This window comes from Ovis aries, chromosome 22 (assembly GCF_016772045.2).
Source record: "Ovis aries strain OAR_USU_Benz2616 breed Rambouillet chromosome 22, ARS-UI_Ramb_v3.0, whole genome shotgun sequence".
Classification (NCBI taxonomy): domain Eukaryota; kingdom Metazoa; phylum Chordata; class Mammalia; order Artiodactyla; family Bovidae; genus Ovis; species Ovis aries.
Window position 1 is genome coordinate 24,329,264 of NC_056075.1, and position 265,122 is coordinate 24,594,385.

General features: G+C 41.7%; 6 protein-coding genes and 1 long non-coding RNA gene across 19 annotated transcripts; 4 read left to right on the forward strand and 3 right to left on the reverse strand.

Moving 5' to 3' along the window:
• Positions 1-41,693: 41,693 nt before the first annotated feature.
• CFAP43 (cilia and flagella associated protein 43) lies at positions 41,694-156,527 on the reverse strand. 3 transcript variants are annotated; one of them, XM_060405176.1, is made up of 44 exons: positions 156,349-156,527; positions 154,594-154,847; positions 145,372-145,468; positions 139,067-139,234; positions 136,295-136,445; positions 130,883-131,042; positions 124,076-124,143; positions 122,298-122,429; positions 117,537-117,653; positions 114,575-114,655; positions 109,962-110,110; positions 108,291-108,394; positions 104,670-104,810; positions 103,709-103,881; positions 102,405-102,554; positions 100,445-100,575; positions 98,723-98,870; positions 96,592-96,693; positions 95,759-95,836; positions 87,695-87,820; positions 85,261-85,365; positions 83,491-83,607; positions 82,354-82,581; positions 80,343-80,549; positions 79,333-79,422; positions 78,960-79,040; positions 77,999-78,124; positions 75,753-75,872; positions 72,675-72,782; positions 71,453-71,539; positions 70,622-70,710; positions 68,571-68,784; positions 67,325-67,437; positions 65,889-66,048; positions 62,849-63,013; positions 60,971-61,051; positions 59,130-59,283; positions 50,573-58,941; positions 46,977-47,150; positions 46,288-46,393; positions 46,045-46,193; positions 45,371-45,547; positions 43,777-43,957; positions 41,694-42,804 (listed from the first exon to the last, which is right to left on the reverse strand). In XM_060405176.1, the coding sequence occupies exons 1-38, from the start codon at positions 156,411-156,413 to the stop codon at positions 58,775-58,777; spliced, it is 5,007 nt and encodes a 1,668-aa protein (XP_060261159.1). In that variant the 5' UTR covers positions 156,414-156,527; the 3' UTR covers positions 41,694-42,804; positions 43,777-43,957; positions 45,371-45,547; positions 46,045-46,193; positions 46,288-46,393; positions 46,977-47,150; positions 50,573-58,774. The 3 variants fall into 3 exon arrangements, with proteins under 3 accessions (XP_060261159.1, XP_011958274.1, XP_027816025.1); XM_012102884.5 differs by lacking the exon at positions 43,777-43,957 and having other exon boundaries at positions 41,694-42,599; XM_027960224.3 differs by lacking the exons at positions 41,694-42,804; positions 43,777-43,957; positions 45,371-45,547; ... (5 more) ...; positions 60,971-61,051; positions 62,849-63,013 and having other exon boundaries at positions 65,894-66,048; positions 67,366-67,437.
• Positions 50,825-54,744, forward strand: SFR1 (SWI5 dependent homologous recombination repair protein 1). Of its 2 annotated transcripts, none has more exons than XM_027960302.2 (4): positions 50,825-50,922; positions 52,001-52,116; positions 52,672-53,082; positions 54,051-54,744. In XM_027960302.2, the coding sequence occupies exons 2-4, from the start codon at positions 52,021-52,023 to the stop codon at positions 54,240-54,242; spliced, it is 699 nt and encodes a 232-aa protein (XP_027816103.1). In that variant the 5' UTR covers positions 50,825-50,922; positions 52,001-52,020; the 3' UTR covers positions 54,243-54,744. The 2 variants fall into 2 exon arrangements, with proteins under 2 accessions (XP_027816103.1, XP_004020219.2); XM_004020170.5 differs by having other exon boundaries at positions 50,825-50,903.
• Positions 156,528-160,678: 4,151 nt separating the features above from the next.
• LOC101116273 (glutathione S-transferase omega-1-like) lies at positions 160,679-176,457 on the forward strand. 5 transcript variants are annotated; one of them, XM_060405177.1, is made up of 7 exons: positions 160,679-160,748; positions 160,962-161,070; positions 164,991-165,213; positions 168,054-168,152; positions 171,514-171,620; positions 172,387-173,717; positions 173,820-176,457. In XM_060405177.1, the coding sequence occupies exons 1-6, from the start codon at positions 160,715-160,717 to the stop codon at positions 172,538-172,540; spliced, it is 726 nt and encodes a 241-aa protein (XP_060261160.1). In that variant the 5' UTR covers positions 160,679-160,714; the 3' UTR covers positions 172,541-173,717; positions 173,820-176,457. The 5 variants fall into 5 exon arrangements, with proteins under 5 accessions (XP_060261160.1, XP_011958282.1, XP_060261161.1 ...); XM_012102893.5 differs by having other exon boundaries at positions 160,686-160,729; XM_012102892.5 differs by having other exon boundaries at positions 172,387-176,457.
• LOC132658462 (uncharacterized) lies at positions 163,846-165,990 on the reverse strand. Its single transcript, XR_009598134.1, has 3 exons — positions 165,686-165,990; positions 164,563-164,772; positions 163,846-164,476 (listed from the first exon to the last, which is right to left on the reverse strand). It is a non-coding gene; the product is annotated as an uncharacterized LOC132658462 (long non-coding RNA).
• Positions 176,458-190,489: 14,032 nt separating the features above from the next.
• Positions 190,490-199,150, forward strand: LOC101115083 (glutathione S-transferase omega-1-like). The gene is made up of 6 exons (XM_027960271.2): positions 190,490-190,546; positions 190,706-190,814; positions 194,245-194,467; positions 195,071-195,169; positions 198,034-198,140; positions 198,920-199,150. The coding sequence occupies exons 1-6, from the start codon at positions 190,513-190,515 to the stop codon at positions 199,071-199,073; spliced, it is 726 nt and encodes a 241-aa protein (XP_027816072.1). The 5' UTR covers positions 190,490-190,512; the 3' UTR covers positions 199,074-199,150.
• Positions 199,151-200,578: 1,428 nt separating this feature from the next.
• On the forward strand, positions 200,579-227,041 carry LOC101115496 (glutathione S-transferase omega-2). The gene is made up of 7 exons (XM_015103408.4): positions 200,579-200,646; positions 206,289-206,510; positions 206,789-206,897; positions 208,702-208,924; positions 209,854-209,955; positions 221,655-221,761; positions 223,169-227,041. The coding sequence occupies exons 2-7, from the start codon at positions 206,477-206,479 to the stop codon at positions 223,326-223,328; spliced, it is 735 nt and encodes a 244-aa protein (XP_014958894.1). The 5' UTR covers positions 200,579-200,646; positions 206,289-206,476; the 3' UTR covers positions 223,329-227,041.
• Positions 227,042-235,409: 8,368 nt separating this feature from the next.
• Positions 235,410-260,857, reverse strand: ITPRIP (inositol 1,4,5-trisphosphate receptor interacting protein). Of its 6 annotated transcripts, none has more exons than XM_042239049.2 (4): positions 260,638-260,857; positions 260,134-260,336; positions 255,324-255,513; positions 235,410-239,212 (listed from the first exon to the last, which is right to left on the reverse strand). In XM_042239049.2, the coding sequence occupies exon 4, from the start codon at positions 239,197-239,199 to the stop codon at positions 237,529-237,531; it is 1,671 nt and encodes a 556-aa protein (XP_042094983.1). In that variant the 5' UTR covers positions 239,200-239,212; positions 255,324-255,513; positions 260,134-260,336; positions 260,638-260,857; the 3' UTR covers positions 235,410-237,528. The 6 variants fall into 6 exon arrangements, with proteins under 6 accessions (XP_042094983.1, XP_042094981.1, XP_042094984.1 ...); XM_042239047.2 differs by lacking the exon at positions 255,324-255,513 and adding an exon at positions 259,047-259,373; XM_042239050.2 differs by lacking the exon at positions 260,134-260,336.
• Between the last annotated feature and the right edge of the window lie 4,265 nt (positions 260,858-265,122).

A 265,122-nucleotide genomic window follows, 5' to 3' on the forward strand; every position in this document is an offset into this window, starting at 1 on the left:
GTCCTTGCGATGAACATTCAGGACTGATTTCCTTTAGGATGGACTGGTTGGATCTCCTTGCAGTCCAAGGGACTCTCAAGAGTCTTCTCCAACACCACAGTTCAAAAGCATCGATTCTTTGGCACTCAGCTTTCTTTATAGTCCACCTCTCACATCCATACCTGACTCCTGGAAAAGCCATATCCTTGACTAGACAGACCTTTGTTGACAAAGTAATGTTTCTGCTTTTGAATATGCTGTCTAGGTTGGTCATAACTTTCCTTCCAAGGAGTAAGCGTCTTTTAATTTCACGGCTGCAATCACCATCTGCAGTGATTTTGGAGCCTCCCAAAATAAAGTCTTTCACTGTTTCCATTGTTTCCCCATCTATTTGCCAAGAAGTGATGGGACCAGATGCCATGATCTTCGTTTTCTGAAGGTTGAGTTTTAAGCCAATTTTTTCATTCTCTTCTTTCACTTTCATCAAGCTCTTTAGTTCTTCACTTTTTGCCATAAGGGTGGTGTCATCTGCATATCCGAGGTCATTGATACTTCTCCCAGCAATCTTGATTCCAGCTTGTGCTTCATCCAGCCTGGAATTTTGCATGATGTACTCTGCATATAAGTTAAATAAGCAGGTTGACAATATACAACCTTGACATACTCCTTTCCTGATTTGGAACAAGTCTGTTGTTCCATGTCTGGTTCTAACTGTTACTTCTTGACCTACATACAGATTTCTCAAGAGGCAGGTCAGGTGGTCTGGTATTCCCATCTCTTTAAGAATTTTCCACAGTTTGTTGTGATCCATACAGTCAAAGGCTTTGGCATAGCAAATAAAGCAGAAGTAGATGTTTTTCTGGATCTCTCTCACTTTTTCAATGATCCAGCAGATGTTGGCAATTTAATCTCTGGTTCCTCTGCCTTTTCTAAATCCAGCTGCCATGGGAATAGTCAAAAGCCCGATGTGTGCGACTCCTAGTGTATCCAGGCCTGTGGGGGACCTGTGATCAGGGTCTGAGCCTAAGCCCTAGAGAAACTATGAAGTTGACAGGATTTATTTCTGAGATCTGTTTCCCCTATATATCACGGACAAATGCTGGTGACTTAAACAGTAAAGAATCTGCCTGCCATGCAGGAGACCCGGTTCTATCCCTGGGTCAGGAAGATTCCCTGGAGAAGGAAATGGCAACCCACTCCAGTATTCTTGCCTGGGAAATCCCATGGACGGATAAGCCTGGCAGGCTACAGTCCATGGGGTCGCAAAAAGTCGGACATGACTGAGCAACTAACACTAACTAACTACTCCCCTATATATATCTTTTCCCTCTTTCTCTGATTCTGATTCAACCCAGGTCAAGCTTACCTGAAGGAAACAGCCATGAACTAATTCAAAGTAAAATGTTAATAACTGAAAATACAGAGTAATTTGGTGGCATAGGGTTCACATTTTTAAAGTAACCAGATAAAGTAATGCTGACTCCAAAGAGTGAAGTGAGGAACAGGATTTTAGGCATTTAGCAAGCTAATAATGGAAAGAGATACTGTTGGGGAGGGTTAAGGACCTTCTTGGCCCTCAAATCAGCACCCATGTAGACTCTATACAAGCAAAGACACATGTGAACTCCCAGAGGCCCTGTAACTCCAGGTATAACTCATAGGACCCTTAGACTTTTCTGAAGGACCAATTTGCACCAACCTAGAAAGTTCTCATGAACACTGGATGGCATCTGGTTTTCTGGGACCCCCTAAAGACTACTTGAGACTCTTGGTATTGGTAATATGGGAAATCTGACCCTGGAACTCACTCAGACAGTTCTTTGGAGCCATAACATCTTCTTGGGACCCAATGCCAGGTCTGGATTCCTTGATTTGAGGCATGATTCCTGGATCCTAGAGGGGAGTTGTGGGATTCTGGTAGCACAGTATCCATGCATGTCTGCACCATGCTATTGTGGGTACTCATACTGAGTGGATGAGTAGCAGACCACTAAGCACCCTCTATGGGGTTCTCACTCCTAAGCTCCCAATATTTCTGCACTGAAGTTGCTTATTTCAGAAAACTGTCAATGGTCTAGAATGTGACACTATTGGGTTCTTGTCTCCTGGAATGTTCCTGACTTCCCTAAATAGTTACTCATCATGTCTGCTGTTCATCATGTCTGCTGTTCATCTCAAGAATCTGGAAGATGGAAAGCTTTCAGCATGAAATTAACATAACACTATCTCATTCACTTATTCATTAATTCATGAATTAAACAAAGATATACTGGCTTTTCGGCTCCTTAACTTGAAGTCAGACATTGAACTGAGAATTTGGTGGTGAAATACTGATATATTTTCAGTTATTATGGAGTTCAGGGTCCAATGGAGGTGGACAGGCCTTAAATGTATTAGTCTGCTAGGGCTGCTGTAACAAAATCCTGCTGGCCTTGCTAAAGAGAAATAGCAAGCCCCAGATGGAGTCATTTGCCCCAACAACACAGTAAAACAAGACTTAATTACAGTTTTCACTTTTCCTAGGAATGGAATCTTTAAGTAGACAATCCTAAATTTCCTGATCAGCACTTAGTGAGGTAATTTGCATAATAAGAACCCTGACATTCCCTTTCCCCCCAAATAATGATCTGGCCTGAAACAATTCTTTCTTATCTTTTGCTAATAACATCCTCGCCCACCCTCCTCTGTCTGCAAAAACCTTTCATTTTGTACAGCCCCTCACAGAGCTTCTATTTATTGGACCAGATGCTCCTTGATTCTTGAATCTTTGAACAAAGCCAATTAGACCTTCAAATCTACTCTGTCAACTTTTTCTTTTTTAACAGATTGGTGGCAGCAGTGGGATCCAGGTGAACTTCTGAAGGCATTCAGTACATTCAAGGGTGGTGCCACATAACCCATTTTGAGTTCACTCCTTTCTCACTGTTTCCAAGGGATGTTGGCGAGTTCCTCTCTGCTAAGCTATGCTTTTTTGCATTCAAGCTCCCAATCTAATCGGCTTTCCTCCTCAGGACAAGTTAGCTTGAGCACGTAGATGATTCTACTCAGAACCCAACTGAACTGGCAGATGGTTCTGCCTGCAGCCCAGTCTCTAACCTTTCAGACCACAGTTGTCCAGGTGGAAAATCCAGCCCTTGGCTCTGTCCCTGGATTCCACATTGAACACTGCTGATAGTTTGGTCTGCAGTTCTGTTGTGAATCCTTCCTCAGGTTTCATGTTGGTAGCTGCTGCTGGTACCTGGAGCTTTCCATTTATGTGGAAGCAGATCATAGGTCCCAGTCCTTGGGGTTTGCTGGTCCAATCCTTTCCCCAGTCCAAGATTCCATGGGAACTGATGGTGGTGTGCACAGGGCTGTCTTCTGGCCAGGACATGTGAACATCTCTTAGTTGCTGCCATTACATTAAGGTGTTTGTCTTGTTTTGTGCAGATAAAGGCTATTGCTCAGTTGGTACCTGGCAAACCAAATGAAACTCCTGGGAGGTTTTGTCACCAGATCCCAGATCCCATGTTGGGAACTACTGATAGCAGTGGTAGTCCCCCATTTATTTGGAATCATTCCACAGTCCCCATTTTGGGGGACCTGTGGATTCAGTTCTTTCTCCACACCCCAGATTATTGGTGTGGCTCCAAGAAACCCAAAGGCCTAGTTAAGAGCAATGGGATACTTTATATCTAAAGAGTTGTGTGAGCCACCTTATGGCACACTCATTTGCTTTATGTTTAACATCAATAGTCCTGGAATGGAAGCTGAAGGTGGCAAGATTTTACTAAAAACAATCTAGAATTACAATGGTCATTATGAAGAAAATTTCAAACAGACAAGATCATTTTAAAAGTGACCCAGCAATCCCACTGCTGGGCATACACACCGAGGAAACCAGAATTGAAAGAGACATGTGTACTCCAATGTTCATCGCAGCACTGTTTATAATAGCCAGGACATGGAAGCAACCTAGATGTCCATCTGCAGATGAATGGATAAGAAAGCTGTAGTATATATACACAATGGAGGATTACTCAGCCATTAAAAAGAGTACATTTGAATCAGTTCTAATGAGGTGGACGAAACTGGAACCTATTATACAGAGTGAAGTAAGCCAGAAAGGAAAACACCAATACAGTATACTAACGCATATATATGGAATTTAGAAAGCTGGTAGTGATAACCCTATATGTGAGACAGCAAAGAGACACAGATGTATAGAACAGTCTTTTGGACTCTGTGGGAGAGGGAGAGGGAGAGGGTGGGATGATTTGGGAGAATGGCATTGAAACCTGTATAATATCATATAAGAAACAAATTGCCAGTCCAGGTTCAATGCAAGATACAGGATGCTTGGGGCTGGTGCACTGGGATGACCCAGAGGGATGGTAGGGGAGGGAGGTGGGAGGAGGGTTCAGGATGGGGAACATGTGTACACCCGTGGCGGATTCATGTTGATGTATGGCAAAACCAATACAATATTGTAAAGTAATTAGCCTCCAATTAAAATAAATAAATTTAAATTTTTTAAAAAGTGCCCTTAAAAGCAAGAGTTCCCAAATCAAACAGGACGGAATACCTATTTTAATTAGTATGATGAAGGCTCTAAAATTTTTTGAAATTTCAAAACAGTTTCATTAAGTTTTGTTGTAAAAGACTAATGAAAAATGAAAGACACAGCTAGTATTTAAAACAACACCTAGGCCTCCCCCATTACACTCTTCTAGGAGTTCATCAAAACACTGGCCCAGAAATTGATGCTTCAGTTATAAACAATGGAGACACTGGAAAAAAGATTGTCCTCAAAGGCCCTAGGCAGATTCTTCAACATCAACTTAGATGCCCTGATACAGAACCCTCCCAAAGTTGACGAAACTCAGGGATTTTCTGGTAAACTGCTGCATTATTCCCTTAAACAGCCAAGGAGGAACTAAAGTTAAAATTTATTGGGTTGTTCAATACTGTCAGAAATATTCAGTTTGTCCCAACTGAAACCTGACAAGATGTTTGAAAGGATTTAATAACTTTACGATTAGAAATGAGGCCAGATTGGAAGCTGTTATTCAGGGCCTGCTAGGAATTTATTTTCAAAGGGCTTCTCCCCTAAGCTAAATATATTGAGAGAAAGAGACACTCCAACCGTAGGCGGATGGGCGCACCAATTCTTTTTTGTCAATTCTCAAACCTCCTTTATTCATTTCAAAATAGTTGTAGATATCAGGACATTAGAAACAGAATTGTCCGGTAAATATGCCCCCAAACTCCATCTTGGAGAAAATTTGGATGCCTTCTCTATGAATCTTCTACCCTCATCTTCTCTAGAACCTAAGAGCCGTTCTTTGAAATACGCATGTTTCTCATCAGAAGAAAACGGGGAAGAAGTATTTGGAAATTGGGAAGATTTTTTAAAAAAAGCAAAAACTCAAGTGTCTTCTCCACAAATATGAGTTGTTATAAGATCTCTGCTGGCATGTCTATGTGTGTCTATATGTACATGTTATGGATGTGAGATACTTTGTACCTATGGCTGCTATTGCCAAAAATAATTTTGCAAAAGAGCTGTATTTAATTTGGTTTAAACTCAAGTACTTACATAAACTAAGAGTTGGGTATTCCACAACTCTCAGAATATAGAGACTACCCCAAATGTTCTTTTTAAGTCTATGTGATCTAAGATTAATCCTTCATAAATAAAATCTAGTTAAAGTTTTTGGTTTAATTAAAACAGACATGTCTTTAGAGTTATCAGCTTTAAATATTAACACTTTTTATTCTACATTTGTTTACAAATTTATCAATAAGAAAAATAGATATGATGAAGTTCAGATAGGACAAACCACTTTAGGGACCAAACGATTTAGTTTGGGAAAAGAGTTTATAAACATTTTAACAATTATATTTTCTGGCATATGTACTTAAAACTAACTTCTAAAATGTTTTAGTAAATTGGAACCTTAGAGTTTTGGTAAATTAAGGTTAATGATAGAAATTCACTGAATAGAGTGTTTCAAAAAAACTAAAATATTATTTATTGAACATAGGTTTATCTATTTTTGGCTTCTTTTTAGAGGAACTTAAGGTATACTCAGTTCTGTTAGAAAACATGTCCTTTTATCACAATGAAAGATTACATTGTGAAGAAGGACGTTTCTAGAAATAATGAAATGTATTCACAAATTTGTCAATCTAAAGAATGCTGGTATAAGAGACAGTGTACAACTGTTTACATCCTAAATTTTCATTAGAAATTAAGGGTTTAGAATACTAATGTTATTAAAGCTACTGAAAATAAAAAGCAAAGCATCTCCATATGCCAGGAAAGTAGATTGTGTTTTTGGCTAAGAAAAGGAATGAGGATTGAAGATCTATTTTTGTTAAGAGGAAGTGAGAGTAATTTTGTCTAAACTAGAATATCTGTTTATTTCAAAGAAATGGAAGAAAATGAAGGACAGAGTAAATGTATAAAGAAAGAAAGAGAAAAAAAGTATTGTACCTCATGTAATCAAACTGGTTAAAATCCACTTTTTACTATAAGGGTTTTAAAATTTAAAGTTTAACATCATAGTGTATTTATGTTAAAGTAGAACTTAAATTTTCTTTCATCTGCTAACTAAATAATTAAGAATTGTTTTATATTGATCCATAATCCTATTTAGTCAAGTGTCCAACCCTTTGGATATTTCTGACAAACTTTCCAAAATCAAGTTCTAAAAATGAAGTCTTTCTGATCTAGAAAAAACTGGGATTTTTCCAGAGGGCCCCTGGAACATCCCAAATATTTGTTAAACTAGTTAGGCTTTCTTCATATATTAAATTACATGAGAAGCATTGCCAAATAAGAAGTAACATTAAGATTTTTTTTCCTTAATGTTGTGTCTTCAGAGGTAGATGTAAGTGTTCCAGAAATTATGTAAAATGCTGGTATAAAGTGCCATCTGTCATAAAAATTGAGGCTCACACCAAAGGACTGAACATGATATCAGGGAAATTCCCTGGCTGATTTTCATGCAAGGGCAGCAGCAATGAATCTACAGCGATTGTGGCACTTGTGGGTGAAGCCCATTCTGCTTCTGCAGAAAATGACCCCTCGTTGCCTAACTTCTGACATTCTGATGTCCTTGTAACATGGCAACCGTCTGCTCCTGAATCGGAGCCATTAAAATGGGTAAACAATGGCTGTAAGTGAAATGAACAGAAAGGGCTATGGAGGCAAAAAAGGCAGTGGCTTGGTTCTTCCTGGTTCCCTGGCAAAATCCATTTTGTTTTCAAATTTCTTAATCCACAATAGGGAAAACTTTTTATTTGTCCCCAGAGGCCTCAGAACTCCTCCTTCTGGGTCCTTTGAGTGTATCTACCTGGACTTTGTTCAGTTGTCATGTAGTATAGGTGATCAATATGTTTTTGTTGTTGCATGTATGTTTTCTGGATGGGTTGTAGCCTTCCCTTCTTGCATTTACATCAACAACCAGGCCAAATTTAATATAAACAAGTTAGTTTCACTGAGATTATGCTTGGGAAAAAATGTAAAGAGAAATATGTTTGTACCTTTATAGACATTAGATTCTAGTCTTGTTAATTATCTTTGAGGTTTTGTTATATAAATGTAAACTAGACTGAATCCTGAATTCTTCTAGTTTCCTCAAATATCTGGCTAGGAGAAATGTTTTTAAATTTCTCCCACCCTTCTGTTTTGGAATCACAAGAACAAAGATGGCCCTTCAATCACCTTGAAAGGGGCTGTGACTGGTCCTCCTCACTACCCAGATGGCAGTGAGACTACAGGACTTGAGCCTCGGATACACATCTCACAACTACAAGGACTATACCTGACCTGTGGTTCTGTACAGATTCTAGAGATCTCCAAATCTAACTGACAAGGAAGAGCTGCCATCAAGTTAGGCTGCTTCCAAAGTGACAGATTAAGCTGCTGCTAAGTCGCTTCAGTCGTGTCCAAATCTGTGCAACCCCATAGACGGCAGCCCACCAGGCTCTCCCATCCCTGGGATTTCCAGGCAAGAACACTGGAGTGGGTTGCCATTTCCTTCTCCAATGCCGGAAAGTGAAAACTGAAAGTGAAGTCACTCAGTCTCTTCGCGGCTCCTCGGTCCATGGGATTTTCCAGGCAAGAGTACTGGAGTGGGGTGCCATTGCCTTCTTCGGCAGACAGGACCAAGAATCACCAATTTGGGAGATTCTCCTCACCTGAGACCTTCTAGCTTCAGGCTGAGACATCTTCGTGGCTCCTCTGCTCAGGCTGTTTGATGGGGGTGGACCCAGTCCTTTCTGTTGCTTCGACAAAGACCCACCCAGGACCTGAATGGGCTCACACTCTGCACTGTGATACCTTCCCAGATGCTGCAGCAGTGAGAACCCACCCTGGCCCAGGAACGAGTCCTGGCAGCCCCAGTGAGGCCTAAGCTCCTCCCTTGGTGACATGTTCTGGGGCTCCAGTGTTTTGCCCATGCTCGCCACTGTCCCTGGCCCTGATTTGGAGAGTGATGGACAGTGCTGGGCAAACAAGACATGCCCTGGGAGACAATAAAGACCTGCTCTCGTTCAGACATCCTCTTCCCTTCCCCAACCAGAATCCCATGGTGACGGATGGCAGGAGGCCCCAGCCTCGGGCTGATGGCTCACAGAGAGGGCTGACAGCCAAAGACTGGCCAAAAACAAAGGGCTTTTTGACTTTCCAATCCCAATGAGAAGCCTGGATGACTCCAGCAAGTGTGTTTCCCTAAAACTCACTCTCCTTGGGAACAATTAAAAAATCTCAGAACAGCCAAAAGGAGGCATGGTCTTGGGGCAATTAATGACCCCCACAACAAGCTAAGGCCATTTCTATTATATGTAAGCTTGTTAGTGAGAAAGAAACCATTGGTTGTTGCTGGCTCCTGCTGGTGCTCAGTTACTGTGGTGGCAAGAGTACTGCCACCAGGGTATTTGTGGTGGGAAGGGGCTTGGGCTGTGCCAACTGCTCCTAATTAAGCCAGTTAGACATTGTCAGATTGCAGAATACCCACGTCAGTACAGCTCAACTGGAAGAGAAATTAGGGTTCAGCTCTTAGCACCTCAGTTCTGCCCCATAGTTAGAGGAGCTTCCTATGCCTTGCCCGCTCTAGCCACTTGCCTGAAATAATAGCAAAGGCCTGCTTTGATCCCAGCCTTGTGAGCAATGGTCCAAAGCCCCTTCCCACCACAGATAGATTAAGACCTCCTACTTAAACATGAAACCCTTTCTTGTCTTTCCTTTACTCTGACATTGACCTAGAAAGATAACACCCTCATCTGTATCTCCCAAGACACTGATAAGGGGAGTAACCTCTGAAATTTAGAGCAACTTTTATTTCAGGCTAAGAGAAAAATCTCACCAACTCCTGACTTGAAGGGGCTCACACAACAGTTCTTACAAATGAATCCATTAACAGTGCCACCTTCATGGAAGTGTTTGTGCCCCAACAGGATTTGCTTTTTTCTGTGGTTGTAACCTTTGAGTGGACCTATGGATGCCTGAATGGCAGAAGCACAGCTGAGCAGGGCCTCCTAGGCTATCTAACCACGTCCCTAACTATTCCAGAAAGGACTGACCAGGAGTTTTTTCCTGATTCACAGTTTCTGTCTGTAGCAGTGAACACGGCCTAGTTTTCTGATTAGGAGTAGACATAAATGAGATTATGATCAGTAACCTCTCTGAAACTCTTTTTTTTCTTATTTCAGTTTTATTGAGACATAATCTGCATATAGCACTGTATAGGTTCAAGATGCACAGATTAGAGACTTGATCTTCACACATCATGAAATGATGACCACACTGAATTTAGTGAATATCCATCATTTCACATAAATGTGAAAATAAAGAAATAGAAAAAATATTTATTCTTTGTAATGACAACTCCTAAGATTTACTGTTAATGATTTTCATATATAACATATGGCAGTGTTAATTACATTTATTTTGTTGTACATTGAAACCCTATTACTTATATATCTTATAACTGGAAGTTTGTATCTTTTGACTGCCTTCATCCATTTCCCCCTCCTCCTGCTCCTCACCTCTAGTAACCACAAATCTGATTTCTTTTTCTGAGTTTGCTTTTGAAATATAGTTGGCCAACACTATGTCAGTTCTTGGTGCATAATATAGTTATTTGATATTTCTATACATTTCAAAATGACCACCGTAAGTCTGTTTATATTACTGTATGAATGTATGATGTAGTTCTTGAGTGTGTTTCCCACACTGTACATTTCATGTTTGTGAGTCATTTATTCTGTACTTCTTAATCTCCCTCACCTATTTCTCTCTTCCTGAGACCTCTCCTTAACCCTTGATGATAAAGCAGATTCTCTTGCTAAGCAATTAGCTTCCCAGCAAAAATCGTTGGAATCTCTAGCCAAGTTTGTTCTTGATAAAAGGATAGTCCTTGATCCCCTTTTAGCTAAATAAGGAGGTGTCTATGCTGTGGCCAACACTACCTGATGCACCTGGATTAGCACTTTGTGAGGAGTTGAAACTTGGTTACAAATGATTACTGAGTAAATAGATAACTAATGAGAACATACTCTATAGCTCAGGGAACTCTGAGTGAGTGAAAGTCGCTCAGTCATGTCCAGCTATTTGTGACCCCACGGACTATACAGTCCATGGAATTCTCCAGGCCAGAACACTGGAGTGGGAAGCCTTTCCCTTCTCCAGGGGATCTTCCCAACTCAGGGATCGAGCCCAGGTCTCCTGCATTGCAGGTGGGTTCTTTACAAACTGAGCTATCAGGGAACCCTGTGGTGACCTAAATGGGAAGGAAATTAAAAAAGAGAGGATACACACACACACATAGCTGATTCACTTCACTGTACAGTAGAAACTAACACATTGTAAAGCAACTATACTCCAATAAAAATTAATTGAAATAAAATTTAAAAAATCACTGACCAAGCCACTTGGCTTAGAAATAACTCCTTTGATGGTGTCTTTTTATTTGATTCTGATTGGTTTGGGTTTTGGGGACCACGGCTCCAAAGTGCACTCCAAACACTGGGAATTGATCTATTTGTAGTTATTATAAAAATTCCCCTGGTGCATCATATCCTCTCAAAAACTAAATATATGTTCGCAGCCACTAACTGCCAAGCGAATCATCTCCCTAAGACTGGCATGTCAGAAAAGGAAAGAGAATGACTGATTGAAGTATTATGAACAGGGGACTGTGACCTGTGAGTGTCACAGGGATTAAACCAAACAGAAGGACCTTAGGATACCACACCCAGGATTAACGAAGCTGCAAGAACTACAGAGTGGTAGCCAAGAGTGGCTCTTGCCTGGAAAATCCTGTGGACAGAGGAGCCTGGAAGGCTGCAGTTCATGGGGTCGCTGAGGGTCAGACACGACTGAGCGACTTCACTTTCACTATTCACTTTCATGCATTGGAGAAGGAAATGGAAACCCACTCCAATATTCTTGGCTGGAAAATCCCAGGGATGGGGGAGCCTGGTGGGCTGCCATCTATGGGGTCACACAGAGTCGGACACGACTGAAGTGACACAGCAGCAGCAGCAGCCAAGAGTGGCGTTAATGCCTTAAATTTTGATCATGTCTCTCAGTTAGAGTTTATCAAAAGGGGATTTGCTAAAAAAATAAAACAAGACCCAAACCATTTGTCCCATGCTAGCGTGCTAAGTTGCTTCAGTTGTGTCCAACTCTGTGGGACTGTATTGACTGTAGCCCACCAGGCTCCTCTGTCCATGGGATTCTCCAGGCAAGAACACTGCAGTGGGTTGCCCTGCCCTCCTTCAGGGGATCTTCTTAACCCAGGGATCAAACCCACGTCTCTTATGTCTCCTGCATTGGCAAGCAGGTTCTTTACCACTAGCTCCACCAGGGAAGCCCCTCATTTGCCCCAGCAACAGCTACATGAGACTTCACTGCAGTTTCAACCACTCCGGGTATGGGACTTTTAAACAAACATTGAGATTTCCTGATCAGCCCTAGTGAGGTAATCTGCATAAGAAGACCCTTGCCATTCCCTTACCCCCAAACATAAGATGACCTGGCCTGGAACAATTTTTTTTCAAGCTAATAACTTATACCAGACCACGTGACGTGCCTCTTGAGAAACCTATATGCAGGTCAGGAAGCAACAGTTAGAACTGGACATGGAACAACAGACTGGTTCCAAATAGGAAAAGGAGTACGTCAAGGCTGTATATTGTCACCCTGCTTATTTAACTTCTATGCAGAGTACATCACGAGAAACGCTGGGCTGGAAGAAGCATAAGCTTCCAGCACAAGCACAAGCTGGAATCAAGATTGCCAGGAGAAATAACAATAATCTCAGATATGCAGATGACACCACCCTTATGGCAGAAAGTGAAGAAAAACTAAAGAGCCTCTTGATGAAAGTGAAAGAGGAGAGTGAAAAAGTTGGCTTAAAACTCAACATTCAGAAAACTAAGGTCATGGCATCTTGTCCCATCACTTGATGGGAAATAGATGGGAAACAGCGGAAACAGTGTCAGACTTAATTTTTCTGGGCTCCAAAATCACTGCAGTTGGTGACTGCAGCCATAAAATTAAAAGACGCTTACTCCTTGGAAGGAAAGTTATGACCAACCTAGATAGCATGTTAAACAGCAGAGACATTACTTTGCCAACAAAGGTCCGTCTAGTCAAGGCTATGGTTTTTCCAGTGGTCATGTATGGATGTGAGAGTTGGACTAGAAAGAAAGCTGAGCGCCAAAGAATCAATGCTTTTGAACTGTGGTGTTGGAGAAGACTCTTGAGAGTCCCTTGGACTGCAAGAAGATCCAACCAGTCCATCATAAAGGAGATCAGTCCCAGGTGTTCATTGGAAGGACTGATGCTGAAGCTGAAACTCCAATGCTTTGGCCACTTGATGCAAAGAGCTGACTCATTGGAAAAGACTCTGATGCTGGGAAAGCTTGAGGGCAGGAGGAGAAGGGGACGACAGAGGATGAGATGGTTGGATGGCATCACCGACTCGATGGACATGGGTTTGGATGGACTCTGGGAGTTGGTGATGGACAGGGAGGCCTGGCATGCTGCAGTTCATGGGGTCACAAAAAGTTGGACATGACTGAGTGACTGAACTGAACTGAATAACGTACTTGCTCCTCTCTCCTTCTGCCTATGAAAGCCTTCCATTTTGTACAACCCCTAGGAGAACCCTTCTATTTACTGAATGGAATGTTGTTTGGTTCATCATTGAATGAAACCAATTATATTTTCAAATTAACTCCATATAATTAAAAAAAAAAACTTAACACAAATTAATCATCTCCCAACTCTCGACGACAGAAGTCTCAGATCAAGTCATTGGCAGGCTTGGCGCATCCTGAGGCCTCTCTCCTTGGTTTGCAGACAGCTCTCTTCTTGCCTGGAGTGCTGCAGTCCATGGGGTCACAAAGAGTTGGACACGACTGGGTGACTGCACGACAACATCATCTTTCTATCTTTGCATGGCCCTCTCTGCATGTGCACCTCTGGTCTGTGTGTCCAGTCTCCTCTCACTATAGGGACACCAGTCAGACGGGATTAGGGTTCACCTAACAGCTTTTTTTAAGAAAAATTTATTTTAATTGGAGGCTAATTACTTTACAATATTGTGGTGGTTTTGGCCATACATTCACATGAATCAGCCATGAGTGTACATGTGTTCCCCATCCTGAACCTCCCTCCCACTTCCCTCCCCACCCTATCCCTCAGGGTCGTTTCAGTGCACCAGCCCTGAGCACCCTGTCTCATGCATGGAACCTGGAGGAGCAATCTATTTCACATATGATAATATACATGTTTCAATGCTATTCTCTCAAATCATCCTACCCTTGCCTTCTGTCACAGACTCCAAAAGTCTGTATATTTGTGTCTCTTTTGCTGTCTCGCATATAGGATCATCGTTACCATCTTTCTAAATCCCATATGTCATGTGAGTGTACATTCCTCTGTTCTTTGTCTCGTCACAACAAAGATTTGGAGCGATGGACATTAAAGCCCTCGGCGCGTCACAGCTCTCAGGTCTTGGACAACCCGTGTTATAGCTCTTAGGCAAATCAGTGTTACAGCTCTATTTCATTTAGAAGATAGCAGGAGAATCCATCCTCGAAGCGTGAGGGCATGCCAACCCAAAGACTTGAAGAGAAGAGAGTGGAGGGGCGTGTGGGGGAGGGGGGAGAGAGAGGGAGAGAGAGAGAAAGAGCGCACGCTCGTGGGAGAGAAAGAAAGAGAGAAAGCGCTTCGGCTCCTCCTTTTATATGTTTTTTCCCTCCACTTGGGCCTGCCCTATGCAAATTGGGCTTAGCCAGGAGTGCTGTTTGTTCTACCTGAAGTCTTCACTCTGGTCCTCGGACCTTCTTTTGTTCTATTTTCGCAGGCTTTTCCCTTCCTTGTCTTTTAGCCACCACCATTTTGGACTCCTTTTCCCTATTCTACCTACCTAACACATATATACTGTATTGGTGATTTTCTTTCTGACTTCACTCTGTATAATAGACTCCAGTTTCATCCACCTTATTAGAACTGATTCAAATGAATTCTTTTTTAATAGCTGAGTAATACTCCATTGTGTATATGTACCATAGGTTTCTTATCCATTCATCTGCCGATGAATATCTAGGTTGCTTCCATGTTCTGGTTATTGTAAACAGTGCTGTGATGAACATTGGGGTACAAGTGTCTCTTTGTTCTGGTTTCCTTGGTGTGTATGCCCAGCAATGGGATTGTTGGGTTGTGTGACAGTTCTATTTCCAGTTTTCTAAGGAATCTCCACACTATTCTCCATAGTGGTAACAGCCTTTTTAAAACCTAATTGCTTATTATAAGGTCATATCTCCAAATATTATCACATTCTCAGGTATTAGGGGCTAGGCTTCAACATCTGAATTTTAAGAGGAGACAATTCATAACAAATTATCTACATAACAAACACATATGTACCAATGTACAATTAAGAATGTGATAACTACTATACAGAAGAATTCTGGATACTGTAAGAGAGCAAAAGAAGAGACATAATCTTAAAGGATACACAAGAAAGTGCTGCTAAAAAAGTGACACTAAACTGATGAAGGTAGAAAAGAGATTACGTAGGTGAAAGGAGAGATGGAGAGTTCTAGAATCTAGAAAAAGGAGAGAAGGCTCTTAAGTGAAAGACACATGGTGAGTTTGAGGAAGAGTGATGGAGCAATATTTAAGTACACCAATTGAAGGGAGGGTGGCAGTGAAAGAGAAGCTGGAGAGATAGGCAGGGGCTAGATCACATAAGGTCTCATGAGCTGTGGTAGGGAGGTGTTTCTTGGTACTTTACAAATGTTCTTAAATTGATATTAGGAAATAACTCTATGCAGCCACTGACTGTTTGAGTGTTTATACTATTATGAAAAAAGAGAGAAGAACTAATCTTTCTAATATCTATTTTGTGCCAAATATTTTACATACTTATTTTAACCTCTACAGTAACTCTTAACCTCTACAGTAACTCTAAGAGGTATATACTGTTACTATCTTCAACTTATAGCTGGGAAGGGTGAAATTTAGAGAGGTTTAGTCACCAGGCCAAAGATCTTACATCCAATAAGTGGCTCCAGAGACAGGTAAAGAGATGGAAAAGAAGTTAATGATTGATCATGCCTACATGATGAGGCCTCCATAAAATCCCAATAGTATGTGATTTAATGAGTCTCCAGGTTGGTGAACACATCTACGTACTGGGAGGCTGGCACGTCTCATCCTCCCCCAACTCCATGGGGACAGAAGGCTTTGCTCTCAGGACCCTCCCAGACCTCATCCTATCTATGCATCTCTTTATCTGGCTGGCTGTTCATCTGTATCTTTTATCATATCTTCAAACGATTGGTAAACAAAAATGTTTCCCTGAATTCTGTGAGCTCTTCTAGCAAATAATCAAATCCAAGAGGAAGAGGGTAATGGAAACCTCCAGTCTGTAGCCAAGTTGGACAGAAGCTGTGAGCAACCTGGGGGCCTACGACTTGCCATGGGCATCTGAAGTTGGGGAACCGTCCTGTGGGACTGAGCCCTGGACCTGTGGGATCTGATCTTGTCTTCAGGTAGAGAGCATCTTCACTGATTGAATTGTTGGATATCTGACTGTAGCAGCACTGACTAGTGTGGGGCGAAAAAGGCGTCTGTTGTCAGGAGTGTTGAATACGGTAGTGGAGTGAGAGTCATGACAAACAGGAGGACAGGAGATGTCTATACAGTGGCAGAGCCTATATTCCACTTGACTTTTGAACTCTTGTGTACTGTATCTTAAAATATAAGTATGCCCATAGCTTTGAACTGAAATAGGCAGTATCGGAACAGGTCAGCCTGAGGGCAAGTGAAATAAGTTCTTAAATAATAACTAAAATCATTGGAATAGTGGGGATATTTTCAGTCAACATCATTATGGTGCTGGTATAATTTATTGATGACTTCAGATAAAAATCCATCTATTAGGACTTGACATCCACAGAATCCATTATTCAGCTATAACTACTATATAAAACCAAACATGCTAACCACCCATAGGAATCAGCATGACAGGTTTTTTCCTTCCCTTGGGTTTCTGTAATAATACGGGTATTCTCCAGGGACAATGAAAAAGTCAGATCTAAAGCAGATAAATCACAAGTAATTCATCCAGGATCCTCTGAGCTTACTCAATAGCTGTGTGTAGGAGGTATGTGTGTTTGTGGTGTGTATGGATGCTCCCATCTATTCATATGTGCATGTGTGGATACTGTTTACAGAGTCTTGTACTAGGCACTTTGAGGAGAAGAAAATTAGAATTAAGTCCTTATATTCTAGTTACTCTAGGCTCATAGTTTATTGCGCTTGGCAAAATCATTTGCAGTAAGACATTATCTTGGTACATAGAGTAAAAGAAACCTTATGTTCACCCAACATTCATATAACATGTTCCTACCGTATTCTTGGTACTGAAATAATGGTCTTCTAAATACTTTAAGTTAAACCAAGAAGCAACAAAATTCTTGCTAAAATGAAGAATGAGATTTAGGAGATAGCAGTGACTAAGACACCGGAAAGGTGTTTCTTGTTCCTGCTCCATTTGAAGCTATGTTGATGAGTCATACTTAATCAATTTTTTGATGCATCAGAAATAAAATTTCCTTAGGAGGCAACTGAAAAAATATTCACCCTGCCCAGATTACCTACAGACTTTTAAATAGGTTGGGGAGGAAAAAATATCCATTCACGTGTAGCCCAGACTGGTACCTGGTGACCACTTTCATCCCTCGCTGAGTGAACAAGAGTGTAGTTGGCCCCCATTTTCCATGGTTGACGAGTTTCTGAAAAGTGATGTGTAAATTCAATTTTTGTTATCAGGGTGGTGTTTTTGTCAAATGGATAGTTACTACCTCACCAATCGTAGATTTCCCTTGATTTGTTTGGTTAAAAGGAGTGAACCCTATAGATGGATTTCCACCTAATCTATGACCCTCTACCCATAAAGCAGAAGCACATGAAAGTGACATGGTGTTCTTATGATACTTTCATCTGGGGATCCTGATGCTTTGGGACACACTTGCCTTGCATTTCTAAGAAACAACATGAGTGAAGTTCACTGAGAAGGAGGTGAAGTTCATGAGAAGGAGGTGAGAGAAGAAAGTTTTCCATTTAGTGGGACAATTTCAGTATCTATAATCATTGATTCAGTTCTTCTGTGGACAGTAAATCCACTGAATTAAAAAAATGAATTCCTACACATCAAAATAAAAATGATACAATAATTATTTGCCACTGTTTGAGACTACCTTTCTAAGGCTAGAAGACTATACTTCCTACTAGCTTTCTCTTTGGTTAGCAAGTGCTCCTGGATAATAAGACTTCCCTGTAAACAATTATGATAGCAGTATATGTCAGAGTCTATGGAGAGGTTTGGCTTTTGGAATGATGCAGCTAAAAAATAGTACCAACTCCTGCCCTTCACTATTAGCTTAATGTCTCCATCTGCTCTTTTTCTATAATGGTTCTTGAATTGTTCCCAAATTTTGTTCCTTGCTGCCTTTATTATAATAACAAAGCAACCTGGTTTCCTTTCTTCTAATTTCAGATCTATTGATTCTTTTATCCATTCAAAACTCACACTTATTTGTAGAATGAATAAAGAAACATCTATTGAGGATCTACCATGAACAAGGTATTAGGTGTATAGATACAATTGAGAATGAGCTATAAAACGTGCCCTCGAGGCACTAACAATGTAAAGGAAAGATACATGGCTAAATTCATCACATGGACACATAATTACAATATAGGGAAGAATAATGCACAAGAGAATGAAGAACTATGGAAATTCACTTCCAGCTGGGGGCAAAAGCTTCATGAAAGTGATGTTATTTGAGCCGGACTTTGAAGGCTGAATGGTACTAGGAAAATGGGGGCGAGGATGGAATTTCAAGTGCAGAGTCCAGCACGAGAGGCACAGACCCAGGAGAGAGTAGAGGAGAGGAGGAAGGTGAAACGTATTATGAAAAAGGAGTAGGTGGGGAGAGGTCTGAAGTATGGCAGTGGCCATCAGATCATGGGGAATCTGAAATGCCAGTCTTCGAGGGTCTATGTTGTTCTGTGGGTGAAGGACAGCTGTGGGAAGTAAAAAAATGAAATGATGAGAACTGGGCCAAAGATGGATTTGATGATAGTGTAGAGTAAATAAGATAGAGATGGGATAGTGGGGCTGATCAGAAGACTATGGCAACAATAGTTTGGGTGAAAGACAATAGGGCCTCATGTTTAGCAAGGCAAAGGTGATAAAGGAAAGGAACCCAGGTGTATCAGTGAGGCTAGGACAAACATCTAGCAATTCCTGTTGAATGAGAGAGAGGGCAGGGCCTAGGAAGACGCTGAGAGTTTTCCAAACCAAACACACACCATAGCACCTTCCCTCCCCTTTCCTACTAAGTTACCTTCCTCAAAAGTCTACCTGTTAGAGCTTACATTTCAATGAAGGATACAGGAAAAAAAAGTCATTCTCTTTGGTTTGGATTCTTCTCTGTCTCCATTTTGTCTATGTTCATGACCTAACACACTACAAATAGGAGGTTTTAAAAAATGATTTACTTTTCTGTCTTGAAAAATGTAGATATTAAGACAATAGGATAATATTAGAATTTATCAACAATAGGTAATACATTTAATAAGTGAAAAACCACCATGTGTTATGGCTAACACACACTCTACTAAGTTATCTGCAGCTTGTTTCTAATAATTCAACATTTATAGATAGTTTTACCAAAAGTCAGCAATGGACCAAAGAAAAATAAGTGATGTGTGGGCCTTAGCAGATGCTATTCTTTCATAATCAGAGAAAAATATGCTTGTAATCCAAAAGCTTCCTGCATTCACGGAAGAAATGAAAATCCTCTTGTCTGAGTGAGAAGTGATTTCTAGCCTTACATTTGGCAGTGTTGACCTGCCCACCCTGGTGGTGTTAAGCCTTTCTAAGAACTGGGGAAACCGAGATATTCGCACTTTATTTGCTCAGAAGTGACATGGGAGATATGTCAGAAGCATCAAGGGGATGAAAAATTCAATGCTGCTCAGACAAAGATGTGCACTCAAAAGTGCATATAAGTAAGCCAGTTATTTAAAATTTGTATTAGGTTTGATCTTTATTGAGAAGCAAGAGAAAAGAATTTAACAAAACAGCAGGAAACCACCTGACAGAGGGCTTTATTACTGCGTTTTATTGGCTTTTCGCCCAAAGGTTTGCAAGGTCTGTGTCAGGTGATGAGCTTTCCTTTGTACTGTAGGCCATGATTCAGAAATGGGTTTGGTTCTCACAAAACATGTCCCCACAAGGACTATCTTTGTTAAGATGAAGACCACACCCTATTATCTGGTTTGTGATTACCACTGTTTTCCTCATGGGTATTAACTCCTGTACATAGACTCACACTGAAAATCAGATCTCATTGTCTGACATTCCTATTGACTTATATTCCACTGATTATAACATGCATCTGAAAGTTTCTGAATTATTGTTACACCAGTGATTCCCATCTTGTGTTTTGGAGGATCTGGTGTTAAAGCCATCTGCCAGAATCAGATGTAAGTCACATAACTTACATTCAGTAAAATTTGCCTTAAGTGTCCTATACTGCTACTGCTACTGCTAAGTCACTTTAGTCGTGTCCAACTCTGTGCGACCCCATAGACGGCAGCCCACCAGGCTCCCCCATCCCTGGGATTCTCTAGGCAAGAACACTGGAGTGGGTTGCCACTTCCTTCTCCAATGCATGAAAGTGAAAAGTGAAAGTGAAGTTGCTCAGTCGTGTCCGATGCCTCAAGACCCCACGGACTGCAGCCTACCAGGCTCCTTTGTCCATGGGATTTTCCAGGCAAGAGTACTGGAATGGGGTGCCATTGCCTTCTCTGAAGTATCCTATGGTTTTGTCAAATGCATATAGGTGTTTAACCACCACCACATTCAAGATACAGGACAGCTCCGTCATACCCCCAAATCCCTTGTGCTCCATTGTAGCCCCGCTTTCCAGTCCCTGGTGACTGTTCATCTATTCTCTGTTCTCATAGTTCTGCCTTTTCCAAAATGTCCTGGCTTCTTTGACTTAACAATTGAGATTCATCCATATCATTATGCACATGATTCCTTTGTATTTTTATAACTAATACTCCATTATTTGCATATGCAATTTTCATACATTCACATATTGATGGTCATTTGGATTGTGTCCAATTTTTGCTAATTATGAATAAAGTTGCTATAAGCTCATGTAGATTTTATATGAATCTAAGTTTCCATCTCTCTTGAGCAAGTATCTAGGAGTGGAATACTGACCTAGATAAATGCAGATAATGGATAAGAAACTGGCAAATTGCTTTAAAAAATGTTTGTACCCTTTTGCATGTCTTCCAATAACATGTGAGAATTCACTGTTCTGCATTCTTATTAGCTCTTAGTATTGTCCATTTGTTTGATTTTTGCCGTTCTATTAAGTGTGGAGTTTATTATGGTTTTACTCTGCATTTCTCTGGTCACTGATGATGTGGACCATCATGATGTGGATGGGTTTATTTGCTACTCATATATCTTCTTTGGTGAAGTGTCTGTTCAAATCTTAGCCCATTTTCAAATTGGGTTGTTTTCTTATTATTGAATTTGAGAATTCTTCATATATTCTGGATACAAGTCTTTATCGGACAGGTGTTTTTCTAAATATTTTATCTTAGTCTGTGGCTAGAAGTGACATTTTAATTTGAGTTTCTTAGAAGTCTAATTTATCTTTTTTTTCCTATTATATTAATGGAGACATATATAAGAAATCTTTGCTTAATCCAAGTTCACATGGATTTTCTCATTTTTTTCTAGAAGTTTTATTATTTTCAGCTTTATGTTTATGTCTATGAATCATTTTGAGTTAATTTGTGTCAAGTTAGAGGTATGGATTAAGATTCATTTTTTAACACAAGGATGTCCAATTGTTCCAACATTATTCATTGAAAAGACTACCCTTTCTTCATTGAGTGACCTTTGTAAATTTGTCAGAAATCAACTATTCATAAATCTGGTTCTATTTCTGAGCTTTCTGTTATAGTCCATTGATCTGTGTGTCTATCTACTGATATGATCATGTTATTTTTTTGTTTTTTTAGCCTATTAATGTAATGGATTACATAAACTGATTTTTAAATGTTGTATCAGGCTTCCATACCTGTTATTGATTTCTAGTTTAATTTCATTGTAATTGAGAGCAGACATTATATAACTTTTATTTTAAATCTGTTTAGGTGTGTTTATAGCCCAGAGTGTGATTTATTTTGGTGAATGTTCCATGGAATCTTGAGAAAATGTGTATTTTGTTGTTTTTGGATGAAATAGTAATCTATAGATAGCAACTGTATTCAGCTGATCAATGACGTTGAGTTCAGTACAGTCCTTACTGACTTTCTGCCTGCTGAATCTGTCTATTTCTGATAGAGGAGTGTTGATGTCTTCAATTATGATAGCTGATTCATCTATTTCTCTTTGTAATTCTGTTAATGTTTGCTTCATGTAGTTTGACACTCTCTTAGGTACATACACATTAAGAACTGGGAATAGCTACCTACTCCAGTATTCTTGCCTGGAGAATTCCATGGACACAGGAGCCTGTCAGGCTACAGTCCATGGGGTCCAAAGAGTTGGACATGACTGAGCAACTTTCATTTTCACCTTTTTATAGAATTGACCTCTTTATCATGATGAAATGCTTTTCTTTACTCCTAATAATTTCCCTTGGTTTGTCTGCCAAATGAATGAATATTCTGGCTTTCTTTAAGTTGTTAGCATGTTATGTTGTTTTTCCCTGGTAATCCAGTGCTTAAAACTCTGTCCGTCTAACGCAGGGGGCACTGGTTCAATTCTTGGTTGGGAATTTTCACATACAGTATGGCCAAAAATAAAACAAAGCAAAGTCTCAGTTGTTTTATTTTTCATCCATACTTTTAATCTATATACATCTTTATATTGAAAGTGGGTTTCTTGTAAACAACAAAGAGTTGGTCTTGTGTTTGGTCCACTCTGACATTCTATTTTAATTGGTGCATTTATTTATTTATTAAGATTTCTTTATGGACTATTTTTAAAGTCTTTATTGAATTTGTTACAATATTGCTTCTGTTTTATGTTTTGGTGTTTTGGCCATGAGGTATGTGGGATCTTAGCTCCCCAGCCAGGGATCCAACTCACACTCCCTGCATTGGAAGGTGAAGTCCTAATCACTGGACCACCAGGGATCACTGACATTCAAAGTTTAATTATTGATATAGCTGTATTAATATCTATAATATTTTGTCACTGTTTCCTATCTGTTACCTGTTTCTATTTTTTGTTTTCCATTTTTTTTCCTGCTGTGTGATTTGTGATTTTGAGTATTTGATTTCAGTTTCTCTCCTTTGTTAGCATATTGGCTGTATTCTTGTTTCTGCTTTTTTAAACTTTATTTAGTGGTTGCCCTAGAGTTTGCCATATACACTTACAACTAAAGTCCACTTTCAAATAATGCTATAGCACCTCATGGGAAATAAGAGTACCTTATAATACAATAATTCTAACTCTTCCCTCCTGTCTCTTATGTCATTGCTATTTTTCATTTAACTTACAAAAGCATACAGAAATATGAATACACCCACACAATGCGCAAGCATCCATAACTGAATACATTGTTGGTATTATTTTTAACAAACCGTTATTATTAAATCAACTAAGAATAAGAGAAACAACAGGATTTTGTTGTAAGAAAACTGCATTTTTTTAGTATCTCAAAGTATACTTCCAGACCATGAGACATGCTAGATATAAAGAAGGTTACATTAGAATTTAAAAAAAAACACTAGTCAACTACTTAAGAAGTTATGAAAAACTAAGTATTCATACAATTAATAGCTTCTAAATAAATAAAAATTAGGATTAAGGAGACATAAACCCATAACCATAGTTGTTTAAACACTATTTTAATAATTGATAGAAGAAGAAAATAGTCTCTCAGGATATTTATATTTGAAAAACTTGTCAAGTTTACCAATATGACTTACAGGACGTTTATAGAACACTATACCAAACAGTATAGAAGAAGGAAATGGCAACCCACTCCAGTGTTCTTGCCTGGAGAATCCCAGGGACAGAGGAGCCTGGTGGGCTGCCGTCTATGGGGTCGTGCAGAGTCAGACACGACTGACGCGACTTAGCAGCAGCAGCACACCAAACAGTAACAGAAAACGTGTTCAGTTTAAGTATACAAAGAGCCTTCATCAAAAGAAAACCATAAGCTAAGCCATAAAACAAATCTCAGCAAATTTCAAACCATACTGAAATACAGAACTTATAAAATATACTCTCTGACTATAGAAGTGTTAAATTAATCAGTATATAATAGAGAACAAACTAGTGGTTACCAGCAGGGAAAGAGAAGGATGGAGGGGAAAATAGATGTATGGGATTAAAAGGTATAAACCACTATGTATAAAATAAGCTACAAGGATATATTGTACAACATAGGGAACATAGCTAAAATTTTATAATAACAATGAGTATAATCTTTAAAAATTGTGAATGGCAATCCACGCCAGCACTCTTGCCTGGAAAATCCCATGGACGGAGGAGCCTTATAGGCTACAGTCCACAGGGTTGCAGAGTCGGACACGACTGAGCGACTTCACTTTCACTTTCGTGTTGAACATCAGTAACATATTACACATCAAGAACACTTTAAAAAATCAGTATCTAAAAGGTATCTAGAAAATTCCTAAGTGTTTGGAAATCATACCATACAGTTTTAGTTTTATTTTCTTAAACTTTTAATTTTGTATTGGGGTATAGCTGATTAATAAACAGTGTTGAGATAGTTTCAGATGAACAGGGAAGGGACCTAGCCATAAATATACATGTGTCCATTCTTCCCCAAACTCCCCTCCCCTCCAGGCTGCCTCCACATAACACTGAGCAGAGTTTCATGTGCTATACAGTAGGTTCTTGTTGTATACAATTTTTGACCACTATCATTTTCCTTCTCTCTTCAGAATTTCTAACATTGCTTTGAAGGCAGGTCTATTGACAACTCAGTCCCTCAATTTTTGTTTGTATCAGAAATCTTTATTTCTCTTTCAGTTTTGAGGATAATTTCACAGGGCACAGAACTTTAGGCTCAGTTCATTCACTCAGTCATGTCTGACTCTTTGCGACCCCATGGACTGCAGCACACCAGGCCTCCCTGTCCATCAACAGCTCCTGGAGTTTACTCTAACTCATGTCCGTTGAGTCGGTGATGCCATCAACTAGCTCATCCTCTGTTGTTCCCTTCTCCTCCCACCTTCAATCTTTCCCAGCATCAAGGTCTTTTCAAATGAATCAGTTCTTTGCATCAGGTGGTCAAAGTATTGGAGTTTCAGCTTCAGCATCAGTCCTTCCAGTGAATATTCAGGACTGATTTCCTTCAGGAGTGATTGGTTGGATCTCCTTGCAGTCCAAGGGACTTTCAAGAGTCTTTTCCAACACCACAGTTCAAAAGCATCAATTCTTTGGCGCTCAGCTTCCTTTAGTCCAACTCTCACATCCATACATGACTACTGGAAAAACCATAACCTTGACTAGATGGAACTTTGTTGGCAAAGTAATGTCTCTGCTTCTTAATATGCTGTCTAGATTGGTCATAGCTTTTCTTCCAAGAAGTGATTTTTAATTTCATGGCTGTGATCATTTGGAGCCCCCCAAAATAAAAGTCTGCCACTGTTGCCACTGTTTCCCCATCTATTTCCCATGAAGTGATGGGGCCAGATGCCATGATCTTCATTTTCTGAATGTTGAGCTTTAAGCCAACTTTTTCACTCTCCTCTTTCACATTCATCAAGAGGTTCTTTAGTTCTTCACTTTCTGCCATAAGGGTGGTATCATCTACATATCTGAGGTTATTGATATTTCTCCTGGCAATTTTGATTCCAGCTTGTTCTTCATCCAGCCCAGCATTTCTCATGATGTACTCTGCATATAAGTTCAATAAGCAGGGTGACAATAGCCAGCCTTGACGTGCTCCTTTTCCTATTTGGAACCAGTCTGTAGTGAGTTTTTTTTCTCTCAACACTTTAAATATTTCAATCCACTAATTGTATGGTTTCTGAGAAGTCAGATATAATTCTTATCTTTGTTCTTCCATAGGTAAGGTATTCTTCCAACTTTTTGGCATTTTTAAAAAATCTTTTATTTTCTGTAGCTTGAAAATGATATGCCTGTGGGTAGTTTTTTACCATTGATCCTGTTTGGTGTTCTCTAAGCCTCCTGTCTGGGGTTTGGTGTATGACATGAATTTGGGGAAATTCTCAGTCATTGTTATTGCTTTAGATAGTTCTTCTGCTTCTTTCTCCCTTTATTATCCTTCTAATATCCATGTCAGATGTATTGCACCTTTTGTAATAGTTTCACAGACCTATATTTTGCAGTCATTTGTTCTTTTTGCTTTTCTGTTTTTTTGAAGTCTATTGATATATCCTCTAGCCCATAGACACTTTCCTCAGCTGCGTCTAGTCTATTAATAAGCCTGTTGAAGGCATTTTAAAATTTCCTTTATGATCTTTTTTCTATTATCTAGGATTTATTTTTGGTTCTTTCTGAGTATTTCCATCTCTCTGCCTACATCGCCCATCTGTTCTTGCATCCTGTCTGCTTCATCCATTAGAACCAATGGCATATCAATTGCAGTAGTTTTAAATTCCCAGTCTGATAATTCTAAAATCTCTGCTGTATCTGGTTCTAATGCATATCTGATTCTTCATATTGTGTTTTTTTTGCCTTTTGGTATGCCTTCTAATTTTTTATTGATAAGCTGGACATGACGTACCAGGTAAAAGGAATAGCTACAAACAGACATCTAGGTATGTGGTGGTGAGGTGTGGGAGAGGGGAGCATTCTTTAGTCCTATGATTAGGTCTCAGTCTTAAAGTTTATGCCTTTGAACTGCGAACTTTACAACTATTTGGATTTTTTTTCTACCCATGTAAGTGGGACAGAATAGCTAGAGTTGGCTGGAGCTCGGTATTCCCTTCTCCAGGTCAGTTAGGCTCATGAATATAATCCAGCAGGTTAGGCTCTAGTTTACTAGTTTTCCCTGATGGTGGGCCTTGTTAAGAATGAGTTCTCTGGTATATTTCAACATGATTCCTTTTTTCTTCCTGCCAGAAGCAAAAGGGGATTTTTCCTCCACTATTTACTATGGGAATGAGGTCAAACACCTGAAAGTTAATCTCACAATATTATGGGGCTACCTATAACTGGGTCCCTCTGGAGTTTTCAACCCTCTGAGTTGTCCACACAGAGTCTTTAGCAGTTTGGTGGCTACAGTTCAGGTTTTCCTAAACCAGCACCTGTTTCAGGGGTAGTTTCTGCTCATGAATCTCTGCTCCAGTAAAACATGACTCCCTCTGTTCACCTGTCTGACTCTCCAATCTTGGGGGCAGTGGTTTGCTTTGTGTTCTCCCCTCTCTTAGGAATCCAAGAAGGCCTGTTGCTTTTTCAGTGTATTCAGATATTTACTTGTTAGGTTTGAATGTTGGCTCCGTACATGTAGAACTGGAAAACCAGAAGTCTCTATTGTTTCATATTCTCAGTTCCATTCATTTCTGCCCATTTATTATTTCCTTCCTTCTGCTTCCTTTTTTTTTTTTTTTTTTTTCCTGGCCATACCTCGAGGCTTGTGGGATCTTAGTTCCTCAACCAGGAATTGAACCTGGGCCCTTGGCAGTGAAAGCATGGAGTCCTAACCATTGGACCGCCAGGGCATTCCTTGCTTATTGTTTCTTAAGATGGAAGCTTACATAATTGATCTGAGATCTTTCTTCTCATCTATTATAACCTTTACGGGTTTCTCCTGTGGCTCAGCAGGTAAAGAATCCACCTGTAATGCAGGAGATACAGGAGTTGTGGGTTCGATCCCTGGGTTGGGAAGATCCACTGGAGGAGGGTATGGCAACCCACTTCAGTGTACTTGCCTGGCGAATCCCATGGACAGAGGAGCCTGGCAGGCTGTAGTCCATGGGTCACAAAGAGTTGGACACCACTGAAGTGACTGAGCATACACACACATTACATTATAATGTGTAATATAAACACTACTGCTAAATATTCCAAGTATGTACAGTCTCCCACAAATTTTGATGTATTGTTTTCATTTTAAGACATCTTTTAATTTCCCTTGTGACTTCCTTTTTGATACAAGAGTAATTTAATTTTAAAATATTTGGGGGATTTTCCAAATAGTTTCCATTATTAATTTCTAGTTTTATTACATTGTGGTCAGAGAACATACTTGGTATGACTGCAGTTCCCTTAAATTTGTTGAGGTTTGTTTTACGCCCTGGAAAACAGTCTTCCTTTATTAATGTTTCATATGCAGTTGGGAAAGAAAGGCTTTGAAACTGATTAAAATTTTTACCTGAATTTTTCTTAACCTCATTGTAAGATGACTTGGGTCTTTCTGTGTGTCCTGCTATAGATGACCAGTACTTGCGTTCTGTGTCCTGGGAAAAGGCCTGCTACTGCTGCTGCTGCTGCTAAGTCGCCTCAGTCGTGTCCGACTCTGTGCGACCCCATAGACGGTAGCCCACCAGGCTCCCCCGTTCCTGGGATTCTCCAGGCAAGAACACTGGAGTGGGTTGCCATTTCCTTCTCCAGTGTATGAAAGTGAAAAGTGAAAGTAAAGTCGCTCAGTCGTGTCCGACCCTCAGCGACCCCATGGAGTACAGCCTACCAGGCTCCTCCGTCCATGGGATTTTCCAGGCAAGAGTACTGGAGTGGGGTGCCATTGCCTTCTCCGGGGAAAAAGCCTGCTTTTCCTTAATTACAGGCTGCTTGATTGTCCTGCAAACTCAGTGCTCTGCTGGGCTGAAGGGAATTATGATTTTATATTTCATCTGGATTTTTATTGCTGTTAATGTGGGAGCAATGAGCATTTCAGTTTTTTTTTCCCCCAGTTCCTATATTCTAGGAACATGTGAAAATCCTAAAATTAAAAAAAAAGTGGGGTTGGACTTTTAGGACACCAGGAGACTTAGGCAATCAAAGTGTTGTTCCATTGCTCCTTTATTATCTTCCTAATACAATATTTAAAATCATTCAAATTTTTCCTCATATGTCTTTTAGCTCCTGGCTAGTGAGATTTCTTCTTGGTTGGCCTAGACATTCTGGAATACCCACTTTTTGACTAGGAGCAGATGCACTGGGTTTTTGCCTTCTGAGTTCTTTTATTACCATTCTTATGGCAGAAATAATTGGCAGAGATGATACCTAACCATAACTTCTGTGATCTCATTTGAGACTGGGTCAGTGGGCAGATTTCTGCTTTTTTTTTTTTTTTCCAGTAGCAACATTAAGTAATAAAAAAACAACACATGGTATTATATTTGTTGAAATATTTGAGATCTGTCCTCTAGGAAAGATGCACACACAGGTTAGGTGACTTACTTCAGAACTGTTCATTTCATTTTTTCCCCATGGGGGATATACAAATCATTAATAATGTGGTGTTAATGTCCTAAAGAGAGGAGTGGAGCAAGGATTTCCAGAAGTGGGCAGTACATAGGGTTATTATCATAGCTCTGTGCACTGCACACTGTCAACTGAGAATATATTATGTTTTAGTGGTCATAGTAGCTGGTTCCCTGTCTCTTTCTCAAACTTCATCTTAATCCATTGCTCTTGTTAGTGATGAATCTGTTGGAGGAAACATGACCCATCCCTGGCCTTTAGTACATGAAAAAATCTGTCCAGGGACTTTTAAGAAAGGCTTATTGCTTCAAAGGAGACAAAAAGAGATAGCCCTTTTCTTTTTCAGGATATTGTTATCTGGATGTGATACGAACTACTAAAAAACACTGTAGTCACAAGAGTCAGATCTCTACTGCTGCTGCTGCTAAGTCACTTCAGTCGTGTCCGACTCTGTGCAACCCCATAGATGGCAGCCCACCAGGTTCCCCCGTTCCTGGGATTCTCCAGGCAAGAACACTGGAGTGGGTTGCCATTTCCTTCTCCAATGCATGAAAGTAAAAAGTGACAGTGAAGTTGCTCAGTCATGTCCGACCCTTAGCGACCCCATGGACTGCAGCCTTCCAGGCTCCTCCATCCATGGGATTTTCCAGGCAAGAGTACTGGAGTGGGGTGCCATTGCCTTCTCCACAGATCTCTACAGTGAGGGGAAAAGAATTGAAAACATCGTTGCTTCTCAGTGCCAACACTTGAGCACCTGAATAAACAGTTCTGAGGCCACCCTACCTCTGGATCCCTTGCATGTGCAAGCATAGACTTCCTTATCATTTAAGCCAATATTGTTATTGGTGTTGAAAGCATCCTCACTGATACCTAAAAATAAATAATAGTTTTCTTCAAATATAGATACATAATAAGTAATAGTATTCTCTAAATATATGTAAATGCTATCGTGAATAATAAAATACAAATTCATTTTTAACATTATCAGAGTCAACGTAGCCCTCTGGCATAGCCTAATTTTCCAACCAGTTGATTCCAAAAGTACAAGTATCATGATATAAAACTCCACAAAATATTCTGACCTTCAGAAGAGATATTTATATCTCCAAGAGTTGAGAGTGACTCAAGCAAATGTAAAGGCTCAAATGTACCTCCCTCATTGTGAAGGCCACACAGACACCTAGTTTTCACAAGTACCATGAAGAGATTAAACAGTCTCAGAAGAACGCTAGACTCTGAGACTAATTTTAGTTAAAAATGGGCATGGTTCTAATATTAATATCATAAAATCTTGGAGCTCAAAGAGGTCTTAGAGATCAACCAACAATGATGCAAGTGAGAAAATTGATAATCAAATAGACTGAATAAGTTGCTGAAGGTAATTAATGGTAGAATCAAGACTAGAATACAAATCTTTTGTTTGCTTCTTCATGCTATGGCATTTGAGAAAATTGTTTAAGATGCTTTTAAGTATCCTAAATACTGAGGAACTTCAAGAATCACCCCCAAATTTGTGGCCCAAATCTATGCTATTAAAATCCTGTGAAAGTTCTAACAATTCTCAATTATGAGGTTAAACAGAATAATCCTGCTTTTGCTAACTTTTTCCACCCACTATTTTCTCTGGGAAGAAATGGGCTCAGATCTCCTTCATACTAACAGGTTATTTGAAAGGGCAGGATAACTAGTGTGGCATAAAATAAAATATGTTGTATAAGGTAATGTTTTTGCAACTTACATTTATCAGACTGTATGCATTTCATCTATATTAAAATAACTGCTGCAGGAAGAGTACCTGAAATGGGGTACTAAAATTTAATAATTTCTGATTATCTCAAATACTCAACCTCTCTGGAATAGCTAAAGAACTCAATTAAACTTTTCAATGGCAAAAAGGTAAAGATCCAGAAGCAGTCCTTCTTTTTCCCTAGAAGCAACAAGAAGCAACATTAACTTCAATATAAGTTTTTCATAATAATCCTATGTAACTTGCAAGAGTATTATGAGGTTCAAGAAGTAATCAATTAACAATGTATTACCATGACTTAAACATTTTTTTAAAATAACATTTTAATAGGTAGTTTTGAAAGGAAGTCACCAATCTAAACTGAAAACCTGGGAAAACAAACCCAGACTGAAAAGAAATATCCCAGTTGATGGCTTGCCATATTGATTTACTATATATAGAAGCCTTGCCAATATTGAAGCCTGTCTGCTTTCTTAGGGATAATTCACGGGTAGAGAATAAGGTTCTTGGCACAGGAAAAGCACAAAGGGGGACTTTTCCTTTAAGGGATAAAAATGTAGCAGGTATGTGACCTTTGAGTTTCCACTTTTGGTTTGTCTGGGTTAACTCAGGCATCTGAGAAAGGATTGAGTGAGTTAAGTTGTTTATATGAAACTTAACTTATTCAATCAACCTCTGAAGATTTTTTAGGTGAGGAGAGAGACACGAATGGAAGACAGAAGAAAAGAGGAGAGTTTTCTCTGATGCTCAGACAAATGGGGCTGGGGGTGGAACAGGGTGGGAGGGAACTTGCATTAGTTTCAAGATCTGATAAGTTAATACTCAAAGGGGATTTTATCATAAAATCTGGAAAGTCTGAAACAGAAAGTTAATTTCATTTGATCTCACACCACACAAAAGCTCCACAGTAATGATCTACTTGTACTCCCAGTTCTTACAGCCCATCAGATTGCCAGCTTTATCATCCCAGAATAGCCTCAGGCTTGTTCTAGGGCCCAGAAAACTCATGGGAAGAGATGTAAAGATACCATTGGCTATTTTGCAAAATCAGTATAGTGTTAAGCCTGGCAATAAAGCTAAAGAAACTAAGCTTCTTTAAACTACTTGGAGAGAAGGTGTTACAGGTAGCCATGGATTTCCTCTCCCCATATAAAGGTGGAAACTGTTCTGCCACTCCGAGATCAGTATCCAGTTAGAGAAAGAAGAACACAAATCAGAAAAGCTAACGTCCCATGGGTGAGACTGGGGAAAACAATTTGATATTGATTGAGCCTCAAGGGCCAACCTCAAAGTTTAATGTCTATGGACACCATTCTGGCTGTTCTGCTTATTGAAACTGAGAGTCTTGACTTGACCCTGTTCCCCTATGTGGGATACCTCTGGCCACTTGTCCTGTGTGTGTCTTCAGCATCTGCCCATTTTTTTCTCTCTGTGTCTCGTAACAGTTGGATTTTCTTAAAATACTTTGTTTTTTTAAAGTCCTTGGAGAAATGGGCCAAGTTTTATCTTTTCACTGTATTCCTAATATTGAACACAGTGCCTGTAGTATAAGGGGCATTGAATAAAACCCCTTTCTCTCTCTCTCCCTCTCTTGCTCCCGATTAGTATTCACGACTCCTACTTACCTCCACAGATGCCCTGCTGCATTTAAACTCACCGTGTTAAAAGCCAGACTTGTTGCTTCCCCTTCTCTCTCCTCAGTCATAGTCGTGATGGTCTACAGGGCAGGGTCTGTATCAGGCCCCCTGTGACTATTCAGAAAATATTTAAAATGGAATGAGGAATGAAACAGGAAAAAGAGAACAGAAAGCAAGTATGAGGGAAAAGTAGTAAAATAAAGAGGGGGTTCATGAAGTTAACAAAGAAAATGAAAGAGGGAAGAGGAGAGGAGGACAGTGGATGGGATGATGATAAGTGTATTTTAGATTGTTTTTCCTCAAATTTGGAGGGAGTGGATGCATCTAGAGCCCTCCACGAAAAAGTCAGAACACTTTTCCAGCTTAATCCTCTTCCCTTCCAATGTTGTATTAACTGCTTCCAATTTGGTTTAGACTCTGAGACATACTCTGAGCGTGATGAGAGAAGTGACTGAGGGGCATGTTTCCATCTTTTAGCCATTCCTGTACATGCAGATAATAGGAGTGGTTGGGCCATTTTCCACTATGGAGCACGATTCTGTATACCAGCTGACAAAAATAGAAAAGGTGCTTGTTCCTAACCTCCTAGTTCTCAAGATGAAGCTCTGAAATGAAGCTCTGGGGTTAAAGTTCATTTGTTTTTCCCATGGGGAGTGCTTCCCTATTTTCTCTTAAGTAGGTAAAGGGACAAGATCTTGCTTGCTCTCTGGGCCTGGAGTTTTTACAATCTTGTAACTTTTTGTGTGTTTTCTTTTTGGGTTCTGTTGCCAGCTTATTTTAAGTCTGATGCTCTAATCTCTTTGAATGATGACATGTCATAACTGTAACCCCAAGACATTTTCAGGTAAAGGCAAGATGCAGGCACTCCTTGATTTTATTTGTGGGAGGTACATTCTAGCCTACAGGGAAATGTGTAAGAAATATTGTTATTGTTAGGGGCTTGGTAAAATCATGCTGACATCAGGTAGTTTTGAAGGGTGCTTAGAGCTATGAAAAGAACATTTTCCAGAAAAATTATTTGTTTTCAATAGTTGTTCCAAAAAGAGGCTTAAAGGACATCTGTGATTTTTTTTTTAAACTAGTGAAAGCACCTGTCATAGCTTTCTTGGCAGGAAAGCCATTAAAAATCTAGACAGTGTGTTGAAAAGCAGAGACATTACTCTGCCAACAAAGGTCCATGTAGTCAAGGCTATGGTCTTCCCAGCGGTCACGTATGGTTGTGAGAGCTGGTAAAGAAGGTGGAGTGCTGAAGAATTGATGTCTTTAAACTGTGTGCTGCAGAAGACTCCTGAGAGTCCCTTGGACAGCAAGAGGATCAAACCAGTCAATCTTAAGGGAAATCAACCCTGAATACTCATTGGGAAGATTGATGCTAAAGCTGAAACTCCAGTATTTTGGTTATCTGATGCGAACAACTGACTCATTGGAAAAGTCTCTGATGCTGGGAAAGACTGAGGGCAGAAGGAGAAGAGGGCATTAGAGAATGAGATGGCTGGATGGCATCACCAAAGCAATGGACATGAACTTGGGTGAACTTCGGGAGATGGTGAGGGACAGGGAAGCCTGGTGTGCTGCAGTCCATGGGGCCACAAAGAGTTGGAAATGATTGGACAGCTGAACAACAACAACATTTCTAAGGCAGCTGCCTTCACATGCTGAGTTTCAATCTGTGCACCCCAGATTCTTGGTATCCCTGGCAGAGGTTTTTCTATTGGAATAGAGAATTTCACTAAAATATGAATGGGCAAGATGTTGTGAACTAACTCCCTCAGTCAGCAATGAAGCAGGATGTGAACATTAAAGGCGGTCCCTTTCAGGTGAGACCCTGGCCCAGAAACTTGAGGCATATTCTTTTTTGCAATCTTTTAAACAAAACAGTATGAGCACTCAGAGTTACTTATTCACATGCTATAGACTGTATTAAGAATTTTCTGTGGGTTTCTAATATCAGTGAATACTGAAAACACAATTCAGCTTATTGCCTTCAGGGATGCTGCTCACAAGGCAATTAGGCAACATTACCGATTAGGGCCCAGTACCTCCCCATACAACTCAAAAAGTTGTCCTAAAAATTTAGAGTTCAGAGCCAACAGTTATTTTCATGTGAGAAGAACAGTGCATTCATTCTTAAGGCAGATGACATCCACCACACAGTAAATGAAATGAGCACACAGTTTATTTTGAGATGAATGTGATATTTCACAGATCATTAACTCTGTGGATGGACCCTGTTTACCTTCGTGCAGTTTTAGTCACCTAAAGACAATCGGGAAAGATGTTCCCATTTGAATGCAGAGTTCCAAAGAATAGCAACATGAGATAAGAAAGCTCAGTGATCAGTGCAAAGAAACAGAGGAAAACAATAGAATGGGAAAGCCTAGAGATCTCTTCAAGAAAATTAGAGATACCAAGGGAACATATCATGCAAAGATGGGTACAAACAACGCTAGTGGAGGTGATGGGATTCTAGTGGAGCTGTTTCAAATCCTAAAACATGATGCTGTGAAAGTGCTGCATTCAATATGCCAGCAAATTTGGAAAATTCAGCAGTGGCCACAGGACTGGAAAAGGTCAGTTTTCATTCCAAACCCAAAGAAAAGGAAAAGCCAAAGAATGCTCAAACTACCGCACAATTGCATTCATCTCACCTGCTAGCAAAGTTCATCCTTGCTCAAAATTCTCCAAGTGAGGCTTCAACAGTATGTGAACCATGAACTTCCAGATGTTCAAAATGGATTTAGAAAAGGCAGAGGAACCAGAGATCAAATTGCCAATATCAGCTGGATCATTGAAAAAGCAAGAGAGTTCCAGAAAAACATCTACTTCTGCTTTACTGACTATGCCAAAGCATTTTTCTGTGTGGATCCCAACAAACTGTAGAAAATTCTGAAAGAGATGGGAATACCAGACCACCTTACCTGCCTCCTGAGAAATCTTTATGCAGGTCAAGAAGCAACAGTTAGAACTGTACATGGAACAACAGAGTGGTTCCAAATTGGGAAAGGAGTATGTCTAGGCTGTACATAGTCACCCTGCTTATTGAACTTTTATGCAGAGTACATCATGCAAAATGCTGGGCTGGATGAAGCACAAGCTGGAATCAAGATTGCCAGGAGAAATATCAATAACCTCAGATATGCAGATGACACCACCCTTATGGCAAAAAGTGAAGAAGAACTAAAGAGCCTCTTAATGAAAGTGAAAGAGGAGAGTGAAAAAGTTGGCTTAAAACTCAACATTCAGATAACGAAGATCATGGCGTCTGGTCCCACCACTTCATGGCAAATAGATGGGGAAACAGTGACACACTTTATATTTTTGGGCTCCAGAATCACTGCAGATGGTGACTGCAGCCATGAAATTAAAAGACATTCCTTGGAAGGAAAGCTATGACCAACCTAGACAGCATATTAAGAAGTAGAGACATTATTTTGCCAACAAAGGTCCGTCTAGTCAAAGCTATGTATGGATGTGAGAGTTGGACTATAAAGAAAGCCAAGTGCCAAAGAACTGATGTTTTTGAACTGTGGTGTTGGAGATGACTCTTGAGAGTCCCTTGGACTGCAAGGAGATCCAACCAGTCACTCCTGAAGGAAATCAGTTCTGAATATTCCTTGGAAGGACTGATGCTGAAGCTGAAACTCCAATAGTTTGGCCACCTGCTGTGAAGAACTGACTCATTGGAAAAGACCCTGATTCTGAGAAAAACTGAAGGCAAGAGGAGAAGGGGAAGATAGCGGATGAGATGGTTGGATGGCATCACCAACTCAATGGACTTGAGTTTGAGCAGGCTCTGGGAGTTGGTGATGGACAGGGAACCCTGGCATGCTGCAGTCCATGGGGTTGCAATGAGTTGACACCACTAAGCGACTGAACTGAACTGAACTGAAACACAACTGAGAACCTTGCTATTCATAAAGCAGCTAATGCCATTCACTAGAAGACAGATTTGACCTCAGAATGGGGAAGCCTACTGGTATCTCAGTAACTTTCTCAGCCATACCTGAACCAACAGGTCATGGTATATCACTAGGCAAGAATTTTGTCAGTAAAGAAAGAGATGTCTATATATGTGCTGTTTCTAAATAAGATTTATGATCTGGTGGATAGAAACAACAACGATGAGTAACAGAGGAAAAACATATAATTCATGGTATTTTGAGAACTCACATAAGCTTCAAGTAAACAAGCATAATATAGGAGACAATCCAAAAGAATGAATGTAAAAAGTTCACCCTTGCTTTGCTGCACCTCAAATTCCAGTAACACACTGCTTGGTCGTAGTGGTTGAAGACACTATGTTATTGAATAGGTAATTATCATCATGCTTGTAGGTATACAAGTAGATTAAAAAGTGTTGAAAATGGTTTTATTTTTTCCAAATAATTCCCCATAATTTTCTCATTTTAATATTTCCCATGAAGAAAAGTTTCATTAAACCTCAGGTAATTGCATATCAATCCATTCCTTCCTAAAGTTCTAATTTAGAAAAATTAGTGTTATAATGAGACTGTACCAGTGTGATTTTGGTATTATCTGATTCAAAATGTTAGTGAACCCATCCATCTCATGACAATGAGTTGCCTTGGATGTGATCTTTGACTTTCATTATTTCTATTTGGGTTTCATTAGTTCTATCTGGGGATTGTGTTTATGTGACAAGTTTTTTGGTTGTTTCTGAACACCTGTGAGTATATCTGCTTTCTCTTCTTTCAGGAAATAATCAACACTCCCAGTATGTTGTTCTTTTCAATGACTAAAAAAGTGGATGTTTTTCTAATCCAGTATCCATAATTACATATCCAACAAAGTTCACTCTAAGGCCAAAATGAAGTCTTTAGATTTCCCCATTGTCCTGCATACCTGCTAGAAGCTACCACTATACTGCTTATCCTTAGTAAACTAAGGCAGGAAAGAACAGTTCTCTTCCCTTCCTGACATAACATTAGTCATTTCTGAGGCTCTGCCCTGGGGAATGTACAGGGAGGAGAGGAGAATAAATCTGCTGTCCAGATCCTCTCCAGGTGAGTATGATTTATGTTCATATGGTAACATGTACTAAGCTTTTTGAGATGACTGTTTCAGGAGCAAGAGCTTACACATCCTGTCCCAAGTCTTGTGTTGATTCAGAGTGTGACTCAGTGAACCTCACTGTGGGGACTGAGGGTAGAATGGCCTATGGCAAGTCTTCCTTGAAACACTATAATAGAATCTTTCACCAGAATGTTGACACATCTAGCTGCCAAGGACAAGTGGAAGGTAGGCTAGCCCTAAAATTGTGGGCCTGGGAAGCAACTTCTTTTGCCCAAGTTCTTAACCCTAAAACCTTAACGTGATATTACCTAATTCAAACCAATGGCTAATGGCATAAAAATACATTTACATCCTATCAGGAAAACAGCTGTAATTAATAAAGAAGACAAAATCAGTCAGCAAGGGGAAAGAATAATTATTACAGAAACTACATGAAGCTAAGAAACCAAATACCAACTTAAACTAAAATTAAATTTAGAAATCCATTCAACTGTAGTGGTGGATATACTTCATTACACATTTGTCAAAGCTCATGGAATGTACACCCCAAAGAATGAACCCTCATGTAAACTGCAACTTTAATAATAATGTTTCAATACTCTTGCACCAATTGTAACAAATGCACCACATCAATGACACTAGCTACTAATAGTAGAGGAAAATATGTTGTTGGTGGGAAGAGGAAGTGAGCAGGTATCTGAGATCTCTTTGTAATTTGTGCTCAATATCTCTGTAAACCTAAAAGTGCTCTAAAAATAAAGTCTATTCATACAAGGATTTTTAAAAATTATATATAGTATTATACCTTCCCTGGTGGCTCAGATGGTAAAGAGTCTGCTTGCAATGCTGGGAACCCAGGTACAATCCCTGAGTCAGGAAGTTCCCTTGGAGAAGGAAATGGCAACCCGCTCCAGTATTTTGGCCTGGAAAATCCCATGGATAGATGAGCCTGGCAGGCTACAGTTCATGGGTTGCTAAGAGTCAGACATGACTGAGCGACTATCACACACATGTAGTATATAAAATTTAGCTAAGACATAGAAGTGCTTGTTACCTTTAAACTTAAGCTTTTCTTATAAATCCAACTGAGGTCTGGGTACAGAAACCTTGGTAAGAGAGATTGGTATTCCTCATTTTTTTCTTAGCATTTCAGATTCCACTTCACAGCAATGAAGTCAATCCTTGAGATAAGCAGTTAGCAAAAATACAAAGAATTAAAATTATAATCATGACACATCCTTGAACGTGAAGCATTACTTGCAAAATGCAGCTTGACTTGAACTGAAGTGTTTATCCAGGGCTTGCTTTAATAGTATGAGTCTATGTGGAGAAACCTCGACTTGGGTCCCAAAATTCATGCCATGTTCTTTGAGCCATTTTATCTTTGAATAATGAGATTTTCAAATACTTTTCTTCTATGCCTCTGGATAAACATGGTAGGGTCAGCAGGATAAACGTGCAAGAAGTAACCCTGCAGCCCCACCAAAAGATGAGGGCTGCTCAAGGCTACTCAGCAGACTGGCTTCCTGCAGTTCTCAGCAATCAGTCATGCCAGTCAATGCCTAGAAATGTGCTAGACTCACCTACTTGTCAAGAGTAAGCAACAGACAAGTTACTCTGAGACTCAGAGGAGTTCTGAGAGGAAGATGAGTCAAGATTTACTCATCTGTGTTTTCCAAATTTGAGCACCCACCTATTCAATCATTAACTGTGAGCTCCACAGTTCTCTCCACTTGAGGATGACTGATAAAGAGCACAGGCTAAAATAGGACATGCTTCTTTGACATTTCCCATTTCCTAATCTAAATCCTTGGGATATCCTCCTATACAGTGACTCCAGGAGGTAGAGATGTACTTATTCATTCACAGCCTTTACCATAAGTAACAGAAATATGTAACAGAACTTTTAAATTCTGTATTTATAAGTAACAGAAATATGTAACAGAACTTTTAAATTCTGTATTTATAAGGTAGTGTTTCTCTAATATAAAAGAGAGTTAGGAGATGAATGGTTGGGTTCTCCTTGGGTACTTTAGTAAAGTCTAAATTGTGCCCTAATAACCAGGACTCTAGAGCTTCAGACAAAGGGATGCTAGCAATAACAGACTATGTGCTTCTGCAAGTGGTACAGCAGGGGGATGCCATGGTGGTTTGCAGATTACATGCTTTTTGCAGAATAGCATGAAATAAAATCACATTTAATTTTGGCACTAGGAGCAATAATATCAGCAAGAAAGTGACCAAACTACATGTTTACAAGTCTTTAAAAAACTTATGAAACAATCATTTGTTAAATATTGAAGGAACATGTAAAACAAATCAATTTACTGATGTTTTTTCTTAATATGAATTTTCTACCTATCCATCCTGATATCTGTCATCCATTAACAGATGCTGAAAATTTAAGATGAGTATACAGAAAAAAGAAACTGGAAGCATTCAATTCCTTATTTTAATTTTTCCTACATATTTTAAAAAATTACCCTAATTTTGATTTTACCTGTGAAACACCTCAGACCAGCTCATAGAACACTAATGTTCTATTGGAGCACAGTGTGAGAAATTTTGGCTAAATGAAACAGATGAGAAAAGTTCCCTTATCAAGCATCTCTCTTGTGCTGCCCCTGCCAGCTGCTTCCATCCTCAGCTTTCAAGTGGTGACTTCAGGCCATCACCACCTCCACCGCCAGCACTACCACCTCCATCCTTGTGTTCAGGGTTACTGTCTGCCACATTCCATATTAAGCACTTCATCCACCTCACTAGATTTAATGGCATAGTTGTTGTTACCCCATTTTATACAGTATGAGGAAACACTTTTAATAAGAGCATGAGTTAACATGGATTATAAAGGCAGAGTTGAGATTTAAGCCCTGGTATGTCTGACTCTACTATCCATTCTCTTTTTAACTGCTACCTATGCTTCCTTCATGACTCGATATACAGCAACAAGGGTGGAAAACAACAATCCATTGTATTTATAAGCCTGTCAATAAGCCCTTACATCAGGTATTCAAAAGTTTCTCAGTCACAATCTATCACTATATTATTACCTAAGGTGTCTCTGTGTCCTGTAATAGGGTTTATACACTTACAGAATATATTTAACAGAATTAGTTACAAAAAAAAGATGTTGATTGAAAAGTAGGAAGGAAGATCTATCTGGATTGTTGTGAAGACAATAACATATAGCTCAAATACCATTTTTCCCCATGAAGGCTTCCTTGACTCAACCTTCTGGGAACTCCTTAAACACTTTCCCTGTACCCTTAGCATTTTATCTCCCAGTTGAACCCCCCCAAAGTCTGCTAAGTCTTCTGTGCAGGTGCTGGGGATATAGAGATCAAAGACACAGTCCCTGATCTGAAATTCTTGTGATGATACTTGTATTATGAAACCTACTAGGTGCTGTAAAAGAGGAAAAACATTTAACTTTAGCTAGATGACTTGGGCAGAGGAGGAGAACGTGGGTTAATGGGAAGTGAGAAAGAAAGGAGATTTCGACTCTGAGCCTAGTGAGTGGGAGGAGAAATCAAACAGAAGGAGGTGCATATGTGTTCATAGGCATGCTTGTGTGCATGCATACACACGTGCCTGTGTTTTCCAGGCAGAAGAACCAAGTTAGATGACAAGCAGGAGAGGAGCCTGGCCTGTTATGGTAACTGTGAGCATATGATTCAAGAAGGCTTGTGTACAGGGTGTGCACTGAGAAATGGTACCAGCTCAAATCGGAAAGGTATGTTTGAGTGATTCAGTGAGGAATTTGGATTTTTATCCAGAAGAGGTCTGGGTGTCACTGGAAAATTTAAACATCTTTGGAACAATCATCCTGGCAGTAATGTAGAGAACAGATGGACCTGGTAAGTGAGATGCACAGAGAAAGCAGGGTGCAAGTCTAGGAGTCGGATGTGCAGGCACCCAGGCTAGAGCTTGGGCAGCGCTATTGATGCTGAAGAAGAGGAGTGAGAGACAAAATATATTTAGGCAAATAAAATGAATAAATGGGACAAAATAAAAGCAATCTCAGTTTTTCAGATAAATAAAACTTACTTACCTTCTTCTGTTGTCCCTGAAATGACTCACATTTCTTTACTTTTTCCAGAGGTTGTACTATTGGTAAAAAGCACAGTTAGCAGAATGAACAGAATTAGTGTTCTTTGAAGCAGCCCAACATATATCCAAGCCAGGCTTCAGCAATACATGAACCGTGAACTTCCACATGGTCAAGCTGGTTTCAGAAAAGGCAGAGGAACCAGAGATCAAATTGCCAACATCCACTGGATCATCGAAAAAGCAAGACAGTTCCAGAAAAAACATCTATTTCTGCTTTATTGACTATGCCAAAGCCTTTGACTGTGTCAGTTCAGTTCAGTCGCTCAGTCGTGTCCAACTTTTTGTGACCCCATGAATTGCAGCACACCAGGCCTCCCTGTCTATCACCAACTCCTGGAGTTCACCCAAACTCATGTGCATCGAGTCAGTGATGCCATCCAGCCATCTCATCCTCTGTCGTCCCCTTCTCCTCCTGCCCCCAATCCCTCCCAGCATCAGAGTCTTTTCCAATGAGTCAACTCTTCGCATGAGGTGACCAAGTATTGGAGTTTCAGCTTTAGCATCATTCCTTCCAAAGAACACTCAGGACTGATCTCCTTTACAATGGACTGGTTGGATCTCCTTGCAGGCCAAGGGACTCTCAAGAGTCTTCTCCAACACCACAGTTCAAAAGCATCAATTCTTCAGTGCTCAGCTTTCTTCACAGTCCAACTCTCACATCCATACATGACCACTGGAAAAACCATAGCCTTGACTAGATGGACTTTTGTTGGCAAAGTAATCTCTCTGCTTTTGAATATGTTTCTAAGTTGGTCATAACTTTTCTTCCAAGGAGTAAGTATCTTTCAATTTTATGGGTAAAATCACCATCTGCAGTGATTTTGGAGCCCCCCAAAATAAAGTCTGACACTGTTTCCACTGTTTCCCCATCTATTTCCCATGAAGTGGTGGGACCAGATGCTATGATCTTCGTTTTCTGAATGTTAAGCTTTAAGTCAACTTTTTCACTCTCCTCTTTCACTTTTGTCAAGAGGCTTTTTAGTTCCTCTTCACTTTCTGCCATAAGGGTGGTGTCATCTGCATATCTGAGGTTATTGACATTTCTCCCGGCAATCTTGATTCCAGCTTGTGCTTCTTCCAGCCCAGAGTTTCTCATGATGTACTCTGCATAGAAGTTAAATAAGCAGGGTGACAATATACAGCCTTGACGTACTCTTTTTCCTATTTGGAACCAGTCTGTTTTTCCATGTCCAGTTCTAACTGTTGCTTCCTGACCTGCATATAGGTTTCTCAAGAGGATCACAATAAACTGTGGAAAATTCTGAAAGAGATGGGAATACCAGACCACCTGACCTGCCTGTTGAGAAACCTATAATAGAAAGAGTTGTAAACATCAACGTATGTCATTTGCATTCACTAAAACTTGTGTTCAGACAAAAATCCCAAATGCTTCCCCATTTTTCCCAATTTAAACTGACAACCCAAGATTATATCATGTTTAGTACAGATGCAAGCAACCTCTCCTTCACAGTTTGTGACCACAGCCCATTTCACTTGCAATTCACTGCATACAGCAACAAAAATCAGCAAATAAAAGATTTGGAAGGCCAAAGAAAAATCAACTAGGTGAGGTCTGTGGCTCAACAGCTTTACTAATTTAAAACTTCACCTATGGTAAAATGTGGCTTATCTCACTTATAATATACAATCAAGTTTAACATGATTATTAGGATACTATATCAGCGCTAAGAAAGTACATGTATATCTACTAAATTCATGTTTACATCATAAAATGTTAATCATAAAATCATGAACTTCCAAATCCTTTTTAGTCAGTTATATCAAAGGCTCTGAAGAACACGAAGGATGCTTTTCTCGTTAAGGAGGAAATCATTATTTTCTCAGAATTTCGCCCTAATTAAGTGGGCTCAGGTCTCATGGTGTTTGATCTGCTATTTTGATCTCAAAACCCAGGTTAAATCTGCAGAATAATTTGTAGTATGGAGTAAACAAGCCTAGGAATTGGTAATCTGTTATAAAAATTGTGTTTTAAAATACAGTTTTGTTTTGCTTTTTTTTAAGGGCAAGAAACATATAGTAAAAATATCTCACTGCCTTCCCTTTCTCCTTCCCTCTCCTCCTACATAATTCTTGGCAGTCAATTTTGAGCTCTTGAGGACAGCTTCAGTTACCAGCATAGTGGTCCAGAAGAGCTTCCTGTAATATTAGCTTGAGTATTGATTGAAAGGTGATGCATTTGGAAGGTTTGCCTTGAGAACTAATTAATATTTGTAAATTTGAGTCTTATAGGTATTCTCAATAGTCCACGTGCAATTCTTACCAGTAGTCTTTCAAACCTGTGGTAACATGCTACTTTCACTCCTTAAAATCAAGTGACTTCAGGTACTGGCTCACCATATCTTGATATCATTGATATTCATGAACTTCTTTTTCTGAAATGGATTCTCTTCCTAGAGTTTACTTTGGGGACTTAATCCCATTCTGAGTGCAGAAGAATCTACCTAGATGAGGGGAACAGTAAATCTGATTCTTTCAAACTATAAAAATAGAAAGTATTTATAGGGTTGTATTGGTGGGTAAAACTGGTTGATTGATTCATCCTAAAACCTAGTGACTGAAAATAAATTGCTATCCTTGTAGACAGTTATTGGAATGAAATAAAGTCAGGTTTACATACCTTCAGAACCTCAGGAAAATAGATCTGAGTGAAAATAATATGCACTGGGAAGCTGCTTTTTTTTTAAAGAGGAGCATCTTGCCAAAGATTCAAACTCATTACTTTTGGGGTAGCTTAATTGCACAAGCTTTATGCTAATTATTGTTATATTAAAATATTTGGCAGCTTAACAAAAATCTTAAACTTGTACATGCACGTTCAAAATACCCTGTTACAATGGCCCAGAGTTAGACTAGGAAAGCGTTTCAGAGAATGCCAACCCGTAGTAATGTTGTTGTTGTTTTTTTTCCTTTAAAACTGCAGTTTATAATTTATAATTTCTTAGGAACTTGCTTAACAAATATGTACGTGATTAGTTGCTTGCCCTCCAAAACCGAGCTCCATGTTCTTTGGCATTAAGGGATGCTTCCTGCCAAATGACAGGCTTTCAAAAGTCAAGAAGACCATCTTTGCTGGTGAGTGTTATTCCTACACTTGGTATGAATTTCACTCTCAGCACATCTTTGGCAGCATAAAGGTTGAGTTATCAATATCCAGCATTTATAAAAAGGTACAGATTCACAAGTTATAAACAAGTATGAGGAAGAGAGTAAAAACAGTACAATGGAGTACTGAGGAGTATTGACAAGAATTTAAGTAACTTTCTCAATGATTTAAAAAGAAGATAAAAGTTGGAAAGTGGCTACAAAGAAAAGGATAATTTGACTCAGAATTCGTAACTTACAAAAAGTGAAAAATAACTGAGATGATATAGGCACTTGATAGCTGCTATAATAATAACCATAGTGACATACGGGGAAATTTTGGGAGGTGGAAAGTTGGGAAGACCTTGAGCTAAAAGTGTACACTGTTGAATGAAAAGCATTACCTGTCTTAATCTTCTGTTAATAAAGTTTAAATAGCTGAATGAAGTCTTGGAGAAACATGTGAGGGTGAATATAGGCTCTATTCTATGTTCTTTTTCCAAGATCCTTTCTATGGGAGGGATATTTTTTTACTACAAAATATAGTGATATCATTTGCCAAATGTGGGTCATCAACATCATCACTAAACTTCACACATTATTTTTTGGAGAGCCACAGATGTGTGATAGAGGTGGAGAGCTGGGCAATGTTGATATCACTGGCAAGCAGTGTAATTTAGATACAGTGTGGGGTTAGTGAGCACTAGCCATGATTTTGGAGGTGGAAGGGAGAGGATCAGGAAGAGGTGCTTTTGTCAAGTTGTCTTCCTCACCTTTGGCCATGCTTTTCCAAGGGATCCTCCCTGGGGAGTCAGACCTCATGGTCAGAGGTTCTGGCATTCAATGGGTTTCGTATTGCTCATAAACGTCCATGATGAAAATAGAAGACATCTTATGTTGCCTTTGGGAGCAGTGGCAAAGGGATCAAGTTTCAGTCTAGCTCTTAGATCCTGAAAGAAAGTGAAAGTGTTAGTCACTCAGTCATGTCTGACTCTTTGTGACCCCACGGACTGCAGCCCACCAGGCTCCTCTGTCCATGGAATTCTCCAGGCAAGAATACTGGAGTGGATGGCCATATCCTTCTCCAGGGGATCTTACTGACCCAGGGATTGAACCTGGGTCTCCTGCATTGCAGGCAGATTATTTACTGTCTGAGCCACCAGGGAAGACCTTAGATCTTGAGCTGAACCAGAAAATTCCTGGTTATACACTAATTCACAGATTTACTCTACTGCTACAGATGGCGCTAGTGGTAAAGAACCCACCTACCAATGCTGGAGACAGGGGTTCCATCCCTGGGTTGGTAAGATCCCCTGGAGGAGGGCATGGCAACCCATTCCAGTATTCTTGCCTGGAGAATCCCATGGACAGAGGAGCCTAGTGGGCTACAGTCCACAGGGTCACAAAGAGTTGAACACAACTGAAGCAACTTACCATGCATACGTACCATCAAAGTTTGGCAAGATGTGGAAGAGCAGAAGCCAAAAGGTCGACAGTATCCTAGAACATGGTAGAATGGTCTCTTAACTCCTTATTTTCCTGGTACTAACATACATTCTTAAGGCATCCCAGGAGGCTCAGTGGTAAAGAATCCACCTGCCAATGCAGGAGATACAGAAGATGCAATTCAATCCCTGGGTCAAGAAGATCCCCTGAAGGAGGAAATGACAACCCACTCCACTACTCTTACCTGGAAAATCCTGTGGACAGAGGAACCTGGAGGGCTACAGTCCATGGGGTCCCAAAGAGTTGGATACAACTTAGCGACTGAGCAATGGACATTCTTACTCCTCCATCTTAAAAAAGCATCACCAAAAAGAAATCTTTTATATTCTCAAGACTAAAACAGTAATAAGAGGTGAGAGTAGAAAAGTGAGTTGACTTCTTTGTCAGCACTTCAAACAGATTTCAATACTGTGAAATTATCTTGGGAGTTGTTATCTCTCAACCTTCAAGTGGTTGAAGATGATTATAAGACATGTTCTGTTGCTTGAGGATTTGCTGACATCTATTGCCTTTTTTTCCCCTCTGAATAGGTGTAGGGGTGACATTTCTGAGTTAATAAAGGATTTGAGAAAGATGTGGCCTTGAGCAATACTTTTATTACCATTACTTTTCCACAATCTAGCTCCTCTGCCACGACCCTCCCACTCACCCACACCCTACCCCCTTCCTCACAGGTATTAATCTAACCTGAATCACTCTATTCTTCTCCAAGAGAACACACCCCACTAATAGCAGTGAATCAGACACTCTTACTTCTCTAGTCTCTAATGCACTTGACAAAATGCCAGATCTAATAGAATAAAAGGACAGGAACTTCATGTGAAAGGATCTCTTTAGGTTCTTGTTCAGTATACTACCCTCAACATTAGTTACCAGATCAATTTTCTGGTTGCCTGGTGGTAAACAGGTTTTTATCATTGATCTTCCACATATCTCCATGCTTGAAGTAGTCATTCTACTCAGTGAGGCGACCATTCAGGCATGCCTAATATCTAGTTCAAGGGCTCTTCCATCTTGAAGCTGAAAACGAAATCCTCTCTTTTTAACCTGATGAAAAAATATTAAAGAGTTTACTCTCAAAGAACACCCTTTGATACCAGTCTTCAATGGTCCCTGCAAGTAAATCAATTAAACATTACAGAATTCCATTTAAGATATCTAAGCAATAGCAAAAAGAAATAGAATTAGTTTCAAAAAAGAAATAGTCTGTCAATTATATAAAGGGAAATCTATAACGGCACACTAAAACACCTATCTTCATCATGGATAGGTCTGTAGGATGAGACTTGAATTCATGGCAGGAGAAACCTAGAGTGTTTTAAATCAATTTTTATTGGAGTATAGTTGCCTTGCAATGTTGTATTAGTTTCTGCTATACAGCAAAGTGAATCAGTTATATGTATACATATAGTCCCCCTTTTTTGGATTCCTTCCCACTTGGGTCAGCACAGAGCACTGGGTAGAGGGGTAGAGCTCCCTGTGCTCAGTAGGTTCTCGTTAGTTATTTATTTTATACATAGCAGTGTATATAGGTCAGTTCCAATCTTCCAGTTCTTCCCACCCTCACTTCCCCCCTTGTAGCCATATGTCTGTTTTCTATGTCTGTGTCTCTATTTCTGCTTTGCAAATAAGTTCATCTCTATCATTTTTCTAGATTCCACATATAAGCGACGTTGTATGATATCTGTTTTTCTCTGACTTACTTCACTCTGTATGACAGTCCCTAGAGGACAGTCTTTCAACTTATATACCAGTGTCATAAGAAATATTGAACACTAGTTGAGAGAATTTAGTAGACCTTCTTGTGAGTGTTATACAGTTTAACTTGTTCTAATGTACTTTACAAATCAACTTAATCATGTGGATTATATACATTTCTTCACCCAAGTGAATTTGAATTCTGGTTTTAAAAGTGTGCATTTATATTTTAATTGTTAAAAAATACCTATGGATACTAACTGTGTCTACATGATATGAACTTTGTTGTCAATAAGAAAAGTCAATGGAATTGAATCTAGGTCATCCAGAGGTGACTGTTAAGATTATTATTAATGTTAAAAATTACAAAAAAATAGTATAATAAAATTTTAAACTGTAGCTTAAAAGAGTGTGAGTGTATGCATGTGTGCTTTGCTGTTCGGAGAGACAGAGAGACTATTCATTATTCTCTTTTTGCTATTAAAAAAGAAAAAACCCACATAAAGGTTTTTAGGTTTATGTCATTATCTCACCAACAATAATCATAGACAAGAATGGACAGAAGCATTTTACCACACCCTGATGAATAACAAAGTGGTGAACAGTAGCCTTGGGTATGAAATTTAAAAACACACAGAGAAAGCCTGCCTTAGGTTAATATTAATTACTATCATCACTGAATTCTATTGCTCAAATTGTTCTCTATGGTGGAGTAGGAGCCTTGCCTTCTGGTTCTCTAGGGCAGGATTTTTCCTTGCCTGAAGTTTGAATACAATAAAACATACTGTCTGAAACATATTATGAAACATACAATGTCATGTGTGGGAAACAACTACTTACAGGCCAGTAAACTCCAGGCTCTGAAAGACATGGAAATGATTGCTAGGCCTTATCTCAAGATACAATGAAAACTATAGAGGCTATATTCCAGATCCCTTAGAGTAAATTGAGAGTGAAAGTTCTATTTCCACTTTGGTATGTAATGGGAGTAAGTAAAACTTGTGCATGGGAAGATCGTTCAGTTCTAACAACACTGGAAATCAGAGATGTAGGTCAACAAATGCACATTTCTGAAATACAGGTTCTTCTGAGTACTCCTTCTACAGTTCTTTGAAAATCTGGCCAAAACAATCCCATTTAATATACAGGTTCATATAGTAAACAAGTCAGAACATTTGCTAGGCAAGATGTTTTCATTTATGGAGCCAGCAAAAACACAGTTCTAAGCTTAGGTTTTGGAGCAGCTGATTTTAGGGAATCATAAAAACAACCCAATGTTATGCCCCAAGGTGTAAAGAATATGCAGAGTGTGCATTGTGCTTTTAGTATCAGGACAAATCACTCTGCTTTTTTCAGTGTAACTGATGCCAATGGATGAGCAAAGGGAGAAATAAACGCACAGACTTGGATCTGTGGCTTAGCAAGCCAAAATCACAAGTTCTCACTTTCATTTTGTAAATTCCTTGAGATTTATATAATTTTTGAAAATTTTAAAAGAATCATAATACCTTATTTAACTATATGTGGCAGCTCCAAGTTTTCTGCTATTTATGGCTTACGTCCTACAAATCATTGCATCTTTTAAAAATCTAAGGCCTTTTGAGGGGAGATAAGGGATGGATGAAAGGATTATATGATGCATTCCTTTAGATCAATTAGAGTGATGACGATATTGTAGTTCCTTATATAACAACTTTTGAGTGCTTCCTAGATACCTATTGCCGCTTTTCACTGCCTGTCCTGAATTCTCATTTAATTCTTCAAATCCTAGGAGGACTGATATTATATCCCCTCTTTATGGATGAGGAAGCTGAGACACAGACACATTCCATTATAAACAACACAAAGGCGCTGGGATCTGAACCTAAGCAATTGGACTCCAACATTTATGTTCTTAATCACTGCATTAGGTGGTCTTCAAGTTCTGTAGATACATTCCACTGTTTAGCACTCAGTTATTCCGTCTGGGTCCTTGCTACTTGTAAGCCATTTATATCAGATATTAGTAAAAAGACAGTGTCAACGTTTAAAATGGCTATTCCTTAGAATTCAAAACACTGCCCCGCTAAAATTCCCAACTTCCACGTGACTCAGAAATTACTCAACTGTCTTTTCCCAAACTCAGTGCTCCACCCAATTAGTTCACTTTGTTGTTGCACAGCAACGGAACCTCGCTACACAGGAAACGAGGAGGGTTATTTTAGACCGAGGATGCCACTGCCCAGTATTCAGCCAGGGTTTGGACCAACCTAATCTTAGTCATTGTTCTGCTTCCTGTATTGCACCCCAACGACTTTCCTTGGGCTACATTTTCTTTCAGGTTTGACGAAAAGATTCGGAGCCAAGCTAAGAAACCTAAATTTTCAGACAGATTCGCCAAAAGAAGGAAGAGAAAAAAACAAAAACAAAAAACCACCCGTGGCGGGACCGCAGACTTTGAGGCAGCAGTCTAAAAGAAGCTCTACTGGTTCCGCTGGGGTTCTTAGATTTCTAATGTGTCTGACTGTCAACGGGCCATTGACCCATCTTTTTGTAGTCTTTGCCTTTGGAGTTTACAAGCTGTAAATATAACACACAGCAGGCCCGGAGTCTCTGGGTCCCGTGGAATCTGAGAAAAGGCCTTTGCTGTGGGGAGCGCGAAGAGACTGATGGGAGCTAGGAGAACAGGAGGGGCATTCTCAGGCGTCCTTTAGAAACACAAAACCCAGGAAGCTGCAAAGGAAGGCGGTATGAAAAAAGAGCGAGAAGAAGCCGCGAAGAAAAGCGCGCACCTCATGGGAACCGTTAGTTGCTTTAAAGCTCTTCCCAGCAAACGGCCGCGCGCGCAGTGCCGCGACTCTCGGGCGCTGGGCGGAGCAGAGCCGCGCGTATCGGTCAACTCGGCCAATCACGCGTCACGGCCCCTCCGTTTCGTCCTGCCCCCTTGCGGAATCTCGAGGCCGCGCGCGCGCAGTCCCGCCTCTCCGGGCGCTGGGCGGAGAGGACCTGTGTGTCAATCAATCTGGCCAATCGCGCGTCTCTTCCTCCTCCCGCGCGGCCCGGCCTCTGAAACGGCGCCGCGGCTAGCGCGCTCTTTGTGCTGTCTGGGGATGGCTGAGGGAGGTACCGTGCGGGGTGTGGGGTGGGTGTCTGACAGCTGAACTTCTTCGGGGTTCGGATGGGGAATTGAATAATGCTCCCTTTCCGCGGTCAAGGCACCTCTCAGCTCCACCTCAGGTTTTGGGTGTCTCGAGGGCTCGTGTGGGCCTTCTGTAGTGGCTGGAGGGGAGGGAGGGCTCCTCTGGTATTTTACCCTGTAAAGTTGATGGCCTTTGAGAAACTTAAGTCTCTCCTTTTCACGGTCTCTTCGCTATTTAATTGAAAACGATGCAGACAGGAGTAAACTTACCTGTGCTTGTGCTCCTTATTCCTCACCCCCGGGGGGCGTTAGTTTTAGGCACACAGCTTCTAGGATTTAGGGTAGTGTGACAGGTCTGATTATGTTTATTTAAGTGGGATAGTAGTGGGAAGTAGGAGAATGTGATCCATAATCAAGAGGAAGAGTAATCAATAGATAAAGGCATAAGATGAACTCAATTTAAACACCGAAAAGCACTTTAAAGAAGTTATAAATATATTTTTTTAATTTTAAAATATTGTCTTCTGTTGTGGCTCAGCTGGTAAAGAATCCGCCTGCAATACGGCAGACCTGGGTTCGATCCCTGGGTTGGGAAGATGCCCTGGAGAAGGGACCGGCTACCCACTCCAGTATTCTGGCCTGGAGAACGCCATGGACTGTATAGACCATGGGGTCGCAAAGAGTCGGACACGACTGAGCGATTTGCACTTAAAGCACTAAAGGATTTCAATTACATTTTCCTTCATTGTGAAACTGGCTTAATGAGATTAAAGAATTCCTGAATGTTATTCTCCTCCCCGCCTACCCCGCCCCACCACCATATGGCAGGTTTTGAGACTTTTATCAGTCAGTAAAAACAAATGGAGAGTTGTTTATATGAGATGCTAGCTGGGTAACTTGTCATGAAAAAACTAGTAGTCACCATAATGACCAACAATCTAATTTAGGGAAGTAAACAGAAAATTGCACGCAAAAAAGCAAGAATGAATCACAGCTAAGTGAAAGGAAGTTGTTTAAAATTGAATATATAGAGGTGTGGGCAAAGTTGATTTCTGTTTTGTCATTATTTTCTGTTTTTTAGAAGTAAAGCAAGATTTCAAGATGGAAAGTCCATCAAACTCGGCTTTGATGTTACCTAGCACTCCACAAGCTGGTGCCAATCCACCATCTCCCCATTCAAGTAGTTCAAGAAAACAAGTATGAAAATCTTAGTTCTTTCACTGGATGTATATTTCTAAGTATTGCAGTAATGGTGGTTTTAAGTCTACTGAACATTGTCAATAGTGTGTAGGTTAATAAATAAAATTTTTGTTAACATCATTTTAGGTGTTTCCTTTTAGAAAATGTATTGGACCTTCCTCTTAGATTTTCATCCTGACTCAATTATTTTCATTTATTTTCAGTTCAGGTTATTACAGCATTCCAAACAAAAAGTTTGATGTCATGGAGGTCTTTGGTGGAAAGATCTTTTTCCTTAATTTGTAACTAAGCACCTAACCATATCAGGCTTGGACTAATTGCTGAACAAATGTTTGTGATTACTGAGTAGAAGAGTGCTGGCTTAAAAAGAGAATAAAACTTAGTGGAGCTTCCAGAAATTGAAAGGTATTTTGTGATGGTTACTTTAGATATATGGAGACAGAAAGCCATCTAGTGGTGTCTGCCACAGAAATGTAGTCTTGATTCCTAGTAGATTTATTTATATCAAGAATGTTTTTCTTGATTGACATTAACGTTTGATGCCTTTTTCAGCCTATGAGTGCAACCCTTAGAGAACGATTAAGGAAAACCAGATCTTCATTTAATTCCTGTTACAGTGTGGTAAAACGGCTTAAAGTAGAGAGTGAGGAAAATGATCAGACTTTTTCACAGAAATCAGCACCTTCAACAGAAGAAAACTGTTTGGAATTTCACGAAAAATTTAAACACATAGATAGTGAATTTGAAGAAAGTACATATTTGAAAGATACCTTCAAGAATATCAATGTTTGTGAATCTAAATCACTTGATGCTGAGCCATCCAGTGATCTCCAAAATGACTTTATGAATGAGAATCTTGCCAAGCATGAACTAAACAAAGAAAAAGCAGAATTGATGAAGCAGATTCACGAGAAAGAAGATCTTCTTCGGAGGCTGAAGCTAGTCAAAATGTATAGATCAAAGGTGAGAAGAATTTCAGAGCCGTTGCCTAATAATTTTTTTGTTTGTTTGTTTTTAGATAAATGGTAGGAAAATATTTCAAAAAGAAAATACAACTTTATTTTACAATACTTAGAAATAAGCCAATTACCAAGAGACCTGGCTTCCAACAACTTTAACTCAAATATAAGTCATAGATTTAGAGAAGAGGCCTTAAACACCAAGTATACATTTTTGAAAGCCCCAGCCCACATTTAATATGCAGTTGAAGCTTTTCCCTCTAGTTTCCATCCCACAGCAGTATTAGAAGTTTCAAATGTTAGCTGCAAATTGCAATGAGAACAGAAGCAACAGTGACAGTGAAGAGAAAAAGGCTAAAAATGGGCCACAGAGTACAATAAAAAGTATTTTTAGTAATGATTTTGTGTAATTAAATTATTACCAACAAATTATTAAAATGTTTCATGCATTTTCTTTTAAGAAAACAACAAAAATATAATAAATTTTAGATCTCGATCCAGGTAGGTTGAAATGAATAGAATTTGGGCACTTGGAAGATGACCCTTATTTATCTGCATTATTCATTTATATTGTAATTGCTCTTTTCCAGTGTGTAATCAATGATGGAATGCTATACCTTATTTGCTCTTCTGAATTTTTAGGATTTCTCTAAATACAACTACTTGAGTTTTATGAGATTGTGACACTGAAAAATATTAATTTGAATATAAGCTTTAAAGTATAGCTGTAGTAGAAAAAGTAGATATTTTTAACCTATATTGTAGCTTCTTTACATAGTTTTGCCTTATTTTTTTCTCTGAAGGTAAGGTTTTTACTTAAAACCATTTTTCTTTTTTTCTGGGTAGACGTCCCATTCATGTCCAAATATGTCCCTTTAAACCTACTATGCATTGACTGATTTAACAACTTTCGTTAAGGTAAGTTAAAATAGGATGACATACATTCATGCCTTTGTTTTGTTTCTGTTTCAGAATGACCTGTCTCAGTTACAGTTGTTAATAGAGAAGTGGAGAAGCTGTAGCCAGCAGTTGCTTTATGAGTTGCAGTCAGCTATGTCTGAGGAGAACAAGAAACTAAGCCTTACTCAGCTGATAGACCATTATGGGTTAGATGATAAATTGCTACACTATAACAGAAATGAAGAAGAATTTATAGGTGTTTAATTCATAATTTTATTCTCCAGAATATCTTTGTGAATGACAACTTAATTAAAAGATACTTATACATTTTAAAGGGAAGATATAAACCATTAGGGCTCGGAGAAAGGTATCCTGGTGAACCTGGATCAATTTAGGGCCTATGTTATATAAATATAAACAAGGTTCAAAAATGAAAATTTAGTGTTTTGAATAAATTTCCCAAAGAAAACTTGCCAGTTAAAGAAAGGTGAAAAAAATGTTTTTAATTAAATCATGTTAAGATAATTTGGAGAACTGTGGAAGTGAGTTTTAATACACTGTTTTATTTATTGTGGTAAAACGTTTTATTTTAAATGTTCACTAGTCCATCTAGTGAATGTCTAAATGTAAACTTGTCTAAAAATACTTGCTTCCCCTAAGTTTATGCCTCTGCCTTGTTTTCACCCATTTACCTCATGTTTATCTGGATGGTATAGCAGGTATTTAAACTCATGTTCAAAATTATATTAGTTTCTGTCTCTTCAAATTTGTCACTTGTATTCTGTATCTCATTTAGTGAAATGATCATCTATTCTTTATAAAACCACATATGCTCATTTCCCACTTCAAGGCATGGAATACAGCGTCTTTTACATTCATCTGCCCTTCCAATCATATCTGTGAAAAAGGTTAAAGTTGGCATATCTATTCCATTAATAGGCTTCCCTGTGGCTCAACTGGTAAAGAATCTGCCTGCAATGCTGGAGACCTGGGTTCGATCCCTGGGTTGGGAAGATCCCCTGGAGAAGGGAATGGCTACCCACTCCAGTATTCTGGCCTAGAGAATTCCAGGGACTGTATAGTCCATGGGGTTGCAAAGAGTCAGGCACTACTGACTTTCACTTTCACTCCATTAACAGTGACTCAGCCGAAACCCACCTTCACTGGGGGTGGTACCTAATCTGTTATCCTGGCCATAGATAGACATATGACCCAACCTGGCCCAGTCCTTGAGAATCTGAAACTAAAGAAAAGAAAGCCTATCTCTTTTTGTGACCAGAGCAGTTGTATGTGAACTTGGAAGCAGAAAAGCTTGTGTGTTTTAAGTGTGCCCTTACAGGGAAAGGCAGAGAGAGAACTTTGTGAGTCAGTGGTTTCTTGGTTCAGTCTTCCTGAGGACTTTCTGGGATTTCTGTTCTTGGATCGTTTTAAGGGCTAACACAGCTTTGCTTGGGTTTTTTTGTTTTAGTTTCCCCTTACCCCCAACCAAAAAAAAAATTCTTAAAAAAGAAAAGTACTTCCCCTGCTACTTGGTAAATAGCTATTACCCTAAGCTCCCCCTGCCCTCTACTCCCAAGTGCTCCTTTTTTTCAGTCCAGTCCTTCCCCATGAGCCAACAAACTATTAATGTTGGCATATCAGGATTTTGCTCTTGTATGCATTCTGTTAGTGCCCATGTTACTTACCCTCCCCACCCCCCTCCCCAGTTCTTACCTTCTAGACATTGCCATTGTCACTGGCTTCTGTGAATCCAAGAGGACTGGCCCAGTCCTCACATGAGCCTTCCCTGGCTCTAGTATTCCCAGATGGGCATCCCTGGGAAGCTATGTTGACTAGCCTCCACTGCTTCTTACTGCTCAGCCTGAGGGTCTAAGTGGGGCTGGGGAAGTGGCTTCCCTGGTGGTGCTGGCATTTGACTGCAGCTGCCCCACTGCTGATTAGCACATCTGGAGTCACTCTCAGATGTCCACTTGGAAGAAAGTACAGCATCAGTGAGACTCTGGTTTGGGAGAGCTGGGGAGGAGGTGGGGGTACAGTCAGGGGGATTTTTAAGGCCTTGGCTGAGGGCTCCAGCAGCTCAGTGGGCATTTCTACAAGCGGAGGGAGATCATGGAGTATGGATGGGGCTCATGGGAGAGGTTGGGGCCTAGGGATGCCCTTGAAGCAGTCCCCTTTTAAATAACTTGTTAATTTCACCTCCATTTAATAGGATATATATTTTTAAAGAACTAGTGAATAAGAACTATTTTTATCCATTAAGATGAAAACTAACACTTAGCATTTGCTTAGACCATATTTCTAAAAATATGTTAACTCACTTGAGTAGTATAATTACCAAACACTCCAGTTTTAAAGATGAGGAAATTTTAAGATCAAGTGGTTATTTATCCCAAGGAACCCAGCAACAGAGCTCATACTCTTAGGGCCTATCCTCAAAACCCTGTTATGTTTGACTCAGTTAATTATATTACTACTTGATAAAATAGATAATATTTTAAAGGGCTATAAAAATATGAATATAACTGCTGTTAGTTCAGCAGAAGCTGAGAAGAATCAGAGAGCGTTGGGTTGCACGACCCATGTGCCTTTCCAAAGCACCTACCAACACCCTCAAACCAGAAGATGCCTCCTGTTGCAAGTGCTGCTATGCTACTAGAATTCATCCTGGGGGCAAGAGACTTTTGCTAATTTCCATTCTATCTATGCCTCAAAGATGAGGCATTTAAGCAAGGAGCATTGCAAGATCACTCAGGGTGGACATTAAGAAACAGAAACCACACAGGTTGTTTTAAGACCCAGCAATCCACAGAGCACTGTCCAGTGATATTTATGGCCTTGACTAGTAACAAATGGAGGCTCCAACAGTTAATTTAGGTGACATGGAAATGTTACTAATGGACACTACCATGCTTAATAAGCCAAACTGACTAGGACTCATTGTAGGTCTAAGAAGGGGAGTTGTCAAAATGATACTGACTCTTATTTTTCTTACTATTCCCACTAAACTGGTGATCACTGAACAGGTGATCAATTATGGTACTATCCTGGCAGTTTTTAAACAGAAGTTTTTAAAACTTCTAGAAAAATTTTTTTTCTAAATATAATATTTTATAATTGCTCTCTTGGCTTTACCTACACCAGTGTACACTGTATATGGTATTGCAGATTAAACTTAACAATTCACGAATTGCAGAACAATGAGACATTGATACCATTTGGAGATTGTGGTCAATGATCCTGCTGATTATCACCTTGGAATGCAGTCAGTCCATAGGCTATGGAAAGGCAAAGCAGTTTTCTGAACAGTTAATCTCATTACTTATCATCATCTACATGAATAAAGTGATAAACTATTTCATGGAAGTATAAGAATTCTTATCACCATATTCCTTCGCTTGTGGCTGTGTTTCTCCACACCAAACAATTCTCAAACACCATGTGGATGTCCTATAATACAATTCAACTCAGTTCTGACATCTATCTGGAGATAGCATCAAATTCCACAAGTTAAGGTCTTAGTCCCATAAGACTGCCCTCCACTTTAGATGTCAACTGAAAGCCTACATTGTCAACTCTGCTTCTGACCCATTGGCAATAAATAGGTTCCCGAGACTCTCCTTCCTTGGGTTCAATTAATTTGCTAGAATGGCTCACGAAACTCAGAGAAACATTTACCAAATTACTGTATAAAAGGATCTGACTCAGGAACCTCCAGATGGAAGAAATGCATAAGGCAAGGTATGGGAAAAGACTCAGAGCTTACTTGCTCTCAGCACTCTCTCCAAACCCTGCCCTTGTGGGGTTTTATGGAGACCTCATTACATAGGCATGATTGATTAAATCACTGGTCATTGGTGATCAGTTCAACTTCCAGTTCCTTTACCTTCCCTGGAGGTGGGGGTGAGGGTGGGAGTGTGGGAAGGCTGGGTAGGTGGATTGGAGGTTGGGACACAGCGTTGGTTCGGGCAACCAGCCCCTATCCTTATGTGTAGTCCAAAAGTCACCTCATTAACAAGATACCTGTACCTCTCTCATCACTTAGGAAATTCCAAGTGTTTTAGGACCTCTGTGCCAGGAATGGGGTCGAAGACCAAATATATATTTCTTCTTATAAATCACAATATCACAAAATGAGAAGACGTGTTTTTTCTGTTTACTAAACTCTGTTGAGTGGGACACAAAGTTAAGTTCTGTTGTAATAAATATGAGATAAAGATGATTATGTCATGTTTATGTAGAATGCTTACGTAGAAAATATCTTGTAATTTACAAACGATTTAGGGCTTTTAAAAAGTAAGCCACTTTGTTCACATTGACAGCAGAGGGAATAATCTTTAACATTCTATGAATTTTTTTCCAATTATAGAGAAGTGCTTACTGAAGAAAATGGGAAATACAGAAAAATATAAAAGATAAAAATCATAAGCATAATGTTTCTGGTAATTTTATAAAATTAGAAATGGCACTAGTGGCTAAGAATAATTTTTTGTCTTTAAGACTGTCTATACTACTGTGAAAATATTTTTGATTAAGACAATAAAATAGGTCTTGAATATATTCTAAGATAAAATCTTGTTCATTCTTGAATAAAAATAATTCATGTTATTTTAGACATTTATTCATGCAGGACAAACATTTTTATAATGATTAAGACTAAAATCAAAATTTGCTATCAAAAATATGATACTAAGAGAAGATTCTACTTAAATATTCTGATATAAGAGAAACAAATAATTTTAACCAAATGAAATTATTTTTAAAATGATTGATTTGGTCTTACGTTTTCCACAGTATTTTTACATTTGAACAAGAGCAGGAAATGTTTTCATTCGTAATCTTTCAACTTCAGCCTGTAGTATTGAAATCTGCTCAGCTTGTTGTTTTGAAATTTTTGTTAACTTTTGTTGTCGCATCATGTTTTTGTATCGTTCTTTGGCAATCTTTTCACAAGTCAGTTTAGACCCTATCCCCAAAATGAAGAAGATGAAATTAGTTGAATTATTATCTACATTTTAAAATACAGAAATAGCACTCTGAAATAGTTAAACATATGGAACAAATACTGGTAGCTTTATAACCGCTGTACAGATTTTAGGAATTCTGATTACTTTTAAACAAACTGACAGTTAATTAAAGAAAAAAAAATCTTACCCATTGCATTACAGATGTCTTTTCTCTCTGAGACAGCCACCAGCTCTTCTCGTAAGTTGCAACCTAGGGTATAATTTGCTATATCTTTTTGATTGCTGTACCTTCTCAGTTTTTTAAGCAGCTTTTTGCAGTTCTCCACATTCTTTTTGTGTGTCTGAAATTTTTGTTCCCAGGACATCCCACAAAAATAATTTTGAAAGAAAATATTTTATGAAGATATTCTTAAATTTTAAATACATTGTCATCATTAAGATATCTTATCACCATACCCCTAGTGCTTAGCATAATGGCCACACACAGTAGGTACTTAAATTATTTGTTGAAAGATAGAATGGTCTGTTAATATACATTTTAGAAGAAACTTTATATATTCTTAGAAATGAGAGATTTTAAGAACACAGCCTGGAGAGTACTTTGTTTCCATCTTATATATGTTAAACACTCAAAACTGAGTGCTCAGGCAGTTAGGGTAAAACAAAGCCTTTACAATGCCAAGGAAAGACTATCAACACTTCTACTACATAAAATCATAACCGAATGTGAAACAGGAAATTCACCTACACTCCAATAGCCCCAAAGGATGTTGAAGTGCTTCACAACCTAAATGTCCCTTAACAGATGAAAGGATGAAGATGTGGTACATATATATATATAATGGAATATTGCTCAGTCATTAAAAAGAATGAAATAATGGCATTTGCAGCAATATGAACAGATCTGGAGATTATCATACTAAGTGAAGTAAGTCAGACAAAGACATATCATATGATCTTGTTTACACCTGGAATCTAAAGAAAATGATACAAATGAACTTATTTACAAAACAGAAACATACAGATTTAGAGGACAAACTTATGCTTACAGAGCTGGGGAATGATGGGAAAAAACAGAATGGAAGGTTGGGATTGAGACATACACACTTCTATATTTAAAATAGATAACCAACAAGTGAAGTCGCTCAGTTGTGTCCAACTCTTTGTGACCCCATGGATTGTAGCCTGCCAGGCTCCTCCGTCCATGGAATTTTCCAGGCTAGAATAATGGAGTGGGCTGCCATTTCCTTCTCCAGGGGATCTCCCCAACCCAGGGATCGAACCCAGGTCTTCTGCATTGCAGGCAGACTGTTTACTATCTGAGCCACCAGGGAAACCAAGAGGATAACCAACAAGGACCTACTGTATAGCACAAGAAACTTCGCTTCGTATTCTGTAATAACCTAAAAGGGAAAAGAACTTGAAAAAGAATGGATACACATATATGTATAACTGAATCACTTTGCTGTACACCTGAAACTAACACATTATTCATCAACAATACTCCAATATAAAATTAAAATATTTTTTAAAGTCCTTCTGGCTATCACAATGGTTATGGGTGCAAAGATGATATTTAGGGACCTCTAATTATATCCATCCTAAAGGAAATCACTCCTGAATGTTCACTGGAAGAACTGATGTTGAAGCTGAAACTCCAATACTTTGGCCATCTGATGCGATGAACTGACTCACCTGAAAAGACCCTAATGCTGGGAAGGTTTGAAGGCAGGAGGAGAAGGGGACGACAGAGGAAGAGATGGTTGGATGGCATCACCGACTCAGTGGACATGAGTTTGAGTCAACTCTGGGAGTTGGTGATGGATAGTGAGGCCTGGCGTGCTGCAGTCCATGGGGTTGCAAAGAGTCGGACATGAATGAGCAACTGAACCGAATTACATCCTGAATATCATTATAAAAGACCAAGTTTTGGTAGGTTCTATTTGAATTCATGGTTTGAAAACTATTACTTTGTTCATATCATTCACAGATACTGGAAATATAATGATCAATATCTTTGATTCCTACCTTATCTAAAACAGCAATAGTCTGCTCCATTATTCCAATCTGAATGGCAATCAGAGTCTCATAGTTTGGTTCATTTAGGTACTTTGAGAGGAAAAAAGAAACCACAGAGTAAGTATATTTTTCTCTATTTCTTCCAAGAGATAATTTTATAAAGATTATCTTAGTTTTGGAAGTTCCTGTTTCTCATAAAAAATGTCTATCCAAGTGAGGATTGATTTGACTTTGTGCCATAGTATTTGCTCATGTTTGGTTATTGATGCACTCACCTATATACTAATAACTACCAATGCCTACTTTATTTTCTCATTCATTCATTTATTCAACTCACCAGATATTTACTGTGTTTTATTTGACAGTGTCTCATGAGTTCCATATTAACAACATCCTACTAATAGTTAAAGATACTGAGGGAGATAACAAAGATAGATAACATGACCTAGACATCATGAAGAAGAGAATAAGTAATATGATTAGTTGCCAGGAGATACATAAGTGACATACAAATTAAAAGGTGGTTTGAGATGGGCTATGATTTCTCTGAGCTTGGGAAATCAAAAGGCTTTATGGATTAGGTGGCATTTGAACCAGACCTTCAAAAGTAGATAGATTCGAGATGTGAAAAAAATTGAGGAAAAATATTCCAGGTAGAAGAACCAGTATTGCAAAGGCACAGAGAAAGAATCCTAGAAAAGAGAATCAGTTTGGTTTGAAAATATTGATGTGTAAAAGACTAATGGGGGAATGAATTTGAGAAAGATTGAAGGACACTCAGCACCACTTAAGAACTTGAAAATTCACTGGCCAGGTAAGAAGAGGAAGTTTAAAATGGAGCAGAGTAGGAATGTTATTAGAGCTGAATAGGAAGGTGAATCTATAGATGAGATAGAGAAAAACCCAAAGTCAAGAGACTTGTTAGAAGATTGTTATAAAATACTAGAAACCATTGAAAGGGAAGAACTGAAGCAAGGTAAAGGCTAGGGGCACAAAGAATGAGGGAATATATGGATACACTAGGCAAGGCTTGGAAGACAAGGGAAGGAGAGGAATCAGAGGACAGCAACTTTAATCCCAAGTGAATGGCTGAAAGAATAGAAATAAGCAAAATAAGAAGAGGTGCTGTTGGGAGATAACACAGAAATAATGCTGAGAAAGGTCAGGTTCAGAGAAGTGAGATTGGAATTGAATTGGAATCCAGAAAGCTTGGATGAGTCTTAGGAGTGATCATGGAAGTTAGAAAAAGAGAAATCATCAAAGGAGAGGACATGGAAAGAAACACAGAGCTGAGGGCAGAATCTTAATCACTATCCTTAAGAGGTGGAAATAAAAGAGAAGTCAGGAAAAGAGGCAGAGTGGTTTGACATGTTGGAAGAAATACAGGAGACAGGAGGGATGATTAAAACCAAAACAACAGGCAATATTAAAAATGAAGATGGACCTCCCAGGAGAGGTCCAGTGGTTAAAACTCTGCTTCCACTGTGCGGGGCGGGGGAGTTTGTGGGGAAACGTATGTATGATCCCTGGTTGGGGAATTGAGATCTCACATGCTCCTGGCCAGAAAGAAAAGAAAAAAGAGAGAATGAAGACGGTCAATGGTCAAATACTACAGGGATGGTGATGACTGGGAAAGGGATCACTAGATTTGACAATTAGGAAATTCCTGGTGAATTGCAAGATAGAACTATACTACTGACTGGGTCACAAAGAACCAGAGGCAGCAAATGTAAACTAAAGAAGAAACAGAATCCATAGTCACATTATGAAATACTATGCACAGGATATGCTTGACATCACAGAGCATCTTATTAAATATTGGTTGAATGAGTGAATACATTAATGACTGAAATTAAAATTATATAGTGGGGCACAGGGAGAACTTACCTTTTGACGATCTTTTGAAAAAAACAGCATCTGAATATCCCAAGCCTTCTGATTTAGATCTTCCATTTCCATCTCCATCTTCTTATGTTCCCACTCAATCTGAAATATTCCTTTATGGACTTCTTTACTTTCCATCATGCTAGCAACCTTCTTTTGTCCTTGATTCTTAAAAAAAAATCACACACACAACTGGCATTCATATAACATTCTGCATTCAGAATAGTTGAAGCTGAATGCTTTTCTTAGAAAACACTTGGAATGCAGAGATAATTCTATCTTCTTTTAAAAATGTAGCAGATATTAGAAATTACTTCATGGGCACAATCTGATCATGATATAAAGCAAGATAGTTACTAAACAGAAAGGATTATAATTTGAATGGCATAGCCAGTTTACTTTTGTGTCAATGATTAGGCAGGAATTCCTTCTACCATCATCAATCTGTAAGTGTTTGTACCCCTATTCTCCCCTGCTTCTTGACACTAAAGATAAAGGATTGTAGTTTATCACACTAGGCACAATAGTATCTGGTTGGTAGCTAGTGAGAAAACAAGAAAATTGAATGGGTTAAATATGATATTTAATAATTTGGATGTTCTATACTTCATTTCAAATGGACTACATGAAGTTCAGTAATATTTTCACGAAACTGCTCCCCCAGATTGCTAACAGTGAAACTACTAAGATTCTAAAATAAATTTGTGTGTGAGTTTCATCAGTTAATATTTTATATTTTTCCTCTCTTCTCCTGAGAGAACTTAGCTTTTTCAAGATCATGCCATTAGACTATGCCAACTGCTACTCTCTTTAAAAATTATTTTTATCTTTTGATCATTGCTTGGCCTCAATTCCTCGAATTTCTCACTTTCAATGATATTTTCTCTGTTTGCTCAGCCACCCAGCTCCCATGATCATACCCTTGATCTTGTCAACACCAGCTCCCAAATCTTAAGGTCAAACATTTCTCTGCAGCAGTATCTCTCAAATGGGCAAAACATTGCCCCACCAGCGGACATTCAACTACATTGGGAGGCATTTTGGCTGACAACCGGAAGGGGAGGCATTGCTAATAGCATCTAGTAGGTAGAGGCCAGGGGTGCTTCTAAACTCCACATAATATATAGCACATGAGCTCTCTCCAACAAATAACCATCCAGCTCAAAAGTCAATAGTCCTGAGGTTGAGAAACACTTCTGTCAAACTACTACACCTCCTCTCTGCTTTCCTTTCAGTCAGCTTTTGCATAAGATTTATTAGTAGTCCCAGTCTCAACTTCCTCACTTCATGTTATTTCTTCAGCCATCGCCATTTGAGCTCCTGAACCAACACTCCGAGTGTTGACAACCTTGTCAAGTAATTGATATAGTGCATGGTTCCCTCTTCTGTGGAACTGTTTATTTCATGGTTTTTAAGTATATAGAAGATCAATATGGAAATAAAGGATTTGAACGAGACCTAAGAGACATACACAGAATGCCTCACTCAGTACCAGCAGAATACACACTATTCTGTATTCTCAAATACAGACCATATGTTTGGCCATAAAATGAATCCAAATACATTTTAAAAGATGAAAATCATACAAAGTGTCTGATAAGACCACAAGGGAATGAAACTAGAAATCAATAACAGAAAGAAAACCGGAATATTTGCAAATATGTGGAGATTCAATCTATATTATTAAATAATCAATGGGGCCAAAGAAGAAATCATAAGCAGTATTAGAAAATACTTTGAAATGAATGTAAGTGAAAACAGAACATACCAGAACTTATATAAATCCTTCTCAAACACTTAAGAAAAAAATTGAAAAAAAGGGGATACTTCCAAACATTTTATGAGAGCAATATTTCCCTGTTATCAAATCCAGAAAAAGACACCACAATAAGAGAAAACTATAGGTCAATATCCTTGATAAATATGGATGCAAGAATCCTGGACAAAATATATTATCAAGCCAAAGTCAAGAATACATTAAAAGGATCACACACACACACACACCCCTAGACATATGTTCAGACTGCTGAAAATCAAAGATAAAGAGAAAATCTCAAAGGCAGACACACTACATTAAGAGGTGCAAAGATTAAAAAGATACAGTAGGCATCTTGTCAGAAGTTCTGTAAGCCAGAATAAGACGAACAACTTTAAAGTGAAAAGACTGAGAGACAGAGACAGAGTCTGTCAATCCAGGGAACCCAGCGAAATATCTTAATAATAGAGGTGAACCAAAGACAATTTCAGACAAAGGAAAACAGATTTCATTACCAGCAGACAATTCAGTTAAGTTAAAAGAAGTTCTTTAAGCAGAAGGTATATAATACAAAACAGAAACTTCAATCCACACAAGGAAGGATCTCTTGAAATTGTGAAATTGAAGGGAAATAGAAAATCATTTCTTCTTTATTTTTAATCACTCTTAAAGACAACCGACTGCCTAAAGGAACAATAGTAATGCAATGTGGGTTACGAGCAAGTAATACGTGTAGCAACATTAGCACATAATTTCCAAATAGCCCCAAATTCCCAAATATTTGGAAATTAAACAACATACTTCTAAATAACCCATAGTAACTTCTAATAGGAAGTTACATGGGGAATTAGATAATATTTTAAATGGAAAGAAAATAAAAATACAAACTATCAAAATTTGTAGAGTGTAGCTAAAATAGTGCTTAGAAGGAAAATTTTAACATTAGATGTTTATATTAAAAAACAAGCAAGATCTGAAATTAATTATCTAAGCTTATCAAACTTATCATTAGGTGAGGAAATTGACTCTAATGAAATGATGGTATATTAGAATGAACATTTAACTTTATGCTCTTGAACTTTTTAACCTTAAAATTATCTGGCAAGCTTTTAAAAAATATATCCATGTCTAGAGGTGGGGCCTGGACACATGCGTAAACTTCTTCAGGGTAGGAAACACCTACCCCAACTGAATGAAAATGATTTCCCATAGAAATGGGGGAACATGAAAAATATTTGGCACAGCAGGTGACATGTCATTTTTTTCTTTTTAAAAAATGCTAATTACCCGAATCACAGAATTCAAGTCTTCAATTATTATCTTGTTGATGAGGATTGCATCAGAATAATCCAGCATTAACTGGAAATTCTCCAGTTCTACCTGTCCTTGTTTAAGGAGGATTTGGATCGTCAAATTCAACTGGAATTTCACTTTGTCTTCCTGTAATCTAAATTGAAAAAGACTTCAAAATAAGTAGTTGTGACATATTTACATTCCAAAGTTCACCTATCATTTGATATATACAATCAATAAAATATGTATGATATAAAAATTGAATATAAAATTCAAAATTAATTTTCCTTAACCTGAAGGGAAACACACTGGAGATTAATGTGGAAAATATTTTTCCAATGACAAGCTTTCCTAGAGATCTCTGTGATACTTCTTTTCTTGAGGATATGGAATTACACTTGGGCTGCTTACAGAATGGTATGCACAGAAACACATTCATAAAGTTTTACTTCATGATTAAGAAAAGATTAATATGCTTTTGAACATAAGTGGAAAAAAACAGAGACACTACCAAATAACAAATCTTTAGGTAGATTTGTTCTGACTTCATGTATTGATCTCTGATATTATATTAACAATGTTTAATCTGCATGCTACTTATCAAATCTATTTTTAGGTAATCCATATTCTTGCTTATTACCTAGATCTGAAAATGATGTTTAATGATGAATTTGGAGACATCAGAGAAGTATTTATCAATGTGGCTATAATATGGCCAAAAGTGAAGCAAGGACAGAAGACAGTATCTTAGTCACTCAGGAAAATGCAACAAGTTCCCCTGAAGAAAAATATTAGCTTATCAGGCATATAGATGGAAATTTCTTGGATATCTGCTTAAGTTTCCACACTGTTTGCTTCTGTGGCTTGAGCCTAAAAGTACTTACTAGCAGAAACATATTCTTTATATTTTTATGTGGAAGGAGATTAAAATAAAAGCCTTTCCCCAAACTTACATGTTTGTTAAGTAAGTCACAGGGATATAAGGTATACTATAGGGAATATAAATATAGTCAATAATATTATCAGAATTTTGTATGATGACAAATGCTAACAAGGCTTATCATGGAGATCACTGAGTAATGTATAGCAATATCAGATCACTATTGGTGCATCTGAAACTAATATAAGTAAATTACACTTCAAATTCTGAAAAGGATTTTAAAAAGGAAAAACATTGAAAATTAAAAAAAAAAAAAGAAAAACTTGATGGTTTGCAGTAAGAACAGGGAGCATGAAGGTAAATTTCATTCTGAAATAAGGTCTTACATAACAAAATGCACTTCTCAAAGAGAAGCTATAAAGCATGAATAGGTAAAGTCAGTGCCAGCTGTAAACCAGTGAGTCAGCACTCTTCCCCCATGATAACACAACTTAATTTAGCCCTAGCTTAGAGTTTGAAAACATGAACGTGAATGAAAGGTTCAAATTACAGGATGAGCTCATGGAACACTTTTTCAATTTCATGTTGCACCTTCTCATCATCCTCAGTTCTTCTCCGGAGGAAAGCCACCATTTCTATTAAGCCAGCAGCTTTCTGCTTTACCTGAAGAAATCAAACCACAAACATCTCAGAACCTACGGAGCTTTAGAAATAAAAGCAAACTAATTTTAAAGAACTTGAGAAATAGACATCTTTTAAGTTTGTTACAAAACCTTAAGTCCAACTTCCTAATAAATTAGCAAAAATTTAAATCCCTGCCATTATGTAATACAAGAAACTTGAAACTTACATGGCACATCCCATGAATAATTAGAAAAGTATCCCCCCAAAGTGTTAAAATTGCTTCTCACTGAAAGACAATATGCATGCAGCTAGGATTTTTCTGATATCTTATCATCTTAGACAACATTTTACAGTCACAGATACTTCAACAAAAATACGACAGCCTCACACATGTGGCACCCAATTTAGGGAATCTGGGGGAGTGGAGGCAGGGTTGTGGTCAAGAAGCAACAAGAGGAAGGAGTCTTTTCCCAATTAAACACACTCTCAAATTCCTACTGTTTTTTTACATTAACAAAACATTCTAGCAAAACTATAAAGTTTGTTCTGGTTGGTTCAGGTGAAATATAATTCTAGTCTATGCAAAAGGAGGTGAACACTACTCAAGACCAGAGCAGACAGAAAAAGCTGTGTCTACAACAGTGTCGTCCAAGAGAAACGTCATGTGAGCCACCAATGCCAGCTACATACATAATTTTAAATTTTGTAGGAGCCACATTACAAAAGTGAAATGAAACAGGTGAAATTACCGCTTTATTTAACACAATATATCCAAAACATTATCATTTCAACCTGTAAAGAATATAAAAAATATTGGGACATTTTCCATTCTTTTTTTCATACTAAGTCTTCTAACTCTGCCCATATTTTCCAGTAACAGCATGTCTCAATTAGAACTGCCCACATTTATTTCACACAAAAAAATAACCATGTCTGGCTAATGGCCGTCATTTTGGACAGTGGGTCTACAAGTAGGCCTGTACTTAGCCCTCAATCAGACTAAGGTTAATATTTTATTTCTTTATCATTATTATTAATATTACTAACTGCTAGCCTAGTGGGAAACCTAAATAATTAGATTTTCTTAGAAGGACTGACCACCATAAACTATATATTTGACACTAGCATACTAAGTGAAATGAAATAAAATAGAATGATAAAATGTTATATACTTTCTGTTCATTTTCCACTTTTGCTCTTCTGGCCATGCAGAAATGTTCCCAGACGGAGGTGTCCAAGCCTTCTGGCATATTATTAATACTGTCCAAGTCATCCATGGCTTTCATTAACTGGGCAAAGGCATCCTGATTCAATTTCCCAGATCCTGGTCGCTCTCCGAAAGGCACAAGACTGGTCGTTTCTGCTTGTATTTTGTGTTTGTGAATCCTGGTATTATCAATAAAAGCCCATCAATGTTTCATATTTTCACATACAAAACAATCACTGTTAAATAATATAACCTTTAGCAGAGGTGTGACACTGCATGGCACTTCCCTGTGGTTAGTGGGTGGATTACCCCAAAGAGAAAAGCACCTGCTGGGACCTTTCGACATCTCTGGGATCTTCAGACATGACCTTAAGTGGACTACAGATGTCCCCCAACTGCAATCAGCACTGGGAGCTTTAACTGCATGAGAAAATGTCTCCGTTCTGGGTATTTTAAGCAGGCAAGTAAATGCCTGAGAGAAGTATGGGTATTCCCTGGTTCTGACCCACACACCCTCTGCTGATGTCCTTGCTGCAGGTGAGTAGCCTGGAATATGTTCAGCTAAACGTGCACCTGGAGAAGTGCCTCTTTTTTTTAATCTACATTATGGATTGTTTTTTTTAGCCTGGGCTGCAGCTGGGAAGAGAAGGGTACTGAGATTTGTACCAGCTCTCACTCTCAAGGTGCCTCACAATATGCTGTGAAGTTACTATGCTAAGTCGCGTCAGTCGTGTCCGACTCTGTGCGACCCCATAGACAGCAGCCCACCAGGCTCCCCCATCCCTGGGATTCTCCAGGCAAGAACACTGGAGTGGGGTGCCACTTCCTTCTCCAGTGCAGGAAAGTGAGAAGTGAAACTGAAGTCGCTCAGTCATGTCCAACTCTTCGCGAGCCCATGGACTGCAGCCTACCAGGCTCCTTCGTCCATGGGATTTTCCAGGCAAGAGTACTGCAGTGGGGTGCCATTGCCTTCTCCGTGAAGTTACTATAGTTATCGTCTTTTTCTAGAAGGAAGTGAGTCTCTGAGAGAAGTGACTGACCAAGGCCACAGGTCTGATAGGTGTGGAGTCAGTATTTAAAGCTAATGCTGCTGGACAATACAGCTTGTACTTTTTCCACTACTGCCTTTCGATAGGACTCACTTCTTTCTTCATAGGCATATATAACTCACTCCTTTAAAAACAGGGAAACCAAGATACAAGATTTGTTCTAGGCTGAATTTCTCAGGTTGCATATAATCTGTCAAAAGTGAGAGAATCAGTTTGTATCTTAGACACAGATAAGCCTACACCTTTCTGACAAACTCCCTGATTCCTACATTATGTTTGATTAAAAATTATGGAAATCTATACAGGTAAAAATTTGGAAATCTGTGAAATTAATTGTTTGGTACTCTCAAGTATCAAAATCAGATGTTTTGGAACTATTTTGATAATGGTTATTGTCAGTCATTCATACTGGCATTTTTCAAACTTTGTCTTGAACACAATCACATGAGATGCTCTGAGGAAAGGGTCTGGAAAACATGCCCTACTCTATTTCTCACATGGGATGCAAAGGCTACAGAAAGTTCTGAAATGTTCTTCAGTAAAGAAAATTATGTATCTTTTTCAACCCTGTATTTCCTTACACTTATTTTGTCCTGGAAGCCTTTTATGTGTAATTCCAATTCACACCGCAAGGGATGCATACGTGTTAGAACACATCTTGGGAAAAACAGTTTATAAATCTGTCTGCCATCTATATCTTGTCAGGAGCCACTTTCATGTATAAAACAGAACCTATAATAGCACTATGATTACCTAGATGCTTAATTTTTAAATAATGAAGTCATCAGTCTTCATTGCCTACTGTTAAGATAAAATAATCTTTAAAAAACTGAGTTAAGATCAAAATACTTGGACATTTTCATGTAAATGATGTTACACTGAATATTGTGAAATAATTGGGAGAAAAAGCTGAAATATAATAACAATTGTTTTTTCTCAGAAACATGATAGCAAAGGAGAAACAAACCTTGGTCGGCGTTTAAAAAGTTTGTAGAGTATATCCACCTGATGACTGGGAATTTCAGAAAATTCCTTTTTAAAGCTGCGATCCAGAACCTAAAGAAAAACATATCATTCCCAGGATTGCAACTTTGTTCAGAAGGCTTTTATCTGTGACAATACTCTCTAAAATATTAATTGTATCACTTTGATTTTCTTAAAATCCGTGAATACTTGGTTTATAACACAGACTTGTTAAAGGGTGACTACTCACTGTGCAAGGATTTCACAAAGATTTACCTTAAAGAAGAAGCACCTCAGTAAACTAAAAATATTATTTCATATAAGAGGTCTTAGAAATCACTTAGAACTGAAGTGAAGTGAAAGTGAAGTGTTCGTCACTCTGTAGTGTCCGACTCTTTGCAGCCCTATAGACTGTAGCCTTCCAGGCTCCTCTGTCCATGGGATTCTAAAGGCAAGAAACTGGTGTGTGTTGCCATTCCCTTCTCTAGGAAATCTTCCCGACCCAGGGTTTGAACCCAGGTCTCCTGCATTGCAGGCAGATTCTTAACTGTCTGAACCACTAGGGTTTTATTTAGAACTGAAGTTTCACAAAATAATATTTATAAAACAGACAAGGTACCTCTATTTTGTTACATTCCATTCTATTCTTCTGTTTGCTTTTCTATCCTAGTCTTTTCCATTTATAAATCTGCTGGTCATGGAGTTTACCATAACTGAGCATTACAGTAGGAGAAAATTCTATGAGAAGATTAGATTGTATCCCTTTTAATCTTCCCCAAATCCAGGCAGCAGCAATGCTATCACACTGGGAAGTGACTGAGGCAACAGCTCTCACTTTGTCTTCCGCCAGTAAGTTGTCATAGTGTTCCTTGTACATATCCAGGTCTTCTCTAGACTTCCGGATGGCCTCTGTGGTCTGGTTCTAGAATAACATCAGGAATAGAAGATCAGAACAGGATAAATATAAATATTGAGCATACTAAAAAGAAAAAGGAATTCCCTAGTACAAGATTAATGTGAATTGAAGTATCAATTACAGATAACATTCATAGAAGAAAGTAAACCGACTGGAGGCTTTGAAAGGACAAACATCCCAATCACCTGTTTCAAAGTGTAGCCAGCTCTGTACATGAGTGTGTAAGTGACCAGGGAGCATACTACACCCTTGACAGAGCAGTATGGGTGGTGAAATTGTACAGGCTTGGGAGTCATGTGGGCCTGGGTTCTGAGAGACTGGATATATATTAGTAAATGGAGGATGGCCAGGCCATATATAAAAATAGAACTGACTCACAGTCTGCAACCAGCCAGGAATTGAAACCACAACCTCTGCAGTGATTGGCCCCTAAACTGTCAGAACTTGGTCAATAACTTTCAGCTTTCCTAATTTTTGCCACCATTTTCAACTGAGGACCAATCAGGGAACCCCAAATCTGCTTCCCAAACCAAACACATAGGTAGCCCAGCTTCTAAGTAACTTGCCCCAGGCTTCTTCATGCCAACACCTCCTAGTCAGGATACAGCTGAAGCCCTTTCTTATTTTCATTAAATGGCTTTCTCATCCCCCTGCTAGCTTTTGAGTGTCTGGCAAACACAAATGAATGTCATATGATACTTTAAATCAATCATTCATAAATGTCTCTTATTAATTCTATTAATAAAACCTGACATCTTTTGAAAATTATTATGTGACAAGCATTTTGTATTCATTGTCTCTTTCATGAAACATATCTATTAGCATTTTAAAAAATATTACAGCTTTTCATTCTATAAGCTAACCCATTACTTACATATTTAGTGAAACAGAGTGCAAAATGGTCCAGAGAGAACAATACACCCTAGAGAAGAGCTTGAAAATAGCTTTAATGGTTATGTCTTGTCCAAGGTCCCATAGCCAGTCAGTGGTTAAAAGTCCCAGACAGGGAGCCAAGGAACACATACACATTTGAGAAGGAATGTAGGAAGAAAGAAGGGGCCAGGCAGGAGTGTGGACTCTTGTCAAGTGGGAGCAGTTGGTCAGAAACTGCTGATACTCAGATATCAGACACTGTATTTACCCTCTCCTCCTGCTTCCTTGCAAGGTAGTTGTTCAGGAATGTTTCTCTGGAGCTTATTTCTTCATCCAACAGCAAAGAGAAAATAAGGTTGTTTATTTTCAATTCCTCCTGTAGAAATATTTTAAAAGGGGAAAAATGATCAATGTGCCCACCTGGGAAAGGATTTTCTATTGAGGGTCACAGTCTTGGCACTCACCAAGCAAGTTTATGACACACAAGAAAGAGAAATTCTTTTCAAGAAAAAGGGAATATAAACTTGCAATAACGACTCAGTTGTTTTTACCTTTTTTCAATTTTCATTGCAAGATACAACATATACATAGGAAAACACATAAAACAAATGTATAGTTTAATGAGTTATTATTAAGGCAAAACACTGTTGTAATCACCACTCAGTTTAAGAACTGGAACTTAACCAGAGCCCTTCCATGTGTCCCCATCCTAATCTCAACTCCAATAATAACCACTGTCTGGACTTTTACAGTAATCACTTCCTTGTGTTTCTTTACAGTATCATTACCCAAATACGCATCTTCTGGGCACTACTATAACTGTCTGTTGAAAAAAACTGTCACATTTTGAAAGCCTATTATTATCCACAGGTTCTCTTTCAGCTCTTTCTTTCCCTCACATTTATTTGTAGTTATCTGTAGTTTCACCTAGTCTGATTTTTGCTCATTGCTTACTTATGGTGAGTTCCACAGAATCCTTTACCCCATGTGTTTCTTGAAAATTTGCAGCTGGGTCAGGGGACAGATCAGACCTATGTCTGATCCTTTTAAAAGACCATAGGGGACATGGTGTTTTTTGATCAGGAAACAGGTAGTGTCAAATTGTCTTTCTTTCTGAGACGTTAGCAGCTATAGATCTCAGGGCTTAGGTTCATTAATCCTTTGAGAGCTGCAAAATGGTGATACGATATTTCTATCATTCCTTTTTCACTTATTAACTGAAATCCTTTCATAAAGGCATGCTTCTCCCTATCTGCTATATGGTTACCTGGTGGTGTAGTTCATACAGAAAAGCAGAGTAAATTCTTGACACTTTATTAGTTTTTAGATAATAAACTGGTTTTTATCCTTTGAAGGCATTTTTATTTTTAAAACATCACAAATTCATTAACCTAATAAATTTGATTGGCTTCAATTAATTGCAATTGTTATCATTGTTGAATCTTAAATTGTCCCATTTAGGGGATCTTTTAAAGTGGACTCCTGTTGATAGTAGCCTTTAATAATTTCCTCATTGTCTTGTATGAAAATCTTCCCTGGTGGCTCAGATGGTAAAGCATCTGCCTACAATGCGTGAGATGCGGGTTCAATCCCTGGGTCTGGAAGATCTCCTGGAGAAGGAAATGGCAACCCACGCCAGTATTCTTGTCTGGAAAAACCCATGGATGGAGGAGCCTGATAGGCTATATAGTCCATGGGGTCACAAAGGGTTGGACATGACTGAGTGACTTCACTTGTATGAAAGGATGTTTTAAGTATGTCTTTAAAAAAATAACAACTTTATTAAGATGTCTTTCACAATCCATACAATTCGGTTCTTTAAAGTCTGTAGTTCAATGGTTTTTTAAAGTTATATTCTCAGTTGTGCAACCAACACCACAATTTTAGAATATTTCAGCACTTCGAAAAAAAATCTGTTAGCAGTCATTTCCCATTTCTCCCCACACCTTCCAGAGGTCTTCCTGCCTCCACCCCAAGGCAACCGCTAATTAACTTTGTCTCTATGGGTTTGCCTCTTCTGGACATTTCCTACAAATAGAATCACTCAACATGTGGCCCAGAGTGTCTGGCTTCTTTCACTTAGCGTGCTTTCCAGGTTCATCCATGTTGTAGAATGTACTAGTACTTTTTATTGTTGAATAATACATTTGGGTTATTTCCACTTTGGGGCCATTATGATTAACGCACTCTTATGACTAATGCTGGAGCACTCATTCTCAATCTCCCTCACCAACTACTATATGCACACATTCCCTCCCTCCTGGGCCTGTGACCATGTTCTCTTTGTGGCCACAACTCCCGAGGAACAGCCCCTCTCCCATGGCTACGGGTCTTACTGGGTCCTGGGAATAGTGCTCTTCCCTTGCCTCTTTAGCTCTAGCCATGATACTGGCTTCACGTTACCTCTAGTCTCTGGGAGTTTTGCCACTCTTTGCTGTTTCCCTTAACCCTGCCCATACCTCAGTTAGGAGTCCCTGCATCCCCCGCTCTTATATGTAACCCTTTCAGGGTATTTTTCCTGTTGGGACCCTGACAATACAGACACCATCCAGGAGCTTCCTTAACTCCTCTCATCTTTCTTGGTCGATACCCTTTGCTTTGGTGAGATTCATCTTCCATTAACTTGCAGAGAATGGGTGCTCAAAAATTTTTGAGACCTTGCATTTCTCAAAATATCATTACTCTCTTTTTATATTCAGTTAATAGTTTGGTCTGACATAGGAGCTGTTAGGAATAATTTTCCCTCAGAATTTAAAGGCTTCATTCTTCGTCTTCTTGTTTTTAAGTTATTGTATACTTCATTTACATTCTTACTGCTGAATCAAAGTAAGTCAGATTTTTCATCTGATTTTTTGGAGCATGTAGACTATTCGGTCATTCCACATATAGGATGAGCCCAACCCTTTACCAGTTGCTGGAAATATAAGGATGAACAAGAGAGACTCAGTCCCTACCTTCATGGAGCTTAGTCTTGGGAACATTAAAAAGTAACTCAATAAATTAAAATTCAGTTGTATTAAGTGATAGAAAGTAAAAGAACAGAGTATATAACAGGAAGATCTAACCTAGTTGGGACCTGACAGATGGGTAAATATAGTGCAGGAAGCAAAGAGGTTGGAAGAGAGTATTATTGGCAGAGTTGGGAGCAAGGAAGTGTGAACCAGGTGGCAGAGGGCGGAGCATGGCAAGTGAGGGGGAGGGTGGCACAGATGAGGCTGGAACAGGATGCAGGGCCAGCAAGTACAGGGCCTTCCTGCCAGACAGGGTGTTGCTCTTTATCCTGAGAAGAGTGAAAGGCCTTGGAGGCTCCTTAAAAGAATGTCATATAAGTGAAGCTTTTATTTACCTGGTTGACAACCATCTCTGCCTTCACTCTCCTGTCAAAGAGTCTTTTCAAATGTTCGTCAAAATTCTGTGTGCTTTCTTGAATAGAATTTTGAAGTTTCTTCATTTCTGCTTCTAAAGACTAAAAGGAAATCAGCACCAAAGTTAAGATGCAGGAACATCAGATGTTCCTAGGGAGTGATTGTTTACATTTTGCCAAAAGGAAGGGGCAGGTGGAGGGCAGGCCTTGTGAAGTATTCTGGGCTTCCCCTTCAGCCACAGATGTTACTCCTGGGTCTGTTATATTGTCTCTCTACTTTTATATATGTTTGACATTTTCCATAATACAAAGGTTTGTTTGTTTGTTTGTTTTTACAAACCTTCAAAGGAATCTTTTTTCTTTTGTAAATATAAGAGATGTATACAACATGTAAGACTACAGCATGCATCTATGGAAAAATCCAGTAGAGAGGGGCAAACTTATGCTGCAGGGAAATGGAGCAGATGGCTGGAGCAACAGCATTAAACAGATGGATGGGACGGGACCCAGTGCATGGAGTGGAACATGAGGTATGGGTGGCTAACAAGGCCATTTTACCCGAGAAAGGCAAGAAGGATCTATGGATTCAAGGTGGATGGGTGGTAGATGTGGTGGGAGAAGGGTAAGGAAAAGCTCTTCTAGTTGCTCCTCTTCTCTGAGCAAAACTAAGGGGAGAGTTGAGGGTCAGGTGTGACAAGTCTGAGGACAGAGGAGAACACACAGCATGGTCCTCTAGGATCTTGCCACTTAAAGTGTAGACTACCGACCAGCAGCAGCAGCTGAACCATGTGGTTACTCAATAGAAATGTAGAATCTCAGGGGCCTTCTCTATCCTCAGAATGAAAGAATCTGAATCTGCATTTTAAAAAAGATCCACCAGGTTAAACTAGGGGGAAACTGAAACCTGGGGGGAGGGGGGATAGCATCGTTGAGCAGCTTTAAGAACCCAATAAGGACTAATGTCATCAGAGTGAAACCATGGAGCATTTTTTCTTTTCTTTTTTTAAATGATCTCACAGTGATTTAATTTTTAAATTTTTTTTAATACTATGAGTGTGAACTATTATTTTTATTCTTTAAAAATAGCTAACATGGGGTCATTTCCTGAGTTTGGGGGCAATGCTAAGAAAACTACAGGTATTGCCTTCTTGCATCCCCACAACAGTACAGAAAGAAGGTTCCAGAATGCCCATTTTACAGATGAGGAGACTGAGGTTTTCAGAGATAATAACATTTCCATGAGCCACATTGGACTCAAACTGTCCAACTCCAAAAGCAAAACATATAGTCACTTTATTATATTTCTTCACCCACTGCATGGTGTGAATGCAGAGAAAGTTGAGTGCTGGTTTAATCAAGGCTGACTTTTTACCAGGTGAGCGTGGTCAAGGGGCAGGGGGTGAAGGTGTAGGCAAGAGAGTATTTTACTGTGCAAGACCATGAAGTAAATGCCACCACTTTAGGCATCTGAATTCTGTTAACTTCTTGACATCTTTACTGCACTCAGAACTACTCATTTTGGATAAAACGCAAGGGCACTGTTAGAGGATGCAGTGAATAAAAACAGGGACAAGTTAACAATAGGTTCAAAGGAGTTGTTCATAAAATACAGCCTCTATAAAGCTGACAAACTGTCCTGCCTTGAATGATGGTATGATTTTACTTTCTTCACAGAAGGATAAATATTAACTTGGTTGTATACCATCAACTTTTACATCTCTATTATAATGGTAAGCAATTCCCATGTTGGAATGTTTCTTTATGATGGAAGGAGAAAAGTAGGAGTCCTGCATTTCAGAAATCTCAAATTAGAATTCTGTTGATTGCGTCATTCTTCTTTCACGTCTTTTCCTTGAAATTGAGAGCAAATACAGCAACAGCATGCAGCTTAAATTGATGGAGGCAAGAGACAGCAGTACCTTGAACATACTGTCATAGGTGTTCATTAAACATCTGAAGAATGAATGAAGGACCAAATGAATTGTAATGATGTAACATGGGAAATCAATAAGAACTTTCAATTTTGCTGTGTGTTCTTATTGTTTAAAATTGTTCTAAGTCTTTAAATTTATCTGCACTCACTTCCTCAAATTCTCTTGAAAATTTAAGCTGAAATAACATCCTGAGGTTACTAAAGGCACTTGAGAAAATGCCTTTTGAAATGCCATTTAAAAAGATACTGAAACAAAACCCTTGGTAAGGTAGGCCATATTCTCTGCTCTTCTGACCTTTCTATACTTATCTCTTTCTTCATTTAACTCCTTGACTTTTTTCTCATACTCTTTGAAGAGTTTCCTTTCCTCTTCAGACCACAAAGCATCAGGTTTTACCATGAACTGAGGCTGAGGAATCACCTGAAGAAATAAAGAAAAGCATCTAGGTTAAATATAAATGTAGCAATAGAGTAAAACTGAGTTACTGATACAGTTTTTAAAAAGAGCCCCTTAAAAGGGTATAGTTCTTCACATTGGCAAGACAATGACCTAACACTTTGACCAAAGGATATTAAAAAATGTTACAACTGTTTTTCTGTGACTTAAGCCAGGGTGAATAGTTTGGGATGAACCCTGATTCTGAGCTGACAAGTTCAGACATGCAAGTTGATATCCTCATAGCTAGAACTATGTCAGAGCTCCAGGATACCTATGTCAGGTATCAAAGGGCATACTCCTCGGTGTATCTGGAGAATTACAGGTGAAGTTTTATCCCTGCTTTCTGTAGAGACCAAAACCACTGTAGTTGCTTTTTTAGTTGTTCATTTGTTGGCTTTTTTTCAGGTTGGAGGACAAGCCTGTGGTTTCAAACTTATTTGCCTGATACATGTTTATAAGCTACTGAGTGAAGTCAAAGTGTTAGTCACTCCGTCATGTCCATCTCTATGCTGCCCCATGGACTACAGCCCACCAGGCTCCTCTGTCCATAGAATTCTCCAGGCAAGATTACTGAAGTGGGTTGCCATTCCCTTCTCCAGGGGATCTTCCTGACTTAGGAATCGAACTCAGGTATCCTGCATTGCAGGCAGATTCTTTACTGTCTGAGCCACCGGGGAAGCCCTTATGAGGCACTGGGGGTGGTATATTTATTGCTGTAGAATTTCTAAAATTTAGGTTCACATAGGAAAAAATGGTCATGGTTAAGTAGCTTGCTCCATCCCATTCCACCTTCCATAAGGATGGCCAGGAATCTCACCATTCTCAAAATGTCTTCCTTCTTGACTTCCAGAACTCCTCCCATCATGTCCATGAGGGCTCGGCGTCTTGAGTCAGGGCCCTTGGGAAAGAGCCAGGGTCAGAGAGGGTCACTGAGACAGAGACCACTCCAGTGGCACCAGGGACAGCCCCACCCCAATATTAGACTGACTGTATTTAGGATTGGGGAGGGCGGGCAGTGGCATGCATGGAGGGGACAAGAGGCCACTGAGATTCCAGTGACCTCTGACCACGACAAATGCCTAATGTCTGTCTCTGCTGAAGTACAAGTACAGGACTATTCAGCCAAGCTAGGAACAAGCATGCCTAAAAGGAAAAAGGGTCTTAGGCACCACCAGAGGAAAACTGCATACCCGTGTCAGAAGCAATCGCTCCATTTCACGGGTCACAAGCAAGTCTGCTTTGGCTTTTTGCCACGGTTTAATATGTCTTTGAGCTGAAATCTGAAAGAGAAAATGTAGTTTCCTGCTGTTATTCTTACAAAACCCAAACTTTCCTTCTACACACTGGGAGGGGGTTAGACGTAATTAGGGGGATAGAGGGAATACCCAGGTTTTGCTACCAATTTCCTATTTTGGAATGAAGATGAGATCCAAAATGAGAGAGTTAGAAAAATAGATGATTACTTTCAACAGGGACTGTTAGTGTTACTATTACCTCTAAGCAACACTTTTATCTTTTGCCCTGAAGTAATCAAGATCGTTTCATGTGAGCAACGGTATTCTCTTTGAATCACTCCTTATAAATGAAATATGATTATATTTGAAATGTTCTCTTTAAGTATTTCATTGTAACTGTCTCAGTGCCAAACAGATTTTAAGAAGGCTGTCCAGTGAGCCCCTTCCTCTGGAACCCATACTGTTGTAATGGCTACATAACTAATGGAGCTCCATCAGTCTCATTCCCATGATGTGACCCAACCTCTACGGCTATAGGTGCTGGGCCCAAGTTGGCCCAAGGAGCCCCTTTCCAGGCAAATCTGGACCTATGACTAAGAGATTATAGTTTGGACCAGATGCTCCCTAGAATATAGGAGATATAACACAGAAACTACTAGAGGCTGCTGAAATGCAGACAGAAGTGAATCAAAAGATGAGGAAAGGGCACTTCTGGTCTCCTCACAAGGCTCTGGTATGTGGTTCCTGCTTCTTTCTAGGCTTGGCGTCCAAATCTTCTCTGGACTCCATGGGATTCATAAAAGAAATCCTCATTATTTCTGGGGCTATGTTAGCTGGTTTTGTTACTTGCAACCAAGATTTTTACCTTATACAGTTGCTTCTAGCAGCAAAAAGAAGAAGAATAAATAAGAGCCTGGAAAATGTCGTGAGAAAGAAGGCGAGAGATGATACACAGAGAATCATACCTCACTACCTTCCACAATAAGGGTTCTCTCTGGCTTTTCACAGTCCTCAAATTCTGGTTGCCAGACTGATTCTTCCAACTCCAGATCTAAAATAATTTCTTTAATCCTTACATTTTTTTCCTTCACACGTGCAATTTCAATCTCTTTTTGTTTATATGCAGCATCAAACTCACTATTGAAAGCTGTTTTTACCTTGTAAATAATATCCTGAAATATCAATGTTATAAACACATCCTGTATTATACCCTTACTGGCAACATGGGTCCACATTTTTACTTTTTCTCCAAAATCATTTTACAAATTATACACAAGTTAATCTAAAATACTGTTTGCATTAAGTCATTTCTTGGTTCAGTAATCTATAGTGGCATCTGACCATGAGCAGGATTAAGGCAACAGCATAATTGTTACACCACAGTGTATATCCAGAAATGTACACTGTAATTCAGTGTGCAGGTATATTAACAAATGCTGAAGTGGATAATGGATACGTGGAGGCTCTTTGGACTATTTTATCTACTTTTGTGTATGCTTTTTTTTAATCCATCATAAGAACATTTGAAAAGCAACATTCAGTATTTGGGCTTCCCTGGTGGCTCAGATGGTAAAGAATCTGCCTTCAATGCAGGAAACCGGGGTTTGATCTCTGGGTCAGGAAGATCAACTGGAGATGGGAATAGCTACCCACTTCAGTATTCTTGCCTGGAGAATTCCATGGACAGAGGAGCCTGGTGGGCTACGGTCCATGGGGTTGCAAAGAGCCAGACACGATTGAGCGACTAACACTTTCATTCAGTATTTAAGTTGGAAAATGTCTTTTTTTTGGAATCATGTTTGGGTAGATGAGGTGAAGAGAAGATGCACTGTAGAGGTTGTTTGGAGAAGCTCCCATAGAAGCACAACCATGTACAATATTCTTCCTCTGTACAGACAGGTCATTTTTAACTAGAAAGGGAGCCCAATCTAGCTAGTTGGATCAGCCAATTACTAAGGTATCTCTGGTTTGGCAACTGCTTTGCCCCTAGCTCTACTAATGAGTAGAATGATGGGTCAAACTAAAAGTAGACTTTATTTTATCATCAGAGTTCAATCTACATATCTATTCTACTGAAGATGAAACCATTAAAGCAGGGTGGAAAATGGTCTTAACAGCTGGCACCAGAATTTCTCCTAGCTTGAAAATACTTTCTGTAGGGAAAAGGTTTTAATAAAGCGGCAGGAAGGTGGGACACTGAGGGCATAAGTCAGCAGAAGCTAAGCAACCAAAGAGATAACTAAACAGTTCTCAGAATAAATATGTAGGAATTTCAGGTATTGGAGGAGATGAAGAAGAGAAAAAGATAGGAAGAGACAGCAGAATAACGTAGTAGGAAGTTAGAACTCAAATTGCAGACAGGGCTGAAAGATTTTCAAGAACAGGGATGACCAAACATTAAATATCAAACCATCTGCATTGGTGCAATCTCAAGTTACTGGGTTTTCAAAAACCTTCAGTTGGCTTGTATAGGTGGTGTGTTCTGAAGCTGACTTGTTGGGTTGAAAGCAAGGAGGAGCTTAGAGCCTGAAGGACACCATACCTTATCACTGAGCCCCAGAACTTATAGAAATCTTAGAAAGGAAATTGTATTTCCCCAGGTTAAGAAGATAGATAAGCAATCACATCTTGATCTTACAAGGAGTTCCTAACTGACATCTGGGTTACCTAGAAGGTGGCATTCAAGGATTTCTTTTATCTTTGAGCTTCCCAAAGACCTTTGTAGAAAGATGGTTTGTGATGTTAGCCAGTGGAGGGTGCTCTTTACAAAACCTGGTATCAAAGAACCCACTCCACATTGATGAAAACAACTCTTGTCCATAAGCTCTGTTTAAAGAAAATGGAGCTGGCCATCTGCATGTTTCTCTGTGTACTTTAAAGACATCATTGGATTGGCATTAGATTTCAGTTTGAGCCTTTGCAGGACACTTCACGGAAAGTTTGAGATTTTCAAAGATAAAGAAAAAATTCACCCACTTTCAGCAATATAATTTGGTTGATTTTCTCCTCTCTGGAATGAAGTTCCAATTGGCTTGACAATAAAGAGGTATGTACCCTAAAATCAGTACTCAGACTGCCAAGCATGTAATTGGGCAAGCTGGTATCTTTCACTGTCCCGTCTTCTTCCTCTTCTTCATCTTCCTCTTCATGATGCTTTTTAACCATGGGGATTGCAGACTGAACCTCTACAATTTCTTTCCTCAGCTAAATATAGAAAAAGATGAGATGAGAGTTATGCAATAAGAAGAATTCTCTAAAGAAAGTTTGAGACAACCTAATTATTTCAACAAGGATTTTAAAATGTTAATTGTCTTGCCAGCAACTGAATTTAAAGTGATGGATAGTTCTTGAACCTGCTGAAGAGAAAGCTGCAGAAACTGATAAAGTGTGGATAAATCATGAAACTAAAAAATGTTCTTGATAGTGTATAATATTCATATTCTTCTGTCAGGATGACAGCTGCTTATAAATATTTTGAGTCTTTCTTGGTACTTAAGCATTAAAAAATATACCTTCTCTTCATGTTTTACAGGAACTTATTCCCATAGGACTGTTATGCGCAGGCAAGAAGAATTAAGCATGCCTTCAATTTATGTGTCAGAAAAAGAATGAATGCAAAGTTCGGGCCGAAATGAAACTATACCAATTGGACAGTATTTTTAAGTGGTTTGACAGAGATTGTTGGGAGGGAAATGCTAGGATTACTTTAGGAAAACCATAAATCCCAGCAAAACAGATTCTACTTCATACCTGGCCAACTATCTTAAAATATAATCCCCAGTGATAAGAGATGATAAAAATGAGTTACGAGTGGATGAAGAACTCATGACCAGAACAAGAACAAACTCCCAAATATAATTTTTAAAAGTATATCATCATATTTGAGGGATAGTCAAAGTTGTTAGGATATAGGTTCTAGGCTTACTATTTAGATATAAGCCTACAAATATAAACAATATATACCAATATAAACAAACATACAAATATATACAAATATAAACACAAACAATATCTAGACTTATCTTAAGTAGTATTCTGACTCAAATCTGTATGAAGGAAATACTGAAACAGAAAACATCATAAATAAACACACATATATATTTAAAATTGTACTTTAAGACACTCTGTTTCAATCTTCTTTTGCTGCACGACTCTCTTCAGTTCTTTCAGCTCTTCATCTGTGCGTTCTTTCATTGGGAAGTTCTCAACCACACAGGGGATGTGAAAGCACTTGGGGGTAAAAAAAGCAAAATGAAACAAATACATTGTCAGTACAATTATGTGTATCTGGGGCACTGTGGGAGATGTTTTCTCTGATTAAAACTAATTCATAGGCTACCATCATGCATGAGCAAAATGGCTGATGGAAGTTTTTTAAAAAGAACAATGCATGCCATCAGTATTGGTGTAAACTTTGTAAGAAAATACTGTACTTTTGTGAAAGATCTATTTCTAGAGCAATGCTTCTCAACCAGAAGTGATTTTGCCTGCCCCTGTCCCCATCTTCTTCAGGCCCCCAGGGATGTTTGGCAAAGTCTGGAGACAGTTTTGACTGTCACTAATAGGCGTGGTGGATACTACTGGGGCCTAGTAGACAGAGCCTAGGAATGTTGCAAAAATCCTCCAATCCATAGGACAGCACCCATAACAAAGAATTATCCAGCCCCAAATGTGCTGTTCTCAAGAAATCCTGTTTTAGAGCAATACTCAAGCTCATAGATGTAGGGTGACCAATACTTCATGACCTAAACAGATGGCATATTTGAAAGTGAAAAAGGTGCCGTTAATAGCTACTCCAGGATCACAGGCATAAATTGGGACTTTCGGTTACCCTAGACAAAGAGGGAAACTGCATAGGGAGGAATCTTAATAAAAAGGCACAAAAACAGCCCTTTAGAAAATGTGAAGCTAGATACAGGTAGAAATGTGAACATTATTAGATCTAGTTTTCAATCTGTGTGGAATGTGAGTGAGGTGGCTTTTTTGGAATAGACAGATATTGAGACTTGGATGCAGGTGGTGTCATAGAGGAAAGAAAGAGGTGTAAGACAAATCTTGAGAGATGCTGGTTTACAAGCACATGGGGACCGAGCAGAGAGGGAAAAATAAGACCCAGAGAAAGTGACACATGGAGGTGGAATTCAGCACAGGAAGGGGCAAGGCATGGTTTGCTTTCCTATATATGGACTTTCCTGCACTTTTTCTTTTTTTAATTTAATTTTTTAATATAAATTTATTTATTTTAATTGGAGGTTAATTACTTTACAATATTGTATTGGTTTTGCCATACATCAACATGAATCCGCCACAGGCATACACGTGTTCCCCATTCTGAACCCCCCTTCCTCCTCCCTCCCTGTACCCTCCCTCTGGGTCATCCCAGTGCACCAGCCCCAAGCATCCTGTATCATGCATCGAACCTGGACTGGTGATTCATTTCATATATGATATTACACATGTTTCAATGCCATTCTCCCAAATCATCCCACCCTCTCCCTCTCCCACAGAGTCCAAAAGACTGTTTTATACATCTGTGTCTCTTTTGCTGTCTCGCATACAGGGTTATCGTTACCATCTTTCTAAATTCCATATATATGCGTTAGTATACTGTATTGGTGTTTTTCTTTCTGGCTTGCTTCACTCTGTATAATAGGCTCCAGTTTCATCCACCTCATTAGAACTGATTCAAATGTATTCTTTTGAATGGCTGAGTAATCCTCCATTGTGTATATGTACTATAGCTTTCTTATCCATTCATCTGCTGATGGACATCTAGGTTGCTTCCATGTCCTGGCTGCACTTTTTCTTTTTAAAATTTTCTGCCATGAGACTTTCAGTGAAAATTTTCATTGGCTAAGATGTACTTGAAGTTATATCTGTTACCTTAAGAGCTCGGCCTTTCACAGCCATTGAATTCCAGCATTCTTCTTTGATGATTTCAGCCAAATATCTCTTGGCTAGGTTTTGCATCTCAACATCCTTTCTTATCTTAAAGAACACAGAAGGGAAAAATAATGTTGAAAATGTGGCCTCAAAGAAAATAGCTTGACTGTATAAATTCCTTAACCAGATGCACTTGGAGGGGGTATTCCCCTATCTTTGAGAACCTAAGGTTTAGTCTACAGCCTTAGGATTTCCTTCCTTGAGGACCAGGGTGTCAGCATGAACACCACTCAGGGCAGGCAGGTCCTACACAGGAGCCAAGGCAAGTGTACGGACCGTTGCACAGCTGCCACACACACTTCACAGAGCTGGCTGGCTGGTGCAAGGCGGTGAAGCAAACCCACCGTGCCAAGTGTTCTTGTTTTATTAGAAAAGTTTGAAATAGCTAAAAATGTTGGCTTAATTCTTGTCAATGTACATCTGAAGTGCCAGTTTGTGACCTCTCCCTTGGGGTCTTTACTGTACTAAATTCTTCTTTTTTTTACATCTACCATGAAATGAATGTTCTACTACTCCTGGGGATGTACTTTTTCCCATTTAGAAACATATGTTACCTCAGTTAGTTTTTATCTCCTTAACTGATTCTATTACCTAATATTTAAGTGATGAAGTATTCTTTTTTCAATAAAATTTACCAAGAGCTAGCCTGAAAGTGACACCCAACAATCTTTAGTTGTTAGGGTCCTCTTCAGAATCTGTTTTCAAAAATTTTTTTTTTACTGAAGTGTAGTTGATTTACAATGTTGTACAGACCTTTTTTTTTTTTTAATTTCACTTTGTCAGAAGAATTATTAGAAAACTAGCTGAGAATAGTATCTCTCAGATTCATTCATTTACTCATTCATTTATTTTCATTTTATTCATTGTCTGAACAAATATCATGTTTAATTTGCATTTTGTTTATTTTGTCCATTGAGTTAATGGCTAAAACAGTTTAAAATTACATTTTCTTAAATAAACAGCTCTTTTGGCATATCAGTTGTCAGAATCTGACTGATTTCTAGGGCCCTTCAGGCTTTCCCTTTACTACTTCTGAGGCTACTTGATCAACCCTTTCAGAAAAATATTAATACTGTGGGACAGTATTACTATTACACATTAATTAATATTAATTAAATGTCCAGGTGGTCATTATTGGGCTTTAGTCTCTTCCTTATTGGTGGGATCCTGGCCAGAGCTGGCTAGTAGCGTGGTTTCTTTAGGACAGGGATCCCTTGCTCTCCCCAGGGACAAATATTCTGCTCCTAGGTGGATTTATGGTGCCATCTGCTAACAGCATTCTGTCCTGGACTGTCGGGTTCTACTATCACATCCAGTGTAGGGCTGATATCTCCTCAAAAGCCCAGAGTTCAGGAAAAATAAATAACATGAGGGAAATGAGCATGTGAAGAGCTTATCTGTGTACCAAAGTCTGAGTCAGAGGATCAAGGAAGCTCCTCAAGGGAGGCACAGGAATTTGATAAGAAACAAGGAGTGGGGCCTCTGGGGCAGAGGCATGGGTTGGAGTTGAGTGAGCACAGTGGCGGCATCAGTGATCGGGCGTCCAGAGGGGCAGGTTCATGGGGCTGAGCGGTCAGACGTGAGCTTAAAGAAAGAAGCAATGAGAGGATGAGGACGGGAGCAGGCATCTAAGCCAACTCATTTTAGGGTGGTCAAGATGAACGGCCTGGGAGAAGCTGGTGGTATCCCAGGCCTGAGCGAAGCCAGGGCCAAGGAGGATGAGCCAGAAGCACAGAGGGCAAGACCAGGACTGCTTCCTGGCTCTGCCTCAAGTTGTATTCTCTTAACCAAGTGAATACAGTGACTTAACCAAGTGACTGAGGCTCTATGACTTAGTTTCCTTAAGTGAGGAAAACAATAACCTACCTTTTTGGGTTGCTACAACAATCAAATAACATTCAAAAAGGCCCTAGATTGATTCCTATCTGTTGTAAAAAGAAAAGGGGATACATTGCTAGTCTTCTCCAACCACTTTCACAATGGCTATCGTGTAGATGGTGCTCAAAGATTAGAAGAATCAGCGAGTACAGCGAGAATGATTTCAGCTCGAATTAAGAAAGGGCTTACTAAACAAAAAATGTTTGAAGTTGGTTTCAGGTGGCTGAGGAGACTTTCAAAAATGTTCAAATATATGGCAGAAGATGGTTGGCATAATGTCATGGTGAAGAGACAACAGGTGTCTGGCTGGACTAGATGCTCCTCTTCCCCATAACTTCTCTGACTCCTTCCATTTATATGCACTAAGTTTGCTTTATTCACGTTATGGTAGAAAAGTTTTACTTTATTTGCATTATTCTGGAAAAGTTCTCCTTCCCATTTTCTTTTTACTTTCTTTATTAAATCTTTATGGTGCTTAAATAAAGGTTTTCGTTACCTTTTCCACTTCTTGCTCATTTTCATTATGCAGCCTCTCCAGTTCTTCAAGATCCAGGCCAAATTCTTGTTGCTCTAATTTTGCAATATCATCTGCTGCTTCATTTTCTTCCATCATGTCAAGAACCTGAATTTTCAAGTAGGAAAGGTTGGAGATGAGTAAACAATTAAACTTTAAAGAGACGTTTCCTTGAGTCTCTTCAGACAGCAACCAATAAAACATAGATATTCTGTTTATCTAAATGTAACTGGCAAGCAAAGAATTAGGTTAGAGGTTAATTCATAAAAGCTTACTTATCTAAAAACAACAAAAATATGTAATGATATTAAGAAATTACAGATATTTAGGTATGCTAATGGTATTCTTCTTAAGTATTTTCAGAGTTCTTATCTTGTAGATACATACACTTAAATAATTAAAGGTGAAATGATATGAAATCCAGGATAGTTTTCAAAAAAAAATGTCCTGGAGATATTGTATATGTGCATGGTGAGAGGGGCATGGGAGAGGATGGTGTATATGCATGCTCAGTCACTCAGTCACGTCCAACTCTGTGCAACCCCATCACTCCTCTGTCCATGGGATTCTCCAGGGAAGAATACTGGAGTGGGCCGCCATTCCCTTCTCCAGAGGATCTTCCTGAGTCAGGGATCAAACCCAAGTCTCCTGCGTCTCCAGCACTGGCAGGCGAGCTCTTTACCACTGAGCCGCCAGGGAAGCCCTAGTGGACGGGTATAGGAAACACTATTGGTGATCAGATTAGATTATTATTCCCTCTATTTATACACATATTTGAATATTTCTATAATAAAAATATCTTTAGAAGTTTATAGCTTCAAAAGATTCAGAGACAAAGGACACATCAGTTCAGTTCAGTTCAGTTCAGTCGCTCAGTCGTGTCCAACTCTTTGCGACCCCATGAATCGCAGCACACCAGGCCTCCCTGTCCATCACCAACTCCCGGACTTCACTCAGACTCACGTCCATCGAGTCAGTGATGCCATCCAGCCATCTCATCCTCTGTCGTTCCCTTCTCCTCCTGCCCTCAATCTTTCCCAGCATCAGGGTCTTTTCAAATGAGTCAGCTCTTCTCATCAGCTGGCCAAAGTACTGGAGTTTCATCTTCAACATCAGTCCTTCCAATGAACACCCAGGACTGATCTCCTTTAGGATGGACTGGTTGGATCTCCTTACAGTTCAAGGGATTCTCAAGAGTCTTCTCCAACAACACAGTTCAAAAGCATCAATTCTGTGGCGCTCAGCTTTCTTTATAGTCCAACTCTCACATCCATATATGACCACTGGAAAAACCATAGCCTTGACTAGACAGACCTTTGTTAGCAAAGTAATGTCTCTGCCTTTGAATATGCTGTCTAGGTTGGTCATAACTTTCCTTCCAAGGGGTAAGTGTCTTTTAATTTCATGGCTGCAGTCAACATCTGCAGTGATTCTGGAGCCCAGAAAAATAAAGTCTGACACTGTTTCCACTGTTTCCCCATCTATTTCCCATAAAGTAATCGGACCGGATGCCATGATCTTAGTTTTCTGAATGTTGAGCTTTAAGCCAACTTTTTCACTCTCCTCTTTCACTTTCATCAAGAGGTTCTTTAGTTCTTCTTCGCTTTCTGCCATAAACTTGGTGTCATCTGCATATTCGAAGTTATTGATATTTCTCCTGGCAATCTTGATTCCAGCTTGTGCTTCCTCCAGCCTAGCATTTCTCATGATGTACTCTGCATATAAGTTAAATAAGCAGGGTGACAATAGCCAGCCTTGACGTACTCTTTTTCCTATTTGGAACCAGTCCGTTGTTCCATGTCCAGTTCTAACTGTTGCTTCCTGACCTGCATACAGGTTTCTCAAGAGGCACGTCAGGTGGTCTCGTATGCCCATCTCTTTCAAATTTTCCACAGTTTCTTGTGATCCACACAGTCAAAGGCTTTGGCATAGTCAATAAAGCAGAAATAGATGTTTTTCTGGAACTCTCTTGCTTTTTCCATGATCCAGTGGATGTTGGCAATTTGATCTCTGGTTCCTCTGCCTTTTCGAAAACCAGCTTGAACATCTGGAAGTTCACGGTTCATGTATTGCTGAAGCTTGGCTTGGAGAATTTTAAGCATCACTTTACTAGCATGTGAGATGAGTGCAATTGTGCGGTAGTTTGAGCATTCTTTTGCATTGCCTTTCTTTGGAATTGGAATGAAAACTGACCTTTCCCAGTCCTGTGGCCACTGCTGAGCTTTCCAAATTTGCTGGCATGTTGAGTGCAGCACTTTCACATCATCGTCTTTCAGGATTTGAAATAGCTCAACTGGAATTCCATCACCTCCACTAGCTTTGTTCATAGTGATGCTTCCTAAGGCCCACTTGACTTCACATTCCAGGATGTCTGGCTCTAGGTGAGTGATCACACCATTGTGATTATCTGGGTCATGAAGATCTTTTTTGTACAGTTCTTCTATGTATTCTTAACACCTCTTCTTAATATCTTCTGCTTCTGTTAGGTCCATACCATTTCTGTCCTTTATTAAGACCATCTTTGCATGAAATGTTCCCTTGGTATCTCTAATTTTCTTGAAAAGATCTCTAGTCTTTCCCATTCTATTGTTTTCCTTTATTTCTTTGCATTGATCACTGAGGAAGGCTTTCTTATCTCTCCTTGCTATTCTTTGGAACTCTGCATTCAAATGGGTATATCTTTCCTTTTCTCCTTTGCTTTTCACTTACCCTCTTTTCACAGCTATTTGTAAGGCCTCCTCAGACAGCCATTTTACTTTTTTGCATTTCTTTTTTTGGGGACACATATTACAACATATATAACAAAGTATTAATATCTTCAAGATGTAAAGAGCCATTACAAATCAACCAAAACAACAAAGACAATATAATAGAAAAAAATGACTTCAGTTTCAAAATGGACTGAGAATGGGCTTTGCAATCTTCCTTTCTTGCCCAATCCATAAAATCAAGAGAAAGAAATGTGTAATAAATCAATGAATCCAATGCTGCAATCAAAAGAGGAAGAAAGAATCCTTCACAGAATGGAAATTGGTTCTAAAATATGAAAATCAGTTGGATCTGAATGTTGCAGCATAGCCCAAGGGTCCATGAGACAGTATTCTGGCAAAAGGTAGACTGGAATTATCTGCAGAAGTTAGATCTCCTACACATCTTCTTCCCAAGCTTGCTGCACTGTTGTGGTGAAATTATAACAGGGAATTTCAATTATAAAGATGAGCATGCAATAATCAAAAAAATAGATCTCCAAATATTTGGGGTATAACAAAACCACTGAAGAGAGACAATAAATTTAATAAGCAGAAAACTTGTTATGCAAAGAAAAAGAGTTAATCGAGCAAGAAGAGTAGAATTTCACAGTAACTAGGGATGCAAAATATTGCATCATCAAAATAATTAAGAGGTCATGGAATTGAAAAGTTTAATCTTCAAAACAAACAGAAAATTCAATAGATGGGTGGAATAGTGAAATGGACACAGTTGAAGATCAGTAAAAGTCAGCTAAGAATCCTCCCTGTGTATAACAAAGGATAAAAAGATGAAAGTGTAAAAGGAAAATCAGTCAATGTGTGCGACATATCTAGAAGTACCTGTTACTAATATGACTTTAAGAAGAAGAGAATAGGAGAACTGGGGCCACAATGTTTAAAGAAACAATATGGAGAATTTTTTAAAGACACAATAAAGCATGAAAACTCAAGATTTAACAAACAACCCAGGACTAGAAACAGATTGTATGGAAACAAGAAACAAATCCTAAACATTTCCAAAGAGGAAAAAGAGTATCACAAAAATTGAAGAATAAGACCAAGAGAAGAATCCATATCAGTGACACTGAATTCAAGAATACAACGGATCAATAGTTTTGGGTCAAAGTTTTAAGTGGAAGAAAAACTTTGAATCTCTGATTTTATAGTCAACAAACCATCATTCAAGTGTGAGGTCAAAACAGAGTCATTTGTAAAAATTCAGGGACCCAGAAAGTTCACTAATACCTACCCCTCTGAAAGGATTATTAAGGATATATTGAAGTCAGAGGAAATTCTTACTAAGTCTAAACAAGATTTACACATTTTTAAGGGTTAAAAAAAAAACCAATTTAAACTATAATTCTAACTGATACCAATGAGACAAAGTGGGAGAAGCATAAGGAGTTGAGAAAGTAAAAAGTAAGAACAAAGTAAGCACACTGGACTCTAATCTGGAGGGCAGGTATGATATGACATGGGCTTCCTGGATGGCGCTAGTGGTAAAGGACCTGCCTGCCAATGCAGGAGATGTAAGAGACATGGATTTAATTGGACGATGGCACGCATGGCAATCCACTCCAGTATTCTTGCATGCAGAATCCCATGGTCCGAGGAGCCTGGCGGGCTACAGTTCATAGGGTCACAAAGGGTTGGACACGACTGCAATGACAGCATGCACACGGTATGACACACACTAAAGCAGGGTTTCTCCAGCTCAGTGTGCCTGTGAATCACCTGGGGATCGTGTCAAAATAGCAGATTCTTATTCAGGATATCTGGGATGGGGTTGAGATTCTAGGCAATGTCAATGCCTCTGTGCTCTATACTATTGAGCAGGAAGGCACCAGGTAATGTTACCAAAAAAAAAAAACTAAGTCAAGCACGTGGGCTAGAACTTGACTTTTTTTTTTTTGGCCACATGATGCAGCATGTGGGATCTTAGTTTCCCAACCAAGGATTGAACCCTTGTCCTTTGCATTGGAAGCGAGGAGTCTTTAACCACTAGACACCAGGGAAGTCCCATAGAATTAAAAAAAAATAGAATTATGAAAAAAATAGAAAAGTCCCAAAATGGTAAAAAAAAAAAAAAGAAGAAGAAGAAGAAGAAGAAAGAAAGAAAAGAACAATAATAACAAAAAATGCACAAGCAATCCAAACAGGGAAGAAGGAAAAAGAAAAAAACTTGGAAATTAACAGAAAACCCAAAGTAAAATGGCAGGGATTAAGTTAAACATATCAATAATTATAGTAAATGTGGCTAACCTCATTCATTAAAACTCTTAGATAGGATTTAAAGAAAGTAGTCCAACTCTATACTAATTAGGGGACACAATAAAGTTGGAAATAAAGCAGTTGAAAAAGATATGTAAATAAGAGCTAACAAAAGGAAATAGAGCAAAAATATTAATATAAAAATCAAAGTGTACAGTTAAAAACATCCAAAGAGGCAAATATAAATATTTCACAAGGATAAAAGGAGCAATCTATCAAGGCAATCTGTCATGCACGTTTTTTCATCTAACATAAATATGATAGAAATACAGGGATAAATTGACAAACTGCTTATCACCTAGAAATCAGTTTAAATAGCAAAAACATAAACTTTACTAACACCATTAGATTGATCTAATAGAAATTTAAAGAACATTTTACCCATCTTGCCCCCAAAACCCAGAAAACAAAATATTCTTTACTAACACATGAAACACTCACAAAAAGGGACTAGGTACAAGGTCACAGAGATAATCTCAACAAGCTTTATTTACTGAGCATAGTGAAATAAAGTTCAAAGTTAGCAACAGAAAGATATGCAATACAATCTATAAATAAATAAAAGACAAAACAATCTGGAAATAAAAAACAGGAAAATACATACATTCTTGTAGAAAACCCTTTGGTTGATATGTTCAAAATGGAATTAGAAATATTTACAACTAAGCAATAATGAGAAAGTTGTATATCAAAATCAATGCAATGTAGTCAAAGTGGTACACAGTGGAATATTTATGGTCAAATGCACAGTATAATGGAAAAAACTAGGAAATAAACCACACTTCCAACTAAAAAAAGTAGAAGAGGAAAAATAAAACTGAATGAAGCAAGGAGGAATGAATAAAATTCTAAATTGATCAAATCCTAAATTTATAAAAGGTGTAGTTATAAAATAAAGTATAATGTTATCTCAAAATAACAGAGTCAAATCAACAAAACCATACCTGATTCTTTGGAAATGTTAATAAAATGGAAATTCTGTTGGATAGGGTGATCAAGAAAAAAGATGAAAGTCACAAACATACAGCATTAGGAATAAAACAGGACTATAATGCAAAAATCAGAAGAGACTTAAAAAGTAGACTATTACATAATTTTATGCATTTAGACAGTTTTCTAAGAAAATATAATTTATTAAATCTATACCTGAAAAGAAATAGAAAACCTGGTAAGACTGATAACCATAGAAGAACTTGAAACAATAGGAAAGAATCAACTCTGCAACAGACATCAGACCCAGATAGTTTTACATGTATGTGGGGGAGGGGAGGAGGGGGTTGTTTTATCAAATCCTTTTTAGAGAAATGGAGAATCTCCATTTTATACAAACTATTCCAGAGAATGGGAAAAAAAGTAGAAAGCTACTCAAATCACTTGATAATGCTGTTCTAACTCTAATATCATAATTAGACCAAGAAAGTATATGAAAAATAGACCAATATTATTTATGACTAGAAACACAAAAATACTAATAAAACATTAGTAGCAAGTTGAATCTGGTGTACTACTTAAAATGACCAAAGTCTATCTGAGGAATACAAAGAATACAAAACATCTGATAAATTTTACAATAAAATTAACAATAAAGACTCCTATAAAACAAGGTATAGGAAGGGATTTCTTTTAATTTGTAAAAGGCTATCTAACAGAAAAATAGCAGGCATTGCACTTAAAAGTTAGAAATGTTCTCATTAAGGTTAGTAGACAAGCATGTTCTGACACTATTATATTAGAAGCCCTTACCATAAGATAAGAAAAATAAATAAAGTAATATAAAGGTTGATAAGAGACATGATTTTCACGAGACATTGATAGTCTACTTACACAATCTACGAGATTCAATTGACAAAGCAACAGAACTAAAAAGAAAAGTCAGAAAGGTGGTCATATACAAAATTAGTAACATTCATATCCAGTAGTATCCAGTCAGAAAATGTAATCGAAAATATTCCACCCACAAAGTATCTAGTAAGAAACATACACAAAGTCACTTTTAGACTATGAAACTTCATTAAAGAACCTGTTAAAAATTTGGAAATATATATATTTATTGATATGTTATATATTGTATAAAAGATTTATAACATTTATAACATAAATCTTAATATACATAAACATATATATAAAATTTCAAAGATGGCAAAGAAATTCTTCTCCAAATCAAACTGTAAGCAGTTATTCTCAATTAAGATGGGGAACACATGTACACCCGTGGCAGATTCATGTCAATGTATGGCAAAACCAGTATAATACTGTAAAGTAATTAGCCTCCAATTAAAATAAATAAATTTATATTAAAAAATAAATGAAAATAAAATAAATCAGAGTTTTTTACAGAGCTTGACAAGGTGATTTTAAAATTCAAATAAAAAAGTGTGCATAAAGAGGCCAACATTTTCTGAAAATGAAGAGCAAAGGGAGAATTACTTTTAAGATATAACCACACTTTATAAATCTATAGCAATCAAAATAGTTTGGAATTGGCTAAGGAAAAGATCCGTGCTCAATTTCAGAATACAGACTATCTAGGAACAATTCCATATTCATGGGAATCTGGGGAGGCACTGCAAATCAGCAGGAAAAGGATGGCCACATTCAATAAAATGAATTGGTAAAATGCGGTGTTTATTTTTTTAAAAAAGTTAGATCTATGCCTTAGACAAAACAGAAAAATATTTGGAGTATATTTGGCTGAATTTGATTGCTATAAAATAGCAATCTCTGTGGTTCAGTCTAACAATAGTAAGGGCCACCTCTAGATTTGCCCAGTGCATGCCTCCATGCTCTTTCCCTATTCCAGTTGAGTGGGATGAAATCAAGCAAGGCAACCTTAGAAGCCATGTGCTAGAAATAGCAGAGTCTCTGTCAGCCTGGGTTTCTGAATGACTGCATGGAACAGAGTAGCCACCGGCCTGAACACCCACCCAGAACCATTATATAGGGAAAGAAAGAAACACTTCATCCCTATGCCATTATGTTTTTGGAGTCTGTCATCACAGCTTAGCTGTGATATCACAACACTTACAGTTTTAGCGAGTGCTTTGATTCCTCTTTTTATCTCTTTCCTTTTGTTGGAAAACAATTTAACCTCATTTTCAATGGCCTGGAACGGAACAAGTACATCATTTAGGTAAGTAAGAGATCAGAGATACATGTGTATGTATATAGATACACAGATAGCACTTCTCTAGAAAAATAAGGGAAAAAATTAAAGACTAATAATATAAAGTATACATGGAATAGTAATAATACCACTGCAATACTTATGCTTAAGTCTGAACTGTTGCTATGTAAGCACTTGGAACTGAAGCAAGTTGGAACTGAAGCAGCTTGGAACTGAGGTCGATAATAAGGCCAACAGTAAAAAAAATAGTGCAAAATTAAACAGAGTAGCTGATAAAGGAAAACCAGTCTGCTATTTCCTTGGGTCTTGCGCGAGAGCAGACTAAATCCAGACATGGCTGCCACCTTTGCCAGCTTTCTGCACGTCTAAAGCCACATTGTCTCTTCTGTTCCTGATCCACCCCTTTCATGTAAGTCAACCTTGCAGCATCCTCACAAATGTCCTGCAACATGAGGTGTCACCAGTTCATTCTTTGCTTTGGCACCCCTGGACACTTTTCTTTGGTTTCACATTAGCCTAGGTACGGTGCTTAAAGCACATATAACTTAATCTAGAAAGACTGAGCTGTGTTTGGTGTGCTTGCTTACTTTCAGGAAAGTTACACTTATACAACGTAATGCTCTGCCAAGCAGTATCTCTACTTTCTAACTTTCCAATGGGTTTTCATAGGAAATGAATCTACCTGACACACCTACAAAGCATTATTTCAAACCTCTTTTATGTTTTATGAATACCTCTTGGCTTTTCTGTTGTATCCATGGAATTTCTTCTGTCTTATTAACTTTGACTAATTCCTCTTGTGATGAGTCAGTGCTTAACTGCATATTCTCAGTTACCTTAGAAGAAGACAGATATTTCTTAAATTAAAAATTCATCAAGTTCTCCTCCTACCCTACTTCATTTCATTGCTTGACTCCCTCTGCACTTGTTGCATTAAAAAAAAATGTTAATAAGCACTTTGCCTGCTCAAGATGTAATGCTTAATTTTATTCCTTCCAATCTGTTCTTATATCAGCCATGCTTCTTACTGAGAAAGCAACAGTGATCACCAAATCACTTTTGGCCTTCTTCCTCTTCCTGTAGACCAGATGCTATGGCCTGTTAAGGCCTGCACCACCATTTGTGCTTAGGATCTTAATATTTTCTTCCTTTTCAAGGCCTCTGCATCACCCTTCTGTATCATCCATTTCTGCCTTCTACTGAATCTTTCCCAACAGTATCTAAACATGCTCTGGAACCTCCTGTCCCAGGAAAGTTACTCTTCACTGACCACCAGATTCCCTTTTAGTTGCCACACGATTTTTGTGCTCCCTTTTGTGGCAAAAAGTCTTGAGAGAGTTTGGGATGTCACAGTCTGTTGGTTCTCCTCACTGGCCGCTCCTCACTGGTTCTTCTCAATCTCCTTTGCCTCCCTGAACTCTTGTCCTGGTCTCTAGAAGTCGCTCTGTCTTAGTCCCCCTTGTATTTCTCACCATCCACTCTTCCGTGATGATCTTACCTAGTTATCCTCTACTCTCAGATGAACATCTCGCATCCTGGACTCTCCCCAGAACATCTATACAGTGGCCTACTTGGTATCTCACTTGGCTATATTCTCATGCGAACAGTGTTCTAACAGTGTCCTCATGCTCAGTCTGGGGATTTTCTACTTTCTCCCTACAGTGGCTCCCCCACCATAGTCTCTCTCTTCTCCGTGAATGGTACCCTCAAGTAAAAGATCTAGGCTTCATCCTTGAGTCCTTTCTTTCCCTTTCCCTCTAGGCCCAACTCATCGGAAGTTCTGTTACCCCTACCTCTGCAACCTGCCTGGAATCTACCCCTTCTCCACAACACTCTTCCCCCTCTGCTGCTGTTACCTGAGCCTTCTAACTCCTTGCTCTGTCTGCTTCCACTCTTAGGCCTATCTGCTGCCTATCAAAGCAGGCGGAATCATATTCCACACAGCAGAAGCAATCATTTAAAAAAGTGTAAATAAGACCCTGTAAATCCTTTGCTCTGAACACTTTAATAGGTTCTCACTACATGTAAAATTATGTCCAAATGCTACCTGGTTTACAAAGCCCTTCTTTGCCTGTTTTATTTCCCATCTCAAGGACCTCAGCTCCTATCACTCTCCCTTGCTCACTTCAACTGCACAGGTCTTTTTTATTTTTAGGTCTTCAAATGTACTAAGCTCTTTCTCCCTCTGCCCTGAGTACTTGCCCTCCCCTACCCATCTGTACTTTTTTTTAAGTCAAGTCACAGACCTTCTCCTTGGAGGGGCTATTCCAGCCAGTACTATCACACCAACCCCTTTTTATTCAGTAAATAGATCTTGTTACTATCTAGTTTTTCTTATGTATTTGATTATTCATTTATCTTTCTCTGCTCACCCCCAAACCCCACCTGGAATGTAGGTTCCATGAAAGCAGAAATTTCCCCAACTGTTTATGGCTATATCACCACAGCTTAGCACTCTGTAGCCCTCAATAAACATTTATTAAATGACTAAGTGAATAAATGTCCTCTGGGTAGACACATTCTAAATAATGCCCATGATGCAAAAAAAAAAAAAAGTACAGAGAGACTAGTTTGAACAAGCACCAGAATTGTAACAGATTTCTTTTTCCAGATAGACCTTGTACTATGGTCTTAAATAAGGTCTGAAATGTAATATTTGTGATTTTGCTTTGAGAAAATGTAGAATATTTTTCTCTTAAATGTAGTGCATGCTGTTTTTGAAAATCATGGGATATCTGGATAAAGAGGAATGTTACTAAAATATCTGCTAAAAGAAAACTATAACCTGAAAACATACCAATTTAGGAAGGAAGGAAAGGAAGGAGGGAGGGAGGAAGGAGAAAGAAAACTATATTGAAACTCAACTGCATGTTCAGATTCTGATTCCAAATCCAAGGAGTCTCTTCTTGTTATACTTAAATAATCATTCTCCTCATCCATGATGGTCTTCAGGTAAGTTGTAAGTTGCTGGCTATATTCAAGAATATCATTGGCTAAGATTCCTCCAAACCGCCTATATTAATAAAAAGGAAAACACATAGGCTACAACATGACAATTTGAAAAGACACATTTAGCAGTGTTCCTTACAGGTACCTATCCATTTCTACACAGAGAAATATGCAGTCAATTCTCCACAGTGTCCTGAAGCTATTAGGACTCTGTTTCTTAGAGGACAGCACTCTCACGGGCTGCAGGACACAACAAGCTTCTTGACCTCCCTGGGGTCAGCTCTCCCCAGGCTGACCCCATCCCTTACCCTACAGGTCCTCTCTGCTCACCCAGCCTGGCCACTGCTCTGGCTGAACCTTCGGAATATACTAGGTGCTGTGTTGCTTCACGCTGTATATAATCACCTTCCCCTGTTCAGTCCTCATAGTCCCTGCCCCACAGTATTATTGCTTCCACTCAGTACACCAGAGCATCTCAAACTTCAGGCATATCAGCATGGCCTGGAGGGCTTGTTAAAACAGATTCCAGGGCCCCACCCATAAAGATTCTGACTCAAAAAGTTCGATGAGGCCCAAGGATATGCATTTCTAACAAGCTCACAGGTGCTGCAGACCCCACCTTGAATAACATGGTTGTAGATGATTTAGAGGGGTTGTCAGGTGCCTAAGTAAGTTTTATTACTGTCTTGCTTACAGGAAGCACTATGAAACAGTATTTTTGTGGAAACAAATTGCACATTGCTAAGTGGTATCCGCTGGCAGACCAAATAAGGTGACATTTCAAGTCCAGGGCATTACCTGCACGATCTCTATGCCCTGGCCATTATCTGTATGCTTGGCGATTATTTGTTTATTTAGAATTTTAGTTTTAGTCTATGCAAAGTCTAAATTAATTTAACATTGTCTGATTAAGAAAGCAAAGTCTAATTAGGAAAGTAAATCTGTATGCATGTACAGAAACGCACATACCTATGTCAGGTTTTTTAGGGATAAATAGGACTTTTAAAAATGATCTACTGTTCAGAGTTGTCCTCATTCCTTGTGTTCTTCCAACAGATGTCATGATAGGGAGGACAGAACACGTCATAGGTCTTAACTGTGTCTTTTTATCTTTTGTATTTTGATGCTTTGACATCTGGGGTCTTGTCCCTTCCAGGACCACCAAGTCATAGAGATAGTAAACAACCTACCTGGAGCTCACCTTTCAAATGCAGACCCATAAGCCCACAGCCCCAAGCAAACCCTCTATTGGTCTTTCAAACTTGGGGCCATTATTTTCCTTTCCTAGTAATCCCTGGGTCAAGTATTGGACAACTAGCAGCAGCTCCTATGGCCCAGAACCCACTGAAGTTATCCAAACTAGCCAATCCTAAGCCTGGCTGCTCCTCACCATGGAAACCAAAATGAAGACTCTTGCCCATGTTTTCCCTGCTCCCTCTGTCTCCTAGCCCTCCCTGGTGCCTCCCTATATGGCCCTTGCATAGCATGGCATCTTCCCCTCTCTTGGAGTCGTTGGTACAACAGTTATTTCAATGGCAGTTGTCTCCAGTTACGTTGGCCCTGCCATTACCTAAATAATACCATCTACATTTTAAAACACCATATTATGTGAGGTTGCTTACTGCAACCTGTACTTACCTCCATCGTAGGTTAACCAGTGTGTTGTCATCTCTTCCATTCACCAGAATGCTTTGTCCATCCATTGAAATTCTCACCGATTGAATCCCGTGCCCCTGGTGAGAATGACTCCGACACCGAGTAAATGTTTCCTTAATAGTTTTAGGAAAAAAGTGCAGAAATTACAAGTGCAACTTTACCACAGGGTTTTTTTCTAAGGGGGTTACATGCACTTTTGCTTATGGATAAACCTTTTCCTATTTGTTAACAGCATTTTAGTTGGTATGGAGTAGCCTCTTAGTACTACATAGAACTGAAAATTACTAATACAAAATACATTCAACAGTATTGATTTGTTCTCCTTTGTAGGTAATATGGAAAAAGAGGAATTATTGTCACCGATAGGGAAATCAGATACGGAAAGGAGAACAGACTTGCTGAGAATGGACAGTGCAGGCAAATTCAGATGTCTTCAAGGATTAAGCAAATCCCCTTGCTGTGCAGAGGCTGAGTGTCATGAGAGGAGGCGATGGGCACTGAGTGAAGAATGATGGAGGAGGCCAATTAAATCAGTTTAATTAGAACCCATATACATCATTAGTTGGTACACAGTGCAATGGTTTAAACTATTTGACCAAAAATGGATTTCTTTGTCACACTAGTTATCAACCATGATAGTTTAAAAATTTTTTTTTAAATTTTGAATAGGAAATACATTCAAATGTTTCAAAATTAAAAAAAAAAACTATAAAAGAGTATGCAGTGAAATCTCCTTCCTTCCCCTTCCCCAATACTTCCCAAAGGCAATCAATATAATTATACCTTAAATATCCTTTCAGAGGATTTTAATGTATATAAATAAATTTTTATACAAACAATTTTTAATATGAAGTATAACATGTGTATTACACACTTTGCCTTTCTTACTTATTATAATAATATGTCTTGGGATTCTTTCCATATTGTTGCATAAAGATTTCCTTATGCTGTATTACAGCATAATATTCCATACTTTATTTATAAACTGTTTCTGCATGATTATTTATTTATCCAGTCCTCTGTTAATGGATATTAGGTTGCTTTTACAAGCAGTACTGCCATGAATAACCTCCCATACGAGGCACGTTGCACAGAATCATCCAGAAAAACTCTGACATCTTGCCATCGCGCCACTATCAGTTGTAGCATACATTTACAAATCATTTAAATAAGAGAAAATGTACCAGTTTGCAAACTGTTCATTTAAAAATGATTCGTAAGACATTTAAGGTCTTTCCCTATATAATATGAAAGAATTAAATTGTACTGATAACCAGTACAACTTGAGCTCAAAACCTAGAAACGGATCTTTCACTTGGGGAGAAGAAACTATTTTCATTTAAACAGAGATCTGAGAACAATGGAAATCAGAAGTGGTGGTCCTGAAGTCTGCAGGGGTGGGGTAGGGCTCGTGTGGACCACACCCTGTGTATTCTTCCAGCGTCACAGGAAGACGCAGCCTGGGGGTGGGGGAGGGTGGCAGCAAGCAGGCCAGAGGCGCTCCAGGCGGGGAGCTAGCAGCAATCATCCCAGATTTGCACAGCAATGCACTGTTTCCAAAGAAGTTTTGCATATACCCTCTCCTTGGCTCTCACCAGAATCTCACAGGGTGAGAATAAGCAAGGCCTTCCTAATATCGCAGAGGAGCAGTTCAGTGAATTTTCTCGCCACACAGTAAGTGGTGATGGAGATGGACTGGAGCTCACCTACTGCCCCAGGTTCCTTCTTTGGCAGATCTCAGTCTAGTGGCCTGCATTTCCTCCCTTAGAGACTCAAACCTTGGCACATAAATACAGCTAACATTGAAGTCAATAACACCATCAGTGGTAAATAAGTTATGACTCAATTTACTTAACAGTTCCAATTCCTTTCCTAAGAGCTTTTGTTCCTTATATGAGATCAAGATGCAAATCCCATGAATGGAGGGAAAAAAAAAGTTTACCAAAGTATGAATATCTCGGATATACAGAATTCCACATTTAGCTATTGTTATGAGCCACAATCCATGTGGAGACAGAGAGAGCATTCCAGGTCCATATAGTTTGCTTTGCATTTTTTGGTATGGCTTAAGAATGTGAACACCACTATGTTCCTGCCGATCAAAGAAAATGACCATATTATAGAAAAGATCAGGGGAGTGGCACCTTGCAGTTATGCATATATAGTCAGATGCAAATCCATAAACATTGTCATTGGAAATAAACTGATACATGATAAAGTAGACCCCTGTATTTGCACATTTTAAAATCTTTGATTGCAAATAAATGTTCATTTCAGCCAACTAGGAAAAGTCTCCTTTGTATATCAGCTACCATTAAAAATCCTAGCTTACAATTGACTATCTTGATTTTTTACTAATCCTTTCCAAATACTCCTATCCTCAAGTCAACATAAATGAGTCAATTTCCACCACCACCATCACCGCTCCCCCCACCCCCCCCCCCCCGCCACACACACACATTTCTCACGTATTCCCACCTTCAAACTTCTGCATGTGTTGTGACTTTTACCTGGAATGCTCTTCGCCATCCCATGCCCACCTATCTGGCTTCCCTCCCTACTTCAGGAACCCCACCTCCCTGCCAAGATTATACACAATATTTCTCATGTCTAAATCTGAACTATTCTTCAAAGTCCAGTTCAACTATGACTTCTACCAGGAAGCTTTTCTTAAATCCTCCTTACTACAAACCATTCCTTCCTTCTTTGAATGTCTTTGTTTCAGACCTTGCTGATATTGGCTACTCTGAGAGAGAAGGCTTTTGATTGAAGGAGTTAGAAAAAGAAGGGTGATATAATCTGGGTCAGTGTGTATAGCAGGAAATGATGCAATATGGAAGAAGTCTGAAGAGTATGATGAAAGGATACTAGAAGCATAGAGGCATTTTGTTTGCAACTTTCTTTAAGACTCAAGTATAAAGTTCCACTGAAAATCGTCAACGCTGTAGCTCCTGAGCCCTGTAGAATAGACTTTCTAATGGTAGATTTTTTAAAAATAGTCTTAAAAGTCACTAAACTAATATTGTGTCATCTGCATGTTTATCTGACAAGTATTAGGTTGCTCAAAAATATTTTATGATGAATTAACAAATCATGCTAATATATTTAATTCAAAGAAGTTATTTTACTATAATAAAGGCATTTTTTAACCGGACTAGATTGTTAAGCTTGGATCATGTCTAATGAATACAATGTACCAATCTTGAGTGCTAAGAAAAATGACAGAATGCTTAAGTTTCGGCATACTTTTTCAGGAAGAAGATAGCTGCAGATGTATGGCACTTGGTCACAGAAGCCATATACTCGGTTACTATGCAAGTTCAAGACCGCAGAGGACAGAGTGTGCTCTGTCTCATACACAAACTTATGAATGAATTCATCTCTCAGCCTCCCTCGTTCATCAGCAAAGCTTGCAGAAACTGTAATATTTGGGGAAGAAGATAGATAATTTGTACCATTTATTGATTTAATTTTTTTAACTGTTATGACAACTATGAAAAGCAAAATAAAAAATTAAATGCTCAGTTAATGTATAGACTATTACAGGATAAAAATGATTGGAAAACAACTTGGCTCCATTAGGTATACTTGAGCATTAAATGACTAACAGTAAGTAAATTATATTTTATAAGACTTTTGTTAATTTTATCAGTTAAGTAGAGACATGATGAAACTCATGATGATCTAAACAGTCTTAATTAAGACATAAAAGCACCTTGAGGTTTTTTACTTTCTTATACTCTATAATTAAATATTTGCAAAATAGCTACCCAGATATATTTGTTATTTAAAACAAAGTGCCTATTTTATCAGACCTTTTTATCCAGAAAGCTTTCTTTATGATTTTATCAATGAAAGTAACTACATAATAACATATATGAATTTGACTCTGTATATTTAAAGCTACAAAAAAGAGTGGAGAAGGAAATAGCAAGCCACTCTAGTATTTTTGTCTGGGAAATTGCATGGACAGAGGAGCCTGGTGGACTCAGTCCATGGGGTCACAAGAGTTGGACACAACAGCAACAAAAAGAGACTTCACAAACTGACAAATCAACTCACAAAAGTGACAGTTTTTACCTCTTCACGTTAGAATTTAAAAAAAAATGCTATCACTGGAAAAGAAAAAAAAAAAAAAAGAAAAGAAAGCTATAGCAACTATTCAACTGGGTGCCCAGGACAGAATTGCTTGCTCACTTTTCTTTACCTTCTGGTAGTATTTCAGGCAGAGAAAATATTTCCAGCCTGCTTCTTCTTGTTTCTGGAAGTGAGGAAAGCACCATCACTTCTACTATGTCTGTTTCCAAAGGAGACACAGTGGATATTTGTAAAATGCCTTTGCCCATCTCTGAAAGCAAATGGAAATCAACACAAGTCATTATTGATATGCTTATAGAAGCTTTCATATTTCCAGGTAAGATATAGACCTGTCTTAACTAAATCTTTTGATCCAAATTTACTTATTGGATATTTAAGTGATCTTTGAACATAAGTGATAGAAACGTTTTTTGATGAACAGATGGGGGATTCTCCACATGAGACGTCTAAGTGGACAGATTCAATGCAGCTGGGTAGGACTCAGCTTCCATCCAGCCAGAGGGGCCTCCAGAGTCCGCTGGCTCTACCCTACCCAGCAGCGCCCACAAGCTCTGGCCTCTTGAATGTCCACTCCAGCCATTTGCCCATTCCCAGTACTGAATAAACATTTTTGCCACAGTCAAGGTATCGCAGGTGTGGTAGGAATACACTTGCTGTTATGAGTTTGTCCTACAGTAAGCCAGCGAATCCCACTTCTGCAAGGGGCCTTGCCTGCAGCCCACCTTGGAATCTCTCCAGCTCCGCTACTGCCACTCCACACAGCTGCTCTGTGTGTGTCCACCGTCCTGGGCCCCATCTCAGCCCCTCCCCTCAGGTGTCCACAGGGTATCCTTTCCTCTCACTGAACAAGGAAGACAGAGAACATCTGGCATAAACTTGACTTCACCTTCCTCGTCCTGAATCTCACATTTTCTGTTCTTAGCTTCCCTCTTCATTTCTTGACATTTTTAGGAATAAAATGCAACCCTTTCCATCTGTGATTTTGAGCCTACGCCTCCAATATATTATTACACCATGTGCTATTAATTACCTCTTTTAATTTCCTTGGGTCTTTTACGTCTTCTCCTACTGAGGCCTCAAGACTCCCCTATCTTCAGATTAGAATGTTCCTTCAACCCTATTTCCCCACCAGTTACAAATTCTCTTTTTTTCCACTGCAAACATCTGAGAGCAGAAATTGCTGGTTACCAACTTCCTTCTCTGACTGCCGTTCCCACCTGAAACTCTGTCTCTCTGTCCCAAAGGAGTAGCTCTCCCTGACCTCACACAGTGACTGCCTCATCCTCGCCCTCGTGCCACTGACACTTCGGCCACAGTCCACTATTCATACAGCCTTCTTTCTTCAAGCTCTTCTGGGTGCGGGTGACTCCCAGTCCTCTCGCCCATCTTCAGTTTTCTTCACTGCCTTGTCTTCTCTGCCTACAACTTCAGAGTAAGTAGCTTTTCCCATCCTATACTCTGAATGATAAGATATGTTGAAAAATGGAACATTTAGGCAGGACTGGTACCCATTCTGAGGTCAGCCATCAATCCTATCACACTCCATGCCATCTAATTTACGTATATAAGTCACCTGTTTGACCTCATTACACAGTTGGGTTTGCTTCAACTCTGTCTTAAACCGTCTCATGAGCTTCCGTGATTTCAAGATCAGAATTCCATCGTTAAACTTTGAACTACGAATCTTCATTTCTGAATTAATGGTAAATATCTCCAAATGAAGATCATATTGGCTTCAACTCTACAGACCTTGTCGGCTCACCCTATCCCTCAGCTTCCATAACTTTCTTTTCCCTTGAGTTTTTACTTCAGCTGATGACAGCACACACTTCCACCATCTGGGTTAGAAACTTCAGAGTCGTTGCTGATCCCCTCCCTTCACATACAATCAGTTATCAAGCTCTACCAATCCCATCATTCGTAGCTGTCCACTCCTTCCCCTTTTCATGACTGCTGCGTGATCTTGTACACTGTGGATAAGAGCACAAGCTCTAAAGCCAGACTTCCTGAGCTTGAGTCCTGGCTACCTGCGTGGCTTTGGACAAATACTTCACCTCATCGTGCCTCAACTGCCTTATCTTTAAACTGAGCATAACAGTGGTCTCTTCCTCACAAAAGTTGCCTATAAGAATTAAATGAATTAACACACGCCAAGTACTTAGAATACTGGATATTACATGATAAGGACTCCTTCAATAAATGTTGGCTTTTGTTATGACTAACAGCATTTCTTGTGTGAGTTACTATAACGTTTTTCTGAATTTTTTTATTCCGTTCTCTTGCCTTTCTTCTCCAGCCTTCATACTGATGCCAGAGTCGTCCTCTAAAAACCAAATCAAATCACACTAGTCCCATCTTGAAAACGTCTGATGATGTGTCATTAACTACAGAACAAAGTCCAGACTCCTTGGGATGATGTTCAAGACCCTCCACTTTGTTTCAAACCTTATTATCATGGTCATAATCTGGTAAACTCATATACTTGTTATGCCAGACTTCTTACCATTCCAAGCGCCATTGCTCAAACTTCTGTCCTGAGCTAGAACGTCGACAAGCCCCATCCTCCACTACTTCAAATCCTTGGAAAATTCTCCTGCTCTGTATCCTCTGTGCCTGCTCTTCACCTCCACTCCTTTCTTCACACCTGAGAATTAATTACTTCTTTTCCTGAGCCTACACAGCACGCTGCTATTCCTCTTCCACTCAGTTTCTTCCTTGACATTTTCATGCTTCCACAGGGCCGAGGTTCCACATTTTACACTTAATAAACTCAATTTTTAAAAATCAGTACATAGATTTGAAAATTTACATTCACATTTGGTATATAAAGCCAGACAGAAAAGTGTTGGTTATTATTATTTATCACCAAAGTGCTATCTCGCCTGTCAGTTCTGTAGTTTACATGGGCATTTGGACACACATTACAGAAAAAGCTGAATGTCATTTAAAAAAAAAATTTTATTCATTTATTTATTTTTGGCCACACCACATGGTTTGTGGGATCTTAGTTCCCCAACCAGGGATTGAACCTGAGCCCTTGGTTGTGAAAGCACGGAGTAAAGATGCATGTGACAAAACTTTCTTAAGATATCTTAATTAAGTAGAGATCAAATGCTATTTAAAAAGTAATTTCAGGACTTCCCTGGTGGTTCAGTGGCTAAGACTCCACACTCCCAACACAGGGGGCCTGGTTCAGTCTCTGGTCGGGGAGCTGGATTCCACGTGCTGCAGCTACAGATCCTGCACGCCACAGCTAAAGATTCTGGCAGCACAGCCAAATACATAAATAAATATTTTTTTTAAAGTATTTCAGGGTTAAACCAACTCAACTTCCGTTAGCAGTAACATTAGAAACATTTAGCCATTTCATTAATTCATCAACTGATTCAAGAAGAGTTATTTAATATCAACTGTATACCAAGTAGATGTATCAAAACCTCTAAATATGATATGGGAATTCTCCTTAGTAACTTTGAATAGCTATTTAAATGTTTTAGAAAACATGCTACAAGTAATTGCTTCACCATGGCCCCATTTTCACAACTTTAAATTCTTTAGAATAAATTGACCAATATCTTAAGTTAATAAGCATTCTATGGCAACTTTCCTGGCGATCCGGTGGTTAAGACTCCGTGTTCCCACGGTAGGGGGCCTGGGTTTGATCCCTGGTCAAGGAACTAAGATCCCACATGCTGCCCAGATTGGGGGAAAAAAAATTCAGTGTAAGTACCTATGAATCCAAGAATCTCAAATAAACTTGAGGGTTTGGCATTGATAACAAAGATGTGTCCTTCTGATGTTCCAACTAATACATACATTCCTCTCTGGTCATACCTAGAAAAAAAGAAATCTGATTATCAGATGCTACTTGTTTCACTAATAAGATGGTAAATAAATTTATTGAAAGACATCATGGATATACATCCCAAACAAATTATTCTTATGGTTTATGATTTTTAATATTATCAGATCTTATAAAAGGTAAGTGATTATACATAAATGTAATCATTACATTTTAGGCTAATATTGTTTTGAAATTGTAATTTATAAGTATATGGTCAAGAAGATTCACTAAAAACAGTCAACTATGTCATCATAAGTGAACAAAATACGACAGCAAAGCTTTCTGATATTTCAGGTGTACATAAGTAATTCTCGAATTAGAGATGAGTGGAGCATTCCAATGCCCCTCAGTAAAGTCCTGGCAGAAAGAAGAAGACTGTAGCAAAATGTTTCTATACTTTGATCAAATTAGAAAAAGTGGGAAATGCAAATTAGGATAAGAGACAAACATCTGAGAAAGGAGAGGTGCCAAAAAAAAAAATGATACAGAGGAGTGGAATGTAAACGGAGAGAGATTACAGATCCCTCCCTACAGAGGCACAGAGCTTGTAGGAACAGCACAGATGGTGGAAACCCGGCTCCTTCCAGAGCTAGCTGACTAATCTTGGCAAATGCTTCTTTCTGAACCTAAGTTATCTCACTTGTGAAGCAGGGACAAGCATAATACTTTTCTGAATGTTTGACAAGCGTCACATTCAGTAAACTACAATGTGTAACAGCACATCAAGCTGTGAAGCAGGGCAAAAACGTCATGTCTTGTTAATATTTAGTATTATGATAAGTTAATCAAAGATATAATAATAACAATATAATAAGTTTAAACTCAGTGTCTCTATGCTGTCTTCTAAAAAGTACTGTTTCAAAAAATTTGAAATCATCTAAATGTCTATCAATATACTGTCTTAAAAATTATGGAATATATTTCATGTGATGGAATACTATGTAGCTGTAAAAAAGAATGAAGGTCTTCATGTGTGGATAGAAGACTTTCTCTAAGATATACCATTAAGTGAAAAAAATTGTGGTGCAGAACATTATATATGGTTTGCTACCCTATAAGGGCAAAAGCAAGGACTCTGGAGCCCAATTGCCTGGGTTCAAATCTCAACATTTGCCATTCACAACATGTGTGATATTAATTGTTATTTAAATTATTTGTGTATCATCTGCCTTATCTTTAAAAGGAAGACAATAAGGATACCTATCTCACGAGGTTAATACAACAGAAGTTCCTGGTATACTCTAAGTGCTTGATAGACATTCATGCAATTAAAAGGAAGTACTTATTTTTCTGCTTGTTTGTGAATAAAATACGTTCAGTAAAAAGACACAAGAAACTAGTAACAAGCTGTCTCCAAGGAGGAGAACTGGGTATTTGGGGATAACAGTGGGAAAGTGTATTGAACTATATACATCTCTGTATTTCTTGAATGTAGAACTGAGCCAATGTACTAGTTTTCAAAACAACCCATGTAAAACCTAAAAAAAGTTAAAACTTCAGTGGAATTCTCAACAGACAGGCCTGACAAATTTGCTGCCAGAAACAGGCGGTACTTACAGGAGGTGTTGCACGGGTGATTTGGAGAGAAAGGACTTATGAACCTCATGAGGGGATTCGACATCTCGGACGTCGAGGAAGTAGACATGGCCAGTCTCGGTCCCCACGGCCGCAGACAGGGAGGATGGAGAGCAAGCCAGAACTGTCGCCTGTTTAAGACAGATGCAAAAAGAAATAGATTCACAGATATGGAAAACCAAAGGAGAGAGAGGGGGGCAGGGTGAAATAGGGGCATGGGATTAGCAGACATCAACTACTAGATATAAAACACATTAGCAAAAGGGTACGCTGTATAGCTCAGGGAGTTATACCCACTAATCTTGTAATGAGCTGAACTGAGTACACTCCACAAAAATACTCAATCACTATGCTGTTCACCTGAAAAATTAACGCAATACTGTAAACCAATTAACTTCAATAAAAAATAAAATAAACCCCAGGTTCACTGCACCAGAAAATGAAGCCTGCTTTCCTACACTTAAGAGTTCTACAGTTTATTTGAAAAACCCGAAGAACAAGAAGAGTGGCAAGTGTCATGTGGTATTACAAATTATACACTCAACATTCTTCAGCTAATCAATCACATAAGAAGTCATAGGAATCTATATATCACACTCTTTTATCCTAAAATTGGAATGATAAAAATATGAGAAAGTTGCCTGAACTTTAAACCATGGCTTCATTTTTATCCTTAATTGATTAGAAAATGATTATACCTGATAATAATGAATAATAGGAAATTTAAAACATATTCCTAGCATCTTTTGGACATCTTTATTGAATGTTAGTGATTTTTTAAAATCAGCATTCATCTGCTGGATAATAGTAGATCCTGGGATGCTGGTATAACTGAGGAAGACTTCAAAAAATAACTGTATCACGGAGCACGGGGCCTGTCACCAAAGAAACGCATCACAGATTCCTGCTTATCCAACAGTCATTTACAGAAGATGATATCTAAGAGAACAAATTTGTGGTCATGATAGTTAAGGAATCGGATTCATTTCTCTATAGTTTTCACTGACAAAGCCCACTGGGGTGCCCCAGAAGAGTCAGATGAAAACTAGGTGATAAGGTCGAAGCTCTTCATTTGTGCTTCAGTCTAATTTCACCTGCTCACAGGGTACATATGCAGCAGTCTCGTACTCAGCACTTCAGACCAGAGTTTTTAGTGTGAGACCGCTGCAGCACCTCAACTCTGTGGCCGTGTGGAGACGTACTGCCAGTAACACCTCAATTCAAGACTTAGGATGGCAGCAGGGGTGGCTGTGCACAGAGATGCTGCACCCAGAATTTGGATCTCGAGGGGAGCAGCATGGCTGGACTGGCCCCATGACAACTCTGCCCTCCCCCAAGGAGAACTCTATAGAGCAGCCTCAGCCACTCCCTGTGACAAAAGCATGCGCTCTAGAAGGAGAGCTCCCACCCCTCCACCCTCTGATCAAAAAATAAGATTTTCCTTTGCTGTTGAACCGAACTCAGTACTGCTCTATTGGCACAAGAAACACCAGAGAGGGGGAACCCTTGTAGGTAACATAATTACATTCTGGAGGTTGTTTTGAATAAAATAACAGAATGTTAGAAATGGAAAAGACCTTGAGGTCATCCTTTTGCAGGTTAGAAAGCAAGGGCAAAGGAAAATGTAGCAATTTGCCCCCAGGATCCCAAAGCTGATAACAAAGCGCAGAGGAAATCTCAGGGGTCCTGCCTCATCCAGTTTCTCCATTGAGCAGGTTTTTATTTTTTAAAGTGAATTTTCTGAGGCTTAACCAGGTTGAGTATATTGGTATCTCAGTATGAACTGGGAACAAAATGGTGAGGGTTCGGGGGTTTTTTAGCTGAAAACCTTTATGGGAGCTCTTAGTGTGTGTGTGTATCTGTGTTTCCTCAACACAATCAGTTGAAATTACCCTCCGTTCCAGGGCAATAGTTGACTAAGCTAAAAATATATAGCAATATTTGGAGGGATCTAAGTTACCCTGGCAGGTAACATCAAGTGAAAGTATTAGTGTTTGGGCATCCTGCCATCATGATGCTAAGCAAGGTTCTCTGAGGACCACTACCTAAAATGTTCATGGAGAATACAGTCCTGGGCAGGGCAGTCTAGCCTCTGTACTGCTGGATTAATCCACTTATCAGTTCTCCAGAGGGTGGCAGTAATCTTCAGTAAGGAAAAATCACTGATTCTCCCCAACAAAGGCTGATCTACATGAATGTACCATGCTTGGTTTTGAGCTCAATGAAGGGATGTCTGCTTAACTGTGACAGTTGCCCAAATCTCTCCCTTCTGGTCAGGGGAAAGGAAGATATCTGAAGCAGAAAGAGAGTCTTTTGATGCTAACTATATCCCTCCCTGGACTTCCCCTGCTCAGTTGGTAGAGAATCCACCTGCAATGCAGGTGACCCTGGTTTGATTCCTGGGTTGGGAAGATCCGCTGGAGAAGGGATAGTCTACGCAGTCCAGTATTCTTGGGCTTCCCCTGTGGCTCAGTTGGTAAAGAATCTGCCTGCAATGTGGGAGACCTGGGTTTGATCCCTGGGTTGGGAAGATCCCCTGGAGAAGGGAAAGGCTACCCACTCCAGTATTTTGGACTGGAGAATTCCAAGGACTGTATAGCCCAAGGTATTGTATTGGTATATGGGAAAGAACAAACTTTTCCTTGGTGGCAATTATTTCTGAAACCCTAGTGATTTATATCTCACTCATGCTGCAAATTCATTGTGGATTGACAGGATCTCTTTTCCCCCAGGGTCTTTCAGGGAACAAAGCTGACAGAGGCTCCACCAATTAACAGGGGCTCGCAAAGAGTCGGACACGACTGAGCGACTTTCCTATCCCTCCTTAGCCAGGAAGTGCAAGGTAAGTTCTGATTATACAAACCCTTAGGTTTGTATGTATCTCATCTGTAAAAAGAGGTGTGATCAGATGAACTTTAAGATTTTTCTAGTTCTAGTAATTCTAACAGAAATGAAAACATGTAAACCTTTGCCACACTGATTATGGAGTCTACACATATTCTTTTAGGTAAGAATTTTTATCTTTACTTTTTAGGATGAGTTTACCTATCTCATTGAATTATATATCTTTTGCATCTTGTATCCTCTTATATGAAGTATGATGCTTCATCTTGCATTATTAACTGAGATTTTAATTTATAATAGAGAAAGATTGTAACTTTTCTCACTACTATCTAGAGCCATATCTCATTGAGAATAATGAAATACGGAAAAAAAGATAATTTAAGAAAAAATAGCCTTACCATTGTTTTGATCTTTTTATACTTTTAAAATATTATTTTATGTGCACCATGACCAGGGTGGAAAGAATGGCATCACCTTATGGTAGGTTATGCTTAGGTTTAAGTGAGCAACTGTAGTTTGACACCCAGCCTACATGCACCTTCCTTCTGGAAAATTTCTTGAATATCCTTTAAGAAACCATCTCTCTTCTATTTTCAGTTGAGTGGAATAGATCTAAGTCTCATTTCCAAGGCTGATTTTAAGCCAACTAGCATTTCTCATGCCCCTGTCCACAGTGATTAGTTCAGGGGTGTTATTAGGATATTAGGATATATTTAATAAGCCTTCTGAAAAGGAGAAACTTCTTTTCTCCTCCTCCTCCCATTGTAGGAGGTTTTCTTCCCTGATGATCTGATGTGAGGTTGGTATTTGTGGCATTTGGGAATCACACGAAGTCTTAGATGAAATTAAGACGTGGTACACAGACAGCAAGAAAGACGAGATCCTTGGTAATACCATTTGAGTTGCTGGATAAAGCCACAGCTGAGCCCAGAGAAGCTCTATTCTTTATAGTTAATTGAGTCAGTAGCCCACACTTTTTCATTTTTGGCTCAAGCTGGTTAGAGTGGCACCTTTCTTTCATTTCTAACTGTTCCCCTTGAGGTTAGATGGGGCCATTCACCTAGTCACGGCCAAGGAATGTTTAGTTTTTTATTAAAAACACTTAATCGCTAGTTCAAGACTCTCCAGAGCTCTTCCCATCCCATGGTGTGCGTGCATGGTCAGTGGCTCATTGGCTCAGCTGTGTCTGACTCTTTGTGACCCCGTGGACTGTAGCCTGCCAGGCTCCTCTTTGCATGGAATTTTTCAGGCAAGAATACTGGAGTGGGTTGCCATTTCCTCCTCCAGGGGATCTTCCCAACCCAGAGATCGAACCCTCCTGCATCTTCTGCGTTGTCAGGCGGATTCTTTACCACTGAGCCACGTGGGAAGCCCATCCCATGGTACTGAGGGGCTATTAATTGGTGGAGCCTCTGTTGGCTTTGTTCCCTGAAAGACCATGGGGAAAAAGAGATCCTGTCAACCCGCAATGAATTTGCAGCATGAGTGAGATATAAATCACTAGGTTTTCAGAAATAATTGCCATCAAGGAAAAGTTTGTTCTTTCCTATATACCAATACAATACCTTATGTTCTACATTTTGGGCTGTGGAACATACTTTATACACAAGAATTATTCTAAACATATAAGGTAAAATACATTAACATCTCTGTAACAAGTATTTCCACAGACTGTTGACATGTGAACGAAAGAAGGTAGGTTGGATTAGAATTCAATATTTTTTTAAAATCCATTTATAAGGCACACTTACTTGGATATTCAGATAAATCCTGCTGACACAAGCACCATCCTCTATACCCCAAACACAAACTTCCCCTGACTGTGTGAGTGTCTGTAAAAGAAAGAAAAATAAAACTCAGATGGAAAATAAGACTGCTATGGGACCATGTTCTAAATTTCTTTCTAGTATGTCAATCACTGATGATTGAAAATAAAATTTCATTTTATTTATGTGGATTAAAATTACTTTACAATCTCAATGTTAATACTTCTGAACAAATATTAATTATTACCTTTCAGTTCAGTTCAGTTCAGTTGCTCAGTCATGTCTGACTCTGCAACCCCATGAACTGCAGCACTCCAGGTCTCCCTGTCTATTACCAACTCCCAGAATTTACTCAAACTCATGTCCATTGAGTCGGTGATGCCATCCAACCAGCTCATCCTCTGTCGTCCCCTTCTCCTCCCACCTTCAATCTTTCCAAGCATGAGGATCTTTTCAAATGAGTCAGTTCTTCACATAAGGTGGCCAAAGTTCTGGAGCTTCAGCTTCAATATCAGACATTCCAATGAATATTCAGGAGTGATTTCCTTCAGGAGTGACTGACTGGATCTCCTTGCAGTCCAAGGAGATCTTCTCAAGAGTCTTCTCCAACACCACAGTTCAAAAGCATCAATTCTTCGGCGCTCAACTTTCTTTATAGTCCAACTCTCACATCCGTAATGACTACTGGAAAAACCATAGCTTTAACTACACGGACCTTTGTTGTAATGTCTCTGCTTTTTAATATGTAAAGTAATATGTAAATATGTATTTAACATGTATTAAATGCATATTAAATAATATTTAATATTTATTAAATGCATATTTAATATGTAAAGTAATGTCTCTGCTTTTTCATATGCTGTCTAGGTTGGTCATAACTTTTCTTCCAAGGAGTAAGTGTCTTTTAATTTCATGGCTGCAGTCACCATCTGCAGTGATTTTGGAGCCCAAGAAAATAAAGTCTGTCACTGTTTCCATTGTTTCCCCATCTACTTGCCATGAAGTGATGGGACCGGATGCCATGATCTTAGCTTTCTGAATGTTGAGTTTTAAGCCAACTTTTTCACTCTCCTCTTCCACTTTCATCAAGAGACTCTTTGGTTCTTCTTCGCTTAATATGTGTTGGTGTAAATTTTTTTGGTATTTATCCTTCTAGTGCTCTCTTGGCTTCCCAGATCTGTAGTTAGGTGTCTGACATGAATTCTGAAAACTTCTCAGCCATTATTACATCACACATTTCCTCTGTTCATTCCTTCCTTTCTCTATTGTGTGTATGCTAAACCTTTTGTAATTGTCCCGTGTTCTTGGATATTCTGTTCTTTTTGATTCTTTTTTTCTTTTTGAATTTCAGTGTTAAAGGTTCTACCGACATTTCTTCAAGCTTATTGATTCTTTCCTCTGCAATATTCAGTCTATTGATGAGCCCACCAAAGGCATTCTTCATTTCTGTTACAGTGTTTTATATTTCTAATATTTATTTCATTCTTCAGGTTTCCATATCTCTACTTATATTTTCCAATCATTCTTTCATGTTGCCCACTGTTTTCATAAGACCCCTTAGTATATTAATCATAGTTGTTTTAAATTTCTGGCCCGATAAATTACAACATCTTTGTAATTATTTTCAGATACAACAATATCTGAGTCTGGTTCTGATGCTGTCTCTGTATCTTCTAACTGTTACTGTCTTTTAGTATGCCATATAATTTTTGTTAAAAGTTGGACATAATGTACTGGGTAAAAGGATATGAATTAAGTAGGCTGTAATATGGGGTTTTATGCTTATCTGGCTAGGAGTTAGGCTGTGTTTATTGTCTGCTGCAGCTGAACATGTCAGAAACTAAAACTGCCTCTAGTGTCCTTGTTTTTGGTCTGAGATGTGCAGATTCTCCCATTGTAATCCCCCTGGGTACTGGCTCCAGGCCTGGTTTCTGCTTCTGGGTATCTGCTCCAGTAAGCTATGATTCTTTGCATCTGCCTGTCTGTCTCTATAATTTTGGGGGCAGTGGTTTCCCCTATGACCCCAATTCTCTGATGGGTCTGAGAGGAATGGTTGATTTTAAGTTTATTCAGCTTTTCTTTCCCCCTGATGTAAGGTTCTTTACATGCTAGACTGGAAACCCAGAATTCATCTTGTTCATTTTTCTTCTTTCACAGGATCAAGACTGAAAGCATTTTAAAGTAACTGCAACGTGATATAGTTTAAATTCTGTTTCTTGAATAGGAGGGAGTGAGTACATGATGTTGTGGATCAAGTATCTAATTCTAAACGTGAAAATCTTGTATTAAATTTTTAAATTTAATCCTTATCAGAGAATATCTGAAAGAAAAAGCATATAATCAGAATCTGACAACTGGAAGAACTCTTAAATGTTACCTATTCCATAGTTTATGTATCTTTTTATTAATATTTTCTAGAACTCCCAAAATCTTAATGGATTTGTTGATGAATCATATGGAAAGTGAATTATATTTCTTGAGATCAACTAAAGGTAAGCAGTTAATCATCAGAAAAAACTTTTCTTTTCTAAATGTAGAGGGTGGTTTTTTTTTTTTAAAGTAGATTGAATACATGTTTTATGCATGGCAACTATTTCATTTTCATTTTCAGATGGGGCTGGATCACTCTGAAAAAGGGTAAAACACTAATAGTTTAATGAGTGTTGACAACTCACTAGCAATGAATGTGTTTAAAGATATGGCTTGGAAAACTTGGATGGTGAATACAAACAGGATGGCTGTTAAGATTTTAATTGCTTTGGTCATGTTCAGAGACTTAATGTTATGAGTCACAATGTGATGATGTCATTTTAACTGGGGAGTAGATCTAACGATGGAACTGGCTGAATCTTCAAGTACACTCTGCTTCCTATTTGCAACAGGTTGCACGTGAATTTCCAAATCTCATCCTTAAATCCTATTGTGGAACAAAGACAATATTCCTTACCATGCAGTATTCATTTCCAGGTGTGATAAAGTCTGTCGCCTGAAATTTCCCATCACAAGCCTCTAGGACTTTTTCAAAGGTTGGCTCCTCACCAAAAGTATAAATAAAAATAGACCCCTGTAAATATACCAAAAAAGAAAAAAATAATGCAATTGTTGTGTGTTCTGTTGAACAAATAGTTATTAAATGTTCCCTGTAAGTAATAAGACACTGTGTGGGAAAATGTGATGGGAAAGTAGAGATAAACTCAGTAAGGCCCTGACCTTGAGGAGCTTAAAATCTAAACACTTGTTTTATTGATTCTTGCATTCACTCATCAATTAAAATATTCAATAAATAAGACTTCTTTCCTCCATTTCCAGGCATTTGTTTTTTAGATTATAAAACATAATGAAGCACTTTTTCCTGACTTCAAAAATTATGTTTATTTTTGCAGAAAGTTTGAAGAATGTGGAAAACCAAAAAAGTTGTTGCTGCTGCTGCTGCTAAGTGCTTCAGTCATGTCCGACTCTGTGCGACCCCATAGACAGCAGCCCACCAGGCTCCTCCATCTCTGGGATTCTCCAGGCAAGAACACTGGAGTGGGTTGCCATTTCCTTCTCCAAAGCATGAAAGTGAAAAGTGAAAGTGAAGTCGCTCCATCGTGTCCAACCCTTAGCGACCCCATAGACTGCAGCCCACCAGGCTCCTCTGTCCATGGGATTTTCCAGGCAAGAGTACTGGAGTGGCTTGCCATTGCCTTCTCCAAAAAAGTTGTTAAGATGAACTAAATTCTATCACATACTAGACCATGATGGGTACTAATGAAACTTTTAAATAAAATTTTGTGAAACTTGTAGAGGTGTGTCTGAAGCTGTTACTTTAAAACTTGTTTATCATTCTCAGGTTCCAAATTCACCTCTCCAAAAAAAAAAAAAAAAAAAAATCTACCCTGTACCTTATGCATCTCTGCCAAGTGACTATACTACGGTATGGTTACTAGCAATAAGAAGTCTGTTTTAAACTGATCACAAGTTCTTCATGTTTACTTGAGTTAAACATGAATGTTTTTATTCTTGTTTATGTAAAAAAACACAACTCTGTAAAGTCTAAACTTTGGTAGGTATTTATTGATTTTATCTTTCATTCATTCCTTCAACAAATATGGAGTGGACACACTGTGCCAGACACAGCTCTGGATGCGGGGGCTACATCAGAGGACAGAACAGATAAAAATTCCCTGCCTTTATGGAGCTTACATTCTACTGGGGGATTCAGTCAATAAATAAAATATCTAAATAATATATATTATAAGTTAAAGAGCAATAATTATAGAAAGAAAAAAAAAAGCAGGGAAAGAGCATATGACATGGCAAAATAAGAGGGTAGAATTCAAACCTGTGTGTCCAAGAAACACGTTACTGAGAAGGTGAGTTTAGGGAAAAGACCTGAAGGACATGAGGAAGGTATTCATGCGGACTCTGTGGGGAATGCATTCCAGACAGAAGGACAGCCAGTGCTCTCCGAGGGAGGAGCAAGCCTGGTGAGCACAAAAGGCTTACATCATGGCCAGCATGACTGAAGCAGGGTGAACAGGAAGACCAGTGGGAGATCAGGCCAGGGTGGGGAGTGGATTCCACATCATGAAGAACCTTGTAAAGCATAGTAAAGATTTTGGCTTTTGCTCAGAATAACATAGGCAATCACTGGAGGGCTCTGAGTAGTAGAGATGCTTTTCTCACCTTGGCTACTGTGTTAAATACACACATTTATTCTATTAAGTACTGAGAAAAGTATATTAAAATCTGTTGAGATGATGACTTGGCTTTTCCTTGTCATTTTGTCATGTTTTGCTTTATATATTTTGAAGTTATTTTATTTGGTACATATATATCTTAAAAGTTTATAGACTTCTAGTGAATTTAACCTTTTACTATTCTAAAATATTAATAAACTCATTTGTCCTTAGGAATGATTTTTGCCCAAAAGTCTATTTTGTCTAATATTAATATATCTCCAAAGACTTTCTTTTGGTTAGTGTCTGCATGATATATCTTTTCCTATCTTTTTATTTACTTTCAATCTTTAATTTGCTTTCAATGTTACTATATTTTTAAGAATTTACTTTCAATCTTATGCTTTAGATATGTCACTTGAAAACAGTGCATAGTTAGGTTTGGCTTTTTTTAATCAAATATGCTAATATTTGCCTTTTAACTAGATCAACTATTCTGTTTTGCTTTAATTGTAATTACTAGTATATTTGAGATTAAACATTACACTTTAATTTATGCTCCCTGTTTTCTTCTCAGTTGTTTGTATATCTTTATTTCTCTTTTCTTTTCTTCTTTTGGGTGGCTTTCTTGAACGCTTCCACTTTGCCCCTCTATTATGTGGAAATTTCATCTGATGTTTCAGTTCTTTTTTGGTTACCTTACAGGTCAGAACACGTATACTTAATTTATAAACATCAGAAGAACTTAAAACCTTTCCTCTCTCAGCGGGTGAAAGAATCTACCTCCCAATGCAGGAGACTCAGTTTTGATCCCCGAGTCTGCATGATCCCCTGGAGAAGGAGATGGCAACTGCTCTAGTATTCTTGTCTGAAAAATCCCATGGACAGAGGAGACTGGCGGCCTGCAGCCAAAGGGTTGCAAAGACTTAGACACAGCTGAGTGGCTGAGCACGCAGCACAGGCCTTTCCCTCCAGCTTCACATTATTGTTGTTGTTTTATACAGTCAGTCTTCACTTACCTTTCTCCACACATTTACTACTGTTCTTCATTCTTTTTGCATCACAGTCTTTCCTTCTGGGATCATTTTCCTTCTGCCTGAAGTACATTCTTTAGAATTTTCTCTAGTGATGACGTACTAACAAATGCTCACTTCTAAAAATGTCATTTTTCATCCCTATACTGAAAAGTATTTTCCCTGGGTATAAAATTCAGTGATAGCAACCTTATTTCACTAAATCAGGGGTCAGCAAACTTTTTCTATAAAGGGACAACCAATAAATATTTTAGGCTTTGCAGGCTGTGTAGTCTCTCACAACTGCTTAATACTATCATTGCAGTGTCAAAGCAGCAGTAGACGATACATAAACAAGTGGGTCTGATTGTGTTCCAGTAAAATTTTGTTTACAGAAACAAGCAGGAGGCTGGTTTTGACCCAAGGGGTCCACAGTGTGCTGACCCCTGAACTACATGGAAGATATCATTCTAATCTTTCTTTCTTATGTTATTGCCAAAGAAGTCAGCTGTTAGCCTAATTGAAAGTCCCTTGAGATAATCTGGTTTTCTCTCTGACTACTTTCAAGATTTTCTCTTTGTCTTTAGTTTTCAACAATTTCACACTGGTAAGTCTGGGTGTGTATATCTTTTTATGTATCCTGCTTGGGATTCACTGTACCTCCTGAAGCTGTAAATTCATATCTTTAATCAGTTCTGGAAAATATCTCCTTAAATATTGCTCCTGTCTGACTCTCCTCTTTGGAATTCCAATCAAATACATGTTAGATCTTTTCACTATATCATTCATTTCTCTTACCCTCCTTTCTATATTTCGTATACTTTCATCTCTTGGGTACATTATGAATAACATCTTCCAGTCTATCTTCATCTGTTCTCTCTTTGGCTGCGTCCAGTCTTCTGTCAGACATATTCATTTCATTTTTACTGTAAGCATATTTTTCTTTTGTATGATTTCTATTTGTGTCTTTCTCCCTTCTCTTAGGTTACATTTTTTATTGTTTTCTGTCCTCCATAGATACTTCAAGTTTTTCATTTATTAAAACATCATTAACACAGTTGTTTTAACTTCTGGTAATCACAGAAACTTAAGTCTTTCCATATTTTAGTTTCAATTTCTTTTAGGCAAAAAATCATTCAATTTTACTTGTAATTTATCTAAAATCATTGCCCAACAATATAAACTGCTATTCCTGACTTAGGAGTCTTCCTAACAGTATAATTCATGTGGGCATTTGATTTTATCCTGCATTTATTTCCCTCCCTTCTTCTCTTACGGAACCTATACTCTCCTTAGCGAACCACCCATTACCACAATCTCAGTTTATGTTTGAGTAGATGACAGAGGATGAGATTGTTGGATGGCATCACCGACTCAATGGACATGAGAATGGGTAAACTCTGGGAGTTGGTGATGAACAGGGAGGCCTGGTGTGCTGCAGTCCATGGGGTCACAAAGAGTTGGACATGACTGAGCGACTGAACTGAACTAAACTGAGATGACCCTACCTAGGCTCCAAGGTTAGACGTGTGACCTAAGCCTGGTCAATGAGAGTTTAGAATCCCTCTGGACATAGTAATTGACCCAGGGGTAGAAAGGTGACCCAAGTTAGTACAATAAGTCCAGTTACAGGACATTTTTTTCCCAACTGGTATCTTTCTACTAAGGTCACCAAGAGGATAAAAATATAAAACTGGAGTTTCAGGACATTCTTTTGACACTATCTTCATAGAAAGGGAGGAAGTAGAGAGGAAACAGAGCTAAGATATGGCAGAAAAACAAGGCTAATAGCAACACGGGAGCGCCCAGATTTATATCAATTCCTTGCTTGCTTTCAGTTATATATACACAAAAAGAAGAAACAACACTCAAGTGTTTCCTGGACTTTTAAACTGGCTGATTTTTCATTCGCAAGCTAAAGAGTCCTGACTAGTAATGGATCATTATGCAGCACATTCTGCCCTTCATTCCTGTCATGCAATGATGATAATAATAATATCTGAAAACTTATCAAGAAATCACCATCTAGCATACCTTGTCTATCTGAATCAGCAACATTCTGTAACTAGGAGAAAACATCAAATGTTCCACTGGCCTTTCAACCTCAAGAAAATCCTCTACTTTGTAATTTGTATCTTTAATAAGTAAAGAATACACAAAGCCATCCTAGAAACCAAAAACAATAAGATAAATGAAAATTAGTCTCAGTCCATGCATAGTATACTTTCCTCATCAAATCAGCTAAGATTTATTGATTAGTATCTACTGTTCATTTTTGGAAACATCATCTATGTTTACATTATCTAGAATGTTCTGTCTTCATACCTTCATTTAGCCAATTTTTAACCATGTTTCCTGGTCAGTTTTTAACTTTTTTTTTTCTGACACATTTTCAGTTACCTAAAATTTTGCTAATCTCCCCTTTCTTTGAACTTCTTTAGTATTTATCACCTTACCACATTCTTCTGGATAAAGGACGTGGGGTAGATGAGGCAGGGTTTACTGTATGGCTGGTATTCAGCAGTCTCCTTACTTCAAAGGACTTTAGCCTTAATGTATGTTCTTTAATCATTATTGTGTGCATTTCTTAAATCTCTAAATGACTCAAAGGTGGGGAGTGTGCTGCTTATTTCCTTTGTATTCTCCTTTCTAGTTTTTCACACAGTGCTAGAAACAGGGCAAGTATCCAGTGAAAATGGGTTGGTTAAATGTTGATCAGTAAGTTGTAAACAGTTTTAGGTTAATTTAACTACTTTCAAGAAGAACTTAAGTTATTTTTACAGTAATGAAAAGATTTTGGGCAAACTTAGGCATCATTTCTAGGTTAGACCCCCTAATGACTAAGAGGTATTTGTGAGATGGCTTGGTTCAGACTTGGGACCTGGGGAAAAACGTGCAAGGTGCTTTCTGCAAGATCATCATCACTCTCCATCCCTCACCAGAACAGATGCTCCAAGCTTTCCTTTAAACTAGATTAAAACAAAACAAAACAAAACAAAAAAAACCCACCAAGGGTGACTTGAAAAGGACAAATGCAGACTAAATGTAGAAAGAGGTAGTCCATTGCAAGGTTGGGGAGCGGAGATTATGAACTAAATGTAGGTTTATGAGCTCCAGACTGCTTCCTGTTGGTGGAGCTTTCATTCTGACAGCATTTTGCAGCTGCCCTTAGGTTCCTAGAGGTGTGATTTGTGGCAAAAGAAGAGACAAAGCTAACAGTGGTTTGGGACAGCTACCAGTAGACCAGAGATTTTACTGTAGGTCAAACCTTGATTACAACCACATGGAAAAGTAACATGGTCTGGCCCCTTTTCTTACTTAATGAAGCTGTGTGCCCTAAAAAATGAGAAAGGACTTTGGAGTTTACCATGCTTGGGTTCAATTTCCAGCTTCTCCACTTACTGGTTGGTGAACTCTGGAAGACTTGACTCCTTTGAGTGTGTGTGTGTATGTATGTTTTGGGGTGGTAGATTTTTAAATTTTATTTATTTGCAATAAGACAGACATATGATAGTTCACTATAATGTTTTCTATAATTTTGTATATATATATAATTTGTAATAAAAGGTTTTACAATAGCATCCCCTGAAAAAACAATTTTAATTAATAAACTGACAGAACTTGATATCACATATTATGGTTCATCATAGTAAATGGCAGTAAATAGAAATTTTGTATATTTTATTTTTCCATTTGACATATTTTTTAACCATTTTAAATTGAAGTATAGTTAATTTACAACATTGTGTTAGCTTCATGGGTTTATATATTTTTCTTGAAAGCAATTAATTTTGAAGAAAAAAATACATTACAATTCCAGAAGCAAGCACGCCTCCCTTCTGATATGCCATGGTGACTGGACTGAGGAGATTTCTTTCAACTTTGGGAAAGAAAAACAAAGTGAAACAGGTGACAGATAATTAAAAGTGCCATATAGAGTGATTAGTCTCACTTGCTTTCCTAGGGCTATTCATTTCTTTGTAATTCCTTTTTCTACAGATCAACTTCCTATCAGAATACATGCTATGATGCCTCTCAAACAATAAAGAATAAAAGCTACTTTGCAATGGTTACTGATGATAATGATAAATTAATAATTAATGATAAATCACACAAGTTTTTTTTTTAATGTTCTGTATCATCAGATCTATGGGAGTAACATTGTGGAATTATATAGTAAATATATTTCCTTTTTTAAGGAAAGAAATTATCAGAGATTTTAAGAGGCTGGGGGGAAAAAAAGACAAAAACGATATTATTATTAAACTGTATACTTAAGATTTGAGTATTTTATGGCGTGTAAATTTGTACCTCAATAAATAAAACGTGGTGGATTTTTAAAAGTAAAAATAAAAAAAGATTTATAAGATCTTTGTTATTAATAAAATATTGTCCTGGGGGAATGTCATAAAAAGCACACTAGCTTTTATGTAGATAAACTGCAAGAACTACAAGATCAAAGGCTCAGAGACACCTGGCAGACTTTTATTTGTCGCATACTACCTGCTCAGCATTTTGCCAGATGCTAAGACACATAGTGCCCTTTCCTCCAAAGACTGTTCACCTCCCAGTAGCTTCTTCTCTTTAATCCACCTGCCACCAGAATCCATTGCTATGAACCTGGCCTAGTCTAGATGCCTGCTGCTTATAGCTACTCCTTTCCTAAACTATGGATAATTTATGTCTGCAAGCACAGTTCCAATTGGGGTACATCTCCACTCAGCAGTTGATGTCGTTCTACTGTCAGATAGATTAGGTATAAACACCTCAGTCAGATTCAAGGTCAGATGTGGTATCACTTAGATGTCCCTTTATCACCACTATTTCTGCATAACACTTGATGCTCCAGACAAACTGGACAACTTCTTGTTTCTCAACCTTCCCCATGTTTTCTCGTTTACATGGATACCATTGTCCAAAATTTCACCTACCCTCATCTCTGCCTGTGAACCTATCCTTTAAGGGCTATTTCAAATGCCACCTACAACAGGACTTAATTTGGCATTTTTCCCTCAACTGAATTCCCATAGAGCTTTATGACGCTTTCCTCACATCTTGATTTTTCTGGCTGCAATTATCTGTCAACTTGTCTTATTCTCTTTAATAAAATATAAATACCTTGAGGCTATTGATTATGAGATTATATATTTGCCACCTATATCAACTCAAAGGCAGCAGTGTCCTCCACATTGTAGAAGACAGAAAACATTTATTTGGAAGTATTTTAATATATGTATAATGAAAATGATAAGAAATAGTATATAGGATGGAATTAGTGAGCAATAAAAGACTACGTACAGGGACTTCCCTGGAAGTCCAGTAGTTAAGACTCTCAACTTTCACTGCAAGGGGTGCAGGTTCGATCTTTGATTGGGGAACTAACATCCCATATGCTGTGCAGTATGGCTAAAAAAAAGACTATATACAACTAAGTCCTAAATTGTATAAAACATCACAAAATAGGAATTTGGAAATGAGAAATATTGTTTATAATTCACTTTACAAACACAAAGAGGTGCCAATTTACCCTCTAGCAATCTCTGGGATTAAACTATAGAGCCAAAGTTGAAGTCACTGTTCCTAACTTCAGAGTTGATGACTAATGGGAAAGACAGTCTTATTTAACTTATATGCAGAGTATATCATGAAAAATGCTGTGCTGGATGAAGCACAAGCTGGAATCAAGATTGCTGGGAGAAGTATCAGTAACCTCAGATATGCAGATGATACCACCCTTATGGCAGAAAGTGAAGAAGAACTAAAAAGCCTCTTGATGAAAGTGAAAGAGAGTGAAAAAGCTGGCTTAAAAATCAATATTCAGAAAACTAAGATCATGGCATCCAGTCCCATCACTTCATGGCAAAGAGATGGGGATACAATGGAAACAGTGACACACTTTATTTTGGGGGGCTCCAAAATCACTGCAGATGGTGACTGGCAGCCATGAAATTAAAAGACGCTTACTCCTTGGAAGAAAAGCTATGACCAAACTAGACAGCATATTAAAAAGCAGAGACATTACTTTGCCAACAAAAGTCCATCTAGTCAAAGCTATGGTTTTCCCAGTAGTCATGTACGGATGTGAGAGTTGGACTATAAAGAAAGTTGAGCGCCAAAGAACTGATGATTTTGAAATGTGGTGTTGGAGAAGACTCTTGAGAGTCCCTTGGATTGGAGATCCAACGAGTTCATCCCAAAGGAAATCAGTCCTGAATATTCATTGGAAGGACTGATGCTGAAGCTGAAACTCCAATACTTTGGCAACCTGATGCAAAGAGCTGACTCATTTGAAAAGACCCTGATGCTGGGAAAGATTGAAGGCAGGAGGAGAAGGGGATGACAGAGGATGATATGTTTGGATGGCATCACCAACTCGAGGGACATGAGGAGTTTGAGCAAGCTCTGGGAGTTGGTGATGGACAAGGAGGTCTGGCGTGCTGCAGTCCATGGGGTCGTAAAGAGTCAGACACAAATGAGCAAATCAACTGACTGACTGGGAAGGACAGTCAGGCACAGGAGGCATTATATTTTGATAACAGCAGAGGATGAGGCTCTAACAAAGATGTGAGTCTGATGGAACCCCAGATGGGGCACCTGAGTTTGCCTGTAAGTTGGAGTGAGGACACAGAGGCTCCACAATGGATAATTTCACTAGGTAGAGAGGAAGACATGGCATCCTAGACAAAGGTAACTCCCAATGCCTGCAGGCAGAATTTAGAGAGAGTACAGGAATGATGAGAACTTCTATGAGGCTCAAGTGGGAGAGCTGAAACTGGAATGACAGGCCAGAAGAGAGACTTATTCTTTAGAGAGCTGAGGGATGGCATTGTGAACATAAGATCAGAGGGTGGCCCAGGCCCGGAGAGTACAGATGAGAGTAGTGGGAAGAGTGAGGTGGGGGGAGTGTGGCAGGCTGGGGTAGGAAAGCTGAACCTAATGGCTTTACTTTCACAGTGGAGGGTGAGTCAGGAAACAGGAGAGGGAGTATATGAAGACGTGTAGATGGGGAAGACTTGCTGTAGGATGTGGTGTTTGAGCTGCAAACTGGAGGATTCAGAGTGAAAAGTGACAAGGGAATGAGCTGGCTGTGAAATGTCTGTGAAATGATGGGAAGAAATGACTGGCTAGATCAGAAAACTCATACTGGGGAGTAGTCAGAAATACTATCAATGGTACAGGTAAGAAAAGATCAGAGAGGGCTTGAAATTAAGCCATAGTCATCCTTGAGTTGTTCCATGTCCAGTTCTAACTGTTGCTTCCTGGCCTGCATAAAGATTTCTCAAGAGGCAGGTCAGGTGGTCTGGTATTTCCATCTCTTTCAGAATTTTCCACAGTTTATTGTGATCCACACAGTCAAAGGCTTTGGCATAGTCAATAAAGCAGAAATAGATGTTTTTCTGGAACTCTCTTGCTTTTTCCATGATCCAGAGGATGTTGGCAATTTGATCTCTGGTTCCTCTGCCTTTTCTAAAACCAGCTTGAACATCAGGAAGTTCATGGTTCACGTATTTGCCGGGAGCCAGCGTGAGGAATTCCACCCGTGATAAGTTGCTATATCTTTGCTGTGTAAGAATGTAACTTTATTTAGTGCTTTCTGAGAGTGGCACCACACCTTGGGAAGATCAACACAAATAAGTCTTCTGGTTGACAAATCCTTATCAGAAAAAAGGCTGTAAAATGTTAATTGGCCCTTTTGGCTGGAAGATGATGTAAATTACCTAAGACTTGTGTGTACAATTAGGTATGCAGAGAGAAAAGCCTGGTTTTGATAAGAGTTTAGACTGCTAACGCTGCACAACTTTGTGTTACCCATTGATCTCCATGTTTTATCTAAAGTATAAAAGGCCTTCTGAATAATAGAGGATGGAGCCAGCCACTGGACTGGTTTCCCCCGTGTCTCTCTCTTTCCTCTCCTCTTCACTCTAATTTCAGGCTGAATTCCCATCTGGGGCGCGGAGGCTCGCCAAGTCTACTTACTTGCCCTGGCTGTTAAGACCCGCGCGAAAGGGAGCCTAAGGCGAGGCACCCTTAGATATTCAAGCGAGCGCCAGTGGCCCAACATAGATGGTGCAAATTCCTTGTCTGGAATTTTATTGGCCTTCCACGTAATCCAAGTTATTCAGCCCTCTTCCTCCACTTAATTCTCCTACTACACTATTTCTTCCTAATCTAATCTTATATTAATAAATAAGTTTTCCTTGCCAACTCCGTCCACCCTTCGAATTCCCTGGATCCACTGGGGCTGGACCCCGGCACATATTGCTAAAGCCTGGCTTGGAGAATTTTGAGCATTACTTTACTAGCGTGTGAGATGAGTGCAATTGTGCGGTAGTTTGAGCATTATTTGGCATTGCCTTTCTTTGGGATTGGAATGAAAACTGACCTTTTCCAGTCCTGTGGCCACTGCTGAGTTTTCCAAATTTGTTGGCATATTGAGGCCATATGCAGGCCAGGAAGCAACAGTTAGAACTGGACATGGAACAACAGACTGGTTCCAAATAGGAAAAAGAGTACATCAAGGCTGTATATTGTTACCCTGCTTATTTAACTTATATGCAGAGTACATCATGAGAAACGCTGGACTGGAAGAAACACAAGCTGGAATCAAGATTGCTGGGAGAAATGTCAATAACCTCAGATTTGCAGATGATACCACCCTTATGGCAGAAAGTGAAGAGGAACTAAAAAGCCTCTTGATGAAAGTGAAAGAGGAGAGTAAAAATGTTGGCTTAAAGCTCAACATTCAGAAAACGAAGATCATGGCATCCGGTCCCATCACTTCAAGGGAAATAGATGGGGAAACAGTGGAAACAGTGTCAGACTTTATTTCTGGGGGCTCCAAAATCACTGCAGATGGTGATTGCAGCCATGAAATTAAAAGATGCTTACTCCTTGGAAGAAAAGTTATGACCAACCTAGATAGTATATTCAAAAGCAGAGACATTACTTTGTTGACTAAGGTCCATCTAGTCAAGGCTATGGTTTTTCCAGTGGTCATGTATGGATGTGAGAGTTGGACTGTGAAGAAGGCTGAGTGCCGAAGAATTGATGCTTTTGAACTGTGGTGTTGGAGAAGACTCTTGAGAGTCCCTTGGACTACCAGGAGATCCAACCAGTCCATTCTGAAGGAGATCAACCCTGTGATTTCTTTGGAAGGAATCATGCTAAAGCTGAAACTCCAGTACTTTGGCCACCTCATGCGAAGAGTTGACTCATTGGAAAAGACTTTGATGTTGGGAGGGATTAGGGGCAGGAGAGGAAGGGGACGACAGAGGATGAGATGGCTGAATGGCATCACTGATTTGATGGACGCGAGTTTGAGTGAACTCCGGGAGTTGGTGATGGACAGGGAGGCCTGGCATGCTGCAATTCATGGGGTCGCAAAGAGTCAGACACGACTGAGCGACTGAACTGAACTGAACTGAACTGATCCTTGAGTTAAACGTGGAAAATGGTCAAGAGGGGCAGTGTTGATGTATGGCAAAACAAATACAATATTGTAAAGTAATTAGCCTCCAATTAAAATAAATGTTTAAATTAAAAAATAATAAAAATTAGAAAAAAAAGAAAGAGGGCAGTTTGGCAGGGATGGGATGCCTCGTTTGGGTCAACTATGGATTAAGCTCAATGAAATCAGCTCTACGGTTGCTGCAGAAAGCAAGGTGTGAAAGAATAAGAAGAATTAGAGTGGAAAGTGCATTGGTTAGGTTGGAGATCTTGCCCTGGTGAGACTCCCTTCTCAAAGTGTCTACATGTAGCTTCACACAAGGTGATACTGGCTTCTCTGACCCAGGCCAACTCTGATGGGACCAAGAGTGGACACTTGATCTAAGGAGAACAGATCAGATTCTCTCAGAAATGCTAGTGAGGCAATGGAAAGTAATTTTCAAGATGGCGGTTGGTCCTAAAGGAAGGTCTCGTGGAGAAAGAGTTACTGTGGAAGGCAGGGAAGGGCATATTAGCTGATTAAACAGGCATATTATGAAGAGGGCTTCCCAGGTGGTGCTAGTGGTAAAGAATCTGCCTGCGAATGCAGGAGACGCAAGAGATGCAGGTCTGATCCTTGGGTGGGGAAGACACCCTGAAGTAAGAAATGGCAGCCCACTCCAGTATTCGGGCCTGGAAAATTTCATGGGCTGAGGAGCCTGGTGGACTACAGTCCACGGGGTCACAAAGAGTCGGACAGAACCGAGCAACTGAGCACCTATGTATGCAGAAGGATACAGCATAGTAGGAACTTGGACTCTGAGGTCTTATTGTCTGGGTTCAGGTGTCAGCTCTATAGTTTACTAGTTATGTGAATTTGGGCATGTTTCTTAAGCTCTTAAGGCCTCCATTTCTTCATCTATATCATGAAGATAAAAATGTATTTCCTTATGAACTTGTTTTAAGGATTATGTGAAATATGTATATCGAGGGTAGAAAGTCTAGAGCATAAAACACTTAATAGCTAAAAGAAACATCCAGAGGATTTGGTAACTAACTAGAGGATAAAGAAGAAGGAGGAATCAAAGATGTCTCTAGAAAGAGAAAAATACGGAACAAAACATCCATTGTCAAGTGCAAAACCATCACCAATGGCTACACTTCTGGGAAAATGAAGCAAAGCAGTTTCTTACCCCTTGGTGGTCCGTCTTCTATCTTACTAAGCACAGTTACCTTCAAGCTTTCTCCATTAACCATTAAAAGGTGACCCTCTTCACAGCCAACGTACAGGTCACTTGTTGGAGTCCAGCAGTGCATAGTCGGGTGAAGCAAAGAATACAGATCATCTTTAGGCTTCAAGGAAAGATTTAAAACCTTGTGTTAAGACAACAGTCATGGCTTAAGAGCCAGAGAAATACTTAACAAAAACAATTTCCAAGATGAAAACAAATTAATATGTCTACATGCATTTATTGGTCCTGCCCTTCGCCCAGAGCTAAATGAACTTCTTCCTGCTCCATTTCTCTCTCTGCATTTTAATTCCCTAGGGAAAATATTAGGGGTTTTTGCCAACATATTGAGAGTTCTAGTGTCATAGGTTTTTTGCAAAAGTCTTGAGTAATAATTTGTACACTATTTCTTGGTGGACTTTTTGATATCTTGGATCTAAGAAAGCCATTGTTTAGCGAAAATCACCCCATTTGAGGAAGATTTGGGTCAACCTTTTCTTTCCTGGTTCATGGCAGGGGGCATGAATGTGATTTTTCTATGGAGTGGTTGGCCTCAACCCTCTGCTTAGTTCTCTGTAACGGAGAATGAGAAGAGGACCCTTGGTCTGGTTCTCAACGCCTCTCTAGTTCATGAAACATCCTACCTGACTTTGATTCCATGGAAAACTCAGAGAGAAATGCACAAAATCTATGGAATGTACCTAGAAGAAAAACTGGCTTTGGGAACTAAAACTAAGGGTCTGTGGCAAAATTTTCCTGTAAAGGACTAGGTAAAAAATAAGCTTTGTGGACCACATAGGTCTCTGTTATATCCTTCTTTTTTTTTTAACACTTAAAAAATATGTAAAAGAACAGTCTTAGCTTGTTTGAAGTCACATAAAGGCAGGTGATAGTTTGCTGATCTCTGCCTTAGATGATAATATCTCAGTATTATGTCCCCTATAGCTTTAAACACTCTGTCCAGCAGGGGAGAGGCCATTCCCCCTTTCTGTCCACACAGAGCAGGCCTCCTTGTAAGTCCTGGACCACCTGGCTATCTTCCCAGAGGTAAAATATTTTGGACACGTGCCCTCACCTCTGCCCCCCAGAGCACTGATTAAGATTCTGAATTCAGGGTCCTATAAAGTAAAATAGCATGGCATTCTTTCCTTTCTATTTAAACAAGTCAAAGATACTACACTTTACTTTTATTTATCTATTTACATATTTGTTTATAACAAAACATTTAGTACTATCTTGGGTTTTTTTTTTAATGCTATACTATATTTAGAATTGCATTAGCTACAACATAACGTCTTTGTTTTCTTTAGGCATCCTTATAGCCATAAGAACAGAAAACATTTTTAATAAGCTAATGGCCAAATTAATAGAATTGTTATATTCTTTGAGAGATCCATATTTATTTCATTCATTTATTCATTCATCTACCAAATATTTACATATCATGCACTGTTCTAAGCACAGGGATATAGCAATGAACAAAACAAACAAACAAACAAACAAAATCTACCCTCATGGGACTTAATCCTGGTGAGGGAAAACAGAGCAAAAAGAAATTAAGGAAAAAGAATTATATATACATACATAAATAAAATATTATGTGTTGAATGTGCTGTGAGAGAAAAATAAAGCTGGGGAAGTTGGAATAGGTCTCGTGGTGGGGGAATATGGTAAACCCATGTAAACAGCCATTTTTTCCATTCAAAACTTGATCATGCAGGCCACCATTGTAATAAATACTCAATTATTTAAATAGCATATACTGCTCTTTAATTTAGGAAAGGTAAAGCAGGTGTAGCCCTGCCAAAGTAATTATTCTACTGAATTCCCAACTGATACAAATTTTTGCATATTAGTATTTCCACAAACATTTACTGGGTGTTGATTATATACCATGTATTGTACCAGAGAGATCTCTTGTATTACTAAGATTATCCCTCTTCTCAATAGGACAATCACCTATTGAGCGAGAAGTAGTATCAACAAACATCAGAATCAGAACACATGGTAGTTTATAGCAGAAGAGTATTTAAATATTACAAGAGAACCTACAAGAAAGCAATTTGTTCTTCCTGATGGAGTGAAGGAAATGGACAGAGAGAGAACTGTCATTTGAGATGGATCATGAAATATGAAAGCATAAGTGCTTCATACATAGAAGCACTTCTCATTATAAGTTTTTTAAAGGCTAGGTCATCTTGTCATCTTTAGTGTATGGTTGGTCTATTTCATGCCCTCATAGCCTTGAATCCTTAGAAAATAAAACTTGAGTCACAATTTAGCCACCCAGTGGGCATAAAAAAGGGACAAAATCACTCAAAAGAATTAAACTGTTGCTGATCAACAACGTTTTTGTGGTATCTGAGATTTGACTCAGAGGGAAAAGAGTTACTGACTACCATTATTTAATCTTCATAATTTAAAAGTTCCCTGGTTGTCTTGATGACATTTGACTGTAAATCACAAAAAGAAAGACTCTTTCCTAGTATGGCAGTGAACTTGAAAATTTTTAAAAAACCACACATATCTGGTTCTCATAATGTTAGTGAACATATATGCCTCAGAGGGTGAGGATTAAAACTTGGAATTTTCTTGCCTTAGTATATTAAACTAGTACTGTGTGCAGTTTTATTTAAGATAAACCTGGGCTTGTCTTCCTATTATTTTTTTTTCATCAATAAATATGTTCTGTGCCATTTAAAAATAAATGTGATATTACACGGTATAAGCAGAAAGAATAATTTTCAATTATGGAAATGGAAAATTTTAAAAGAAAAGGTGCCGACAAGTGTTTAAAATTATTTGTTGGTAACACCATATCCTTGCTCAGTCCTCTGGAATCAAACATTTTGATCACTTGAAGACCAAACATAAAATACTCGAGCCCAACTTAATAGTGCTTTAGAAAATGTAAGCATCTGAATATGTGTCAGAATACTTGAGCTTTAAGAGGAATTTCTATTTAGCAATTTTTTTCAAGGTCGCTGGAAAAAGAAAACTGGACACTTCAGATTAAATTCACCATCTTGGATATAGTTTCTGCCCAGATAACATCTGCCTTTGATTTCCCCCATGCTACTACTGGATACTATTTCTAATGCCCCAAATAAGTTGTATAATGTGATCCTTGCCCATTTAAAGACCTATTATGTGCTTTTCTACTGTTAGCTACAAGAGAGATAAGGGGACTGTTTAATATTTGTAATTTTATAAAAATCCACATTTGTCCATTTTTAAGACCTTTAAATAGGTCAAATCCTTACTAATTTCTTTGCCATTGGTACTGGGCCACAAGAAACTTCATTCAAAGGAAGAGAATCAAGACGTTTGAGATCGAAGTTTAGTTACACTTTCACGTGTATAGACATTACTCAATATGTTAGTAATGTTTTTCACCTTATTTATCCATAAGATGAAAGAATTAAATAGTGTCAAAATTGACTTCTAATTTAAATGTAAAATAAATGGCTTTAGTAACAGTCCCTGTATAATTTAGAGATGTCAAACTTTAATATTAAATTTCTGTTTTCAGGAAAAAATTGCAATGTACTGAGTTACAAAAGTCCTAGGAAAGAAATATGTCTGTTTATTATGAGCATTTTTTAAAAATGGTAACTCCATATTTAAGTATTTAAAGAAGGCATTTCTGTACTGTTAAAAGTATAGGCATTTCCTGTACTATTAAAAGAATTAGCTATTTTCTATAATTTGAAAAAGTGAATAATCGTCGTCTTTTAGAGGAAATACTAAGAGCATACAATCTTTTCTCTTACTTGACATTTTTTAAATGATAAGAACAATTGCCTGAGTTTTAAATGCTTTATGTAGGATCCATGAAGTTGGTACACAGGGTGAATGATGGGGTTGAAATAGTTGAAAATGTGGCTTCTTTGGTATCAAAAACTAAACATAGAAACATATTTTCCAGTTGTAAATCGTGAAGGCTGAGGTGTTTGTTTTTACTCTGCTGCCCCACTGTGGCTGAGTGTGGTTGCATTTCCAAGGTAAAGACTTATACTATTAACAGGAATTCGTTATCTTCTGTAATCAGGAAAAGTGAATAATTGTCATCCTTTAGAAGAAATACTATAAGCATACAAATTTTGCTTGCCAGAGACTTTTTCATAAACCAATTATCACATGGGACTATTTGAAACATCTGTAGCCTAACTCTCTGCAGTGGTCAGAAGCATTTGGGAACCTCTACTTCCGTTCTCCTTAGCTTGGAGCTTTCACACAAGTGTTCACACAACGCAGGTTCCAGAGGCACAGCAGAATCCAGCTCCTTACTTTCACCCCAAAGACCCTGCAGGTGTCACTCTCTGCCCCCAGCCTCCTTATTGATCATCACTGTGCCTTACTCCCCAGGTCCCTGTTCACTGTGCTCCAGCCACAGGATTCTCTTCTCAGCTCCTCAAGAATACTGAATTCTCTTCTCTCCCAGGGCCTTCGCACATGCAGTGCCCTCTGCCTGAACACTCTTCACCCTGCTTATAGCAGGAGGAATGCCCCCTCGTCCTTCAGAGTCATCCCTCCAGAGGCCTTCCTTGAGCAGCATGTTGATCTCTCCCTCCCCTCCATTCCCATCTCCCATTTATCCTTTTATAACATTTGCCACATTTTGCAACGATTTACTGTATCTCTTTACTTTTGGTACTGACGTCGCTGTCTCTCTCCCTAATAGAATGGATGCTCCGAGAGGTAGGCCTATGCCTGGTTGGTCACCACATGACCCTGTTGTCTAAAACTGTGCCTGTTATACACAAGGAGCTTGATAAGTATCTGCTGAATGAAAAAAAATGAGTAACTGTTGGCAAACTCCCTTACGAAACTTCCTTCCACTGTTTTCCAGGGCCTCATTCTCTCCTGGATTTTCTCCTATTTCTGTGACTGCGCCTCCTCAGACTCCACTTCTTCCTCCTGTCTTTTGCAGACATTTTCGTCTCTGGCTGTCTTCCCTGACACCCTCTCTCTCCTTTCCCTCACCCCCTGCCCATTCCCCCACCCCATGCTCCATGCTCCCACTATCCTCTCTGCAGTAATGACTCCAACTTATTTCGTCTCCAGCACTGCCTTCTCTCCGACGCTAGGTCCACGTTGCCCGTGTCCACCTGGCATCTCCACCTGGATGCCACCCAGCACTCCAAAGTCAGTATGTCCAACTCTGAAATCACAGCTGGGCCTCCTGCTTCAGTTAGCAAGGGCCATCATCCTCCTAGTCACTCAAACTCAAACTCAGAACTCCGGAGCCTTCATCTCTCATGGTCTCCAGGGTTAATCTGTAATAAAAACCAGGAAGATCCTCTCTCTCTTGCCTATCTCATGGGATGGTCATGAAAGCCAATAGGCACACAAGAAGAGGGGCCAGGTCATTACCCTGAAAGTTTCTGCCTCTTCACCCACGAGTCCGGCAATGGCTGACACAGGGAGCACAGGTCCATAGATAGGGTCCTTGGGCAACGACTGGGGAAAAATGACATCTGTCTCATTAAAAAATGATCCATCTTCCAAAGGCAGTTTTACTGACCTGTAGGGGCAAAAAAGACGTCCGAATAATCAGATTAACAGAAATTAGTCACTGATGGAACTGCTTCATATAAGTGGTAAGCAAAGTGGGAGGTGTTACAACTCATTAAAAAAAAACAACTAACAGAAACCAGATAAAAGAGTAGATTTAAAACTATTTATCGTAAAAGGACAGATAATACACAGTCATGAATCAAGTACACAGGGATTTTTCAAACATTTTAAAAGTTAGTGTTCAAAGCAGCAATTGGAAACTTCAACGCTGCCAGGGGTTAGGCTAGTGCTGTGTGACCGGGTGGGACTGCGGCAGATGGGAAAGTATTTTCCCTCCTGTGAAAGAGTGGAAAATATATATATAGGGTCTCTACCTAGTTTCCGGGCACAGAGTTCCTGAAACTCTTATAAGTTCCTAAGTGCGTTAGGAGCTTCTTGTGTTCTATTGAGGCGATTCTGGGTGGGCTCCTGAAAGGCTCCTGAATGGGTACTGCTCGCCAGAAAGACCAAGCCATGACTAGAGGCTTGGAAGTTTCAGCTTCTACTCCCATCTTCCAGAGAGAGCAGAGGAGCTAGAAATGGAGCAAACTGATCATGTAATGGTAGGGAGTCGGGAGAGCTTCCAGGTTGGTGAACACTTACACTGGGAGGGTGATGCGGTCTAACCAACTCCCAGAAATGGGACAGAAATTGCTTCATTCAAGACCCTCCAAGACCTCACCCCATGTGTCACCACCTGGCTGCTCATCTGCAGCCTTCATCATATCCTTCAATAAACTAGTAAACGTCAGTAAGTGCTGTCCTGAGTTCTGGGAGTTGTTCTTGCAGATTAATGTAACCCCAGGAGAGGGTCATTGAAATCTCTAATCTGTAGCTGGTTAGTCGGAAGTACAGGTAACAACCTAGTCTGCAGCTAGCATCTGAAGTGGAAGGGGGAGGGCAGTCTTGTAGGACCGAACCCTTAGCCTGTGGAATCTGGTTCTATCTCTAGGTAGAGTTTCAGAATTGAGCTGAATCATAAACACCCAGCTGGTATCATGGAGAATTGTTTGGTGTCGGGGTTGGGGGGGTGGGGTGTCGGTGGGGGCGGGTGGGAACTTCCTCCACAAACGTCAGAAATGAAGTGTTCATTGTGATAGTAAACAAGACTCATGAAGAAGAAAAACACAGCAGGGAAGAACTAGGCTTTTTCTGACAAAGAAACAGAAAATCTAAGAATTTTTTCTCTGTACACACCTCCTAAAGCTGGCAGGTGCCACTCAGTTCTAACCAAGAGGGTTTGCTGGATTGTGAGAATTTTGATTTCAAAATTTCAAGAGAATATCAGAATCTAGAATTGATGAGAAATTTCTCAAATTTTAAATATTGGTAACTAACTCAAATGAAAACATATGGACCAAAATTAACATATATGTAGATTAAACTCAGCTACCTTTACAACCTCTGGTATCAGGAATTTATTTTCAGATTTACCATATATTTACTTTTAAACTATAACATGGTTATAAAGATGAGTTTAGAGAACTCATGGCTTTACGTGTTAAGTTCAAAACGTCCTTGGTTCTGTTTTATGAATGATGAATAATTTTGAAAAATCATCACGCAAAAATAGTATTTACCACTCAAATGTAAGGCTTAACTAAGTATTTTCAAATCCTGCTTGTTTTCTGATCCAGAACAATCCACTTACTTTATATTTTCTTATAGAAAAATCACAACTCAACATTCAGAACTGGAGAAGAATATTCAAGGGAAACAAAACAAAATGTGATAAATTACTTGTCTGCCCTGGCAAAGATCTGATAGAGACATTATCCACTTTATGAAAAGGTACAGTGTTGTCAACTCTGCCCTGAGACTGATTTGGCTATTCAATGGATTCTCTTGAAAATGAAATTGAGACATAAAGAATACTGAGGAGAAAGAAGTGCCTCTCTTAGGGTTCTCCAGTTTGAAAACTTTATTAACTAGCTTCACATTTCTCTTTAAGAAGGCAGGTTTTCAAAATCTGCAACTTCGAGAATGTGCATGTCCAATGTCCCCTTAGTCTTTGACTTTGGGGAGTGTGCAGAGAATGGTAGGCTCAGGACCACCTTAAGTCTTTGGACTCTTTTCAGCAAGGGTACCGTGATCATCAACTATCACCAGGACATTGGTCTTTTAACTTCTCTTTGACCCAGTCCTATTGAAATAGGCAATTCCATGACTTCACTACATGCGATGACCCTTTTGTTTATAGACAATGTGGCTGGAGATATAATCTATACATTTCCCATATCTAAAATGTTCTTATTTTTGAGACTTCAATTGGGTATCAAAATAATAGGAACAAAAAACACAATCTTTTAGAAATACATATATATTTAATACAATAGGCATATTTTGAAATGGCGAGAGTAAATACAACTTTGGAAAATTAAACCATGTTGTAATAAGGTTGATATTTAAACTCAATGGGAAATCAAGTTAAGAGAATCCCTTCAAAATGCAACCAACCACTCCAAAGTATGGGAAAAGATGTTTTAACATGTGTGTATAAAGCCATTTAATTCACCAAATCGACCCAATCCCGTTACATGAATGCAACCAAAACTCCCCATTTTGCTAGCTTGTAATGAAGTCTCTTACTTTGCTTTGAGATAATGTTCCTGGTTACTTCTTTCGATGGTCCACACAGTTACTGCACTTGGACTTGACAAGCACAGCTGGTGCCAATTCATGGGGTTAAAAGTCATCTGGCTCACATCTACACCGGGTTGTGACTTCCTGCACAAAATGACACCTGATTCCCAGTTCCTGAGACAAAATTGCGTTTGGTGAAAAATACTTCATTTGAATTTCATGTCTTGAGAACATATATCTAATTATTGGGTTGGCCATAAAGTTCATTCAGGCTTTTCCATAAGAGAGAATGAAAACCTGAATGAATTTTTGGCTATTCCCAAAACTTGAAAACAACTTACATAACTTGAGAATTTATTATATAATTTATTAATCTCTTATCTTAATATCAAAGTTAAAATAATCATGCTTATAATTATAGTGTACCCTCCTAGGAAAGCAAGACAATTATTTTAAAATATTACTCTGCAATGTGCTAATAAGGCTGTTTCATGCTCCTTATCAAATCTGGATTTGACCCATTTATATCTAGAAAGTGGAAAGTACCATCACATGTGCTGAAAAGTATAGGTGCCTAAATCGCTTAGTACTACAGATGAGTACTCCTTATGAGTTGAGATGCCCTGTATGCACTGATACCAGCTGATCATTTACGGAGTTTTAAAAATCACAGTAGGCTTCCCAGGTGGCTCAGCACTAAAGAATCCACTTGCCAATGCAGGAGATGCGGGCTCAGTCCCTGGGTGGGGAAGACCCCCTGGAGAAGGAAATGGCAACCCACTCCAGTATTCTTGCCTGGGAAATCCCATGGACAGAGCAGCCTGGCGGGCTACAGTCCATGGGGTCTCAAAGAGTGAGACATGACTTAGGTACTAAACCACTACCACCTGTCCCAGGAAGAGCCCATAGGGTTATGCTCGGTTACATTGTTTGGGTTTTGCCCCTTTAAGAACTAACAAAAATCATATTACTAGTAGTTTGCTGCTACTGCCACTGCTAAGTCGCTTCAGTCGTGTCCGACTCTGTGCGACCCCATGGACTGCAGCCTACCAGGCTCCTCCATCCATGGGATTTTCCAGGCAAGAGTACTGGAGTGGGTTGCCATTGCCTTCTCCTGTTTAAACCAGTAGTTTAAAACAGATTAATTCATTTACCCACTTGAGAGAATATCTTGAATGCCTATCATGAGCAAGGTCCTTTGCTAGATAAAATAAACAGAAGAAAAATTCACATGAGCTGTCCCCTCATAAGGAGCCAGAACTCCACTCAGGGTTGTGAATTGCAAACTAGAACTAAATTGTGTGGAGTTCACCCTGTTTCTTGGCTCCCTCCTGCTCCCACCTCCTTCCATCCCCATCCACACAGGTCCCATCCATCACATTAACTAATCTCTTGCTGGTATCACTGATTCCCTGGATTGTTTTTACTTTCTGCCTCAGATGCCTGGGAAAACACATCAACCCTGGATGGATATGGCTGAAAACCTGAGCTGCTGAAACAAAAGAACAAATATCACAGGACTATGTTTGTCGGTGATATTATAAATCCATGTTTACCACCAACGAGGACCCTCATATCCTCCTTTGTTTCTCTGGTTGGTTCTCTTTCCTACTCTCTAAAGTGCTGATTTTTAATATTCTCCATTTTCCTGAAGGCTCTAACTCCTCCGGCTCCTTCTTACTCTCAGGAAATGGCCTTGACTTCAATGAAGAAAACAGAGGTTATCAGCTGAAAATTCCTCCAAATTTCTGAGATCGAGTGTGACAACCTGCCAAGTTCTGTATCATTCTTTCCTTATCCTCTTCTGTTACAATGGAAGACATATCCTCCCTTCTGCTTAAGGCCAGTTTTACCACCTGTGCTTTGGACCCTATAGGTCTTGACTTCTGAAGAACATTAGTTTACCCATTATTCCTTCTCTTTTGCACCTTTGGGCTCTCCCTCTGTCCTGACTCCTCTCTGTCAACCCTGAAGTGCTCACCTGTACCATCTTTTAAAAAATCCCTCCCCTAATCTCACACTTTCATGTCTCTCTTCCCTTGGAGCCAACCTTCCTGAGTGATTTGTTTAAACTCACTGCGTCCTCTTCCTCACTCCTGTTCCCTCATCCCAGGATATCTGCACCCCATCACCACCATTCCACTGACACAGATATCTGTCTCTCATCTGTCTGTCTCCAAGATCCACTGACATCCACCTTCATCCCAAACCTGGCAGGCTCTTTTCAGTCCTTGTCTAACTTAACTTCTGCAGGACTGGACTCAGCTCACCACAACTACCTTCTGGGATGACTCTTGGACTCTCTGTCAACAAAGCTCTTATGTGAAACCGCTAACTGTCAGCCCCATGCTGTTTCTGGGCCCTGGATCACCTGTTCTGCCTAGCTGACTTGGTGGCTGTCTAACTGCATAGGTTTCAACTAACTTCATGGGCCCACTTTGCTTGCACTTCATCTCATGCCTGCTCTACACACCCAGAGCCTCAGGTTGCACTAAGTCTGAAAGTGGGGCGGAGTTAATACCCTGTGCAAGGGACTTTTGATTGATGGGGTAACAGGAGTGGTGGGCAAGTTCCCATATCTTCCTCTCCCCTTCCCAGCCCTTTGTGTCATAGCCCAGGGACTGTCCATGTTCACGGTATTCCACACAGCCTCTCAAAAGACCACCTGTGGGGACAGAGCAGCTAAGTGGTGCCCCGTGAATTCATGTGTGCTCACACTGGCTCTCTTCCTTCCCTCCCTCCCCCTTTCTAGCTTGCCTCCTTCCTGGAACTTTACTCTCTCCTAAAGAAGGGGCATGTGAGTTTCTGCCTCAGGCTCTGCTTTCTTCAGAATCCAGGCTCAGGTGCGTTTTGGAGCCTCCATGCCTCTGTCCATCCTCGCTCCATGACTGCTCCTTCTGAATATCCTATGAGGCCCTTTTCCCCTTTCAGCCCCTTTTACTGGCATTCCTCTAGGTTCTGTTAAAGGTTCTCTTGTAGGGGCTCTATCCACTTTCAGCACTCTGACTACTAATCTAACAACTCCCAAATGTTAACCTCCAGCACTCTCTCCTGAGCTCTGGTCGTAGCTATCTAGGACAGAGGCAAACTGCGTCTCTCAAAGTCTATTCTCTGTTTCTCCTTCCTAGTAACAGAATCCCCTAGTTTCTAAGTAGGTACATGGTCACCCACAGTGAGGACCATATTTCCCAGCGGGCTTTGTAGCTCCATGTGGCTTGTGACCAAGGTGGCCAGTGGGCTCTAAGTGGTAGTGATGTGTGCAGTTCCCGGGCTTTGTGTCCAACAAAGGTTTGCTCTCTCCCCATTATGCTTTTCCCTTCCACGCGGCTCCCAAAAATACATGGCTGGTGCCCCACTTTAGACTAGAGATGAGGGCAACACCCTAGGAGTGCGAGAACAACAGAATAGGGGAGACAGATCCCAGACACCGGTAAGCCACCAGATCAGCCACAGGCTGCTCATACCCAAACTGCTACACAGGAGAAAAAAACCCTCCTGTCTTGTTTACATTGTCTCTTTGGGTTTCTGTAGCAGCAACTGAACCTTAATCCTAACTGATATATCAACTGCCAACTAAACATCACCATTTCTTTATCTCAGGCACCCTCAACTCAGCTTGTCCCAACTCATCTTCCCCAATCGCCTCTTCCAACCTCCCTCCACCCAAACCTTCTATATCTTTCTGAAAAGCACCATCACATCCCCAAGTTTACCAAGTCACAACTCTGGGTAAAACCCTCAACTGTCCCTCTCTCTCAGCACCATGCCCAACATTCAGTCAGTCACCAAGCCCAATGGTGCTGCCCCCTAAACACCTCCCAAATATCTCCATTTTCCTGCATCCCTATGCTCACTATTCTAGTCCATGCCACGACTATCTCTCATCTGGACCACCAAAGCCTCCTAATTGATGTTCCCTCCTTGATGTGACCAGAAGATCTTTATATGCAGACTGATCATGTTATTTTCACATCCCTGGTAAAAGTCTATTAATGACTGCCATTGCCTCTATGATAAAGGATGTGCCAACTTGCATGACTTATACAGAGGATGAGTATCCTTTTGCATTAATTATTAATAACATACCCCTTTCATTCTCACAAGTGTCCAGATTTGGATGATAAACTCCACGGTCACATATTTACAAGGCTGATCACACACTGGCCTCACACTGTCCCTTTGGGCTTGCCTCTCATGGCTGGTCTCTTGTTTACGGCATTACGACCTCTTAATTAAATCTTCAAATTTGCCATATTTTCTGACCTCATGGCCTTTGTGCATGTCTTTTCTCTGCTTAGAATCTTCTTCCTTCTCTTCTTCACAAATCTCATTCCTACTCATCTTTTAAGCATTGTTATGGATGTATTTCTGTCTCCTACAATTCATAGGTTAAGGTCCTTACCCTCAGTATCTCAGAGTGTGACCTTATTTGGAAGGAGGGTCTTTCCTAAATTAAATGAAGTCATTTAGTGTGGCCCAACTCCAATATGATTAGTAACCTTATAAAAGGGGAAATTAAGAGGCAGACATACAAACAAGGAGAATACCATGTGAACACGAGGATAGTTATTCACAGTCAGGAACAGATTCTCCATCATAGCTCAGCAGGAATCAATCCTGCTGACACCTTGATCTCAGATTTCTGCCCTTCAGAACTGAGACAATAAATTTCTGTGGTTAAACCACTCAGTTTGTGGTACTTTGTTAATGGCAGCCCTAGCAAATTAAAACAATCATTAACAGGTGAGTGAGTAAACAGATTGTGCTATATACCATGGAATACAAAGGAATGAGCTATTGAAACACACAGCAGTGTGGGAGAATTTAAAAATAACTGCGCAGCATGGAAGAAGTCAGATTAAAAAAAATAGTATATAATGTACATGCAATTCTATAAAATGCAAACTAACTCAGAGTGAGAGAAAATACACCACTGGTTCCCCAGGGGTGAAGGCAGGGAAGCAATGGTGTACAGGTATGTGTGCCCAGTCACTCAGTCATGGCAGACTCTATGAGGCCCCATGGACTGTACCAGGCTTCTCTGTCCACGGGGTTTCCCAGGCAATAATATTGGAGTGGGTTGCTGTTTCCTTCTCCAGGGGATCTCCCCAACACAGGAATCAACCCTGAGTCTCCTGAGTCCCCTGCATTGCCAGGTGGATGCTTTACCCTGGGAAGCCACATTTATGTGTGGCACACCTGGATCCGAAGGAGCACAGGAAAACTTTTGGAGATTATGGATATATTCATCATCCTGATCATGAATATGGATATATTCATCATCCTGGTTTCATGAATAAGTCAGAAGTCATCAAGTTGTATATATATAGTTTATTATACATCAATTATATCTCAGTAAAGTTTTATTTTTTTTTAAAGTAACTCTACATAAACTAAATGTTGTTCTCTGAATCTAGATTATTACATTCTTCCATGAGAAATGCTGGTGTGTGTGTGTGTGTGTGTGTGTGTGTGTGAGCACTCAGTGATGTCTAACTCTGCAACCCTATGGACCAACACCCACCAGGCTCCTCGGTCCATGGAACTTTCCAGGCAAGAATACTGGAGTGGGTTGCCATTTACTTCTCCAGGGGATCTTCCCTACCCAGAGACTGAATCCAAGTTTCTTGCATCTCCTGCATTGGCAGGTGGCTTCTTTAAGAGTTGAGTCACCACAGAAGCCCCGAGAAAGCTGGTATATAAGGGGTATTCGCAATCATCTTTGGAACATTCCATATGTCACCTTAATAAGACAGATTTACCCCAGAAGGAGTCTATATTATGGATAGAACAGTGAGTACATCTTGAAGGTGGTCACATGAAGTGACCCAGCAAAGACCAGACATGTACCTTATTAACAAGTATTTTCTTTACAGCTGGAAAATGGGGTATGATGTTCTACTCTCTGAACATATAATTGTTCTAATGTCCCTAAAAATAACTACTTCAAACTGAGCTCTAATATAGAGACATCTTAATTTCAACATTATTGGAAAGTATAAAATAATTCAAAGGTATCATATGATTTAAGAAAGGATAAAACTTTATGTAATTATCCATGAATTCTTTACCTGGCAAAGGAATATTTTAACACATTAATAAGAAGAGAAAGACAATAATTAATCTGTTAGCTTTTGTCCTGCCAATTTGCTGCCTGAAAGTGGTGACTATATTAAGCCAATGCTTAGGACTTATTTGTTCCACTTTTCCTTGTTCCAGATTTTTCATGTAGATGTCCTTTGATATAATCTAGAAGGACAAGATTAAAATGTGACCCAAAGAAAAGAATTCTGCAGGAGGCTGCAACTTACCAGACGGCCAGTTCAAATTCTGGAAGGGAGGAGTAACTAGCCAGGTAGGTCCCACAGTAACTGAAGGAAAGTAAAGTGTAGTCTAGGAGAACGTTGCCTGTAATATAAAAACCCATTATAAGGATTTAATCATGTTCAGATTAACCATAGTCTTATCGTTTAATTTCCCTTATTTAATAATTTTTACATAATTCAAAAGCTTTGGCCCCTAGAATACGAGATGTCTTGACTGACATCTAACACTATTAATAGAAAGTTATGAGCAAAGTTAAGATCCATTTTAAAAAGATTTTAGAGTGAATTAAGCCATGAGGTCTCTGTCTCGTGACTCCAGTGCAAAATTGGGTACACTATACTGTGTACGTCCCCATGTGACTTGAAATGGCCCAAGAATAAATACACAAAACATGGTAATTAGAAAAGTTATTCATTCAAACAACTTGAAAAACCTTGAAGAGCTGCCATAATTCTAGCTTGCTTCCATATCTCTGCCCCGTAGGTCATATCTGGCCCTTAGCTTAATATCTTTCGGTCTTTAGAACAGCTAAAAAAGTTCTTTTCTCATTTGTACCTGCAGCTGAAGAAATGAAACATGACTTTAAAAGTCTTAGCAACATGTTTAAAATGTGCATAGTGAGGATGCTAATACAGGGAAGTATCTGCTTCTGCCTTCCTTATATGTGAGGCTCTGGTTTCCCCTCCTTTAGCTGCTGCTCCTCAGTGTGGTTCCATAGATGCAAGCTTTGCCTTCTATGTTTGTCTTCTTTACATTCATGTCTTTGTATCACTTTTTACCTCTACCTTCAACAACAATAACAAAAATGTTATCAATTTAACACTCTGCCTAGCAAGTATAAGCTTTTAAATAATTGTGACCTTGATAAGCAGAAAAACTTCATCTCAGTTTAAGAAACTGTTATAAATGAATGTTGAAAAATAAATAAAATGAATATTGAGACGGAAGACTTTATGCTTTTGGACATTGCTAGTCTTGTTTTCCACTGCTCTATCAGAATATCTGTCTTTTTTCCCTATCAGTTCATAAATGGTCTGAAAATACTTGGTCATATTTTTCAAATATTTTCCTCACTTCGTTGTTTGCTTTTTAATTTTTATGGTATTTTAGATGTTCACAAGCTTTAAATTTGTATGTAATCAAAAATATGTCTATTCTAAGTTGCAACCTTTATGTGAAAAGTTCTCTTCCGTCCTCAAATTATTTCAATTTTCCACCACATATTTTCTACTTTTGACGGGTTTGTTGTTTATAATGAGCTCTTATTTTTGTTTGATATAAGTTTTGGTGTATAGTATAACAATAAGTACATAACTTGCTACTTTCGTTCTAATTAGTTTTCTTAACACCATCATTGAATAATCCAGATCATCTATTGTGTGTGTGTGTGTGTGTGTGTGTGTGTGTGTGTGTGTACATGTCTGGAAGCATCTTCATCATATACTTAGCTTTATAGATCCTAGACCCTATCCCCAGCCTTCAACTCTTCCACTGATGGAGTGATCCCTATACCAATACCACAATCTACCTGTCTACAGCACCATTATGCTAAGAGGGCCCTTGGCCTTGGCATCAACCTCTTTCAAATTATTCTCATTCTCTACTTTTTGTTCTGGAAGAACATTTATTTAAGTACTCCTGGCTCTCTAAAACATGATAAACCTATGATTTACATTCTGTGAAGAATATGAGAAATATAATAACTATAATTTTCATGCAGAAATATGCTTCTTTATGTTTAAATATTTTATATCAGTGACTTTTATGTTTTTCTTCATGAGGTCAGTCATATTTCTTCCTTGAAGCATTCCTAAGCATTTAAATCTTCCAATTGCATGGATATTTATTTTGAAATCAGCATCTTACTGGCATTATTTTATTAGTCTTAGCACACTATTATCTATTAACTCCTTTTCCATAGGTGTAATTTTTCTGTTTCATATTATGTTGCATTGGCTGGAAACTCCAAGTTGGTTTTAATATTAGTGGTAACAACAGGTATCCTCAGTGACTTAGTCCTAACTTAATTGTAAATGCTTTTAGAGTTTCATTATTTAACATGAATGCTGGCTATTGGTTTGAATTAACTTTCATTGCTTGAACAGGGCAACAGCCAAATAATAAAGCTTGGGGAAATTTTAAAGAAGAAGGGTAGTTACATTCATGTACTGCCATACTTTGGAGATTATGGGTTTGGCTTCAGACCAGTGCAATAAAGCAAATATTGCATAAAGAATGTCACAAGATATTTTTGGTTTCCCAGTACATATAAAAGTTATATTTAAACTATACTGTAGTCTAGTAAGTGTGCAATAGAATTATGTTTTTAAAATGTACCTTTCTTAATTTTAAAATAGTTTATTACCAAAAGATGGGGCTTCCTTGATAGCTCAGCTGGTAAAGAATCTACCTGCAATTCAGGACACTCTGGTTCAATTCCTGGGTTGGGAAGATCTGCTGGAGAAGGTATAGGTTACCCACTCCAGTATTCTTGGACTTCCCTGGTGACTCAGACTGTAAAGAATCTGCCTGCAATGTGGGAGACCTGGGTTCAGTCCCTGGGTTGGGACGATCCCCTGGAGAAGAGATTACCAAAAGATGCTAAGCATCATTTGAGCCTTTAGTAAATAACAATCTTTTTGCTGGTGGAGGGACTTGCCTAGATGTTAATGGCTGCTGACTGATTGGGGAAATGATTGCTGAAGGCTGGGTGGCTGTGGCAATTATAGTAAGACAACAATGAAGTTTGCCACGTCAAAGTCTCTTCCTTTCACGAATGATATCTCTGTAACAGGCAGTGCTGTTTGATAGCATTTTACCCAGTGTAGAACTCCTTTCAAAACTGAAGTCAGTCTGCTCAAACTCTACCATCACTTTATCAACCAAGTTTAGGTAACATTCTAAGCCCTTTCTTGTCATTTCAACAATCTCATAGCATTGTCACCAGAAATAGATTCCAACTCAATAAGCCACTTTCTTAGCTCATCCGTGAAAAGAAATGCCTCCTCTGTTTAAGTTTTACAATGAGAGTGCAGCAATTCAGTCACATCTTCAGGCTCCACTTCTCATTCTAGTTCTCTCGCTATTTCCACCACATCTGCAATGACTTCCTCCACTGAAGTCTTTTTTTTTTTTTTTTAGTCTTGAACTGCTCAGTCACCCATCAGGGTTGGAATCCACTCCTTTCAAACTCCTATTAGTATTGATATTTTGACCTCTTTCAATGAATTACAAATGTTCTTAATTGCATCTAGAATGGTGAATATTTTTTAGAGGTTTTCAATCCATTAATACTTTGCCCAGACCTACTAAAGGAGTCACTCCCTACGGCACCTACAGTCTTACAAAATATATTTCTTGAACAATAGGACTTGACTGGAGAAGTTACTTCTTGATCCACAGGCTGCAGAAGGGATGTTGTGTTATCAGGCATGAAAACAACATTAATCTCTTTGTATGTCTCTATCAGAACCCTTGGGTGACCAGCTGCACTGTCAATGAGCAGTAATATTTTGAAAGGAATTTCTTTTCCGAGCAGTAGTCTCAATAGTGAAATATTAAATTATTAAACATTAAATATTTTACTGAATATTAAAATATTTAGTAAAACATGCTGTAAATAGATATGCTCTCATCCAGGATGTGTAGAGTAGAGACAACAGGATTTGTAGAGTACACACAGAGTAGATTTACCATAACTTTTAAGAGCTCTAGATTTTCAAAATGATAAATGAGCATTGGCGTCAATGTCAAGTCACAAGCTGCATTTATCTCTAACAAGAGTCAGCCTGCCTTTGAAGCTTTGAAACCAGGTACTGATATCTTCCTCTATTTCTTTGCATTGATCACTGAGGAAGGCTTTCTTATCTCTCCTTGCTATTCTTTGGAACTCTGCATTCAAATGGGTATATCGTTCCTTTTCTCCTTTGCTTTTCGCTTCCCTTCTCTTCACAGCTATTTGTAAGGCCTCCTCAGACAGCCATTTTGCTTTTTTGCATTTCTTTTTCCTGGGGATGGTCTTGATTCCTGTCTCCTGTACAATGCCATGAACCTCCATCCATAGTTCATCAGGCACTGTGTCTATCAGATCTAGTCCCTTAAGTCTATTTCTCACTTCCACTGTATAGTCATAAGGGATTTGATTTAGGTCATACCTGAATGGTCCAATGGTTTTCTCCACTTTCTTCAATTTCAGTCTGAATTTGGCAATAAGGAGTTCATTATCTGAGCCACAGTCAGCTCCTGGTCTTGTTTTTGTTGACTGTATAGAGCTTCTCCATCTTTGGCTGCACAGAATACAATCAATCTGATTTCGGTGTTGACCATCAGGTGATGTCCATGTGTAGAGTCTTCCCTTGTGTTGTTGGAAGAGGGTGTTTGTTATGACCAGTGCGTTCTCTTGGCAGAACTCTATTAGCCTTTGTCCTGCTTCATTCTGTACTCCAAGGCCAAATTTGCCTATTACTCCAGGTGTTTCTTGACTTCCTACTTTTGCATTCCAGTCCCCTATAATGAAAAGGACATCTTTTGTGGGTGTTAGTTCTACAAGGTCTTGTAGGTCTTCATAGAATTGTTCAACTTTAGCTTCTTCAGCATTACTATTCCGGGCATAGACTTGGATTACCATGATATTGAATGGTTTGCCTTGGAAACGAACAGAGATCATTCTGTCATTTTTGAGATTGCATCCAAGTACTACATTTTGGACTGTTTTGTTGACTATGATGACTACTCCATTTCTTCTAAGGGACTCCTAACCACAATAGTAGATTTAATGGTCATCTGAGTTAAATTCACCCATTCCAGTCCATCTTAGTTCACTGATTCCTAGAATGTCAATGTTCACTCTTGCCATCTCTTGTTTGACCACATCCAATTTGCCTTGATTCATGGACCTAACATTCCAAGTTCCTATGCAACATTGCTCTTTACAGCATTGAACCTTGCTTCTATCACCAGTCCCATCCACAACTGGGTATTGGTTTTGCTTTGGCTCCATCTCTTCATGCTTTCTGGAGTTATTTCTCCACTGATCTCCAATAGCATGTTGGGCACCTACCAACCTGGGGAATTCATCTTTCAGTGTCCTATCGTTTTTTCTTTTCATACTGTTCATGGGATTCTCAAGGCAAGAATACTGAAGTGGTTTGCCATTCCCTTCTCCAGTGGACCACATTCTGTCAGGTCAGAAATGGTAGGGATCTAACAGAAGCAGAAGATATTAAGAAGAGGTGGTAAGGATACACAGAAGAACTGTACAAAAAAGTTCTTCACGACCCAGATAATCACGATGGTGTGATCACTCACCTAGAGCCAGACATCCTGGAATGTGAAGTCAAGTGGACCTTAGGGAGCATCACTACAAACAAAGCTAGTGGAGGTGATGGAATTCCAGTTGAGCTATTTCAAATCCTGAAAGATGATACTGTGAAAGTGCTGCACTCAATATGCCAGCAAATTTGGAAAACTCAGCAGTGGCCACAGGACTGGAAAAGGTCAGTTTTCATTCCAATCTCAAAGAAAGCCAATGCCAAAAAATGCTCAAACTACCACACAATTGCACTCATCGCCTAGTGGGCTACCACCTATGGGGTCGCACAGAGTCAGACATGACTGAAGCAACTTAGAAGCAGCAGCAGCACACAATAGTAAAGTAATGCTTAAAATTCTCCAAGCCAGGCTTCAGCAATACGTGAACCGTGAACTTTCAGATGTTCAAGCTGGTTTTAGAAAAGGTAGAGGAACCAGAGATCAAATTGCCAACATCCGCTGGATCATCGAAAAAGCAAAAGAGTTCCAGAAAAATATCTATTTTTCCTTTATTGACTAGGCCAAAGCCTTTGACTGTGTGGACCACAATAAACTGTGGAAAATTCTGAAGGAGATGGGAATACCAGACCACCTGACCTGCCTCTTGAGAAACCTGTATGCAGGCCAGGAAGCAACAGTTAGAACTGGACATGGAACAACAGACTGGTTCCAAATAGAAAAAGGAATACGTCAACACTGTATATTGTCACCCTGCTTATTTAACTTCTGTGCAGAGTACATCATGAGAAACTCTGGGCTGGAGGAAGCACAAGCTGGAATCAAGATTGCCAGGAGAAATATCAATAACCTCAGATATGCAGATGACACCACGCTTATGGCAGAAAGTGAAGAAGAACTAAAGAGCCTCTTGATGAAAGTGAAAGAGGAGAGTAAAAAAGTTGGCTTAAAGCTCAACATTCAGAAAACGAAGATCATGGCATCCGGTCCCTTCACTTCATGGCAAATAGATGGGAAACAGTGTCAGACTTTATTTTTGGGGGCTCCAAAATCATTTCAGATGGTGATTGCAGCCATGAAATTAAAAGGCACTTACTCCTTGGAAGGAAAGTTATGACCAACCTAGATAGCATATTCAAAAGCAGACATTACTTTGTCAACAAAGGTCCATCTAGTCAAGGCTATAGTTTTTACAGTAGTCATGTATGGATGTGAGAGTTGGACTATAAAGAAAGCGAAGTGCCGAAGGATTGATGCTTTTCAACCGTGGTGTTGGAGAAGACTCTTGAGAGTCCCTTGGACTGCAAGGAGATCCATCCAGTCCATCCTAAAGGTGATCATTTGGTGTTCACTGGTGTACATTAGGAGGACTGATGTTGAAGCTGAAACTCCAATACTTTGGACACATGCTGCAAAGAGCTGACTCATTTGAAAAGATCCTGAGAAAGATTGAGGGCAGGAGGAGAAGGGGATGACAGAGGATGAGATGGTTGGATGGCATCACTGACTCGATGGACGTGAGTCTGAGTGAACTCTGGGAGTTGGTGATGGAGAGGGAGGCCTGATGTGCTGCGGTTCATGGGGTCGCAAAGAGTCGGATACAACTGAGCGACTGAACTGAACTGACCTCTTCTCTCTATTAAAGTCCTAGAAGACATCTTCTTCCAGTACAAAGCTGATTTATCTAAATACAGTGAAAATCTGTTCCATAGTCTAGCCACCTTTATTAATTATCTTAGCAAGATCTTTTGAATGACTTCCTACAGCTTCTACAGCAGCACTTGTTGCTTCACCTTACACTTTTATATCATGGAGATGACTTCTTTCTTTAAACCTCATGAACTGATAGCTTTGAATTTTTCTTCTGCAGCTTCCTCAGCTCTCTCAGTCTTCATAGAACTGAAGAGTTAGGGCCTGGCTTTTGAACAGGTTTTGGCTTAAGGGAATTCAAGGCTATTTGCTCATCAGTTCAGTTCAGTTCAGTTCAGTCACTCAGTTGTGTCCAACTCTTTGCAACCCCATGAATCACAGCATGCCAGGCCTCCCTGTCCATCACCATCTCCCGGAGTTCACCCAGACTCACGTCCATCGAGTCCGTGATGCCATCCAGCCATCTCATACAGATCATTAAAACTTTCTCCATATCATCAATGATGCTATTTTGCTTTCTTATATCTGTGTTCACTTTGAATTTCCTTTAAGAACTTTTCCTTTGCATTCACAACTTAGTTTACTATTTGGTGCAAGAGGCCTCGCTTTTGACTGCTCTCGGCTTTTGACATGTCTTCTTCACTGAGGTTAATTATTTCTAGCTTTTGATTTAAAGGGAGAGGTGTGTGACTCCTCCTCTCATCTGAACACTCAGAGGCCATTGTAGGGTTATTGTGCTGTATGCTCAGTTGTTTCAGTTGTGTTCGACTCTTTGAGAGACTATGGACTGTAGCCTGCCAGACTCCTGTCCATGGGATTCTCCAGGCAAGAAAACTGGAGTGGGTTGCCGTTTCCTCCTCCAGGGGATCTTCCCAACCCAGGGATCGACCCACATCTCCAGTGCCTCCTGCACTGCAAACAGATTCTTTACCACTGAGCTACCAGGGAAGTTATTAATGGCTTAATTTCAATATTGTAGGGTTGTTAATGGGCTTAATTTCAATATTGCTGTGTCTCAAGAAATAGAGAGGCCTGAGGAGGGAGAGAGAGAGACAGGGGAATGGTTGCTAGTGGAACAGTCAGCACATAACAAAAGATTTAGAGATTAAGTCTGTCATCTTATATGGGTGTAGTTTGTGGCACCCCCAAACAAATACAATAGTAACTGTATTCTATTGAATAGGTCACTGATCATTACAACAAATGTTATAATAATGAGAAAGCTTGAAAAATTGTAAGAACTACTAAAATGTGACACAGAGACAAGAAGTGAGCAAATACTTGTCGTAAAAATGGTGCCAGTAGACTGGCTCAATGCAGGGCTGCAATGAACCTTCAATCTTTAAAAAATACAGTATCTATAAGGCACAATAAAGTGAAGCATAATAGAACAAGATATGCCTGTAGATAGTTCCCAATGTGCAGTAGGCCAGTCTGCGACAGTTGTGTCTATGAATGAGTTAATAATAACTCAAATGGTAGGAAACATTGATTGACATTGTATATATGATATATGGAGAAGGAAGCGGCAACCCACTCCACTATTCTTGCCTGGGAAATTCCATGGACAGAGGAGCCTAGTGTACTGTCCATGGGGTTGCAAGAGTCAGACATGACTAAAAAACGTGTGAGATATATAGATATATATATGTATATACACATATATATACATATATTTTCACAGACATTATATATTATGCAATTATATGTTATATATAATTTCATTTGTTAACAGAAGATACCATTATCTTCATTTCATGCATAAGGAAATTGAGGCTCAGAGACTTATCCTTTAGAAGTTATATGATATCCATTCAGTTAGATTTTCAATAAATCATAAGGAAAGAAAATATTGTTCTGAAAAAGCTTTACAAACAGCATTTACTGCTATAATAGAGTATTCTAATCCAGCACCTTTCAAGTTTAATGTACATATGAATCACCTAGGGAATCTGGTTAAAGTGTAGATTACAGTTCAGTAGGTATTGGATGAGAGCAGAGTTTCTGCATTTACAAGCATCCTAGGTGGTGCAATGTTGATGGTAAGGAGAACACATATTGAGTAGCAAGGCTCTATCCTACTTAATTAAATTCTCAGTGATCCCCCTGTTTCCTTCCTTATAAATGTGTATTCCTAAAAAACAAAACGAAAACCACCAAAACTGAAAAAACAATCTTTCAAAAAAAAGGAAAGAAAGAAAGAAAACTTTCACGTATAAGAGCTAGATCTGGTCACATCTTAAGACAAAATCTTTCAGTCATGTCAGAGGAAGCGTCTTGTAAGATACCTTTTAATTTGGTCCTTCTGGTTAATCCAGGAAAGTTGTATATGTATATGAGTGGTCTTAGCCGTCGATCAGAAAAAGCCACAACTTCATAAGGAATGTTAGTTGCCACGACGCCCACAATTCCATTCATACACTGGAGTACAGTTCTTTTCTTGGTTTCAATATTGATAAATATTACGAAATTCCCAGAAGGGTAGCAAATGGTGCTGTCGTTGACAAAATGAACATTCTGCTTGGGGAATCCTTGCACCCATCTTTGGGAAAAAATAGGTCACATCAATAGAATAGAATACATTTCAAATACCTTTTCTTTCTGTTTTAAACAAAGCAAACAATAGATCATGAACAGTTTTGAAACTCATCTATTCTCTTTTCACCCCCTTTCTGCCCCAAACCATCTCTCAGATGAAAGAACACTCAAGGTTGCTGTGCGACCAGTTCCAGCTCAGGCACTAAAGAAACTTTAGTGTAGACCTAAAGTTTCACAGGTCTTGAGAATCTTCTTCAGAGAGTTTTCTAGTAAAGCACAACCTCTGTTCACACCTCAAAGAAAATCTTCCTTCTGAGAAAATCCCAGAAGGATTTCTGAGGTCTTGTATGCATGGAAAAGAAAAAGTTAAAACAAGAGAGACCAAAAAGAGCTTGATCCTAATAGAAAACAGGTGCATCCTCGGCCTTACCTTTAAAACTAGTTTTGATTTTAAAAATAAATGTTTAAAAAAGCTTTAAATAAGATAGCCTGGATCCACCTGAAACTATCACAAGGTTGTTGATCAGCTATATTCCAATATAAAATGAAAAGTTAAAATAAAAAAAGAGAGAGAGCCTGCTTAGTGGTTCGGAGCCAAATAGAAAATTGCTTCTTTACTAAGATGGAGTGTGTGCAGCTATGTTTTAGATCTAAAACTAGAGATAAATGCACAAATTAAAAGAAGTAAGTAGACATTAATGAAAAGGTTAGAACACAAAAGTAATATATTTTTAAGTAAGGAGTGTGTGGTGAATGTTAAGCTAGAGGAAGAAGACAAAGACGAGAGTCTGAAATGAGGGGAGAGTCTACCTCTATTTAAATGTTACAGATAGGCTTAAGGATGATGGAGAGGATCCGAGAAGGACACTGGTTCAGAGAGAAGCTTCAAGGGAATAGGGAGTACAGCCAGGACCGATGAAGGATGCTGTGTGGAACACAGCGCAATTAACACTCCAGAATGTGGAAGAAAAGCAATGCCAACTTACACCTGCGCCGCGTTTTATGTTTTTCAAAGGCCACTATGGGTGCAAACAAATCCAGAGTCGGTGGATAGGAGAGAGAAGGAAGGGACTGATGGCCCTAAGTACGGAGAAAATCACCAAAGACCATTAGGATGGAAAGAGGGCTGTCACTGGGATGGGTGTGGGCGGTGGGGAACATACATGAAAGGAAAAGGTTATTGAAGGTAATAGTCAGAAAGAGGAGGCAGAAATTAAGAGTGTCGGAGAGAAGTACTGGGTAAGACAGCGGCGGGGTAGGGGGTGGGAGGTGAGTTGTGGGGGGCAAGGAGGAGTAAAAAGAGATGGAACTTGTCATTGAGTAAGGAAATGAGGGGAGCGAAGTCACAGAGAAAGGAAGTCTGCAGGAAGGCGTTGGTGGCTGAAGAAGAGGTCGAATTTGTGGGACGGCAGGTCTACAGGACAAGAGGAAGCAAAGGGTAGGGAGAGGTTGTAGTTCTGAGGGAAGAATTTCCGCGAGAGGAGTCAGTCGCAGGGACGCCGCACCTCACTGACAGGGACGCGCCAAGGGCGACGTTGTGGACTTCATCTCGCTCCCGGCCTTGCGCCATGGCCCAGATATTTCTCAGCCGGCCGGGGGCAGCCAACACCTGACCCAGGCCAGGGTCTGCAACGGTTACCCTAAAGTCCCTGGCTGCTGGGCTGGCAGAGCCACCACTGTTTACACCGTATCCGGGATACGGTAACTCCTGCGCCCATTGGTTCTGCCCTTTCGGCTGCTCTCTCTTGAGCCAAGCGGATTGGTGGAAGTGCTGAGCTGTCTCAACCAATGGGAGACCGGAGGGCGAAACAAGGGGCTGGCCCCAGGGTGGGTGCTGGAGTGATCCAGCCTCGGACAAGTAATCACACAAATAATAAATAGCAATAACAAGCTTTAATATTGAGTGCTGACCGTGCCAGACGTTGTTCCAAGGGCGGTTCAGATTATTTCATTTAATATTCAAATCCTCTATCAGACTCATTTTGTAGAAAAGGAAAGCAGAGTAAGAGAAGTAATTGCCCAAGACTACAAAACTGAGAGGGACTTAAAGCCAGATCGAGTCTAAATCTAGAGCTTCAAACCTTTGATTACTCATTACATACTCTAACATACCCTCCACTATTCCAAGGAGGCATACAGCTTCTGGAAGTAACGGATCAAAAAAGATTCGCAGTTTGTCCTTGCTTCCTCCCTTCCCCTTCCCTCTCTTGCCCTCCCCCCCGCCCCACCTTTACTTTTCCACTCCTTCCCTCCCTTCTGGTCCTCTTTCTTCCCTTCTTTACGTCTCTCCTTCTCATCTTGCCACCTTCTCTCTTCATTTCATTCGAAAATGTTAATATTTACTGAGTATTACCGTGCATTGTGCTAGTCGCTTGGAACAAAATAGTGGGCAAACCAGATACAGTTCTTTCTTTGTGGAACTTAGAAGAACTTCCTTCTTAGTGGGGCGCAACGAGTGAGGAATAGACATCCATTTCATTACATAAACGTAGTATGGTAGACTGAATTAAGAAGAAAAGAAAAAAGATATTATGAGGGCTTATGGTGTAATTCTCTCCTGGTTGCATGGGCAGTGTCAGAGCTGATTGCTGTGTTCATGTGCTGTTTTCACTGAGATTTAAAGGATAAAGAGTGATTGCTGAGGGGAGGGGATGGGGAAGGAATAGAGGACAGTTTTTTTTTAAAGTATCAAGGCAGGACAACAGATGGTAAGAACTGGGAAGAGCAGTGTTATTGAAATAGAGGAAGGTCAGTAGAAAACACTGAAGGCTGGAGAAGGAGCAAGGGCCAGGTAAAGGCCAAGTTGTGAATGCTGGTCTTTATCCTAAGAGCCAGGGAAAGACATTAAACGGTTTTAAATAGAGGAATGACAAGATAAGATTTATGTTTATAGAAGATCATTCTGCCTGCAGGATTATCATTTGGGTAGGAGAGTGGGGAGAATAGAAATAGGAAGATCTGTTAGGAATTGATTTCATGATTCTAACAAGGGAAGCAAAGCAGGGTTGTCGAGCTGAGCACTACTGGCATCTGGGACTGGATATGGGGGTAAGTCTCATTGCAGGATGTTTAGCAGCATCCCTGTTAATAGCACCTCCACTGTTGTGACAATCAAAAATGTCTAGGGACTTCCCTGGTGACTCAACGGTAAAGAATCCGCCTGCCAGTGCAAGAGAAATGGGTTTGATCCCTTATCAGGGAAGATCCCATATGCTTCAGAGCAACTAAGCCAGGGAGCAGCAACTACTGAGCCCATGTGTGGCAATTACTGAAGCCTCGGCACCTTGGAGTATGAGCTCTGCAACAGAAGCCACCGCAATGAGAAGCATGCGTACTGAAACCAGAGAGCAGCCCCGACTTGTTGCAACTAGAGAAAAGCCTGCGCAGCAACAAAGATCCAGCACAGCCAAGAATAAGTAAGTAAGATAATTTTTTTAAAATGTCTGTGGATATTGTCAAATGTTCCGTTGTGGGGTGGGGGCAAAATAACCCCCAAGTTGAAACCATTGATGAGGTAATGCGTTAAAAATATTTGAAAGGTAAAAACCTATATCAGGACTTTCCTGGTGGTCCAGCGAAGAAGACTTTGTTCCTAGTGCAGGGGGCCTGGGTTTGATCCCTAGTCAGGGAACTAAACCCCACATGCCGCATTTAAGAGCTTGTAAGCCACAACTAAAGATCCCACATGCCACAGTGAAGATCAAAGAGCCCGCATGTTGCAACTGAGACTTAGAACAACCAAATAAATAAATAAATATTAACAACAACAACAACTATGGGCTTTGGTGATGGATTGATAAAGAAGGGTAAGAGAGAAGGAAGAATCCAGGATGCTCCTGGGAGTCTGATTATCACAATCAGAGATGGTGATGGACTTTGCTGACATGGGGTGAGGAAGAAGTGGAGCTATGTGTTTCTGCCCTGAAGAATTTCTTTGCTGAAATGTGAGTGCCAAACACAGGTGGTGCTTGGTGTTAAGGGTCTGCACTGATTGGCTGACAGAATCCCACATTGCTGAGTCACAGAGTGAAGTGGCTTGGACAAGAGTCAAACTTTCTTCTCAAGTATTGCTTAAGCTCTGGATAGTTTCTGGTGCCACTCCCTCACTAGTTGACTTATTTGTGTTCCATCAAGCCCTCCCTGCACCCCCACCCCACCCCCAGAAAACACAATATTCCTTTAACTACAACTTGAGTATTTTAAAGCCATCACTAGAAAATAAGGTGAGGAGGCAAATCTTGCTACTGCTCCCAGAGTAAATGCCAGGTAGATGACAGAAGGTGGGAGAGAAGTGTGAACTCTAGGAAAGAGATACTGATCTGGGCTGGAATCAGCCATGACCTGAGATGCTGAACCTGCCCTGTGCTAGAGCAAAGGAGAAACTGAATAAAATCAAATTGAAAAAGCAGTGGAAAAGCATTTCTCTCTGCAATCTGGGTTTTAGATGAAAATGGAGGTCTCTAACTGGGTTTCTGGGGAATATCTCTGGCTGGTATTCAGGTGGAGAGGCCGTGACCTCTGCACCGTGCAGATCACAGGAAGCAGAGTGCTCTTTCTTTCTTAGTCTGGAAGGTGAAAGACAGACTATCCCAGAAAGGGACTTGGAGGGACAATTGAGGAAAATGGGTGAGTTCTCACTTTGAATGATTTTTGATATTAGAAATAAAATCTAAGACCCATACATTTAAAAAATCTAATCAGTGATGCAAGGAGCAGCCCCGAGCTTCCAAAGATGATAAGCAGTGTGTTTCACCTTTTTAGGAAGCGCGCAATCCTCCTAAACCCACTTTACCTCTCTCAACTTTCTTTCCTTGCAAATATCCATCCCAGCATCACTAGACCAGTCCTGGACAGATTAAGCCTAATCCGCAACTTGAAGTTTTATCCCTTTGTAGATCTCAGCTTGTCTTAAAGGCCAAAAGAGCAGTGGTCTATTTGAGTTTATTGAGCTCTAAAACCCAAAATCTGTCCAGAACCATCCACAGGAAAACAAAACAACAACAAAGGACATTTATTTTCCACGAAGAATTCATCTCACTCCCAGCTTCTCAGCTTTTCTTGGGTGTAGCCAAGCTCTGTGATATCTGAAAGATGATTTTTCTCATCTCACTAAAATGTTCACCCATAAAAAATAAAATAAAATGTTCACCTATGAAGCAGGTTTTCTAGGATCTTTAAACATGGAAAAAGATTATACAGCACATTGGAAATTACTCCATTTATTAAGTAAATGTATCAATGACCTTCTGTGTATTAGACAAGTATTTACTTTTTGTGAAAGGCAATGTGTACAAGAAAATTGAGAAAGCAACATGTGAGCGTCATTTCTCTGGATAGAAAGATGTAAATAATAAAAGTTTTTACAGTAAAGGTAAGCAGTTGCAACAGAGAGTATATACTTATTTTCCTGTAATTGATCCGTTTTATAGTAGTCATAATAAACCTCAATTTATTGAGCTCCTACTATGTATTAAGAACTTAGTAAAAATCGAATCCTTCCAACAACCATACTGCAGAAGAAACAGGCTCAGAGAAGGTGAGTTTAAGACTCCAGTTTTCACATGTACTGCAAAGGCGCCTGCAGTGGGAATATTGGCTGTGATCTCCCTCCAGGCACCCAGGCTGCGGTAGCTGGGCCTTCCTTCTTGAAGAGGGTGGGGAATCCGCCTGCGCGCTGGGTCGGGTCGCCCAAGGGCTTCTGCGCTCAGGTTTCCTTTCAGCGCCCGGGGCAGCGCGGGTCCCTGTGCACACAGCCTAGGCCGGGCTGGCGTCTGCCGCAGCCTGGCGCTTCTGAGAAAAATAGGGGAGGGGCGACAGACTTCCTGGTTGAACTTTAAACTCCATTGGGAGCTCGGCCTGTGCTGCGCTGCAATGTCCGGCGGAACGGTCAGGAGCCTGGGGAAGGGTGAGGCTGCCCTTCGCGATCTGCAGCGGGGATCTGGGCGACCCTCGGCCGCGGGTCGGGGTGCGGCTGAACCTCCTGGGAAGGCACCCGCCCGGGGAAAGAAGCCGGGGCCGCAGCGCGCGGGACCTCTCCACCGCTGGGTCCGGTGGACACCTGGAGGCTGGGGGTCCCTGCCACTCTCTGGGCTGTAACTGCGTCCTTTTCTCCCCGCAGGAAGCGCGCCCCCGGGGCCCGTCCCCGAGGGCCTGATCCGTGTCTACAGCATGAGGTTCTGTCCTTACGCCAAGAGGACGCTCCTGGTCCTGAGGGCCAAGGGAATCCGGTGAGGACTAAGGAGGGGGCTGCTCCCCGATTTGGCCATGAACCAGCTGCTGAGGAAGGCCTCAGTGGGAAACTCTGGCAGGACCCATTTACTGCAAAATAAACTATTTTAAGCCTTTCCGAGATAGAGCAACTTATGGACCCTATCCCCAAGGTAGGAGCGGGGCGAGGGGGCCGATGCCACAGACTCCACCAGTCTGGGACATTCCCTTTAGATTAGCCATTTTATGGATCAGAAAAGCTAGACCTCCAGTAAAGCTCGTGGTATGCAGGGATCACAGCAAGTGTGCTCACAAGCAGCAGCTCTTTGAGCTCTGGCAGATCCTGAGTGCTGCTGTGTTGCCGTATATCCCAGTCCAGAGTCCTGGCCTTGACACTCCTCTGGGCAGAGTGCTGAGTTAATTGTACTGTGCATATTTCTATAGTTTGGGTTATTGGTTGAAGCAAATAAAGTGTCTGTGCCTTAAAATTAACGCTTTGGGGAAGCCACACAGCAAGGTTATTGACATAGGCGCTTTCCACAAGAAATATGCAAGTCACTGGTTTTTCTCTGACACTGAAGAGCCACTGGAACCTTCTCCCTAACAGGGACCTTTGGAATCTGTTGAACAAACATTAGATGCATGTGGTGTGGAAGTTTTAAGAGATAGTTCCCATTCCAAAGAAATTTTCTATCTATGTGCTTAGAATGTATAAACTTCTTTTAGTCTTCTAGGGGGAGAATTAAGCAGGCAATTCCTTTTCCCTAAAAAAGGTAAGATATATTCCAAAGGGTAAAAAAAAAAATTATTTATCAATTAGTCATCACTTCAGTAAGATTTCCACCATATTCTGGGTGAAACTGATTCTGAACACATAGCAAAATATTCAACATTTAGTAACATTTATCAAAACATTGTCTTATCTAAATATTGTAATATTTACTGTATTAGTCAGAATCTCTTGCAATTAACAGATATCCAATTCAGTTGGATTGGAAAAAGACATATCTTGTGCTCATACAGGTGAAGAATCTACAGTGTAACTCCCAAACTAGATTGTAACTCCCACTCCACAGCTAGAGAAAGCCTTTGCACAGCAACAAAGACTCAGTGCAACCAAAAATTAAATTAAATTTTTTTTTAAAAGAAAAATCCTCTGGACTTCTAGGTTGAAAACAACCCTATTTTACTAGCACAGTTTTCAAAGGGAAACGGGATTGATTTACCATAAAAATGTGTGTATGGGGGTGAAAGGTGGTAACAGCTGCTGGGCAGTGCAAACAACAGAGGTCTACTATGTTCATGGATTAGTTTACCTCCCAGGGGACTTTGATTAGAGAGGTAGCTGACTTTACTATGGGGCTTTGCAGGTGGCGCTAGTGGTAAAGAAACTGCCTGCCAATGTAGGAGACTTAAGAGATGCAGATTCGATCCCTTGGTTAGGAAGATCCTCTGGAGGAGGGCTTGACAACCCACTCCATATTCTTGCCTGGAGAATCTCTATGGACAGAGAAGCCTGGCAGGCTATACAGTCCTTAGGCTCGCAAAGAGTCAGACATGACTGAAGCGACTTAGCGTGCATGCACACTGACCATATAGCATTATCAGTTCAGTTCAGTCACTCAGTTGTGTCCAACTTTGCGACCCCATGGACTGCAGCACTCCAGGCTTCCCTATCCATCACCAACTCCCAGAGCCTACTCAAACTCATGTCTGTTGCACCAGTGATGCCATCCAACCATCTCATCCTCTGTCGTCCCCTTCTCCTGCCTTCAGTCTTTCCCAGCATCAGGGTCTTTTCAAATGAGTCAGTTCTTCGCATCAGGTAGCCAAAGTACTTGAGTTTCAGCTTCAGCATCAGTCCTTCCAATGAATATTCAGGACTGATTTCCTTTAGGACTGACCGGTTGGATCATTATAGAATCTACTAAAGCCTGGTTTTCTCTAAAAGGCACATCTTCCAACTTGTTGCAGCAGGTATATTACCTTGTTGGCTCATCATGCCAGATTACCAAAATGCATGTGTGTTCTGAGAACCTTCTTTATTACAAAAGCCCAGAATTTACCTTTTGTTTTCATAGTATAAAATTTCAGAAATCTTGATAATTCCTTGGCAGAGAGCCTCATTATTCTTGCAGTGGCTTGTATATGAGTGTACAGTAATCTGTCAGCAGACAAACCCTTTAATACATACACACAAATGCCTCTATTCATTCTGGCTATTCCTTTCTTTCTATGGGAGAGAGGGTAGGATTGTGTGTTTAATCCTCAAGCTAAATGATTTTGTAGCTACTCAGGTGGATGGGATAAAGGAACAAAAGATGTTGGGATGTATTTTTTCTGAGTAACTAATCGGTTCTATTGAACACTTATCCAGCTTTGACAATGATATGGACCTGAGACCTGACTTTAACAATTATATGAAACTCCCCTTCCTCTTAGTAAGTAAGTAAAGTCATTCAATCGTGTCCGACTCTTTGTGACCCCGTGGACTGCAGCGCACCAGGCTTCTCAGTCCATGGGATTCTCCAGGCAAGAATACTGGAGTGGGTTGCCATTTTCTTCTCCAGGGGATCTTAAATCTTTCAGGCAGGACAGAAATCAGATCTAAAAACAATCTTAATATAGTTCAGACTTCATCTGTTTCTTCTTTATGGGTTTATTTAGTGTAATTTACTCATGTGCCATTTAAAAAAAAATCAATGCATGGAAATTTAATCTGAAAGCTTATTTTGTGGATGAATTTTTTGGATTCCTTAATATTCTTGTAAAAATTGATGACCTTTCTATTCAGATTAGCAAAAGAAACTGAATTTTATTAATACCATGTTGATTCTCATGTAGTGAGACCTGAACAAACTCAATTAGTTGGCTCAGATATTTTTGCAATTAAGATACGTCTTAGTCCCAAATGTAATATCTAATTGACAATCTTGAAGAATTTCCACTTATTTATTCAACCAATGTGTGTTGAGTACCTATCCGAAAATGTTTATATATCTTCATACCATTTGAATCTATTTCAAACTTTGCTCATTTACATGTTTGTTTATGACTATGACCAAGACACACAAGCAGATCACTGCTTTCATGGAGCTTACATTCTAAGGAGGTGACATAACAAATATGTAATTAAGTTAGCAAAGTAACTTCAGATGCATATCTTAAGTTCAATGAAGAAAGTAATTCAAGAGCTATAAAAAAGGCCAGTGTGGTCAGATCATAATGACCAAAGCAAAAGTCATAGGAAACAGATGTGACAGGTAACCTAGGGCCAGATCACATGGCATAAAAAGGGGTTCAGAGTTTATCAGCATTGCAGTGAGGAGCAATTGTTGTAAATAAGCAGGAGGGTGGCCTCATCCAGCTTACCTTTGTATATGGAGAGTGGGGACTTCCCAGGTGGCTCAGTGGTAAAGAATCCACCTGCCAATGTAGGAGATACTGGTTCAGTATCTGTGTCTGGAAGATCCCCTGAAGAAGGAAAAGGTAACCCACTCCAGTATTCTTACCTGGGAAATCTCACGGACACTGGAGCCTGGTGGGCTACAGTCCAAGGCCATGGGGTTGCAAAGATTCTGACACGACTTAGCAGCTGAGTACACGTGCGTGAGTAGAGTGGCTGACTGTAGGGAGGCCACAGTGGAAGCAGAGGGGCCAGTGGGACTACCGTAGAGGTCCAGGTGGCAGGTGATGTCTTGGACGAGGTGGCAGTGTTAAAGCTGAGAAGCAGATGAAGCCAGGCTGTGATTTGGTCTAGCTGACAGGTCTTGCTGATCCATGCGATTTGAGGAAGAGAGGGTAGGGGGAAGGAATCAAGGCCACGCTGACTCCAAAATTTGGGGTCTGATCAGCTAAGTGGGTAATGGGACCGATGACATTTTATTCGGGAATACAAGAAAAATGTTACTGTCTTCACTGTCTTTCATGTGTTTTTCAGGCATGAAGTCATCAACATCAACCTGAAAAATAAGCCTGAGTGGTTTTTCAAGAAGAATCCCTTAGGCCTAGTGCCGGTTCTGGAAACCAGTCTGGGTCAGTTGGTCTATGAATCTGCCATCACTTGTGAGTACCTGGATGAAGCATATCCAGAGAAGAAGCTGTTGCCAGGCGACCCCTATGAGAAGGCTTGCCAAAAGATGGTCTTTGAGTCCTTTTCTAAGGTGCGTGTTTAAGAAATTTCAGCTCCTATTTAAAATGTCTTTGTTTTTAAAGCTGAATCAGTGCTGTCACTCTTGGTTCAGTGATTTGGGAGGGAAAGAAACAGGATTATGCTCTTGCCGGCTCTGACATGTCCTATGCGCCCTTTCATGATCTGAATCCTATTTGCTTTCCTAACACTTTATATTCTTGTCATGCTGAAATTTTTCCCAGACTTGCTACCTTCTTCTCTAGTCTTTCTAGAAGACTCTTCCCCTTTCTCACTTTGCCTCGTTGTCTCAGGTTCTCTTTTGTGCAGTCTGCACTCCTGTATGAGTGGAACCATAGAGGCTAAGGGCTGACTGTACTGTGCCGATTTATATAAGGGGTTTGAGCATTTAGATTTTCCTATCCGAGGGCGGGGTATCCTGGAACCCAACCCCCACCTCCGCCCCCACCTTGCCACCCCCAGCAAACACTAAGGAACCACTGTACCTGTCCAGAGACTGCTGTCTTCCAGAAGCTTGTTAGTGCCCAGCTCTGTTCCCACATGTGCTAACTTTCCTCTGTGGGGACTGCTGCCTTCTTGTATGTAAGTTTTATGCCTGTGTGTTGTACCAGGGCTGTGACCTTCTGAGGATGAGAGCCGTGTTTCCTAGGCTCACTGCGTAGGCTTGTCACCAGCCCTGCCACTTCTTAGCTGTGTGACTCTAAGCAAGTTACTTATTATTTACTTCTGTACCTCAGCTCATGTATAAAATGAGTATAATAAGGGTTCCTGTGCCACTGAAAAAAATCAGTTAATATAGAACACCTGAAGTCCGATACATGGTAAATACTCAGTGTTAGCTCTTGTTCTTCTAGCCACAGTGTTTATCTATGAGCACCTCCTGTGTGTTGGCAACAGCTCCTTATGGGCTGAGTAATGGCATTCCTGTAGAAATACTTTCTGTGTTTGAATTAGCATTAGTATTAATTCAAACAATTAGATTAGTTCAAACAATTAGTATTAAAAAAGAAATGACCAACAGTAGACCATGTGAATAGCCACATCAGGTTATATCTACATAATATCTATATAATTCTGATAGTTCATCAGGATATATGTCAACATAATAGGAAACATCTTGTCTCTAGGGAAAGAAATGGTAAAAATATATATATATCTAGAAAGTGAGACTTGTAGGAAGAACATATTGTTTAAGGAAACACTGAAAAGGGAAAAACCAGTGGGGAAGGAAGAGGGAGTCTGGCTTAGCAGAATGAAAGTGATTGCCACTGTCAAAGATGATAGACAGGGAATATGGTGTTTACAAGACAGATATTGGAGAATTAAAGAATCGTAATACTGAGATTCCTTGTAGTCTAGAAAGAAAAGGAGCTAACAGCTGGAGATACCCACCGTTTCTTCCCTGCTCACACTCAGAGAAGAGGTTGGCTTAAGTACCACATGACCCCATCCTCCTGACCACAGCTCAGCAAGCCAGAAATGCCCCAGCTGTACCCCAGACCAATAATTTTTTTCCTGAAAACTTGGGAATGAGACACAAACTAAGACAATAAAGATATTGAGGTTTTGGAGCTGTATGTTTATATCATTGGAGACTTAACAACCCAAAGACACACAATAAAAGAATTTTTAGGAAAGCAGAGGTTAAGAACATTGCAAAGGGAATTGACATTTGGCAAATAATATGAAGCAGACATTCAAGGAGAAGCAGAGATGAAAGACCATCCAGACCCAGATGGAAATGTGGAAGGAGTGGCTGCCTGCAAACCTTCAGTTCCAATGAAGGCAAGCTGTACCAACATGGACAGGCTTTCTGGACATTCTCCTGTACTTTTACGAGGGCTTGCTTACTTACACTGGGACAAGTGGATTTCTGTCTCTTGCAGTGAGACAGTACCAAAGACAGCATTAAAACACAAACACCTCCACCACAAGCATTAAAGCATCTGCTGCTACACCTGTCAAGTCTTCAGGTTGTCAACCACTTTGAGCTGTCTTCTCATGCTTGTCCCAAGGTAGAGATCAGGAAAATCTCCTTCCCAGCTCTCTTTGCAGCTGGTGCCAAGGCCTGGGACCTAGGCTCTTCCTCTCACGTGCACACATGGTAGGGTTCAGTTCAGAAATGAGACATGTGGAGAAGTAGGCATGGGGTGGGGCACCGGTTCTGCTGATGAGAGTGGCTGGTGGCAGAACTCCTGGCTTTTACGAGCTGGGATGACTGCAAGATTCAATTCCAGCCTGGCATCACTAACCTTATAGTCCAGCATCTGGCAGGGACACAAACTGTAGCGTCGAGTGCTCAGTTCACTGGTGGCAAAGTGAAAGTGAAGTCACTCAGTCGTGTCCGACTCTTTGCGACCCCATGGACTGTAGCCTACCAGGCTCCTCCCTCCATGGGATTTTCCAGGCAAGAGTACTGGAGTGGCTTGCCATTTCCTTCTCCAGGAGATCTTCCCGACCCAGGGATTGAACCTGGGTCTCCCGCATTGCTTCCCATCAGGTCAGTTTCCAGCATGATTTTGGAATGGTCCAGTTCAGTTCCAGACCTGTTTGTTCAGCCTCTCAACAATTCAATGAGCAACAATTCTATCAGTGTCCTTTTAAGATATGTTTGACTCAAACTCAACAAGATGGCTGCTTCTAATTGCTCCTTATAAAATCTTGACTTTTTACAGCATCTTAGGTCACAAACTGTTTTTAAGAGTACAGAAACTGTTTTTCTCTGAGTACAGAAACTAAAGTTTCTAGAACATCCTGACTCTGGGACTATAAGGGTTCTGTGGTGCTTTTATATGAAGGGGCTGATATAGTTAGCTTTACACTGATAAACTAAGAAATTTTTCCTCTGTCTAGGTACCATCTTTGATGGTAAGCTTTCTTAGGAAGCAAAATAAGGAAGATTGCTCTGACCTAAAAGAAGAACTGCATAAAGAATTCAGCAAGCTGGAGGAGGTAATCAACCCCTTCTTGATTTTATGGGAATAATACATGATATCTATTTTTTTCTTCTATTCTTTTTTTTCATATTCCCATCTCCAAAATCACTTTAAAGTAATTAGCAATAACACCAAAAAGGAAATTTTAGTTTAAAACAGATAGCTATAAGCTGTTGTGTTTAGGATATAAACGAAAACACCTAAAAATATTTTATCATGGACTTGCTTTTAGAACATTTTATTTCATTGACATTAAAATATCAAGGAAAAATGTCACCCACATTTCCACAATTTGTCACCTGTTTTAATTTTTCTATGCTTGTTCTATGTATATTTTTAAACATTAACCTAACTGTAATCAGAGCATAAATCATTTGTGTTCTTTTTTCTACTTAATATTATATAATAAACATTCCCCGCCACAAAGAGATGCCATGAATTAGACAGACACTTGAGGAAGCCCAGATATAGTTTACCTGCTTTGCGGGAGAGCCATTTGGACCTTTACACAAGAATTCCTCTTCCATTCACACTGAGCATTAGGTTTTTACTGAGGGAAGACACAGTTCCTGTTTCATATGGAAATGCAGGCTTTTATCAGTAAGTATGAATTTTGCTGTAGATTATTTCAGAAACCTTTTTTTTTTTTCCCATTAGGGAAATTCTATTACTCTCTCTCTCTCTCTCTAGTCGCTAAGTTGTGTCCAACTCTTGCGACCCCATGGACTGTAGCCTGCCAGGCTCCTCTGTCCATGGGATTCTCCAGGCAAGACTACTTGAGTGGGTTGCCATTTCCTTCTCCAGGGGATCTTCCCAACCCAGGGATCAAACCCAGGTCTCCTGCACTGCAGGCAGATTCTTTACCAACTGATCCTCGAAGTTTGCTGTTTTTTTAAAAGCTGTGAATGAGTGTTTGATTTTATTGAATGCTTTGTCTGTTTCTATTACATCTTTTCAAATGTTCATAAAAAATGTTTCCCTTTAAACTGAAGAGTATAGTATAACTAACAGATTAAGGAATGATGCTAAAGCTGAAACTCCAGTACTTTGGCCACCTCAAGCGAAGAGCTGACTCATTGGAAAAGACTGATGCTGGGAGGGATTGGGGGCAGAAGGAGAAGGGGACGACAGAGGATGAGATGGCTGGATGCATCACTGACTCGATGGACGTGAGTCTGAGTGAACTCTGGGAGTTGGTGATGGACAGGGAGGCCTGGAGTGCTGTGATTCATGGGGTTGCAGAGTCGGACACGACTGAGCGACTGAACTGAACTGAACAGCTTTTTCTGGTGTTGAACCATGCTAGAATTACTGGGATAAAACCTAATTGTTTTAAATGGTTTTCATATATATTCTAAAATTAGTTAATATTTAAAGAATATTTGTATATTTGTTTATATAGTAGATTACTTTGTTACAGTATCTTTATTTGGTTTTTTATATCAAAGATATTCTCACCTCATAAAATCAGTTGTTACTTTTTCTGAATGTCTAAGCTCTGAAACCATTTGATATGTTTGGGCTATTTCTGTAAAATATTTGAGTCTGGTGTCTTTTATGTGGGTAGAGTTCAATTTTTAATGGTAATTAATTTGGGGGGGGTGTTGTATTTTTTCTTAAATCATTTTGGTAATTTCTATTTTTACTGAAAATTGTCCGTTTCATCTAAGTTTTCGTGTATATACAGACATGAAGATGATCATGTTTCCTGATTTCAAAAAAATCTCTATGTACAACTATAGTTGGCCCTGAACAATGTGGAGGCTGAGGGTGCTGACCCTCTGAGCAGTAGAAAATCCATACACTTCCTGCTAAATTTGGGGTTAGCTGGGAGGCATATAAGTTTGTTCCCATCTGTGCTTACAGACTCCCAGTTAAAGACTCATGCTTTGAAATGAGTATGATCATTTCCATGTTTCAGGCTGCTGAGAGGTTATTTCCTTCTGACTGAAACTATAATACTTACTTTATTATGCACAATATAATTACCAGTCACTACAGTTTTAAGGACAGCTCCAAACAATATTGATTCATTGTACCATTCTGAGTACCTAATAATTCAAGATACTCTACTGAACAGTATGGGAGGTAGAAAGTTATAGACGCAGATGGTTAATTTGGTGGTAGACCAAAAACATACTCAGGTAGATATAAAGAACTTGTTTACAATGCAGAATATTATAAGGGCCCTGAAAAAACCTATGGAAATCTTATAAATGGCAAAATGGTTTGGTGTTAATTAGCTAGATAATAATCTCAGTTCTTCTCTTTGTAAAACCGTAATACCAATTCACCTTCTTAAATTTCAGGCATACACTTTTGTGCTTGGTTTTCAAAGAATTTTACTTGGCATCTGTTTAATAATGAATCTAGTTATTTCCAATATATTTTAAGTAAACTTTTCTACTGAAGTATTATATGCAGAGATTTACCCAAAGCACAAGAGTATAGCTTGATGAATTTATCAAGTAAACACAACCATGAAACTGGCACCCGTATCAAGAAAGAGAGTATTAGTTTTGAATGATTTTTGTACTTCATACAAATGGAATCATAATACTCACTCTTTGGGGTCTGACTTCTTTCATATAATATCAAGTTTCTGAAGTCCATCTATAGTGTGTGTAGTTAGTTCATTCCTGTACTTTGCATAGTGTTCCAGTGTATGACTACTGCACAGTTTATTCATTTTAGTCCTGATGGACTGTAAACATTTCCGCTTTGGGGTTATAAAATAGTGCTGTGATGAACATTCTTACACCTATGTTTTAGTGACTATATGTTCACATTTTCAAAAAGTAGAATTACTGGGTTATAGAATATGCATGCACTCAGCTTTAGTAGACAATGTTAAAAAAAAAATGGCTAAACCAATTTATACTCCTGTCAGCAGTGGGTCCACAGAGTTACTAACTTCATCTTGTTCCTTTTAGCCTTTCTGATGAATGTGAAGTGGTATAACATTTTCATTTTAATTTGCATTTCCTGAATGACTCACTTAGCTGAGCACTTTTTCAAATGATTATTGACCATTTGCAACTTCTCATTGGTGAAATTCAAGTCTTGCCCAATGTTCTGATGAATTGTTTGCCTCTTTCTTATTGATTCCCAGGAGTTCTTTCTATATTCTGAATACCAGTCCTTTGTTGGGTATGTGTATTGCAAAGATCTTGTATTCTGTGGCTTGTTTTACTTTATTCCCCTTTCCAGTAAAATAGACTGTTTTGCATTATCCCAAACCAAGAGATTCTAAAGCTTAAGCTAATCAGACAAACCCCAACTTGACTATGTCAGGGCAAAAGTTGCTACTGTCGCTTACTTGACTTGCCTTACCAGATGCAGAAATAAGAAGTATTCTTATGCTGTTTAATATTCAGATTCTGACTAATAAGAAGACAACCTTCTTTGGTGGCAATTCTCTTTCTATGATTGATTACCTCATCTGGCCCTGGTTTGAATGGCTAGAAGCCTTGGAGTTAAATGAGTAAGACTTTGAATTTTTTTGCATAATTTAAGATAATGATAACTGGAATTGTATATACTAACCTTTTAATGGGCAAAATTAATGTATCTCATCAAGTAGATTAATGGGAGCAACCAACAGAAGGATACTTTGACTTTCCAGGGCATGTCCTATACCTACACTCATGATTTTCTCCCATCTCTGGGGGTGGGCCAGGGTGGGGAGTTCTGTGACAGGTAGTAAAATGTTTGAAAAATGATTTACTCCTTCCCTCTTGGTTAAAAATCCATAAGGATATACATTTTCATAAGGATGTCAGGCAGGATTGTGTGACCAATGCCACCTCCAATTTACCAGCAAGAGTCCCACACTGTTATCCAAACTCCATGTTTTGAAGTTTAGCAGCCACCTTAGCTTACTCCTACTTCCTAGAGCTTACAGTTACTATTAGTCACAATCTGACCAGAGAGTAATAAATATGTAACATTCTTGGTCATCTTTCGTTTTCTCAATTTAAAAAAATATCAGTCTCAGTTTGGACAAGTTCTTAGGTTAACTGAGCAAGTCACTTCACTCTAGTCTTAGATTCCTCTTCCACAAAACAAGGACCTCTACAATATCTTTCAAATCTCATATTTTATGATTATGCCTATCTTAAAGAAATATTTCTAAAGGACTACTTGAAAAGATTAGAGGAAAACAATATGAAACTGGTGAGTTACAGGAGCATTTGCTATGCTTTCCTACTTAGCCTTGTTCATCCCTTCATTCTTTCCATCTCCCGCAGGTATGTAGACCATACTCCAAATCTAAAGCTCTGGATGGCATCCATGAAGAATGATCCCATAGTATCATCTCTCCCCACCGATGTGAAGACCCTTCGAGGTTTCTTCAATCTCTACTTGCAGAACAGCCCTGAGGCCTGTGACTATGGTCTCTGATGGAGACAAGAGTCAGCAATGAAGACACAGCTGATGCTTTGCTTCACTAATATGAATAATACCATGCTTTTATTTTACTAAGTGTTCTCATGTCTTATTGGATCACCTTCTCTGATTTGACATCAAATTTGGCTACACTGTGGGCTTTCCTTAAGACCCTCCTGCAGAAATATAAACATATTTCCTGTCTCAGAATGCTCTAATGACTAACGGCTATCACAGTCCATGCTGATAGACTGGATGATAAACTACTTATTCTTATAGCTGATCATGAGCTGGCCTCAGACTGTCCCTGTGCTTGCCTCTCATAGCTGATCTCTTGTTCACATCATTATGATTGCTTAATTAGATCTTCAAAGTTTTCTGACCTTATGGCTTCTGCATATGCCTTTCCCCTGCTTGGAATCCTCTCCCTTTTCCTCATCACAAAGCTCATCCTTTAAGTATTGCTATGAATTGAATTTTGTCCCTCAAAATTTGTAGGTTGATGTCCCCACTCTCAGTGTCTCAGAATGTGACTGTATTTGGAAGCAGGGTCTTTCCTAAATGAAATGAAGTAATTTAATGTGGCCCTACTCCAGTATGATTAGTATCCTTATAAAAGGGGAAATTAAGAGACAGATACACACAGAAGGAGAGCACCATGTGAACACGAGGACAGTTATTCACAATCTGGAATACATTCTCCATCATAGCTCAGCAGGAATCAATCCTACTGACACTTGATCTCATACTTCTGGCCTCTAGAACTGAGACAATAAATTTCTGTGTTTAAGCCACTCAGTTTGTGGTACTTTGTTAATGGCAACCCTGGCAAACTAATACAACCATCAAGAGGTGAGTGGGTAAATAAATTGTGATATATCCATACCATGGAATAGAAAGGAATCAGCAACTAAAACTCAGCAGCATGGGAAAATTTAAAAATAATTGTGCTGCATGGAAGAAGCCAGACCCCCCAAAAAGAGTATATATTGTATGTGTAATTATTGAAAATGCAAACTAACCCAGAATGTGAATAAGTACATCAGTGATTCCCTGGGAGTGAGGGGCAGGGCTTCAGTGGTGTACGGGTATGTGTGGTGAGAGCCAATAAGGAAGGACCTGAAGGAGCACAGGAAAACTTTTGGAGATGGTGGATATACTCATTATCCTGATTATAGTGATGCTTTTATGGGTAAGTCAAAAGTTATCAAGTTGTTTATATACATATAAAGTTGTTTGTATATATATATATATATACACACACACAGTGAATTATACATCAATTATATCTCAGTAAAGGGCTGGAAGAAGCACAAGCTGGAATCAAGATTGCCGGGAGAAATATCAATAACCTCAGATATGCAGATGACACCACCCTTATGGCAGAAAGTGAAGAGGAACTAAAGAGCCTCTTGATGAAAGTGAAAGGGGAGAGTGAAAAAGCTGGCTTAAAGCTCAACATTCAGAAAACGAAGATCATGGCAACCAATCCCATCACTTCAAATAGATGGGAAATAGATGGGGAAACAGTGGAAACTGTCAGACTTCATTTTTTGGGGCTCCAAAATTACTGCAGATGGTGATTGCAGCCATGAAATTAAAAGATGCTTACTCCTTGGAAGGAAAGTTATGACCAACGAGATAGCATATTAAAAAGCAGAGACATTACTTTGCCAACAAAGATCCATTTAGTCAAGGCTATGGTTTTTCCAGTGGTCATGTATGGATGTGAGAGTTGGACTGTGAAGAAAGTGAGCACCGAAGAATTGATGCTTTTGAACTGTGGTGTTGGAGAAGACTTTTGAGAGTCCTTTGGACTGCAAGGAGATCCAACCTGTTCATTCTAAAGGAGATCAGTCCTGAGTGTTCTTTGGAAGGACTGATGCTGAAGCTGAAACTTCAATACTTTGGCCACCTCATGCGAAGAGTTGACTCACTGGAAAAGACCCTGATGTTGGAAGGGATTGGGTGCAGGAGGAGAAGGGGATGACAGAGGATAAGATGGCTGGATGGCATCACCGACTCAATGGACATGAGTCTGAGTGAACTCCGGGAGTTGGTGATGGACAGGGAGGCCTGGAGTGCTGCGATTCATGGGGTCACAAAGAGTCAGACACGACTAAGCAACTGAACTGAAAGTTGTTGTGGGTTTTTTTTTAATTTTTATTTTTGGCCGATTGCGGGATCATAGTTCCCCAACAGGGATCAAACCTGTATCCACTGCAGTGGGAACATGGAGTCTTAACAACTAGACCACCGGTAAACAGTAAAATTTCTCTGCACAAACAGTAAAGAAATTCTGCATAAACTAAATGTTATTCTCTGAATCAAGATTGTTACATATTTCCATGAAAAATGCTGGTATGTAAGTATTCACAATCATTCTTGGATTGAGAATATTAAGTATTTCCCCTCAATAAGACAAATTCCCCCCAAAGGAGTTTATATTATTGGATAGAACAGTGAATGCATCTTTGAAGGTGACCACATGAAGTGATCCAGCAAAGACCAGACATGTGTCTTATTCACAAGTATTTCCTATACAGCTGGGAAATGCGGTATAATGTTCCAGTCTCTGCACATTTAATTGTTCTAATGTCCCTAAAAACAGTTACTTCAAACTGAGCTCTAATATGAAGACCATCTTAATTTCAGCATTAGTGGAAATAATGAAAATAATTCATAGGTACCCTTTGAAGAAAAGATGAAACTTTATGTACTTATTCATATATTCTTTACTTGACAAAGGAAATATTATAACACATTAATAAGAAGAGAAAGACAGTAATTAATCTCTTAGCTTTTGCCCTGCCAATTTGCTGCCTGAAAGTACTGATTATATTGAGCCTTATGATTAGGACTTTTATTCCTTCCATTTTTCCTTGTTCCAATTTCTCACGCAGACGTGCTTTGATAAAATCCAGAAGGATAAATTAAAGTGTGACCCAATGAAAGGAATTCTGCAGGAGGCTGCAACTTACCAGAGGGCAAATTCTGGGAGGGAGGAGTAACTAGGCAGGTAGGTGCCACAGTAACTGAAGGAAAGTATAGTCCAGGAGAACATTACCTATAATATAAAATACAGTGCAAGGATTTAATCATTATGTTCAGGTTAACTATAGCCTTATAGTTTAATTTCCCTTATTTAATAATTTTCACATAATTCAAATGTATTTGCCTCATGCAATGTCTAGGCTGGTTTCTAACACTATTGACAGAAAGCTATGAGCAAAGTTAAGATCTGTGTTTAAAAGATTTTTGAGTGAACTAAGGCCATGAGGTCACTGTCTCATGACTTCAGTGATGATTTAAGCACACTGCACTATGTATGTCCCTGTGTGCCTTGAAATGGCCCAAGAACCATAAAATATTCCATAAATATATGAAACACAGTAATTAGAGAAGTTATTCAAACAACTTGAAATACACTGGGCAGTTGCAATAATTCTAGCTTAATTGCATGTCTCTGTCCCTTAGGCCATATCTGGCCCTTAGCTTAATATCTTCCAGTCCTTAGAACAACTATAAAAAGTTATTTTCTCATTTGTACCTACAGTTGAACAAATGAAACTTGACTCTAAAGTCTTAGCAACAATGTGTTTAAAATCTACATAGTGAGGATGCTAATACAGGGAAGGGTCTGCTTCTGCTTCCTTGTGTGTGAGGCTTTAGTTTCCTCTTTTAGCTGCTGTGCTTCACTGTGGTTCTCCTATGTCTTCTCCTATGTCTGTCTTCTTTACATTCAATTCTCTATTGCTCATTCTGCATATTTTTGCCCTGTTCTCTGCATTTTCACACTTTTCACTTTAATTGAACTTACTATTACACTAAAGTTTGTCATTTATTGGGTTTATTTAGCATAGTCTGATCAATAAAAACAGCTTGTATTTTCTGAGCATCCAATGCAAAAATAAATATAATTTCTTGTTGGACAGAGGCTTTAATGGAATAATTTTCTATCCTTGCTAGAGAGACACTTCCTCCCACCATTGAAGATTATTAACTGTATACTTTCTTTACATTTATTTTAAATTTATAAAACACAAGACTTTTGAAGAAAACACACACACACACACACACACTAGCCATCCAGAAAAGAAAAACAAATGCTCCTTAATTATACTACAAAATCTGATAAATTTGTTTTTGGTGTTTTCTTGTGTTTTTACTTATAAAAATACATTTTTTTGTTAAATATAGCTTTGCTCTTTATAGCTATAATAATCATGGATTAAATAAATAGCCTACGTAATAATTCATTTTAGAAATGGAACTTGGATCATACATTCCATGACTTCTATTGAATTTTTTCTTTTTGCTTGTTTACCTTGAGCATTTTATCATTAATAATTTTTCAAAAATGTGAATTTTAACGTTCGCATAGTACCTCTTTATGGGATCTTTAACTTATTTAACCATACACAGATTACTGGAAATTTAGGTTGCTTCCAATCTTCTGCTATTGTGACAGTGCTTTTAATTCGTTTGCACACAAATGAGTGGCCATATTTCTGATTATTTCCTTTAAACTGAATAGTTCTTGAAGTGGATACAGAGTAGATATTAACTTCTCAGGAAGCTTGTCTGAATTAATATTCCCACCATTAGGAAAAGAGTGCTCCCAGTTTCACTGCCCTCTGTGCTAGCAAATATGAGCTTTAAAAGAATTGTGACTTTGATAAGTAGAAAAACCTCACCTTTGTTTAAATGACACTTTATAAGATGAATATTCAAAGGAAACATTTTTTATGTTTTTGGTCATTAGTAGTTTTGTGGTTTGGGTGAGTTCCTTATCCATTGTTCTAATGAGATATCTTTTTTCTTATTTCATAAATGGTCTGAAAATATTTTGCCATATTTGTCCCAAATACTTTCTTCAATTTATTATTTGTTTTTTAACTTTTCATGGTATTTTCAATATTCATAGGCTTAAAATTTGTATATAATGAAATATGTCAATCTATTTTCACTTTTTTCCTTTGTGCCAAAAGTCCTTCCTCATCCTTAAATTATTTCCATTTTCTACCACAGTTTCATCTATTTTTCAATAGGTTTGTTGCTTATATTCTCTCTTACTTTTGTTTGATTTATGTTTTGACATACAGTATAACATAAGGACTTAACTTGATACTTTTGTTCTAATATTTTTCTTAACACTATTGTTTAATAATAATTCATATCATCTACTGTGCATAGGTATTATTCTGGGAGTGTCTTCATCATATACTTAGCTTCATGTATTCCAGAGCCTGTCCTCACTCTTCAAGTCTTTCACTGATTCAGTGACTCCTGAACCAGTCCCACACGCTATATGATGACAGCACCATAATGCTAAGGAGGGCCTTCTGCCTTGTCATATTCTCTTTCATTTCTCTTTCTTCTGCCTTGTCATATTCTCTTTCAAATTATCCCCATTCTCTACCTTCTGTTCTTCTAGATGAACCTTGAAATCATTCATTTAAGTACTCCTGGTCTCTAAAACATGTGATAAAACTATGAATTTCTTTCTGTAAAGAATATCAGAACTACATGTATGATAACCAGACTTTCCATGCAAGAGTATGTCTCTATATGTTTAAATATTATGTCAGTGATTTTTGTAATTTTCTTCATTAGGGTCACTCCTAAGTATTTAAATCTTCTAATTGTAAGGATATTTATTTTGAAACCAGCATCTTACTGAGCATTCTTTTATCAGTCCTAGGAGACTATTATATTATCCATTATCTCTTTTCCCCTAGCTATAAGTTTTATTATGTTCATATTTTGTTGCATTGACTAGAACTTCCAAGTTGATATTAAATAACAGTAGTAACATTGTATATCCTTGCTGATTTAATCCTAATTTTATTATGGATTCCTTTAGAGTTTAATAATTCAACATGAATGTTGGCTACTAGTTTGAATTAACTATTAATTCCTTTGATAAGACTATACCAAGTAACCAAACTGGGAGTATTTTAAAGATGAAGAGTAGATACAGTCCATATAGAAGCATATCTCAGAGAGATTACAGGTTTGGCTCCAGACCACAGGAATAAAGTAAATATTGCTATAAAGTGAATCACAAATTTTTTGGTTTCCCAATACATATAAAAGTTATGTCTACACTATAATATAGTCTATTAAATGTGTAATAATATGTTTAAAGAAATCATTTATACAACCTAATTTAAAAAATACTTTATCTCTAAAAATAATAACCATCAGCTGAGACTTTAGAGTCATAAGCTTTTTGCTGATGGAGGGTCTTGCCTTCTTGTTCATGGCTGTTGACTGGGGTTGGTGATTGCTAAAGGTTGGGGTGGCTGTGGCAATTTATTAAAATAGGACCACAATGAAGTTTGCTTGATTTACTCACCCATTCATGAATGATTTCTCTGTAGCATGCAATTCTGTTTGTCAGCAGCTAGCAACAATAAAACCTCTTTCAAAACTGGAGTCAATCCTTTTAAACTCTGTCACTGCTTTGTCAACTAAGCTTGTTTATATAATGTTCTAAACCTTTTGTTACCATTTCAACAATCGTAGCGTTCTTGCCAGGAATAGTTTCCTTCTCAAGAAAGCACTTCCTGTGCTCACCAATAAAAACACAACTCTGCATCCATTCAAGTTGTATCGTGAGATTGCAGCAATTCAGTCACATCTTCAGGCTAAACTTCTAGTTTCAGTTCTCTTGCTATTGCCACTACGTGTGCTGTAACTTTCTCCACTAAATCTGGAACCTCTCAAAGTCATCCATCAAGGTTAGCATCAACTTCTCCTAAACCTCTGTTAATACTGATATTTTGACCTCTTCCAGTGAGTCATGAATGTGCTTAATGGCACCTAGAGCAGTGAACCCTTTCCAGAGATTTCCAATCTACTTTACCCAGATCTAGTAGAAGAGTCACTACTTATGGCAGCTATTGTCTCACAACAAATACGTCCTAAATTATAAGACTTTAAATTTGAAATTACTCTTTGATCCGTCGGCTGCAGAAAGGATGTTGTGTTAGGACATGAAAACAGCACCAATCCCATTGTACATCTCCATCAGAGCTCTTGGGTGACCAGGTGCATTGTCAATGAGTAGCATTTTGAAAGAAATCTTCTTTTCTGAGCAGTAGGTTTCAATAGTGAGCTTAAAATACTCAGTAAACTCTGCTGTCAACAGATGTGTTGTCATCCAGGCTACGTCGTTCCATGTATAGAGCACAGGTGGAGGAGATTTATTATAATTATAAAGGCCCCTGAACTTTCAGAATATTAAATGAGCACTGGCTTCAACTTCAAGTCATGAGCTGCATTAGCCTCTAACAAGAGAGTCAGTCTGTCCTTTGAAGCTTTGAAGCCAGGAATTGACTTTTCCTATCTAGCTAGGAAAGTCCTAGATGATGTCTTCTTCATCTTTTTCATGTAAGGCTATTTTGTTTACACTGAAAATCTTTTCAGTGTAGCCACCTAGTTAGATCTTATGGATAACTTGCTGCAGCTTCTACATCAGCACTTCTTGCTTCACCTTGTACTTTTATGTTATGGAGGTAGCATCTTTCTTTGAACCTCTTGAGCCAACCTCTGGTAGCTTCAAACTTCTCTTTTGCAACTTCCTCACCTCTCTCAGCCTTCATAGAATTAAAGACAGTTAGGGACTTGCTCTGGATCAGGTTTTGGCTTAAGGGAATGTTAAGGCTGGTCTGATCTTCTATCCAGAAGAAATATAAAGTTTCTCCATATTAGCAATGTAGGCTTCCCTGGTGGTTCAGATGGTAAAGAGTCTGCCTGCAAAGCAGGAGACCCTGGTTTGATCCTTGGGTCAGGAAGTTCCATTGAAGGAGGAAATGGCAACCCACTCAAGCATTCTTGCCTGGAGAATCCCATGGATGGAGCAGCCTGGCAGACTCCTGGGGTCGCAAAGAGTTGGACACGACTGAGCGACTTCACTTACTTGTATCAGCAATGAGACCTTTTCACTTTCATATCATTTGTGTGTTCACTGGAGTAACACTTTGAATTTCTTTCAAGAATTTTTCTTTTGCATTCATTCCTGCCTATTTGGTATAAGAGGCCTAGCTTCCAGTCTGTTTCAGCTTTTGACATGCCTTCCTCACTAAGCTTAATTACTTCTAGCTTTCGATTTAAAGTGAGAGAAATGCAACTCTTCCTTTCACTTGAACACTTAGAGGCCACTGTCAGGTTATTAATGGGCCTAATTTCAATATTGTTGGGTCCCAAGGAATAGGGAGACATGAAGAAAGAGAGACAGGATAATGGCTGTTTGATGGAACAGTCAGAACATACAAAAAAATTAGAGATTAAGTTTCCCCTCTTACATAAGTATAGTTCATTGCCTCCCAAAATGAATACAATGGTAACATCAAATATCACTCATCACCATAACAAATATAATAATAAAAAGTTTGAAATATTATAAGAATTACCAAATGGGACAGAGTCACGAATTGAACAAACGGTTCCAACAGATTTGCTCAGTGCGGGGTTGCCACACACACAGACACAAAAATGCCATATTTGCAAACAATAAAACAAGATATGCCTGTAGACATACCTTGTATTGCTGCAGGGAGGAAGCCAATTCTGACTCCATGTTGGAAACTATCTCTTTGACTTGCTTTTTCATTGCTATTATTATTATAATCATACTTAATGGCGTGCCTGGAGGACCCTGCTCCTCTGCTTGACTGTAAACTAAAGTGCCTTTGTTCAGCACTAGGAGAGAAACTTTGTCCCTACCCACCTGTGAAAGGAGAGATTAACACTCCCCTTCCAAAGGCAGGCCATTCCCTTGGAGATGTTTTGCAAGACTGAACACCCTTTCAACTTTACTCCCCCACCGCATCACACTCTCTATTCTGCCTTTTGACTTGAGTTCCTCATTGCTTCTTTCTTTCTGATCTATAAAAGAACCTGGCATCCAGACCCCAATAAGATGGTTATTGTGAGGCTCTAGCCTGCCATCTTCTCTGTCAGCTGGCTTTCTGATTAAAGTCTCTTCCTTCCCTCAGCACAACTGAGTGACTGAACAACAAAAACACTGATTGACGTAGCACGTAAGTGACATATTATACATGTCATTTACATGTTAACATATATGTTAATTATACATAACATGGTAGGTTATATGTTTTATATATATAATTTCAATTTTTTCAGCACAGTCTTGACAGTAGATTTATCTTTACCATAGAAAAGGAAATTGAGGCTCAGAGACTAATCTTTAGAAGTTATACACATCTCTTCAGCCAGATTTTCAATAAATCATCAGGAAAGAAAAAACTGTTCTAAAAAAGGTTTTTAAACAGCAGTTAGTGCTCTAGTAGTGTTCTAGTCCAGTGCTTCTCAAGTTTAACGTGCATATGAATTAACTGGGGAAATACTGTTAAAATACAGATTCTGATTCATAGGTCCGTGATGGGTGCAGAGTTTCGGCCATCCTAGGTGAGGCAATGTTGACTGTAAGCAGACCACACTTTGAGTAGCAAGGCTCTAGCCTACTTAATTAAATCCTATGTGATCAGCCTGATTTGGTCGTTAAAAATGCTTATTACAACAACAACAAAAAAAAACCCAACCAGTCAAAAAAACCCCAAAACCCTACATTTATAAGAACTAGATATGGTCACATCTTTAATACCATGCTTTGGTCATGGTAAAGGAAGAGTCTTGCAAGATATCTTTTAATTTGATCTTTCTGGTCATTTCAGAGGAAGTTGTATATGCAGATGACGGAACAGAGCTGCTGGTCAGAAAAAGCCACAACTTCATAAGGAACACTAGTTGCCAGGATGCCCACAATTCCATTCATACACTGGAGTACAGTCTTTTTCTTGATTCCAATATTAATAAGTACTATGAAATTCCCACAAGGGTGGCAAATGGTGCTGTTCTTGACAAAATGAACATTCTTCTTGGGGAATACTTGCACCTACCTAGAAAAAGATACAATCACCATCAATAAAATACATTTTAAATACTTTTTCTTTTTTTTTTTTTTAATGCAAGTGTCAGGCGAGTGTACGCTCCTCGGTTCTGTCTTGTCTCAACAAAGATTTGGAGTGACAGACATTAAAGCCCTCGGTGAGTCATAGCCCTCGGGTCTTGGACAGACCATGTTATAGCTCTTAGACATATCAGTGTTACAGCTCTGTTTATTTAGAAGTTAGCAGGAGAATCCATCCTCCAAGCGTGGAAAGTAACTGGAAAGTGAAGTCGCTCAGTCCTGTCTGACTCTTTGCAACTCCGTGGACTGTAGCCCACCAGGCTCCTCCGTCCATGGGATTCTCCAGGCAAGAATACTGGAATGGGTTGCCATTTCCTTCTCCAGGGGATCTTCCCAACCCAGGAATCGAACCTGGATCTCCTGCATTGCAGGCAGATGCTTTAACCTCTGAGTCAACTGGAAAGGGCATACCAAAATAAACAGCGCACCCACGCGGGGGGCAGAGACAGAGAAAGTGCTTTGGCTCCTCCTTTGATATGTTTTTTCCTCCCCCTGGGCCTGCCCTATGCAAACTGGGCTTAGCCAGGGGTGCTGTTTGTTCTATCTGAGGTCTTCACTCAGGTCCTCAGACCTTCCTTTGTCCTATTTTTGTGGGCTTTTCCCGTCCTCATCTTTTAGCCATGGCCATTTTGGACTCCTTTTCTCTATTCTACCTAACACAAGCAATAGATCATTAACATCTTTGAAACTCATCTATTCCCTTTTCACCCCATTTCTGCCCAAAATAATCTCTCAGATAAAAACACACGAGGTTGCTGTGTGTTCTGAACTGGACAGTTCCAGTCCAGGCACTATAGAAATTCAAATGCAGACTGAAAATTCTCTAGGTCTCAAAAGCCTTCTTCAGAGAGCTTTTCCAGTGAAGCACAACCTCTGCTCAAACCTAAGAAAATTTGGGAAGGATTTCTGAAGTCCTGTATACGTGGGAAAGAAAATGTGAAAACGACAGAGAAAAGAGCTTGATTCTCAAAGAAAACAGGGTGCATTCTGGGCCTTACCTTTAAAATTAGTTTTAGTTTTAAAAATAAACTTTAAAAAATCAACTTCGAATAGGACAGCCTGCTTTATGGTTGTAAGCCCAGTAGGAAATTCTGCTGCTGTACAAAAAAGGAGCGTGTGTTGCCATATTTTAGATTTAAAACTTAGAGATAAATGCAGAAAGTAAAAGGAATAATCATAGGACATGAATGAAAAAGGTGAGAACACAAAAGGAATATATTTTAAAGTAAGAAGTGCATGGTGAGTGTAAGCTAGAGAAAGGAGAGGAGAGTCTGAGAGGAGGGGAGAGTCTACCTCTATTTAAATGTTAAAGATAAGCTTAAAGATGGTGGAGAGGACAAGAGAAGGACACTGGTTTGGAGATAAACTAAAAGGGAATAGTACATTCAGGACCCGTGGTGGATGCTGTTTGGAACACAGTGCAAGTAACACTCTAGAATGTGGAAGGAAAGCAATGCCAGCTTACACCTGTGCAGCGTTTTATGTTTTCACATGCCACTGTAAGTGCAAACAAATCCAGAGTCAGTTGGATAGGAGACAGATGGAAGGGACTGATGGCCCTAAGTACGGGGAAAATCACCAAAGGCGGGAAAGAGCTGTTATTAAAGTGGCCACTGAATAACTGGACGCGCTGCGGATGGGAGTGGGGAGGGGCGGATGGGAGTGGGGAGGGGCGGGAGGGGCGGATGGGAGTGGGGAGGGGCGGGAGGGGCGGATGGGAGTGGGGAGGGGCGGGAGGGGCGGGAGAAAAGTTACAGAGAAAGGAAGCGTGCAGGAAGGCACTGGGGGTTCACCGGGAAGAGGTGGAATTTGAAAGTGAGCAGGTCTAAGAAGCGGAGGGGAGGGAGAGGATGTAGTCTGAGGGAAGAATTTTCTCAAGACCAAAGTGTGAGCGGTGAGGCCGGGGCCACTGCACTTCAGAGACGTGACGCTGTAGGCCTCGCCTCTCTCCCGGCCTTGCCCCAAGGGCGCTGTGTCTCTTAACCCGGCAGGGGTCCGTGAAAGTCTAACTGTTACTCGGCGGCCCGGGACTGCCCCCAGCTTGCAGACGGGAAGCCTCCACTGTTTAGGTTCCCATGACCCCTGCGCCCATTGGTTCTGCCCTTTCGGCTGCTCCTCCTCGAACCAAGCCGATTGGTGGCAGCGCTGAGCTGTCTCAACCAACAGGAGAGCGGCGAGTGAAGCAGGGGGGCGGGCCTCCAGTGGGTACTGGAGTGGCCCAGCCTAGGGCAAATAGTTACAATGTTAGTAAATAACGGCAGTCCGGTGCAGGTATAATTTCATTCACTATTCAAATCCCCAATTAGCCCCATTTTACAGAAAAAGAAAGGGAGGATAAGAGAATTTCCCCAAGATTACAAAGCTGAGTAATTTACGAATTATAAAGCTAATTTAAAAGACTTTAAAGCCAAGTCTGAAATGCAAAACCTTCAATTACTGTATTACACTTTGTGGTGTACCCTCGGCTGTACCCTCGGTGTACTCTCTCAAGGACAGAGAGCTTCTGGAAGTAACTAATAAGACAGGTTAGCAATTTGCTTTACTTCTGACCTTCCCTCTCAGACTGTTACTTGCCCTCTCTTCCCTTCTTTCTTCCCTCTCCTCCAATCCTCCCCTCTTCCCTTCTTCAGGGCTCTCCTTCCTGTCTTGCCAAATTCTTACCTTCATTCCGTCAGAAATGTTTATTGAGTTTCTCCTGTGCATTCTGCTAGTCAGTTGGAACTGTAGAGGGAAGTACTCAATAAACCAATCTATTCTAGGAATAGAAAAGAGGTTTCTTAAAAGCCATACTGAGGATGAAAGGCTGGGAGACAGATTCAAGAAGCACTTGAATTGTGTTCCACCAGACAACCAACCCTGCTCACATCTTGAGCTGGGACTTCTAGCCTCCAGAATTATGAGAATAAATTTCTGGTGTTTAAGTCACTCAGTTTGGGGTATTTTGATAATGGCAGCCCTAGCAAACTAAGACAGGCATGGAATCATAATCAAACTCAGGCAGGAAGGCTCCAAGATGGATGTATTTATTAATTACCACACTCTGCTGCTCCAATAATAGAGCTAATAAAAAATAAAAACACACCCTGCCTCTCCCTTCCCAAATAAATGGAACAGTTCAGTTCATTTCAGTTGCTTAGTTGGGTCCGACTCTTTGCGACCCCATGGACTGGAGCACGCCAGGCCTCCCTGTCCATCACCAACTCCTGAAGTTTGGTCAAACGCAGTCCATCATGTTGGTGATGCCATCCAACCATCTCATCCTCTGTCGTTCCCTTCTCCTCCTGCCTTCAATCTTTCCCACCATCAGGGTCTTTTCCAATGAGTCTGTTCTTCGCATCAGGTGGCCAAAGTATCAGAGTTTCAACTTCAGCATCAGTCCTTCCAATGAATATTCAGGACTGATTTCTTTTAGGATTGACTATTTGGATCTCCTTGCATTCAAGGGACTCTCAAGAGTCTTCTCTAATACCACAGTTCAAAAGCATCAATTCTTCAGCGCTCAGCTTTTTTTTTTAACAATAATAAATAAATGGCACAGTAGTCAAATAAAACATTGACTACTCTTTTCCAAAGAGAGTAGGAAATGGCAATCCACTCCAGTATTCTTGCCTGAAAAATTCCATGAACAGAGGAGCTTGGCAGGCTACAGTCCATGGGGTAGCAAAGAGTCAGACATGACTGAGCGATTGAGCACTCTTTTCCAGTATCTGTATTATGTGCTCTCGATGCCCCTCTTTCCTAATTAAGAGGGGGCTGAATGAGTGGATGACCTGGCCAGACAATTTTCATAGACCTATAGACTAAATCCACTAACCTACTTGACTCTGAGCATGTACCCCTTCTAGGGCTTCAAAATCCCCATAGTTAATAGATTTTTGAAAGCAGCAACATCCTTCAGATAATAGTAATATCCAAATTTGTGCTGTTTCCTTTGGCTTAAAATTAAAAGGATGCTTCCTAAGTGTGACAGTAGGGACAGCAACCCTCCCAGTAGTCATATTAAGTTAGTCCAGACAGAGAAAGGGAAAAGGCTCTCCAGGTGGTTGTGCGACTGGCCCTGGGCTATGGAAAGGAACCTTGGGAGAGCATGTTCTGGAATCTCGAGCAAGCACTGGAGACCGGCCCAAAGGCCCTGAAGTATTGGAAGCCATGGGGTAGGAAGTTCAGTTCAGTCGCTCAGTCATGTCCGACTCTTTGCGACCCCATGAATCGCAGCACGCCAGGCCTCCCTGTTCACCACCATCTCCCGGAGTTCACTCAGACTCACGTCCATCGAGTCAGTGATACCATCCAGCCATCTCATCCTTGGTCGTCCCCTTTTCCTCCTGCCCCCAATCCCTCCCAGCATCAGAGTCTTTTCCAATGTGTCAACTCTTCTCATGAGGTGTCCAAGATACTGGAGTTTCAGCTTTAGCATGATTCCTTCCAAAGAAATCCCAGGGTTGATCTCCTTCAGAATGGACTGGTTGGATCTCCTTGCAGTCCAAGGGACTCTCAAGAGTCTTCTCCAACACCACAGTTCAAAAGCATTGATTCTTTGGTGCTCAGCTTTCTTTATAGTCCAACTCTCACATCCATACATGACCACAGGAAAAACCATAACCTTGACTAGATGGACCTTAGTCGGCAAAGTAATGTCTCTGCTTTTGAATATGCTATCTAGGTTGCTCATAACTTTTCTTCCAAGGAGTAAGCGTCTTTTAATTTCATGGCTGCAGTCACCATCTGCATTGATTCTGGAGCCCCAAAAAACAAAGTCTGACACTGTTTCCACTGTTTCCCCATCTATTTCCCATGAAGTGATGGGACCGGATGCCATGATCTTCATTTTCTGAATGTTGAGCTTTAGGCCAACTTTTTCGCTCTCCTCTTTCACTTTCATCAAGAGGCTTTTTAGCTCCTCTTCACTTTCTGCCATAAGGGTGGTGTCATCTGTATATCTGAGGTTATTGATATTTCTCCCGGCAATCTTGATTCCAGCTTGTGTTTCTTCCAGTCCAGCGTTTCTCATGATGTACTCTGCATAGAAGTTAAATAAGCAGGGTGACAATATACAGCCTTGACGTACTCCTTTTCCTATTTGGAACCAGTCTGTTGTTCCATGTCCAGTTCTAACTGTTGCTTCCTGACCTGCATACAGATTTCTCAAGAGGCAGGTCAGGTGGTCTTGTATTCCCATCTCTCTCAGAATTTTCCACAGTTTATTGTGATCCACACAGTCAAAGGCTTTGGCATAGTCAATAAAGCAGAAATAGATGTTTTTCTGGAACTCTCTTGCTTTTTCCATGATCCAGTGGATGTTGGCAATTTGATCTCTGGTTCCTCTGCCTTTTCTAAATCCAGCTTGAACGTCAGGGAGTTCATGGTTCACGTATTGCTGAAGCCTGGCTTGGAGAATTTTGAACATTACTTTACTAGCATGTGAGATGAGTGCAATTGTGCGGTAGTTTGAGCATTCTTTGGCATTGCCTTTCTTTGGGATTGGAATGAAAACTGACTTTTTCCAGTCCTGTGGCCACTGCTGAGTTTTCGAAATTTGCTGGCATATTGAGTGCAGCAGTTTCACAGCATCATCTTTCAGGATTTGAAACAGCTTAGTTGGAATTCCATCACCTCCACTAGCTTTGTTCGTAGTGATGCTTTCTAAGGCCTGCTTGACTTCACATTCCAAGATGTCTGGTTGTAGATTAGTGATCATATCATCATGACTATCTGGATCGCAAAGATCTTTTTTGTACAGTTCTTCCGTGTATTCTTGCCACCTCTTCTTAATATCTTCTGCTTCTGTTAGGTCCATACCATTTCTGTCCTTTATCGAGCCCATCTTTGCATGAAATGTTCCCTTGGTATCTCTAATTTTCTTGAAGAGATCTCTAGTCTTTCCCAATATGTTGTTTTCCTCTATTTCTTTGCATTGATCGCTGAAGAAGGCTTTCTTATCTCTTCTTGCTATTCTTTGGAACTCTGCATTCAGATGCTTATATCTTTCCTTTTCTCCTTTGCTTTTCACCTCTCTTCTTTTTTTTTTTTTTTCGCCTCTCTTCTTTTTCACAGCTATTTGTAAGGCCTCCCCAGACAGCCATTTTGCTTTTTTGCATTTCTTTTCTATGGGGATTGTCTTGATCCCTGTCTCCTGCATAATGTCATGAACCTCTGTCCATAGTTCATCAGGCAATCTACCTATCAGATCTAGGCCCTTAAATCTATTTCTCACTTCCACTGTATAATCATAAGGGATTTGATTTAGGTCATACCTGAATGGTCTAGCGGTTTTCCCTACTTTCTTCAATTTAAATCTGAATTTGGTAATAAGGAGTTCATGATCTGAGCCACAGTCAGCTCCTGGTCTTGTTTTTGTTGACTGTATTAGAGCTTCTCCATCTTTGGCTACAAAGAATATAATCAATATGATTTCGGTGTTGACCATCTGGTGATGTCCATGTGTAGAGTCTTCTCCTGTGTTGTTGGAAGAGGGTGTTTGCTATGACCAGTGCATTTTCTTGGCAAAACTCTATTAGTCTTTGCTCTGCTTCATTCCGCATTCCAAGGCCAAATTTGTCTGTTACCTCAGGTGTTTCTTGACTTCCTACTTTTGCATTCCAGTCCCCTATAATGAAAAGGACATCTTTTTGGGGTGTTAGTTCTAAAAGCTCTTATAGGTCTTCATAAAACCATTCAACTTCAGCTTCTTCAGCATTACTGGTTGACAGAACGTGGTCCACTGGAGAAGGGAATGGCAAGCCACTTCAGTATTCTTGCCTTGAAAACCCCATGAACAGTATGAAAAAGCAATATGATAGGATACCAAAAGAGGAACTCCCAGGTCATTAGGTGCCCAATATGCTACTGGAGATCAGAGGAGAAATAACTACAGAAAGAATGAAGGGATGGAGCCAAAGCAAAAACAATACCCGGTTATGGATGGGACTGGTGATAGAAGCAAGATCCGATGCTGTAAAGAGCAATATTGCATAGGAACCTGGAATGTCAGGTCCATGAATCAAGGCAAATTGGAAGTGGTCAAACAAGAGATGGCAAGGGTGAATGTTGACATTCTAGGAATCAGCGAACTAAAATGGACTGGAATGGGTGAATTTAACTCAGATGACCATTATATCTACTACTGCGGGCAGGAATCCCTCAGAAGAAATGTAGTAGCCATCATGGTCAACAAAAGAGTTCAAAATGCAGTACTTGGATGCAATCTCAAAAATGACAGAATGATCTCTGTTCCTCTCTAAGGGGTAGGAAGAGCTGCAATTAAGTCGGAGCCACGTGACCACGGCCAGGGCTCGCCTTCCCGGCCGCCGGGCGTGGGAGGTCAGGGTCTGGGTGGAGCCTGGATCCACTCGCCTGTAAAGTGAAGCCACCATCCTTCCGCGTCAGGGAAGGGCTCTGACGATTTTGAGAGTCATTTGTGCATCTTGATATGTCAGCACCTCTTGGCCAGCACGATGAACTCTGGCACAATCGTCCCCTGAGGTGTTCTAATTAAGACTTGAAAGTGAAAGTGAAGTCACTCAGTCGTGTCCAACTCTGTGATCCCATGGGCTGTAGCCCACCAGGCTCCTCCATCCATGGGATTTTCCAGGCAAGAGTACTGGAGTGGGTTGCCATTTCCTTCTCCAGGGGATCTCCCTGACCCAGGGATCGAACCCAGGTTTCCCACACTGTAGGCAGATGCTTTACCGTCTGAGCCAATAAGACTTTATCCCCACCAAACCCGGAAGGCCGGCGCTGCCTCAGGGCTTACAGGGTGGCTTCCGGGCCATGATCGCCCACCCGGCGAGCGGGCTGCAGCGTTTTCCTTCTTGCAGAGGGTGGGGAATGTAGCAGAGTGCGCGGTAGGGCCGGCCCGGCGGGCTTCTGCGCGCGGGTTTGGTTTACGTCTGCTGGAAAGGGAGGGAGGGAAAGAGGGAAGGCGGGGCGATCGACTTTTTAATTCCCCTGCAAACCCCGGCGCCAGCTTTATCTGTGCGGCGGCGAGATGTCCGGAGGATCAGCTAGGAGCCTGGGCAAGGGTAAGACCTGCCGACCGTGATCCGACGTGTGCTGAGGGGTGGGGGTGGGGGGTGGGGTGGTTCTGCTCCGGAGCTGAACGGCCCAGACCACCACATTCGCGGAAAACCGGACGTCCACACTTCGGTCCAGGCTGTAACCGCGTCTGCTTCTCTCTGCAGGAAGCGCGCCCCCGGGGCCCGTCCCCGAGGGCCTGATCCGTGTCTACAGCATGAGGTTCTGCCCGTATGCCCAGAGGACTCGCCTGGTCCTGACGGCCAAGGGTATCCGGTAAGGACCGAGGCAGGGGCCGCTCCCAGCCTGCCAGGAACCAGCTGCTTGGGGAGGCTTGGACAGGCCCGGGGGCGGGGGATGAGAATCTCTGATAGGGTCCTTTCTGCCAAATACAGTATTCTCAGCCTTCTGCGGGGTGATAAAGGCCTAGTGGTAAAGAACTCGCCTGCCAGTGCAGGAGACATGAGACTCGAGTTGGATCCCTGGGTTGGGAGGATCCCCTGGAGGCGGGCATGACAACCCACTCGAGTATTCTTGCCTGGAGAATCCCATGGCCAGAGGAGCCTGGCGGGCTGCAGTCCACGGGGTTGCAAAGAGTCATACAGGACTGAAGCGACTTATTGCATGCGTAGAAAGCTATGAACTCTGTTCCCCTGGTGGGGAGTGGAAGGAATCCCACAGACTGCACCAGTTGAGGACATCTCGTTTAGATTAACCTAACCGTTTTATGGGTCAGCAAAGCTGGGGCTCCAGTTAAGTTGGTGGTATGCGGAGATCACTGGAATGGGAATCACAGGCAAAGGCTCTTTTAGCTTTGGCGCATCCCTGAATCCTTCTGTACTGCCTTCTCCTTCATCCCACTTCATTCACGTCCTATTTATCTATATATTGTTTGCTTTTATTCTGAGGATATAGCCCTTTCCTGACCAGTGGGTAATTTACCCTACTATAGAGTCGAGACCTTGACTATCCTACTGGTAGAGTCCTGAATTAACTGTATGGTGCATTTTCTTATAGCTTGGGTTTTTGAATAAAATCAAGTGTCTCTGTTTTAAGATTCAGATTTTGGGGAAGCCCCACAGAAACTAGTTATCTACAGGAAATACCCAAGTCATTGACTTTTCTCTGACTTGAACAGCCATTGGAACTGCCTCTCTTCCAATGACCTTTGAGATCTGTTGAACAAACATCAAATACCTGTGATGTGGGAGTTTAAAACATAGCACCCATTCCAAAGAAACTTTCCATCTATATGCTTAGAGTTTTTAAATTAATTTTAGCCTGCTAGAGGGAGAATTAAGCAGGCAATACTTTTCTCTAAAAAAAGTAAGCTATATAGTCTAAAGAAAGAAAAAAACAAATTATTTTTGGATTAATCACTTCAGTAACTCTTGTGTCTTTAGATGAAACTGATTCTAAATACATACCAAAATATTTAGCATTTAGTAACATTTATCAATACATAGAAGATATCCAATTCAATTGGATTGAAAAATGACATACCTTGTGCTCATACAACTGAAGAGTTCAGGATCAAAACAGCTGAATTTGGAGGCACAGAGTTCTGGCTTAGTGCCCCTCTGGAACTCTAGACTGAAAACTTTAATCTTTCTGGGACAGTTTTCCAAAGGAAAATTAAAGTGATCTTATAAAAGTGCATGTACAGAGAGTGAAGGGTGGTAACTTGCCTAGCAGGGCAAACAACAGAGGAACCTGGTGGACCGCAGTCCATGGCGTCGCAAAGAGTCGGACATGACTGACCAACTAATATACTATGTTCATGGGTTCGTTTTGAGTCCCAGGAGACTTTGATTAGAGAGGTGGTAGACTTTACCACATGATACAATCTACTAAAGCACGGTTTTCTCTCATCTTCCAACTTGTTGCAGCAGGTATGTTGCCCTGTTGGCTCATCATTACCAAGATACCAAAATGCATATGTATTCTGAGAGCCTTCTTTATTACAAAAGCCCAGGATTTACCCTTTCTTTTCACAGTATGAAATTGCAGAAATATTGATTGGCAGGGAGCCTCATTGTTCTTGCAGTGGCTTGTATCTGAGTGTACAGTAATCTGTCAGCAGACAAACCCTGTAATACATACACACAGACGCCAGTATTCAATCTGGCTATTCCTTTGTTTCCATGGGGGAGAGGGTGGGGTTGTGTATTTAATAGTACCTCAAGCTAAATGCTGTTGTAGCTTCTGAGGTGGATGGGGAGAAAGGAAACAAAAGATGTTAGGGTGTATTATTTCTGAGTAACTAATCTGTTCTGTGGAACACTCATCCAGCTTTGACAATGATATGGATCTGGCTGTAGCAATTATATGAAACTTCCCTTCCTCTTATTTCCCCTAAAATCTCTCAGACAAGAGAGAAGTTAGATCTAAAAACAAGCTTAGTATAGTCTGGACTTCACCTGTTTCTTCTTTATGGGTTTACTTAGTGTGATTTACCCATGTGGCAGTTTTAAAAAACATCAGTGCATGGAGATTTAATCTGGGAGCTTATTTTGTGGTTGAATTTTTTGGATTCTCTAATATTCTTGTAAAAAATGACTAGCTTTCTATTCAAATTAGCAAAAGGAATTTAGTTTTATCATATTGATTCTATATAGCGGGTGTGGACAAACTCAATTAGCTGGCTGATTTATTTTTGCAATGAAGATACATCTTAATCCCAAATGGAATATCTAATTGACAGTCTTGAAGCATTTCCACTTATTTATTCAACCAGTGTATACTGAGTGCCTATCTGAAAATGTTTATATTTTTTCATAGCATATAAATCTGTTTAAAACTTTGCTGATTTACATGTTTGTTTATGAATATGACAAAGACACACAAGGTCACTGCTTTCCTGGAGCTTATATTCTAGGGAGGTGACATAACAAACATGTAATTAAGTGAGCAAAGTAATTTCAGTTACATATCATCGGTACAATGGAGAAAGTAATTCAAGAAATATTGAAAAAGGTAATTGTGGCCAGATCATAATGACCAAACTGGAAGTCATAGGAAACATGTGACAGGTAAGCAGGGGCCAGATCACATGGCATGGAAAGGGGTTTAGAGTTTATCCTCACTGCAGTGAGGAGCACCTGAGGGGCATGCGAAGAGTTGACTCATTGGAAAAGACTCTGATGCTGGGAGGGATTGGGGGCAGGAGGAGAAGGGGACGACCAAGGATGAGATGGCTGGATGGCATCACTGACTCGATGGACGTTGAGTCTGAGTGAACTCCAGGAGTTGGTGATGGACAGGGAGGCCTGGCGTGCTGCAATTCATGGGGTCGCAAAGAGTCGGACACGACTGAGCGACTGAACTGAACTGAAGTAAGCAGGAGGGTGGCCTCATCCAATTTACTTTTGTAAATGGATGCGGAGAATGAACTATAGGGAGGTCACAGGGGAAGCACAGGGGCCAGTGGGACTGCTGTAAAGATTCAGGTGGCAGGTGATGTCTTGGACGAGGTGGCAAGTGTTAAAGCTGAGAAGCAGATGAAGTCAGACTGATTTGAAGGTCTAGCTGACAGGTCTTGCTGATCCAGGTGATTTGAGGAAGAGAGGGTAGGAGGAAGGAATCAAGGCCACGCTGACTCCAAAATTTGGGGTCTGATCAGCTAAGTGGGTGATGGGACCAATGACATTTTATTCAGGAATACAAGAAAAATGTTACTGTCTTCACTGTCTTCTATGTTTTTCAGGCATGAAGTCATCAACATTAATCTGAAAAATAAGCCTGAGTGGTTCTTCAAGAAGAATCCCTCAGGCCTGGTGCCAGTTCTGGAAACCAGTCAGGGTCAATTGATCTGTGAATCTGCCATCACTTGTGAGTACCTGGATGAAGCATATCCAGAGAAGAAGCTGTTGCCAGGCGACCCCTATGAGAAAGCTTGCCAAAAGATGGTCTTTGAGTCCTTTTCTAAGGTGCGTGTTCAAGAAATTTCAGCTCCTATTTAAAATGTCTTTGTTTTTAAAGCTGAATCAGTGCTGTCACTCTTGGTTCAGTGATTTGGGAGGGAAAGACAAACAAGATTATGCTCTTGCCGGCTCTGACATGTCCTATGCGCCCTTTCATAATCTGGACCCTGTTTATTTTTCAAAGTTACATCTCTTCACTCTTCTCCTAATACTTTATATTCATGTCATGCTGAATATTTTTATTTTTCCCAAACTTGCCACCTTCTTCTCTATTCTTGCTAAAATACTTTCTCCTCCTCACTTTGCCAAATTGTCTTCAAGTCTCTTTCATGTACAGTACATGCCATTCAGTGTCCTTTTAAGATATATTTGATTCAGACTCACCAAAATGGCTTATTTGCAGCTTATAAAATCCTGAACGGTACAGCATCTTTGTTGACAAAACTGTTTCTAGGATCAGTATGTAACCTCTGTGAAGAGGAACTGGTGCACATTTCACGTGTATAGAATACCCTGACACAGCCTGTGAGGGTTCTATCCTGCTGTAATGTGACAGGGTCAGTATGGTTAGCCTCACACTGATAAACTAAGACATTATTCTCTGTCTAGGTACCACCTTTGATATCGGGGATTGTTAGAACACAAAATAAGGAAGACTGCTCTGGCCTAAAAGAAGAATTGCGTAAAGAAATCACCAAGCTAGAGGAGGTAATCAATCCCTTCTTGATTCTTATTAGATTAAGTGATATATTATACCCACACTCATTTCTCCTCTTTTCTTCATACTCCCATCTCCAAAATGACTTTGAGGTAATTAGAAATAACATCAAATAGGAAATTTTAGTTTACAACAGATAGCAGCTGTGAGCTGCTGTACTTAAGATACAAACCAAAATACCTAAAAATGTTTTGTCATGGGCCTGCTTTTAAAACTTTTTATTGCACTGACACCAAAATATTAAGGAAAAATTTCAACCAAATTTCCACAGCTTTACACCTGTTTATGTTTTTCTATGCTTGTTTTCAGTCCTTGAACATATATTTAAAATGTTAACATAACTATAATCAGAATATAAGTCATTGTGGTTTTTTCCACTTAATATTATATAATAAACTTTATGGAAATAAAATTATTTTATACATTAAAACTTAAATAAAATTATATAAAAATGTTTATTATATAATGAACATTTCCCACAAGTCTGCCATTAGACAGACACTTGGGGAAACCCAGATGTGTTTTTTCCTCCTTTGTGGGAGAGATGCTATTTGGATCTTTATATGGAATTCCATTCACACTCAGCCTTAGGTTTTTACTGAGGGAAGACACAGGTCTTGTCTCCTTTGGAAATGCATCCTAACCTTTTATCAGTAAGTTTGAAGTTTACTGTAAAGTGAGTGAAGTCACTCAGTTGTGTCCAACTCTTTGTGACCCCATGGACTATAAACCACCAGACTCCTCTGTCCATGGGATTTTCCAGGCAAGAATACTGGAGTGGGTTGTCATTTACTGTAGATTTTTTCAAAGCTTTTTTTCCCATTAAGAAAGTTCTATTACTAGTTTGCTAATATTTTTTTAAAAGTCATGAGAGTGTTGGATTTTATTGAGTATTTTGTCTTCATCTATTACATTTGATGAAATGTTCACTGAATATTTTCCCTTTAATCTGATGAATAGGTATGGTAGCATTGACAGATTTTTCTGGTGTTGAACTGTGCCAGTATTACTGTGTAAAACCCACTTGCTTTCCAATGGATTTTCATATATATTTTAAAACTAGTTGATATTTCATTATTGCATATTTGTTCATAAAAGAGACTACTTTGTTATCATATCTTTGTGTGTTTTTTTGTTGTGGTGGTGGTTGTTTGTTATTTTGGCCATGCCAGGAGGCCCCTGGCAATGAAAGCACAGAATCTTAACCACTGGACCCCCAGGGAATCCACTATTTGGTTTTTATATCAGGGATTTTCTCAACTCATAAAATGAGTCAGGTTACTTTCTCTGGTTTTTTAAGTTCGAAACCATTTGATAGGGTTTGGTAATTTCTGTAAAACATTTGAGTCCAGTGTCTTTTATAGGGGTAGAGTTTTTATCAGTAGTTCAGTTTCCTTAATGTTAATTGATTTTCAGGATTTTTATATTCCAGTTTTGTAATTGGACTGAAATGAATTGTAATTCATTTGTAATGAATCAGTTTTGTAATTTATATTTTTCTTTACAGTTACATATTTCATATTCTCATTTATATAGACAGAAAGAGGATCATGTTTCCTGATTTAGAAAAATCTCTATGTACAACTCAGAGAACGCAATGGCAACCCACTCCAGTACTCTTGCCTGGAAAATCCCATGGATAGAGGAGCCTGGTAGGCTGCAGTCCATGGGGTCATGAAGAGTCCGACATGACTGAGTGACTTCACTTTCACTTCTTACTTTCATGCACTGGAGAAGGAAATTGCAACCCACTCCAGTGTTCTTGCCTGGAGAATCCCAGGGACAGCGGAGCCTGGTGGGCTGCTCTTTATGGGGTCGCAGAGTCAGACACGACTAAAGTGACTTAGCAGCAGCAGCTATATACAACCTCAGCTGGCTCTTGAACAGGGTAGAGGTTTAAGGTGCCAAGTCCCCAAGCAGTAGAAAATCCACATACTACCTACTAAATTTGGGATTAGTTGGGGGACATATAATTTTCTTCCCATCTAATTTCAGAATCCAGGTTAAGGACTCATGCGTTAAAGTGAGTTGTACTATTTCCATGTTTCAGGCTGCTGAGAGAGTATTTCCTTCTGACTGAAACTATCATACTTAATTTTACTTATGCATAATGTAATTACCAGGCACTACAATTTAAGGACAGACCTAGACAATATTGGTTCATTGTACAATTCTGAGTGCCTAATAACTGCAAGGCACTTTTCTGAACAGTATGGGAGGTAGAAAGTGAGAGGCAGTCCATACCGTTTAGATGATTGGTTTGATAGTAAACCAAAAATAAATACTCAGGTAGATATAAATAATCTATCTACAATGCAGGATGTTATAAGGGCCCTGAGAAAAATCATGGATGTTTTATAAGATGCTTTGGTGTTTATTAGCCAGATAATATTCTCAATCTTCTGTTTGCAAAACCATAATATTAATTTACCTCCTTAAATTTCAGACATATACTTTTTTACTTGGTTTTCAAAGGATTTTATGTGGCATTGTTTAACAGTTAATCTAGTTAGGTCCAGTTTATTTTCAGTAAAATTTTTATTGACCTATCATATGCAGAGACTTACCCAAAGCGTAAGAGTATAGCGTGAATTTACAAAGTGAAGACAGCCATGAAATTGGCATCCATATCAAGAAACAGAATATTAGTTTTGGATGATTTCTGTACTTTGTACAAATGGAATCATGTACACTTTGGGGTCTGACTTCTTTCATACAGGATCAAGTTTCTTAGGTTGTATATGCTGTGTATAGTTGATTCCTATTCTTTGTATAGTGTTCCAGCATACGACGACTGCACAGTTTATCCATTTTAGTCCTGATGGACAGTATTCTTCTGCTGTTTAATATTCAGGTTCTGACTGCTAAGAAGACAACCTTCTTTGGTGGCAATTCTCTTTCTATGATTGATTACCTCATCTGGCCCTGGTTTGAACGGCTGGAAGCTCTGGAGTTGAATGAGTAAGACATTTGAATATTTTTTGCATGATTTAGGACAATGATAACTGGAATTATGTATATTAACCTTTCATATAGACGAAAATTAATGTATCTCATTCAATTGACATGAATGGGAACAAGCAGACAGGAGGAGACTTGGACTTTCCAGAGCATGTCCTATACCTACACTCACCATTTTCTCCCATCTCTGGGCTGGGCAGGGGTGGGGAATTCTGTAATAGGTAGTAAAATGTTTGAAAAGTGATTTACTCCTCCCCTGGTTAGAAACCCATAAGGATGCACATTTTAGTAAGGACGTCAGGCAGGACTGTGTGACCAATGCCACCTTCCATTTACCAGCAAGAGTCCCACACTGTTTCCCGAACTCCGTGTTTTGAAGTTTAGCAGCCACCTTGGCTTACTCCCATTTCCTAGAGCTTAGAGCTGCTCAGTTGCTATTAGTCACTGTCTCACCACAGAGTAATAAATATGTCATGTTCTTGATTGTCTTTCACATTCTCATTTTAAAAAGCTACCAGTCTCTTAGTTTGGACAAGTTCTTAAGTTAACTGAGCAAGTCACTTCACTCTAGTCTTAGATTCCTCTTCCACAAAACAAGGACCTCTACAATATCTTCCAAATCTCATATTTTATGATTATGCACATCTTAAAGAAGTATTTCTAAAGAACTCTTTGAAAAGATTAGAGGAAAATGATATGAAACTGCAGAGTTAAAGGAGCCTTTGCAATACCTTCCTACTTAGCCTTATTCATCCCTTCATTATTTCCATTTCCCACAGGTGTGTAGACCACACTCCAGCCCTTAAGCTGTGGATGGCAGCCATGAAGAAGGATCCCACAGTATCATCTCTCCTCACTGATGTGAAGACCTTTCAAGGTTTCTTCAACCTCTACTTGCAGAACAGCCCTGAGGCTTGTGACTATGGTCTCTGATGGGGACAAGAATCAGCAATGAAGACATAGCTGATACTTTCCTTCACTAATATGAATAATACCGTGGTTTTATTTTACCATGTGCTCTCATGTCTTATTGAATCACCTGATTTGACACCAAATTTGGCCAAACTGTGGGCTTTCCTCCAGGCCTCCTACAGCAATATAAACACATTTCCTGTCTCAGGGTGTTCAAATGACTCTAAGGGGTCTATCACACTCCATGCTGAAAATTTCTAAATGACCTCTAGTGAGAGCTGGAAGTCAGTCTGGATTTTTAACTGCCCATAGGACATTTCCACATGGATACTGTGTTGTCATTGCAAGAGATGCCCTTTCAAGTTTGTCTTCTAGGTTGTGAGTTAAGAACTTTTCAATTCCTCATTCTTTCTTTTCCATGTCTGACTCGGTTTCATGCCTTTTATACAACTGCTGTTGCCACTGAAGTCCAGACCCACATTATTTTAAAGCCAAGTGACTAGGTGGTCTCCTATTGGTTCTCTCAGGCTTCAATCACTAACCCTTTCAAAATCCTTCCTACCAAATACTATGCTGCCCAGCGCAAAAGGTGTTCCATGTATATAAGTAAATGCTGAGAAGGCCACATCCATTCTAAAGCTGGATGAGTAATTCGGAAATACTAATGTCGTCTTTATACACTCATTTATATATAACACTCATTTATAACATTTATATACACTCTTTATATACAGCTCATTGGGCTTCTCACTATTCACTTTCTATCATCACATCACCTCCATGAGAAAGTAGGTCCGGAGAGCATCATTTCATTCTACAGATGATTCAATTAAGGTCCTGAGGTTAAGTGAAGTCTTAAGATGCTGGAGGAAAGTGCTGCAGAACATACCCAGTACAGGGCTCTTATATCAGAACTAGGGAGCGGGCTTTCGACCTGCCCTCATACTCTTAAAAGTAAGAGCGCCTAGAAATCCCCCAAGGCTCACCCCTGTATTTCCGATTCGGTATGTCCGGGTGGGCCCAGAAGTACACATATGAAATGGGCCTTTCGCCCTATGGTGATGCAGGCGACCTGGGGACCGCACCCTAGGAGGCAGCAGCGAACTGGTTGACTTCACAAAAGGTCTCCAGCCGCCCACCTCCGCCGCCACCAATGCCCACGCTCGGAGCTGACCCATCTCTGCTGCCGTCCGCCTGCCCCACCCAACAAGCCCGGGTCCGCTGTGGGCGGACTTCAGTCGGATGTAGACCCGGGCGCTGAGGTGCCACGACCAGCCACTATTCGGCTTCCACTTTGGCTAGCCACAGACCCGTTGGGATCCAAGATTCCGGTACCCAGGAGCCTGTAACGCGGCCGCTCATTACTCAGCTTTGTACCGCTCGGCCGGAGCGCTTCCAAAGTCGGAAGATTGGTGAAGCTCCGGGCGCCGCGGCCAATTGGCGGATAGAGTCGCGTTCTAAGGGGCGGGTTCCGCCTGGGCCCCGCCTCTCTCTGCGAACCCCCCGCCCCCCGCAACCTCCGCTCCATATCCGGTTCCGTTTGCCGCCCGCCGGGAGGTGCCTCGGGGGCGTCTGTCATTTTTGCCTGCACCGGGTGGGTTGCTGGGGCCTGCGTAGTATTGAAGGGGAGAAGGGTTTGAGGTCAATTCTGAAACTTGAGATTTTTTCACGAATTTGGGGACCCAGAATGGGATTGCCGATTTTTAATTTTGCGTAACACTTTCAGAGGTTAAAGGTCTGCCTGGAATGCGGGAGACCCGGGTTCGATCCCTGGGTCGGGAAGATCCCCTGGAGAAGGAAATGGCAACCCACTCGAGTACTCTTGCCTGGAGAATCCCATGGAGGGAGGAGCCTGGTAGGCTACAGTCCATGGGGTCGCAAAGAGTCGGACACGACTGAGCGACTTCACTTTCACTTCAGACGAAAGCCCAACTACGGAAGCCCAACTGTCTTCACCAAGGTTTCATCAAAGATTTTAACATTTAAAAAAAAAAAGCTACTCTGAGGATAAGAAGCAGGTCTTTAAAGCGAATGCCTTTACCTTAAAGGGGGGGGAAAGTCCATTTTCTGATTTGACTGAGACAAGTAAAGATGACTCCATATCACTGATTGTCAGCCCTGCATTGGGCACCGCTATTTTAGCTACATTGTAGGGACCTGGGTTGGGAAGATCCCCTGGAGGAGGGCATGGCAACCCACTCCAGTATTCTTGCCTGAAGAAGCCCACGGAAAGAGGAGCTTGGTGGGCTACAGTCCATGGCGGGTCACAGAGTCGGACAACTGAGCGACTAAGCACAGCACAGCACAGGGCACTGGCAGTTTGGGGGCATTTGGCCCCCAGAAATGTTCTGTCTTGTCAGAACTATGGGTCTTCCATGCTACGTTCAAATAATAAAAATAGTAGCTATTGTCGAATGCTTACTAGGTAATAGAGGGATCCTAAGTAATACAGCTTGTCATCCACTGTCTGAATTTCCTCCGCAAACCCCATGATGTATTGGCACCATTGGCTCGGAATTACACATGAGGACACTAAGGCATAGAAAGTTGCAATATGTCCGGGGTCACCCAGCTAGTAAATGCTGAAAAGGAGATTCAAATCCAGCCTGAACTCATAGTCATTCAGATCATTCTGAAAATAAGAATATACTTCTGCCCCAGACTCTTCATTCATCAACTTTTAGGTTTTAGACAGTGAGCTAAAAGAGGACTGTATCTACCTTTTTGACACACCACTATTATGCCTGGGCTATATCAGAAGTGTTGACATTCCTTTTTGAAACCCAATGTGTTTTGTTTGATTTTACAAATGTTTGATTTTGGTTTATTTTAGGATCTTGAAAATCTGCCATTGCTTATTCAAGTGGAAAATTGTTAATTTTTTTCTTTGATCCCATAAGTTATAAAATAGGGATATGAAAGGAGAACCAAGTACTTAGAAAGTCTCCTTTGAACCTGCCCCATTGCAAAGAGGACACTTCTCCCACCGATAACTTTAGTAATCTTGTTTAATGTCCCAGAGACATTAGAACACAAGATTCTCTATGATCCTAACTTCTTGGAAATAAGTCCTAAATCGGCCCGTTTGAAAAAGAGCCTTTTTCCTCACTTGTCTAACTCTTTGAACTTGCTGAATAGTGGAACTCTCAGTAACACGTAAATCTGTCATGCAAATCAAGCTTCTGAAATATTAAGAGGAACGTCTTCCAAGTTCTTCCGCTATTTGAGATTAGTATGACAATACAATTTTGAAAAATTGCAAAATGCAAACCCCATTTCCTCTCCTCAAAACAGAGACTCATGTAAATAGAGTGAAAAGATTATTTCTGTGGTGGCACTTTTTTTCCTAGAAAGCTTAAGATATCTTCACCCAGGACTGAAGATCTCCACATTTTCAAAACAGATTTCATCATATTTCAGGTCTCTAGAAACCAATTTGGAGTAGGTTTAATGTAGCCTAATTACCATTTATTCCTTGCTTGAGTGACTCAGTATAATAGAGGTATAAACATGATATAATAACAAACAAGGGAAATTTGTAAAGAGGATTTCCAAGCGGTACTTACTGAGTCTCAAAGAGAAAATAGGGTTAAACTTATATGTCACAAAATCTTTCTAGGGTAACCATATTGTTCAGTGGTAAGATTAAAAACTGAAATATAACCTGCAGCATTCAGCCCATTCAATTGTTGTTAAATAGGTAACTGGTGAAATAAGCATTCTGAGTTGAACTTTAATTCTGATGTGCAAGGCAAAGCTCAATTATAGTGCATTTTATCTTTTTGTATATAAAATCAGAATGTACTATACTATTAAAAATGTGTCTTTATTCACTAGGAGTAATCATTAATTTTGAAGTAGACTAAAAACTCTTACTATACTGAGGATAGCCACCTGAACAATTGCATTTAATACTCAAAACCCATCGAGTAGGTACTTAGTGTTCTCATTTTATAGGTGAGGAAGATGAAGATCAAAGAGGTCAGATAACTTGCCTAAGTGCCAAGGTCAGGGTTTGAATACAGTGCCAAGTGAGAACCTTGACATAATATTCCTTCCCTTCAGAGGAAAAACAGTCCACCCCTTTGTCCATTCTCCCCTGACTATATCAAATAGACCTTTGCCCCATGACTTCCCATATATTAATACAAGTATACAGTTGACCCTTGAACAACATGGGTTTGATTTGCAAGAGTCCACGTATACATGGATTTTTTTCACTGAATACACGCTACAGTACTACATGGTCTGCAGTTGGTTGAATCTGCAGGTGTAGAAGCACAGATGTGAAGGGCTGACAGTGGTGGACCTGCTGCTGCCGCTAAGTCGCTTCAGTCGTGTCCGACTCTGTGCGACCCCATAGATGGCAGCCCACCAGGCTCCCCCGTCCCTGGGATTCTCCAGGCAAGAACACTGGAGTGGGTTGCCATTTCCTTCTCCAATGCATGAAAGTGAAAAGTGAAAGAGAAGTTGCTCAGTCGTGTCCGGCTCTTAGCGACCCCATGGACTGCAGCCTACCAGGCTGCTCCACCCATGGGATTTTCCAGGCAAGAGTACTGGAGTGGGGTGCCATTACCTTCTCCGGTGCCCTGAAATCTCTAGTTGTTCAAGGGTCAGCTGTATTTTTAATAATATTTACCAGCTCTCAGAGTCAGTTTTATTGAAAAGGTGGGAATAAGGAGACACAACATGAAAATATATTCTCTTCTAGTGTAGTAGAAAGATGGACCCAGGAATCTTTTACTTTTCAAATGGAATCCTCAGTTTGGTTGCTAATCCAGTCATCATCAGTGTATACCAGGGATGGGCAAACTAAAGCCAGTGGGTCAAGTCAAGCCACTGCTCATTTCTTTGCAGTTCAAGGGCTAAAAATAGTTAGGGGAAAACATTTCAGTGAAGAAGTATAATTTGTAACATGTGAAAACTATATGGAATTCACCAAGAGTGAGTCCTAATGCAAACTAGACTTTGGGTGATAATGATGTTTCAATATAGATCCATTGATTGTAAGAAGTGTACCACCCTGATGCAGGATGTTGATGGGGAGGCTATGCATGTGTGGGGATAGGTTGGTTGGAAACTTCTCTATATTCTGCTAAATTTTTCTGTGAACCTGCTCTAAAAAGTAGTTTGTTAAAATATACCTGTATATGAAATTCAAATTTACTATTCATAAATAGTGGTTTATTGGAACATAGCCAAGCCCATTTATTTATATATTATCTATGGCTATTTTCACCTTACGAGGGTAGAGTTAAGTAGCTGAGACAAGATGGCTTGAGAAGCCTAAAATGTTTACTCTCTTGACCTTAACAGAAAAAGTTTGCCCATCTCTGGTATAGAATAAGATTCCAGATGGAGTGACTTGCCCTGGAAATCAAACTTTCAGGCTTCATAAACCTCCTTCCACCTCTTACTAGTTATCAGGCTTTTGACAAGTGACTTAACCTTGCTAGCCTCAGTTTATTTGTCTTTTAAAATGAGGTAAGAAGAGACTCCTTGTAGGATTATTTTAAGGATTTAGTGAATTAATACACATAAAGCATTAAATACATGTTAGTATAATTTACTTTGAGTTTAGAGAGTTTCACATTCCTCATATGGCCTTTCCCTTTAGAATCTGTTTATGTGAAAGTCAACTATTTGAAATACTATACTTCCTTTATGTGAGTGTCACATTTACCTGATCAGGAGTCATTTCCTTGTCTACCAGAAGCTCTCACATGACATGAGTATGTTGACTGTTTCCTTTTTACGCACCGGTCAGTTCATTTCAGTTCAGTCGCTCAGTTGTGTCCGACTCTTTGTGATCCCATGGACTGCAGCATGCCAGGCCTCCCTGTCCATCACCAACTCCCAGAGTTTACTCAAACTTATGTCCATTAAGTCGGTGATGCCATCCAACCATCTCATCCTCTGTCGTCCCCTTCTCCTCCTGCCCTCAATCTTTCCCAGCATCAGGGTCTTTTCAAATGAGTCAGCTCTTCGCATCAGGTGGCCAAAGTATTGGAGTCGCAGTTTAGCATCAGTCGTTCCAATGAATATTCAGGACTGATTTCCTTTAGGATTGACTATTTTGATCTCTTTGCAGTCCAAGGGGCTCTCAAGAGTCTTCTCTAACACCACAGTTCAAAAGCATCAGTTCTTCGGTACTCGGCTCTCTTTATAGTCCAACTCTCACATGCATACATGACTACTGGAAAATCCATATCCTTGACTAGACGGACCTTTGTTGACAAAGTAATGTCTCTGCTTTTTAATATGCTGTCTAGGTTGGTCATAACTTTCCTTCCAAGGAGTAAGCGTCTTTTAATTTCATGGCTGCATCACCATCTGCAGTGATTTAGGGTCAGAGCAAAGGCTAGTTACCCCCTTTATCTCACGTAGATGGAAGAGCTATCCAAGTGACCTCTGTATTGCTGGGCTGTTGGCAGTATGTCCTTGGTAATTAAAAAGGGTCTGCTTTGAAATGTATACTGGGAGTTGAAGAGAGCGCACAGATTTGTCTCTGCCTCTAGATATCTGGTTTCCTATTCATTACTAGTTTTTCATAACGAGTAAAATCTCATAAATAAGGCTGGAACTAGAGTAGTGAGGACATAGAATTAAAGGAGACACTTTAGGGTCGTGCAAGATCTTAACACTAAGTTTTTCTTCTTATCTGCTAGATGATGAAAAAGTTTGGCCTTATTTTATAATTTATTTAGGCTGTACTGGGTCTTCATTGCTGCATAGATGGCAAGCTGGGGGTTACTCTTTAGTTGCTGTGCCTGGGCTTCTCATTGATGTGGCCTCTCCTTGCGAAGCACAGGCTCTAGGGCGCATGGACTCAGTAGTTGTGGTTCCCAGGCTCTAGAGCACAGGCTTAATAGTTGTGGCTCATGGGCTCAGTTGCTTCTGGGCATATAGGATCTTCCCTGATCAGAGATCCAAGTCCTGTCCCACTGAGCCACCAGGGAAATCCTTGGCCTTATTTTAAGATAAAGTACACTCATGTACAGAGTATGGCCAGGAGGGAGGGCTTAGAATGAGAAAGAAAACGTTAGTGTCACCCTGGTCAATTTGTATTAAATTCCCTTGGAATAAGTGGAATTCACATGCCTGTTCTTCACAGATTCTTGATGCAGAGAAAAGACCGCGCAGGATGTTGTGAGTTCAAAGCAAGGGGTACTTCTCAGGTTTGTTTTTCCCGCTCCTACTACACTGGCTTCTGAGTCTGGGGCTCTGTCTCTTCAGGTTGAATTATCTTAGCTGCCGTCCTGGATCACTTCCCTACGACCCCGCCACGGCCCTGTTGCTCCAAAGTTGTATTTGGGGCCAGCGGGGCGCGCCGGAACGCTGCTGTCCTTGGACCCTGCGCCGGCGGCAGCAAGCCTTACGGCAAAGAGTGCGAGCGTTGGTCGTTGCGCAGACGCCGGGAGAGCATGACTGATGACGCGACCAGGACCTTGGGGAAAGGTGAGTCCCCTTGACAGTTGTCCGTGGGCAGGGGGTGCCGGCTGGCTGGATATTGGCTCTGCAGAAGCTGTTGCTGGTCCTTGGCTCGCAGACCAGCGCGGCGGCGAGGAGGATCGCGGTTCCTCCGCCAAAAAGCCACGTGCAAAAAAAAAAAAAAAAAAAGTGTCTTCTCTGGGGCCCGGGAGGAGGACCGCGGTCCTCGTGGGGTTCTGGGAAGGCGAGTGAGCCCCTCTCCACAGAGGGCTAACCCGCCTCCCCGTCTCCCCCTCCACCCGCAGGGAGCATCCCCCCAGGGCCGGTCCCTGAAGGCATAATCCGCCTCTACAGCATGAGGTTCTGTCCCTACGCGCACAGGACGCGCCTGGTCCTCCGGGCCAAAGGCATCAGGTGAGTGGCGGGAGGCCCCATAGGCGCTGGGGAACGTTCACCATCTGGGGCGCCCTGCTTAGGTGTCACAGGCTGTCTGTCACTTTCTTCTGAGACGAAGTCAATAAACGGTTAGCAGAGGGCAGGTGGGTTCTTGAGTGGGCCATCCTGAAATGCAGAATGAGGTCTCTGCAGGAAACTGTTAGGACCAGTCGGAGCAAACTGAATGATGGCTCTGGTGAGCTGGGTTTCTTCCCTAAAGTTTGTGAAAGAGAGGACCGCGGAGGCTACCGAGGCCTTCTCTGACAGCTCTATGAAATGCAGCCCAGACCCCACCCCAGGTATACTCAGGTCAGTTCTGTTCCCCTTATTGCACTAACAACGTTTCCTTACTTACCTGTTTTTCCTCCGCACTCCCCAGCCTCACTTCCATTGCCCCTCCACACACTTTCATACACACTGTCTGTCTGTCTGTCTGTCTCTCTCTTGCACACACACAAATGTATGTTCCTGAAGGCAGGGACTTTGTCTTTCTTATTCATGGGCTAGAAGAGAACCTGGCCAATAATAGGCACTTAAAACTATTTTTTGAATGAATGAGCAAATAGTTCCAAACAAAGAAGCAGAAAGGACTGCTATCAAGACGTTTCCCACACACCTGAAAAATGGGTGCACACTGGTCATAGAAGTAATTTTGCAAGACTAGCTCCTGCAAAGGAGGTCTGGATTTTGAAGGCAGAGCAACTTTACTGGAATGGGGGAGGCTGCATGGAGCCAGCTCAAAGCTAAAGTGTTACTCCAGCCTCCAATGTGTATCATTAGGGGATGACTTCGGAGTTTTGTGCTATAGAGATGCAGAGACTATTACAGAGACTTTAAAAAAAAAAATTATGTAATTCTGCTCTGTGGATTGTCTATGGCTTTTTCCCAGGTTATTCCCTCTTGCTCAATTCTAGTTGGCCCAAAGGTTACTTTTTAAAAAAAAAATAACAATAGATTGATGTTTTACCCACAGTGATGAAGTGGCAGCTTGAGAATTGATAGAAGTCTTTCTTTAGGGCAGAGTTTCTCACCCTTGGCGATGCTGACATTTGGGGCAGACGATTCTTGGCCTTGTGTGTTTGGTGAGGAGGAGGAGCTATCCTGTGTGTTGTTGGATATCTTGCAGCGTCCCTGGCCTCTGCCCATTAGATGCCAGTAGAATCCCCCTCCCTCCAGTTGTGGTGAACAAAAAAATGTCTCCAGATATCAGATTTGTACTTTCAGACTTTAAAATGTACTAAAATCTGTGGTGCCGTGGTTAAGCTTGTGAGCTCTGAGTCAGACTGCCTGGCCTTCCATCTTGGCTCTGCTACTTCCTGGTGGGGAATATTGGGCAAGAGATGGAACCATAAGGAGCCTTATTTCTCAGACGGGATGTGTTAAATGATTTCTTTGCCTTCCCTTGTTTGCATCTCATCATGATTCCCTAGTTTATCTCATGGGAATCATGGAGAGCGAATGGGATAAGGCATAGAAAACAGCAAACACATCCTACTCTTGAAAAGAAGAGTGATGTTGTTATGTACTTTTCTTTGCACAAACCTCAATTTAAAAAACTTATTGCAAATTTTAATTTTATAGATTGATTGTTTCTGCTTTCAAGATGAGTGTCTGGGGATTTCCCTGGCAATACAGTGGTTAAGACTCTGTACTTGCACTGCATGGGCACAGGTTTGATCTCTGGTCTAGAAACTAAGATCTCACATGGGGGGGAGAAAAAAAGATGAGTGTCTGCCTAATCCTCTCATTTTTGTTCTGTCCTGTTTTCCGTTTGCTTTATAAGACATGAAGTTATCAACATTAACCTGAGAAACAAGCCTGAATGGTACTTTACAAAGCATCCTTTTGGCCAAATTCCTGTCCTGGAGAACAGCAAATGTCAACTGATCTATGAATCTGTCATCGCTTGTGAGTACCTGGATGACGCTTACCCTGGAAGGAAGCTGTACCCATATGACCCTTATGAGCGAGCTCGTCAAAAGATGTTATTGGAGCTGTTCTATAAGGTATATCCATTAAAAAATAAACAAAACACTTAACACTCTATTTTACTTTATATATCTTTCTAAACCTCCAATCCATTTTAAAAGTCAAATCATTGGTGAAATTGATTTGTTTTAATATCTGTGTGTGCCTTAGGAGGATAACTAGTGTGGAATTATAGTAAAGCTGTGACCTCTGATATTAAAGTGTTTGCCAATAGCTACTTTTCCAGTGGAACGAGCAGTCTCAAGAGTTATGACTATGGCATAGTTATGACTGTGTAACTTGAGACAAGGAATATTGAAAGAGTGGAAAACTGGTGATACTTTGAAGGAGCTATTTCCAAGGTCTCAGGTGAAAAAAATATCAGGGTGTGAAAACGGTAATGCACAGAAGGAGATTGCCCTTTATGGGGAACAAAAGTGCCAACTGCCCAGGAAATGTGAAGAAGAGAGAAAAGGGGACAGCTGTTGATATTGGGAGAGAATGTGATAGAGAAATTTTATGATAGCTTTTTTTTAAAGAAACAAAAATGACTTAATGATATTAGTGACTGATGTCTACTGAGCGCTAGTGATGTGCCAAGCACTGTTCTAACTGTTTTATAAAGGTTAACCTGTTTAATCCCCATCACTGCCCTCATCAGGTCCCACCTTTTAAGGTGGATACTATTCTTGTGTCCTTTCTTCAGATGAGAACACTGAGGCTTAAAGAAGGAAAATGTCCCACCTAAGATTGTACAGTCTGGAAATAGCTGAACAAGTAAGGCGTACCAGAGAGCCCCCTTTAAAGCCCCTTGTTTAGCTGTGACAAGTGGATTCCCGAAACCACAGAGATCGCCGTCAGGTGGCACTGTGGACAGAGGGACAGAGCTCTGGCTGCATTGTCAGGCAGAGCAGGAGCACGGAGTGCCCTCGGACTTCTCTGCTCAGAACCTGTGTCCTCCGATCAGGTCCCACATTTGACCAAGGAGTGTCTGGTGGCATTGAGATGCGGGAGAGACTGCGCTGATCTGAAGCTGGCCCTGCGTCAGGAGTTCTGCAACCTGGAAGAGGTAAAAATGGGGCCCTCTCCTGGCCAGATGTGGAGGATAAAGTGATGCAGGTCCACACCCTGGTCACCCCGATGCCCTCCACTTTCACAGGCTTATATACTTTTCCTGTCAGACTTTGATAAGTTCAACTACTGGTCCTCTGACTTGTGGATACTTGCGCTCCACTAACCTCCTCTGGCGGAGAAGGCAATGACACCCCACTCCAGTACTCTTGCCTGGAAAATCCCATGGATGGAGGAGCCTGGTAGACTGCAGTCCATGGGGTCGCTAAGAGTCGGACAGGACTGAATGACTTCACTTTCACTTTTCCCTTTCATGCATTGGAGAAGGAAATGGCAACCCACTCCAGTATTCTTGCCTGGAGAATCCCAGGGACGGGGGAGCCTGGTGGGCTGCCGTCTATGGGGTCGCACAGAGTCGGACACGACTGAAGCGACTTAGCAGCAGCAGCAGCAGCAACCTCCTCTGGAATTTTTCTTGAAAATCTGCCTAGGGGTAAGGGAGGGCATGTGATGAACTTGTTCCTTTCCCAGAATCACCACATTCCTGACCTGTCTCTGCACGGATTCTGTAGCTTCTGCTTCTGAGTCCAAGGTCAATATTGGTTAGGGATTGTATTTGGCTTCTAGTATTGATTTAAAAAATTATAAGGATTTATTCTTTCACACACATACACACAAACCTAGAGGTACAGTAGTATAGAGCCGTTTTGATGGCTTCTTTATGAAGTTACCAGGGACTGAGGTTTTTTTTTTTCCTCTTCCTGTTCTGTCATTTTTCAGTGTGAGGCTTACATCCTCAAAATAACAAAATAGTTGCTGGAACTTCAGCTATCACATCCAAGTTCCAGGTTACAGAAAGGACAACAGAAAGGAAAAAACTGGCAAAAAGCCATACTCCTTTAAAGGCTTTCCTAGAAGTTCTGTCCAATGATTACTTAAATTTCATTGACCAGAACTTAGTCATCAAGTTATAAGTATCTGCAGGGAAAGTTGGGAAATTTAATCTCTTAGCTGGGACCACTTTGCATAAAATTAGAGTTCTGTAATTAAGAAAGAAGGGGGAAAATCTTCCCTGGTAGTCCAGGGGCTAAAATTCCATCTTCCCAATACAGAGGGCTCAGGTTCTATCCCTGGTCAGGGAACTAGATCCCACATGCCACAGCTAAAAATATCTCACATGCCACAACCAAGACCTGAGCAGCCAAATAAATAAATGTTAAAAAAAAAAAAAAGGGGGGGGAAGTGTCTATGGGTGATCAAGGAGCAATCTTTGTTATCAGATCCTCCAAGTATCTAGCAGTAATAGGGCTACTTACCCTGCACCTCTCTTATAGTCTGGAAGGTGGTCCTTTGACGTCCTTTGTCTTTGTTCTAGAAACTGATAAATTCCCCTATGGGTGGGCTGTAATTCTTTGGCAGCCAGGGAACGCTATTTTTATCCCCTTAAAAGAAGGCTGATTACTAATATTCTTCTATCTGACCTTTGTGAAGTGGAAGCTGTTAAATTTATTTACAGTTACAGCTGCCTATCTCAGATTTATATAGTTTTAGCATTTATGGATTCAGCATTATGTGTAAGAAATGTCAGCCTTTGGTCCTGAGAACTCAGACTGCGGTCTTAAGTTTGAGGAGGCAAGTAGGATGAGGTAGAAAGAGTCTTGGCTCCTAGGCTTGACTTTATAGGATTCCAGAACCTTCATCAAGGTTCTGGACCTCTCTGTGCCTTGGTTTCCACATTCATAGAACGAAAGGGTATTTTAAAAGGTGTGTTCACAAGTTTTGCAGAGGGGCGGCCCAGTGAGAGGAGGTCTGCTGGTGGTTTTAGCGCCTGCTTCAGCCCGACCAGCCCCGCTTTCAACACTGTGTTTAACAAAACATCTAATAAGCTTGAATTTGAAAAGGGAGGGGGGGGACCTTGCTTTCAAAAAGAAGTTTGATAGCTCTTGCCCATAGAGAATTTTTATGGTCTTTATTTTCAAAGATTAGCTGAACTGATTTTATCAGGTCTGGTTACCTTCTTACGAGTTAAATGCTGGGCCAGGGAAAGGAGCCCTGAAACAAAATCTTTTAAATTCAAAGATAATTGAAAACATACGTTGACCTATCTCCTTCCTACTCTGCAACTGAATGAGGGATGAACTTTGAAAATTACAGATTGCTAAGTAAATGTATAATATTACAGTGGAGGCGCAGTCCCTTAGTTTGGGTTCTTCCAGGGAAGTGAACCTGTGTTTTTGTGCTGGGCATGATGCTAAAGTTGCTTTGCATACTCCTGTTATCTAATCTTGCCAATGACCCTCTCAGATGTAATAAGTAGCATCAGTGAAATTCTGGCTAGTTAAGGGCTGCTGCTGCTGCTACTGCTAAGTCGCTTCAGTCGTGTCCGACTCTAGCCAGGCTAATTAAGGATCACTGAGTATGCAGTATTGTTCCAGATTTGAGTTGTTTTTTTGTCCCATAGAAAGTTAGTAGGAATTGTAAGTACAACATAGGTAATATCAGAATCTGAAAGATGCCCGCTGAGCTTGAATTATTTGATACATTCCTCTTGATACCAGTATATTGACTCTAGGAGATTCTAGTGAAATTGAAACTTGTCAGAATAATTCTAATAGAAATGTTTTCTCTCTATTAATAGAGTTGATGTGTACAATTTTTTCTCCATGGTTTTGTACAATCAGGATTTTCTGTGAGTTGAAAATATCTTACATATCTATGGATTGTCTTGAGTGATAAGCAACTCAAGAGACCAGTGTATAATATTCCATGTTATCTGCAAGCAAACAGGTCAGTTTAAGTTGGCAACCTTATACTCTAACGTTTTCCTCTTTTTAAATAAATGCCGCTTGATTTTTATATTTTTCGTTCAAGCAAGTATCATCAAAATTGAAGGTTTATTTGTGCTTGTTATATAAGCTCATTTTTCCATGTTATTTTTATACTTCTTTGAGATACATTTTTTGTTGTTCAGTTGCTTAGTCATGTCCGACTCTTTGTGACCCCATGGGCTGTAGAAGCTGTCCTTCACTATCTCCCTGAGTTTGCTCAAACTCATGTCCATTAAGTCAGTGATGCCATCCAACCATCTCATTCTCTGTCACCCTCTTCTCTTCCTGCCTTCAATCTTTCCGAGCATCGGGGTCTTTTCCAATGAGTTGGCTCTTCGCATCAGGTGGCCAAAGTATTGGAGCTTTGGCACCATCCTTCCAATGCATGAATATTCAGGGTTGATTTCTTTTAAGATTGACTGGTTTTATTTCCTTGCTGTCCAAGGGACTTTCAAGTCTTCTCCAGCACACAGTTCTAAAGCATCAGTTCTTCAGTGCTCAGCCTTCTTTATGTTCCAACTCACATCTGTACATGACTACTGGATAAACCATAGCTTTGACTATATGGACCTTTGTCACCAAAGTGATGTCTCTGCTTTTTAATATGCTATCTAGGTTCGTCATAGCGTTTCTTCCAAGGAGCAAACATCTTTTAAGTTCATGGCTGCAATCACCGTCCACAGTGATTTCGGGCCCCAGAAAATAAAGTCTGTCACTGTTTCCATTTTTCCCCCATCTATTTGCCATGAAGTTACGGGACTGGATGCCATGATCTTAGTGTTTTGAATGCTGAATTTTAAACCAGTTTTTCTACTCTCTTTTTGCACTTTTATCAAGAGGCTCTTTAGTTCCTCTTCACTTTCTGCCATTAGGGTGCTGTTATCATCTGCATATCTGAGGTTATATCAGTTCAGTTCAGTTCAGTCACTCAGTCATGTCCGACTCTTTGCGACCCCATGAATAGCAGCACACCAGGCCTCCCTGTCCATCATCAACTCCTGGAGTTCACTCAGACTCACGTCCATCAAGTCCGTGATGCCATCCAGCCATCTCATCCTCAGTCGTCCCCTTCTCCTCCTGCCCCCGATCCCTCCCAGCATCAGAGTCTTTTCCAATGAGTCAACGCTTCGCATGAGGTGGCCAAAGTACAAAGTTTCAGCTTTAGCATCAGTCCTTCCAAAGAAATCCCAGGGTTGATCTCCTTCAGAATGGACTGGTTGGATCTCCTTGCAGTCCAAGGGACTCTCAAGAGTCTTCTCCAATACCACAGTTCAAAAGCATCAATTCTTCGGCGCTCAGCCTTCTTCACAGTCCAAGTCTCACATCCATACATGACCACTGGAAAAACCATAGCTTTGACTAGGCAGACCTTAGTCGGCAAAGTAATGTCTCTGCTTTTGAATATACTGTCTAGGTTGGTCATAACTTTTCTTCCAAGGAGTAAGGGTCTTTTAATTTCATGGCTGCAGTCACCATCTGCAGTGATTTTGGAGCCCCCAAAATAAAGTCTGACACTCTTTCCACTGTTTCCCCATCTATTTCCCATGAAGTGATGGGACCGGATGCCATGATCTTCGTTTTCTGAATGTTGAGCTTTAGGCCAACTTTTTCACTCTCCTCTTTCACTTTCATCAAGAGGCTTTTTAGCTCCTCTTCACTTTCTGCCATAAGGGTGGTGTCATCTGCATATCTGAGGTTATTGATATTTTTCCCAGCAATCTTGATTCCAGCTAGTGTTTCTTCCAGTCCAGCGTTTCTCATGATGTACTCTGCATAGAAGTTAAATAAGCAGGGTGACAATATACAGCCTTGACGTACTCCTTTTCCTATTTGGAACCAGTCTGTTGTTCCATGTCCAGTTCTAACTGTTGCTTCCTGACCTGCATACAGATTTCTCAAGAGGCAGGTTAGGTGGTCTGGTATTCCCAGCTCTCTCAGAATTTTCCACAGTTTATTGTGATATGCACACATGTAAATAAACGCCTAGAAAAATGTCTGGAGAGACTCAAATCAGACTCCTGCTGGTGCCTACTACTGGAAGGGGATTAGCCTGGGGGTGGGAAAGAAAAGTGGTTAAGAGCAAGGATAGGAAAAAAAAAATGAGCAAGGATAGGAAGGGAGAGCCTTTGCCTTCTATACTGCTTTCTATGTTTGAATTTTTGTTTAATAATGAGAATTTTTTCTCTATTAATGTGTAATTATTAAAGATGGAAAAAAATCACTTTTCATTCTGCATAATTTGCCATATGCATAAGCCAGAGTTATGTGTCCAGCACACTCATTAGGGTTATTTAGATTATTTCAGTTGCTTATCATTATTAATGATGCCTCCCAGAAACAGCAGCTCTTTTGCATAAAAAGCCCTTTCTCTGTTTTAAAATATGTCCTTAGGCCAGACTTCCAGGAACAGAATTACAGGATCAAAGAGTATGACCATTTTAGAAGCTAGAATGGAATGTTGCTAAATTGCTTCCCCCAAGACTTGTGCTGTATACCCCCTACCCTCCGAGAGTGTCGAAAATGCCCTTTGAACCAATCCCTTTTCACTGTTGAGAGATTTCATTTAAAAAGATACTTGCCTGTCTTGAGAAACGGTAGTTTCTCATAGTTGCTTTAATGTATATTTCTTTGATTGATAGTGAGGTGGTATATTTTCCCCAAAGTATTCCATTTCTTTGTGTTTTATTTGTGAAAATGGTCTACTACCCATCTGTTTGTCAAGATCTTCCTGATTTTCCTTGTTAATTTTTTTAAGAGTTCTTTATATGTAAAGGATATTGGCCTGTTTTTAAGATACATTGTTTTGTTTTAACTTTTTGTCCTTTTTGTATATATAGAAATTTAACATTAAAAACATTGTGTGATCTTTCCTGCTGTGATTTCTTCCACTGCTTTTGTACATAGGAAATCCTTTCCCCCTTCAGAAATTTGATAATATGCTTTTATATTTTCACCTACCACCCATCACTTTAAAGATATTTGACTTGTCAAGCCTTGTCCCACTAGCTTTCCCCCACTATTATCTTACAGTATATATTTCAACAAAAAGAATTAAACCTATGAAAGGGATTCCAGGATAGAATTTTCAGAGTGGTCCTTTGATTACCTGCCAAATGTTGACAGGCTGCATTCTGAATCTTCACAGGAAACTCCTGGTTGTAAGTGGTGACCAGCAGGAGGGGCGTGTTTGGCACAGACCCTGCTTCTCAGGCTTCTTTCCAGAGAAGTGGGTTTTATGTATACTCTAAGTTTGTTCTGTATCCTTGGTTTGTTTTAAAGGGAATCCGTTAATCTTCATTAGCTCAGCCTCGGTTATTGAATGTCAGTGGAGCAGACACCTGAAATTTGAAATCTTGAGAATCTTCCCTTATCTTGTGTGAAGTCAAAAGATATCTGCCGTGGAGTGGATTGAGTATTTCTGCTTCTGGTTAGGGTCTGCATTGCTGATGTAACAGCAGGTGGCTTTGTGTATTTTATAGGAGGGGACTGGTTCTGCTTCATAAGAACTGTTTCCTTGGAGAAAAACCGCTTCCTTCCTCCTCCAGCCAGGCCAGAGCCAGCATGTCCTGGTTAGAGCCAGGAGACTTCTCTGTGTGCAGGGCAGGTGGTCTTAACCAAGTGCAGTTATTGACTCTGCACTTGAGTGCCCGAGACTGTAGACTGAAGAGTCTTAGGATGTCTGGTTGGAGGAAGTCCGGGCTTCTCCCTATAATCTTGTCCCTCACAAAAAATTTTGCAGATTTCTTTTCCTCCTTGGTGAACCTCCTAGCTGGAGAGCCTTGGCCAGTGCGCTTCGCGACGATGGCCACGAGGGGGAGCCCAGCGCGCTTCTTCCTTCTACGTGCGCGCTAGCGGGAACCTCTTTTTGTCCGCCTGGGGGAGCCCAAGAGGCCTTCGAGGCAGATAAGCGGCCCTTCCAGGGTTCAAGTTCAGGGGTGGAAACAGCGTACTCACGGGTTACCAACCAGTCTCTCCCTCTTCATTTGCATGCTCATTCTTTTTTCTGAGTCACATCCAGAAGCAAGAGAAGGATCTGTAGTCGTTTTTCAGTGAACTGTAGAATAGAGAATTTTTAAAAATAGCGTTTTCTACTATTCCAGAACGTCAAATGGCTTTTTCCTAAAATAGCTCACGTCTTAATCTGAATGCAAGATGTGTTAATACATTAACGAAATCCCAGGGCTTGAAGCTGGAGGTTCAGTTTCTTCCCCAAGCTATGTGTGGCCTTCTGGGAATGCCTAGGGCCTTGGTGGAAAGTATCTTCTCTAAGAAGATACTAACCATCTTGAAGGGCAGTATTTCTGAGAATGAGAGAGTCCATTGTGAGAAAAGTTATTCAACATTAAGAATGACCAGTATCACTATATGTGACAGGTGGGTGACAGAAATACCGCAAAACAGAGGTTTTTGTTTTTTTTGTTTGTTTGTTTTTTTTATGATGTTGGCTATTAACATAGCCACTGCTCAGTGGGTGGAGGCAAAGCTGCAGCTTCCTGTTCTGATGACACAACATTTAGGAAAGATAAGACATAGGAAATTAAGACTGTCATATTATTTTACTTCTGACTGTCCTAAATTTGTCAAGATGTGGGAGTTGGACCATAAAGAAGACTGAGTGCCGAAGAATTGATGCTTTATTACTGTGGTGCTGAAGACTCTTGAGAGTCCCAGGACATAAAACCAGTTAATCCTAAAGGAAATCAGCCCTGAATATCCATTGGAAGGACTGATGCTGAAGCTGAAGCTCCAATACTTTGGCCACCTGATGCAAAGAGCCAACTCATTGGAAAAGACTCTGATGCTGGGAAAGATTGAGGGCAAGAGGAGCAGGTGGCGAGAGGATGAGATGGTTGGGTGGCATCATCGACTCAGTGGACATTAGTTTGAGCAAGCTCCAGGAGATAGTGAAGGACAGGGAACCCTGGCGTGCTGTAGTCCATGGAGTCGCAAACAGTTGGACACGACTGAGGGACTGAACAACAACAAAAGGGACTTAGTTTAAACTGAGAATACAGAAGAACTATTTTAAGTCAAGTTTCCTGAAGACTGTCTTATCCATGGAATGAGAGAGGAAGGAGAGAATTTTGAAAAGCTCTTTTGCCGTGATTGTATCTCACCTCTCCGTCAGTTAGTTGCCTGACTGAGAGAGAATAAGAGAGGGGAAGATTGCACGGCGGGGGTGGGGGGAGTCTTCACAGAGGGACTCTCAAAGCTGGGCCAGTCCTTGGCAGAAGGAAAGAGGGTTTCAGAGTTTGCTGATACTGAGCTTGTTGCTGATACTTAAGGAACAGACAGAGAATTCACAAGAGACTTGGGAAAGCCTCTGTGATTACAGTCCTCACACATACATATTTGAAGTTGACACAGGGTTGACACTAGTCTGGGACTTAGGAGAATGGTGTCTTTGTCTTAGCTCTGGCACTGACCAGAGAGCCCTCTTACTTCCCTAGGACAGAATTTCCTTCTCTCTAAGCAAGGGTGTCTTCCACACAGGAGACAAGAATCAACTCCCTAGCATGCTTTCCTCTCTGCTTGAACTGCCAGGAAACTCGAGTCAAATTCAAAGCTTTATTTATTAAGGAACTCTGCAGGAGCCTTGGCTTGATATCTTGAGACCATTTTCCTTCCTTATTTTGACCTTATGTTCTGACTTTTATTTTTCCCTTTCTTAGCATGTTGTGATTTTTCATATTTAATATTTTAGTGTACACATTTTTATACACTGAACCTCCAATCCTTTGTCTAGTGAGCATGGTATAAATAAATGGAAAAATGAAAGGGGTAGTTATACTAGATGAATCCAGGGGCCTTTCCAGTACTGAAGTTTTGTGATTCTCAGGGAGTAAGTCATTTTACATATCTGGAATGTCTCAGGTTTGCGGAGAAGGGAGCTCTCCTAGTGAAGGTCCTAAAGATGGTAATGAGCTTCCAAAGAGGCCTGACCAGGATGTGCCCCTGGGTCACTGTGATGTGTCTGTAGAGAAGCTGGCACTTTGGTTTATAGGAAGACTGCTTTTCTACTGGGATGTTTAGACTTGCTTTGTATGAAATCTGGTGGAGAAATGCCTGTTTGAGGCAGGGCTCAAGAATCTGCAGCTGTATCAATAACTCCAAGGAATTTTGATGTCACGCTTGGATTTAAGAAAGTCTGAGGGAATGTGTAAATGTATCACAGGGGCAGGGGAGAGGCTGGTGGAAGACATCAGTTTCATCCATATACTTATCTTGACTTTTTATTGTAATGAATACCTTGATAAAGGTTGAATTACATTATGAATGGTTTCTTTCTTTAAGACTCACTTTTTTTTTTTTTTTTCACTACACTGCATGGGCATGCAGGATCTTAAGCTCCCCGACCAGGGATTGAACCCATGCCCCTTATAGTGGAAGCGTAGAATCTAACCACTGGACAGCCAGGGAAGTCCCTATGAGTGTTTACACGGCTGAGGGTAGTTTTACAAAGATATTCCTAAAAAACAGAGGACAGACTTCCTTGATAAATAGAAGTGAGACAGTTTCGATGGTTCCTAATGTCTGAATGAATAAGCGTACCATTCTGTTAAAAATTAATTGCATCTATATGATGATATGTATTCAAAGACATATTCTTACTTTGAGTAAATGAAAGGTTTTAAAATGTACTAAATAATCATCAATTACTAAGCAGTTATTCATTTTCAAAATATCTCATCACCTTAACAAAAGACTTATCATGGGTTCTAATAAATGCCCATATATGGTCTGTTTTGATAAGGACTTTCTCAAGAGCATCTCTGCTCTGTAAAGCAGAAGAGTTATACAAAAGTTCCAGAGTCAGTGGGTTTAGATTCAGTTCTGATTTGTGCCCTGAAGGCCAATAATAAGCTGGACATATACATTTCAAAGCCAGTGATAAATGTTTGGGTAACTATTATCTGATCCTGAACATAAAGCAAGTAGGAATTCGTGAAAACTGCTGCTGCTGCTGCTGCTAAGTCACTTCAGTCGTGTCCGACTCTGCGCGACCCCAAAGATGGCTGGATGGTTCCTTTTCCTTGTAAATCAGGTCTTACTACACGCGATCGAAAATAGCCTCTTTTTTGGGAATGCATGTAAGAATTAAAGATTTAAAAAAAAAAAAAAAAGAAAATAGCCTCTTTTAAATTTTCATTGCCCAGGCTCTACCATTTTAGTACCGTCGTCTTCAAACAAAATGATGCCACCTAATATTATTTCAGATTAGTCAGGGGAACTCCCCTATGCCATGCTGGGAGATAATGAAGACGTAGACTTTAGGGTACCAAGATTTGCTTTCTCTTCTGAGAAGGGTGGTGGCCGAGGATTTTCTTTCTGTAGATGTAACCTCTGGAGGTCTCTCTGATTTTTCATCAAGAGAGCTCACATTTATTGGTGCATGATTCCATCATTCCTTACTGTAACCTCTAAGGTGGGCAGTAACATTACCACCATTATACCAAATGAGAGCATGAGGCTTGGAGGAGAAGGTGAGTAAATTGTCTGGGTTTCATGTTGAATGAGAGGCGGAACCCAGGAGAGGACCAGATCTGCCAGCCCCAGAGTTCATTCTTAACTCCACCCCTAGACCTCCTCATAGAAGCAACAAGCTGGCCTGAAGGATGCAGAATCAAGCCTGAGAGACAGGAAGTTTGAAATCTAGGTAAAGGATGTGTGCTCAGTTGCTCAGTCGTGTCCAACTCTTAGTGGCCCATGGACTGCAGCACTCCAGGCTCCTCTGTCCATAGAGTTTTCCAGGCAGGAATACTGAAGTGGGTTGCCATTCCCTACTCCAGGGGATATTCTTGACTCAGGGATCGAAATCACATCTCTTTCGTCTCCTGCATTGGCAGGTGGATTCTTTACCACTAGCACCACCTGGGAAGCCCAGATAAAGGATATAGGAATCTAGATAAAGGGTATAGGGATCTGGATCTTTTGCTACAGGGAAGTATTTAATTGATTATGAGTTATGTCAGTCAAAGAGAGTCTTTTGTTTGATTTAACTAGATAATTGGCATCATACTTTTCTCAATGGGAAGAGAATGGCCCAACAATAACCTCTGCTAAATACTATTGCTTTTTAAATTTTCAAGTACCTCCCCATCCCCCACTCCCCCGCCACCACTGTCTTTGGTTAGCTGTCTGTCAAGAGTTTGTTTTCTTGATGGTTCATCTATCTGTGTTGATTTGTCCCGTTTGGGAATGAGAACTTTTGTTTTAATGTAAAAATTTGATAATGTTGAGTGACCAACACATATGAAGTTCAAAAAGCTCAAATAAAAAAGGAAAACATGATAGAAAGATAGTATTGGGATGTGAGAGAGCCCATCAGATAGCCCTGCTCTTCCTTGCCTTGGTTTTGAATTGGCTGAAAAATAAGGCTAAAGAGGAAGACATGTGGAGACTATGGTATCCCCTGTATTACAGATAAACTGGATCCTGGAGAATGGGGGGCACGACCACAAAAAGTGAGGTTCCTTATGTGGCCCCTCCCTCCCAGTAATGCTCAGTGCTGGTCAGAGGCAGGGACCCCTCTCTAGGGGCTGAGCCCTAGAAAGCTTAGAACAGGGAGTGGCCTGTTCTAGGCTGAGAGAGGCAGGGCTGTTCTTCCAAATCCTCCCATCAGATGAGCCGCTGGGGTACTCCAGTGTTGAAAGGAGGGCAGGGGTAAGTGTGGCCTGGAGAACAGACCCTAAAGGAGATGGAAGAAACCTCAGAAAAAGGGAAGAAGCATTCACCTAACCAAATGGAAGACGACGCCAAGCCTTGGGTCTCCTTCTTTGGGAATTAATTTGATTATTTGTATTTAGTGCCTATAAATACATTAGCAGATGGGTTAATTAACTTGCTTTTGCTCTGTTTAAACTTCCAGATTCTTGGCTATCAGAACACCGTCTTCTTTGGCGGAGATTGTATATCCATGATTGATTACCTCTTTTGGCCCTGGTTTGAGCGGCTGGATGTATATGGAATAGCCGAGTAAGACATTAAGCTGTATGGCCATAGATTCCTAGGGTCACGCTGGGTAGCAGGGCTTCAGATGCTCTCTGTGCCATCTGTCCTCCTCTGGACAAGCTTCTCGTGAATGTGGAATGTAGAGCTTTAAACTGTGTGCCTCCTTGTTCAAAATGCACCTGTGCTCTTGTGGCGCTAACTGCGGACACACAGTTCATCCATGTTGCTGCTGCTAAGACTGCACCCAAAAGCCTCCCTAGTGTTTCAGAGCCGCCGGCTGGCCTGCCCAGCATCCAGCATAGCCGGTGGTGAGTGCAGAAGCAGGTGGACGGCCTCAGTCACAGGGTTTTGGTGGCTTGTCTGCAGCTCCATCGGTGGCCCTTTACCTGGTCCTGACGTGTCGCCCTGTGGACCTCGCATCCCTTATAGGGCACCTTAGTTACTGGAGGAATCTTTCCCCAGATAGGCATACCCTTAAAAAGCAAATGATTTTTGAAGTCATATATACTTGATACCAGAGAAACAAAATGGCCGGCCACACACCACACGGGTGTAGGGATGCTGCAAGTAGAAGAAATTGCCCTGGAGGCCAGGGAGACCACACAGGGGCCCCGCACAGACACGTGCTTTGTTCCCACGACACTCACGGGAGAACTTGAACTTGTGCTGGCTCTGCTCTCACACCAGCCGGTCACATGGGTGGGTGCTGGACCATTCTGGTGTTGGGGAATGCAGTCCTGCCGAGGTGGAACTGCGGTGGACTTTTATAATGCACACGCTTGAGTTTACCCAGGATTCATCTTATGAGCTCCTCACTTGGGGCAGGTCAGATGTCACAGACTTGGATATTTTAAACCATGTCAGAACATAAACGTCGCCAAAACCTGTCTCCTCTGGGGACAGAGCTTGAACCACACATTAGGAACCCTCTCCTCCTGGATTTTCCATTAACAAGTTTACCGTCTGGGAAGGTCGCTACAGATCTGAGACCTACACGTCCTGATCAGTCCCTGAAAGGGCCCAGTCAGCTCCGTTATTTCAAGGTTTCATAATTGTTTTACTCATTTCTTTAAAAATGTGTTCTTGCAAACTTTTTTTTTTCAATTCCCCAAAAGTACAATCTGAGAATGACTGAAGAATGTGTCTTTTTGTTGGTAAACAGTGAAAAACAGATACCTTATTTCCCCAGAGCACTCAGTCCACAAGTATTTTAACTGCAGGGTTAAAAACAACAACTTTGATGATTCTAAAGACACACAGCCATTTCAAGTCAGATTTTCCTCCAGTAAGTGACTGTGCTCAATTGATAGGAAGGTAACTAAGATAGCTCTGTTGCCCCAATAAACTCATCTCTTGTAGCTTGTAGTCTAAAAAGTGACTTGCATCCCCCTTCACCTGCAGACTGGCTAATGCTTCTCTCCTGTCCTGCAGCTGTGTGAACCACACCCCTGCGCTCCGGCTCTGGATTGCAGCCATGAAGCAGGATCCCACAGTCTGTTCTCTTCTCACAGATAAGAACACCTTCCTGGGCTTCTTGAATCTCTATTTTCAGAACAACCCCGGTGCCTTTGACTACGGGCTAAGTTGCTGAGCCTTGCAGTCCACCCCTTCACCACCCAGAATTCCCAAGCCTGTCTTGATTCTGCACTTCTTTTGGTGGGGCAGTCAGTCTCTCTTCATTTTCTTTAAGGTTCCAAATAAACGTGGAGACAGAATCATTTCTGATAATCATTTTATGACTCCTCTAGCCTGTAGCATCTAGTGATTCTCTAGAAATCTCAGTGTTAATGTCCAGAGATATTTAGGGAGACCGTGTGCCTCCCAGCTTGATGACCTTTGCCCCAGTTTGACCTCCAGGTTGTTGGTGCTGATGCTGATGCTGAGGTTCAAGGCCGCTGCCCCATCACTGATGCTGTCACTATAGATTGGTACCCTGCATATCTTCCTGGTGAGAGAGATGAGAAGCAAGAAAGCACTTCAGGTCCACATACTCTCTGGCAGATGAGAGCTGCAGTCCTTGTGGGCGTGCATGAGTCTCTCTCTGGCTCCAACTTTTTGGCCGTGGGCCTGGGAGACACCGAGGTCTTGTGACGGAAAGAATTCCAAAGCAGGAAATGAAACACCCAGTATCACCCTGGACTAATGACGTCAGAATATCACCGGTGCTCTTGGCGCTCAGAATGGCTCACAAAATGTTCTAGAGTTGACATCCTGCCTTGAAAAATTACACATACCCTAAACCCGGTCTCAGGCAAAGGTCATTCTGTTGGATCTGCGTCACAGATGCTTTCAATTCACCCCAACACATGCCCCTGATTGCCTGTTGTGTACCAAGCCTGGGCCACGTGAGTGATAAGGATGACAAAAACACCAGAGCTCCTGATCTGTTCACTTTTCCTGGTTGAGATTTTAAACCTAGAGCTTTGGAGCTGCTTGCCTTGTAGTCGGAAGGCTTCTCTTTTTAAAAAAGATTGTTTAAACCGGAGTATAGTTGGTTTACAATGTTGTGTTCATTTCAGGTATACAACAAAGTGATTCAGTTATATATACATATTCTTTTTCAGATTCTTTTCCATTATAGATTATTACAAGAGACTGAACACAGTTCCCTGTATTATATAGTAGTCCTTATGGTTTATCTATTTTATGTTTAGCAGCGTGTATCTGCTAAGCCCATACTCCTAATTTATCCCTCCCCCATTTCCCCTTTGGTAACCATGCTTGTTTTCTGTGTCTCTGAGTCTGTTTCTGTTTTGTAACTAAGTTCATTTGTATTGCATTTTTAATTCCTTACGTAAGTGATCTATAGTATTTGTCTTTCTCTGTCTGACTTACTTCACTTAGTATGATAATCCCTAGGTCCATTCATGGTGCTGCAAATGGCAATATTTTATTCTTTTTACGGCTGAGTAATAGACTCTTGATGAAAGTGAAAAGGAGAGTGAAAAAGTTGGCTTAAAGCTCAACATTCAGAAAACAAAGATCATGGCATCTGGTCCCATCACTTCATGGGAAATAGATGGGGAAACAGTGGAAACAGTGTCAGACTTAATTTTTCTGGGCTCCAAAATCACTGCAGATGGTGACTGCAGCCATGAAATTAAAAGACGCTTACTCCTTAGAAGAAAAGCTATGACCAACCTAGATAGCATATTGAAAAGCAGAGACATTACTTTGCCAACAAAGGTCCATCCAGTCAAGGCTATGGTTTTTCCTGTGGTCATGTATGGATGTGAGAATTGGACTGTGAAGAAGGCTGAGTGCTGAAGAATTGATGCTTTTGAACTGTGGTATTGGAGAAGACTCTTGAGAGTCCCTTGGACTGCAAGGAGATCCAACCAGTCCATTCTGAAGGAGATCAACCCTGGGATTTCTTTGGAGGGAATGATCCTGAAGCTGAAACTCCAGTACTTTGACCACCTCATGCGAAGAGTTGACTCATTGGAAAAGACTCTGATGCTGGGAGGGATCGGGGGCAGGAGGAGAAGGGGACGACCGAGGATGAGATGGCTGGATGGCATCACTGACTCGATGGATGTGAGTTTGAGTGAACTCTGGGAGTTGGTGATGGACAGGGAGGCCTGGTGTGCTGCGATTCATGGAGTCGCAAAGAGTCAGACACGACTGAGCGACTAAACTGAACTGAACTGAATATTACTCATTACTCTTCCTTGGTGGCTCAGTGGTAAAAAAAAAAAAAAAAATCCATCTACCAATGCTGGAGACGTGAGTTCGATCCCTGGGTCAGGAAGATCCCATGGAGAAGGAAATGGCAACCCATTCCTGTATTCTTACCTTGGAAATCCTATGGATAGAGGAGCCTGACAGTCATGGCATTGCAAAGAGTCAGACACCAGTGAGCAACTAAACAACATGTGGTATATATATATGTCTCAGTTCAGTTCAGTCGCTCAGTCATGTCCGGCTCTGAGACCCCGTGAATCGCAGCGTGCCGGTGTCCATGCTTCAGTGGCTTCTGTGTCTTGGCTATTGTGAATAGTGCTGCTATGAATATTGGGGTGCATGTGTCTTTTCGAAGTAGAGTTTTCATTTTTCCCAGACATATGCCCAGGAGTGGGATTGCTGGATCATATGGTAACTCTATTTTTAGCTTTTAAAGGAATTTTCACTTGTTCTCCAGGGCAGCCACACCAAGATATTGGAATGCTTCCAATGGCACCTCGGCGGGCTCTGTCCAGATGTGCCCTCCTCCAAAGATGATAAGGAGCCCCAGAGGATGGCCAGGTGTGACGACAGGTGCCTTAGGAGTGGGACAGGCCTGGCCAACACCATTTTATCTCAGGGTCTCAAGATCAGCCTGTGATCATTTGCTTTGTTCACGTGGGATCTTTTCCCAGCCTCTAGCCACGCTGAGACCAGGCAGTGGCAGGAGTGGTGTGGAGCGATGTTCAGACTTGTCAGTGCCCACGGAGGAGCTGTCTGCTACTTCTCCTCTGACTCAGCCCGAACCCGCCCCTTACTCCCCATGTCTCATCCTGACCTGGCCATCTGCTGCCACTGGGTGGATTTTGACTCATGTAAATAGTTACCAGTATGACTCCATGCCAGCTGGACAGAGCGAGCCAGCTCAGGGAGGTAGCCAGTCTGCCAGAGCAGGCACCATGTGACCAGGCAGTCTGCTGTGCCATCTGCTCAGGATGGGGTGCTCTGTTGCCATGGTGCCTGAGCCAACGCAGAGTGAGGTCTTCGAGTCACATTTCCCTGGGATGCTTGCTCAGCTTCCGTGGCTCTCCTGGGACTCAGGGACTGGTCATCTTTGCGGGTGTAAATCCTGTGTGCTGGCCAGCATTTGGCACGGGACTGAGACTGCTGTTGAGACAACAAAGGCCTGTCGCTGGATGGCTAAAACCAAAGATGTTCTCTTCTGAGGCTCCAAGTGCTAATTTAGAAAGCTTGGAGAACCAGGAAATAAAGGATGGAGGAGAGCACCCATGGGGAAGTGCGCAGGCTGGGCCTTCGACGACTTCCTTCTCATTCCTTTATGTCATCTGTCTGAGCCACAGAGGGATCTGAATTATGGACCTCTGGATGAAACTAGGCTCATTTAGCCTGGAGAAAAGAGACAATTAAAAGAAGCCTCCATGAGGAGCTTTCAAAATAACCACTTATTTTATTGGTGGGGTAGGGGAGGGAGAAATAATACATCAGGATTAAAAAAATTTCAGTGAAAGAGAAACAGGAGGTTGTGCATCATCCCACCTCCCAGAGAGAACCACTTTTGATCATTGGAGAATATCTTTTTTTTTTTTTGGAGAATATCTTATAAAAGCATGTTGAACTGTGGATTTAAGGTGAAATCTGTTCTGTATGTCCAGCAGATTAGAAAAAAATAGTTTAAACCACCACACCGAAAGAGCCTCATTGTCATAGATGATGTTAATATCAGAGCTGATAATCAGAGGAGTCACGTGGACTTCTTTTCTTCACGATTTTGGACAGAAGCCCATCTGGGCTGAGTCCAGTTACATCCTGACACAGTGCTGGGGGAGTGGTCAGGATAGCTGGCTATGGTTATGGTGGTGGGTGGGTGGTGGGGATGGTGAGTAAGGGTTACTTGAGATTCCTTCTAGCTCTAAACCTTTCTGATGGCAGACAGCAAGCAGAGTGGCTGGGTTAGAGTGGATTAAATCTAAACAGTCAAGTCCAAGGTGGAGCATCTTCACTGTCACAGGGACCCCTCTCAGGTGCCTCTACATTTCTCCACGTTGGAGCTTTGGTGGTTGGGGTGGGGTGTTTCTCTCCCTTAAGTTCTCACCTTGTGTACCACCTGGTCCACACCTCCTCTGTCGGAGTCAATGGTCTTGATGGAAGGGGATATCACTGCTCTGCCTTAGGCTCCTCTGTGGTTTATGTCCACTTGGTTCTGTTTGTTATCAAAAGTTATACAAACAGTCAACCATCCAGCCCAAGGGGCTTCTCACTGATTAGCCTTCAGCCCCTTCTTCCCCTCACACACACAATGAACACTGGGCCCACCCAGGAGCCTCCCCGCCCCCCATTTCCCTTTCGTTCACATCTGTGAGTCCCTGGAAAGCTGAGCATCTGGTCTTTACCAACATTTTGCTTGCCTCTGCCTTGTCAGACCTCTAGAGCCTTTGCAAATGCTGCTTCCTCCATTCTCTAATCTTCCTCAGAGCAGCCTCCTGGTGCTTTTCTGCAACTAGATTTTCTCTTGCAAAGTTCAGATAAGAATTCTTCTTTGGGCAAACAGGTGGTATACCATAGAGGATAAGAAGAGGCCTGTGTGGTCAGATGAATGGGTTCAAATTCTCACTCTGCCACTCGTTAAATTCCATGGGCAAGTTGCTCCAGCGTTCTGAGCTTTAGTTTCTTATCTGTAACACGGGACCACTAAGGACCTGTTCCATAGGGCTGTTGAATAATGATGGAATCATCCATGTCAGGACTTAGCATCTGCCAGGGAAATGCTCAGTGAATGGACAACAACCCTAATACCATGGCGAATGAGGCTTCTGCAGATGGTCAAATATGAACTCTGAGTTCATTCTCCCAACACTTCGCCAAACAGGATTGCACACAGCTTGATCCATGGTTTAGAGTTGTTTTCGGGTGGTTTTGGGGCTTCCCTCATAGCTCAGTTGGTAAAGAATCCACCTGCAATGCAGGAGACCCTGGTTTGATTCCTGGGTTGAGAAGATCCACTGGAGAAGGGATAGGCTACCCACTCAAGTATCCTTGGGCTTCTCTTGTGGCTCAGCTGGTAAAGAATCCACCTGCAATGTGGGAGACCTAGGTTCAATCCCTGGGTTGGGAAGATCCCCTGGAGAAGGGAAAGGCTACCCACTCCAGTATTCTGGCCTGGAGAATTCCATGGACTATACAGTCCATGGGGTTGCAAAGAGTTGGACAAGACTGAGTGACTTTCACTTTCACTTGGGTGTGTAGGTTTAATCTCAAATGCTCCCTTCCCCCATTCCCATTCAGTACATCCAAAGCCCAGTTTTAATATCGTGCATCTTGGAACCTTACCATGTTGCTGATGATGGTAAAATAAATATTCTCTCCCATGTTATGGAGGAGTACTCAGAATCCTCCTTCTCTACCCTCTTGGAGCATGTTACCACCTTACACAGGTGAAAGTGTTAGGGGTTTGCAAGGCCTGCCCAGCTACCAGACAGCTTGGATGTTGCGTGGAACACAAAAGCACCTGGGACCGTGTTGTTAATGGAAAGGATGATTACCACGTGCTCCAGACAACAACTGTGGGCTACTCTGCCCAGTCATTTCCTCCCAAGGATCCACCACAACCAAGAATGCCTTCGCAGACAGCAAGAGACCCCAGCTCACTTTGTTAGTAGCAGACAGCCTCCTCAAAGGGTGTGGTTGGAGAGCAGCAGTCAGCTCCCTGGCTTGGAGCCAGCGGGAAAGAGCCATTCACAGGCCCATCCGTCGGCCACACAGGATGAGCAACGGAGGCAGGCTCCGTGCTGCCTGCCCTGGGGAGGCTGAGTGCGGCACCCCTCCCCCAGCAGCACAGGACTGAGGGCTGAGAATAAGGAGGGTGGATGTCTGCTAGCAGGGGTGTGTGTGCTAAGCCACTTGGTTGGGTACAACTCTTTTGCGAACCCCGTGGACTGTAGTCTGCAAGGCTCCCCCGTCCATGGGATTCTCCAGGCCAGAATACTGGAGTGCATTGCTATGTCCTCTCCAAGGGAATCTTCTCAACCTGCGGATCGAACCCATGTCTCCTGAATCTCTTGCATTGGCAAGTGAATTCTTTACCACTCGTGCCACTGGGAAGCCCCCAGACTTTGCTAAATCTGGGTTTATACTTCCAAGGCTGTGGAATATTTCATTTACACTTCACGGGTTTACGAAAACCTCTCAAAGTATGTGTGTGTGTGTGTGTGTGTGTGTGTGTCTATCTGGGTATTTCTGTCAAAGGAGGAAAGTAGCAGGATGAATACTGAGAAGACTTATAAATGATCAGAGCAGGAGATAGTTAAGAAATTCTATCCTGAAATAAGTATTGGCCATTCATGTGCTAAATAGAAAGGCCCCCTTGGGGTCTTTATCTGGGACATTGTCCTGGTAATCTGTTGGCAGCAGGGGGTGGGGCACACATAGTCTTCCCAGGTGCAGCGACAGGGGCACTGCTGAGCCTGGAGCCAGGGGAAGAGTTACCTCTGAGGCTCTGAAGACAAGCGCTGGAGGAAGCTCTCATCTAAGACTGGCTTTGGGTGTGTGGAGGAGGGAACTCAGGGTAGAGCCAGACAACAGAAAATCTTCCATTTACTGAGTGCTTGCCTGCCATATGTCAAGCACTTTACATATCCTAGTGATACCTCACAGTCTTTGAGGTAACTGCTAATTACCCCCATTTTGCAGATGGGTAAACTGAGGCTTTGAGAGGAAGTAACATGTCCAGATGTCACATGGCCAATAATGGGTGAAGTCCAGGTTTGAATGCAAGAAGTGGACTCCAGATGCCATGATCTTAACCTCTGCACTCCTCTGCTCCCCCTTCACCCATACCCACTTGCCTCCTGCCCTCCTCTGACTTCTCCTTCTGCTTATCTCTCTAGACTGGGAGCTCTCTGAAGGTAGGAATAGTGTCTCACTTCAATTTTGACTTCCTAGCAGCTAGCACAGTGCCTGGCATATAGTAGTGATAGCCACTCAGTGTTTTGTAAAAGGGCAGATGTGATTGGATGGATGACAGAATGCAGGGGTGTGTGGATGACATAGAAACCTGCACCCGCTTCCAGGAGCTGCTTCCAGGGGGCTGTCATAGCTGACTCCCCTCTTTGCTGTCCAGAAGAGCACCTGCTCTCCCGAGAAACAGGGATGCTCTGCCTGGTACCCTCTCTCTGGCTCTACTGTTTCTATGCAACTGCTGGTCTAAGCTCTGGTTGTTCTGCAAAGGGACTAAGAAAGCAGAGGAGGCAGAGAAGCCAAGCAAAGTGCCCCAGACACTATGGTCAAGTGCAATTTCTGAGCATGCGCCTGGCCCTAAGGTAGGTGTGAAGGAAACAGGTCCTACAGGTCCCACGGTGTGTGCTGAGCAAACCCAGGGAAGACAGACTCAAGTGGGGAGAGTGGGTACTTAGGGACAGCCTCATCATCAGTGGGGGAAACACGAAGTAGGAATTTGGCTTTAAGGAGCCCTCCTAAGGGCAAGGGTAATAACTGCTGCTGTTTTTGTTATTACTCTTCAAGCCCTAAGCTAAGTGCCTCCCATGTGCCCTGTTCACTCAGACTTCTCAATGACTCCATGAGATGGGCAGCATTATTCCCAATTTGCAGAAGAGATGGAGGCAAAACCATGGCTCGTAGAAATTAGTTGACTTGCTGAGCAGGACGTGGCACTGCTGGGACTTGACCGCAGAGCCCAAGCTCAGCCCCTGTGCCATCTGCACTGTCTGGAATCTCAGTCTTATTGGTTCTTGCATGGCTTTGTCACAGAAATCCAGGTCTCCCAGGGGCAGGACCTCACAATGGTCCTCCTGCGAGTAGACACATGGAAAGGGGGCAAGGGGACCTCCTTCCCGTCTCTCTGGTTGCTTGAACACTCAGCTAAGCAATCTTACTGCTTGAGGTCTTGTTCTGTCCTGGAGGGGTGCGGCTTCAGTAGTTTCCCTGTCGGAAGGATTACAGAATACTGCGAGGAGACAGATATGTGGAGAGAGTGTCTCAGGAATCCTTCCGGTGGGAGTTGTGTCGTCAAGGGGGCTGGATGCCACCCACCTCTCTGGCCTTGAACCTGGTTCCACTAAAGTTTTTTGCTGTCACCTCTGCTGGCCCTGATTCTGGGGGTATCAGGAATTGGGGGCATGTATGGGTTAATTCCTTGTCTCTGACAGGGAGCTCTTGGACCTGAGGTTCAACTCCTGGGGGCTGATTCAGCACTAGCCATGCCTTTTGGGAGAGATCCAAGGCCATTTTCAGCTTTTGGAGGTCCAACCAATGTCCCAAGAGACCTTCGGTCTAACATAGCTCAGTCGCCTCCAGCAATAGGTGATAAATGAGGCTTGGGGGCTGTGTGAGTCATCTCCGGGAAGACAGGCCCAAGGGAAGCTTGTAAGAAGTGGCAGGAAGTGGGTCTCTGCTTTCTATTTCAAATAAACTGACCCTAAGAGAAACCTTAAATATTACTGATTAGTGGGTTTTAAAGAGACAGATGAGACTGAATTCTTCCTGACTCCCTATCCCCACCCCCATCCCTGGCCTGAAAATCTCACCTTGCAACTTCTAAGACCTACCTGTTCTGATCTAGGAAAAAAGAAATATCTTTGAACATCACTGAGATTTATGTGGTTCCATCTTGGTGGGAGAGAATTTGTTGTTGACAGTTTTATCTTCTGGTTTCTTTGTGGGGCTGTTGAGAAACACCAAAGGGACAGAAAACACCACTGTCATCTCTAAAGCAAGGGTTCCTCATTGTGCAGGAGAAAATGAACCAGCCCCAGGGCTCAGATGAATTTAGCACAGGCATTTGGTGCTGGAACGACAATTGTACGGATTTGATTTTCTTTGGGGAGGCTCTTCACATTTTCCTGTGTAAAAGGACAAAGGGTCTCACTTGCACTTTGTTCTCCTAGCAGCTGGCACAGTGCCTGGCATATAACAGTGATAGGCACTCAGTGTTTTGTGAGGGGGCAAATACATGAACACGTAACTGGATGAACGATGAAGAGATGTGTGTTTGTCTTAACAGCTCAAACCCTAAGCTGATCCAGTATCTCTCATATTCCTGTCTTCCTGAACTGGCCTCAGAGCCATACTGTTTCACTTTAAATTACTTCCCAGTCTTCATTTTTCTCTGGCTTACTTTGTGCACATTGTTCTTATCTTCCTAAAAGACCCAGTTCCTTGGGGAAAGAGCCCTCCCCTTGTTTTATATTTCTGTTCCCCACAGATCATCTGACCTAGGGTGGAACACAAGCTGTTACTCAGTCCTTGGTTAAAAAAAAAAAAAGCCTTTTCCTCACTCCAGAGTCATGACGATTAAATAAATCCCAGGATAAAGGGATTATTCTTAAGTTAAGATGCTTGGTGGTAAATCTATATGCAACAAGTTGGTGAGTACAGATCATAGCAATTATTAGCAGAGGTTCACCTCAAAGCAGGTTTAATACAGAGATGTTCAGTGCAGTGTTGTTTAAACAGCAAAAAAAAAAAAAAAAAAAAGGTGAGGATACTTAAGTGTTCCTCAGGGGAGGGTGGGTAAATTAGGGTACACGTATCACACAGGGAGACAGCAAACAGCTATTTTGAAGACTAAGGTAGATCAAACAGTCAACAAAGATGTCCAAGAAAAGTTAAGATGCTGTGGTGCAATTTACATGTAAAAGAACAAGAGGCATACTTCCCCTGTGGTCCAGTGGTTAAGATTTCACACTCTGAATGCAGGGGTCACGGATGTGATCCCTGGTTGGGGAGCTGGGATGCTGTATGCAGAAGAGCGTGGCCAAAAAAACCAAAAAAAACCAAAAGGGTTGCATCCACACAGGTGACACATACATACACATCCATACATGTGACAGGAAAATGTGCTTCCCAAGTGGCACAGAATCCGCCCACCAGTGCAGGAGATGCAAGAGAAGCTCGATCTCTGGATGGGGAAGCTCCCCTGGAGGAGGGCATGGCAACCCACTCCAGCATTCTTGCCTGGAGAATCCCATGGACGGGGGAGTCTAGGGGCGGCTATAGTCAAAGGGTCACAAAGAGTCAGACATGACTGAAGTGACTTGACATGCATGCACCCACACAGAAAGATGTTGGAAGGATACACAAGTCGCTTCCTATTCATTAACACTGGGGGAAATGGGTTGAGAAGTCAAGAGTAGGGGCTTTTATCTGTTACTTCATTTTTCTGTCAGTGGCTGGATTTTTAAATCATGACTACATTGTTTTTGTTTAAAAAAAAAAACCCAACCATGAGTTAGAAAAACAAGCTATCTTTGGATGGCAAGGAAAAATGTTAACTCTGAAAGATGTCCCTCCAGGGTAGTGGGAGGGGGTGAGGCAGCGAGGCAGGGGAGGGGGCGGGGGAGGTGAACTGAAGGCCCAAACTCTGTCACTGGTTCTTGGCTCTCTCTGCTTGTCAGCCACTGGCCAAACCAAACAATCTTCCGGCTCTATCCCATGGGCAGCGACCAGACAGGGCATGAGAACGCTCTGAATCACAGTCTGCAGAATGATTTCAGTTAGAACTTCTGGGACATTTGCTGACTGCTGCCACCAAACCCACTCTGGAAGGGTGCTTGGTGCACAGCAGGGGCGGCTTAAATGTTGCCTATGTCCATGGTGCTTTCCTGAGAGCTTTCCTGGTTGGTGGCTCACAAAGTAAAGAAAGTGCCTGCAATGCAGGAGACCCGGGTGCAACACACGCGCACACGCACGCGCGCACACGCACGCGCACACACGCACGTGCGCACACGCGCACGCACGCATACACACACACTCACACACACACACGGTGCTTTCCTGCTCTCATCCCATGGTTCTGGCTGAAATGCTTTTCCTGGTCAGTCCTGCCCAGCTTTGAGAAACAGTCTCTGGCAGTGCCTGACCATGAGGCCTTCCCTAATCCTCCGGTTATCAGCCTTCTTGGTCTTCCAGCATCACCTGGGGAACTTGGCAGAAGGCAGATTCCTGCACTGAACTCTTAAGAGACTCCACTGAAGTCTGCTGTGTGGCCCAGGAAGCCATGCACCAGTGATACCCAAACCTGACCTACCAGAAAGGAGTGCTCACCAGCTTTGCCTTCTGCATCCTCTCTGCTTCTCATACTGGTGTATTCTCAGAAGCCTGTGGGGTGTCAGATTCCCCTTGGACCACAGATCCCAAGCAGGCTCCTTGGCTCCTACCAGGTCTGTGTTCTAAGTTTTGAAAAGGAAGTGAAAAGCCATGCTCAATCAACTAGGGGGTATCATCAGTCACTTGAGGGTGCTTTAGGAGCCTTACCTGGGTGCCCTGTAGGTTCTAGTTGGTGTCTGGGCATTTGACCTAGCTCTTCATGTTATTCTGATGATAGCCTTGATTACAAACCAGTGCTGGTTTGATTACAAAGCAGGTTCTCAACTTAAGCTGTGCTTGGACAAGGTAGAGAGAGGGGTTGGGGTTTTGAGGAGGGAGGAGGGGGTCCTCCTTCAACCTAACCAACTTTGTGGCTTCAGGCCAGCCCTAGTCATTTCACTTGCCAAGATGCACAGAAAAAGTCCTAGGCATGTGGCATAGCAAGTGAGCAGACACTGGGTAAAGTCTAGCATCCTTGGGAAGAAAAGAGATGCCTTGGAGAAAGTTGTCCTTAGTGAAAAGGCCTAAAGTGCCCTACAGGCCTAGAACTCTTCTGTTTATAAGGCAATCTGTTTTCTTCAAGCCAAAAGCTTCATGTTACTCCCAGGCCCCCACACTCTCTGCACACAATCAACTGTGTGAAACAGGGTTTTGTGTTGAAATCCACCCTATAGCTGGCTTTCAAAGGCCCTTTCTGAAACTCTGCAGGCTGCCTCAGAGATGGGCCCCAGAAATACTCTATTTTGCAATTTTTAAAAGTTTTCCAAAAGCATAAGAATAAAAAAGGGAGTGAAAGCTTCCTCTTGTCAATAGGAAATCCACCCTCTCCCCAGCTCTGCCCTGGGAAGCTCACAGATTTCCTGAAGTTAGAAACAAATACTGTGACCAGTTTCTACTCCTTGCAAGAATTTAATTCTTCCTTTAATATAAATAAGGCAGCATGAAACACCAAGAGTCCCGCTGCTTCCTGCTTCAGAAGCAGCTTTGGTGCATAAAAGATCCCCATTTCCCCACTGAGTTGTTGTCTCTGTATAAACAAGAGGCCAGATGGTAATTTTTCGGTGAATTTTCTTCTGGAAGCAAAGGGGAAGCTGGGGGAGACTGAGGCTTGATCTTGGCTTAAGGAGACTGGTTCTTGGTCACTGGGGTCTCTTCAAAGTACATCAGATGAGGATGAAGATCAGAAAGAAAAGGCATGGGTGACAATAAATAAGGAAGTTCACCCCAACTCTGGGAATGAATCCCCACAGAATGGGTGCTTAGGTTATTGCTGGAGACCATGTGGGCCTGGGGAGGGGCAAGCCCAGGCGCTGCTCACTCTAACCCCAGCTCACATGGAAAGCTTCCTACAGCTTCCTACAGTCTGTAATGCTTCATCACAGCTGAGCCAACCACTGTGAATTAACCCTGTCAGGCAAACTGTCCATCTTCTGGAAATTTCCAAGGCTAGCTGAGAGCACTCCTGGGGCAGAGACAGGATCTTTTCTTCGTTCATGGTAAGCCCGACACCCCTAAGGCATCAGGCATGAGTCTGGGAGGTATGGGCAGCTTCAGCACTGGAGGGAGAGTGCTGGGGAAGGAGCACTCATCCTTGCTTCCTGCCTGGCCCTCTGCAGGGTGACTGAAGCGATGCCAAGACAGGAGCTCCCAGAGGGCTAGCGAAGCCACAAACGGAGGAGGGAGCGGCTTCGAGCCCCCTGAGCCAGGCCTGGAGGCGGAGGCCAACGCCGACCGCAGGCTGTGCCTGCCCGGGGGCCGCGGCCCAGTAGGGCCAAGGCGCCCTCTCTGAGGTCTGTAGGCTGCGCCTCTAGTCTGTCTTCGTGTGTCCCATCAGCCAAGCCTCTGTCAGGCTCTGCGGGTGCTGGTCATCTGTGTGGCCAGCAAAACCCATCCAGAAAGGGGGGTTCTGTGCAGTGAGAGAACCCCACTGGAATGAACAACCAAGGGAATGTGAGGGTCTGCACGGGGAGCTGGGAGTCCACAACAGATCTTGCTTCCAGGCACCCTTTGCCCTAAGAATGGAACCCTGAGAGAAACCCAGGATGATGGCATCCTTCATCTCTATGATCTTCTCTGAACTGGGCATCTTCTCTGAAGGCCAGACCCCAGCACCCCAGGTACCAGGCTCTGTCCTTCATCCCAGTCACTCTGTGAGTGCCCTTCTTTCTCTCTCATCTTCCACCTTCAGTGCCTCCACCTCCCAACATACTGGTGGCTGGAGAGACCAGCTGTGGAGATAAATGAGGGTGAGGAGCCACTGAGCTTGGGCCCTACAGGGTTCAAAACGCAGCATCCAAGGGGAAGGGGCAGAGAGAAATGGGTGCACCCTGAGTCCTGAGTGAGACGTGGAGCTGAAACAACGGCCAACTTCAACTTCTCTCTGCCAGGTACCCACTTCTGTACAACAGAGACGTTAGCCACTTGGGCTGCGAATCTAAGTCTTTTCTCCAAACAGTATAAAAATGGCAGCCACAGTGGGGATCCCTATAGTGCAGGCTATGGATTGAATGCTGCAAATACCCATACTGATGCCCACTGTTTGGCTGCAGATGCCTGCGGCCAAGGGTTACCGGAAAATCAGGGTGCAGGGTCTTAACTTGGGTTCCTGTTGACATTCCTATAGATCCTTTGTTGATATTCAAGTAAAGACTGGACCTGGGATATAAAAAGAATCACACCCAAATCACTGTTTGCATTGTCCCGTAACTCAGAATCCATAGAATTCTATCATCATCTTTGTCATTGGTAGTGATCCAAAAGTCAGCTGCAAAGGATCAGTCCCTAAACCCAGACAATAGCTTCAACTGGCAAGTCCCAACGGCATGAACGCAAACCAGCTTTGGCTTGGAATTCCATTTCCTCTGTGCTATAGGGTCTGGCTTCCCCTGCGGGCTGAGCCATGGCACCCCATAAAGCCTGCCGTCTTCCCAGGACAGGGCCTGCAGATGCCCCCAGGGGTGTGAATGCAAAGGATGCCCTGTGTCCTGGCCCTCTGGGTTGTGGATGCTCTACAAGATTACAGTTTTCGGGGGCAGGCTGGCATGGTCTGAGGGAATATGGAGGGAGTACTCGCTAATGAGCGCTGGGGCGTTCTTGAGCATCTCATAGAAGGAGTCCACTGTCTTCCGGTAGAGACTTCGCTGTAGGACGAAGGGCCGGAAGAGGTTGAGAGGCTCCGCCCTGCGCACGGCCTCAGGGAGCCCCATCGCCTCTGGCACCTTGCGGTTGCCGATGAAAAAGTGCTGGAGCTTCTTCTCCAGCAGGCTCTTCTCCAGGAAGCAGAGCAATTCGTGGAGACGAGCGTCGAGCTGCTCGGCTTTCCAGTCGGCAGGCCGCCGGGCGAGCAAGAGGTGCAGAAGGGCGGTCTTCAGGTGGTAGTTGCCCAACCCGCTGGGGCCGGTCAGGCGGTTCTGCTTGGAGAGCAGGAAGGAGGCAATCTGCAAGCAGCTGAGGTGGCAGGCGCCCTCGGGCAGCGCCTTCGAGGTTACCCTGAGGAAGTGGCGCTCATAGACAGCGAAGGACAGAAGCCAATCGGTGCTGGATGCCCGGGTACCCCCGCCAGGCTCCCGGGCAAGGTGGGAGACGAAGTACAGATCGGAGTCGTCACACTGGATCACGGGAATCAGATTGAAGGGCATGAACTTCCCCGAGCGGAACCTGATCTTGAGGGACCCCGGGGTGTCCAGCTGGCCAAAGGCCAGGTCGAACTCATACTTGTGCTCGATGCGGTGCCAGGCTCTGGTAAGGGCGGTCTGGAACCACTTCATGACGCGCATGGTGTCCAGGTACGGGGAGTTGGGGGCGCACAGCGGGTCTGCTGCCTTGCTGCCGTGGCGCACCACGTTGTTCCTGCCGTGGAGGAGACAGAGCATGTCTTCTCCAAGCTTGGTCTTGCCGCAGATACAGCCCAGCGTGTCCTCGTCGGCCCGGACCACCTTGATCTGGCCATAGCCCTGGCGATCCAAAGGCACAGAGCGGCTAGAGCACCAGAGCTCTGGGTGGAAGTGGTAGGGCTCCGGGGGCATGAAGGGTACGAAGAGGTCGCACAGCAGAGGCTTGTTCACCTGCCAGTTCTCGTACATGCTGTCCACGCCGATGAAGTCCTCCACCTCCATGTCCGAGTCCCGGCTGCACAGGCTCCTCAGGGCTTCCAGCAAGTCATCCACGAAGCCTTCCACAAACTCCCGGGTGCGGGCGGCGTCAGCTGTGGCTCCCCGGATGCAGCGCTCGTAGAAGTGGTCGAGCGTGGCCCTGTTGGGCAGGGTGAGGCCCCGGAGCGGGGCGCCCTCCAGGTCGGGCAGCTCGTCCTCATCCGAACCCAGGCACTCGGGCGAGGGCGCGTCCTGGTGGTCTTGCCGCCACACCTCGATCACCAGGAAGAGGATCATGCAGAGAGTGCTCCACAGGTCCCAGGCGGTGCGGCTCTCATTCTGCTGCTGGCCCTCCTCTGCCACCTGCTCCAATGCCTCCTTCTCGGCCTCCTTGTCGGCCGCCAGCCGCGCCATCTCCTCCTCTAGGCGCAGCTGCTCCAGCTGCAGCTTCTCCTGGTGCGCCTGCATCTGACGGATGATCTCCTCCTCGTTCTCGGGGACCGTGGCGTTCTCTCGTGGGAACAGCAGCGGGTGGTTGATGATGGCCGTCACCACAACTAGGCACACCCGGAAAAGCCCCAGGGCCATGGCGGCAGCTTTCCTGGGAACAGAGAGAGAGACAGGGCTGGTCACACCTAGCTTTCCTCAACACCGCTCACTCCCTTGTCGTTCCCTCCCACTGACCTCCGCCCCACCCAACCCACAGCCCAGCCTTGTTGGGAACAAGAACCCTGAAGTCCCACAGCAGCATCCTGGCTAAACCACCACAGTGGTGGACCTGTTTCTGTCTGCCCAAACAGTCCTCTTTCTGGTAGCAGCACCCACTTCCCCTGGGAACCAAATCTTTTCTACTCCTAGTCCTCATGATTTGGGACGGGATGAACCCACCCCCAGTCAAGGGGTGAGGATATAACCCCGCCTGACAACTTCATACTCCTCCTCACCCTGGCAGTGGTTGTTTCTGGATGAGTTTATGACCTGCTCTGGCCAATGGGAGATAGGTAGGATTTGTTGGGACCAATGGGGAGAAAGGCTTACCCTGTTGCCTAAGGTTGCTCAGGCAACCCTGAGGGGTTACACCTGGTATTGGCTCTCTAGCTACCTAAAAGGGAGATCTGCCAGAGAGAGGTGCCGACATGGACCCAGCAGTGCCTGAAGCCATTACCTGTGGACTTTGTAGTCATATAAATCAATACATTCCTATTTTGGCTGCACCGCATAGCTTGCAGGATCTCAGTTCCCTGAGGTCAATAGGAATTGAAACTGGGCCTGGCAGTGAAAGCCCAGAATCCTTACCACTAGGCAACCAGGGAATTCTCAATATATTCTCTTTTTGTTTAAGTCAGTTTCTTTTCTAACACTTGAATCAAAATAATAGTTTATAAGACATCCTTTCTTCCCCCTCAGTGAATGGCTGATTCCTCGGTATAGTATAGCCTAGTGGTTAGGCAGAGAAGGCAATGGCACCCCACTCCAGTACTCTTGCCTGGAAAATCCCATGGACGGAGGAGCCTGGTAGGCTGCAGTCCATGGGGTTGCTGAGGGTTGCACATGACTGAACGACTTCACTTTCACTTTTCACTTTCATGAATTGGAGAAGGGAATTGAAACCCACTCCAGTGTTCTTGCCTGGAGAATCCCAGGGACGGGGAGCTTGGTGGGCTGCTGTCTATGGGGTTGCACAGAGTCGGACACGACTGAAGTGACTTAGCAGCAGCAGCAGTGGTTAAGAACAGAAGGGCTGGGTTCCAAAGCCAGCCCTGTCACTCACTGAATTAGCTATGTGACCTTGGGCATGTTAACTCACCCCTCTGAGCCTCACTTTCCTTACTGTACCAAAGGAGAGCCAGAGCACCCAGAAGGTCATCATATTAATGAATTCACTGTTCATGCAAACTACCTACACAGCACGGTGCACAGCATGTTTACTGAGCAGCAGCTGAAACAGTCTTGAGCCCTTATATACCCCCAATGAAAACCTCTCCTTCTGATTGGAAGACCCCACCCCAAATTCAGACACTGTTCTCCTGGCTGATCCTGAATCTTTTCCCAGACGATCTAGGGAACAACCAGAGTGACTAAGTCATTGACTTTCCTCTCACTAGTCATCTGAACTTCTAACCTGGCTTCTTAATTGTGAAAGGAGACGTGACATTCCTCCAGGATTTTTAGGTCTCAAGTGACTTTGGGATAAGGACTAACCCCTTACAATACTTGCTATTCAGACTGTGCAGCTGCAACACCCCCTGGGAGTTTGTTAGAAATGCAGAATCTTGGCCCCACCCCAGACCCACGGAACCAGAATCTGCATTTTAATACCATCCACATTAAAGTCTTCGAAGGACTATCTCACATAGTAACCCTTATACCCTCTCTTTCCCCTGGCTGGAATCTTGGGAAGTAACAATTGGCCTTTTTGGCATTTGCCCCACCCACTTCCTGTTGGGGACCTCAGCTAGGAAAGCAAATGGACAAAGGAGGTCATTGCTGGAGAACTAAGAGCCCCCACCTCTGCCCCAATGCATGCCAACAGACCTGATAGGAGCCCCATTTCCTGACTTTGAATTTGCACCCTGAAAGTCACATGTTCTGGTTCTTACCCTAATGGTACCAAGAAGCAGGTATCTATCAGCAGGTTAAGGACACCTCTGGATGGCATCACCAGTGCAATGAATATGAACTTGGGCAAACTCCAGGAGATGATGAGGAACAGGGAGGGCTGCCATACTACAGTTCATGGGGTTTTAAAGAGTTGGACTCGACTGTGTGACTGAACAACACCTCTGCAGGTTCTACCTGGCAGTGCCTGGATGTAGATAGCCTGAGTTTTCATACTTGGGCAAAACCTGCTGCTCAGGTGACCCCTCTTCATTAGCAGGAACCAAAAGTGTTGGGGGTGGGGAGGTCCAGCGGCAGCAGAATTCAGTATAGTTAAGTTCAGGTTTAAGAGGTGAACTGAGACGCTTACGCATTTCTACTTGAAAAGTCAATGGAGGACAGGAGAAAGTGGAGGAAGCTGGGCTGGGAGGGAGGTAGGGTGAGGAAAAAGTGCAGGGGGCAGCCAGCCAGTTTCTCTGCCCGAAGACAAGGAGCAGCGTGCAGGATAATTGCATGAACAGGCCAGCTCTGGTTTCCACATTAGAGAAACATTGGTGGAAAATTTGACCAGGGTGGTCCAGTATAAAACTGTGAGGCTGGCTGATAAACATGGATCAGAACTTTAGGATAAAGGGGTGTGGCACCCCACTCCAGTACTCTTGCCTGGAAAATCCCATGGATGGAGGAGCCTGGTGGGCTGTAGTCCATGGGGTCGCTGAGAGTTGGACATGACTCTGACTTCACTTTCGCTTTTCACTTTCATGCATTGGAGAAGGAAATGGCAACCCACTCCAGTGTTCTTGCCTGGAGAATCCCAGGGACGGGGGAGCCTGGTGGGCTGCCGTCTATGGGGTCGCACTGAGTTGGACACGACTGAAGTGACTTAGCAGCAGCAGTACTAGTAATAGAAATGACAACCCACTCCAGTACTCTTGCCTGGGAAAACCCATGGACAGAGAAGCTTGGCCGGCTACAGTCCATGGGGTTGCAAAGAGTGAGACACAACCAGGAGACTAACACCTACAACATACATAATGGTAGAATGCCAGGCAGCAGTCAGTCAGGAGGTAATTTGGGCGTTTTGAGGCCCTAAAGGGCCTGTACTACAGACTGCCACACTTGGGCACAAGCAGGCCCTGACAAGTCACAGCCCAAGTCTTGGCAACACCTGATTCTTGAGGTCGGTTTCCAGGGTAGGATGCCACCAGCCTGGCAGTGGGGTGCCATCGCTAAGTCCTATAACTGGGAAGTCCTCCTCTTCTCTCTCCAACAGCTTCCACAGGGCCCCCTGTGTATGTCCTCATGCCTGCTGCAAGAGGATGTGCTAAACTAGGGCAGGCAAGTTTCAAAACTCCAAATCAACTAGATCAATCAGCACTGTGATGAGAGGCTAAGAGGATGGACTCTGGAGGGGACAGACTGGGTTAGCCCCAGCATCTGCACTACTAGATATGTGACCTTGGACAAACCATTCAACTTTTCAGAATCTCCGTCTTTTCATCTGTAAAATGGGAATAATAATACCTGCTGTTGTAAAGGAAATAATGCACAGAAAGCACTCAGCAAAATGCTCATGTGTTAGTCACTCAGTTGTGTCCAACTCTTTGCGACCCCATGGACTACAGCCTGTCAGGCTCCTCTGTCCATGGAATTTTCCAGGCAAGGATATAGGAGTGGGTTGCCATTTCCTTCTCCAAGAGATCTTCCCAACCCAGGGATTGAACCCAGGTCTCCTGCATTGCAGGTGGATGTTTAACATCTGAGCTACTAGGAAAGTCCAAAATGCTTGCCCCTGAGCAAATTTTCATATAAAAGGTTAGCTGTGATGGGATGGGAATAATAGATGAACCTGCCTGCAGGGGTCTGCAGATACAGTGGGCCAAACAAATGCCCCTACAGGGGATGCAGGCAGCCACAGATCACTAGCAATAGTAAGGTTATGAACAAGACTCAAAAGAAGCAGGAATCACAAAGGACCCTGGGCTGTAGAGACAGGCCCAGGTTTGAACCGTGACTGTCCCTTGCCGAGGGGTCGTGGGTGAGTCACTTGGCTTCTCTAGGGCTCCACTGCTTTACCTGTGAGATGGAGCTAACAGCAGGCCCTCCTTCACAGAGAGGGGAAGTTAAGCAAGACCATCCAACTCAGGTGCTGAGCACAGTGCCCAGCATGGGGTAAGCACATTACAACACCAGCTCCTTCCTCCTTGGCCTCTAGGGGCTTATTATCTCAGCAGTCAAGCACACCAACCCTACCCAAGTCCCAGGGGTGTGGAGGAACACACGCTCAAAAGTGCTCTGAAAGCACAAAATGCTCCCCTAAGCCTGCTGTTCCTCGGTAAACCACTCCATCCACTCTTCCCCCCAGTAACAGGGTAGGGGGTGGGGTGGGGTGGGGGTGGGGGTGGGGTGGGGCAGCAAAGCCTTGGATCCTCCTGGAGGTGGAGCTCCCTCTGACTCACTTCTAGTTTAAACCACCTCCGCCCTCCTGGGGATGGGATGGGATCCCAGTTGTTGTCTGGCTCCTGATACCCTTTGTGCAGGCTGGCTTTGCCCGCGGCGCCTAAATGATGGGGAACAGGGCGGAGCTGCTGAGTCCGCACGAAGTGGGGCTGGGTTAGAAGCCTCAATTACTTCCCCTCCCCAAGCCAAGTCCCAAGAACTCTGCCCCAGGGTCCTGGGGGTAAGAAGAATGAGGGAGAGAATCTGGATGTTGGGACTTTTGGAGACCACAGGGGCAGGACAGCAGCTAGAGCCTCTCACAAAACTGTGGATATATGCATACACACACGTGCGCGCGCGCACACACACACACACACACACACACACTCCTCACCAAAGGGTCCCTTTCCCCCAGATTTAAGTATTTCACCTCTGCCTTGGCCCAAATCTCTTACCTCTGCAAGGCTGCCCCATACATGTAGTCTGAGACATCCAGCTGGGTTCAGTTTTGAATATAAACCTGGGTCACCTGGAGGGCTTTTGTGGGTCTGCTTGCCAGGAAGCAGGCAGGAAACCTGCTGAGTTCCTCTCCACCCCCGCCCCTGCCCACAGAGCGTGGCAGCCCATGCAGGTCACGGCTAAACTTAGCCTGGCAAACATCCAGGGTCACTGGGGCTGGGGCGGAGCGCTGCGTGTGGTCAGCCCAGACCAATGGTTTACTCAAACCCTTACTCTGAGCCTGGCTGGAAGCCCCAGACCCTGGGGGAGAAATCTAAGACCTCCCTTTCCTTCTGTGGGTCCCTCACTTCCACATCCTCCAGGCCCCCGAGGCACCCCCACCACAGCTTAATCCAATAAATGCCACCAAGAGTTGGTTAATAGTGGGACTTCCCTAGCGATCTAGTGGTTCAGACTCTGCACTCTCAATGCAGGGGCATAGGCTCCATCCCTGATCAGGGAACTAAGGTTCTGCATGCCACACGGCCAAAAAAAATAGTGATACACTTCATTTTATCAAGCCCTCACTAGGATGTGGGGCTTCCCTGGTGGCTCAGATGGTAAAGAATCTGCCTGAAATGCAGGAGACCCGGGTTCCATCGCTGGGTCAGGAAGATCCCCTGGAGGAGGGCATGGTAATTGTCTCCAGTATTCTTGCCTGGCGAATTCAATGGACAGAGGAGCCTGGAGGGATGCAGTCCATAGGGTCGCAAAGAGTCGGACACGACTGAAGCAACTTAGCGCTCACGCACAAACATAATGCTGTGGAAGTAACTTGGGCTTTGGTGGAAGCAGTCAGAGCAGGCTTTCTCAGCCTAGCTGTGCCTTTTCTAGTTGTGTGGCTAGAAAATTACTTCTCATCTTGGGCTTTGGTTAACCCACCCGTGAAACAGGGGTGACACCCACCACTTAGAAGGTTACAGGGGTTGCTGTGAGCAGTGCTCAGCACATCCTAGTGAAGTAAAAGTGCTGGAATTCTCCAGGCAGGAATACTGGAGTATGGTGCCATGCCCTCCTCCAGGGGATCTTCCCAAACTTAATAGTGTGCAAGGAATATGTTGGGTGCTACAGGGCCCACAGAGATGAGGATGGCATGATCCTCAGCAGTGAAAACACTACAATCCATGCAAGAGGCAGACAGAATGAACACTAGGCTACAACATTGCAGAGGGAGTTTCACTGCTGTTCTTTGTGGGAACTTCTTTATCTGTAAATCTTCTCTGCGCCCATCGACCTGGTTCCATATCCACCACGCCCCTTTCCTTCCAGGCAGAATTCCAACAACAAATCGAGAACAGCAGGAGCCTGTGTCCAGCCCTAAAAATGTGTTCATCAACACCCGCCTGGCTCTGTCACCCACCTGCCCTCACCTGGGGCTGGCTGACTGTGGCCTCAGCAGTGGGGGTGCCTTTCTTAGCAGCCCAGCAGCCAGGCCCTCCGCCTCCCTAGGACAGTGGTTCCAATGTGGTTGTGGCTCAGCATCCCTAACATCACTTGGAGATGTGTTAGAAAAGCAAATTTTCAGGTGCAGCGCCAGACCTGCTGATCAGAAATTCCAGGGGTGGGGCCAGCACCTCTAGGTGGTTCTAATGCCGACTCCAGTCTGAGACTCACCCCTTCCCAAGCCAGGCAGGCTTCTAGGGAGGAGGAGGGTGGGACTCCACAGTGTCCCTGCAGCCCAGATCCTGGCACTCGCCAAGGGTTTGCCTCACGCCTAGCCTCTCAGATGCAATTAGCTCTGCTAATTACCATGGCAGATGTAGCTCAGGCCCTGGCGTCATCTTCAGAGCTGAAAGGAGAACCTGTGTGTCCTTACAGAATGGAATAGGGACGTGGGCTGATGGCAGGGGGACGACTGACAGCCCAGGTCCTGTGGGGTTACTGGAGTCCCTTTCCTGTTGCTTAGATTCTGGGCCTCCCAAGAAAGAAGTGGCTAAAGGAGACCCAAACTGTCCAAAGTCTGGGCTGAACCCCTCCTGTGTCCCTGGCCTTGTGCTGGAGTTTCACAGTCCTGGACAACGAGATACACGTTGTTAGGGGGAAATAAATCCACAAATTTAAGAAAGTCAGAATTTAGAGTGGAACTCATCTAAGCCCCATTTTACAGATGGGGAAATTGAGGCATAATGAGGAGACACACCTGACTGGGAGAGTGGGTGAAGGTGGAAGTGGTCCAGGCAGACTGTGGCCCCTCACAAGCAGAAGAGGATTAGTGAAAGGTGGTGTTTTCATTAACAGCTAACAGGAAGCTAATTACTCTGCATGTGTTTTGTCATTTAATTTCCAGAACACCAGATAGGTGGTTGAGGCATCCCTATCTTGTGAAGAGACTGGTGGTCAGGGAGCTTCACTGCTACTACTACTAAGTTGCTTCAGTTGTGTCCGACTCTGTGCGACCCCACAGATGGCAGCCCACCAGGCTCCCCCGTCCCTGGGATTCTCCAGGCAAGAACACTGGAGTGGGTTGCCATTTCCTTCTCCAGCTTCACTGGGTGGCCTCTAAGATTTCCTGGACTGCAATCTGTGATGAAGCCTGTCTTCTTCTCTCTGCTTTACTCCTTCCATCCCCTCAGGGGCTGATAGGAAACCTCCCCCGCCTGGTGACACCTCCCTGCTTTCCCTGCCAGTGGCGACCACCAAAATCATCAGGTTGGCTGACCCCAAGCTTCCTAGGCCTTGGAGAAACAGGACTATAAGCCAAGAGAGGTGGAATGCAGAGTGCAAGTTTGACCCTGAGTCTTCGTTTGCAGTTTGGGCCCCTGGAGCAGGCTGTCTGAGTCCTGGTGACGTACGGTCAGTCTGTGTCATGCCCAATTCCACTCTTCTCTCTCGGCAGAGGCCACATCCCATGCTGGTGTCTGACCAGCTTCCCTGCTGTTCAATAGCACCCACCATTCAGGGCCGGCTCAGGGGTCCCTCCTCCGGGGAGCCTGCCCTTTTCCAAACCCCGTGGGTCAGGCCACATCCCTGCTCTTTACTGTGTGGGTTTATGCTTTGTCCCTGCCTTTCTACCTGCAGTGCCAGCAAGGGCTCGAAGCTGAACATCGTCTCCATCCCCACCCCTAACTCCTCCAGGCACCACACTCAGGGCTGGACACCTGCAGGCGCCCAACATGTCAGTGGGAGTTGGCTTATCACCTACTTGGGAGGGATGGCCCGCCTTGTGAGTGATGGGTCTCCACACATCCCTTCCTCGCCACCTCACTCTGGGCCAGGGGACAGACAGACCCAGCACAGACGGTGCCACAAAGGGCAGCGCTGCAGGCACTGGCTGCCGCCTCTCAGGACGGGACTCCTCTGCTGGAGAGGAGAGAGGTCCCGCCCGGGGAAGGCAGACAGCCTCCACCAGTGCATTTCAGGCTGGGGTCTCTTCACCTGCACCCTGCAAGCGGACGGGGGAGGGGAACTTCAGGGAGAGGGTGAACAGCTCTAGGGGTGGGAACTGGCTGCTGGCCAGCCTGAGGCCTGGGCAGAGAGGGAGGGGCGGGGGAAAGAGGAAGGAAGAGGACCAAAATTAGTTGAGAAAGTGGGTAGAAAGGGTGCAGTTTTGGGCCGCCAGGGCTTCCTCTTTTCAGTGTCTTTGCAGCACCGCCACCTTCCACTGCATCACCTTTAGCTCCTCCCACTGGCGGGAGGACCTCCTTCTTGGCCTCAGCCTGGCACTTCCTCAGACTTGCCACTTTTGTGGCCACTGGGCTCCTTCCTTTACTTCTTTTTCACCTTCCTGGGCGCAGGAGTGGTGTTGATGTAGGGATGGAGTGGGGAGGGGACACTTCCCAACGTAACTGGCTCAGGGTAGGTGCTGGACAACTGGGCCACTCAGGCCTTCTCTGGGGAAGCCACCACACTGCATGTTCTATGCACCCAAAATGGCATGATCTTTGCTGTTTCCTCCCAGAGAAGCCAGAAATCTGCTTTTGACCAACATCTCAATTTTACTCTGCTGTCCACTCTTTCAAAAATTCTTTGAAATCCATGTGAGCCAAATAAACTGTATCAGTGGGCCACCCTGAGTCTGTCACCCCTCACATGCCTCCTCTCCCTGCCCACAGCTGTCCCCTACTCCCCACCCAGCATTCCACTCAAGGCTGCCTGTGACCCCAGGATTCTCCTCACTCTTCCCCCCTCAGCCACACCGCCACCTGCTAGCTAGCGCCTTTGCATCCGGGACTCCCTGAAATACCTCCCGCTACTGCTCACTCCCGCTCAACTTTTCACTCCTGGTCCAGTGCTGCCCCCATTCCAGTGTTTTCCAGTTGGCCTCAGCAGCCACTCTCAGTTAATCCTAACCAGCCAGTGCCTGGGGCTTGCATGCGCCTTCCCCACAGCCTCTCCAGGGACGAGAAGGAAAGAGAGTGACCGTGTGGCCTATTGTGTGGGCACTGAGCAGCACTCAGATTACAGTCCAAGGCCTGTGGTTCCCAGGACTGAGAGCTGCACCCTCACCACCCCTTCCTAACCCAGGGAAACACCAGGGTTAAGATTGGCCCTGGCCCTGGTAGGGGTGGGAAAGCAGGGCAGAATAAGGGAGAGAGCAGAGCCCCCACCCCCCTGACCCGGAGAGGTGGACTACCTACCGATGGGCCCATGGGAACTGTACACTTTTGGGGAGCAGCCTTTCCACTGATGGGAGCTCTGCTGTGGCCACACGTGGCCACACTGGCCAGACTCCTTGAGGGAGCCCGCTCACGTCCGCCAGAGTGTGGAGTTTCCACCAGGCCCACTCTCAGAAGAGGGAGGCGCTTCCACAATGCCACCAGGATGCCAACCCCATCCTCTGGACTGGGGTCAAGCAGCTGGCCAGCCCGGGTGCAGCAAGGACAGTGGCCTGGACTCTGCCCAGATGGATGGGACAGCCCACATCCCTCCTGTTCCTGCTCCTCCACCGCATCCCATGCACGTCCCTCAGCGGCAAGGGATGGACAAGGCAGGGAAGCCATCAGTCTCCCAAGAAGGACAGGCCTCCTTCTGTCCAGCCGTGCTGCCTGAATTCCCCGCCACCAAGGCCCTGAACCACAGGGCATCATGGAAAATCACAGTAAAATTCTTGGGATGGAGAGACAGACAGACTAAGGCCTGGGGTCTCAGAGGCTAAGGGATAACAAGGAGGCTGCAGTCACAGAGACAAGGAAGGGCTCCCCTGGCAGTCCTGAGTTGGGGCCTACACCCTCCTCTCTCATTCATCCTTCCCAAGGCTCCGGGAATGTAAGTTACTGCTGTTGAATGGCACACCTCAACAGGACAAGTCCATGTGCTCATACCCAGACCCTATGAATGGGGCTGAATTTGCACAAAGGGTCTTTACACGTGTAATTTAATTAAGCATCTTGAGGTGAGACACTTCCCGATCACCCTGAATGCAAAGACAACTGTCCTTCTAAAGAGACAGAAAAGGAGAAAACAGACAAGGAGGAGAAGGTGATGGAAGATGGAGGCAGAGGTTGGAGTGATGCACCATAGCCCACAAAGGTCTGGAGCCATGGGAAGCTGGAAGAGGCAAGAGAGGATTCTTCCTTAGGGCATTTGGAGGGAGTGTGGTCCTCAGAGTACCTTGATTTCAGACTTTTGGCCTCCACAGCTAAGAGAGAGCAGAATCCTGTTGTTTCAAGCCACCACATTTGTGATCTTCAGTTACAACAGCCCTTAAGTGGCTAGTGCAGTCTCACAGCGCATCCTAGCTTGGCCACCCAGCTTCCCATTTCTGCTGGTCACCAGCAGCAAACCAGCCATCGCCTGGGATTCCAAGCAGAGGACGCCACGCTATAGGGCTCTCCCTCCTGGCCGGGTGTGGTCCTTTGGAATCAGCTCCTCTGAGCTCTCCCCTAATTCCAGCCACCTCAGGTAGCCCAGGCCCTGGAGGTCTCCCTGCCCCACTTCAGGGAGATCCTGAGTCCATGAGACACAGATCTGAGCTCTAGTTCAGTCAGGGGACGCCCTTTGTTCCCTTCCCTCCCGCGAGGACCACTTCAAATTATCTACTGTTCTCTGAACACCTCCTAGAACTACTTTCCCACCATTTCCTACAACGTCCACGCCTAACGCCATCGTCCGGTCCTCACAGTCAGCCCATTTCAGAAACCACTTCCCAAAGTCTTCTGGATCATCTCTTCCCCCAACTCGAGACAAATCCTTTTCTTGAAGGGGATGGACGAACTAGGGGAACAGACAGCCTATTTACTAAACCTCTCAAGTGCAGGCGGGCATCTGGCACTAGTGTAGACGGTGTCTCCAGAAATGTGACCCAAGTAGGGACCCAACAGAGCCCTGCTCCTCAAGGCTTTGCTCTTGGCTCATCTGCCTGTGCAGCAGCCCCATTTCCCAGGCAGGAGTCCAAGGCAACGAGAGGTTGACCAATTGCTCAAGGTCACACAATAGGAAGAGAGCAGAGGAGCCAGAGGCCTGTGCCAGGCCTGCGGTTCTGGACCCTGCTGTCTCCCCAGGGGACCCAGGCTGCTGCTTCATCACAAGGGGCTGCTGGCCTGAGCTCTGGTGGCATCCCACCGCCCTCCGTGGTTGGGCTCCTCTGGGGTCAAGGTGGGCCTGTGTGCCTTGACATTCTGCAGAGCTCCTGGCAGAGACCATATGCAGGGCCGCCTGCTCACTGTGCCAAGGACATGGTGACCCTGGGGACCCACTGGCTTACACCCTGCACACGGAGACATTAGCTTTCCAGAGGCGTCTATAAACACCCTCCATGCGTTTCCTACAGTGGGTGTGTACCCAAGGGCTTCCCTTGAAACCCAATTCCCACACCAGGTTTCTAAACTTGAAGTTACAGGGTGCATTTTAACAACAGAAGTGCAGTACTAACCGTGTCCCACAGCGAAGCAGTCCTTCTGACTGTCAGACATTGGCTTGGCTTAAACTGCTGTTTCTGGGAAGTCTCCTCTGCCCCTGGGCCCCATCTCACTCCCAAGAGCAGCTACCCGGAGGGAACGTGAACACTCACTGTAGGGTGGCCACACCAGGGCTCCCCAGACTGTCCGCTGTCTCTCCCTGCATCCTGTATTTTCTACACCCCAGGCCTCCAAGCACAGCAGCAAATGCTCAGGGCAGACCCTGCTTTTGGGACACCGAGGGCGGTCTGCAGCAGGCGGTGGGAAGTAGGCTCCAGACCACAGCAAACACACAGGCTTAGGGGAGGGACTCAAGGGGGTGGTGCAGGAAGCTGAGCGTAAATACAAAGGACAACAAAGGGAAGGGAAGGGAAGCCCCTCCCACCCACCCACAGGCCCCTCTCAGAGCTGAGCAGGGGATGGAGGGATTAAGTAGATTGTTGGTGCCCAGCAGCCGCCTTTCCTGGGTTGGAACAAAGAGCCCAGCTCAGGGAGACACCCGCGGCCTCTCTGGGCACAAGAGATGGGCCCCAGGGGCTTTTCTGCAGCCACAGAACAGCCAGTTCCCCCTCTCCCCGCCTCTTCCTTCTCCCCACCCTCCCCACTGCCTCTTACTCCATTCAGGCTTAAGGGGGTACTGGCCCCCACCACAGTGAAAGCCCAGGCTGTGTTCCCACCCTGGTCCCCTGAGGCTTGGGCGTACCTGACACAATGTCCAGGGCCCCAGCTGGTCTGAGAGAGGGGGAGAGAGGTGGGGAGGAAAGGAGGCGCCCTGGGCCACACACACAGAGACACACACACACACACACACACACACACATCATACACACACACACACAGAGTCACGCTGCTTCGTGACTGCAAAGATCTAAAGACCCCTTTCATCTTAATAAAGGGGAACAGCAAGAGACTCAAATGCAAGAAGGAGGCCTACCCAGCTGTAAAAAACATAAGAGCTGTGGTTGGCCCTCTTGGCTGGGCTCTCCACTGCAGGGACCTCCCTCACCAGGGCCACACCAGTCAGAGCAGACCAGTCCTACTCCTCCAGGGGGACCTAGGAACTGTGAGAAGAACGACCCGCAGACTCACCCAGGAACACAGTCACCCTCCCTGTGAGTTACACAAAACCACCATCTACAACCACAAGGTTTTCCAGCCACAGGGTTGGTATGATGACATTGTTGTGAGGATGCCCACGCTCTGTCCTAGCTTCTACCCCAGGCTATACCTGGTACACAGTAGGTGTCCCAGAACCAATTCAGATACACACGGGTCTGGCTGGGATGCGCTGCAAACTGCCATTGCCACTGCCAAGCTCACCGGACATCCTGCCACCCCAAGGCCACCCAGAAAGAAACAGCCCAAAGCTCTTCAGCTCAGAAGGGCTTAATATTTTGTAGAGGCTTCCTAGAGAAGGGCCAGACTCTGGAATCAGAGGCCTGGATTTGAATCCTGGCTCTCCCACTTGCTATAACAACTGCACCTACTTCATGGCATGGCAGCCACACGTCATGCTCCGTAAAGGACATTGTTACTGGCATCAGTACTGGTGAGGAGGCCAGGTCTCCGTTTTGATTTGTTAAATCCTGCTGGCTGCATCTTAGGGACTCCTCTGGGCAGAGGTAAGATGGCCTACATTCCTGCAGCATCCCCAGAAGCCCGGGGTCAGGGTAAAGTTGTCACCTCTACCTCCTGCTTTCTTGTAAAGGCCCCAGGGGCTGCCACCAAGGGAGAGCAGGAAGTTTGGCACCTGGGAAATTCACAGCTCCCTGCCTGCCCATCTGGCAGCAACAATGAGAGCTCCTCCACCATTTCTGAGCACCTAGGAGAAACCAATGCTGGTCTCTGATTAAAGGTGCTGCATGGATGCTTGCTGAATGAATGAATGAAGTCAGGACTAGGAAAAGAATGTCACTGCCTGTATGCCCTGGAGGAGGAATTTGAAATGGGAGTGGAGCAGGGCATCCTGGATAAAGTAAATTCTAAATTTTTTTTTTTCCCCTCTGCGAGGCACCCTGCCATCTGAAAAGCAAAGTAAAGCCCTAACAGTGGTCAGTGCCTTGGGAAATGTGAGCACACCCCTAGGGACAGACCACAGCCACTTTAGGTCTGTACAGCCTTCTGCTAACTGCAGGCTGGCTAACCACCACCACGACCACAATGACGTCCCAGGAATGAACTCTGACACAAGTTATCTGACCCTCAGCTATCTCTCCCCTTGACACCCACCTCCTCGCTGGAGAGCCTTGGAGAAAAGGAAGACAAATGGAGGATGACAGGGTGAGATGTGAATCAGGCAAGGGAAGAAGAAGAAGCGCAATCCTTGGTAGAGTGAAAAGCAGCTTGGTCTTCCTGGAGGACACCAGACAAGCTGCAGGGCCCTGACACCCAGGGGAGGGCTTAGTACACAGCGACTGACGAGTTCCACTTATTGAGATTCAAGCATGATGCAAAACACTTTACTTTGCTATATCATCCTTACAACAAACCTCAAAAGGAGGCACAGAGAGGGGCGGCCACCCACACCAACATCGCAGAGCTGGGATTTGAACCCAGGACTGCCCAGCTTTCAAGCCCCTGGTCCTTCCGTCATACCGTGCTGCTCAGTGACCTGTGAAACATCAGACATGTGCCTATGGGCTTTCCTTCCCTGTACCATTTAGGGAAACTCTCTTGCTCAATGTGCTCCGTTGTGTCTAACTCTTTGCGACCCCATGGACTGTAGCCCACCAGGCTCTTCTGGAAAAACAGGTGACAATTTAGGTGAAATGTGGGCATGATGCAAGGAGTCAGACTTAATGAAGCTATGATGCTCCTTCCACCCAGAGATTCTGGGTGTGTGACCCTGGATATCTGAGATGGCTTTTCAGTTCAAAGGATGGGGAAGCCTCCTCTGCAGTGCATGGGGAAAGAGGAGTGAGGTCTCTTGAGACCCTGGGCAGTGTGTTTAGGGGTGAGGCATTAGGAGGAAGAGGAATGGATGCATGGGGGCATTCAGAGGAGGCACACAAGGGTGGAGCCCAGACATCCCCGCTCTCTTCCCCTCCGGCCCAGGCATGCCTACGTCCTCAGTGACTCTGAAACAAAGTCAGCAAACAAAGGACCTTTTCAGGAACTCCAGGCGGGTCCCCAGACTGCTACTAAGAAGGCTATTGAAACAAGCTCCCAGGAGAACTGTTTGTTATGAGCACGTGGTTTTGCATCAACCAGCTGGGCAATTATGAGGACAACGCCCTCCCTGAGGTTTGAGGCAGGAGTAGGAGACCCTCCTGCATCCGCAGTGCAGGGAAGTGACCTGGAGGGAGGAAGCCCAGGAGAGTTACAAAGGGGAGCCCCTCCTCCTGGGCACAGCAAGGGTCCTGCTGTGCTATTCACCTGGCAGTGAGTCTGTTAAACACTGTGGGCTTTGAATTTTTTTCTTAGGAGTTCCATCAGAGGATTTCAAGTGCACTGAATATTATCTGCTTCTGGTTGTTACTGTCCCCATTAAACAGACAGAGAAACTGAGTCCTGTGTGGCAATATCACAGAGCAAGAGAGGATCTGGGGTGGGTGGTCTGCCTGTTGTCCTCTCACCTTGGACACTCAGACTTTGTCAGATTCTGTCCTTAGGCAGGACACCATGGATACCCTCGGCTGTCCTCGCTAACACCACTCGCCAAATCTCCAGTATATCTCAGACACCCTCAGATTCCTACATAAACTGCTGGGGAGGAAAGGATTCCACAGGTCTCATGTAACCCACTTAGAATTCCATGGGGCATGCCAGAGCTGGGTGAGAGGCAGCCTCAGAGACCTTGTTTCTATTTCCAGTTGGTAGCCACCCCTGGGGCAGTGGATTCTGCACAATCTTCCTCTGTGTGCATCTGATCACAAGGCCCCGTGAGGCTACTGAATCCCCAGCACAGTGTTGGGCACTTTGTAGGTGCACAGAAAGAGCATACTTGTTCCATCAATGAATGAAGGTTCTCTCTTAGGTCAGCCTTCCCAGGAAGGAGGCCATGTTTCTTATTTTCCTTTAGTGGGAGGAGGTGAAGAAGAAGGGAAAGCCCCTTTTCTGACCTCCCCATCGCTACTCCTGTCTTCTCTCACCATACTCCCTTTGCGGACTGATTCAGGTTGTAGGAGGGAGGCTCAGAGCCATGGAAGCCACAAGAAGCCCCTCAGGAGGCATCCTTCTTGGTCTGAGTTGCAGCTCAGAGACCCAGACAAGAAGGCAGCTGTCAGTACTTCGGGCCTGGAGCAAACCCAAGGCCCAAAGACCCTCCACCAAAAGGCTCATAGCCCAGACCTCGGACTTGCAGCCTTGCCCTCTTCCCCTAGCCCATCCCGAGGAACACACCTGTGGATGAAGCACTGGCAGCGCTCCTTCCCTTCAACTTGTGTGTTACAGTTGGGTGGTTCTCGTTCCTCCCAGTATAACTTAAGGTGGAGGTGTCTGTTGCCTTGGGCGACAGTGATGTCACTGGTGAGGTGCTTCCATTCTGCTGATGTCACGGGGTGGGCCACGTGGACGAAGGGGCTTGAGCTTCCTACAGGAAGACATCCCAGGTTCCAAACTGCCCAGGTGGACCCTGTACACCTCGTGGGCACAACCAAACAATCCTCTTCCTGTCCCAGAAAAACCTCACCCTCTCTCCACTCTGGGTGCCATGCCTCAAATCCAGCTTTCTCTCTCCTAGTGTTGGTGGAAAGGTCTGGATGGGTAGCTTTACCCTCAGCTCTGAATGAACCCCACACCAGGGTACCAATCTCCTTTTCACCATCTGGGAGAGTCTGGGTCCCTGTGGCCTTGCCCTTTGCCCAGAGCTAAGAGGAGGAAGCAGTGGGGAAGTGAGGTCCCAATCTAGCAGAGAATGCTGATCCTCCATTGACCTCCATTGTCTTTCAGTGCTCATACCAGCCAGAGACTGGTCTGCACCAGGCACCATCACAGTGGCTTATAAGCAGGCCCTGTGAGGGGTTGTCCACATTTTACTAATGACAGAGCCGAGGCTTGGAACAGTCAAAGCACTTGCCCAACTCCTGAGCTCTGGAGCCAGGACTCAACCCAAGCCTGCCCTAAGTCAAGGTCGATGTGAGTCATACCTCCTTGGCTCTGGGGCACCTGGAGGCTTGTGGCTTTCTAAAGAAGAGCCATGAGGGAGCCTGGACAGGGAGAACCCTTTAAATCTAGAGGCCAGCTGGGCAGGCCAGGTGGTTTAGACAGCCAAAGCAAGGACTTAGGACTGTATCACCCTCATGTTCACACCGGGGCTGCAGTAGGTGGTCAGTCCTGGCCCTTCCAGTTCGGTGAGTATCTGTGTTGACTAAGGACCATGTTTCTTTGCTCTATACTTGACTTCTTGTTGACCCATCCAGGCCACCTGACCATCTCCTTGGTTTGCATTTACCCCTGTGGCCTGAACCTACAACCCTGAAATTTTATAGTAGTTATTTAACTTATGCAAATACAACTTAATGTAGCTGGGAGCTACTGCTTAGAAAGCACTAAATGAAATAAGTAAATAAAATAAAAAATGCTAAATTATGGAAGAGGACAGGGGGACATCCTACTGGCAAACACTGCCCTTGAGGGACTGGCTAAGGAGATACACATAACATATAGGACTGCTGGTCTACCTGGCAGGCATCTCTCAACTGGTGATGGGGCCACAGAAGTGAACAGAGTCCACGCTATTGGACCACTGCTGCCCCTGCCCTCTGCCTTCCCTGACCTGAATCCAGCTTTGCCAAGCACAAGCTGCCTTCTGGTTTTTAGTTTCCCATGTGGCTTGCCCAGGACTCAAGAAGCCAGTATCACTGGCTCTACAACAGTTACAAAGTCTTCTTGCAAATACGCTAGCAATTTTATTTGTATACTTTGTAGTGTACAAGAGCTCTCTGTAGATGACTCAGTAGCTCAAGTCCAGACTGTTCTGAAAATTGTGGAGACAGGGTTTCTGAATGTGTGCAGCTAAGAGCCAGAATCTGGGAAAGGTCACATGACATGGGAAATCGGCTAGGTACCAGTCGACCCTTTCCAAGGCCACGATGAATTTCCCATTAGCTGAGAAGTCTATATTGTTTAAAATACTGTCTATAGACAGTAGATGGAGAGAGAAGGCAATGGCACCTCACTCCAGTACTCTTGCCTGGAAAATCCCGTGGATAGAGGAGCCTGGTAGGCTGCAGTCCATGGGGTCGCTAAAAGTTGGACACGACTGAGCGACTTCCCTTTCACTTTTCACTTTCATGCATTGGGGAAGGAAATGGCAACCCACTCCAGAGTTCTTGCCTGGAGAATCCCAGGGACGGGGGGGCCTCATGGGCATCTGCGGGGTTGCACAGAGTTGGACACGACTGAAGCGACTTAGCAGCAGCAGCAGCAGCATAGACAGTAGATAGTAAAATGCTCCTTTCCAGCTAATTAAGTGCTGTAATAATGCTTAGGGTGAAAAAGAAGTGATCATACACACAGTGCTGTGAAATGCAGTTTTGGAAAGTCTTTCTGGATGAGCTTGGGAAGGGCAGACGAGCCGCACTGGCCAGGGATAGGGGCTGTAGAGCTTGCAAGTGTCAGGACAGTGTGTTCAGATACTTCTTCCATCCTCCATTCCCTCAGGCATTCTCTGCCCAGGTCAGGGACCCTGCATGGCCCCTTTCCTCTGCACCACACCCAGGCAGCACTTACTCATCATCCTCAGGACAGGCCCCAGACTGGATGTGCGATGTCACACTGCCCAGTGATTAAAAAGGAAAGACATCGGAAGCTTGGGCCAGCCCTGCCTCTCTTTCCTTTCCTTCAGCTGCCAGGTAAGTTTTCCATCTTCCTCCATCTGAGCTGACAGTGGGTTTCCTTCCTCTGATAAAGAGCAATCGCTCTTATCTCTTTCTCACGAGGGGCCTCAACCAAACTAGCTTTTGAAACTTCACCTGCTTCTTGTTCTGTGAATGCTCAGTGACTTTCAGGCTTCTGAACACTATACTTCTCTGTGACTGAGTTTCCACAACTATAGAATGGGGATGCCAATACTGATGTCACCGGGCTACTGAGAAGATTAAATGAGTTAATACAGGCCAAGTGATTCTGGTGAAAAAAAAAAAAGGCAAATGTTAAGCCCTCAATAATTGGTTATCAGGCTGTTGTGTACGGTTGTATGGGTGGTATACTGCTCAAGAACACCTGGCTGGGAGAGTGGAAAGGATGAATCAAGCTCACATGCCAGCTTGCACAGCTATGTGCCTTGGCTCTGCCCACCCAGATGAGGTCTCTGTGTTTTAAATGATACCAAGGTGCCATCTTCTTGTTAAGAGGAAGCACCTTATTCTAATTCATGCAGATGACGGAACAGGCTAGCAGCAGCCTTGGAGGTTACTATCGTCAGCTCTTGGCACTCTTCTGGCTACATCCCTTTCCCTAGCAAGACAAGATTAGTCCCAGCCACAAGTAAGGTCCTGCTCCTCAGCTGTCCAGCACATCTGGAGCACTTACCCCTCCCTTAGCAGGCTCGTGGGGTAAAGCTTTCCCCAAGCGCCCCCCAGGGCTGCCCTCCAATTGAGGGGACTCTGCACCCCAAACATGGAGCCACAGAGTCTTGGATGCTGGAGGGACACTCTCCTTCATAATTGTCGATGGCCACCTGTCTCCTGACAGTGACGGCAGCGCCTTAACTACTGAGGTGCCCCAGTTGTCAGCAAGTTCCTCCTGATTTCCGAGTCCGTAAAATCCATCTCCTGCTTCTCCCACCCTGTGAATCCCTGAGGCCAGACAGAGCAAGTCTCCTCCTTCTCTCGAGTGACAAAATTGGAAATTCCTGAAGGCCAGAGCCACCTTCTCCTAGGTTTCTCATCTCTGGAGGAAATACTGCCAGTCATTCCCTTCTCCCCGACAAGAAACACCTTCCCAACTCTCACGGCATTCCACCTCTTCCCTGTGGACAGGTGAGAACAGGGCTGTGCACTCCAGCCCTCCACCCAGAGATACTTCTCCTCCAGACAGAATCCTCCATCTTCTTCCCTTTATTGATCCCAAGGGGGTCCAAGGAAGAAAAAAACACAAGACCAGGCTCCTCCCAGACAATACCTTCTCAGGTGGGCAATTTTGCTAGAAGCCTCTACCAGAAGTTCCTCCATTTTTTTGCCCTCAGATAAAAAGTTCACCCACAAACTCTCATCTTTGTTCTTCTCATGTGTGGTGCAGGAGCTGGGAGGCGTTCTTGGTGACAGCTTCTGGGCTGATGGCATGAGGTTAAAAGTTCAAATCCTTGCCACCCGTAAGTTGGAGCTTGAAACTGCATCTTTGAAAATTACCGAGCTGGAGGATGGCACTTGCACAAAACTCTTTCCATTAGAGAGTCAGCCTAACCACTTTACGGTTACCCGCAAGTGGAAACTGTGAGAGCAGGACAGCCTGGAGCAGCAGCAGCACATAGGGAATCAGCAAACAGTGAAAGCCACTTCAGGCTTGTAGGCTGGAGAGAGGACTCAAAAGCACAGCCCAATATGCTATAAAGGAGGGGTGGATGGCAGCAATTCTACCTGTGCACCAGGCCTTTTTGCAAGGCTGGCTTGGACCTGGGACTGCACCCTGCACAGGTTTGCTTTACCTGGCAGCCACTCAGCAGTAGAACTAGTTTATGAAAGGGAAGAACCCTGGGTCAAATCCAAAAGAAGAACCTCCCCACTCCCTCCTCCCTACCAAAATAGGACTCTGAACTGATTTAGATTCAAAAGGACAGGGTCCAGGATCCACCAGCACTTGGTACTCTTCTAGTTTTGGGGAGGAGGGGGAGTGTAAGGAGGGATGATTCTCACAGCTTTCAGAGGAGCAAAAGGCAAAGTGCGGTCCCTGAGGGGTTCAGTAAAATACTTGCCCTTCCTGGGACACAGCACTTTCGTTTTTAAAGAAAAAGAGCGTTTTGGATGGGAAGCCCAGTCCTGGGGCATCCGAGTTCCTCCAAATCGCAGTCAGGAAGTTGGAAACTCTGGAGAAGGGTCTGGGATGCTACTAGAGGGCAGATGGAGACTAGCAGCAGCCCCAAGAGAAAGTTCTGCACGGCGTGGGGTCTCCTCCACTAATAGCCCAGAAAGAGGAAGCGGCGGGGGCTTTATCCTGCCTCCAGCAACCTCATGGCTTCACTACGTTAAACTAGACAACAAAGACTTCATACCTACTTTCTCCTTCCAGGAGGGGGAAGGAAGGATGGAAGGGAGCTGGCTAAGAAGCAGGGCGACTCGACTACTCTTTCAGCTCCAGAGCTCTGCTCACACGGTCCAAAGTAACGGATCTTCGCGGCGGTAGAAATAACAACGTGGTCCCGCTTCCGGCATCGCGGTTCGGTGGGCCGGGAGGAGGCGCTGCCGCCGCGCGGGGCTGCAACGGGCAGCGCTCACTGGGGTCTCCGCGGCCGGGGAGAAGCCAGAGAGGAGAGGCTGGGATGCAGGACCCCGCACGGCGCGAAGAGGGAGAGGACAGCCTCCCCCCAACCCGCGCCTGTGCTTGGGCGTCGTATCCCAGTCCCTCAAGTCAGTCCCAACCCGGGGAGCAGAGCGGGCGCGCCCCTCCAATCCGCCTCCATCTCCGGCGCAGCTCCGCCTGGACCCTCTTTTTCCTTCCAGGCCACGAGATGCTCCGGGAGGACGCAGAGCCTCGCGGCCGCGGGCCCAATACTTACCCTTCGGCTTCGGTTCCCGCTCCCGGAGGCGGGAGGGATCGCGCGAGTCCCGGCTGCGCTCGCGGGTCTCGGGGGCCCCGGAATCCGCTGGCTGGCCGCCGCTGCGGCTGAGCTTCCCGCCCGACAATTAGAGGGACGGGGGCGGCGATACCTCGGCCGGCTCCCGCCTTCTGGCCCCCATCCGCCGGGCTCTAGAGGACTTCAGAGTTACTCATTTCCTACATGTCAAAGAAACTTTTCCTCCTTATAAGAACAAAACACCCGCCTCTCCTCCCTGCCGTGGAGGCTCCTTAAGGTGGACCGTGAGGGTTAGGGGGCGGCTGACCCAGGGTCCGCCGCGGAAATCTGCCCATCGACCACCCCAGAAACTCCATAGGGGCCAGCAGAACTGGAGGGTGATCGGGCAAGACGGAATCTGGCTGCTGGATTTAAACTGGAGCGAATGGACAGGGAGTCAAGAGAGGACGCCCTTAAAAGTCTGTCTGGGCGGGCGGAAAGGAAGGAGTTAAGTCTCTGCACGCCTACACAGGGTTTTCCGCGGCGCGTTTTACAAGCGGTGGAGTTCCAGGGGCCACTTATTTTGTCCTTTGGAAGGAAGTATAAGTCGAGCACAACGCTGGTCCTTCTTTTCGACTTCTAAGTGGATTAAAATAGCTCACCAAATTCTGTGATAATTGAATGCATTTTTGCCTTTTCCTGAGTAACTAGGCACAAAGGAGCTTCGTTACTAAATACTTTCATCTGTAGAGGGCGCTTTAGTGTCCAAAGCGTGTTTACAGATGGGATGTTAGACCACTATTTTAGGAGGAACTGAGGCCAGGACGGACTCTAAGTACCCTGGTCAGACTTGATGGGTTATGAAATCCATAATTGTCTTCACTTTGTGACTTGCCCAAATTCCACAGCCATTAGAAGTGGCTGGGAAGGGCTTGAATAAATCCTAGGTAAGTGGCTTTGCAGGAATTAAAGGCCACTGAGGGTACATTGGGGGAAATTATGAGAACACACTGTCTGAATGATTATCACCATTGCCACTGCTGTTTGGTTTTAGATCACCTTCTTCCTCTCCTCCGCAAGCCAGCCAAATAGCTTTCACAGTCGCCTGGAAGACATTAGGCTGAGTCTGAAAGATAAACAGGCAATGAGAACAAGTTCTAAAAATAGACCCCCTGGCCCTTGGCCCAGGTTACTCTTGTTTTCAAGCTTCTGCTGCTGTTCACAGTTCTTTCCTTGTATCAGAGACAGTTATAGTAGAGTTTTGGAGGGCTGTTGGGGAGAGGTGAGGAATGGGATGATCTGTGGAAACCTTCCTGAAAGGGTGGTGATTTTGAAAATGTCTGCCAGTTGGGTAGGTGAGACCCACCCATTCCCCAAGTAGGGGGGGAAATTCCTGGGAGGTGGGGACCCTGGACTGAGCAGCAGTACCCTGCCTTGTAATCCTTGGGGTAGAAATCAGGGTTATATTATGTACGGTAGAATGCCAAGAACAGTGCTTGAATGCCCTCTGGGATTGTGCTATATGCAAAGTTGTTCCAGAGTTTTCTAATGGTGGTTGCTATTTACTGATAGGGGCAACAAATCTATTACATTTATTTTTCTTTCAGACCTGTTGATTTCACTCTCTGCGACCTCATGGTCACCTTCAGCACCACTCTGTTCTCAGCGTTAAGTCCACTTTCCTATCTATGCACATGAGTCGTTCATGAACTGGCCTCTCTTAATGCTTATCTTACCAAGCACATATCTCATTCCATTTTCCACACCAAAATTCTTGTAGTTCTTGGAACTTGTGCTTCTCTGAATGTGATCTGAGGTTTGTTTTCCCCCCTTGGATGTTCACATGGACTCTTATCTTCTGTCTGCAACCTTCACGCCTGCCACCTTTTCCTCCCACCTATCATCCCTGATGTACACACACACATTTTTTTTTTTTTTTTTGCATGGCTAATGTCCGGGAGTTGGTGATGGACAGGGAGGCCTGGCGTGCTGCGATTCATGGGGTTGCAAAGAGTCAGACACAACTGTGCGACTGAACTGAACTGAATGTGTGCTTAGTCTTAAGGTCTCTGAATAGGTGATTTCTTCTCTAGGAAGTCTTCCTTGAACCCCCAAGCCTGGGTTAGACACTATCCCCATGTAGTTTCCATAGCACCTTGTGCTTATTCTAGAAAGGTTTTTTTTAAAGACAGGAAAGTACAGGGATTTCCCTGGTGGTCCAGTGGCTAAGACTCCAAGCTCCTGGTGCAGGGGGCCCTGGTTGGATCCCTCCTCAGGGAACTAGATCCCACATGCCACAGCTAATAGTTTGCATGCCACGGCGAAAGATCCTGAGTTGTTGTTTAGTTGCTAAATTGGTCCAACTCTTTTGCTACCCCCATGGACTGCTGCTAGGCCCCTCAGTCCAAGGGATTTCCCAGGCAAGAATGGGGTGGGTTGCCATTTCCTTCCCCAGGAGATCTTCCCAACCCCAAGGATCAAACCCATGTCTCCTGCATTGGCTGGCAGATTCTTTACCACTGAGCTACCAGGAAAGCCCAAGTTAAAAAAAAAAGATCCTACAGGTTAAAAAAAAAAAGATCCTGCATGTCGCAATGTAGATTCCTGCATGCTGCAACTAAGACCTGGCACAGCCAAGTAAGTAAAGTTTTAAAAATACATATTTTAAAAAGACAGGAATGTGCAAAGATTCATCTTCTGGGAATGTGAGGGGCCAAGAATTCAGGGAACCTCTGCTGAATACAGAAATGCTGGGTCAAAAATCAACAATTGAAAAAAAGAAAGGGGGATTACTAGGTGTGAGACAGGAAGAAGGAACTCAAAGGCAAATAGGGTTATTTGACATGAATATAAGCACAAATGGCTAAGGACTGGGGTTGGTACCCACACAAACCTTGGGTTCTAGAAAATCAGAGATCTGGACTTGAGACTCCTGCCTAGAGCTGACACCCTGGGAAGGATCTTAGGAGAAAAAAGTCTCTCACTCATCCAGGACCACGCCAAAGAAGTTTGTGGTTTGTCTGGGGCCTCTGGATAAATTTTAAAATATGTGCTATAGAGACTGAAACCACTAGCCTGCCTTTGCCATGATTAGTTGTGAGGTCCCAATATTACCCATGTGTTGAGAGAACCCTGGAGTCCAGAAAGAATATAGAAGCTGATTCCAAAGCGATGAATCCCCTCAATCCTGTCAGAAGCAAATGCAAAACACAATTTTTTTTTTCTTGATCTCTGACAGATGAAAAACTCCCATTGGAGATGAGTTTATAATAAGAAATTATAAACTCAACTAGGAAATGAACCACATGAGGGACTGGATCGGTGATAAAACAGGAGAATTAGCTCCTTAAGAACTTGAGGCAGTAGAACAACTTGAAAAAGACTAAAATAGTTATGTTCAACATAATTACAAAGACAGAAGAATAGAACATACCACTATGAAAAAATAGGGCAGATTTGAAAAAGTACAAATATAATATTTAGAAATAAATTTTAGTCATTTACATTTAAAAAACCCTCAGTGGGCAGAATTGTTTTTTTCTTAAGTCAATGGTAATACATCCAGCAAAAATCCAATGAAAATAACTCATTAAAAAGGGGAAAATAAAGAAAAGTAACATACTAATTTTACTTGTGTATACTGTTTTATAAATTCTAAATAAAATATTAACACAGAATTCCGTAGCACATCAAAAGAATATTATATCACAAATAGATCAAAAATGAAAAACTGAAAGACCATCACTAAGATCTGAAAAGCCATTAGAAAAAAATCATCATCCAAATGCAGATAAACATTTCTGTGGTATGATAAAAGCAGAGAGTGAAATTCTTCTCCAAAGCCAATATTATGCTTAATGGGAAATGTTAAAATTAGCGCAAGATGAGAATGTCCTCTCCCCACCCCCCTGCACTTTTTTAGATTTGTCAATTAGGGATGTGTCAGGTTACAAGGAATAGATTACCTGACTATAATTTTATGTGTGTCTAAGACAAGAAATTAAACAAATAGGGCTTTATTTTTCTCAAAGGAGAAGTCTGTATATAGGCTGCTTTTGTTCAATACCTTCCTAGTTTCGGGGCTGGTCGAGGGTTATGAATATTTACTGTTTTGCTATTTATTGCAAAATTGTCCTCCAAAGAAGTTTCACCAATTTAGACCCTCATAAAAGCGTGAGAACGTTTGTGTCCCTGCATCTTTTTCTGCATTGACTTTAATTAGTTTGCCTCTTTTATAGGTAAAAAATATCTCAATGTCTTGCTGTGCATTTCTTTAATTATAGATGGGGCTAAACAGAACATTATTACTGACCATTTTGTTTGTGAGTAATCAGTAATAACTTCACCTGTTTTTCTGTTGACTTCTTTTGTGTGTGTGAAAGTAAATGGATTTTTTTTTTTTTAATGATCTTTGGTGCCAAATGGGGCTTCAAATTCCACAGTGAAAGGTGACTTGTGATCAACCCCAGAACAACTGCAGAGCAGCCT

Coding starts and splice junctions, on each gene's coding strand:
- ITPRIP (XM_042239047.2), bottom strand. CDS start 259,207: ATGCCATCAGCCCAGAAGCTGTCACCAAGAACGCCTCCCAGCTCCTGC. Junction 239,213..259,046: donor AAAATTGCCCACCTGAGAAG/GTATTGTCTGGG, acceptor CTCTGTTCCCAG/GAAAGCTGCCGCCATGGCCC.
- LOC101115083 (XM_027960271.2), top strand. CDS start 190,513: ATGTCCGGAGGATCAGCTAGGAGCCTGGGCAAGG. Junction 190,547..190,705: donor AGCTAGGAGCCTGGGCAAGG/GTAAGACCTGCC, acceptor TTCTCTCTGCAG/GAAGCGCGCCCCCGGGGCCC. Junction 195,170..198,033: donor AAATCACCAAGCTAGAGGAG/GTAATCAATCCC, acceptor TTTAATATTCAG/GTTCTGACTGCTAAGAAGAC.
- LOC101116273 (XM_012102892.5), top strand. CDS start 160,715: ATGTCCGGCGGAACGGTCAGGAGCCTGGGGAAGG. Junction 165,214..168,053: donor TCTTTGAGTCCTTTTCTAAG/GTGCGTGTTTAA, acceptor TCCTCTGTCTAG/GTACCATCTTTGATGGTAAG. Junction 168,153..171,513: donor AATTCAGCAAGCTGGAGGAG/GTAATCAACCCC, acceptor TTTAATATTCAG/ATTCTGACTAATAAGAAGAC.
- CFAP43 (XM_012102884.5), bottom strand. CDS start 156,413: ATGGCGCAAGGCCGGGAGCGAGATGAAGTCCACAACGTCGCCCTTGGC. Junction 104,811..108,290: donor TGAGATTCTTGGATTCATAG/GTACTTACACTG, acceptor ATTTGCTTTCAG/AGATGGGCAAAGGCATTTTA. Junction 100,576..102,404: donor TCCGAGATATTCATACTTTG/GTAAACTTTTTT, acceptor AAAACTATTAAG/GAAACATTTACTCGGTGTCG.
- SFR1 (XM_004020170.5), top strand. Junction 52,117..52,671: donor CAAGTAGTTCAAGAAAACAA/GTATGAAAATCT, acceptor TGCCTTTTTCAG/CCTATGAGTGCAACCCTTAG. Junction 53,083..54,050: donor TCAAAATGTATAGATCAAAG/GTGAGAAGAATT, acceptor TTTCTGTTTCAG/AATGACCTGTCTCAGTTACA.
- LOC101115496 (XM_015103408.4), top strand. CDS start 206,477: ATGACTGATGACGCGACCAGGACCTTGGGGAAAG. Junction 206,898..208,701: donor CTCCGGGCCAAAGGCATCAG/GTGAGTGGCGGG, acceptor TTGCTTTATAAG/ACATGAAGTTATCAACATTA. Junction 221,762..223,168: donor GATGTATATGGAATAGCCGA/GTAAGACATTAA, acceptor CCTGTCCTGCAG/CTGTGTGAACCACACCCCTG.